The following is a 217,378-nucleotide window of genomic DNA, read 5'->3' on the forward strand; positions in this document are numbered from 1 at the left end:
ACTATTACAATAGCTTGCTGGCTAGTCTGCCTACATCATCTGCCTCCATTCCAGTTCACCTCCACTCAGCTATTAAAGTGATCTTCCTAAAGCATAGCACCATACTCAGTAACTTCCAATGGCTCCTTATCATCCCTAGGAACAAATATAAAATCCTCTCTTTGGCATTCAAAGTCCTTCACAGCCTGGCCCCCTCTTACTTTTCCAGTTTTCTTATAGCTTACTCCTTACATTATACTGTGGGATCCAGCAACACTGGCCTCCTTGATGATCCTTGAATGAAACACCCCATACCTCCTTAACCTGGAATGCTCTTCCTCCTCCTCTCTGCCTTGTAGTTTCCCTGGTTTCTTCAAGTACTAGCTAAAAATCCCACCTCCTGCAAGAAGCCATTCCTAGTCCTTTATCTTATTCTTCCCTTCATTATTCCCAATTTATCCTGTATTTAGTTTGCTGGTACGCTGTTTTCAGGTTGCTCTCCCAATTAAGACTATGAGAGCAGAGACTTTTTTTGCCTTTCATTGCATCCCCAGCAATCAGCAGAGTTCCTGGCACATATTAGGTGCTTAACAAATACTTTGACAGTCCCAGCAAGGTTCCTTCTTCAGGTACCACCTCCATACACCACTTTGCTCATAGATACTACAGAACCAATGCAGATGCAGTGTTACCTTTTAGCTATCATAGAGCAGACTGCCCAGCTGGGAGGTGTTCACTTGTGAAAATGGACTGGGAAGCATAATTGTAGTGCAAGGCAAAAGTCACTTTCAGCTTCTGGGAAGAGTTCATCAAAATCTGACAAGTGTGATTTGTATCTGTGACTTCTGGAGTCCTGTCTGTTAGACTTCATCACCAAGCAGATCTCGATGATTAATTAACAAGTAGAATTAGTAATGAGTCACACAGAAAAACAAATTACCAGCCTTCTGTTCCATTCAGTTTCCATCCAGTTGGGCACATTCCTTTTTAAACCCACATGGTAGGGTCACCCTAAACCAAAATTAGCTGCTACCTGACTTTGTCCACCACGTGCACTGAAGGAGTCACACTGGATCTTGCCTTCCTTTTGCAAGGCTGAGCAGCCCAGCGCCAAGAATAATTAACCTGTTTAACTTGCAGTTGGACAACCTGGGTCCTTACACTCTCCAAAACTATCTTGTATTCATTTTGTATATATTCAGTACATATATACTGATGTGTATGTGGTTATCTCTCCCCCGTTAGAATTGAAGTTCCTTGCAGGCAGGAAATTGTTTCATTTTTTTGTCTTTGTATCTCCAGCACTTAGCACAGTGCCTGCCACATAGTAAGCATCTAATAAATGTTTGTTGACTGGTCGACTCACCTAAAGGAATTACACTCAGGGCAGTAGCATTTCCCATTTAAAAACTGGATCAATATCTCAGCAAAAGGGGTTTATGTATGGATAATACAAGTGCACATGGTAGTTTTAAAAGTAAATGTATAATTAGATGTGTTTCACTTTTATTTGGAGAAAAATAAATTTTTCCCTACCTCATTGTCCAAGATTGTAAACTCTAAAGAATACCATTCCTCATACCTGGTATGTGATCAGAAATTTTCATTAGATATCTTCATTCCCCTCCTCCAAATCACCTGTGTATATATTTAATAATATATACAAGAAGAGGTGAAGAGAGAGAGGAAAGGAAGGAAAGAAGGGGGAAGAGAAAGAGACAGAGAGACAGATTTCATACATACACACGTGCACATGGGCAGATACACACACATTTCCAGGACATCATCATTAATAAACTGGCTGACCAACATCAGATGAGTGTAAAAGTGGAGTGCAATACACAGGGGTGACAATTCATGTAATGCATAGCCCTGGATAAAACTGGGTGTCTCCGAATAATGGCTTGTGCAGCAGAGGCATCCCAACTTTGGAGTTTAGTGATTTGGTGAGAGAACAGCATGGTTACCTAGAAGTGATAGGGACAGAGATAACATGTTCACACAACACCTCTCCTACTTTCTGTTTCCCCACTCCTCCAGTGTCTTCCCTTTCAGACTACCTTCCCTTTGTAAAGTAGATATCTCATATGTAAAAATGTTTGCATGTTTTGTTCACAATTAGAATGTGACCCAGTTTTGCTTTTCTTTGTACCCCTAGTGCTTAACTCAGTGCTTGGCAGCTTAATAAATGTTTGCTGATTGACAGATTAGTGTTGACCCTTTGTGGGAAAGCTCTGGGGCAGGGCTGAGCTGAGTAGGTAGGCCAAGGGATGAGAGGAACAAGGGCAAGTCATAATCCTTTGAAGCCATTTTTATAAAGGGAAGAGATTGGACTCAATGATCTCAGAAGTATTTTTCCCATTCTTAAAAATTATATGACTGTGGAGTCCATTCAAAAAATCTCCCACTAAATTCCATGTGTGCATTTATTTAAAGTCACCAAAATCAACAAATACTGTGAACATTTCAGAATATGTATCATATAGTCAACAGAAAAGTACTGACATAAGTCACTCACACGTTAGCTCTGAGGCAATTACTGCTATAGACAGACATCTCCCTACACTTATTATTTTATTATTATTATGTAAAACTTAGTTACATTCTTAAAGCATCTTACAGGCCAAATGAACAAGGGAGTTCACTCCTTGCACATACTTCAAGCATTATTCCATTACCCCGGCACCTAGCACCCTGCAGCCCCTTTGGAAAGAACACACAACTTGTCCATAGAGCTTTGGTTCAGACTGCAGACAAATTAGCATCTGCAACAGAAAACATTTCCTCTGCCCTGCAAAAGGAAAAAAACAACAACACTGCCATTTTCTTCTTAGCATTACTTGTTAACAAGACATAGGTATTTGGAACACTTGGTCTTCTGTGTTCATCTATTTCATGAGCTTCAAAAAAACTAGTCTTTTGGGGGTTGAACAGATTAGAAAATAGCCCAGAACTAAATTTTGGCTATGACATGCCCACATGACAATAAATCTAGATAAGGACAATCAAGAAGTAATACTTGGCTGTACTCTGCACAGCCAGGCATCAAAAGACAGGGTGACAGTGTGTATACAAACAGGTGGATTCCGCCATGGTAAGAAGGTAAATTAACCTGGGAGTAGAGAAGTCAGGTTAGTCAGGAGAATAGAACTGGAATAAGGAAGAAGCTAGGCAGGCAAAGATGTTCCTGACCCACCATATGCCATCTTTGTAAGGTCACTTTAGGCATAAGAGCATACGGTACCAAATAAAATCAATGGAGTTGGGCCCACAGCACTCCATGCCAGGCCACTGAAAGAATGGCATTCCTGAGTATTAGGTATAATGAGTGTCACTGGCACAGAGTTCATTCCTGACTTTAGACTGTGGTGAGACTGCGCCTTTGTCTAAGGCTTCCCCTCTCCCAGTGGTTTGTGCCATTGGACTTTCCTAAAGAACAGAAGTAAAATGCTATGTGTGCACATGTGTGTTTCTATAATGTCAAGAAGAAGAAAAAAAGAAAGAAAACAGACCTAAAAAATGCAAATACATCCAAAGATGGGATTTAACCATTATGTCTCCAAGGAGAAAAGAGGTATGGATTCCCCTAGCTCTCCCAGGAAATGGGAGCCTTGAGGTCAAGCTTCACCAGAGAGTGAAGTCACACAAGAGCCAAATCCATCTGGAACTGTGTGAATTCTCTCTGTTGAGTGACTAACATTCAAGCAGAAGAGGACTGCAGACACAGTGCCTTGCACACAGTAGGTACTCAATGTTTGTTTGTCACTACTGAAAGTATGCCCCTTTATCTAGTTCAGCAGAGTAAGGCATCAGCCAGCGTGCAAACCCAGTGCAAAACACCAACTCTAATAAAGCAAGACACTGGATGCTGTATCCCCTGAGCTCTTCCTGACCTAAAAAAGGATTATCAAATGCCCAGAGGAGACTCTAGAGGTAAGGAAATCCTCCTGTTTACCCACAGTAGTGTTTAGTCTGGCAGTAAATAAAGTGGGTTTTAGGGAGAAGGCCTGCAAAGAAACAACAATGCAAAAGAGTTTTAGTACATCCTGATACCCAAAGGTTCATTAGTTATGTCTGCCTCTGGGAGCAACTGGTAGAGGCCAAGGGCAACTGGTGATGAAAATTACAAACCAGAACCCCATGGAAATGCTCCATTCCAAACGCAGGCTCTCAGAAATCAACATCAACACTAGCCAAATAAATACATGTGTCTATATAAAATTCAATATGTAGAACTTCTTCTCCATATATATGTGTATATTGTATATACATGTATATAACTATATATATAACTATATATATAAAACTATATATATAAACTATATATATATATATATATACACACACACACACACACATATATATATGGTTTAGGTATATAAAATTATTTGTCCCTCACTAACCTTCTCAATGATCCTTCCAGACTACACCTAATACTGACTCCCTCTGGAAGAGCTGCAGACAAGAGAAGAATTGTCCAGCCATCAATTTGGACAATGTTTCCCTTGTACTTGTACACTACAGGGAATCCATGTTCTCTTCCCTTAGATCACAAATGATCACTGTTTGGCACTGAGTTATTCTGTCACAGTGGATGATGAGCTCACACAGCTAGTTTTTAAGTAAAGGAGATCTTGATTCTTCAACCTAGGCATTATTGGTCACTCTGTCAATATTTCTGACCTTCCTCTTTCCCTGCTGTCTATTACTCACACATTTCCATCAAGGTTCTCCTTCCACTCAGGTGCTGCTGTCATGCAGCAGCAGCTGGGGCTGCCAGTAAGCCATATTCAGCATTGGCATAGCTTACCCAACCCTGGCCTCTCTTTTGCCAATCTTTCCTTGTCACTTCCTGTGGCAGTCAACTTCCTCTGCCCCTACTCAGACCCAAGAGCTCATCATCACCCTTAGCAACCATCATAGCTACTACAAGGTCTCCAGGAAGTCAAAACAATTCCCTATCCTGCCCAGCAGTAAAGGAAATTAGAGGATAGTCCCTTTCCAAGGTGACTGGTGCTTGTGTGCCAGATGGGGATTCAACCTTTTATAGAGAGATACCTGTGCTTAGAGATGGGAACCTGACACTGAATTTTAACTGCTTCCCTTTGATAACTGTGATCATTTTTCTTTTTCTCTCTTTCATCTGGCTTTACTGGCTATAGTGGCTGCTCCCCAGTACATCAAGAGAGCTAGCTTTTCTAGTGAGTACTCTATACTTAAGTTCCAGTGTGCATAATATTTGTAAATATGTTAAGAATTCAGATCCAATACTTTTTTACAGGTGGTAGGTTTCTTAAGGGGAGAGGAGGGGTAATGGATAGAAAACTTTTTTATATCTTTTAAAAAATTAAAACCCAGCCCTTGAGATATAAAATACATTTCCATATAAATGCTCATTTATGAGCATGCATATATAATAATATACTGATGCTATCCTAATAAGAATAAGGCCCATGAGTACGTATGGGGGAAAACCTATCAAAACCAAGACTTTCAACATCCTCCCTGACTAGTGAGACTGAAGCACAATAAATTATTAAAGCTAACCCTCAAGATACTGGACATTCAGCTCTTCTCTAGTCTTTCTCATGCCTTTTCCCCCTAATCCCACACAGCCTCACCAGTGCCCCCAGTATACTTCCCAGTCCTTTTTTGCTTTTGTTTGGAAGGAGGCAGCTGTATTTCCAGGCTCTTGCTGAGGAAAGCAAAGCTGTCAGGTTGGTGTCCCCCTCAATGACGGCAGGTGTCCTTTCTCTCTCTGCCTTCAGAGGGCCTTTGCACTAACTGGGTGTGCCGCATGAGACGCTGGCTTCTGGGGGTAGTAGGTGTACAGGTAGACTTGCAGCAGGATGGCCATGTCCACCAGCACCTGCAGCAAACCACAGATGGAAAACTGGAAAGGGGCCTGATTCAGGATGAAGTATACAGTCTTAAAGGTGTCACCACTGGTCCACATTAATACCATCTTGATGCTGTAAAGAAAAAGACACACAATTGAAAGACAAATAAGAAAGACTACCTGGCTACATACATAGAAAGCCATATTGTGACTCCTTTTTTAATAAAACAAGCTTCACTACTCTTTTTTGTAAAACCTATTAATTCATGGGGAACTTAGGATCAGAGATTCAGACCTGGAAGGGACCTTAGATTCAGTTCAACTCCCTCCATCCCTTCAGAGGTCGCGTGGCCTCCACAGTCAAGCAACGGTGCTTTCAGGGCAGCGCCAGGATTCAAAGTCAGGGCTCTCTGACTCCAAATCTATTACGCTTTCTAAGGCACCAAGACTACCATAATTCAGGCAAGATACTTCTTTTATAGATTTTATAGATTATAGATTATGTTGGACTCATAGGAGGTGAGATGAAGAAAGAACCTCAGAGGTGGTCAAGTCCAAACCGAGCCCCAAAGAAGTCAAAGGATAGTACCATGACTAGCAGCACCCAAGGCCTGACTACTTGGTCCCGGGCCCTCTGCACTGAATCACACTCTTATGCTCTGTATGGGCTAGAGACTACAAAATGGAAGAAGAATTTCTTTTCTCACTGTTCAGACATCATACACAGGACCTCATGGGATAACTGGGCTTTTGCCCAATGAGATAGGGAATAGCTAGAATTTTACACATGTGGAGCCCACATTCCTATAAACTGTTTGGCAGAATTTGAAAACCCCAAGAATTCTCAGAAATCATTTAATCCAACACTCTCATTTTACAGATAAGGAAAGTAAGGCCCAGAGAGGTATTTAGTTTGGAGTTGTTTTTATTAAAATACGATCATCATCGAGGCAGGCTAGGTGGCACAGTGGATAGAGCACCGGCCCTGACGTCAGGAGGACATGAGTTCAAATCCGGCCTCAGACCAAACACGACACTTACTAGCTGTGTGACCCTGGGTGAGTCACTTAACCCGAATTGCCTTTAAAAAAAAAAATATGATCCTCTCCTCGGTAGAGGTAACTCCTAGAAAGGAATTCTCTCTATCAGTGCAGAGAAGCACCTTCTCTACAATTCAGAGCTCAGAGAGTTGCCTGGGGCATGGAGGGATTATCGGATGTGTCCAGGTTTGCCCACTCAGTATGTGTCAGAGGCTGGTCCTGAATGCAGGTATTCCTGACTCCAAGACTGGTTCTCTGTTCACTAAACCACACTGCTTCTTGCCAAGATCACAAAGCTACTTAGTGGCAAATCCAGAATTAGAAACCAGGCCTCCTGACACCTAGCACAGTGATCGTTCCACCAAACTGTACCTGAATTTGCCTGGTGTATCATAAGGATGTTATTCCACTTTCCTTATTAAGGCAAGTCTATAGCCCCTCCTTATCTATCTAGCAAGTCTTCCTGAACCAGCCAGGACAAGAGAGATCAATGTTCAGTGTCAGTAAATATCCCAGGGTAACTATCTTTTGGAAGCCCCCTTTAGTTATATGTCCAATAATACTAACAACAGCTAATATTAATACAGTACTTTAATATTTGCAAATCATTTTACACATATTATCTCATCTATCTTCACAACAACCTTGTGAAGTAGGTGCCATTATTATCTTCATTTTACAGATAAGGAAACAGAAGCGGAAAGGTTGACTTGCCAATGTTCACGCAACTAGTAAGTGTCTGAGGCAGGATTTGAACCTAGATCCTTAGTACTCCAAAGTCAATTCTTTAATCACTAGTTAAATGTTAATAAACACTTATTTAGCCCCTACTATGTGCCAGGGACTGTGCTAAGGACTTGGAGACAAATAAGAAAAGATAGTCCCTGCTCTCAAGGAGCTTACAGTCCACTCATGGGGAAAGACAACACACAGAAGACCTCTGGTGGGGAAGAGGGGGTGCCCAGCATAGGGGGCTGGATCTTCCTGGAGTCAAAAACAAGCAGAGCAACTGATGGAAAATGAAGACTAACCTGCAAGGCTGTGAGTCCTCTATAAAAGGGGGCTATGGAAGAAGCTCCATCCTTCACACCTCCACCAATGCAGAGCAGCACCCAGAACACGGAGAGTTTAAGGGATTTGCCATGGGTCACAAAGCCAGTATGTGACAAGAGGTGATAACTGAAGCCTTCCCTTTCTCATTCAGAAGCCAGTTCTATCTACTATGCAAAATAGTTTCTCCAATTTAACCCAGGGATCATACACTTAAGAAGTAGAAGGTAGAATCAAATCCAACCATCTCATTATCAAGGGTAGGAAAGATAAAGAGACACAGATCAAGATAGATACAACATTTATTAAGTGCTAACAATGTGTGAAGCCTGGGGGCAGCTAGGTGGCCCAGTGGATAGAGCACAGGTCCTTGAGTCAGGAAGATATGAGTTCAAATGAGGCCTCAGACATTTATACTGGCTGTGTGACCCTGGGCAAGTCACTTCATCTATTTGCCTCAGTTTCCTCATTTTTAAAATGAGTCGGAGAAGGAAATGGCAAACCATTCCAATATCTTTGCCACTAAAAGCCCAAATGGGGTGATGAGACTGAAATGACTGAACACAAAAAATCATTCTAAGCAACAGATATACAAATTCAAGCAAGCAAGACAGCCCCTGCCTTCAAGGGATGTACATTCTAAGGAGGAAAAATAACACATAAAGAAAGAGGAGTTGAAAAGAGGTGGAAGACTGGCCAGGGAGTACTGTGGAGGTCTAGAGAAAGCCAGAGTCCAAGGTTTCAGTGGGAGAGAGATGAGGATGGTGGCCTCACAGCAGCATATTGGGGAGATGGTAAGGGAAGTAGTGTAGAGGCTTGGCTATTTGACAGATGAGAAAACCAAGGTAAATGGAGGTTAAGTAATTTGCCATGGTCATGTAGCTGGTCAGTGTCTAAAGTAGGAAGTAAACTCAAGTCTTCCTGACTCCAATTCCATTTCCCTAGGCACTACAAATAAATGCCTTATAAATGGCATGGACTCCTTATTTGCCCAAATGTCATTTACAAAGCATTGGTTCTATATACATCTGTTGTTTAGCAGAAGTGGCTTAGCGAGAAAATGAAAATAAATGGCCTCATTTTTTTCCTACCCAAAATATATTTAAGTTAGATACATTTCCATTAAAAAGTTAAAGAGATTTAGTGAGAGCTGCCTTTTACTTATTGAATTCAAGCTGGGCAAGGAAGGAAGAACAATTCCTCTTTCCCAGGCAGCATCACTTACTCCATTCTGCCACAGAAAAAAGAGATCAGACACTTTTACTGGCACCAAACCCATCATAATGGAAGTATGCAGGGAAAGGAAAAGGCACAATACAATTGACAGGCAATCACAGTGTGGTTCAATTAAAGTTTGAAATTAAAAACCAAAGTGCTTTTTCGTGATTTTTCTTTAGTCCTTTATGCTGATAAACATACACGAGGTTATTACGGTATAGAAGAAAGAGCACTAGATTTGGGGTCTAGAATATACAAGTTTGAATCCAGGCTGTGATACTTCCTTGTGTCCTCTTGGACAAGTTGTCTCCCTTCCCTGAGCCTTAGTTTTGCTCAGTTGGGAAAAAAAAAAGGGGAAGATTGGAGTAAACAATCTCTAAAGCCTCTTCAAGCTCTAAATATTATCCTATTCATAAGAATATAACAACTTGTACATTACTGTGTCCGGTCCATTTCAATAAATATTGATTATCTTCTACATGCCAGGCACGATGTTAAGTCCTTAGTGTTATAAAACAAACAACCCTCTTTCTCCCCCCGCAAAAAAAAGAAAAAACTGGTCTCTGGCACTTCCAGAGAAACCTGGAAAAATTTGTATGAACTGATATAGAGTGAACTGAACAGAGCCTGAACAATTTATACTGTAATAAGAGTTCTTACAGTAGAAACCATAAAATGATAAAGATAACACATTTTAAAGATGAGCTTTGATCAACAAAATGATCAACCATTATTCCATGGGACTGAGGAGAAAGCATGCTATACCTCTCCAGACAGAGGTAAAGGACTAAACATGTAGAATGCTATACAATTTTAGACTTTAAAGATATGAAAATTTGTTTTGTTTGACTATGTATATTACAAGGATTTTTCTTTTCTTTTCTTTTCTTTTTGTAAGTGGGGGGGGCCCTACAGAATATGGGAGAAGAGGACTCCTGGTGGAAGGGACAGAAAAATACATACTAGCTAACTGAAAAATAAAATTTAATCAAAAAAAATACAGTTGTTCTCAAGGAACTACTACCTAATTCATTATTTGGCATCTCTATAAACTGAAACATGAGTTACAAGAATATTCAATAGTAATTCAATATATATTTATTGAGTACCTATTATATGTAAGATACCTTGACAGGCACTATGGAAGAGACAAAGATTTTTCCACCTCCACTTTTCTTGACACTCTCACTACCCTACACCGCACTTCTTCATCGTCTACCTGAACACAACCACCACCACCACAATCTGACAATGAATTCTTCAAGGGAAATGTTATTTTTTTATTTTTCATTTCTGTATCTCCAGCATCTAATACAGTACCTTACACTTAGTAGATGCTTCAAAATATTAGGAACGGTAAGCTTCTTGAGGGCAAGTGCTGCGCCTTCTGTTAATTTCAATAAGGGAAGACCAAATAAGTGCACCAATAGGCAGCATGTGTGATTAGTGTGACATGCATGCCTCCTACAAAATGCTATGGGGAATCCAAAGAAAGCAAAGTCCCATGTGACTGAGGCTAAAGGGAACTAGGAAAGGTTTCACAGAAGCAGCATGTGTGCTACATTAAAAGGTAGGAAGGATTTCAATTGGTAAAGATAGGCTATTTAACAATCATTTAAGTGTGTAGAGTAGACTATGGGGAGAATGGTGTGAGGGAGGGGTATGCAAAGTAAACAACAGCTCAAAAAAGTATTGGAGATTGTGTGTGTGTGTGTGTGTGTGTGTGTGTGTGTGTGTGTGTGTGTGTGTTGGGGGAAGGGGGGGAGTTGGGAGAGAAGAATGAAGTTAACCAGTTAGATTAGAGAATAAGAACTTCAGTGTGTAGTGCTTACCCTATCAGGGTAATGAGATACAAGCATTTTTATCCTCATTTAACAGATGTGGAAAGTGAGAGTCCAAAAGGTTCAATAGCTTGGCTATGATTACATAGCTAATAAGTGCCATTGACAGGATTCAAACCTAGGGTTTTTTAATGACAAGTCTAACACTCTATCCTACTTTATCACATTGCTTCTAATTGGGAAAGAGCTTAGGATACAGTCTCTCCCTAGAAGAGAGAAAGGTAGGCTGGAACCAGATTGCATAGACCCTTGTACAGCACCAGGAAAGAATCGAACCAGATTTCATAGTCCCTAGAATAATATGCTTAGGAGTTTAGAAGCTCCTTGCTTTAATAAATGCTGAGTAAATGGAATATATCCCAGATAGATGAAACTGGGCCCACAGGTACCTCCTTTTAGATCTTAAATTGGAAAAAAGTAACCATCAAATCACAGAGACTAACTCACAAAAGCAAATCCAGAAGTCTTATTCAGAATTTAAGCTCCTACCAAGCAAAAACTCTGACTGTTTTATTACATTCTGCAAAGCATCTAATCAGTCCCATGGTCATGCTTAGTAGATGTTTCATAAGATCAGAGAAAAACTCTAACTGAAATAGAATGTACTTTATTTTTTTCATGCACATGAAGACCTCTTCAAATGATCTGAAAGAGACACTCTTGTTCTAAATAAATTCAACATATATACAGGATTTAAAATATCAAAGAAAGAAAAGGGATGTTTTATAGAATCCAAGACCTTGGACTTCAGATATTTTTTACATTTTGCATTAAAGTAGAGGGTGTTAAGCTGAGGTTCGCAAACTTTTTTTTATTAATCTTTTAATGACTGCAATTCTACATAATTGATTTCCTTTGAAAGCCTATATATTTTATTTTATATATTTTTAAAAAATGTATTCTGAGGCTTCCATAGACTTCACCAGACTTGTAAGTGGGTCCCACCTTACTACCACCAAAAAAAGGGCTAAGAACCCCTGAATTAGAGGAAGATACATACTAGAGATGTAATGATATTGAAACCAATCTTCACCCAGCCAAGAGAGGAAAGACAATATATTTCTAATAACAGTGAGAATTATGTCAAGGAATCCTAAAATTGAACAAAAGAGCTATTGCCCAAGGTGGGTAGCAGAAGTGAGATTCAGGAGTCAGAAAAGGGATGCAAAGAACAAGGGAACTGATACAGGCGTTATAAACTGCCACTCACACGTCATGGAGCAGTTCAGCATCCTAAATACTTACTCATCAAAAGACTGCAATTCAGTCTACTACAGGACTTTTTCCCCCGTGTGGGAAGAGGTATCTGCTTGTGTAATTAAAGGTAATGGAAAAGTATAAGATTTGTTTTATAAAACCTCGCTTCACAGTCAGTTTTATTGGTATGCATTAGAGACACACATTATTCCTGCTTCACAAATGACTTCATGTATCACATAAGTCATGACCTTGTGCACTCTCTGCTTATGATGCCACCACCCCCTGAACCTTGCAACAGAACACAAAAGACCTGTCACTACAAAGCTGACTACCTTTCAGCATTCTAGTCTTCATTCCATGTGACTAACAGAGCAGCTCTTTAAGTCATATGTAACATGGTCATAGACCAAAGAAAATGTCCTAAGTAAGTTCTGGTTGATGGAGTACCCAAAAATATTTTGATTGTCTACTATATTAAAAAAAATCACTGTGAATTCCTGGCTCCAAAATTCCACAGACACAGATGACTGGAGCAGAAAGTAGACTCTTTGTCTTCAATACAATAATAACTGTAATATCTGTGATCAAAAACAACAGTCTCCAAACTTTCTTGGTAATGCACTGTCAATATGGGTATATTTACTCATCAATTAATTAATTAATTATATTAATTATAATTATTAATTTATTTATTATATTAATTACTACTAATTAAATATATTGTAAAATTCACACAAAAATAAAATGTAAAATAAGATAAAAATGAAGTAATAGTTGATGCTAGAGTGAATAGAACACTATTAGGGTTTATTAAGTAGGAGAGCAACCCTGGTCACATCCAGGTTTTAGGAAAATCATTTTGGCAACTGTGTGAAGGATAGAATGGAGTGGAAAAAGAACTGAGGCAGAGGAGTGGTGGCTATGTGGGTACAGAGGTGACAAATGACACAGTAGAGGAGGCAGAAACAACAAGATTTGGAAACTTATTGGCTATAGAGTGTAAGGGAGAGAGTGGAGTTGAAGATGACACTAAAGTCCAACAGACATCTTAAACTCAACAACTCCAAAATGGAATTTATTATTTCTACATACACCCCTCCCCAAACCCTCCCGCCTTTCTAACTTCCCTATTATTGAGGGCACTAACATACTTCGGGTCATCTAGGCCCAAAACCTACATGTCATTCTCAACCCCTCATTCTCTCTCTCAACCCCCTACACTGAAGCTATAATTGAATGTAACTGAAACTGGTTTCAATATAATTTTTGTTGATGTTCAGTCATGTCCGACTCTTCATGACTCCATTTAGAGTTTTATTTGGTAATGATACTAGGAGTAGTTTGCTACTTCCTTCTCTAGCTCATTTTGCAAATGTGGAAATTAAGGCAAACAAGGTTAAGTGACTTGCCCAGGATCACAAAGCTAGTAGGTGTCTGAAGCAAGATTTGAACACAGGAAGATGAGTGAGTCTTCCTGACTCCCTACCTAGCTGCCCCTCAATATAATAGAACCTTTTTGTTGCTGTCAAGGCCTCTCAGTTTTACCTTTGAATATGTCTCCTCCTCTCCTGACACCACTGCCACCCTTGTAGAGGGCTTCATCACCTCACAGCTGGAGAATTGCCACAAGCTGCTTGTTGGTTTCCCTGCCACAAGTCAGTCAGTCAGTCTCCCTTCCCCCTACTCCAGTCCATTCTCCACTCAGCCATCAAAGTGATTTCCCTAAAGTGCAGTTCTGACCATGTCACTCACCCTGCAACTCAATTAACTCCAGTGTCTTCCTGTCACCCTCAGGATGAAATATAAAATCCTTGATTGGGCTTTTAAAACCCTTCATAACCTGGCCCCTTCCTATGCCTCCAGTCTTAATACTTTATTCCCTTCCATTTACTCTGCAATCCACCAACACTATCCTGCTTGTTGTTCCTCATGAAAGACATTCTTTCTGCCAGCTCTGGGAATTTTCATAGCCTGTCCCCTCATGCTTGGAACCCCAACCTTCCTCATCTCCACCTCCAAGTATCAGCTAAAATTTCACCTTCTACAGGAAGCTTTTCCTAATCTCCCTTAATTCTAGTGCTTTCTCCCTGCTGATTATTTCTAATGTATTCTGAAGATAACTTGTTTGTACATAATTGTTTGTATGTTGTCTCCTCAGTGAGACTGAGCTCCCTGCGATCAGGGACTCTCTTTTGCCTTTCTTTGCATGCACAGTGCCTGTCATGTAGGAAATGAACCCTTAATAAATGTTTATTGACTGACTGACTGAGGTTGCAAACTTGGGTGCCTGGAAGCATGGTTGTAACCTTAACAAAAATTGCAAAGTTCAGAAAAGTAGTGGGTTGGGGGGGGGGGGAATAAGGCAATGAGATCTGAGATGCACATCACAAGCCAACCATATCAGCTCATCCTGTGAAACTCACTTAGTCCCACCTAAAATGGAAATCGGTCAGAGACACAGTGTTCTAATTGCCTCAGAGTGTTCTGAAGAATGCTTGTCATTGTCACTGAGTAATCTGGGGAAAGGTAATTGGCATGCTGAAGGTGAGAGACTTTTCCCAATGGCACCTGGGCAGCTGCTTCTATGGATGCCCAGGTAGTAAGTGGTTAGGTTCTAAGTGTCCTGTGAAGATTACACCTAGCTCAGAAGTTGGAAAACCAAAAACTTGCACAATGGGAAGAGGAAGAAGTGAGAAAAAGTTGGGGACAACTGAAAGTATGATTATATCACAGACTAGCTATCATGGGCAGGGTGGTCACATGGAAACCACATCTCTATTCTTCAACTGGTTGATCACACAACCCTTAGAGTCCACTGGCTTAAATGGTTTTAATCCAATCACCACCTGGGAATTGGCTTAACGCTCTTCATGTTGCAACAGACAAGCTCCCTTTCCACCAGTAAATAGAACTTTCAGTGTCCACAAGGCAGTAGAGGGCTATATACCAGGACAATTTTTCACCTATTCTGGAATTTTGCAGTGACAATTTCTCATTTGAATGCTAGTTTCCTTGCTTTTCCTAATGAAGTAGCATTTTGCCATCTGACAGTAACCTGACTCTGCTTCCATCAAGTATCTACATCATTACACTCTGAAATTTTCAGTTAGGTGAAAATGAAATCCATGTATTCAAATAAGGTGAACTGTGTTTACAAGTTGTACCTTTTAAATAATAAAATGGAGGAAAAAAATTTTCTCTCAAGGTGACCTATAAGAGTACAGAACTGAACCTAGCTGTTGTAAAATGAAGTATGTAGATCTGGGACCAAGAGTAGAGTAAGGTGGGGCTGAGATAAAAGGATACTATCTCAGGAAGCCTATATGTCTCAGTGACAATGCCATTTTTTTTAATGGCAGCATGTACCATTCTGGCTGTTTCTTCTGAAGGGAATTTCTTTTAGAACCAGCCACATTAGAAAAGACAAACAGCTTTAGAACCCAGAGTAGAGTTTTGCAGCTGTGTTGGAGAACAAAATTAAGGAAAGATGGCCAACAGAACACTGCAGAAATGGGATAAAACAACCTACTGAGATTTAATCAAACCAACAGCTGTGATTGTAAATTGGATCCTACAAGAAGCATTATGAACAACACAAACATAAGGGTTCAAAGTGGGGTTTAAACCAAAGAACATCCTCAAGAGAGAAGATGTAGGCAATTAGGCAAATAATAAACCAAAGATGATACATTCACACCACCAGCCAACCGCCAAGAAGAGAGGAACTAAAAACATCACCTATGAAACAAGGCAAGTTTGGCAGGAATCCCTGTGTTAGTTGGTGCTTTCTATAGCCTCGGTCTCTCTACTTTTAAAAGGCACAAAGCCAAGTTTGCAAAGCAGTCACAAAGACAATAGTCACAAAGAAGCAACTGGGACTCACAAGTCAAGGTTTGAAAGACCTGGGTACATTTGGTGGAATATCTGCCAATAGACTGGATGCCAGCAGTACCTAAAGATGTATCATTCCAGAATACACAGCAGCACGGACTACCCTTGTGGTCACAAAAACATGTCTCAAGGAAGTTAAATCCTCAGAAGACACAAAACTTTATGCTTCAAAGTACAGATCACAACCAGTATACAATAAAAAACATTTCCCCCACTGAAATAACGAGTTACTACCATCAAGCCAACCCAACTATTGATAAAAATTTCAATAAGTTTAAAATGTTAGCTAATAAGACTTGAGATATTATTTACTTCTCTAAGGTTTTTACTTGCCCCTCAAATCACATCCTAAAATTAAAATAATAGAAGCCCAATATTGGAAGGGATGTCAAAGGTCAACTAGTACAGGATATGCTTAAACAAAAATCCTCACTACAGCAAGACAGGGAGTCTAGCCTGCCTTTCCTTGAAGATCACTAGTGCAGAGTGGGGACACAGTATCTTTTTTTTTGCAGTGGCAGCTAGGTGGCACTGTGGACAGTGATGGATTTGGAGTAAAGAAGAATTGAGTTCAAATCCTGCCTTAGATACCTTCCCAGACTCTGTGAAGCTAATCAAGTTACTTACCTACTCTTGTTCTCCACTTTCTGGTCTGTAAAAATTGGTAGAACAATAGCATCTATCTCCCAAGGTTTTTGTAAGGATAAAATGAGATGGTAAATTTACATTTACTAAGGGTCTATTGTGTGCCAAGCATTGTACAAAGCACTGGGAATACAAAGAAAGGCAAAAGAAAGTTCCTGCTCTCACAGAGCTCAGTCTAACAGAGGAGAAAACATGCAAACCACTATGTACAAACAAGATGGAGGGAGAGAGAGAGAGAGAGAGAGAGAGAGAGAGAGAGAGAGAGAGAGAGAGAGAGAGAGAGAGAGAGAGAAGACATTAGCATTAAGTGGCATCAAGAAAGGCTTCCTGTAGATGGTGCAATTTTAGCTGGACTTAAAGCTAGGGAAGCCAAGAGGCAGAGATGAGGTGGGAGAGCATTCCAGGAACAGCTGACACCCAGCGAAAATGCCAAGAGTAGGGAGATGGAGGGTCTTGTTCAAGGAAGAGCAAGGAGGCCAGCGTCACTGGATCACAGAGTAGGTAGAGATGTAAGGTGTAAGAAGACTGGAAGGGATGGGGGAAATCAGGTTATAAAGGGCTTTGAAGCCTTTGCAAAACCTTAAAGCATTAGACAAAAATACTAGCTACTATTACTACCCTGAGGCAACCCATTTACATTGGGTTAGCTCTGATTCCTTATACCAAGTCTATATCTGCTTCCCTAAAACTTCCATCCTTTGCTAAGCAGAACAAACCTAATCCTTCTTGTCCATAACTATCCTTCAAATACTTGAAAACAGCTATTATATTCTCTTTGCCTCTCTCCTCTCACTGTCTCTAAACATACTCACACCTCTACCTCAGACTAAACATTCCTAGTTCCTTTCACTGATCCTGATAGTGTGATCTCAAGGCCTTCCCTTCACAAACCTGGTCATCCTTCCATGGACGTTACGTAGCTCATCAATGACAGGTCCACATAATCAACTCAATCCTAAGATTTGTACTGCCTTCATGATTAATTTTTTTATTCAGAGTAAATTTTTTTTTTATCTTTTCCTTTCCAAGGATTATCATGGTTAAGTTTTTTAAATCCTAACTTCTGGAGCCAAGATGGCAGAGTAAGCAGTAAATCACTGTAGCTCTCCCATGTTCACCTCCAAACGACTAGAAAATAGCACTCCAGAACAAATCCTGGAACAGGATTTGCAGAAAGATGAGGTGGAACAGTCTTTTAGCCCACAAGACATGGAGGATTGGCAAGAAAGGTTTGTATCACTTGGGTAAAAGGGGAGCACAGAACAGGAAGCATCCCAGCAAGCTAGCAGCAAGCCCCACCTCATCAAACCAGCAGGAGATCCTGAGCCCCAGTGAGGTGGAGCAGGCATAGCCCATGGTACCTTAGATACCCCATGTGCCTTAGCATAGCCAAGGGAACCAGCAGACTCCACTGGCAGACTCTAGCTCTGAGAGCCACCATGTGTTTCAGCACAGCCCCAGGCAGGCAGATATCCTCCAGCCGAGGGACCTCCACATGCTTCAGGGCAGCCCCGAGGAAACGAAGAAAAACCCCACATGGCCTCAGCACACATCAGACACCACCCACTAGGACCCCCAGCTCAACACCAGGTAAACTGGCAGACACCAATAGCCTCCAGCCACCAGCACCTGAGATGCCAGCACACACAACCAATGGCCCCCAGCACAAGAAGCTTGGGACAGTGTTTCCTGTGCTCCAGTAGGGGAGCTCAACTTTAAATGCTGCGAAATAGGCCCCAAAATGAGCAAGAAGCAAAAATAAGCATTGACCACATAAAGTTACTATGGTGACAGGGGAGATCAAAACACAAATTCAGAAGAGGACAACATTGTCAATATACCTTCATCCGAAACCTTAAAGAGGAATATGAATTGGTCTGGAGCCCAAAAAGCCTTCTTGGAAGAGCTCAAGCAGGATTTTAAAAGTCAAATAAGAGAAGAAAAATTGAGAAAAGAAATGAGAGAGGTATACAAGAGAGTCAACAGCTTGGGAAAGGAAAGACAAAAATTGATAGAAGAAAACAATTCCTTAAAAAAGTTTTAAAAATTCCTTTCCTGTCTTTCCTCCTACTTCACACCTCCAACCAAGAAGATTGAGAATCTACCCTTCCTCTCATTCCTTTCTACTAAGCCACCGCCACCCTGGTTACCTCTGGCCTGGGCTATCAGAATAGCTTTCTCAATGGTCTCCCTGACTCAGGCCTCTCTTCAATCCAATCCACTTTCCTTTCAGCTTCCAAAACCATTTCCCTAAAGTACAGGTCTGACCATGTCACACACATGCCCACCATCCCATTCAAATTCCAGCGGTTCCCTCTAGGTAATTCATTAGGATACCATTCAAATTCTCCTTTTTTGGTTTTGTGCTTCATGGACCTTCCCTCCTGGTTAGACAGCCTCCAAATTTGGGCTAATTATAGCTCTCATTAGAAGTTAACATTTGGGTGTTTAAATCAGTTCCTGGTCATTTTTTGTTTCTGCCAGTCAACTCACCTAGGTCAGATGTTCTGGTGGAATTAATGAGATTAAGAACCTACAAAGTTGAAAACCAGATCCCTGGAACCAAGAAGGCCATGATTAGCTATAGAAATCTTCTAAGTCATTTCCAAAATGCTGTACAGCAATGCTCCAAAACACTTAAGAGAAATTTAAATTAAAAACACCTCATACTCAGATTTGCAAAGATGACAAAAAAGGGAAATGACAATTGATGGAGGGTTCTAGGAGGAAAGGCTCACTAATACATTGCTAGTAGAGCTATAAATTGGGCCACTGATTCTGGAAAGTAATTTGGAACTACACACCTCCTTTCCCACCAAGTAAGTAGATTGTGCATCCTCTATGACCCAACAGCGCCTCACTACTAGGCATATACTACAAAGAGATCAGAGAGAGAAAGAAAGGTCCTCGATTACAAAAATATTTATAGCAACATTGTGTGTGTGGGGGGGGGAGGTTATGGTAAAGTACCGGAAACAAAATGCCCATAAATTGGGGAACAGTTGGACAACTATGGTATGAATGTAATATTATGATGCTGTAAGAAATTACAAAAGGGAAACAGTTTCAGAGAAACTTATATGAACTTGTATTAAAGACTTGTATGAATTGATATAGACCCAAAATTACTTATACAATGAAAACAGTGTAAAGGAAAATAACTTGAAAGACCTAAGAATTCTGAACAATACAAGGAGTATCAGGACTTCGGAAAATGATGGGTGAGCATGCTTCCCATCTCCTGGCAGACTGGGTAGACTCTAGGTAGAGAATGAGTTACATTTTCAGTATATTTATATTCAATAGGAACTTTTCCCCACCAAATTAAGCAGTTACTACTATCAGGTCAACTTTATCAATGTAGAAATTGGGTTGGTTTTTTCTATACTTAGTTGTTACAAGCAGCGGAGGTAGGGGATGGGGGAAAGGAAGAGTTGCAAAACAGAAATTGTAGTAATACTAAAAAAAAGGATAAAAAAATTAGATGTGCATGTTTGATGCTCGTCATGTTCATAATTTTAAAAAATTAATTGCCACAAAATTAAAATTCTTCTAGTCCCTTTATATCTAGTCAATTTTCACAAAAACAAAAACAAACAAAACCCTCAAGCATTCCCTTATCCTGGCTGGACTTGAGCTTCCTACATCTAATCTCCACTCTCTCCCTCATTTACTTCTATAATCTTCTTCACCTCACCCTCACAATAATAGCTCTAACTCTTTCATCTCTCAGGGCAAACAAAAGTAAAGGAGTGAAGTGAAGAAATAGGTATACTGCCATTTTATGCCCATTTTAATTTTATAAGGGACATCATAGAGAAAAGCAGTGCAAGAAAACTAGATATGCTTCTTCATTTCTTCTATCTTTACAATTAATATTAATTAATAACAGCTTCCATTTATATAGGTTTTTAAGTTTGAAAAGTACTTTATACATCTGATCTCATTTGATCTCATTTTTAAAGATACTTATATCCTTCCACCCCATAAAAATACTCAAATTCTTAAGTCATTTTTCACATTAAAACTCTCGTAATTAAAGGCCAAGAATTTAATACTTTCCTTCTCCATCTGCAAACATTCATTATAATAAAGTTTCCTCTAAGGCAAATCACTATCATGGTTTATAAATTCTAGTGAATAAGTTTACCAGTCCTCTGTGATGATAAACACTCTGTAGCTTATAGGTAAGTAAGAAATGAGAATATCAGATGTACTCAGTTGCCAAAGGTAAGATTGGAAATGTCAATTCATACAAAAATAAACATTCTGCATTTACTTCTTTTTCAGCTTCCAAAGTATCCTCAGCTCACATAAACTGGATCTCTGCACTGTTCAACTGTGCTAAGTAAAGCTAAGTAATTATTCTGGATGCTCATTTTCTTTTTACATTCAGTGTCCTTTTTTTTTTTAATTGTCAACTATGGCCTGAGCTGTAATTTATGTAATTTAAGTTGTAATTTAACTTTAATGTCCAATCATTTCTAAACCTTGCCGGACAACTAAATTATGAAAGAGCCCATATCCCATATACACAGCACAGAGAACATGTATGAAGAACAAAAGATGAATGCAAACCATTAAAAAGGAAGATATAATTGTAGGGGAAACTCTTGTGGACATTCAGCTACATCTTTGCAGCTCTCTTTAATGTTCAAGTTACAATTACAAACCAATTCAGATTTAGCAGTCATTTAACTCTCACATCATAGGCACTTTGTGATTCAAACAAAACACTACCAAAGCAACTTCTATCACGACAAATTCATATTTGATAGCTAGAAATCTCAGAGTAGATTATCTCACACAATAGTTACTATGTATTCATTTCTTTAGCACCAGATCACACTACAAATCGTTTTCAAAATGTTTTCATCAAAAGGAACTCAAATCAAACTTCTTGAGCCTGGAATCAACAACAGCTTTAATTTTTTAATTACAAAATTGGGTAAAGCCAAGAGGCACTCTGCCCGGCAGGCATCTGGTGAGATTTCAGTGTCTGGAAAACCAAACTAGTGGGCACTAAAGGAATAAGGCATGGGGGGTGCAAGATCTGTATAATAACAACAGCACTGGTAACACTAACTCTAATTTATGTAGTGCTTTATTTAAGATTTTTACAATAAACATATGGCGTCAATAATCCAAGAATTATTATTCTTTGTACTACAGATGAGGAAACAAAGGCTCAGGGAAATTAGGAAATTTGTCAATGGTCATAAAGCTAGAAGTGTGACAATTGTTGAAACAGGTTTTCTAACTCCCAAGTCCAGTACTCATTCCATTATATCTAACTGTCTTTCTAACTACTGAGTATATCTCAACTAGACCAAGAAAGAGAACATGGGCCATGAGCAGGAGGACTGAGGCTAATCTGGAAGTCTCTAGTCTGCCATCTGTTAGTTAAGGAAGAATGACAATTGGAACTGCTACTCTAGAAGAGAGGGTCCACAAACTATGAGTAAGTGCTTAGCTTTTGCTTCAGTTTCTGTTACGTGTCCTTGCACCCATCTTCTCTACATATCTTTTAAGATCTAAGTAACTTGGTGAGTTCTCTATGCATCCTTATCAGTCTCTTCGGATAACTCCCATTTTTCCTGTTCATCAGAACTGTTTCCCTTTGGAAGCCTGAATTTAATATCCATTTTTTATCCCTCCTGGGCTGTCTTCTATAGGAAATGTCTATGGGATGCTATCTTTCTTTCCTATGAACTCTGAAAACTGCTCTTTCCAAATCTAGGTTGCATGTCAAGACCATGCCCCAGCTGTCATCTCTTTCACAAACTCTAGAAGAAAGGGAGTGGTCACTCCCCATATCTCAAGTTTCCCATCATTTTCTCAAAAACAACAGTTCATTCCTATGAGTGAAAATTATATCCAAAAAAAAATCCAGTAAAATCTACTTTGTTGAATTACATAACAAAAGTTTTTTCTTCTCACATTTCTGATTGTAAAGAAATGGTTTAGGGGCAGCTAGGTGGTGCAGTAGATAGAGCACTGGCCCTGAAGTCAGGAGGACCTAAGTTCAAATCTGGCCTCAGACCAAACACTTGACACTTCCTCCTTGTGTGACCCTGGGCAAGTCACTTAACCCCAATTGCCTAAAAAATAAAAACAACAACAACAACAACAACAAAAGAAATGGTTTGTTTAAAAACTTAATTATGCAATAAATCAAGCTTTCAACATTTCCACTAAAAAAGGAATCAATGTTAACAGCCCTATTTCCCTCCTTTTAACCTGTCTCATTTCTTTTGAATAAGTCACAGTCTATTCCTGGGTCTCATCCCTTCAAATCTCAGTAATACCTATAAGGTCAAATTTGCCTCCTTGCATTTAGACTCCTAATTCATCTTGCCTGTCACCCATACTTGGTACATCCATGTTAAGGAAACTGAATATAGAGGTCTTCTTTCTTGGATTATCTACCTTCATAGCTATGCATAGGCCATTTTGAGACTCACCTTTCTTCTTTCCATTTAAAGCCCTTCGATTAGATTTACAAAACTAGAAAAATAGTCTTGCAAGCCCTTTTTACTTATATTCCTCTATCCTTCACCAGAATACCGTCAATCTTATATTTTAAGCTGTGGTCCAGAAATCCAAATCCTTTTCTATACGCCATCTTCTCAATCAGCTATTTACTTTCCAAATCTACCACTCTCTTCAGAATCAGTGAATAAGAATTTACTAAATGCCTACTATGTGTCAGGCTCTGAGGATACAGATAATAAATGTAAATAAATAGAAAGTAATTAAAAGACAAGGCAATTTGATCAAATGAGATAATATTTGTAAAAGTACTTATCACAGTGCCCGGCACATAGTAGATACTATATAAATGTTTATTTGCTTTTTCATTTTGGATGGAGGGTACTGGAAGTCAGGGGGATCAAGAAAGGATCCCTGTAGAAGATGGTGCTTGAGCTGCATCTTGAAGGAAGAAGGAGGAGTAAATGAAATGAAAGTAAGGAAGCAGTAATAAAACCCCATTAGAGGCAGTTAAGTGATGCAGTGGATATAGATCAAGCTTGGCATCAGGAAAACATAAGTTCAAATTCTGCTTCAGATACCTGATAGTTTTGTATTCCATGGGCACATCATAACCTCAAACTCAGCCTCAGTTTCCTTATCTGTAAAATGAGAGTTGGACACAATGCCTCTAAGGACCCTTCTAGCTCTAAATCTATGACACTATGATTCCTAAAGTCTTCAGTTGCTGTTGTTGTTGTTGTTGTTTTTAATTCATAATCTTTAGCAAGACTTTCCTTAAATTAGTTGAGAAAATTTATTAAATAAAATTAAATTATCATTAATAAATAATTAAATGTTTATTTATTATGTGTGCCAGGCACAGGGGAAACAAAAAAAGTCAAAAACAGTGCCTATCCTTAAGTAGCTCATATTATAATGAGTGAGACAAGTAAATAGCTAGATACATACAAGTTATGTACACAGTAGATGGAAAGTAGTCTGAGAAGGAAAGGCACTAAGTCATACATGGGTCAAGAGATGGAGTATCCTATGTCTGAGAATTCTCAAGTTCCACTGCAGCTAGAGTATGTGGAGAGGAGTAAAGAGTAAGTCATACATGGGTCAAGAGATGGAGTATCACATATTTGACAACTCTCAAATTCCACTGTAGCTAGAGTATGTGGAGAGGAATAAAGAGTAAGGAGTAAAGGACTGGAGAGGCAGAAAGAGGCCAGGTTATGAAGAGCTTTAACTGCCAGAGTTAATATTTAAGCCTAGATAATAGAGAGCCACTGGCGTTTGAGTAGGGGTGACATAATCAGAAATGTGCTTTAGAAAAATCACTTTGGCAGCTGAGAGGAAGAGGATTTGGTGCAGGGAGAGACTTTAGGAAGAGTAGTAGCCCAGGCCAGAGGGTGATAAGGACCTGAAAATGGGATTGTAGTAGTAGGAGTGTAGAGCAGGGACATACAGAAGACATGTTGATGACAAGATTTGGCAAGATAATGGATACATAGAGTTGAGAGTGAGGAATCCAGAATAATATCAAAGTTGTGAGCCTGGGTGACTAGGACGATGGTGCTATTTTTGACAGTAATAAGGAAGTTAGGAAGAGGGGAGTAGACAAAGAAAATTAATTCAATTCTGGACATGCGGAGTACAAGATGCTTAAAGAACATCCATTCTGAGGGAAGACTGCAGCAGGCAAACTGAGCACAGGCCAGAGTGGGTGTCCGTGCAATGGGCGTGACACTGACTGAAATCACCAGGTGCCACTTTCTTACATTGGAGGATGTCTCCTTCTGTTGTCTTCCTCCATTCCTTCTTGTTCACTATGCTTAATTTACAGCTCCCTCCAGTTAACCTCCCAGGGCAAACAGAGTGAAGCCAAGACAGCATTAGCTGTGCTTTGTGGAGGAACAAAGGACCTGGAAAAATCTCAAAGCTACAAAGTTGAACAAAAGCTCTCAATAAGGGCTGCTGAATGCAAGAAGAGTATAGTAGGGAAGATACCAATCAATACGTAATAATTAATGAGGGGAATACCTACTGAGGCGAAGGTTTGAGGAAAAGAGAATAAAGATGATAAGGAAGATGTTTTAGTAAAGTGATACAAAACTTAAAAACTCCTGACAACTCGTTCTCAGACAACAGAAGCTCCGTGGGCTTACAATGCCTCTACTCAGGAAATAGCAAAAGAAATAAGGCTTCTTCTATGTTATATATTTTCATTTTTATAAAAATTTTGAAAGCTTTATTGGTGCCTTTGATTTTTATACTAAAATCAACCTCACAAAAAAAATCTTTCCACATAACAAAGAAAAACAGCACAGTAAAATTACTTTTCACACAGTAACCTTGTCTGCTAGTGTATCACCCATTTGTACCAAAAAGAAGGAAATACTTAGTTACTCAATGTGATTGGTTAACTTATATACCACTTGAGTCATTCACCTGTTACTGTCAAATAAGTTCAGTCTCACTGCACACCGTTTTTGGTGTTAATTTTGTTGTTGTTTTCAGTTGTGTTTTGACTCTTGGTGACCCCTTTTGGGGTTTTCCTGGCAAAGATACTGAAGTGGTTTGCCATTTCCTTCTCCAGCTCATTTTCACAGATGAAGAAACTGAGGAAAACTGAAGTGACTTGTCCAGGGTCACATAGCCAGATTTGAACTCAAAAAGATGAATCTTCCTGACTGCAGGCCCAGTACTCTATCCACTGCACCACCAAGCTGTCCTTTGGGGTTAAAAGAACTAATTAAAAGACACTGCAAACCAAACTAAAGATGATCCTTTTTAAATTTTTTTTAAAGATAAAGCAGACAACCAAATCTGCCAACAGCTTAATAAAGATGGTAGTTACAAGTAATGAGAAAAATGAATTTAATGGTAACTACAGGGATTTTGTTCAACCAATCTCGGCTCTAATATAGTCCAACAGATTTATGGTCTAGCCATGCTGACCAGAGTCAGCCCTAATACAGCCCTAAATTGCTGTATAATCCTGGGCAGGTCACTTAACCCCCCTCAGCCTTGGCTTCCTCATTTGTAAAATGTGAATAATCATAGCAACTACTTTCTCAGGGTTGTGTGAGGGAAAAATAAAAATCAGAGAATATACATAAAGGATTTTACAAATGCTTTAACCCAGCACAAGTGTTAGCCATTATCAATCTAACCCCCCATGCCACCCCACCCCAACCTTATCTAGACGACTGCCTTAAAGACAACTAGAAAGATTACATATTTATCAAATTCATGGCCTCACCTATAGAGGCATTTCTTTTATCTTGTAGAACAAAACTCACCCAAGATTATTTCATCCGGTGTGATGCTTATTTATGCCAATGTGCTCTCAAAGATCTAACACAAAGAAGCTACCCAAAAAGTTAGAAACCTTTCTTGAGATTTTTTTCTCATTTTCCAATGCAGTACTAGGGCAATTGATATATTATCCCTCTTTTTTGATGTATGAGCAGTTCCACATCCATTCTCAATATGTTTCCCAAATTTTCTCAGACAATTAGTTCACTATTGGTAATTTTTTATAGCTCATTTATACCTATTTCCATTCACCACTGAGCTTCCATAAATGTTAATTACTTGGGATTCACAACCATATAACCACTCTAGCAGAGTATTTGTGATAACATACTGGATTATGTTAAGGAACACTGTGCAAATGCATTCCAACTTACTCATCTTTCTACAGAATGAATCACTCTGCCATAGCAATAGTTAGCATTTACACAGCCCTTATCGTTTGCAAAGCACTTTACAAATGTTGTTCTATTGTTCAGTCGTGTCCAACTGTTCTTGACCCCATGCCAATACTATGCATGAGGTTTTCTTGGCAAAGATACTGGAGTGGTTTGCCATTTCCTTTTTCAGTGGATTAAGGCAAACAGAAGTTAAGTGATTTGTTCAGGGTCACAAAGCTGGTGTCTGAAGCTGGATTTAAACTCAGGTCTTCCAGACTCCAAGCCCAACCACCTAGCTTCCATTTAGGTATGCATGAGGAAACTGACGCTCAGAGAGGTTAAATGACTTGCCTAAAGTCAAACACAAGTAGGTAGCTTCAGAGGTGGGATTTGAACCCAGATCCTCTGATTTCAGAGATAGTGCTCTTTCCACAGTATCATATAGCCTCCCTATTACAAATATCACCTTTTTTTATCTTCCCAGCTAACCTGGAAGGTATATGCTACTATTATTCTCTTTTTTGAGATGAAAAAACTGAAGATGAATCAGGTTAAATGACTTGCTGAAGATTTGAACTCAGGTCTTCTTCCTAACTCAAAGTCCAACTCTCTACCTAGTTAAAGAGGAAAGAGGAAGGGGAAGAATACATTGGGGAGAATAGGTGATATAAAAACAAGTGATTTCAATAAAAAGTTATTTTTAAATAGTAAAAACAATCAACAACTCACATTTATACAGTACTTTAGGATTTATAAAGTGTTTTCCATATAACTGAGATATATAGAACAAGGATTACAATTACTAAGGGGAAGGGGGGGCGTGGAGAAGAATGGCCAATGTCATTTATGTCATTGTGGGAGAATTGAGGTCAAAGTCTCCTTCAGTGATGCAAATCGACAATTCATCTATATAATGATACTGAGAGGTTGTGACTTATTGGTGGTCTCACAGAATGTGTCAGAAGCAAGATCAGAAAGGTAGCCACTTTTACTCCAGGCCAGTCCTCTATCCAATACAACTCTGCCTTTCTTTAGTCCCACTTTACAAATAAGGAAACTGACTCAGAAAGGTTATATAACTTGCCGATAGACATTTAGCTCATAAGTAGTATAGTTGAAACTTTAACCGAGTAAGAAGACTCCTTGTTCACATCTAACAAAGAAAACAGAGGAAAAATTCCAATTCAATTAGAAAACATGGGTCATTTTCAGTTCTTGCTACTCAGGACACTCAACTCGACTGGTTGGCATGTTCAACTGCCAACCAGAATACTTTCATAGTCTGTGACGCCTACCTTCTCTTCTCATAAGAAAAACACAAAACCTAACAAATGATGAGAAATGAAGCCTAGTGTTTTAACCTTTGGGATACCATAATCTCACTCCTGCCTAGTCTGTGAGTCATCTCCCAAGAGGACAACACTGACAGGAAGCTTTAAGACTTATAAGCCATCCTTGGGAGACAATTCTTAAGTTAAAATGGTTTTGGAAATAATCACCCACTGAGAAGTTTTCTATAGCCATAAGACAGAACAAGGTTATAGAAATAGAACAATAAAGTCAATGCCTGTCCTTTTTGAAAAAAGATTTTCACCTGGAATAAATCTAACTCTAATGGAATCAGGGGGAAATCATTACTGATGGCACCATCATGGCCTAAATACATACTAATTATCTTGTTACTTTAAAGAAAAAGGGGGGGAGGGTAAGGGCTGTCCAATTGGGTAATACTGTATTATAAGAAAAGATGAAGGAGATGGTTTCAGAGAAACCGAGGAAGACTTGATGAACTGATGCAAAGTGAAGTGAGCAGAACCAGAAGACCATTTACATACTAACAACAACGCTGTAAAAATGAAAAAAAAAAAGCATTCTGGTCAATTCAGTGGCCAACAATGATTCCAGAGGACTGAAGAAGCAAGCTACTCAACTTCTGAGAGAAACCTGATGAACTCTAGTGTATTGACTGAGTTTTTTTTGGGGGGGACATGATCAATGAAGGAATTTATTTTGCTTGACTATACATGTTTTTAACAGAGGTTTTGCTTTTCTTACTTTATCACTGTGGGGTGAAGGCAGGTGAGAAGGAGAGATGGCAGATCTTTATTTCAAAAAAAATTAGTTTAAAAGAGGTAGATTTTACAAGGACTCACAGATTAGTGCTACTTCTAATTACACACACCTGCATTTATAATAATGTGTTTAAAGTTTACAAAGTGCTTTCCTTCACAAAAATCTCATGAAGTCAGTAAATCAAGAAATACTATCATCATTTTGCAGATAAGTATACTGAGACTGAGGTTAAATGAGTTGTCTATGACCATACAGCTAAATGGAAACCTACCAAGCAACTTCCAAAAACGATGCCAGAACAAATAAGAATATGGACAAGCATACAGAGAAAAAAAAGGAGCCGTGCTCCTTCTGCTCTGAAATAGCTGCTAGCCAGAGGCTGAAGAGGATTCATGCCCAAAATAGCACAACCCAGCAGTGTAAACAGCTACTGCAGTAACTAGTGACAACCGACCTCCTAAACAAGTTGCTTTCTCCCTTCTGAACACCAGCTGATCTAGTTACAGGGAGGTGCCAATTTAATAACAGCACTTACTGTCCAGGGCACAAACAGAAATTGTCTGCCAACAAGAAAAATGTATTTCCAACATCCACAGCTTCCCTAAAAATATGGTGGTTTTGTAGTTGCTTTTTAAAATACAAACGTCCTGGAGCACCAGAATAACACCGTATTAAAATCAATTCTGAAGGGGCTTGGTTTACTCATAGTGGTCCTCTAGTATCCAATATTCAGGACTTCTTTGAGCGATATGTTAACTAACTTACTTTATAAAAGAAAATGGAAATGGGATAGCCTCAACAAAAATCTAGGAATAAAGCAATGTGGTCTCTAAAATAAAGCAAAATGCACACTGAAGGCACTTTAGATTTGTTGAACTGAATTAAAAATGGAAACAGCTAATCTAAGCAATGGTCAAGTTCAAGATTCCCTCTTCCTTCGAAGTCTCTCACACCCTGACTTCAACAGAAAAGGATGAAGAAATAGATTAGTTATCATTACTATCCTCCTCCTTCTCCTTCCAAAGCTGCTTTGAAAACCCAGAGATTTGCCAGGCCCTCTACAAAGAAGGTACCCCTGGCCTCCTCATTCCCTAAAACTCTCTAATTGAGTGGTCTTATATTTGAAAAACAAAACAAAATAAAAATAGCTCCTCTTCCTTCTCCCCATTACAACTAGTTACATAATGTTAAATTTTCTTCCTAGAAAATGATACTTGAAATATGCCTGTTTCTGAAAGGTGAACAGGACAAAAGAAAGCATGAGACAGTGGTGCGTGCGTGCATGTGTGTAAAAGCAAACAAATCCTCCAGAAACTTATCTTCAGACACAAAATTGTCCATTTTTATCACACTGTATCTTGTCTAAAAATCAATAGCTTTCCCCCACGCACATACCTTTAAGTTCACCTGACACAACCTTCATTTCTTCCTTCCTACAATAGTACTTACCAAGTTACAGCATGACAAAGATTTCCTATGGCTCCAACCATAGAAATATCTAAATCTACGTGCCCTCTATTAGTAACAGTGAATTTAAATCAATGATAGAATATGATGAAGATGAAGGGGGTAAAAACCACAATATAACTATCAAGATAGAGCAGTTAAAGTTTTACTTTAAAATGGCTCAAGAATGGCCCCCAAAGTCTATGCTAGCATATTTAAATACATACTGGACTCTCACATTCATTCCCCAAACTTAGTGTATACTTTTGATAAAGCGAAGGCCCTTCACTTTAGAAGTGAACCACACCATTTAGTAAATTCAGATAGAACCTCATTTAGCTCACTTATTTTGCAGTTAACTTTTTTAAAAAGAGAAACTGGTTTTCCCTATAATTTTTTTTAAATCAGAGTATCCTTCATACATGGCTTCATTTTCTTCCAGATGTTTGGTGCATTCTCATTTCAAAAGGGACATGCCGGGCAGTAATTACCAGGTCTTAGTAATTACATTCTATTTGTCCAAGAATCCCCTTACAAGTGTAAATCCCTAGTTACAAGGACAAGGTCTCTATCATTTTCTAATTGCTCAGAATCCCATTTTACCTTATTCTTTCTAAAATGATTTAAAAGCAATTCATAACTCCAGCCCACTTTAGAAAGGCTGCCAACTTAATCTCTCTTGATCCATTAATGGGCTGAAATTACATCTACACTCTCCTTTTTATAGACAATTGATGTAAGAAATCTGGGTTGTTCTTTTTCTTTTCCCCCTTTTCCTTTGATCTAATCAAAGGTTGGTGCTCTTTTATATTTATAAAATTTCCATGGATACCTTTAATAACAGACCCATTATATAACTGGACTGGATTTTTCTTGATAAAAGAAATTCTTCCTAGAGCCCAATCTAAGCATATTTGGAATTTTATTTACTTTTCCATGTGACTTTCACTAGAAGAATGAGAAGCAATAGAGCATAGGGGATAAAGTGCTAGACTTGGAGTTGGGAAGACATACATCCAAATCCTACCTGATATTTATTATAAGCATTACAAGTCATTTAATCAACAATCAACAAATATTTTTTAAGCATCTACTATATGCCAAGTATTGTGGTAGGTGCTGAAAATACAAGTACAAAGAAACAATCTCAACTAGCAAGGAGCTTACATGCTAATGAGGAAAATTACAAGGACATATATAAATATATGTACCAAATAAATGTAATGTGACTAAGTACAAATATAAATAAAGTAGTTAACTAGAAAGCAGCTTGGGAGGGAGAGCAGGCATTAATAGTTTGGGGGAATGTGGGGAGCGTGGGGGGGGTGGAGAGAGAGGGAAAGAGGAAGAGAGGGGGAGAGAGGAGAGAGAGAGAGAGAGGAGAGAGAGAGAGAGAGAGAGAGAGAGAGAGGAGAGGAGAGAGAGAGAGAGAGAAGGAGAGAGAGAGAGAGGAGAGAGAGGGAGAGAGAGAGAGAGAGAGAGAGAGAGGAGAGAGAGAGAGAGAGAGAGAGAGAATTAGTTTAGCTGGATTGCACAGCGCAGGAAGATAAATAATGCCCAATGAAGCCAGAAAGATAGACTAGAGCCAGGTTGTATAGAGCTTTAAAAACTAAACAAAGGAGTTAATATTTGATCCTCAAAGCAATAGGAAGTCACTGGATTTCCCTGAATAAGGGAGTCACATGGTCAGATATGTATTTAAGGAAAACCACTTTGGTAGCAGTGTGCATAGAATGGACTGGAATGGGGTGACACCAATTAAAAGGTTGTTGCAATAATCTAGGTGAAATTTGATAAAGGCCTGAACTAAGGTGGTACATGTGTGAGTGCAGAAAAGGGTGGACTTGAGAGCTGTTGTAGAAATGGCAAGATCTGGCAACTGACAAGATATGTAAGTAAGAAAGACAAGTCCGGGATAGTGTCAAAGTTACAAATACAGAAGAATTGGGAGAGAGGAGAATTTAGGGGAGAAAAAATGAGTTTAGTTTTGGTGGAGTTTAAGAATTTACAGGACATCTAGTTTGAAATGCCCAATAGGTGATAAGTGGTAATACAGCATTGAATCTCACTGGAGAGACCAGAGCTGGGAAAGAGTCCCTACTCTTAGTAAAGGAAGAAATATTGACAGATGATGTTGAAAGGTTTTGAAATGAAGAAAATGGGAGAAGAAAAAGCTCACATCAAACAGCCTCCATTTTCTCAATAAAAAGGATGGTCCTCAGCTGAGAGTGGGGAAGGAAAGAGGCATAAGAGACTTGAGGAAGACAGATTAAATTTGGAATAGCTTCTGTAGGGAGATAAGAAATCATTTAGGGAGGAATAAAAGAATTGCCTTATGACAGTAAGGGTCCACTTAAAGTTAGATAAAAAAAAATTTTTAAATACTAAATCAATAGTTTTATGAGAATTTCTCTGTGTTCAGAAATTTATAAGTAGGAACAGAGGAATCCATAGTGAGAGTAATTGAGAGCTGAGGCTCAGCAAAAGAAGGATCATGATAGAACAAAGGGGAAAGTGATCAGAGAGCAGAAGTCAGTGTAGAGTTGAAATGGCTAACTTTTGAGTTGAGAATAGTAAAGGAGTAAAGTCAGAGAGGTTATGGTCTGAGAAAATGCTGAGGGTGGAGGGTTTGGAGATCTAAATAAGGCAAAGAATATGCTTCAGAGGAGTGAAGCATGAGGACAGATGACATGATAGAAGTTTATAGTCAGAAAGGGAAATGTCAGTTTCTTACTTGGAAACAGAACATATGTAGGACATGGGTACTGCCATCACTACGTGCATGTTCATCTTTTGTTTTCAAAGAGGACCAATGACATCACAGGGTGATATCCTGACTTGCTCATGAATTGGATTTAAGTGAGGTGTGACTGAGATGGAATGAAGGAGTAGGTCACTGGAATGGGAAGGAATGTGATGGGGAACTGGGAGGTTAGGAAGACTGAAGGAACATCTACATGGATATTAAAGTCCTCTAGTATAAGGGCAGGAGTTGGAAAGGAGTGGAAAATGGTGAGCCAGGTGATGAACTCCTCAAGGGTTCAAGGGACAATGACCTTGAAGTCACTATAGTATAACTAATATAATCTGGATTAGGTGGGAAATTTTAATTGTGTATTCTTAAAAGGAGGAAAAGCTACTGAGTGAAGAAGGTAAAGAGAGTCTGGAAATGAAAGTGAAGAAAAAGGCATATTCCACCTGGCCAAGGTCAGATGTTCGAAATCAGTCTAATATCAGTTAAAGCACACACATCATATGCATTACCATCACAGCTACAAAAAATCCACACTATGGATTATCCAAGTAATTCACACACCACTGCATGAGTCTTCCTTGGGGTTTCTTTATCATTTCTTTATCATTTCAACAAAACTGCTCTTTCTAAAGTTACCAGTGACCTCTTAATTGCCAAATCCAATGGCCTTTTTAAAATCCTCATTCTCCTTGAACTCTAGGCAGCCTTTGATATTATTGATCACCCTCTTCTCCTTGATACTCTCTTCTCTCCCTTGACCAAAGTGACTGTTTTTTGCCTCTTTTTGTAACCTCAGCATTTACTACAGTGCCTAGCACATGGAAGGAGCTTACCAAATGGTCATTGATTAATTGATGTTATATACATTATTACGTTCAGTCACTGCCAATTGCTTTTGCTTCATTGGTTTTATTGTTGTTGTTGTTGTTGTTACAATGGCAGGTTCAATGCGTTTTGGTGAGGCAGTATATCCAGAAGACTCTTATATAAATAAAAGTCATCCACAGAACTTTTTTTTTCCACTAAAGAAATAAGATAATGTGAAACCACTTTAGAAACCAGAATATGTTATACAACTGCAAAGAGATGATATCATTGTTATAGTCACCATCATCTACCTAGAGAGAGTCAGGAACTCAGGACACAGGAAAAAGGCTCCAGGTAATAGAGAACCTAAGAGCTCAAAATAGTCAGGGACAAACAGTTCAATTTGAGGAATAAAAGGAAGTTTGCAACCACTGATCTGAGAAAGGAAGCTCTCAGGTCTCTGTCTTTGGTTTTAAGTTCACCCTTAGCAAAGTCAAACAACAGACTTGTGTATATTCTAGCAATCCTTTGGAAAAGAAATATCACTCCTCAGGTCCTGGTTGTTTGACTAAGTGAAAGCAGAGGGCTAGGTCTTTTGCACAGTTCTAGAAGTTATGTCCAGACCAGACCACACTCAAAAACCCATCTAAAATCAAAATTCTCAAATCCATTCAATGCTTAATCAACAAGACAATGGATTTTAGGTATACTATAACAAAGATACTTCGAAAAAAAGCTCTCACAAACAGTATAAAGTTGTGGTAGCAATTTATTGTAGTCCCTTGCAGCCTAAGCCTGCGTTGAATTATGATGCCTACAGAAGATACCAACACAGGAATGCAAAAAAAGCTAGCAGGTGTTTAAAATGCAAAGAACAGGATTATTAATAACAATGATGTAATTAAATAAATGTCACTAAATAAAAAATTTGACTTAACTCAATATCATCATATCTAAATTATGGGTCCCCTCTTGGCAACCCACAGGACAGCTCTGACTTTAAGAATACCCTGAGCAAAGACTACTTAAAAGCATGCTTTCCTTTTCTTTATTCCTCTTCCTCTCTCATTCTGCAAAAAGCAATATACTCAGACTGCCTATACTCTTACTAATAAGAAAATGCAGTGCTAGATGCCAGCAAGGGGGGAAGGGAGGAAGACAAGCACCAGACAGCAACTTCCGCTGTGAAATACCACAGTGGTTTGCACACACATGCCTGAACATTTCAATAAAAATAGAAGTCAGGCTTTGAGCTGCTGAAATTACACCCCTACTGTAAGTCGGGCATGCAGTTCTGGTCAGTGCAGTTTAAAAAAAAAGATTATCCATAAATGGAAGATGATTAATTTGCTGAGGGGTCTGAGACAGTAGCAACTTTGAAATTTGCTTCCTCAACTTTTGCTGCAACCAGCCAAAAACTCTAAACACTAGGAAATCAATACAATGATAAATAATATCATAAAGAGCCTCTTCACTCATACACACAAAGACACACACACCCCTCCTTTCTATGTGCCCTGATCCCATTTCATCCACTATACATACCATAGCACCTTCCAATGAGGAATCCATGAGGGATACAAGTAGAAACATTAAGTCATCACTTGAAGTTGCACTTTGCCTATTTCAGCAAAACATTTTTAGCACACACTGGACTCTCACTCTCAACCTTGCCTTTTTCAGTCTGCTCATTCAATGATACTGACATTACAGAAGGGACAGCAGGAATTCCTGACATCCCTTGCTGTATGCCATTCCCCAAATCAACCCTTTCACCTTCACATACATGCACAATTTGGGGGATGCAAGTGGTGGAGGAAGTAACTAAACCAAATACTAAATCACATTGTGCTCACACAGACCAAGAGGTTTTAATCTATAAGATTACAGAAATGCTCCATGTTTATGTATTCCAAAGAAGGGCAGTGACTAAAGATAAAAGTGTTTTTAAATAGAAAGGAACAAAAAAAAAGTGAATGACACTCTGGGAACAACATCCTGGAAAAAAAACTCACTATAATAAGATTTTCTCCCTTTGTAGAACACACTACACTTTGCCAGCTCAATAATGTCATGCTCTTGCTAAACTTCATTAATTTAGACACCAGTTGTCCAATATCCAAATGGTACCCACCCTACTTCACCTTAGGTTTTTAGGGGGAAAAAAGCTCAATTCAACAATCATTTTAATTTTTTTATTGTGAACTTAACAAATACTAAGTAAAATGAGCATTTCTCTACACGAAAAGAGCCAATAAAGAGGATTATACATGAAACCACAAATCTCTTCTATACAGCCCTATAAATTCAATGTTACTTTCAAAAGTATCCTAACTCAGGATATTCCCTTCTAATCACTTCTATAGTTTTTGGTTTGTTTTGAGTCTTCCAAATTTTTCAGGCTGGAGGTGCAGCAGCAACTCGGGGACTTAAGCCCACTCTGATCAGCATTTTAACCAATACCCCATTTTCCTACCTGGGCTGGTTTGGTCCCTTTTAAGTAACCTGGTGACCTTCCCCAATTCCCTCCCCATTTCCTGGACACTCACTACATTAATGCCAATTAGTTCACACACCTGGGCCTCAGTCCTCTGCAGCTCAGAACCCTAGAGCCCAAGGGATCCTCAGCCTCATAGTAGCAGAGAATACAGGAATGTAACACTATGGCCAATACTCTTGTAGATTATTTGCAATACTTCAATTCTTTCTCTCCTTTTGATAGTGCCAACTCCTTCTCACAATGGAGAGGGGGAAAAAAAACAAATTGCATAGTCACTCTCCTAACACTTTTGCATCTATTGCCCTACATGGTTTTAACTCTACGGAACAAGAGGCCCCTCTCAGGATAAGCTCACCATCATGCTGCTAACTCAAGCCTTGAATGGTACAACCTCTCTCAGCCTTCTCTCTCCTCTGATTATAGGGCTGAGTATCAAACTCCTTCCAATGCCTTCCTTTACAGAGGGCAGACACTGGACTCAGCTCACTCCATTTCACATCTGCTGCCCTGCCTGATTTCAACTGCAATGAACAAGATTTCCTCCACTATCCTTCCTCATGCTGGGTACCCTTTGGCACCACCCCTTTGCCTCCCTCTTTTTCTGCCTTTCTTGTGTTGTCTCCCCATTCAGATTGTAAGCTCCTTGAGGGCAGAGACTGTCTTTTTATTAATTGTATCCCCAGTACTTAGCCAGTGCCTGGCACATGGTAGGCACTTAATAAATATTTACTGGATTGGATTATAACAAACATGCATAATCAAAACAAGTCCACACATCGACCATTTCTGAATATGTAGGTCTCATTCTTTTTTCTTTTTTTAGTTTAGGTCTCATTCTTTATTCTGAGACCATCACCTCTCTGTCAGAAGGTGGAAAGTACACTTCATCTTTAGCCCTTTGGAGCCATGGTTGATTATTTCATTAATCAAATTTCTTAAGTTTTTCACATTTTTTTTCTGTACAATGTTTTTATTATTGTTTAAATATTTATCCTGTCAACAACCATTTATTAAATTCCAACCATGTGAAAGGTACTATGCTAGGTACTCTGGACATAAAGGCAAAATAAGAGTCTCTGAGTGCAGAGGGCTTTACATTTGACTAGGGCACATACAAGTAAATATAATTTTAGATGTAAAATAGTACTAAAAGCTGGGAAGATCAGAAAAGGCTTCATGTAGGCAGTGGAACCTAAGTTTAGCCTTGAAGGAAACCAAAAATTCTAAGAGAGGAAGAGAGAAAGCACTGCAAGTAAAGATGACCCAACTTGTACAAAGACATGGAGATGTGTCAAGTTTGGGGAAAACAAGTAGGCTAGTTTGGTTGGAATAGAATACATGAAAGGGAATAATAGGAAACTCTGGAAAAGGAAACATGAAGCACACTATACAGGACTCTAAATTCTAGAGTATGGAATTTGTATTTATTTCACCCTAAAAGCAAAAGAGAACCACTGAAGAATTTCAAGCAGGGGAGTGATAGAGTAAAACTTGTACTTTAGGAATGTCAATCTGGTAGCTATATGGAATATAGAGAAGGGGGGGAGCAACTTGAAAGTAGGGAGTCTAGTAAGGAAGCTACCACACTTGACACTTACTAGCTGTGTGACCCTGGGCAAGTCACTTAATCATTATTGACTCACCAAAAAAAAAACAAAAAAAAAAAACCACAGACCATCCCAGTTAGGAAGCTAAGGCTATAATCCAGGTAAGAAGAACTACAGTCTGAATGAAGAAGGGGATGGATGCAAGAAATGTTGTGGAAGTAGATCGAAGATTCGCCAACTGACAAGATATGAGGAGTGAGGGGCTGGGGAGAGTTAAGCAAACTCTAAAGTTGTGAATCTGTGTGACTGGAAAGATGGTGGTGCCCTCAACAGAAGGAAGAACATGAGAAGAGGGAAGGACGTGGGGGGGAGGTGTGGAATCAGTTTCGGTCACGTTGAATTTGAAATGTAAATGCCTAGGAGGTACTTGATGATACTGAATTGGAATTCAGGAGAGAGATATGGTGTGGCTATAAAAATGGGAGTCATCTACGTAGGGATGATAGTTGAACCCAATAGAGCTGATGAAATTGCTAAGTGTGAGTGACACAAGCATAACAGCACATTAAGAAGATGACTTGGGAGGTGGTGTGGAAGATGGACTGATATGGGGAAACACTGGCAGGAATGCCAACCTGAGGGGTATTAAAAGAGTGTAGGAAAAGGAGCCAGATATACAGTATATTTATTAAGGTAGAAATAGCAGAACTTTGCAACTTAAAAGAAGAGAGAATGGGTCAGGAGAGAGCCTTAGGGGAACACAATTTTAGCTACTTAACTAACACAAACTAGGAGGATCAAACTATCTGTCCACCGTTACTTTGGTATAATTGACTAAAATGAGGTGTCAAGCTAGCAGTCTTAGATCAATTAGTAATTGCAGTTGAGGTTAAATGTAATTAATTATAATTAAATTCATGCGGCCTGAATGAATATAGATTTTTGATCACGTGCCCCCCTAAGGAATAACTTAAGAGGCCCATGATTTAGACAGGTGTCTTTTTAAAATTAGATACACTTCTCAGCATTTCAGTTAAGATGACTGTCTCATGACCAACTTGTTCTGAGACAACTCATTTCTGTTCCCTAATCAGAGCTGTGTATAAACATGATTAATAATTCATTTATAAGCTCCAGAGGTTACTTGTTTGGCTCTGATGACTATAAAGCTAAATCCATAATCTAAACAGAATTGTCAAGATATTGGGAGATATTCTGTTTTCCACAGCTAAACTGTGCCCTGAGCTTGGCATAACAATAATTCTTTGCGCTCACCCTCTGGATGATCTCATCCTCTGCCAAAATCACATAATTATTGTATTGCTTTGACTAGCACCAAGTGTTCTCTGAGCTTGGACAAGTTCTGGTTATGAAGTCCTGCTATGAATCAGACTTATCACATTGTTGCTGCTACCCCTCATTCTCAAGCCTACAACTCACTGCGTAACCATTGGTACAAGTACTGAAATTTCCTCACACTGCTTCCAGGGCTCCCCCCAACCCCCACTAGAGGCAGGGCCCTGACACATGTGTCTAGATCTCTCCTTGTTTGCAAGCCATTTCCCTCATTTTGAAATTAAACTTCTGTTTCATTCTTCACTCTCCTGTCTCTACCTTGCTCTGTTCAGCTCTGGCCACCCACAGGTTAGAGGCCAGTTCAATCCTGATGACATTAATTGGTGTCAGAAGTGGGATTGGACACAGAACTGGGCCACTGAACTCTCCAGTACCAGTGGGAACTGAGTAGGCACCATAGGGGATTTATTTCTCCACAATCTGAACTCCCCTTGTCTGGTGAGTCCTCTGCCCTCGTCCCTGCTCCAGTCCTCCAAGCTCTTGCCTTGGTTGAGCTCATCATTTTTTGTGAGGAAAACTCCAGGACCCCTCCAGTGACCCAGTTTGTCTTGGCTCATTCTGATAAGGATATAGTTTTTTAAACTACATACCTCTGTTAACTGCCCTCTCTGCATGCCTCTCCTGTTTTTAAACTACATGCCTCTGTAACTGTGTGCCTCTGTAAAATCAGAATTGTAATTGTGCACTTTGTTAGAATTATTTGTGTCTGTATCTGTCTTGTCGTCTTTATAAAATGTAAAATATCTATGTCATGTTTGCATTGTTTGTAGATTTTGTTACCTTGAAAGATTTAAAAAGCAGCCAGCCAAAAAAAATTCTAAGGGCTGTAGCCAAAGAGTTTATAACACTGGAAAAGATTAATGAACTTTCATACTTCAAGCAGTTTTCCCAGTAAGCAGGACTAATTACCACTTTAGGCTTTCTGTGGGAGATTAGGTAAAAAGAAAAAAATTCAGATAATCAATGTTCGTAAAACTGCTAAAAAAAATCTCAGCATATTTTGGAGGTTTGAAGACCTATTTTTAAGATTGCAGGGGAGAACTCCTGAGATTTTGGGTAATTCCAAGAACTCACTCCCTTCTGAAATATCTTAGTAAATTTTAGTAAATTAGTAGATGCTTAGTAAATTCTGTGGAACTTGTTTTAAGGAAAGATGAAGATTAAATTTTATGAAGGTTTTAAAAGTAAATGGGAAGATTAATAGCTTCATTGTTCTAGGGCAAGGGTGGGGAACCTGTGGCCTCAAGGCCACACATAGTCCTCTAGGTCCTCAAATGTGGCCCTTTGACTGAATCCAGACTTCACAGAACAAATCCCCTTAATAAAAGGATTTGTTTTGTGAAGCCTGGACTTAGTCAAAAGGCCGTGCGTGGCCTTGAAACCAGGTTCCCCAGCCCTGCTCTAGGGCAATGAAGTTAGGCAGCTAGGTTGGAAGCAATCTCAGATCAAAGAAAGAAACAGGTAAAAGGTTTCACCTTATAGCTACCTCATTAACCCTTCCTTGATCATCTCAGATCTGGTTTCCAAATACAGGTGTTGAAAAGAAAATGCTGGAAAAATGCAAGGAAATTTGAATTATGTTTCAGTTGCAGAAATTAACTGTGTAATCTTAGGCAAGTTATCTCATCTGTTTGCCTCAGTTTCCTGATCTGTAAAAAGAAAAATGATGATGGTACCAACCTCCCAGGGTTGTTGTGAGGACCAAAATAATATAATGATTGTAAAGTGCTCATCACAGTGACTGGCATATGCTAAGCACTACATTATTATTATTTCTTTAACTGAATGTAACCGTTCCATACCTGATAACTCTAAAGTGGTTTTAAAATGTCAAAGGTAATAAGATTAATGATTTTTCTATAGGGTGATTTTGAAATGCAATTAACTGAATTGATATCATCTGACGTTTTGTTTCATGTTTTAAATATGTGACATTGTTTATGTTATTATTATTGTATTTCTAAATTCTTTTATATTGTAAAATTTGATAGATTATAACAGAAATGCTATGTTAGACAAAACAACTTTTTAATCTGGATACTGTTACACATGAATTGGGCTTTTGAAAGGATGTGATAAAAAAAGATACTTGAAAATTGTTAAATATTTAATCTGGTATATTTTGCTATAAAGCAGATAATAATATATAATATCAAATTTTCACTTTAAATTCTTGGCTGTTATAAAGGTGTATAGGGTGATTCAATGATGTAGCTTCAAAATATTAATGATGAGTCAACTATCAGCTATTTGCTGTAGCACCAGAATATGGTTAGTTTTAATTTATAAGTAAAAGATAAATTAAATGTTAACTGTTAGGGAAACATCAGGAAAGCTATTCAAGCCCTAAGTTGAGGTTAGTGAAATTTTGCTATTTAAGGTAAAAATTCCTGGGACTGTAATTTACTATTGTTTTAAGCTCTGATTACAGGGATAGTTGTCTGAATTGTCATGAAGCCAATAGTAGAAAACAGCATGTACTGAAGTCTGGAAACTGCTTAAAGGTGGATGTCTACACTTAGGAAAAGTTTTGCGGACAACTTGGCATGGCTTAGGTAGGATCCTCCTGACTATTTCCCCATTGTTATTTCCTTTCTGAAAAGGAAAATTCCCACCTGGTTAATGCTAAGCCTTGTTTTTAATACCCTGTGACTACATGACTGGCTGTCAGATATGACTCACGCCTGAAATAAAACAGAGTTAAGGGAGTTATTCCCCTCTGTTTTCATACATCACATTGTTATAACTATGCCCTTCTTTTTCCTTTTATAGCAAATTTCTATTATCGAGAAGTTAAGTACAATACCAAATTTATTAAATCATAGATTGATACTAGAACATCTCTGAGTTACAATAATAGGATGAAAGTATGACTCTTACAATTTTAACCTGTATTTGTGGTCAAATTATAATATAGATATCCTCATAAAGGGGAAATTATTATACATGGTAGTAAGACAAAGATGTAATGTGAAAGTTTTCTAAATAAATAGAACAGTACATTTTGAGAAAGCAACAGGATTAGACTGTTTTCTCTAATAAGTGTATATGATTGGCTTCCAAATTTATTTATCATGGAAATTCAGGCTTTCAGAATGTTTTAAAGGTAATAAGTTCTCAAAATTGAATTAAGAATTTTACACATAAATTATATTGATAATGTTAAAGAAACTAAAATTATTTTCCCATTATTAACACATCTGTCTGATCATTTTAAAAGGCAGAAGAGTGGAGGCAGAGCCAAGATGGTGGAGTGAAAGCAGTGACTTGTTTGAGCTCTTCCCCAAACCCCTCCAAATACTCATAAAAAATGGCTCTAAACAAATTCTGAAGCAGCAGAACCCACAAAAAGACAGAGTGAAACAAATTTCCAGCCCAAGACAACCTGGATAATTGATCAGAAAGGTGTTATTGTGCTGGGCTGGGAGCGCAGCGCAGCATGGGCGTGCAGGCTGCAGCAAACCTGCAGCAGGCCTCAGAGGACTGAATCTCAGGCACCTGTGGAGGTTTCCAGGCTCCTCAATCCACCAATGCCAAAGACAACTTAGAAGGTCAGTGGGAAAAGTCTATTTCTGCAGTGCTGAGAGAGGAAGGCGGGGTTTCAGCTCCATTCCCCAAAAGTGTGGCCCAGAGGGGGGTGGGGAGGGCAGCTGCTTCCCGAGCTTCCTGCCCACAGACTGAGGGGGAATCCAGTGGCTGATCAGAGAGGGACTGCAGGAATCTCTTTGCCAGTGCTGAGGCAGGAATCTCTTGCTTTGCCCCTGTTTGGATCTGGGTCACAGTTCTGGGCGGCAGTGCTAGGGTGAGAAGGAGCAATATCGAGGTGAGCTTGTAGTGGCTGTGAAGAGGAATCCCTCCTCACAGTTACAGGACAGAAAGAAGTACTTGTGGTCACAGGCCAGGAAAGGAGTAAACACCTTGCCCCTTATCATACCACCTTGGAAGAACTGAAAATTTACAGGTCCCTACAAGTATCTCTGAAATCAGCTGTACAAACCCCCGAAGCTTGGGACAGTACATTCTCCACATTGGAAGCAGACTCTTACCTTCACAAAGAGTTTAAAACTCAAGTAATTGGCCAGGATCATGAGCAAGTAGCACAAAAAGTGTCAGACTATATTATCTTACTCTGGTGAAAAAGAAGATCAAAATATACAACCAGAAGAAGACAACAAAGTCAAAGCTCCTACATCCAAAGCCTCCAAGAAAAATATGAATCCATCCCAGGACTTGGAAGAGCTCAAAAGGGATTTTAAGAACCAAGTAAGGGAAGTAGAGGAAAAACTGGGGTGAGAAATGAAAGTGATGCAAGAAAATCATGAAAAACAAGTCAACTTGATAAAGGAGACCCCCCAAAATACTGAAGAAAATAACACCTTAAAAAATAGCCTAACCCAAATGGCAAAAGAGGTCCAAAAAGCCAATGAGGAGAAAAATGCCCTAAAAAGAAAAATTGGCCAAATGGAAAAGGAAGTCCAAAAGATTACTGAAGAAAATACTTCCTTAAAAATTAGAATACAGCAATTGGAAGACAGTGACTTTATGAGAAATCAAGACACTGTAAAACAAATCCAAAAGAATGAAAAATTAGAAAACAATGTGAAATATCTCACTGGAAAAACAACTGACCTGGAAAATAGATCCAGGAGAGACAATTTAAAAATTATTGGACTGTCTGAAAGCCAGGATCAAAAAAAGAGCCTAGACATCATCTTTCAAGACATTATCAAGGAAAACTGCCCTGATATTTTAGAACCAGAGGGCAAAATAGAAATTGAAAGAATCCACAGATCTCCTCCTGAAAGAGATCCCCAAAGGAAAACTCCTAGGAATATTGTAGCCAAATTCCAGAGTTCCCAGGTCAAGGAGAAACTATTACAAGCTGCCAGAAGGACACAATTCAAATACTGTGGAAACACAATCAGGATAACACAAGATTTAGCAGCTTCTACATTAAAGGACCGCAGGGCATGGAATATAATATTCTGGAGGGCAAAGGAGATAGGATTACAACCAAGAATCACCTACCCAGCAAAACTGAGTATAATCCTTCAGGGGAAAAAACGGTCATTCAGTGAAATAAAGGACTTTCAAGCATTCCTGATGAAAAGACTAGAGCTGAATAGAAAATTTGACTTTCAAATACAGGACTCAAGTGGAACATGAAGAGGTAAGCAGGAAAGAGAAATCATAAGAGACTTATTAAGACTGAACTGTTTACATTACTGCATGGAAAGATGATATTTATAACTCATGAGACCTTTGTCAGTATTAGGGTAGTTGGAGGAAAAAAATCATACATATGTATATATAGATAGATGGAAGGCACAGGGTGGGTTGAAGATTAAGGGGTCTTATCTAGAGAATAAAATTAAGGGATGAGGGAGGATTATACTCAGAAAGAAGAAGAAAGGGAGAGGTAGGGTAAATTATCTCACAAAAAAAAACCCCCAGAAAAGTCTCTTACAGTGGAGGGGGAAACGAGGGAAGGTGAGAGTGAATGAGTGAATCTTATTATTCTCATAGGATTTGGCTTAAGGAGGGAATAACATACACATTCAATTGGGTATGGAAATCTGTTTTACCCTACAGGAAAACAGGGGGAGAAGGGGACAAGACAGCAGGGGGATGATAGGGGAGGATGGCAGATTGGGAAAGGGTATAATCAGAAGTAAATACTTCTAAGGAGGGACAGGGTCAAAAGAAAGAATAGAATAAATGGGAGGGCAGGTTAGGATTAAGGGAAATAGAGCTAGTTTTTCACATGTCTACTATGGAAGTGTTTTGCATAACTGCACATGTACAACCTATATTGAGTTGTTTGCCTTTTCAATGAGGGTGGGTGGGGAGGGAGGGAGGAAGAGAGAAAATTTGAAACCTAAAGTTTTAAAAACATATGTTTAAAAAAATGTTTTCACATGCTACTGGGAAATAAGAAATACAGGAAATGGGGTACAGAAGTCTATCCTGCCCTACAGGAAAATAGAAGGGGAAGAGGATAAAATAAGGGGGGACAGATAGAAGGGAGGACAGACTAGGGGAAAGGGATATTCAGAATGCATGCCATCTTGGGGTGGGGGGAGGGGTGCGATGGGGTGAAAATTTAGAACTCAAAAACTTGTGGAAGTGAATGCTGAAAACTAAAAATAAATTTATATTTTAAAAAAAGGCAGAAGAGTTCATTTTGCAGTTGGACCCTGATAAATTTTTAAAAGATTCTTCTATCAGGTACAGGATTTAGGTAAGGATTGAAACAGCAAATGGTACATAAACTGAAATTCTCTGAAGTTTCAGAATTATCTAGGAACCTCTAGATTTGGAACCAGAGAAACAGATTCCTTTTTAGAGCTGTCCTGAGAATAAAACTGATTGTCCAAGAAAAGATAACTAGGGACCAGAAAACTACAGAGACACCTGGGTATGTGCTGATCAAATGTGCTGATTAGATGGATATTGAGAATGGGTTACTAGAATACAAGGAGACTTCATGTCAGTTTATATTGGTGATAACTATTGGAATGCTTTGATCTTTTGTTTCAAAAGGTTTAAGTTTTCTTGGTTATCTTGGTGACATGTAAATCTCCCTTCTCAGAACTAAGCCCTCTAAGTAGGCTGATCTGTACCCGCCTTAATGTAATTATGCAGTGATAATTAATTTATGAAAAACTTTACTGCATTGTTTGAACCTAGCTGTGTGTGGCTGGGAAACTGGATCATCTCTATGTGTTGTTTAGAGATTCTTAACTAAGGACCTATGCAAAGACTGATGTAAGAAGTTTTCTCTAAAGGTCCCTACCAGGTCCTTCTGACTACCCCCACAGCTGCCAAACTTGTGTACTCCTGGATAATCTGAAGAAAGCCCATGCTCCTGAGTGGACAGCAAAACACTCCAGGGACCTCAAGGTTTGTCTAGTACAGACTCAGAAGCAGCCAACATCCAGATGAGACAGCTATCCCAAGATTCTGAACAAGGGCTGAGTACACTGTCCTAGCTTTTTCCCCCCTTTCCTTTTGTTACATGCCTAACCACCAATGCCCTGATTCATGTGTGTGTTGGCATTTTTTCCCCCTACATTCTTGGCACCCCCCCCTTTTCTGCTTGCAAACAAACAATGGCTAGCAATGATACATGGGACACAGTTCCTCAAGGAACTGACCTCCTGGAATAAAAATGTTCATCCTGGCCCAATTGGCCTCTTGTGACATATTGGCTTATACCTGTCTCTCTTTTATTGGCCAGAAGGGTAGAGGTTCTTTCAGACCCCCTCTCTTTGGCCAAAAGGGAGAAATGTCAAAATATTAGGAGACATTCTGTTTTCCAGAGCTAAGGCCCAGCAAGCAAGCTGTGCCCCGAGCTTCGCATAACAATAATCCTTTGTGCTTGCCCTCACCAAAATCACATAATTATTGTATTGCTTTGACCAGCACCAGGTGTTCTCTGAACTTGGACAAGTTCTGGTCATGAAGCCCTGCTGTGAACCAAACTTGTCGCATTGTTGCTATTACCCCCAATGTTAGGGCTACAGCTCACTTTGCAACCACTGGTATAAGTAATGAGATTTCCCCACGCTGCTTTCTGTCCCCCTACTAGGGGTAGACCCCACCCCACATGTGACTAAACTGCCTCCTTGCTTGCAAGTCATTTCTCTCACTTTGAAATTAAACTTCTAGGGGCAGCTAGGTGGCGCAGTGGATAGAGCACCGGCCTTCAAGTAAGGAGTTCAAATCCGGCCTCAGAACAAACACTTGACACTTACTAGCTGTGTGACCCTGGGCAAGTCACTTAACCCCAATTGCCTTTAAAAAAGAAAGAAAGAAATTAAACTTCTGTTTGCTTCCTGACTCTCTTGTCTCTAGGCTGCTCTGTTCGGCTCCAGGTTAGAGACCAGTTCTGCCCAGCTGACAGAATAAAGCCAATTAATAGTTTTAAATAAAAGTTAAGATCACTGATAATTTAAGATGGTTTACCAGGGAACTCATTTCCCCTACTCTATCTATCCTGCCCTTACCGTATTTCTGTTAATGGCTCCACCACTGATTCTTCCCTCTCCATTACCCCAAATATACAGCTATCCAATCAGTTGTCAAGTGCTTCATTTTTACTTTCACATCCTTTCTCTTTCATCTACACTCTTATATCCAGCACCTTCTTCATGTCCTCATCCTTTCTTGCCTAAACTCTTATAATAACACTCCAGTCTCCTGGTCAGCAGGTTAACCATTACTTAAATAAAAGTGGATGCCTAAAATAGATGCCAAAGTCCCTTCTAAAAGCAGAGACAAAGCTTCTGATAATTCTCTAGCCTTTGCTTTTCCCTTAAGGGTTCATCTCAGATGCCACTTCCTCTATCAAGCACTCCTGATTTCTTTCATATATTTTATATTTATATGTAATTGTGTTTAAAAGGCAGAGGAAGTGGTTCATATAGTCAGTCATAGAGTCATAGATCTTGAACTGCAGGAGAACTCAAAAATCATCTAGTTCATTTCCCTCTTTTTACACATGAGAAAACTGAAGGCCAAAGCAGGCCAATTGTTCCAAGTGGCAGGCCCAGGATCTGAATTCACATACTCTGGCTCCAGAGTACTGGGCCTGGATGGAGTTGGAAGACCTGTGCTCAAATTCCACTACTAATACTTAGAAGCTATGTGACCCAGGGCACATTTAATCTCTTTGGGCCTCAAATAACTCCCTAAGACTTATCTACTAAGTTATAGAAGGATTTTAATTGGTATTGGTGAAAAGAGTTTTCACACTTGGTATCCCCCCCTCCCCTTAAATCACAGACCCTTTGCATATTCAAATATATTTTGTTTTTATTCATTTGAGAGCCAAGACTGCTTTGGGTTTTCTTCTTTGTATCCCAAAAGCCTAGCATAGCAGCACTATGCCTTGTACATAACTAAACACTAAATAAATGTGTGTTAAATTGAAAAAAATAAATTGATAGGGCTTAGAGGAAGAAATCCAAGCTATCAATAGCCATTTGAAAAAATGCTCTAAATCACTAATTAGAGAAATGCAAATCAAAATAACCGAGGTACCACCTCATACTATCAGATTGGCAAATGACAAAGAAGGAAAATAAATGCTGGAAGGGCTGTGGGGAAGTAGATACATTAATGCACTGCTGGTGAAGCCGCAAACTGGTCCAGTCATTCTAGAAATTAATTTGGAACCATGCCCAAAAAACTATAAAACTGCATACCCTTTGAGCCAATGATACTGTCACTGGGTCTATATCCCCAGAGTTCAAAGAAAGAGGAAAAGGACCCAAAGATACAAAAATATTTGTAGCAGTTATTTGTGTGCTAACAAATTGGAAACAGAGGAAGTAACCTTCAATTACGGAAGTGATAAACAAGTTTATGGTCGATGATTGTGATGGAATACTATTGTGCTGCCACAAAAAATAAAAAATGATGAAGGGCTTAAATTCAGGGAAAGACTCGTGAAATGATGCAGATTAAAACAAAGAAAACCAGAAAATCAACTTACATACTAACAACAACAATGTAAAAATGAACTTTGAACAATTTAACTAAGCCCTCTAATCGATACAAATCCAACCAGGATTCCAGATGACTAAAGATGAAGTGTGCTACCCACCTATAGATGAAGAGGTGATGGATTTAAAAGTACAGATTAAGGCATATTTTTTTATATGACTAATATACAGGAATTTGTTTTGCTTGTAACAGGTTTTGCTTTTCTTGCTTTCTCAATGGGAGTGAAAAAAATTCAGAACTGAAAATCAAATAAAATTGAAAACAACCCATATATACAAAACTATTTATAGTAGCTGTAGTGACAACAAATGGAAAACAGAGGAGTTGCCCTTAATTAGCATACCCTTCAATTAAAAAAAAATTAACTGATAAAGGCACTTTCCCTGTATCATCTTCCAATCGTTACCTACCCTTAGACCTCTACCTACCACAACACAGACACAAGGCTTTTTTTTTTAAAGACATGTGCATTAATACCTAAAACTACCATATAATATTTTGTAATCATCCCGGTCAAGACCTTCCCTTGCATTCATCTCCTTATTTCCTAGCAATCACTATAAAAACTTCTTCATTATCATTCTTCTCCAATGTCCATTTCTTCTCTACTGCAGAGAAAATCTTTCTTCACTGGGTCAAACTAACCTTGTCCCCAAAACCAGCTATCCAGGGAATATTAACACATTCCAAAGCAAGAATTAGGGATAGGAGAGTAGTGCTTATAGCTTTCCTTAAGCCACCAGTAGTGTTATCATACTTGGTCCAAAACTGACTTATTTTGCTTGTCCCAGCCTCTTAGGCAATTTGACCACTTGCCCATTCTAACAGCTGTCATTGTGAACAAACTAACTTGCATTTTAATCCTATGAAGTGAGGCCCAAGGGATCCATCCTAAGAGGTACTTTCAGTTACACAAATGGTAATCATCTTGTGGCTCAAACCAACTGCTTCTAACTTCTCTATTTCTAACAAAGCCTTTATTTTCCCAATTAGGCTTAACTGGCAATTAATTTTTTATTCCCCCCCCCATCCAGTTTTGTTTTTTTTCCACCAATGTCTCTTGTTCCCCTCTCAAAGGATCAAAGACAAATTTCAAATCCTTCAGTCTGGTAAATCATAGTGTGGTAGACAGAGCATTGAATTTAAGAAAAGGAAGACCTGGAATCCAATCCCATTGTGAAACTTAGTAGCTCTCTGACCCTAGGCAAGCCACTTAACTTTTCAGAAACCTCCTGTCAAAGAACTGTTGCTAAGAAAGTATGTTGCAAGACTTAAAACGCTACCTCAATGGGGATTATTATTTATTATTGTTAATAATTTAAACCCTTCATCTTGATATTCAAATGTGATGTGGTCTTTCTCTACTACATTTTGACCCTGATGCTTCACTGTGATTTGGAAATGGACCCTGGGTTCTTGAAAGGTATGGCAGTTCCTAACCACATAGAAATACCTTGAATAAAACCTGATGAAAGACTGTACAACTGCTGCCTAAAGACCTAACCTGATAATTAGGGCATGGCTCCTCACTGGATTAATGAACCTTTTGGCCATAGCAACTCTTGAAGACTGTACATTAAGATGAAGTTGGGCTGTAACCTGCTTTGGGGGAGGAGATATCTATACCAACTAAATCACAGACCCTTACAGTATTATTTATATTACTGACTCTAACGTATCCATCCCATAACTCCTAAAACTGAGTCCTCAGTTTCTATCAAACAGGTCTGCTCGCTAACCCCCAAACATAACATGCTTATTCTCAAACCCAATCTTTTTGTTCATGTTGTTCGGCCTTTCTAGAATATACTTCCCCTAGCCTTTCTTTAACTTAACAAAATCCTCAGTCCTTCAAGGCCTAATTCTATTTCTTCATAAAGCTTTCTTCAATTACTCATTGATTTCTCATCCCTTCATTCCCAGAGTACTTATATTTACCCAATTCATACTTGCATTTAATCACAACCTTCATCATAGGTTTATGTCCCTTTCACCTGTAAGTTACTTAAAGACAGGGACTCAAATGTGTTATATCTCTTCTGTAACTTCTTCTGTACAATTAAATTCTGTAATCTCTTCTGTACAATTAAAGTAGCACTACAGCTCAATGGCAGAACTTGCACTATTAAGTTATTTTCCCATCATATTTTAGTTTTCTATCTTCTAGACTAAAGATCAGCAACCTGGACCAACATGTTAGGGAACACATGCAATAATTTATAGTAGCATGGTAATGGGCTGTGGAGAAATGTATATGTGGAAGGTGTGTAGGGCTGACATTTGGCAAGTATCTAATAAAGCTGCTGATGGCTCATCATGTAGGCAGATCACTTCTTAGTGATATCTTGTGTTGTGGTTATATTTGGGTGGAGTTTTTAAAGTTTTCTTTTGGTAAATACGGAAGTAGAAGACAGCCTAACCTACCTATAGCTTCACTGCAATTGCCCTATTAATTAGGTTCAGCCAACTTAGGATATAGCATCTGAAAGACTGTCAGCTAAAAGTCTCAGTTTTCAAGATATATTAGGAATTGATTCAAATTCATAAAAATAAGAACTATTCCCCAAATGAAAAATAATTCTCAAAGGAAGAAACCTAAGCTATCAACAAACACTAGGAAAAAAATGTTCCAAACCACTAATAATTAGAGAAATATTGATCAGAGCAAGTCTGAGATTTAACATCACACCCATCAGGTTAACAAATATGACCACCCCACCCCACCCCCAAAAAGAGGAAAATGACAAATGCTAGTGGGGCAAAAAACCGACCAAACAAAAAAAACCAGGCATATTAATGCACCACTGGTAGAGCTGGGAATCAGTCCAGCCTTTCTAAAATGCAATCTGAAACAATGCTTAAAAAGTTAGTAAACTGTGCATGCCCTTTGACCCAGCTATACAACTTCTACGGTCATATCAGAAAGAGAAAAAGGATCCATATGTACAAAAATATTTATAACAGCTCTTTTTGTGTTGGCAAAGAACTGGAAACTGGGGGCAGGGGATGTAGGGGGAGATGCCCATTAACTGGGGAATGGCTGAACAAATTATGGTATATAAATGTAATGGAATACTAAGACGTCCTAAGAAATGCTGACAGGGATAGTATCAGAGAAACAGGAAAACCTCTATGAACTGATGCAGAGTAAAGTAAGCAGAACAAGAATAAATTATACTATAACTGTACATGCCATACTACAGCTCAGAAAGACTTGGGAACTCTGAAAAACACAATGATTAATCATCAGTTCAGAAGACCAATTATACAAAACACACCTGCCTCTTGATAAGAGATTGTCCGTTTGGTCGTTTTTCAGTTGTGTCCAATTTTTTGTGACTCCATTTGGGGTATTCCTGGCAGAGATACTGAAGTGGTTTGCCATTTCTTTCTCCAGCTCATTTAACAGATGAGGAAACTGAGGCAAACAGGGTTAAGTGACTTGCCCAGGATCATACAGCTAGTGTTTGAGGCCACATTTGATCTCAGGAAAATGAGTCTTACCTGACTTCCTGACTCTCCACTGTGCCACCTAGCTGCCTCACCTGATGAGAAGAAATAGATTAAATATGCAAAACAGAATATATATTTTTGGACATGGCCAGCATGGGAATTTGTTTTGCTTAACTATGCATATCTGTTACAAGATTTTGTTTATCTCCTTTTCTCCTAGCAGGGGAAATAGCTGGAGGAAGAGAAAATAAATGCTTGTTAACTGAAAAATAAAAAATAAAACACTGTCAGCCCTTGACCTAAGTGAAGCTTCTTCTACAAGATCTAATTCTAATGTCTCTACATGGTCTTAAAGAAATCTTAAATGTGTTCCTGTCTCATTGTATTGTATTAGTGAGATATAAATTGGCAGTTATTTATAAATTATACTTATCCTCTCATCTTTCTTCCCTGATCTGTACAAAATAATTATGTTAAAAATATATTCTTTAAACCTAATGCAGAGTAAAGGGGGCTGAGTGCAAATATTCTTGCAGAATTTGCTTTCAGGATTTACTGCATTAATTAGTAAAGATAGTTACAAATCCTCAATTTCATTTCACTGATGCAGATGCCCCAATTACTTAACTTTTTAAAAAGTGAAATGCATAAATAACTTACAGTAGGAAGCTGTAGAAAGCCTCAAGAGTGATGGTTGAAGCACATCATGTGCAAAGCACAGAAAGCACAGTGCCCTGAACAGAGGAGTGACTTAATAATTAATCAACAAGTATTTATTAAGCATTTGTCATGGGCCAGGCACCATGCTAAGCACCGATAATGCCAACACAAAGAATGAAACAATCCTTACTTTGAAGGAGCATACATTTTATTGAGGGAGACTTAAATAGGTGCCTATTTAAGTATATATAAAATAAAAAGAATAAATAAAAATCAATAAAGGTAGTCAGGGAAACAAGGCATTATCAATAGGAAGATCAGCAAAGGCTTCAAGTAGAAGGTAGTCTGTTGAATGGAATGGAAGCTGAACTTCCCAAGTAGTTAATAACACACACTGCTAAAAATTATGTCAGTTTATATACAATAAGGAAAGATCTTTTCAAATTCTTTTAATAACAAGTCTCCAGTAGCATTTCCAACATTTTAATAATTTACTATTTCAACTATACTTGAGGTAAATATTCTTAATAGGTTGAATTTTAATCTCTCTGTCTTCTCAAATTAGTGGTTAGGTTTCTCAGGGGGCAAGAAATGCTTCCTTACTATCACCTTTCATGCACATCATAACATCTAGTCAAAGTCCTGTTTTCAGGACTATATTCATAACACTGACATTTTAAGAAAACAGGAGAGAACTGTACATGTATAATCTATATCAAATTGCTTGCTGTCTCAGAGAGAGAATTTGGAACTCAAAGCCTTAAAAAATGAAATGTTAAAAAATGTTTTTGCACGTAATTATAAAAAAAGGAAACAGTAAGTAAAATATTTTTTAAAAAAGAAAAACATGATTTATGACTACCCACAGAATGAGAACCAGAACTCAAATGACTATTCAAAGATTTCCCACAAAATACCTTAATGAGCTAGCAATTCAGGAGAAAATTGGCCTGGTTAACTCAAGCTTGCCTTGGTGTAAAAATGAGGACGGTATGAGGAATAACAAAAACAAATAAAAGTAGTCTGCACTTTTAAAAACCAAATATGCCAAGAAGATTATGTTCAAGGCAAGAGTCTCCCCTGAAATATTTAGGCTTCCTAGAAGCCACGAACCACTCATCATGAAACTATAATTCAGGCTAATATAGTATTTTATGACTTGCAAAGTGTTTTCTTCACAACAACTCTGTAAAGGAGATAGATAGTGTCCATATTATTCTCCCAATTTTAGAAAAGAACCAAGTCTCTAAGGGGTGAAATGGCTTGATCATGGTGACACAGCTAATAAGACAGGCTTTACTTCCAAATCTTCAGTTCTCATCACAACTGCTTCAGAATAAAGAACAACTTCAAATAAAACACTCAAAAGGGCATATTTAACTCTTTAAAATTCAAAACATACCTTACATAGAAGGCAACATACTTAAGAATCAGGGAAAACAATCGAAGTCATTAGGTTATGGAACCAGCAGCAACAGAAAAGACACATACAGCATTTAAGCATCTTAGCATAACTGAGGCTTCCAAGCGCCAACTGTTAATTTCATTTAGGTTCATTTCCTCACTTAACTTCCTCTCTAGCCCAATCTTCCTAATAATTTACATTGTCCTTCATTCAGACTGGAAACTATATTCATATGCTGACATTTAGAATTCTCATCTGCTCTCTTCCTTTCCAAATCCAGGGATAGCATTTAAACATTTGCATTCATTTGCCAAAGTACCTCTAGGCTCCAGCAGACCTCAAAGGCTACTTAAGAACTTTATGTGACATCATTCCAATTCCCACTACTTGCCCTTCTGCCTCCACTTCAGTTGGAAGGTAGTTCTTTTAAGTGGCAAATGATATAGAGAATAAATGCCTCATGCCATGTGAAAAGCCAACATTCTCATGAGCATTAACAGATACCACAGTACCTTTGAGGCCACAAACTATTAACTACTAATGTCCAGGCCAACTTCAAGGAAAGTGAAGAAAAGCCAAAGCAATAAGGATGATCTCATTTAAACCTCCATAATCTCATGGCCTGTCAGGGCTTAAAATGAATGCTTTCCATTGTTCCATGCAGATAAAATTTGGAACTGTCCATCTGAAAGATCAGATTATAGGTTACTGTTTCATATCCTGCAAGATAATCAGACTCAAAAGGATGGGTTATAAATATACCCAAATCACCTGACTGAAGATCTCTTGCTTTGCTATGTAATCTTTTGAGCCACAGAATATTAGTACTGATGATCCCATGTGAATAAAGTTGCAATCCCTTCAAAATAAATGAAAATACAGTCTATTAAATTAGAAGCAATTACATATTCATAAGGCCTTAATGGAGAGTGTCCAGGAGAAAGAATAACAGGTAACCAAGGTGACTAAGTGGAAAGTTTCTGAGTAGAAAGTTTGAGCAAAAAGATGAGTCTGTTAACATTTCTAATTCATTCATTTAACAGATATTATATGATTGCCTATACTCTACCATGCAAGGCACAGGATTAGGTATATATATCTTCTTTTGAGGACGACATCTGTAGTAAACCAAACCTCTTGAGTGAAAAGAAGGGCACAGCCTATCACACACTCAACAAGACAGACTTTTTATTTAGTCTTTAGCATCCCACAAGAATGTGCCGGATGAACAGAAATTACAAGAGGGAAAAATCACTCCTCCAGAGCCACAAGCCACATTCTGTTGCCTTAAATGAACACCAATTATTATACAACTGCGAAGTAAATCTCTTCTGTCCTAAGTTTGGCTTCTACAACTCTTATCCTTCTCCCTGGAGTTTATTAGAATCTAGTCTGTATCATCACGGTCCCAATTCTTGGGAGCCTCATAGGATGGTGCCCCACCAAATGAAAACAAAAATTCCTACATATCTAGACCTAAGGTTATTAAATTCCCTAATATAATTAAGTCAGTGCAACCATGGGGAAATCACTAAAGTACTGCTTTATTTCATTCAGTCCAGAAAATAATATTGCTTTTGCAACCCAGAAAAATTATTTCTCCCTAGGGTTGCTGTGGCTAAGTCATTAAAAGTAATGGCTCTGAAAACTTATTTATTACTGTTTTTTTTTAAAGTGCTGAAAAGCTGTGAACAATTGTTATTAAACTAATTAGCCTTTCAAGGAGAAGTGATAGGTGGTGACAATACCCTGATGCCTCAAGGGAGACATAAGTGGTATACTTTGCCTACTTCAACCTCCACTCCCTTCTGGCAGACTCATACAGTTTCCTTCTTTCTTTGTTTCCTCTCCCCACAGCAAGTCTATCCTCTTCTTTTTTTTTCTTTCCTCTCTTCCATTTTAACTAACCATAATATAAGTATTGTTTTTGTTGTTAATAATAATAGGTAACATTTACAAGACACTTGAAGGTTTACCAAGTTCATTTGATCTTCACAACAACCAACCCCAAGATGTACGTCCCATGAGTAGTATTTGCCATATTTTACAGATGAAGAAAAGGAGACAAGGAAGCCATCTTCAAGGGACTAGGACTTGAACCATTCGTATCAAGCATTACTTCTTTATCCCTAGACACAAAAAGGAGCTGGTGCAAAAGGTTTATCAGAGCCACTGCCTTTTTGAAAGATCCTCTGACCCACAGAGTTTGCAGTGGCACACAGAGAAACCTAGGGAAGCACAAATTATATCCTCTTGATCTTTTGTCATAAGTAAATGTATATTTATTGAATTTATAGACCAGGAACATTTTACACCAATCCTGAGCCTGAATCACTTGAGTGAGTGATCTCAGCTAGCACAGGCCTAGGAGCAGTAACCCATGGTGATACTACTAGTAAACTTTGAGTCAGAATTCAAATCTCTCTCCCTCTCTCCTCTAAGTCCATCGCCATCTCCCCTATACCATCCATACTCAGTTGCTCAGTGTTTAAAATATTCGTTGTATTTGCTAAATGTGTTTATACTGCTGGGTTTTTTTGGGGGGGGGTTGTTTTGTTTTGTTTGTTTAGGCAATTGGGGTTAAGTGACTTGCCCAGGGTCACACAGCTAGTAAGTGTCAATTGTTTGGTCTGAGGCTGAACTCAGGTCCTCCTGACTTCAGGGCTGGTGCTCTATCCACTGAGCCACCTAGCTGCCCCAAATGCTGGTTTTTACTAATTAAAAACTGGAGAAATTCAACATTTTACAATTCTACATAAAATAGCCTATATCAAGTTAGGCCATTATGAACATCTGATTTTGACTCCTTTGTACCAGAGGAGGAAAAGGAGCTTTATTCCTCACTCCTAAGTTAGAGATATATAGCCAAAACATTTTTAAAAAGAGTAATGGTAAAACATAAAAAGGTGACAGATTTCAAGAATAATTTGTTAGTAAATAGCTGTTTTTATTGCCAAGGGAGTCAGACTACTTACAATTTAGTCTGTTCCCCTACAGGGTTTCTGATACAACAAAACATTCAGCACAGAAAAGATTTTGTGAATTCCAGGCTTGAAGACAAATGGAAGCCATTTCCTAGCAAAATGTTCCTAGCCACGTTCCTAGCAAAATATTACTGAATTTGGGGGGAGGGGGGATGGAGTTGGAAGAGACCTCAGTGGCTAACTAGTTGAACCTATACCCTTCCAGCCTGTGCTGAAAACCTACAAAGGAAAGGGAACCCACTGCCTCTTAAAGGCAGCCCACTGTCAGCAAGGTTTTCCCCACTGAAATTAAGCCCAAATTTGCCACTCTGCAACTTGTTGTGCTGTTCATCTCCTCTGAAGCTTATAAGAATAAGTTCAAAGTGTTTTCTATCTCATAGCCTTTCTTAAAGATGGTTATCATTTTCCCCCATAAATCTTTTCTTTTCCAGTCTTGATATTCTCAGTTCCTTCAACCTTCCTTTTAAGACATGGACTCATAACAGACTCAATACTTCCTGCCTTAGGTATCTTTGCCTTTAAATCAGAGGCTCCCAAATTTATTTGGCCTACCACCCCCTTTTCAAAACAAAATTACTCAGTACCCCCCTGGAAATCTACTTTCTTTAACCCTTTAACAGTTTTTTTTCTGTCATTTCAAAAATATATAATTTTTTTAATGACATGTTTTAAATTTAATAATTTATTGTAAATTTGTGGATTTTTTCCTGCATTGAAATTTTGATGATGCAATACTGCATCATGTAACCATATACTACTGCATTGTAAACAAGTCATTTCATGCATATATTTCTGTCAATGCATGCTGGACTTCCCCACAATGTGCAACAAGCTCACCTGCCAACATTTGCTTGTTAAGACCTGTTGGTGGACTTGACCACTGATCAGTTATAACTTGTATTTTGTGTGTTTATTTGGAAAATAATGTAATCACTACAACTTTAACTCTGTTATACAACAGATGAAACATGCACTAACAGTTTTTCAGAATTTTCTTATCATCTCTTCTTTATGCTTCCACCCCCTCCATTTATATTCAACACCTCTCAATTGCACTGGAGGCTACCACTGGGGGGGGAGGCCTGAATCAGTCCAGCACCCCCAAGGAGCAGTATTGCTCATTTTGGGAATCTCTGAAGAGCAATACAACCATTTTATTTGCATGGAGGATGATAATACAAAACCTTTATTATTTAGAGGGATACATAAGAAATAAACGGCAAATACTGAAAAAGAAAACTTTGAAAACACAAAGGAGAGAACATCCATCAACAGAAAAGGGCAAGGAATATATTCTGCCCACAAAATTAGGTAATATACATTGATTCTACAGCACTCATATTCTGTTCCCTTGCCAACATACTTTGACATGTCTTAACACTGAGTAACAAAGTGAAAAATAGTTGCTCTTGAATTCTATTTGCAAAGATTTTATTCTACTAATGACCCCAATTTTCTCATTAACAGGGATGTTCACTTAAAAGAATTATATAACATATACAAAGATCATATGAAGTAGAGCTGAGACCAGACTGGACCTATTATCCAAAGATCTTTAGCCATCACCTAGCTGCACACCACTCAAGTCTCTGGGAAGACAAATAAATCCAAAGGAGTATTAAACCATTATTTATATTTTTTAAAGCCTGCAACCCTGGAAATGTCATTGCAAAAATGGAAACAAGTGCTTTTCCCATGAAACTCAATATAGTTTAGGAATTAAAAGACTTTACTTTCAATATCAGTTCTCCTATTCATTACCTGTACGTCCTTTTCAAGAGCTGCAGTTTCCTCATTCTATAAAAGATGGAGATAACCTGCCCTATATATCTGAGAGGGTGGTTGTGAGGATCAGATCATTTTGCTACCTCAATATATTGATATTCTTCTTCTACTACCACCAAAAGTCTTCAGTTCCCCAAAACCAGTGTCTTCAATGCAGGAAGAAAGTAGCTGAAACATCTAAGGTGATGACTTACCCATAAAAAACAGCTACTCACACAGAATTATTCATTTTACTTCTATGCACACAATAGCTATGAGGCAGAGAAGAGGAAACAGGAGAAGGGAAAAAGGGGATAGAGGGACACAGGAAAAGAGTGAAGCTATGTATGTTACCAGCATCAGCATGCTACTGTTACCCACATTTTAAAAACAATACTCTAAATGTACAGAATTAAAGGCAAAAAAAAAAGAGCAAAGCCTAGCTGCTTGTCAATGAAGCCAGCCAGATGAAATGCCATTTTTCCCTAGAAATCTTTCCTCAGACCCAATCCCTCTTTCAAAAGCTACCAAGTCATCAAATAGTTCCCATGATGTGTTTGAGCTTTAGTCAGCTCACTTTTCACATAAGGATAATACCTTACTTGCCAAAAGGCAAGAGCCTGGACTACATGATTCTGAGGTTCCATTCAGTTCTAAGATTTAAAAGTGTTTTTGTACTACAAGATTGAAACCACTTTTTTAGAAAAGCAATGTCACTTAAAATACAGAACTAAAATCAGAGGACATCACAGGGCAAAGGAAACTGCATAGTGTTGAATTTAGATCAACTCCACCTTACTAATTAAAACACAAAAAAGTCCAGTTATTAAAAAAAAAAGAAGTTTGAGTCCAATGTCAAATTTTGTATGAGAACCCTTTGCGTGTTCAAGAAACAATCTCCTCATTACACCATAAGGGGCCTCTGACACTCAAAAAAGAAAACCAGCAATGTCTGCAATCTCACCAAAGGCATCTTACAAAGTTTTCTCCAAACTTGAAGTTCCAGAAGGATAAGAGGGGGCTTCTTTAGGAAAGAAGTTCTTCAGGCTGACTTCAAAAAACATGGAAAGACTTGTATGATCTGATGCTGAGTGAAGGGAACAGAACCAGGAGAACGTTGTACACAGTAACAGCCATGTTGTGTGATGACTAATAGACTTAACCTAAGCAATTGAAGGAACTAAGACATCTCCAGAGGCCTCGTGATGGAAAATGCTATCTACATCCAAAGAAAGAACTATGGAAGTTGAATCACTATCATTTTTTTTCCTCTTCTGTTGAGCTTTGTTTCCCCTTTCTGATGGTTCCTCCTATTGTTTTAATTTTTACTTGCAACTTCACTAATGTGGAAATATGTTTAATAGGAATGTAAATGTACAGCCTACATCAGATTGTGCACTGTCTTGGTGAGGGTGGTGGGGAGGAAGGGGGAGAAAAATTTTAAACTCAAAAGCATATGGAAGTAATTGTTGGTACATCAAAATAAATTAATAAAATTTAAAAAAAGGAAAGAAGTTCTTAATTATCAGTACTGGGGAGAGCATGAAGTCAAAAGAATGCTGGATTTGAGGAGAACATTATACACAGTAACAGGAACACTGCACAATAACTGACTTTGATAGACTTAGCTCTTCTCAGCAATGCAATGATCTAAGACAATTCCAAAAGACTCATGATGGAAAATGCTATGCACATTCAGAGAAAAGAACTATGGAGTCTGAACGCAGATTGAAGCATGCTATTCTCTCTCTCTCTCTCTCTCTCTCTCTCTCTCTCTCTCTCTCTCTCGTGGTTTTCCCCTTTTGTTCTGATTCTTTGTTCACAATGTGACTAATGTGGAAATACATTTAATATAATTTGTACGTATATAGCCTATATCAGATTACATGCCATCTTGGGGAGTGGGGAGGGGAGGGACAGGAGAAAATTTAGGACTCAAAATCTTATAAAAGAAAATGTTGAAAACTAAAAATATATCAATTTTTTTTAAAAAGAATACTGTATTTGGAATCAAATCCTGATCCTGCCACTTACTTTATGTGTGACTTTGAACAAATCACCTAACCTTTCTGTGCCTCAGGTTTCTCATCTGTAAAAAAATTGAGTACGAAGGAAGCTGGGGAAGCACTTCGAACCAGACGCCTTTAAGTTCCTTCCAGTTCTGAATTTATTAACCTATGATCCTACTAAGAAAATAGAATAGATTGCCTTAAAAAATAACAAGCTAACAATTAAAGTATTTAAACAAAGGCTAAACGACCATTTTTCAGAGATGTTAGAGAGATGTTATCATACAAGGCACTGAAATATATGATTTTTGAAATCCCTTACAACTGAAAAGATTTTATAATTCTGTCTAAACAGTTCATATTGCTAGGACTATTAGGTATCATATATAACCTTCATCTCCTGTTCTTATCTCAAAACTCCTACTTGTGAGTAAAATGTTGTCTACTCACCTCTCTACAACAAAGAAGTGGTGATGGTAGTGAAACTTAAAAAGCTACCAAACCTCTTCCTTCTGTTTTGAAGTTCTCTCAATACAGCTCGCCCACACTACGAATCAGGATCTCATTTTAAGCTACTTCTCTATGTGGCTGTACCAGCCTATATTGAAAACAGCAGGGTTGATATGGAAAGCATGCTACTTGAAACTGAACATCGAGCATTATATTTTTTCCAAAATCATTTCATTAAGTCCAAAGTCCCAAAACCAGAATGAGCCTTTCTTTTCATGTCTTATGATATAGGCCTATTGCTGCCTCATACATTTCCTTCCAGGGTCACAACTCTACTTCTTTTCTTGCTTGCAGAATGAATTACTTCAACTCCACTTTAACACCACTCTGGTAGTAACTTTTAAAGCTGATGTTAGCCATCCATTCAGTACTTTTAAAAACCATGACCCTTTTTTTTTTGACAAAAACTACCAGGAAAACTGATCATATGTTTGGCAGAAAATATTTAGATCAGTTTTTATTTCCACAATAAGTTTCAAATGGATTCTCAGCCTACTGTTTGAAAAAAAAATAAATAACACCCACACAATGGGTTGAGATCAGGAGAATGAAAGGAGATTTCACAGTTATGAGGAGGAGAATTGTAAAACCAAAGGATAGAGGTATAAAATTAAAATGCATGTGTACAAACAAAACCAAGAGGAACTAAATTGGGAAAAATAATTTAATCAAATAACAGAACAAAATATGCTATAGGAAACTGATACAAAAATATGAGACTAAGAACCATTTCCTAGCTCAAAAGATAGGAACAAATGACCTTCACAATTAAGAAATGCAATTAACAAACAAAATATTACAGGAAATCAATCACTAAGAGAAATGAACATTTAACAATACTGGTTTCACCTCACATTAAACTGGCAAACATAAAAAAAAAAAACCCAAGCCAGCAATACCCGTTTAAGACAGGAGCTATTAATATACACTGTTGGTAGAGTTTTGCACTGGTCCAAACATTGCAACAATTTGGAACTTTTCAAGAAAAGTCACTAAACTATTTGAACTCTTTGAACCATCTGTCTACTATAAGGCATATAACAAAATGAGGTCAAAGAGGGATTGAAGTGAGGGATAGCCCCCTGTGGGCACTTTTTGTGGAAGAAACAAGAAATTTGTGGTAGAAACACAGAAACTAGGGAAGATTTGTATGAACTTATGCAACGTGAAGAAAGCAGGATCAAGAGATGTTTCATGGAAAGAAAAATACTAAAATAAAATTCAGATTAAGTTAAATAACTAATATTAATCAGAAGACATGAAATATGTTTTTTCACAGGTTGATGGCGTTTTTGGGTGTGAAATAGTGTGTCAACAATGTGTCAGTTTCACTTGCTTAACTGTTTTTGTTACAAAAGGGAATGGGGGGCAGAGATAAACATATAAATGCTGTTTTTTAAAAAAGCAATACATTTAAAAAACAAAACAAAAAAATAAATTCTCTCAACATAAATAGCCCCAATAACTTATGGCAACTCATAAAAACCAAAATTACCAGTGTCCAAGTTCACACTTCTCTACTCCTAATCACCTTCACTGGATACAAATTTTTTTTGTTCTCCAACTCAGAACTACTGGGAAGTATATAACCTAGAGAGATGCTGTATCCTAAGCAGATGAATAGATATACAAAATTAACATGTGGTGAGAAATAAATAAAGGAGATTTGTTCCATATGCACATTTTAAGTTCTAAATCAAATAAGAAGGCAATGTTCAGAACACAGACCATTCATAACTTGGTGATTATCTGCTGTGTAAATTAAGAAACTTCAAGGAAAGGACTGGTGAATACAAATCAAGTGTCAGCAACCGCTCCTAGCCTGCAAAAATGTATCAATCAGGTACAAGAGTTACGTTTACATATCCATCAAATAACCTGAATATGCAACAGAAGCACAAATTACCACCCATCACCACCATGATTCACAAATGTGTATTTTAGTATTCCATAGGTAATGAAAGCAACATGGCATGGTAGAAAGAACATTGAACTAGACATCTAGTTCAGGTTCTGTCACCAGAGTATAACTAAAGGAAGAGCAACCAAGGTTTTATCCCAGGATGCTGGAATTTAGAGGTCCCAGAAAGAATTTATACCTCTTCAACAGTACAGAAACAAATTAGCTTGTCAACTCTTAAACAAAAATAATCAGAAAGAGGTTTCCAGTTAGCAAGTGCTTCTTCCCCACCTGCACACCCTATCCAAACCTCCTTCCTATACCATGAGGGTGTCTTTCTCTCCTACTTCAAAATGAAAATATCTTATGTTGATTTAAGGGTGTTATTCCTGCTGTTTGCCAAAGGTGCATTTTGGGAAGGTATGAATAGATATTAGATATTAGAACACCTCAAAGGAGACGCAGGATGCAAAAATTTAGAGAATCCACCCCAGATGTTCACATGGACTATTTGTGCCTGACCTGTAGTAGAGCATTTTGAGGTCATATTGGTCTGATCAGCCACAGTCAGACACACTGAAACTTTACTCCAGCATAATGATGTTATTTTGGTCCTCTTCAAGAATGACGGACAACAACCAACCAACCAGAACTAAATGTGTGACTATGTATGTGTATGTAGCAATGACTCTGAGTCCTAGTTCTCTCCTCTATCAAATGAAGAGACTGGACCCAGTTCTAACATTCTATGATTCACTCTACCTATAACCAAAATACAAACACATACTGGCCTAGGAAGTGCTACATCATCTAAAGTGAAATAAAGATGAAAAAGGCAAATGATTGCTCTTTCTTCTCTTGGAACTACAATACTTCTCCTGGAGCCTGATGTCTCCTCTGCCATTTAAATGGAAAGGGCACAAGGAGGGATGCTGCAGGCATCAATGACTGCACTTCCACCAAGGGATGCTGGTGGTTTTTATTTTCAAAACAAGTAAGATGTCTTTGGAGAGTTCAGCAGAGGGGAATGGAGAACCATCTCTCTCAATTTATACATCTCACATAACTCAGTATCATCTACATTTCTTTTCTTTTTTTTTTCTTTTGCTTTTTGGTGGGGCGACCGGGGGTTAAGTGACTTGCTCAGGGTCACACAACTAGTAAGTATTAAGTATCTGAGGCTGGATTTGAACGCAGGTCCTCCTGACTCCAGGATCTGTGCTCTATTCATTGCGCCACCTAGCTGCCCCTCATCTACATTTCTTAACTGATGCCTAAGCACCTCCTAGGCAAAGTCTTACCAGTATAGACACCAGGAAATATGAAAGGACTTTAGCACACCTTATCAGCTGAGTTACAAGCAAGAATCTGGCTTAAATAAGCTTCTCAATCTGCTTAAGTAATGGTATACAACTGGCCTGCATAACCTGTGGGCTTGCAGGCCACTTGCAGCACACCAAAGATTTTCAGGTGGCCCACAAACAATGTTGAGGAAAACATCCTCTACATTTTTCATGGGCTGCCCAAAGTCCTTTGGTATGCCCACAGGCCATAAGCAGCCTCCAGGCTGCAGGTTGTACAAGCCTAGTGTTCATGATTAATTTTGTTTCTTAATACATTTGCATCCTCTCAGTATCTTCACCTTTGTTTTATAACCTTTTCGACATGAAAGAAGATGAACAGGATAATTTACAGCCACATTATACAAAAACCTAGAAGACTCATGAGGCCCTCCCTTTAAACTATGACATTCTCACTCTCAAATGCAGAGCATGCATCTCTTCAAAAAGGATTAAATTAAAACTTGACAGAACTAAATCCCCCAGATACTAAAGTGGGTTGCCATTTCCTTCTCCAGCTTATTTTACAGATGAGGAAACTGAGGCAAATAGGGTTAAGTGATTTGCCCAGGGTCACACACATCTCAGGTTAGATCTGAACTCAGGAAGATGAGCCTTCCTGCCACCAGGTCCAGCACGCTACTCACTTTGCCACCTACCTGCCCTAGAAATAGAGGGTGATATGCACCTTAAAACTCTAATGCAAAATACAGCATGTCAAGTGCATAAGAGGTATACAAAAAGTTACTCAAATATTTCCAACTTAGGGGTCAGGGAGAATGAAGAAATCTTGGAGGATGTGTCATTTAAACTTTTGTTTTGTTTCATTTTTTGTTTTTAGGCAATTGGGGTTAAGTGACTGGCCCCTGGTCACACTGCTAGTAAGTGTCTGAGGCTAGAATTGAACGAAGGCCCCTCCTGACTCCTGGGCTGGTGCTCTATCCATTCAACTGGTTTTTAAAGGACAGGTATGATTTCAAAAGGTAGGAGTTATACAGGGAATGGAAGACAAGGCATTCTAGGCTTAAGGAGTAGTGTGAACAAATGCAGGGAGGCAGAAAAACTTGAAATGTGTATAGAAGACTGAATATAGTCTACAGCATCAACAACATATCTAATAGCATAAATTATAAGAATGATAGTTAACACTTTTATAGCATCTATTATGTGCTAAGCACTGTGCCAAATACTTTACAATTATTATTTCATTTGATCTTCACAACAACCCTAAGAGGTAGGTGCCCATTTTATAGATGAGGAAACTGAAGCAACCAGAAGTTAAGTCACTTGCCCAGGATCACACAGCTAGTAAGTGTCTCTCCATACTCTATCCATTGCATCACCTAGCTTTCCCTAAGAAGAGAGTAGCGTGCAAAGCCTGAAGGGAAGGCATGGAAAGAGACTATGGATTACCTTAAATGCCAAAATAGAAAGTTTACATTTTATTTGGTAAGAAAATATGGAGCCACTGGAAGGTTTTGAACAAAAGAATGGCATAGTCATGTCTTTATATCTCTCGGTAGTTAGTATTCACTCTTGTCTCAAGTTATCTAATATTTATGTATCTCTATATATGCTAAATCCCCCAGTAGACTATAAGCTTCTTGAGGGCAGAGAGTGCTTGGTTTTTAGGTTTGTTTCCCCGGGACTTAACCTGCCTTGAACATAGAAGGTGCTTACTAAATACTTGCTAATAACTAATTGTTAGCAATTTTTTTTTAAATTGAAGATTATTCTTACAGTGGTGTGAAGGATGAAAATGAGAAGGATGAAAAGAAAACAAGTTAAGCTGCAGCAATAGTCCAAGAGATAGATAACAAGAGTCTGTACCACTGTTAGCAGAAGAGGGAACAGAAAGAGGAGAATATATATAAGAAACTGCAGAGGTGGAAATGATGAAGCTTGGCAACTGACTGGATGTGAGGAATGAATGACAAGGAAAGAGACAAATATTAATCAAAGTTTTGAGTACAAGTGAATTAAAAGAAATAGAAAAGCCAAGAGGAGGAAAAGGTTAAATATTTTCCATTTTGGATTGTTGAGTTTGAGGCACTAGTGGGAAATCCCAGTGGAGCTATGCCGGTAGGAAGTTATACGTGTATAAATGAAGCTCAAGGACAAAATCAGAATTGCAGCTATAAATTGAGAAGTCATCTCATTGAAGTGGTCATTGAAGCCTTGGGAATGGATGAAATAGCTTGAAGAAGGAGTTTAGCAAGAGAAGGTTGAGGACAGAACCTTTGGAAACCCTCACTGTAACGGATCAGGGAGGATGAGGGGCCAAAAAAAGTGACACAGAAGGAGAGGGACCTGTCCACTAAGTTTTATTTCAGAAGTTTAAAACTTCTGATGTCATTAAAGAGAAAAGAAGAGAGAATAGCCAGACAAGAGTAACTAAGTGGCCAAAAGATGATTTCAATCCTTTGGGATAGCTGGAATTTCTTCACTATGGGCACTCCCTCCACAAATAACTAATCACAGTAACTTTTTAAGTTACTAAATGTTTTTCAAGAGTTGATAAGGCCTAAAATTCATTACTCCTGTGACCAAGCTGAGGATAAGCCTCTCCAACTCAGTCATGCTAGTCACTTGGCTGACCAACACACTATATTCTACATTGCCAGGCATATATTCAAGACATTTCAACTTAGTAGAAACAGCAAAAGTATGTAAATCATTGGCATAGTCTTCAAACACCCTTTATCTCATGGAGATAAAGGTGCCCCATGCATGGAGGTGCCCCAGAATAGAGTTCTTCCAAAAACATAAAAACATAAATAGGCTCTCTTTTTACATATCCCTTTTCCCTCCCATTACCAAATTCCTCCTCCCCCAAAGATTCACAAATCAAAAAGAACCAATCACTGCTTATAAAGGACAATGTTCATGCTACCAAAAAATAAGCTTTGTCAATTTCTACATAAATCCCCTCTGTAACCTAGCCCACCAAGTTATACTGTGGATCAATTCATGTCTTTCCCAATAACTACATTCACTAAAGGTAGATATAACACAGGCCACAAACCAGTGTGACAATCTGATGAAAAAGTTCCATTGCTTTTGTTTGTTTTTTATAATCAGCATTGGAGATGGGACTGCCATTCCTAAGTCATTCTGGGACCCAGTAGCCCTACCAATATTCCTGTCATCTAAATAGAATGCACATAAAACAAGAGTAATTTACTCTTGGGGTACCAAGAGTAAATTATTATTATTGCTTGTTAGAAATTACAATATATTGACTAATTAGCACCCTCTGGTGTTTAATTAATATATAGTTCAAGATTTTTATCAACAGATTAATAACTCTACTGTTCTCAGTGCTAGTCTTCTAAGGAGAGACGACATTTGATAGGGACTTGTCGGTGTATGAGTATGTCATTGTAAATCTGTACAAAAGTCTTTGACCAATGAGTCCTACAGTTTATTTCAACATGAGTATTTTTAAGGAAAATTTTAAATGAATTACATCATTATCAAAGCTTAATTCTCTGTGATAGCAGTGAATTATTATTAACTTATTCTTTTGTAACAAGGATAAACAGTATCTTAATAGGATCCTGGACTTAATGCTTATTAAATTAAGCAATCGTTTCCTTGACAAAGGAGCTTTGACCTCTCCTGACTGCTGTAGTTTTCTTCAAATAAGCACCACCACTGAACAAATCTGGACAGATTTCCTGCCTGGGATTCTGAACTGTGTAGGACCATCTTAATGCTACTTGTTTTGGGTCTCCAGATGCTGAAGAGAACTGGTAATTTAAGATAACTATCCTAGCAATAAAATTCCCTTCTAATCATATTTAATATCATGCTTATTAAATGAAAAGAAAAAAACACCTAAATGATTAAAATCAAACAATCATGCCCATAATTGGAGTTTATGAGTGGGGGAAAGATGCCTGGTATTTTTCATAAACCCAACTCCCCTTTTTTATCGCTGAAAAATGGCAACTGTAAATCACAGTGGTTGTGACAATCCCTGGTGACATCCAAAATGAAGTGTTAAATATAGTAAATGGTCTGTGTTCCTACCTTAAGTGGATGAGTACCAATGTTCTCAGTATTACTCATGACTGAACAGTCATGCTCCGGAGAATGTAAGCTCCTTGAGGGGGAGGAATCCTTCTCATTTTTGTCTCTCTATCTACAGCACCTAGCATAATACCTGGTACTTGGTAGGTACCAAAAAAAAACCACCTTGCTAAATTGAATTAAATAGAGAATAGGACAGGAGTAGTAAGATGGCCAACCCTAGTTAACAAATAAAAAATGAACCTTTAGGATAATGACATTTCAACCAGGTCTCATGAAGAACTTCACTTTCAGAACAAAAGATAAGAGGACATTTGCACTGGCAGAGGAACCACCCACCCTGAAAATATATAAACTATCACAAAGTATTAAAGTAATCTTTTGGCACTGATCACTGTTCCCTTCCTTCCAGATAATCTTTTTTATCTTTAGGGACACCACAATTTTCTTACCCCTCAAAAACAATTATTATTACCTCTCAGGTAAACGTTAAATAAGAAAGGTGCAACATCACTATCTCAGGATGTGCCCTGTTTTCATCCCACTACTAAAAGCATTTATTAAACTTCTCTTACACATGGTCCTGTGCTAAGGTACAGTTCAAGAAAGTTAGAGAAAGGGACTTCTATCCTCTGACACTTTACAGTCTCAGATTGACAGCTGTTAGGTGCCTGTGAGCCCCCCACCACACACACACACACACACACACACACACACACACACACACAACCACCAGAAGATATCTACAGTGTTGTTCCTGACGAATTGCTAAGTGGTTATAGCATTCTGTTCTGGGACCCAGAAAGAAAAACTAAAGCTCTCATTCTTGTTAATCACCATGCCCACACCCTTCTGCTCTGTTCCTAGAATCTCATTTTAGTAGACTGATGGAGTATATTCGGAGTATTTCTTTGATTGGTGAGTGCGACTGCCAGTGCTACTTCTCCATACTGAAAAGTTTGGAAAAGGGTGGGGGGCATCTTGACCACCTATAAATTCCCCAAAAAGGATCTGTCACCTAATTAACATTCTTTCTCATGGGTGAGGTGATCATAAATAGCCAGGCTTTCAGTGATATGCCAACAGTAATGCTCCCTTCAAGTTAACAAAATGAGGCTTTGGAACAAAAAATGGAATAGGCTGCATGCTGAAGCTGTTTACAGGTCAACTGATGTGTATTTACATATGTGCCACACATGATCAAATTCTATCATTACAAATTTGAAAAACATGTTTTTTAAAAAGCATGCTTAAGGGTGATGCTGGGGAAAGCTAGTCACAAATTTCCTATAATGAGTACTTAGTATCAAAGTTCATGGAAACTGTTCCACTTTGAGATGCAAATACATCTAGCTGACGTCAACTACATCAAGAGTGAGGTTTATGGAGGAATAGGGAAAGGACAAAAGCAGGTATGGATCTGTGTCTTTTCACAGGAAAGCTGCCTTTCTAAAGCATATGCAATTATGCTACAAATTCATTTGGAGAACCTCGATCTCCAAACAGCTAACTACCAATTATTTATTACATCAGAGATAGAATGAAAAACTGAAATCCAGACACTGGCCCACCCATTCCAAATCCACTGCTCCACCCCTGGCAGAATGATAAAGAACAAAGAAATGGCAAAAACTGATTGTGAGACGAGCGGTTGGGATAATCACCCCATGACAAATGGATATGACTTTATTATAATCATCAAATCAGGTATTAAGAAAATCATCAAATCAGGTATTAAGAATATAAAACCATCCCAAAATATGATGTTCCCTAAATCCACCATGCAATTATTCTAACACTACATTTACAAAATCCAAATATTTCCAGGGCAAGTAATTAGGCACAGAATACTCTTCTCACTGAGAACAAAGAAGCACAATCTGACAAATTTTGAGCAGAAATGCACAGCACCAACAAAAGAGAAGTTGTAGCTACGTAAAGTAGCACAGACTTCAACTGGTTTGTCAGGACATTTCAGATGAATGTAATATTCTCAATACTCCCTCCATTAGGCTAATTACAAAACTCTGCCACTCACCTACTGAAAAACAAGATTTTCTCTTGATCGATTTCCAAACTATCTAAGTCTTTATTTCCCATGTTTCTAAGGTGAGTTTCTTTTAGGTAAGGTTTTTTTTAATCATTTTGTTTTGTGAGGAGGAAAGGAGCAAGAATTTCTAGATTTAACGAATCCATTATGTAGTATTCTCCTGATTTATATTTGATAAATACAAAGACAATTGGGAAGGAAACCCAAGTAGGATTTCCTTCATTTCATAGGTTTTTATTGAGCAGGTATCTACTAGACACATTGGGGTGAGAAATGATCACACACACACACACAAATAACAGCAATCCATGCTCTACTAAAAGCTTATAATCTACTCAGGGAGATAAAACATACAGAAATAACTCCAAAAAAGATGACTTACAGATGCCATATAAATGATTCAGTCGGTGAAGAGGCAGACTTTTAGAAAATTTGAGGGAAATTTGATGAAGTCTCCACCAGAGTCCCCTAGGAACTTTAACACTGTCTTGCACAAGTAGATACTTAATGTTTGTTGAATTAAATTTGTATGCTATTTATTTTCAATGGTTTCTTGGCTCATACATGGTGTATCTCCTTAGTTTGAAAACAAAGTGGGGCAGCTAGGTGGAGTAGTGAATAGAGCACTGGCCCTGGATTCAGGAGGACCCGAGTTCAAATCCTGCCTCAGACACATAACAATTACTAGCTCTGTGACCCTGGGCAAGTCACTTAACCCCATTGCCTAGCCAAAAAATTTTAAAAAAAAGGGGGGGGAAACAAAAAAGAAAACAAAGGCTAGTTTTAGGAAAGCCACCTGGACACCAGAATAGATCTTGGGAAACCAATTACTAGACCTGTATGGACCATAATTCAACTCACATTGCAAATACCAATTAACCACTAGCACACCTTCCATCCTTCTACCTCCAAGGTCTCAATTCAGTTCCATAAGCAGGAGGATGTGACTGGGATGACCATTATCAAATGAAGGTTGATCAAGATAAGCACGTGCTGCTGATTCTAATTTTGAAAGTCTGATATGACTAAATTAGCAATTAACAAGTATTTATTAAGCACCTACTCTGTGCCGGGTACTGTGCTAGGCACTAGGGTTATAATTACAAAGAATGAAATAATCTATCCTTAGCAAATACCTTGTGTCCTAATGGAGAAGATAACATATAAACAAATGTGTGCATGTGAAAACAAGCACACGTGTGTATCCATGTATTATATACACATATACATATAGCATAAAGTTTACAAATATACATAACTATATATCACAAATATAAAGCTAATAAATACAAATATACTAAATGTACAATAGTTTTAGAAGAGAGGGCACTGGCAGTAGAAAGGTATCAAAAATGGTTTCATGCACAAGATAAAGAAAGAGAGGGCCTCTATGCTGATAAAGTGGGGAGGAAGGGTACTTCCCAGGTACAATGCCAATGCAAAGACACAGAGTAAGGAAAAGAGAGAAGGCCAGCTTGGCTGAATCACAGATTATGGGAAAGGGGAAACCAATGAGGCTTGATATACTGGAGACAACTTGTGGAAGGCTTTAAAATCTTTAAAATCTAAACAGGTGATACCAAGATATGGGCAACCGATGAAAGTTCTGGTCAAAACAATGGGAAATAATCTAAGCAAAGAAGCCTAAAAGATGACTCAAAACTTAAATGCTGAATAGTTCCCACCAAATAGTTTGTCTTTTGCTTGCTCACTATGAACAATTTTGTTATAAATAATAACAAAATGACTTATTGGAAACTCCCCCACAAGATGGTATTATTCACCTTTGGCAACAAAGGTACTCAATGAACCCATCCAGGCCTATTCACAAATTATATTGTCTCCTGTGTGTGTGTGTGTGTGTGTGTAATATCCAATATAATGTATTAATAATAGCTAGACACAAACTTCCATCAGCAAAAATGTTGCACATTTTTCTGGTAACAAAAGTAATACCCTATTTGTAAAATATTTTAGAGTTTACAACATGCTTTGACATATATCATCCATCTAACATGCTTGCAACAACCTTATGGGATTAAGCAGGACAAAATCTCTATTTGGGATTTGGGCTTAGTCAGGCTGTCACTCAAGGTCACACAGTTATTAACTAGAATCTAGGTCTTTTGATTTGCCATTAATACATCACAACAGTTAAATGCTGCAAGGGTATTTCCCAGAATCATTTTTTCATTTGACTTCCATACTTTAAACTATATTATTAACAATATATTTATAATGCAGCAATAGTATTACAGATATGTCCTAGTTTGTTTTTTTCATTCTAAGAATCATAATTCATAGAATAAATCGGAGCAAGTTTAAGCTAGAAAAGAGTTTATCTAAGGAAAGACAGATAACTATATTCAAATACTTGAGAGTAAACTTATTCTATATATACAACAGAAAAAGACTGACGCTGGAGGAGAGAGTGAGGCCAACAACTTTTGCACCATCCTGCCTCACTTAAATCCAATCCACTCGAAAGTCAAGACATCACCCTTGTGATGTCATTGGTCCTCTTTGAGAACAAAGGATAAACAACAACAATATGACTAATGGGTGAAAGTTATGGGGACACAAGATTTTGGTTCAACTTAAGACTAAACTTTCTTAACTTGATTTGACCAAAAATGAAATGGGTCATTTCTGCCTTAGTTTCATAAGATCCTAGACCTACAGTTCAGAAGCCACCTGGCCCTCATTTACAAATGTGAAAACTGAGGCCTATGAAGTTACTGTGGCTTGTAGTTAGTCTCAGAGATGGGAGGTGAACCCAGGCACTGACTCCAAACCCAGTGCTCTATTCTATGGTACCACATTGCCTTATTAGAAAACAGACAGACAGTTCTTGGCCTCAAAAAGCTTATAGTTTAATGGTGAAGACAACACATAAAGGGAAACCACAAAGTGAGGCGGTAGAAAGGCACAGGAGGGAGAACTTTTCTGAGGATGGCAATGTGGCAATGAGAAGGAGGAGGAAAAGGATTCCAGAAAGACTATCTGCATGAAGTGAACCACTTCGAGGATGGTTCTGAGAAGGGATTCACCAATAGAAAAGACACACCACAAGGCCAAGGTTTCTCAAGTGGACAATATGGTTGGGGATGAGGAAGAGGAGAATTCTGGAAAGGGTCCAGGAGTGAGTAAAGTAAAAAATTGATATGGTCCTTCCTGAAGATAGTGTTAGGTTGTTGGTAGTGAATTCTCCATCACTGAAAGCATTTAGGCAAAGGCTAAATAGCTAGAAATAGTGATATGCCACTAAAAGAATCCATACAGTGAGGGGACATTAGATTAGATGATAATGATCTAAACTAAGGCTCCTTTCAACTGTGACACTGTATACCGATTTGAACTTCAAAAGGATTCTTATTTTGCAAAAAGATTTCCTACAAATTATTGGCCGGGGGTGGGTGGGTGGAGAGAGAGCTGTTTTTTAGAGAAGAGATTCTTCAGTGAAAGTACACCTTAAAGTTTGTTTATAGATCAAAAGGCCAAATAGGGATATAAAGTGAAAAGTTTTTGAATCTTCAAAGGGTCGCTTATCTAATGTGTAGAGCTTGTACAAGGCATATGTGTATCTGAAGAAAGGTTTGAAAATTATACCTGTCTGTCTCTACTGGAAGCTTCAAGATTTTTTAAAAAAATACTGATATCTGCTATCCACATCCAGAGAAAGAACTATGGAGTCTGAATGCTAATCAAAGCATACTATTTGCTTTCTCTGTTTTTTGTTTTGTTTCGTTTCTTCTTTCTCGAGGCTCCTCACACTCCTTCTAATTCTTCATTACAACATGACTAATGTGAAAATATGCTTAATAAGAATGTATATATAGAGCCTATATCAAATTGCACACTATCTTGGGGACGAGGGAGGGAAGGGAGGAGGAGAAAATTTAAAACTCAAAAGCTTATGGAAGTGAATGTTGAAAACTAAAAATACATTAATTAATTTAAAAAATATTGATGTCTTTTGTTTTTACATCACTTTCATTTCTAAAATATTCCTGCCTCCTCAATCCCATGATACATATGTTGTAATAAAGGATAAAAAAGGGGGTGGGGAAACAATTCAGCAAAACTAATCAAAACATCAACCATGTCTGACAATATATGCAATGTCCTATTACTGTAGGCTGCAGTGAAGGGAAAGGAGTCACATTTTCTAATCTCTTCTCCAAAGCCAAGTTTGGTCATAATACAATTACAGACCATTCCGTTTCTTTTTCTGTCTCATTCCATTTGGGTAGTAATCACAGAAGGCAGTATTTGAGCCCAAATCCCTTAACGTCACAGTCAGTGCCTTTCCAATATACCATTTTTATTCGTTCATATAAATCTTTCCATTCATCTCTACTTTCTAAATATTTATCACCACTTAAAAGAATGTAATGACTATTACATTCATATATTACAATTCATTTAGTCACTCCTCAGTCAATGGGCATCTACTTTAGTTTGAGGGGCAAGTAGGTGGCACAGTGGATAGAGTGCTGGACCAGGGGTCAGGAAGACCTCAGTTCAAATCCAGCCTCAGACACTTACTAGCTGTGTGACCCTGGGCAAGTAACTTAACCCTACCTATTTGCCCCAGTTTCCTCATCTGTAAAATGAGCTAGAGAAGGAAAAGGGAAACCACACCAGTATCTTTGCCAAGAAAACCCCAAATGGGATCACAAAGAGTTGGACACAATTGAAACTACCTAAACAACGACGACTTTGGTTTCAATTCTTTGCTCCCACAAAAAGTGCTGCTGTGAATATCTTGGTGTATTCAGGACCTTTCCATCTCTGACCTCCTTAGAGTACTATGCCTAGCAACAGGATCTTTGGGTCAGTGTATGAATATTTTAGCCACTTTTTTTTTCTCAGCACAATCCCAAATCGAATTCCAAAATGGACCAATTCACAGCTCCACTAGCAATGTCTTTATCTACTTATCTTTCTACAGCCCCTTAAATATTGAGCCTTTTTTTCATCTTTGCCAATTTGCTTAGGGTGAGGTAAAACCTTATTTGATTTGTTATTTGGTCTAGTATTTCTCTTATCATTAGTGATTGAAACAATCATTCAAATAGTTGTTAATATTTTGCAATTCTACTTTTGAGAACTGTTTGTTCAAATCCTTTGACCATTTACCTGCTGGAGATTGGTTCTTGGTCTTATTTTTATGTTAATTCCCTATAGAGACTTTACATTCATCATGTGATCTGATCTATCAAAAAATAATAAGCCATGGACTGAGATTATTTGGCAGGAAAAATCTGTGCATTTTTAGAGGTAATACGAGACTATAATCCTTTGTTGTGACTACACATTCCCTGAATTTTGCAATGCTGCCTACTTTTCCCACCCCCAGGACTTGGTTCTGCCAATGAAAATAGAAGATAAACATCTTTGAAATTAAAAGTACCAGGGAATGTAAACTACAATTTGGTTTATAAGATGTATCCTGTATACAACTTCCCAAGAGTCGTCAGGAGATATAAAACAAAGGGTGCCTCTTAATAAGAATATAAACAACAATGGTTAGCAACAATCCACAATCACCTTTTCTCCTACCTCATTCCTTCAGTGGATCTATTCTGGTAGTTCCGATACAGCTGTGGAACACCCAGCATGGCCTCTGTGAATACAGCAAGAAATCCCAGCGTTTCCACAAATAAAGCAGAATCAAGAGAGAGGTAAGTGATGTATCCAGTCACTCCCGTGAAAGTTAATACACACTGCACGTAGTCGGTGAACTTGCTCCAGTGCCAGAAGTAGTGCAAATCAAAATCTAACAACAGAAGGAGAGAATGAAGGAAACGTAAAACTTTTAAAGAAAATCTTTATCTGCTAGGTAATTGAGTTTGTTGGCAACATAAAATTCCAACGAGCAATTTCATTATATATTATACACACACATATTTTATTTTCTATTCAGTTGACAGGACAAATGGATTTTCATGGGGAAACCATGGTGGAAACATTACTCTTTCATATGCTATTAGCTGTCAAGTTCAATTCCTTTGGTCAGCTGTGTCAATTTCTTTAAGAAGTGGTGAAACCTTAAATATAAGGGATGTCAACATAAATCTTGTTCACAAGCATTTTCCAGGACTATGTTCTCTGTTCATTCTACTATGCTGTCTCTTTGAATGAGAACATCTGATCAAAGCTGACAATTAAGTGCCACCATAAGTTTTTTTTCTAAATTTAAATTACATTGAAACTTCTTAGCCTTTACATCGTTATCACTTCCTGATGACTATTAAACCCTCCCTCAAAACAAACAGGTACATTTCTTTTAAAAATCAAACCAACAAAACTGGTCATGTCTGATAACATATGCCTTATGCTGCAGTTATAGTCCATCCCCTACTCACCAAGAAAAAGGAAGCGTGTTTCACTGTCAGAACTCTAAAGTCAAGAATGGTCACTCTAGGGATCAGAATTCTAATGCACATCAATGCTACTTTCCTTTACACTATTATTGCTGTGCATTGTTTTCTTAGCTCCATCTACTTCACTCCACATGAATTCACAAATGACTCAATTAACAAACATTTGTTAAGTTCCTCTGATAAGTCAAGGTACTTCACTTAGTGCTGGAGATCCAAAAAACAAAGTGAAACAATGTGAAACAATCTTGCCCTTCAGGGGCACATTCTAAAGGGGAACACAACTTACACATATATTTATACACAAAACATTTACAAAGTAGCCTTGGGCAGGAAAAAGACTTTAAGCAGTAGGGAAGTCCCAGAAAAGACCTCCCAGAAGGTGGAACTTGAGGTGAATCTGGAATTAAATTAAGGATTCTAAGAAATGGAAGGGAGGAGAGAGTCCTTTTAGGTGATGAAGAGCAGGCAGCATGAAGGCACCAGAGGGAGAGATAAAGGTCTCACGTTAGGAACTTCAGGAAGGCCATGTGATCCTAGACATAACAGGAAGCTGCTGGAATTTTATCAAAGTGAAGAAGTATATGTGTGATATGGTGAGACCTGAACTTTAGGAAAAACAAAAATCCACCCAAGTTTCTCTGTATTCTTCCTATTTGTCTTAACTGATGTCAGAACAATATTCCATTAATTTATATACTATAATTTGTTCAGCCACTCTCCAATTGAAGGGCACCCACTTTGTTTCCAATTTTTTAATTTCCACAAAAAGAAATCTTTACACATAAGAAGTCTTTCCTTCTTTAATCTTCTTAGGGTACATGGGTCAAATGATATATACAGCACTACTGTAAATTAAATAAGAAATTAGAATAATAAATTGTGTTTGAGAATCTTGACTGTTATGCATTAGTACAGGTAGCAAAGAGAGACCAACTAAGAGATATTTGATGTGATCTCCCACAAGATAATGAGAGCTAGTAAGGATGGTAATGGTTATAGAAGTGAAGCATCACTGAAGATGAATGGGCAGGGCTTGGAGGATGACTAGAAAAAAAAGGATGAAGCAGGGGTGGGGGGGAAGTGTATTAAAATTTTTTAAAAATTAAGTCCAGGAGACTAGAAGGATCAATGTCATCACTGATGGCACCAGTCCTCAAATCCTGGCACTAGAATTCACTTTCAATGCTCATTACACATTACTCCCCTTCACATGTTCAGCATTCCTGCAAACCCATATGTCTTGCTATTCCTCACATATGACACCCCATCTCCCATCACCACCATGCCTTTTCAAGTGGGGACTATGCCTAAGGCCTCAACCACCTAATGAAACAAATATCTATTAAGTATTTATTATGACAGGCACAGTGCCAAATACTGCTTACATACTAACAGGGAAGATGCCTATGCCAAACTTGCACTCCACCAGTCAATGACAGAACTAGGAAAAGAACCACACCCACCAGTTAGCAAGGACTTGTTCAGTCTTTCATCTCTTAGCTCCTATTCTCCCACCGTAGGAGGCTAAAGGATATAGCAGTGATGTGTGTCTATGAGATAGATACAGAGCAGGTACAAGCTAACTTTAAAAAACAAAGTACTGGAAAAGGCCTCCCACAGAAGTGGTCATTTAAGCTGAATCTTAAAGGAAGCCTCTTATTCTGAGAGGTTAAGGTAAGGGGAAAGAATTCCAAGCATGGGGTGAAGACTCAGTACAAAGGCCCAGACACAGGAGATACAGCATTATGTATGAGGAATTACAAGCAGACCATTATGAACAGGCTGTAGAGTTCATGGAAACAAATAATGTGTAATAAGACTGGAAAAAGAAAGTAAGGGGGCATAATTCTCTTCAAAGCTCAGGTCTAGTGCTACCAACATGAGACCTTTCCTGATGCCTCTCAGATGCCAGCACCTCTCCTTCCCCAGAAATTACTTCAGCTATAATTAGACAGAGTACCCCAGAAGTCTTGGGGCAGGCTTAAGCTTGTTAAAGACTATGAACAATTTTTTTTTGTTTCTCACAACAGAATGCTAGCTGCTGCTGCTTTTTTTTTTTGCAAGGCAATGGGGTGAAGTGACTTGTTCAGGATCGCACAGTTAGTAAGTGTCAGGTGTCTGAGGCCACATTTGAACTCAGGTCTTCCTGAATCCAGGGCTGGTGCTCTATCCACTGAGCCATCTAGCTGCCCCCAGAATGCTAGCTTCTTGATGACAGAGACTACTTCACTTCTTCCTTAGTTTCTCTAGAGCTTGGCAGTAGTAGAAGCTTTATAAATGCTTGTTGATTGATGGATTTCTGTAGTAAAGACAGTACATTATTAAGTAATGAATCTTCAAAAGGCATTTCCCTTAGAGAAGTGAAAGAAAAACTTTTTAAAGTTTTTTTTAAAGTTTTGTGCTTGTTTGTTTTTGTTTTTGTTTTTTTACCTAAGATACACAGAAACTCAACAGAGGACTTGCCCAGAGTTACATTAAATCAATCAATGATGGGCCTAAGAACAGAATCATATTTGCCATCTACTTGTTTTGTCCTTCATTTCTGAGCTTCAGTACTCATAATGAAGGAAGGAAGGAAGGCTACAGGTTTCAGAAGTGATATATGTCAATCAGCCAATACACATTTATTAAATACTGGCATGAGAAATGGCATCCTCAGTATTGTTCCAAATGTAAACTAAACTCCTTCATAAGCACCATCAGTGCCTAATTTCCTCTTCAGAATGAATGGAAATTGAATAGGTACACATAAGAGTCTGCTACTAAGTAGATAATGTCATATTTACCACTAGTGTTTTCTTCCTGGACCATAATTTTGCCGGTGTCTATTCTAATGATTAAACTAGTAGTGTGTGTCATAGAAGCAGATTTTGCCAAGCAGTTTCAAACAAACCAATCATCCACTTTTACAAATGTTTCCAAAGGCACATACTGAAGGTTATAAACAACGCTAAAAGGACAATAAACAGGAATCACATACCTCCCTCCTGTCAAGATATCAGGAGACATTTGCAAGAGCTAAAGCCCAGCAAGCAAGCTGTGCCCTGAGCTTGGCATTACAACAATCCTTTGCACTCACTCTCTGGATGACTTAACCGTCTGGCAAAATCCCAGAATTGTTTCATATAATTATTGTATTGCTCTGACCAGCACCAGATGTTCTCTGAGCTCGGACAAGCATGGACATATACCCACGTTCCAGTCATGAAGTCCTGCTATGAATCAAACTTGTCTCACTGTTGCTATCACCCCTCACTGTCAGGGCTACAGCTCACTGCATAGCCATAGGTATAAATATTGAGATGTGCCCACACTAAACCAAGTCCCCCCCCCCTTAAGGGGGAAGCCCTGACACAAGTGTCCTTGCTTACAAGCCATTTCCCTCACTTTGAAATTAAACTTCTGTTTGATTCCTGACTCTCCCATCTCTAGCCTGCTCTGTTTGGCTCTGGCAACCCACAGGTTAGAGGCTAGTTCCATTCAGTTGACACTCCCATCAAGGTCTTTTGAACAAAATCAGCTATGCTGACACAAAAGTCACATCCTTCACCACAGCTGCTGAATGTGTTCTCTGTACAAGCTGTCTTTGTGACTGCAGAAGAACAGGGGTAAGGGATAAAAGGAAGTGATGAGAGAAGAGTAAACCTATTACAGGGTATAAGGCATGTCCTATCAGAAAAGTATACCAGACCATTCCTCCAGCCCACTCCTTCCCCACAATAAAATCAAATCTGGTAACTAGAAAGTTACGAGCTAAAATTTTTGTTTGTTTGTTTTTATTCAGGCTAGACTGGCAATACCATAACAGAAAGGTGAAAGACTGTCAGAACAATTCCATTAGTGTATACACTAAGATGGCAAGACAGATTTCCTGGCATACTTTTTCCATGCTCAGTCTGCCACAGAACCTGGCTGCATCAAGCCTTCAGAAAGGTTATCAACACTGAGAAACTAAAGCAAATTTCACCAAAATTGAAACAGCAAAACCACCCACAAAATCTGCCCCCATGTGATTAAGCTGATGTATAATACCTAATAAGTACAAAAGAAATTACTCAGACCACATTTTCTCTTTTTAAAAAAAAAGCTACCATTCTTTCCCAGGAAAGTCTGGAGTACAACAAAGAAAAATTAGCATTCTTTCCTACTTGCTTGGAAATAACTCATCCCAAGCAAAAAGGTTAATGGATAAGTGAGCTTATATGGATGCGAATGCTAAGGAGTAAGAGTTTGACAAAAGTTCATACTGTAAACAAATTTTACTTACTAGCTTTTAAATTTTTGTAACTTAAGAATTATGCTAATGATTTTCTTAAAAATAACAAATTCAAATAAGTAACTATATAGCTGCAGTTTCACTGTGGATGTAAGGATCTACAGAACAAGATCACTTAAGAGATTAAAGATATTAAATTCCAAATACTTTAAATTTCCAAAGTCCTCAAAGGCAAGTTCACTCTTATCAATTTTCCCACAGTGCTCTAAAACTAAGTGATAAGTATTATCCCAATTTTGTACATGAGGAAACCTTCCAGAGCCAAAGGCAGTGGCTATAAACACATATATGAGGTATAAACGGATCTCAAGAGTTATCATTTCCACCCCACAGTTGATAGGGTACTGCATGGCCCTTTCCTTTTCTCTCCTATAAAAAGACAAATCAAAAGGTAAAACCTGAATGTTAGAAAGTTTTTTTTAAAGTTCACACAGAAAAAGAATGTCATTTACAAGTTGGTAAAAATAAAATTGTCTATTTAAAATACCAGAAAGTCAGGGCTAGGAGACTGAGGAAATAAAAACATGGTGAACAACTCACAAATGAGTACAACTGTTTGTGACATTTAATTAACAAGAATCCTGGACAAATCAGTGTCCAGGCAGAACAATGAACAAGTTGAAAGGTTAATTGGTGCCAAATGCCATGACAGCCTGAGCTCTGTTCGTTTATCACTCATAGAGATAAGAGCTTTGGGCCTTTCCCTTCCCTCCAAGTAATGGAGAGAGGCATGCAATATTAAAAGGAAGCATAAGAAGATTCAAGGTTATTTTTATATTTATATGCATAGATACGTACTAAAAGGCTTGACAGGACCTGTGTTTTTTGGTATCTAGGATGATACTGGAAAAGATGACTGTTCTGCTCTCTACATGACTTGCTCATGACACAGGAGATAAAAGAACCTCCTGGACCTAACACAAGACACTTCAGAACACTGGCTTCTCTGTTAACAAAATGAAGGAAGAACAAAAATTATAAGAAGGCTGCAGCTTACAGAGAGGCAAAACATACATTTTGAAACTTTAAATAAGATACTCTGTGATATAAAGGACCTAAACGTTAAAATTCCTTGCCACATTATGTTAAAAATTCGACACATTATTTGGCTATAGCCTATAAACCTAATTTTCACAGCAGATGTTAATAATGGAACTTGACATACGTTTACCGCTCCCCCCCCTTTTTTTAAAGGAGGTTCCCATCTCTATCCCATTAAAGAAAAACATACGAAACAATTCTTTTCAATAATACTGATTCACAGATTCAATAATTCTGATTCACAGACAGCAAATGTCCTTGCTTCTTTTCAGCAGCAACTTATGGTTGTGCTTTTGAAATATCACAGGTGACAAACCTGCCTGGACGAGGTGAAAAAAAGAATTCCAAGTACATGGCATGGTCCTCGATTGGTTAGTACTTCCTTAAATTCATGTAGAATTCTTATGAAGTTATCAAAGGTTTCTCTTAACTCTCAAATAAACTTTACTGATCTCTCATTTTAATGAAATGTACATTATATATAAATGTACATATATGCGTGTGTAATAAATTCATATGATACAGCTATACTAGTTAATTGAGACACAGTGTTGCACAGTGGATAGAGTTCTGGCCTCAGAGCCAAGAAAACCTGGGTTTTAAGTCCCAGCTCTAATATTACTGGCTGTGTGACACTGAGTACTCTAGGTCAGTAGTGTAAGACTGGGAAATATTTAACAAAAATAAAAATACAATAGAACATAGATAATGTATATAATAATATGGTTTTCTAAAGTCAATATGCAAACCCCAGGGATCCTTACATGCTCTTCTGTTTCTTTTGAATTTGCCACCATACTCTAGGCAACTCTGTAAGACTGTAAATCCTGATCCTGCACCAACAAAATCATAGGTCCAGTCCCTAAGCCCACCCCTATCCATATTATACAATGATATATTAGAGACTGTCATATTATATTCTGGTGATAAGTGAACATTATATTTTACAGTAGATAGATATAATACTTATGTAATATATACATCTCTAAAATGAGAAAGTATAATTTATTTTGGAATTTTCTTACTTTGATAACTTTAAAGACATTTGTATTCAGAAGGGACAGAGATGTGAATGATAGAGAAGTCAACAAGCCAGTCAACAAGTCATTTGAGAAGCCAATACTATGTGCTAGACTCTGTGCACTACGAATCAAAGAAAGGCAATCAACAGTCCCTGCTTTTTAGAAGTTCACAATTTAATGGAAGAGACAACACGCAAACTACTATATACAAATAAGACAGAAAGACACACACATACACAAATGATAAAAGAGATAATCTCTCAGCAGGAAAGTACTAGAATTAAGGACTGAGAAAAGCTTATTGCAGATGGGATTCTAGCTGAGATCTGATGGAAGCCAGGAGGTAGAGGTGAGGAAGGAGTACATTCCCAGTGTGAGAGATAATCAGTGAAAAGGCACATGGTTGAGAGATGTTCAAGGAACAACCAGGAGAACAGTGTCACTGGACCATAGAGTAAGTGGAAGGGAGTGAAGTATTAAAAAAAAAATGCAAAGATAAGAAGGAGCTGGGTTTAGAAGGACTTAAAAAGACGGAAGATTTTATATCTTATCCTGCAGCTAACTGGGAGTCATTGGAATTTAATGATGGGGTAAGGAGAGAGGGATGGCATGGACACACCTGGACTTTCAGAAAATCATTTAGCAAAATCATAAGTCAGCTGAATAGAAAACGAATTAGAATGGAAAGTAACTTAAGACAGACAGACTAATAAGGAAGTTATTACAATGGTCCAAGTGAAACATGTTAAAAAGGTTATACTAGATTGGTGGCTATGTGAAAAGAAAAAAGGGAAGATACATAAAAAGATTCTATAAAGGTAGAAACAATAAGTTTTGACAACAGATTGGATATATGAGGTGAGTGTGAGTGAGAAGACAAGGATGACCCAAATGCCAAAGAAAACCTAATATTAATTTATTGCATAAGATTTTTGTTGAGACTATAAACACAGTTTAAAAGGCCCTGAGGATAATGGACTTTACCATTCACCTTTCCTCTAGATGGTCTTTTATTTATTTTTTAATATTTTAATTTTTCCCCAATTACACATAAAAGCAATTTTTAACATTTGGGTTTTTTTTAAAAAGTTTTGAGTTCCAAATTCTATTCCTCTCTCCCTCACTTCCTTCCTCCCTGAAACAGTAAACATTTGATATAGGTTATACATATGCAATCATGGAAAACATTACTTATTAGTCATTTTGTGCAAGAAGATGCAAACAAAAAGAAAGGAAAGTAAAAAATAACATGCTTCAATCTATATTTAGACAACATCAATTCTTTCTCTGGAGGTGGACTGTATTTTCATCATGAGTCCTTTGGGATTCCCTTGGGTCTCTGCATTGATCAGAACAGCTAAGTCATTCACAATTCATCATACAACACTGTTGTTACTGTGTATAATGTTCTCCTAGTTCTGCTCACTTCACTTTGTATCAGTTCAGGTTAAATCTTTCCAGGCTTTTCTGAAATCTATCTTGTTCATCATTTCTTCTAGCACAATAATATTCCATTACAATCATACACCACAAGTTGTTCAGCCATTCCTATATGGATGGGCATCCCCTCAATTTCCAATTCTTAGCCACAACAAAAAAGAGCTGCTATAAATATTTTTGTACAAATAGTCTCTTTTCCTTCTTTTTTTAAAATCTCTTTGTGATACAGACCTAGTAGCGGTAATGCTGGATCAAAGGGTATGCACATTGTGATAGCCCTTTGGGCATAGTTCCAAATTGCTCTCCAGAATAGTTGGATCAGTGAACAACTCCACCAACAGTGATTAGCATCCCAGTTTTCCCATATCCCCTCCAATATTTGCCTTTTCTTTCATATTAGCCAACCTGATAGGTGATTGCTCTCCAGAATAGTTGGATCAGTGAACAACTCCACCAACAGTGATTAGCATCCCAATTTTCCCATATCCCCTCCAATATTTGCCTTTTCTTTCATATTAGCCAACCTGATAGGTGATTGCTCTCCAGAATAGTTGGATCAGTGAACAACTCCACCAACAGTGATTAGCATCCCAGTTTTCCCATATCCCCTCCAATATTTGCCTTTTCTTTCATATTAGCCAACCTGATAGGTGTGAGGTGGTACTTCTGAGTTGTTTTCTAATCAACGGTAATTTAGAGCTTTTTTTATATGACTATTGATAGCTTTGATTTCTTTGTCTGAAAATTGCCTGTTCATATCCTTTGACCATTTATCATTTGGGGTATGACTTGTATTATTTTATATCTGACTCCATTTTCTGCATATTTGAGAAATGAGGTCTTTCTCAGAGATGCTTGCTATAAATTTTTTTTTCTGAGTTTTCTGCTTTCCTTCTAATTTTGGGTGTATTGGTTTTATTTATGCAAAAACTTTTTAATTTTATATAACTAAAATCATCTAATTTACATTTCATAATGCTCTCTATATATCTTGTTTGGTCCTAAATTTTTCCCTGATCCATAGATCTGACAGGTAAACTATTCCAGGTTCTCCTAATTTACTTATAGTATTATCCATTATATGTAAATCATGTACCTATTTTGTCTTTATCTTGGCATACAGTGTGAGTTGTTGATCTATACCTAGTTTCTACCACATGGTATGGTATGGTAGGAACTATTTTCCAGTTTTCTCAGCAGATTTTGTCACATAACGACTTTTGTCCCAAAAGCTTGGACCTCTGGGTTTATCAAACACTAGATTACTATAGTCATGTACTGCAATGTATTGTGTACCTAATCTATTCCACTGATCCACTACTCTATTTCTTAGCCAGTATCAGATTGTTTTGATAATTACCACTTTATAATACAGTTTGAGGTCTGGTGTGGCTAGGCCACCTCACTTCACATTTTTTTTCATTGATTCCCTTGACACTCGACCTTTTGTTCTTCCAGATGAATTGTTATTATTTTTTCTACTTCTATAAAATCATTTTTCAGTACTTTGATTGGTATGACACTGAGTAAATAGATTACTTTAGGTAGAATTGTCATTTTTATTATATTGGCTCAGCCTACCCATGAGTAATTAATATTTTTCCAATTATTTAGATATGACTTTCTTTATGTGAAAAATGTTTTGTAATTGCGTTCATATAGTTCCTGGGTTTGTCTTGGAAGGAAGACTCCCAATATTTCATATTGTCATATATTTTAAGTGGAATTTCTCTATTTCTTGCTGCTGGACTTTGTTGGTAATATGTAGATGATTTAAGTGGGCTTATTTTATATCTTGCAATTTTGCTAAAGTTAATTATTTCAACTAGTTTTTATAATTGAGTCTCTAAGATTCTCTAAGCACATTATCATATAATCTGGAATTATAGCTTTATAAGATCTCTCTTACAATTCTGTTACCACTAATAATTTGTTTAAAAGTCTTTTTACCTTCAGCATAGCTATTTGTACCTAGGCATAAGAACAACATGTGAAATTTCATAAGCATATTAGAATTTGTCACACTTTCCCAAAAAATGATTAAAGATTTAAATAATGCTTTAATATACTGACACTTAAAAATAAGACAAAAGCTCTTGGTAAAGTTTATAAACTTATAATCCTTCACAAAAAGACCACAAATCCAGTTCCAATTCATTAATTCATCATAGAACATTGGCATCTGCAGTAATTGGCTGTGTTCTAGACTGCAGCAGAGAAAATGTGCCTGGAAACCTCCCTATACCAGACTAGAGGGAGGGTTTCCAGATTAAGGTTGATCTGAGGTATGAGAAAAGCCTCCCATCTCCCATTAATCAAATTCTTAAATGAATGGTAACCCTTATCTAAAATAAAAAGGATTAAAGAAAAGATTATTATAGCTTGTACTGCTTCTGAAACACAAGGCTAAAACCTTTATTAAATAAAAACAAACCAAGGTCTTCTGACTCTGTCAAGTGTCTAGGCATTAGAGAGAAGTGAAAACTTAAAACAGAAATGAACTTCCATCCAGGCAGTTAGCAAGATAGGTATATTAGAATGTTCTTAAATGACATAAAGGGCAGATGAATTAAAACTGACATGACAGATGACTTGCAGAAAGGAGTCATGATCTGCTGCCTTTCACAAATTTGGTTTTAATCAGATGAAAACGGACAAAAAGTTATTAACATCAACTGAACCACAAAAAAAGCAAAAGAACTAGTTATTAAATCCTTCAATCAATCCAATTCATCAGAGAAAGCTGGGTTCTTTTAAAGCAGAATTCTCTACTAAAAGCTTTCAGTGCTCTCAGGGACACTTTTAAAGACAGTGGAAATACCGTGGATGCTTCATTTGGAAGATGAATGAAGCTCATTTCACATGAAGTTTGCTCCCAACTAAGTCTGAGGTTACTTTTATTTACTAATTTTATTCCAGCGATAACTTCTTTCACAACCATGTTTCCCTTACCTTTTAAGTTCTACAGAGATACATACACATATACATACATATGTGTATACATATATGTACACATACATGTACACATACATGTACACACACTCTCTCTCTCCCTTCCATTAGTCCCACACTTACTACTCTACTGATCTCCTATATACTCTCTCCAGAATAACATATATTTCTTGTAAGAAAATGCTTCAGATGAAGCTGGATCCTATGGCTCTCTTGTGACCGCTTGAGAAAGAATGATCTCCTGGCTCTGCATGTCACTACATGTAACTACCAAATATTACAGTACAAAAGCTAAAATGTTAAAAGGTTACTGTCTTACTACTACCCCATGAATGTATAAGGATACTTCTCTTTTTTTCTAAATAGAATCATTCACTTAACCAGTATGTATCAAATGCCTACTCAGTGTAAATCACCTGAGAAGATATAAAGATACATAATTCTGATCTGTTGTACAAGCAAACTCCAACAGGAAATGAAATGACAACATGCATTTATCCCTTCATCTCTTATAAGAAGTTTCCAACTTGGGGGCAGGAGGGCAGTGAGGAAAAGCTACATTTTATTTTCCTGAACCATTAAGAGCCACAGAGTCTGTCTGTCTGTCTGTCTCTCTCTCTCTCTCTCTCTCTCTCTCTCACACACACACACACACACACACACACACACACACACACACACACACACCCCTTCAGTAGGAATCCTGATAACTTCAGAGGAGTACAAGTTAGCAACAACCAGCTTGGAGAAATGGCTTCAAGATCAAACGGCAGACCCTGGATTGGAACTCCACAACTCCTCTGGGAGTCCTAAGATAGTGCTGCTGACAAGAAAGAAACAGGAATCCCAATACTGTTCTCAATTCCATTGCTTGAATGCAAAATTCTCATGGCAACCTAGGGAAAAAAAGTCCTTATCTGATAAAACTGTTAGGAAAAACTGGAAAACAGTCTGGCACAAATTAGGGTTAGCCCAAAACTTTACACCATATTCCATACTACATTCTAAATGGATATGTGATCTTAATATTAAGATCATATGATAAAAAAAATTATGAGAAACTGATTATATACCTGACAGCTATAAGTAGGAGATGTATTTATAAATAAATGATAGGAGGAAATTACAAAAGATAAAACAACTTTTTATTATACAAAATTGAAAAGCTCCTGCACAGACAAAATTAATACACCTAGGATAAGATGGAAAGTGGCCAAAGGGGGGGGGGGAGAAACCTTTGTATGAAATTTCTCTAACAAGGGTTTGGTATCCAAGATATATAAATAATTTAAATACATGTGTATGAGTACATGTGTGTACATGCATGCATGTATGTGTGCATGTGTCATTTCCCAATGATAAGTGGTCAAAGGATATGAGCAAAAAGTTTTCAAAAAAAATGCAAAGTGTTCACAACTACATGAAAAATTGCTCCAAAGCACTAATAGTACGAAAAATGTTAATAAAAAGCAACACAGAAGTTTTACCTCAGACTCTACAAATTGGCAAAAAAAAAGACTAAAAAAGGCAAAAGTCAATAACAGAAAGGTTGTACAATGATAGACATTCTAATGCACTGTTGATGGAGCTGTGAAATGGCACAATCATTTTGGAAGGCAATTTGGAAATACATGAATAAAGTAACTAAAAAGTCCATACCCTTTGAACCAGAGAAGCCATAACCAGGATTGTACTCCAAGAAAATGACTAGTAAGAAATTCCCCATATACACTTAAATATTTACAGCAACACTTTTTGTGACAGAAAAGAATTGGAAACAGTAGATGCCCATCAATTGGGGAGTGACTAAACAAACTGTGGTATATGAATGCCAAGGAATATTACTGAGCTATAAAAATGATATGTGCGATGAATTCAGAGAAGCATGGAAAGATCTATATGAACTGATGTAGAATGGATCTGCAGAGCAAAAAAAAATACATACACATATATATATATAATATATATAATATATATATATATATATATATATATATACACACACACACACACACACAATAACTACAACAATGTAAATGAAAGAACACCACACCAAAAAAAAAGTGAATGTAATTAAATTAATAAAGATCAAGAAGGACTCAAATGAAGAGAAATGACAGGACACCTCCAATCCTTTTTTTCTCTCTACGTGGTTTTCTTGGGAGGAGGAAGGGGAGGGATGCATGATGACATAAAGAATATAAAATACTAAAATTTTATTTCAAAAAATTAAAAATGGCAACACTCAAGATTTTTTAAAAAATTCAAGTTGAACTCCCTATTAAAAGATACCATAGAGCACTGTTAAATTTCTTTTTTAATTCAGAACTGTCAATATTCTTTTAGTCAGAAAGTACTACATTCAGTAAAAATGTTTCCCATTTTTAAATTTTCCTCTAACCTGTCTTGCTTCAAAATGTCTGTATCAAACATCTTCTCTGTCAGAAGATGAGAAAAGAAATAACCAATTTGCTAAAAATCAATTTTAAAAAAATCATTCCTAGCACACTAATTCATTATTTGCACTGCAGCTACGAACTGTTCCAGCCATTCTGCAAAGTATTTCAGAACTAAACCCAAAAGTCACTAAATTGTGTACACTCTTTGACTCACCATAGTATATAACTATGAAGCCTATACCCCAAAGAGATAAAGGAAAAGAACTGATATTTACAAAAAAAAAAACAGTAATTCTTTTATAAAAGATTTACAAATCATTATTTTTGATTAATTTTTTAATTAATAAAAATTTATTCTGTCACTCCCCTAACACTACCCATTGAGGGGAAAAAAGAGAAAAATTAAACCTTTGTAACAAACTTACATAATCAAGCAAAATAATATCTTGTGTGTGTGTCTGTGTGTCTCATTCTGCACCAAGTCCATCATCTCTCTGTCAGGAGTAAGAGAGCATTATGAGTCCTTTGGAATCATGGTTGTTTGCTGCTTTTATAAGAGTTCTTAAGTCTTTCAAAGTTGTTTGTCTTTACAATGTTTTTATTGTGCAAATTGTTCTCCTGGTTCCTGCTGACTTAATTCTCCATCAGTTCATAAAAGTCTTACCAGGTTTCTCTCTGAAACAATGACTTTCTTCACTTCTTAGGACACATTAGCATTCCATTACATTCACTGACCATAATTTATTCAGCTGTTCTCCAATTAATGGACACCCCATTACTTTTCATTTCTCTGCAACCACAAAATGGGAATTCTTTTTGTTATAGAAAAGGAATGACAACTATCAATGTACCAGGAAGAGTACACTGTGACCAGACCAACTGGTCCCTCTCTCAGGCCTTCTGCTGCACTTTTAACACCTTTAATGCTCACCACTCAACACTAGAGATGCTCTAGGATATTAGCCATACCTTCTGAGGCTTCTAACAGGCTCTGTGGTGGTTCCTTTTTGCCTCATCAGTTGGCACTACTCTTCATAAATGGAATCCTAGGTTACTCCCCGGTATAGAAATGCTAATATAGGTGGAAGAACTTTGCAAAGCTGTTTTATGAACACATTTCTGTATTTTTTATGAAATTATTGTATGTAGAAATTATTTGTATCAGATGACTTTAATACCTTGTTTCTGTTAAGTGTATGAGTAATCCCCTTATTCTAAGGATCCTTGGAGTCAAAAATGATCATTTAGTCTCTGACTCCTGAGCTTCAACTTGATTTAGCTTTTAAAAGAGAAAAAAACTATCAGATAAGACACTACAGCCTATATTAGAGATGAGTCTATATATACTTGTTATTGTTGTTGAGTCGTTTCAGTTGTGTCTGACTGTCCGTGACCCCATTTGGGGTTTTCTTGGCAAAAATACCAGAGTGGTTTGCCATTTCCTTCTCCAGATCATTTTCAGAGTGAAGTGACTTGCCCAGGATCACACAGCTAATAAGTATGTGAGGCCAGATTTTAAATCAGGTCCTCCTAACTCCAGGGCCAATGCCCTATCCACTGCACCACCTAGCACTTACTTGTACTTCCTCCCCTTCAATAAATTAGATGCAGTGTGTGTATACACACACACACAGACACACACACACACACACACATGTGTGTGTTTATGTGTCTATATATAGATACCTGTATGTATAATACATATATGTATATATGTGTGCATAAATGTGTACACACACGTGTGTGTGTGTGTGTGTGTGTGTGTGTGTGTGTATGGAGTCATGTTATTGCAGTTATCCTTAAAAGTGAAAGAAAAACTCAGTGAGGCATTAAATATTACAGGTTTGAAAGCACTGTTCTGTAACTTGTAAAGAAAATGGTTACAGAATTTGTATGTATCCACAGACACACACACACACACACACACACACACATACACAAACACACGTTTTCTACCAAATAAGACAGATCAAGCTCAGCTTTCTTCCAAACAAGGGTTTTCTCCCTTTTCTACTAAGCAGGTGTCTTTAAGTAAACCAGTTTCTCAGAAGGCAGAGAGAGTTGGTAAGAAACAGGAGATTAACAAATTGAGTCCTGAAACACTTGCTCCTTCACCTATGCTTCTAATCATCATATTTCAATTTTCAATAATAACTGACAAGAGGGGATATTTTGAGTGGGGACTCTCTTGCCTGTGCATGCAAAGTTACAGGGGAAAAAAGGCTCCTTTCAAAGCAGAAGAGGGCACTGCAAAGTCAGTGAGCATGAGAATTTACATTATTGCTAATCATATAATTTTTATGCTGAAAAGGATATTGCATTACTTGATTAGAAGGGGGACCATTAAAAACAGATACACACATGCACACACACTCACACACACACACACACACACACACACAACTGCCTACCTGATATATTCACATTTTGAGATCCTGTTGCCTAATGATCAAAGAGGTCCACTACCTACTTTCAGGATTAGTAGTACCATAAGCCACTGGCTCTCTTAAAATTAATCTTAGAGTTTTGAGGCATATTTAAAAAAATGGGCTTTGCTCAAAACTAGGAAGTATGAGTTCTTATAGTTAAAGCACTCTGCACTCAGATATATCCAGCTTACATGCCCATGGTCAAAACAACCCCTGCACATGTCAGAGCCAGGATCCAAATCCTGGTGTCACTACCTCCAGTGGGGCATTCTTTCCAGTACACCGCATGGTCTTTCATTCAAAATGTATGAAGCTCCTAAAAATCTTTCCTATTTGTACCCCACACTCTAGACAGTGGCCTACCTTGCCTACTGGAGCTAGACTTAGCTCTGATCTCTGCTATATGTTAAGAGATATAAGGGCTTTATAGTACTCATCCCGAAATCACTTAGTGCCCAGCTCTTCAAAAGGAAGTTCAAGACTTCGAACAACCCTGGGACAGAACCAAAACGTGGAACAAGAAGAGGAAGTACAATATAGTGGGGGAGGGGGGAGAGAATTGCTTATGATATCAACAGACTTGGGTTTAAATCCCAATTTCAGCACTTTTCTTTCTTTTTTTTTTTTGGTGAGGCAATCAGGGTTAAGTGACTTCCTCAGGGTCACATAGCTAGTAAGTTTCAAGTGTCTGAGGCCGGATTTGAACACAGGTCCTCCTGACTCCAAGGCCAGAGCTCTATCTACTCAGCTTCAGTATTTTCCAAGAGTGACAATACCTAAACCTGAGTCTCCATTTCCCCATCTGCAAAAAACTCCTAACAAATTCAACAATGTACGTTCCTTCCACATGAGACGGTGTACAACATTATGCCTGGGGTGGGCGCTGGGGGTAATACTTAATACTACCACCCTCAAAGGATTACTGAAAGTAACAGAGAGTTGATGAACTCAGGGATCAGAAAGAAACAAATATTGTTGTACGAAGACCCCAACTTGATTTCTGGACTTCAAAACTATGCCCGCTAAGCCAGGTGTCTTCTACTCCTCTGCTTCCCATTCCCCTCCCCTTTTCAATCTCCTGTTTGTGTGTTATCTTCCCTGTTAAAATGTAAGCTTCTTGAGGACAGGGACTATTTTTCCTTTTTGCTTATATCGGCATCCCCAGTACTTGGCAAGATGATTGTTTTCTTCCTGCCTGCCTGCCTTCATATACAGCCATTGAGGTAATTTGTTTTACTTGACCATGCAAACTTGTTACAAGAAATGTTCTTCTTTTCTCTTTTTTTCCCCAATAAAGTATTGGGGTGGAGGGACAGAAAATAGATTCGTTATTTTTTTGAATAGCGATGTGGGGCAGGCTACAGATGTGAAACACTGCATGCACTTTCAGATGATATCCCTTTATGACTAGTTTTACTTGACTGTTTTACTTAGTTACAAGAGCTCTCTCAAAAGTGGGAATAATATGCAAATGTTATGTAAAAACAAAACATTAATAAAAAAAAGTCTGAAAATCTTAAAGTCTAGGCAAGCGTCAGCTGCTATTATCATCATTGTTAATATAGCAGGCTGGGGAATGGAGAACCCAAGCATCACTTTTCACTTTCCACCTTCCACTTCAGGTAAGAGGGCAAGACTCAAGAGGCATCAGAACAACTGGTGTTTGGGCTATGGGGTAAGCAATTTTATTTCAAAAGTCTACTCTATTTCAACTCCCTAAGGAGTTACACTTCACATAGCCTTCCAAAAAAAGATAATAATAATATTTTTAAATGGAAATTTTTAAAAGGAAACCAAAATAGATTTTTGCTTTCTTCTGCTTTCTACCTTTCTGCCTAGCTGACTCATCAGGCTTCAGAAAAAGCTATCAGGAAATAAAATGCTGGCCAACCTAGTCTTTCCCACAAATTCCTAGGAAATACAATAATTCATGTTCCTTCTACCTAAGACGGGACACAACACTAAACCTAGAACAGTACTCAAAAGAGAATTACTTTCTTTTTTTCATCTAATTTGTGATTTTTATCAGTATAGGGATCTCCTGGTGTGAAAAATACCTTTACCAGTGAAGATAAGCAACTGTCACGCAATTTACAATCTTAAGAGAGTTGACTAGGAGGTACTGGGAGTTTAAGTGATCTGCAGAGTCACAAAGCCAGACTTGAATCCAAGCATTCCTGACTTTAGGATCAAGCTTCTGAGAAATGGGAATAATATTTACACCAAACACCTCACAGGTATGGTGAAAAGAAAGTTTAAAAAAAATTCAAAATAAGGGGCAGCTAAGTGGTACAGTATGATAGAGCACCAGCCCTGGAGTCAGGAGACCCAAATTCAAATCCAGCCACAGACACTTACTAGCGATATGACCCTGGCCAAGTCACTTAACCCTAATTATCTCTCCCTTCAAAAAAAAAATTCAAAATACTATCTAAATATGAGCTAAAACATATACATACTTTTCTTCAATCTTCTTTCCCTTTTCTGCCAACATTCTCCCCTTTGGTGAACTAAACCAGTCAACATTCTTTCATTTCTATTCAGACAACTCACAAATGAATATTGTTAGCTCTCACTTCTGAGTTCCAGACTAGCACTTCTAAGCACTTATCAATGATCATCTTTATGTCCCAACATATCTAAAATTAGAGTCTTATTTTTATCCCAAATTTGTATTCTGTAACTGACTTGGTTTATCTGTGTCAATGGCTCTGCAATGTTCTCCACAACCCAAGCTCATAATCAGTGTCAGATTCAAATTCTTCCCGTTCAACATCCTATACTCTTGTCATCTACTTGCTTACCATGCCTTGTCTCTTCAGTTTCTGCAGGATCTCTCACATCTGTCCCCATTTTAAATACTCACATAAAATAACATCCCTTCATGTCATCTGCTCCAAGTCTAACAGGAAGTGGTTTTTATTCCTTCATCTGAGCTAAAAGAATTTTATAGCCTTCTTATCTACTTGTATTATAATTTATACTATGTTTATCTTTGTATACATCCTCACAAAATGCCTAATTTTGTGCCTCACTGGGATGTGGGATGATGCTCAAATCTCTGAGACTATGCCAGTGAAAAGAAAGCTCTGGCAGGGCCAACCAAACTGGAAAATCTTAGTTTACAGTTTCAGTGTCTGACCATTATCTATTTATCCAATGACCAGCCTAGCTAATTATGAACAGACAAGTTTCCAAAAGCCTACTTAATAAAAGCAATGAATTTGTTGGCCATGATGACCGACGACATTTCAATGTATCTGTGATCTCACCAATATGTGTATTCACTCCTTCCCCAATTTAGAATGCTACTTATCTATGCCTTTTCATCCTATTTAATTCTTGTCTGTGCTCTTGTCTAAATGTCTTACAAATATTAATTTAACTCTTAAAACTCAATAGAAGAGATCCTTATCCGATGACAAATTTCATGCACTAGTACTAAAATAATTAAATTACATGCATACTGACTTTCCTGCTATAAATGAAATATGAAAAACATGTAAAAAGTTGAAGGAATAGGGACAAGGACTGGAGTTATGATTTCACTACTACTGGGAACTCCCTCTACCAACACCAGGCAGCAAGCTCTCTGCAAATTTGTCTCATAGAGGTGCCCAGAGCACCAAGTTAAATAATGTGCTCAGATTCACACAGCATGCACATCAGAGGCACTGTAGAGAAATTCAATACAATTCAATGAATTCTTGAAGGATGGCTTACAGGTTAACCTCAGAGAAGCCTTAAAAAAAAAGTTCATGGAACCACACCCAAAAAATAACCAAAAAACATTATTTTACAAACCATTTGGTCATGTTGCTTTGCAGTGAACTTAAAGAATTACATCTCTAGACTAACTACATTTCATGTAGTTTTATTTTACATTTCTGCTGCCTTCCCTAATCTCTTTTGTTAATGTTCACTTGCTTCTCAAATTACTTTATAGTTGTTGTTTTTTCTCAGTACCCACAGCACCTAGCATAAGTGACTTGTATATCTACATATGGCAGTAACTAAACATCTGTTGAATTGAATTCTGATCTGTATTAGTAGACATTAGTGCCATTGCCTGATCTCCCTCTATTAGACTGTATCACAGTACATGGCACACAGGAGGAGAGTCATAAATGTTATCTGAATGTTAAATATATAAATCTTTTTTATAACATGAGAACATAAGGGACAAAATATTCATTTCTGTTTTGCTTTCAGCCTTCCTGAGTAGCATACTTCAAATATAAGGAAGGAAAGAAGGAAGGAAGGGAAGGAGGGAGGAAGGGGGGAGGACAGGAAGAATAGAGGAGGAAGGGAGAGAGCATTTATTAAATGTCTACTGTGTGCCAGGCACTGTGCTAAGCATTTGATCGTCACAACTACCCTGGGTGGTAGGTACTATTATTATCCCCATTTTTCAATTGAAGAAACTGAGGCAGATACGGTTAAGTGACTTGCCCAGGGTCACAGGGCTAGGCAGTGTCTAAAGCTACACTGAAATTCTGGTCTTCCTGATTCCAGGCTCAGCACTTTTTCCACTGAATCACCCAGTCACACATCACTACCACATCATGAACAATAAATTCTCAAAGAGAGGGCTCATCAAATTCAGTATCCTATGGATTGCTTTTTTTTGGAGGGGGGAATTTAAAGGGGAAATTGAAAACTTATTTTCTAATTATCCTTTCTGGCCTTGGAAATTTTGCTAGAAAAACAATATTATCATCATGAGCAGTTTTGTAAGTTGGTGTAACACAGACATTATCTGTGTTCAAAATACCACAGAAGACATCTTCAGCCATTTGGTTTGTTGTGTGGGCCCTAAGTTTCTCAGCTTGCGCTCGCTCTCTCTCTCCCTCTCCAACCTACCAATTATTCATTTATAAGTTAAAAATCTTATTTTGCTATAGTCACAAAATGTACCCAAATTACCTTAAGTTGAAACCTACCCAAAAAGTTAGGGTTTTTTGGAATTCAAACTAATAGAAAATAAAATGGAGCCTTTATTTTCTAGCACATCTTCCTTAGTAAAATGTGAGTTCCCAGAGCACCATGACTTTGCTTTTTTCTACCTTCTATCCACAGCACAGTGCCTTAGATACAGAAAGTGCTTAATAAATATTTGTGAAATTCAATTCCCAAAAAACAACCCCCAAAAAAGCAAGTGGAAAACTTCTAAGTGCTGACATGAAAAAAAAAACAGCAAGCCCTTTTCTTCAAGGTTTCTGAATTTACTTACATAGAAAAAATATGAATAACTCACATTTGTAATGATTTAAAGTTTAAAATAGAAATAAAGGTATCTTAAAGGGATAAATTATTTAGCTTTAACATAAAGAAAATTGACAGAATCTAAACTTAACTGGCAATTTTTCCTAAAGTTAGGTGACACAGTTCTTTCAAAACACTCTACTTTTAGATTTTTTTTCTTTTTAAAGGGCTGCAAGCAGGGGAGAAGGGGAGAAAATTAGAACAAGTTTACAAGAGTCATTGAAAAATTAAATATGTTGCAAAAAGTATAGACCTGGGCACACAGCAGGAACTCAATAAAAGAACTCAATTTTTTTTAACGTGTATTCCTAGTCATGATCACCACCAATTTAACATTATTGTTAGTTGGCAAATCTCAAGTGTTTAGAATCACATGAAAGGGTATGGCAAAGATCCACCAGATGGAAGTGAGCAATATTCAATCTGATACCTGTATTTAACTAAATGAAGTACATACTACTCAAGTCGCATCTTATTAAACCTATTTTTAAAAAAAGGATATTTTGTGCAACTGTTCGGGATTTCAATTACTTCACAGCACAGGTAAATTACTCTCCCCTACATGTGGCTGACTGACGATAGAAGTTCTGATTTTGTTACATGAATAAGAACCAACCACCACAGTGTTTTTGTTTTTGTTTATAATTAATGTTTTTTCAATGAGGTTTCCTAAGGATTTGTTTTTCCATTTGATCAGATTTCTCCTAAAACCATCCATTCCTGGTAGGCAGTTGTCCTTGAGGCTAATGGATTAAACATGAAAGAGAGCTACTACAGAAGCAGAGACACAGATTTATCACCTCCCAAGGTTTGTCTCCTACAGACATTAGTTCCAAGAGAAAACTCTGAAGGGACACCAAATTTAATCATCCACCAAATAATTACCACTTCAAAAGGCAACAGCCACATTATGGTTCAATCAACAGCCATTATTAATATGTGAAGAGAGCTGAAGGTCCTTTCAAGAGGTTTGAAGAGGAAAGAATATTTAGAAAAAAATACTTAGCTACTGCTATGTCAGTTTTTGTATAATATTTTCCAATCCTGGGGTTATTTTTTTCAATTATAAGTTAGAAATTGAAATATTTGATCTAGAATCTCACACAATTTAAAATGAGGCTAAAATCAGACTACATATCTGCTGTAATTCATAGGCAGTGTCGCCAGTAGATATCACGTAGTAGAAGTACAAAATCTTTGAATCTTATGAAGGTTTAAAACAAATAACTGGAGCTCTAGAGAGGAAGAGGCATTTAAAAAAAGAAGGTAAAAACAATTTGCAAAAGTTTGGGCAGAAAAAGTAAGGAAAGCATTGAAATAGACAAAAGATGCAGGCCCCTGCTCAGTATTAGGTGCAGGGTTATTTCCTTCCTTTACCTCTTACTGAGGGAGACGAAAATGATTATTACTAAGAATTTTTCAACTTTACAAAAAGCTTCAATAAAGGCAGAGGTTAAGATATTCCCACAAAAGGTGCCATCTTTCCAGGGGAGGCTAAAACAATAGTCTCTCCCTTTCTCAGATTGTCAAGAAGATAAAAGGAGCAGAAGCAACAATAGCCTGCCTCTCTCTGGAAACTTGGCTTAGTGGCCCAGACTTCACAGGGATTCTTATGGTGTGTAAGTACAGGCCATGCAACTTGGGAGAAATATTCAAACAAGGTAGATGATCCACGCAAAAGAACCAAGAAAAAGAGAGGGCTAAGAAGTGCAGGAAAGGGAATGTTAATTGACTAATGCAAGCAATTTTTTTCCAGTAACATTTTCTTAAATAAAAGCCAATATAGATATAAAAACTGTCCAGTTTTTTTCTCTACATAGATGACAGCATAAGTGAGTTATCTCCTAGTCCCGAAATATGTGCCATTGCAAAAGTTCGTTCAGAGGCAGACTTAGTTCTTGCTTACCTGTTTGTAACAGAACAGGTATGCTATATTAAAAAATGCCATCCCCCACAGTCGTCCTACTTAATTATTTAAACACTGAATCAAGACATTGCACATTACAAGATCTTGTCTACTGCTGGCTTTCTTCTACCTGCCACCTCATTCACAAGGCATTTCTCTTACTGTCACCTGTTAAATGATAAATTAGAGAGTGCTCTGTGGAGAGGAAAGTGGGTGTGTCAATCTTACATTAGGTTCCTATGGAAAAGAAATGATTTTATAATAATAAGGATACAGCCTACAGCTATACTGAAGGATATTTCTATAGTTTTCTCCTAATGGCCAAGAAAAAAAAATACAAATTTCATTCCATAATGGCATACATTCTTTGAACAAATATTAATATAAACAAGGTGGATTTAAATAAATCAGGAGTACTTATTAAGCACTTCCTACATGCTAAGGATTAGGAATACAAAGACAAAAATTAAAGAGTTTCCTGCCCTCAAGTAGTTCACATTCTGTCAGGGGTAACAATATGAAAATATACTTACAAATGCAAAACATAAACCAAAAAAATATAATTTCAAGGGTGGCACTAACAATTGAGGTAACCAGGAAAAGTCTCATGTAGGAGTTGCACTTCAGATGGGCTTTGAAGCTAGGGAGGGACAGCTAGGTGGTGCATCAGCCCTGGAGTCAGGAGAATGTGAGTTCAAATCTAGCTTCAGACATTTACAAGCTGAGTGACCCTGAGCAAGTCATTTAACCCAAAAAATATAAATAGAAAATGAAGTGAGCTAGAAGATTGATTCTAAGTAGTTCAAGTAAGGAGGGGGTGCATTCCTGGTATAGAAAGTAGATATGGAGTATCATGGAAGAGGAACAGAAAGTAGGTGAGTGTGGCTGTAATATTATTATGAAGTTAAGCTATATGTAATAAACCTAGAAAGGCAGAATGGGACCAGGCTGTAAAAGGCTTCAATTGCCAAACTAAGGAGAAAATTTGTATTTGGTCATAAAAGCAACAGTAACTGGAGGTTAAGGAACAGGGGAGTAACAAGGTCAGACCTTGGCTTTAGGAATATCACTTTGACAGCTACAAAGAAGGTACATGGGGGAAGGGAGACACTTAAGAGAGATCAATTCGGAGACTCTTTCAATAGTCCAGTCAAGTGACAGCAAGGACCTGAGCTCAGGTTGCCAGATCTGAGTACAGAGAAGGTGACATATGCAAGAAATGTGGTAGTGGTAAAGTCAACAAGACTTTTCAGTTGAAAGGATGTGTGCAGTAAGGGAGAGTCAGGAGCCAAGGATGACTCCAAGGCTGCAAAACTAAGTAGTTGGAAACATAGTAATAGACTTGACAGAAATAGGGAAGTTAAGAAGTAGAACAAGTTAGAGAGAAAAGAGCAAGATAATGAGTTCTGTTTTGGACAAGTTAGGTTTGAGATGCCCACAGGACATGCAATTGAAAATGTTTGCTAGGCAACTGGTAAAGCAGAAATGAAGTTGAAAAGGAAGGAGAGTTGGCTCTGGGAATAATCTGTGTAAACAAGATAACTGAACCCAGAGGAGTGGATGAACACATCAAAAGAGAGTAGAAAGACAAGAAGCCCAAGGGCAGAGCCTTGGAGTACACCCACAGTTAGAAGGCAAGAGACCAACACTGATAAGGAACAGGCAGGAATGAGGGCAGGGGTAGGGACAGTGGTGATAGTAGTAATAGCAACACTAAAAAAAAATAGCATTTATATAGCACTTTACAAGGTTTGAAAAATCTTTTAAGTGTTATCTCATTTGGACTTCACAACAAGCCTTTGAGGTAGATGCTATCATCATCTCCATTTCCATGAGGAAACTGCTGCTCAAAATAACTTGCTTGTCATCACACAGTTAGTAAGGATCTGAGGCAGGATTTAAACTCAGGTTTTCTTAACTCTAAGTCCAGTGTTCTGTTCATTGTGCCACTTAACTTAAATAAGAAGAAACAAGAGAAAATAGGGTAACAAAAACCCAGAGAGAAGAAAAGACCCAGAAGGAGGGAATCATCAGGGTCAAACACTAGAAAAATCAAGAAGGATTAGGACTGGGCAAAAGCCAGTGGATTTGATTATTGTGACCAAGACATCATTAGCGACTTTGGAGAGAGTAATTTCAGTTGAATGATGATATCTGATGATAGACTGCAAAGGGCTGAAAGGTGAAGAAAGGTAACTGAGAGATGAGGAAGCAAAGTCCAAAGACTGTATATAGCTGTGAAAGGGTTGGAAAGATAGAGGACAAAAGCTTGAGGGAGATTATAGATCAAGTGAAGAATTTTAAAAGATGGGTGAGACCTGGACATATTTGTAGGCAACAGGGATGAACCCAGTAGATACAGATTGAGTTTATCACATGAGGAAATAACTTGGTCAATTTCTACCTTACATTTATCTTTGTTCATACTTAGAACAGCCTTCCTCCTTATCTTCACATACTGATATCCTGCTCTTATGATCCTTAACCATAATATATCCTAATAAATAATTGAGGCAACCTGCTTCTCATTCTTTCTAGCTGTGTAACCCTGGTCAAGTCATAACCTCTATATGCCTCAAGCTACTCCCTAAAATTTATCAAGTCTTAGGTTGTAATTTGCTGGTGGAGGTTTTCAACAGTTAAGTTGCCTATACCCAAGAAATCACAGCTCTTTCGTATATCTGAATACATGATATGTTTGTGTCTTATCCTCATAAGAACATTACTCTAAATAAGGTCAAGGAAAGTGCCTTATTCTAATACTCTATTTCTCTGGCACCTTGGACAGTGATCTCTGTATACCTCACGAGCACTTAATAAGCAGTCATTAAATGAATGAATCATTTGTAAATTTGAACAGGCATTTTGTGTGATGAAGTTTAAAAAAGGTCTACTCTTTCCTTAAAATGAGTTTTCTTTACCCTCTATCACTGGTCCTTCCTGTTCCAGTCACTCATAATTTTGATAATGTCTTTTATGCCACTTCTCACAGGCATCAAAGTTGAGAACACGGTATAGTCTATTTATACTCACCACATATCTTTTCCTTTTCTGGTAGGTTGCCATTTTAACTCTTCTGTGACTGCGAAATTTCATGGTTAACAGCCATATATACATTCTCATAAGGTTACTGGTGTTATAGACATGGGCTTTTGCCACAGCAGAAGCAAGGCTTGTGAATTCCCTGAAATTACCGTCCAATTATACAGGGGCAATCAAGTTTGATCACCTATGTATTTAACCCCATGCCTAACCTAACCTCATCCTCTAGCCAAAGCACTTGCCCAGTGTTGACACACAGACTATAGATCTAACAATAGATCATAAACTAAGCAATAGAAGGTTTTCATCCACTTTATTTTTACACTCTGAAGAAGTAGACCCAATCTGTTTCACATTTCAACTGTGCTGCTTCTTGATTATAGGTGTATAATGACACCAATGTCACCAATTCCTTTAGTCATTTCTTTGAGCAGAGTCTGCCAGGCAGCCTTCCATTTAGCTGTGACTTCTTGTTTTCTGTTTTCAGTTAAAGCAAGAATGTAAACATGGCTATGATTCAGGTCTTCGAATAGTGTGTTAACTAGATTTTTGGACTGATATCACTCACTGAAAATACCATTAATTTACTATTTGTAAACAAGCTTTTAAAAAAAGTGTTTCTTTTCCATCTCTGCCTCCCCCCCTTTTTTAACCACTTTGCCACCATTATTGTGGAAGCACAGGTCTAAGAGTTATTTCATAGGTTGACTTAAGGAAAAAAAAATCTCTAGCCTCTGGTGAACCTCTCTGTACCTCAAAGCGCTGGTCCTCAGCAGACAGATTGTACCTTAAACCTTTCCAGTTTTGTAGGCCCTGCTAGAGGCCTTGGTAACCCCTAAAAAATACAGGGCAGCCAACATATCTAGATATGGCAATGGGAGCTTTACATATAATCAGTTCTAATAAGTAGTTATTGTACTATGAAAAACTTAATCTTTAATGGATGAAATGAACAATCATAATTCCAGAGGACTGATAATCTATAGTGCCCACTTCCTGACAGATTGGTGATTTGAATTCAGGAAGAACATAGGCTGAGAAATACATTTTTGGCCATAGACAATGTACGAATTTGTTTTGCTTGACTATACATATTTGCTGCAGGGTTTTGTTTTTTTCTTTTTATTTTCTTTTAAATTGGGGGTGAGGTAGAAAAGAGAAAATAAATGTTTGTTTAATAAACATTTTTAAAGAAAAAATTGAAAATCATGAATTAATAAAATGTGTCTGAAAAAGAAGAGAAAGGAGAGAGCACAGGTGAAGGAGGTAGAGAGGAAGGGAAGGAGAGAAAGGAGACTGTTAGTTCTCATGTTCATCAGCCCAGTTCCTGGCACAAAGCAGGTGATTAATGTTTACTGTGTGTATATAATTTGGTAACATTTTGGTCATTTCCCCCTCATCCAATTAATAGGAATACAGAGTCCCAGAATAGAAAGAGCCCTTAGAGGCCTTCTAATCCAACTTTTACTTGAATTAGAGTCCCCTTTACAATATATCTGACAAATTGTTATCTCTTGAAGCAGTACCTTCTCTATATTCCCAAAATTACAAAGTTGGAAAGGAGGTCAGAAGTCACCTTGTCCAACTGGTGCAAACAACCTCCACATCCAGCTATCAGAGCAATTGGTACAATCTCATTTATCCTATGGGTCTTCAATATACTCTCTGGTTTAGAGTTAAAAGAATACTCAATAGTCTATTTCTTTCTACTCTTCTTCCTGCTCTGGACAAATCCTCCTTAAAAGGCCATCACAGAATCAGCATGAAGGCACCCTAAGCAGAGCCTAGCTGCACAAAGTCACAGGCCCAGCAGTGACATTCCTGTAGCAAGGCAGCACTAGCACCTGGCTAATGAGAAGTATTTAGCTCTCTGCAGGCTTGTCAAGCAAGTGACTGTCAATTCCCTTTTGCCTTAGGGGGGAGTGAGGGAAGCTATGGTGAGCTGTAAATAGCACTGCTTCTAAAGTGCTGATACTGAAAAGGAGGCATCTGTAATTCTCAAATCCCTACATTTAGGAGTGATGTCGTCTTGCAAAGAGCCTCTTGTCCATTCACCTCAAGGGGGGGGGGGGGGAGGGGAGGGAACACTGACTTCCACTCTATTAGAGTAAGTCCAGAAATAAGGCATCATGGAAAGAGTTCAGATGAAAGAGTCATGTTCTAGCACTGGTTCTAAAATTTATTGTATAGCCTCAGGCCTCAGTTTGCCCATCCATAAATGGAGGGGTAAGGGGGGATTAATCTAACACAGTGACTCTAGGGCTTTTAGCTTTGGAGCTTGCCTCACAGGGCTATACTGCTACAAAAAGACTGCCATGCAGATCAGTGGAGGACTTCCCAGAGAGGTAATGGATTCGAGATATAGAATAAAACATACATTTATGGGTATGGACGATGCGGGAATTTTGTTTTGCTTAGTAGGCATTTTTCTTAAAAAGGTTTTGTCATGACCTCATGCCTGGACTACTTCAATAGTTAGCAAGTTGATCTCCTGGCTACAAGACCCTCCTCATTACTTCCACTCAGTTGCAAAAGAGATCTTTCTAAAGCACAGATCTGACCAAGTCACAGACACACCCTTACTCAATAAACTCTGGTGGGTTCCTATCACACTCCAGGTTCTAATATAAAATCCTCTATTTGGTGTTCAAAGTCCTGCATAATCAGTCCCCTGCTTACTTTTCCAGGTTTGGGTTTGTTGTTTTTTTTTTGTTTGTTCTGTTTCGTTTTGCTTTTCTAACATCTTTACTCACTCCCCATCCAGTGGCACTGGTCTCCTTGATCCCTGCACAAGACACTCTATCTCCCAACCCTGGGGATTTTCACTGGCTGTCTCCCATGTTTAGAATGCTCTCTTCATCTCTGCCACATGGCTTCCCTAGCTTCCTTCAAGTCCTAAGGAAAGTCCTACCTTCTACAGAAAGCCTTTTCCCAATCTCCCTTAATTCTAATGCTTTCTCTCAGATGCTTATCTCCAATTTACCCTGTATAACATCTTATTTGTACATAGTTATTTGCATATTATCTTCCCCATTAAACTGTCAGCTCCTTGAGAGCAAGTATTCTTTTGCCTTTATTTGTATCCCCAGTGTTTAGCAGAATGCTAAATGTTCACTATTTTTCCTTTCAATGGAAGTGAGAGGAAGACAAAATAAATGCTTTTTAATTGAAAAACAGAATTTATCATTCAAAAGGAAAAAGGAGGATTTTATGAGTGTTATGAGGCACTCCCAAGAGAATCAAGAATTAAATTGGTAAAAAAAAAAAACAAATTTTAATGAGACTAACTAATTATTGAAAGGAAATTAGAAATTAAAGGTTTGAAGCCCTTTTTCAAGAAGAAGGGGAGGAGCAGAGAAAGAAAAATTTAATGCCAAAAAAGATTAGTGAAAGAGGGAATTGAAAGGAACAAGTTAAACACTTTCAGTTTAAAAAGTTGACATGTCTAAAGCTTGCTTATTTATGGCCCGTTTTACTCTGGGTTGTTTAAAAAATGTGGAAAATCTGACTGAAACTTATACCTGACCTACTTATCCCAAGAAGGTTTGTGAGAACTTATTAATTCACCAACCACTGCTTACAGCTCATACACTGTAATACGACACTTTAACTGATTTCCATCAAGGATTTGTTTTCCCTTGAGGTGTCTTTATAAAGAGTATACTATACTCAAATTAGTTACAATAAGAGGTTGGAGGGGGAGGGGAGAATCTACTCTGGTGAACTTTTTTCCTAATTACTCCAAGTTACTTAATTCTTTTTTTTTCTATTAGATTAAAAGATGAACAAGGGGAAAGGCAAATAAAGCATTAAGTAAAACAGAACAGGGGATCTGACTGAGAGTTAAAAACTAATGACTCCTATTACCTATCAGCTACTCATAGCTTCTCATCTTTAAGGACTCAACACTCAAATCCGCTACCTAAAATAGTTACTCAGAAGTCAAACCAATACTCGAACTAACTCATCAATTACTATCTCAAGAACAAGTTCTAAAGGGCAGTAGAGGGCCCAATGCCAACTCTGTAGCCAAACAGTATCCAGTGAATGAACTCTCCAAGCAAAGTTAAAGAAAGGGGAATTTCACCCGTTCAATAAGACAAGTATACCAATGTACTCTGAAGAAGCAGAATCTGGCCATGCGTGTCATTTAGAAATGTCTTAACAATTCTTATTAGACTATAAGATAACAACCATCTGCTGGTCAGGCAGCAGCTTTCCCTCCCTACTACCTCCAGCACAGAACTACAATCATATCCATGACTGAGAATACAGTGGTTGGGGAATATATAATCTCAGCACCATCTATATGTTACTTTTCCTTAATTCCCTACAGGGTTATTAGGTGAGAGTAAGCATAGAAATGGCAGAGAAAAGGCAGAACCTCTAAAAATTTCTCCGGCTGAATTTTCTTCAGGGCTCAAGCCTATAAAGAAGGTAGATGAGTGTCTAAAAATAATGTCTCTTTTTGGCAAAGGACTCAACAGAGGTAGTAGAGATGTTATGAAGATTCAGAAGAGGAAAGTGGGGGCATAGAGGTATATCACCCATTCATAAATTTATATGCTGGTCATTCATAAATTGGGTAAGTCAGGGACTACTTGGACTTTAAATTTTCTCCTCTTCCCACTCTACTCTATGAAGACAGGATGGCACAGCAACAGATGGAGACACAACCTAAGCAGCTCCAGTTCTAAGTCAAGAAAAGGGTCCCTTTCTTCTTATTAACTTATTCAGCCATTAACAAAAGGACAAAAGGATTGGATGGAACTCTAGGAAATATGGGAAACTAAGTGCTCAGATGTGGCTGATTTACTGGAGGGAATAAGAATTTAAAGATAAGAACTATGAGGGAATAAGAGAACTAAGAAAGAGCAAGCCTAGTTATAGTTTAAATATTATGTGGGAAAAGGGTTTACTAGCTGACTGATAATGCAGAAACACATAATTTAAACTTAAGCCACTGCAAAAAAGGCTCCCCAAATTCTTGACTTATATGTGTTAGGGTCAATCTTAAGGGTACAGTAGCCCCTTCCTTAAAAAAAAAATCTCTCTTTACTGTTGCCCAATAGGCTTAATAAGTTGGTTGAAAAGAATCCATTCAAGGAACTGGAAATGCTTAACCTAGAGAAAATTAGAGAATGTGACTGTGGTTTCCAAATACCTGAAGGACTAAATTAGATTCATTCTGCTTTACCCCAGAGGGTAGAAATAAAAAGACAAATGTGTTGAAGTTTCAGGGAAGCAGATGTCAGTTCAATAGAAGGGAAAATGTCCTAATAATGAGAGTAGTCAAAAAATGAACTAGGTTCCCCCAGGAGTTTAAAAGGAAAAGACTAGCCTTAAAAAAAAATGATGAAATTATAAAGGGAACAAGGGTTTGGGGAAGGCGAAGAGAAGGAAGAGAAAAAGTAAGAGTTATTCAGATGAATAGGTTAGTTCTGCAGTGGAGTAAAACTGTTATTCTCCAACCTCAGTGAAAACACTTGATAAAAATATTTTTTTAAAAAAAAGGAAAAATTGATAGAGAGTAAATTCCCTTATGATGTGGTGAACTAGGAAAGACAACAAATTCTGAAAACTCTGGAATTCAGTGAAAACACTTGGTTTAAGTAATGTTTTCTTGTTAGAACCCAAGGGCTTCATATGCTCTTTGCAAAGATAAACAGAATAAATTTGAATCACAAGCTCTGGGAACGTTTTAGAGAATGACTGATCATTATGACTAACATAGCTAAAATATGCACAACTGATACATGTGCTTTTAGTTAAAACAAGCCTACAATTTTGGGGGCAAGATGTAGAATTCTGATAAAGTTGCATCAGAAAGAAATTCATAAAAAATGAAATTGTTTCAGAAAATGAAATTCTGTTTTAGAAAGCATCAAGTGGATTTAAAATTTTAGTCTTATTAGTCATGTTTACTCTAAAATAAGGAGATGTCAGGGCAGGGGGAGGGGGGGAATCAGACAAATCAAAAAGGCTTTCATTAAAACTTACTAAGTGCCAGGCACTATGCCAAGGGTAAAGGATACAAAGAAAGACACAAAGTCCTTGCCCTTGAGAAAGCTCACATCCTAACAGAGTAGACAATATGTAAATACTAGGCACATACAAGATAAATACAGAGCAATGATGGTAATGGTGATGATGATGATGATAACTAGCATTTATATAATACTTTAAGGTTTGCATATATTACATACATATATTACATACATATATTATCTCATTTGATCTCATTTATCTCGATCTCATTTGAGTAGATGGAAGGTAATCTCAGAAAGGAAGGCACTCACAGCTAGGGGAAACTGGAGAGGCCTCCTGCTATTCCCAAGGCTCTTAGGTTCAGGGTCCTGGGCTATCTCCATCCATGTACGAAGGGAGGTTGGTGGTGGTTTGCCATGCTTGGCACAAGATGCTTCCTCTATCTTCCTCAGAGTGCCTCATTGTTTCAGCTGATTTATACAGAACTTTAAGGTCTGCAAAACACTATATATTTCTATTACATACATACATATTTATATTATATATACTATATATTTATATTACATACATATATTTATATATACATGAGGGCTAAGGAAATCCTCAGGATATAAATACTTTTGAAAGAGGTAACAAAACTGTAAACAAGCATATACAAATAGTTGACAAACAGCTTGTCCCCATATATTTTCAGAGTGTGTTTTGTATTCTTTGCAACAGTCAGGGGCTGGATCAAAAAATGATGAGAACATTACCTGTTTGTATTTCCTTGTCTTGTCATTGGTTTGGAAAATTAAATAACAGATGACCATTTAGAAATGTGGGCAGATAACACAAAAATCTGCTAGGCAATGAGAAGTCTTCCTGATGATGGTTTTAGTATGAGTTTGGAATTAATGAGTGATAACGTAAGCTCAATCTATCAAATCCAGGCAGAAGTATCTCATGTGTAGGGGAGAGGTGGGGAAAGGGAGACGTTAAGGGATGGAAAGGAACTATTCTATTATAGCATCCCCAAGGAGTGGCTCCCTCCCAGTCTAGAGAGGACCATGCATCTTGAGATGGGGCTGAGAAAATTTAAACAATCAGATTAGAAAGCCCAAGTACCAGGACTGGGTAGTTCCACTCTGGAAGTGGATAGTTTTCCTATATATATATAGGATGTATTATTATAAAGGAAAAGGCTTACAAATAAATCCTAGAAAATCTCTACTTGAGATCTGGAATGTGTGGTAGATAGGGTAATAATGGGGAAAAACAGGGATAATGAGGGATGCCAGACTACAGCATGCAATTACAGTGGTGACAGCAGAAGTAAGAAATAGTAATGAGAGATCCAATACAGCAGACCTCTGTAACTGGTGAGCTAAGCAGACTAAGAGACCAAAGAAGTTCAGGAGGGTAGTGACTACAGTTCTGGCTTAATGATCAGACAAGGTTTAAAAAGTTTTGAAAGATCAAAATTCTAGGGACAAAGGCAAGGAAGGTGCCCCTGAACTGGCTCCAGGGAAAAGCTAGAACACTGACAAAAGTAATCAAAATCTTTATAAAAGACTGAGGGGTTTTTTCCCGTTATTGTTGTACATATACACAATTCACAAATATATGGACATTTAATTAAACAGGGTCGGGAGAGAGGTGGTCAGAAGAGGAAGACTAAATAGGCACAAATCACATTAAGAGATCTGAAGAACCACAGAAAGAAAAAGACTCAAAAATGTTTCACTGATTTTATAGTTTTGCTCAAGGAGGCCCTTTTTAAACCACATGCAAACAGGAGCTAGATAGATAGATAGATAGATAGATAGATAGATAGATAGATAGACAGATAGATAGAAGATAGTAGATAGACAGATAGATACATAGATAGATATAGATGTACATGTATATAATATATTTTTTTTAAGTTTTAAATGCAGTGGTATGGCATCCAAAAATTTAGATTATCTTCTCAAATGCCATCCTTAATTAACCTCATAGGAAAAGTTAAAAGCTCAACTCTACGTCACCAGCATTTTTCCCCAAAAAGGTCACTTGGTAGAGAATTTTTTAAAACAGCCAACCACATTTTCCAAAGAGCATCAATAGCTACACAAAGCAACAAGACATCCTAGACTCTTTTTGGTGCATTCTTCCTGTACATCACACACACACACACACACACACACACACACACACACACACAGAGAGTTTTGTGATGTTACCAAGTCTAGTCTCCTAACGAATCAACCACAAAACAGAGTTGAGCAGGTTTCTTTCCCTCTTACCAACTGTTCACAAGTATTATCACAATAACATTGAACTACACTAAGGAAACAGGCAACTAAAGCTATCATTTGGGAACTGATTCGACTTAAAAAGTAGCTTTTCCTCTATTACCATGAGCACCTATGCTTAAGTCTGTGAGACCCTATTTAACTTAGGATTCTTTCTCTCTTCATCTCCCACAAAACACTATTTCTTTCTTGGTTTGAGTTGCATGAAGGGTCAACATTAGTTGCTAGTCAGGAGTGGGGAACCTGTGGCCTTGAGGCCACATGTGACCTTCTAGGTCCTTGGGTGCGGCCCTTTGAATCCGAGTTTTACAGAACAAATCCTTTTATTAAGGGGATTTGTTCTGTGAAGTTTGGGTTCAGTCAAAGGGCCACACCTGAGAATCTGAAGGGCCACATGTGGCCTGGAGGCTGCAGGTTCCCCACCCCTGTTATATTATCTTTTTTTTATCTCTTTCAGGATATCAAAGCCATCCTTACTGTCTCTTAGAAAGTCAAGAAATAATTTAAAACAAGCACACATCTATCCAATATTTACTAAGTCCAAGGTATTGTGCTACATACTAAAGTGAAATACAAAGATATATAAAACACTGTCCTATAAACCCAAAGACTTTGCAAATCTAGTAGAAGGGATAAGACATGGACACAAATACAAAAATTAATCTGTGTGTGATCTCATTAATAATATATGGATTGTAGGGCCATATATCTAGAGTTGGAAGAAACTTCAGAAGCCACCTGGACTAACTATTCTCTCCAAGAACCCCAACCATGCCTGCCTATCCTGGAGAATTCTTATCCATGTCATTCCTTCCATAAGTTTGTCACAGAAGATCCATTCAATGTGCTGGGTACCTTCCTTCCTTTCTCTTGCCACTGTTAAGGAAAGCAGGGGAGCATAAGGGCTGTCTATCAGTTATCACTTCCCCGTCTACCCCCATCCCCTTATTCGTGTGACTAGTCTATCCTCTAAAATACAAAATTACTATCACTAATGTTTATAATTACAAAGTGCTATGAGAGTTAAAACAGAAAAAATTACACTTGGTTTGTGAAGAAGGAGATAGAGACCAGAACATTTCAAATTTCCTGCCATGCTTGCACCAGGAAGAACATGCTATTCTTTCCCCTTATCTTTCCAATTTTAGTATATTTGCTAAAACTAAATAGTGGCAGAACAATATATGGTAGCAGCATTTCTCATACTGGGGGCACTGAAGTTGGAATTATTATAAGGTATCTCTGAATCCATATTCACATTAAGATTTATCACTATATTCTTTATTTAGCTCCAATAAAATATGCAATGACTCAGTAAAATAAATAAGCAAGAAAGCTTTCCATAGACTGAATAATGTCTTGCATGTATATGCATTACTTATATCTCAAATGTAGAAGCTGTTTTGATCAACAAATGTAAATGCATTGATGAATTTATGAATAGATTTTCATCCCAAATCAATGATATTAAATAGTACATCTATCACATGCAGGTCCACAAAATTGGAATTTCTTTCTTTTTTTTCTTTTTTTTTTTAGGTAATTGGGGTTAAGTGACTTGCCCAGGGTCACACAGCTAGTAAGTGCCAAGTATTTGGTCTGAGGCCAGATTTGAACTCAGGTCCTCCTGACTTCAGGGCCGGTGCTCTCTCCACTGTGCCACCTAGCTGCCCCCTGTCATTTACTTTAAGTGGAGTACAGTGATTGATTGATTATAGAAAAATAGGTTTAGAAGTAGAAAGGCAATTGAATTGGAATTCCAAAATTGGAATTTCAAAAGGGATTCTCATGCTTGAAATATTTGTACATTACTGATTTAACATCTCTCTCTGTGTTTTGTCTCCTTGCCTGTTTTGTCTCCAACAAGAAGGGGGAAGGGGCAGCTAGGTGGTGCAATGGATAGAGCACAGGCCCTGAAGTCAGGAGGACCTGAATTCAAATCTGGCCTCAGACCAAACACTTGACACTTACTAGCTGTGTGACCCTGGGCAAGTCACTTAACCCCAACTGCCCAAAAGCAAAAACAAAAAACAAAAAAACCAAGAAGGGAGAGGATAACAAGAGTCAGGGCTAAGAAAATGCTAGAAAAGGAATGGTGGATTTGTAGTCAAAGGACCTGGGCTTGAATCTGACCCCTCCACTAACTAGCAGTAAGATTTTGACAAAGGCACTTGTTCTCCCTACTTCAATTTTCACATGGTAAAACAAGAAGGTTAAAAGAGATGAACTGAAAATCTGTTATAGTGGACAATGCACTAGACTCGGAAACAGGAAGGTCTGAGCTCAAATCCCACTTCCAATACTCACTAGCTAAGTGACTTTGGGTAAGTCATTTGACTTTTCTAGGCCTCAGTTTCCTCATCTGTAAAGTGAGAAGGTTGAACTTAAATTACTTCTGAGGTCCCTTTCAGTCATAAATCTACGATGACATGAGTTCAAAGGGAAGGAAACCAGCATTTATTAAGCAACTACTATGTGCAAAGCATTTTTATAAATAATATCTCACTCAATCTTCACAACCGCCCTGGGAGGCAGATGCTACTATGGTCGCCATTTTACATTTAAGGAAACTGCAAGAGGCAGAGGTTAAGTGACTTACCCAGGGTCATATACCTATTGAGTATCTGAGGTCAAATTTGAATTCAGTTCTTCCTGCCTCCAGGTCAAGGGCTCTATCTCCTGTAACACCAAGGTCCCTTCCTAGCTCTAAGCCTATGATCCTATCTTAGTATGAGAAGAAAGAATATGCAGAAAGATAACTGGGCTCTTTCTCTACTTTTCACTACCAAAAAAAGGCACAGCAGTAATCCACTCATCACAGAGCTATGCTTAGTCAAACTATAGGCATTGTCCCACCTGACTCTGTTAAGTAGTCCAAACCTTTTACTAATAGCTCATTAAAATCAAAATGATCATTTTAATAGTTCAGTATTTATTTGGAGGGGGAAAAATTTTTCTGGTATTAATCACCCTTCTGATCCCCTTGAAAACTCAAGAGTACCCTCATGTGGCTAACCAAAACCATTACAGGCAAAATCTTTTCTAAAGATCAAAGTGAAGACAAGTAAATTAAAATGAATAACCTAAGAAATGGTTCTTCTCTTGTTCCCCCAAACCCTCACCCTCCTGGCCAAGTCCTTTAGTTCAATGAACAATTTCATGGTGTCCAAGTGTCAAACTGAGTCATTCATTCTGTTTTACCTAAAGTAGAAACACCTGGGGCTCACTTGTTTCTTTCCTAAAAGAGCAAAACTTCACCTGTAACTCTCACTTGGCTGGGTATATCACCTCCCAGTAATGTCTGCATTGCAGCTGTGAAGATCAGCAAGACCCACTTGAAATAACACTCCATGTGGCTTTTCAATGCTTGAGCATGTTTACCCAAAAAGGCAATCTTTATGAGGGAAAAAGAATATAAGTTACATAGCAGCTAGGAGGGGAAAAGCACAAGCATAATATTAAAATCAGCATTTTTGTGGTATCAAAAAATTAGAAACAAAATGAGTACCCATCTATTAGGGAATGTCTAAACAAATTGTAGTATATGAATGTAATAGAACATTACTGCACTCTCATGTTCAGACCCACACAAACTAATGCAGAGTGAAGAAAGTGAAACCAGGAGAACAATGACTACAATAACATAAATTAAAGTACTAAAAGGATAACTCTAGATGAAATCCAACAACCAATCCTTGTCCCAAAAGATAAGAACATAACTTCCTTCTCTTGGTAAAGAGACAAGAGATGACAGTTACTTAACAAACTTAAGTGCTTACAATGTGCCAGGCTCTGTGCTAAGTGCTAGGGTTCAAAACAGTGAATATGATGTCTCCAAGGTCCCAAAATCATTCAGTTCTGACTGAATTTTTCTTGGTTTTAAGGTGTGGTAAGAGGGTAATATTTTTTAAATGGTTGCTCAAAAAAAAAGGGTACCATTAAACAAACAAAAAAGCAAAGCCATTTTATGACTACAACATTAAGTGAGAATGGAGCAATATGTCAAAATCTGAGACAATTAAATGGCACAATGGATGAAATGCTAGACCTGCAGTCAGGAAAACCTGAGTTCAACTCCAGCCTTAGATATTTAATAGCTGGCGGAGCCAAGATGGAGGCGTGAAAGCAGTGACTTGCTTGAGCTCTCCCACAAACTCCTCCAAATACCCATAAAAAAATGGCTCTAAACAAATTCTAAAGCAGCAGAGCCCACAAAAAGACAGAGTAAAACAAATTTCCAGCCCAAAACAGCCTGGATGGTTGATCAGAAAGGCATATTGCACCGGGCAGGGAGAGGACCATAGTTTGGCATGGGCATGCAGGCCGCAGCGAGCCTAGAGCAGGCCTCAGAGGACTGAATCACAGGCAGCTGTGGCAGCTTGCAGACTCCTTAATCCATGAACGGCAAAGACAACTTAGAAGGTCAGTAGGGAAAGTCTGTTTTTGCGGTGAGAGAGGAGCTACATCAGAGCCAGTTCCACAGCGCAGAGCGCAGGTGCCAGGGCCGTGGCTGTGTACTGAGCTTCCAGCCCACAGACTGAGGGGGAATCAAGTAGCTGATCAGAGGGGGACTGCAGGGATCTCTCTGCTGGTGCAGAAATCTCTTGCTTTGCCCGTGCTTGGATCTGGGTCACAGTTCTGGGTGGCAATGCCGGGGTGAGGAGGAGTGCTGGTGCGGTGGAGCTTGTAGTGGCTGTGGAGAGCAAACCCTCCTCACAGTTCCAAGAGAGAAAAAGACTGCTTGTGGCCAGTCATTCAAAGACCAGAGCTCAGGCCAGGAAAAGAGTAAACACCTTGCCCCTTATCATACCACCTTGGAAAAACTGAAAATTTACAGGTCCCTACAAGTATCTCTGAAAACAACTATACAAACCCCTGAAGCTTGGGACAGTACATTCTCCACACTGGAAGCAGACTTTTACCTTAACAAAGAGTTTAAAACTCAAGTAGTTGGCTGGGATCATGAGCAAACCTCACAAAAAGAGTCAGACTATATTATCTTACTTTGGTGACAAAGAAGATCAAAACATACAACCAGAAGAAGACAACAAAGTCAAAGCTCCCACATCCAAAGCCTCCAAGAAAAATATGAATCAGTCCCAGGCCTTGGAAGAGCTCAAAAGGGATTTTGAGAAGCAAGTAAGGGAAGTAGAGGAAAAACTGGGAAGAGAAATGACAGTGATGCAAGAAAATCATGAAAAACAAGTCAACAGCTTGCTAAAGGAGACCCAAAAAAATACTGAAGAAAATAACACCTTAAAAAATAGCCTAACCCAAATGGCAAAAGAGGTCCAAAAAGCCAATGAGGAGAAGAATGCCCTAAAAAGAAAAATTGGCCAAATGGAAAAGGAAGTCCAAAAGATTACTGAAGAAAATACTTCCTTAAAAATTAGAATAGAGCAATTGGAAGCTAGTGACTTTATGAGAAATCAAGACACTGTAAAACAAATCCAAAAGAATGAAAAATTAGAAAACAATGTGAAATATCTCATTGGAAAAACAACTGACCTGGAAAATAGATCCAGGAGAGAGAATTTAAAAATTACCAGACTTTCTGAAAGCCATCAACAAAAAAGAGCCTAGACATCATCTTTCAAGAAATTATCAAGGAAAACTGCCCTGATATTTTAGAACCAGAGGGCAAAATAGAAATTGAAAGAATCCACAGATCTCCCTCCTGAAAGAGATCCCCAAAGGAAAACTCCTAGGAATATTGTAGCCAAATTCCAGAGTTCCCAGGTCAAGGAGAAAATATTACAAGCAGCCAGAAAGAAACAATTCAAGTACTGTGGAAACACAATCAGGATAACACAAGATTTAGCAGCTTCTACATTAAGGGACCAGAGGGCATGGAATATAATATTCTGGAGGGCAAAGGAGATAGGATTACAACCAAGAATCACCTACCCAGCAAAACTGAGTATAATCCTTCAGGGGAAAAAATGGTCATTCAGTGAAATAGAGGACTTTCAAGCATTCTTGATGAAAAGACCAGAGCTGAATAGAAAATTTGACTTTCAAATACAGGACTGAAGTGGAACATGAAGAGGTAAACAGGAAAGAGAAATCATAAGAGACTTATTAAGGCTGAACTGTTTACATTCCTGCATGGAAAGATGATATTTATAACTCATGAGACCTTTGTCAGTATTAGGGTAGTGGGAGGGGAAAAATTATATGTATGTATGGATAGATGGATAGATGGATAGATAGACAGATAGACAGATAGATAGATAGATAGATAGATAGATAGATAGATAGATAGATAGATAGATAGATAGATAGATAGATAGATAGATGGCCCAGGATGAGTTGAAGATGAAGGGGTGATATCTGGAGAATAAAATTAAGGGGTGAGAGAGGATTATACTAGGAGAAGGAGAAAGGGAGAGGTAGAATGCAGTACATTATCTCGCACAAAACAGACAAGAAAAGGTTCTTACAGTGGAGGGGAAACAGAGGAAGGTGAGAGGAAATGAGGGAATCTTCTCATAGGATTTGGCTTAAGGAGAGAATAACATACACACTCAATTGGGTATGGAAATCTGTCTTACCCTACAGGAAAATAGGGGAGAAAAGGGACATGAGAGCAGGGGGATGATAGAGAGAAGGGCAGATTGGGAAAGGGGTAATCAGAGGGAAGTACTTCTGAGGAGGGACAGGGTCAAAAGAAAGAATAGAATAAATGGGGGGCGGGGCAGAATAGGATTAAGGGAAATAGAGTTAGTTTTTCACAAGAGGTCTACTATGGAAGTGTTTTGCATAACTGCACCTGTATGGCCTGTATTGACTTGCTTGCCTTTTCAATGAGGGTGGGTGGGGTGGGAGGAAGGGAGAAAATTTGGAACCCAAAGTTTTAAAAATGCATGTTTTAAAAAAATGTTTGCACATGCAACTGGGAAATAAGAAATACAAGAAATGAGGTACAGAAATCTATCCTGCCCTACAGGAAAACAGAAGGGGAAGGGGATAAGGCGGGCGGGTGGAGATAAAAGGGAGGGCAGACTAGGGGAAGGGGTATTCAGAATGCATGCCATCTTGGGGTGGGGGGAGGGGCAAGATGGGGTGAAAATATGGAATTCAAAATCTTGTGGAAGTAAATGTTGAAAACTAAAAATAAATAAATTTTTATTAATATATATATATATATATGTATATTTAATAGCTGTGTAACCCTGAGCAAGTCACTTAACTTCTGTTTGCCTAGGTTTCCTCAACTGTAAAAATGGAGATAATTATAGCACTCACCATCTAGGATTACTGTGAAAATCAAATGCAACAATATTCGTAAAGTGCTTAGCATAGCACCTGACACATATAGCAGGCACTATATAAATGCTAGCTATTATGATTTGCTTTTTTTTCCAGTGGCAACCCAGAGAAGTAAGATTCTATGCTGCTTTTAAGGCCAGAATGACCTTGTTTCACGATCAAGGTGAATAAAACAAAGTAAATGCCTGCCATAGTTCTACTTCTCTTTGTAATCTGAAGTCAGGCACAGAGTATGAGGGACACTGGAAAGGATAAATTCTTATCAAAGTTATAACATCAAATGGAAGGCAGGAAAGAAGGTGAATGGGACTCTTGATTCCATCAAACAGATTTACTAAATTTTCTCTAAAAAGAATCCTACAGTAATTGTCAATGATCAGTTATATCATGAAATGACAAAAATACACAATAGTAATAAATTATAATATTTACTAGGAGTAGGATAGTTAAGGCTAAAAGTAAAACTGGATATAACCAATGTGACAACAATCTCAATAGAAATCTTAAAAAAAACAATAAAACATAGTACTCTTGACTACTAACTTGAACCTATTAGTGAAATCTAGAAAAAAATTAATATTGTGAAGATAATGCATAGAAAAGTTAAAAAACGAATGGTTAAAAAAAATTCAATTTAACATACTTAGGGTGGCAGAGATGGGGCGGGGGGAGTAATAGCCAAGGCATATTTGAAGAGAATTAGGTACTAAAAAAGCCTGGGGCAAAAGGATACAGCAAGATAGAAAGACATTTAGAAAGAGAGACATTGGTAATTAAAAAGAAGTTTCCATTTTCAGCTACCCAGAAAAAAATCGAACCATTCATCCTCCAGGGAGAGCAATCTGACCTTCCTATGAAGTGCTGAGGGCATCATAGTTAAAATGACAACTATTTTATCCCAAGAGCTCCATTCCAGGCATACAATAACCAGGAATTTGCTTTAAGACATAAACAGGAAGGAATTAACAGGTAATTAAGGAGCCAGGCAATGGAATTATGCTTAACTTTAAAAAAAAATCAAAGATTTATTATCTGGAAGTGAAAGGAGACATAAGAACAAATAACTAAGATTAAACTAAGAAGGGAAGAGGAAAAGGAAAAGAGAAAAAGTAGAAGTAAATTAAAGAAAAGGTCAGGTGGAATAAAGGGATCATGTTTCCTGCCACTGTGACCTATTAAACCACAAAATGGTTTTCTATAGAAAGTAAAGTTTCACTATTTTAAAAATGTTTCAAACTAAATCCAAACCTCAAAACACAAGACATCTGGCAAGAGAACAACTAAATCTTTAAGCCTCTTCTACTGTTCCTAGATTCCAAAAAAAAAAACCACCTGAAATGGATCTTATCACACCTTGAAGGGCTTACAGAATTAAACTACTAGACTAGAATATCAAACATATTCTGCCTGCCTGGAGGAAGATAATTTCTCTTCCCCTCCACCCCACACACATGCAAGTGATCCACTCCCAACTCTCCAAGATAGTTTTCTTAAGGATAAGCAAGATGAAATACAGCCACAAGGGGAAAATAGAGACAGAAAAGCCCTTCCAAATTTAAGCCTCAATTTTGTCCAATACTATTCCTTCTCATATATTTATGTTTTTCACCCTATAACTAATTCTCACGACTCAGAGGGAACTGCTGGCTCATTGTTCCCTTTTTCCTCACCATTATGTACATAGCTAACTAATGTGTTGCAATTTAAGAGACACCAAGCAGAACTGCAGGCTCAAAAACATCTCTCCAACCTCATACAATGGTGCCTGAAATGTCATCATTACAGACATTATTATAGTGGGTTCTGAAGGTTTTCCTAACATTTCTACACTAAGGATTCAAGGTATTGCTAATGGTCATCAATCTTTCTCCTAGATTTTATGAGAGTTCTAAAGAAGTTAGGACTTTATTGGTTTGCAAAGCATTTTATCACAACTATCCTGAATCAACAGTCACTTGAGAGATAAGGAAACTGAGGTTCAAAGATCTGCCCAAGGTCACAGTAAGTGGCAGTCATGACTTGATCCTAGGTCTTCTGACTTCCAAATCTAGTACTCTTTCCACTATAACTCCATTGCTCTTTCTGTGACAGAATCACTACGATCTCCATGATCCACTGAAAATACCTATTTAGAAATGGTCACACTAATTGAAAATAGAGTTCACTGCAATATCCATCTTCTCCAGGGTAAACAAGGCCAGAGTTACTTCAACTTTGAAGAAAGTATTTAAGGCCTGTTACCATCCAGACCACCATTCTGTGGACATTTTCCAGCTATTTCCTTCCTAAAATGTGGCAAGCAGAACTGAACAAAATTCTCCACGTATGGTTTGACCAAAGCATATTATTATAGGACTATCACCTCCTTAGCCGATGAATGGAGGAAGAAACATTTGTTAAGCATACTACATGCAAAATACAATCAACAAGTATTTATTAAGGGTTAGGGGATGGATTCAGCAGGATCCTGGCTCTTCCTCGATCCTGAGAAATGAGCTAAATATTCAGGCCTCTGCTCTAGCCTTGGCCCCTCTGACCTACAGACTACTAAAAGAAACAAAGCCTAGCAGCTGGGTGACCAAGGCAAAAATGAAACAGTCTCCACCCTGATGTAACTGATATTCTATCAGAAAATAAAATGTGTAAACAAGTTGAGTATATACAAAATACAAGGTAACAGGAAGTAGAATTAGCTGCTGGGGGGAAGGAAAGGGGATATCAGGCTTCATTTCATTCCATCACAAAGGCTTCATTTGGAGGGTGTTTGAGCTGAACATTCAAAATAACTTGGGGTTCACGTTAATACAAAATAAATTGGTCTAGTCTTTTTGGAAAGTAATATGGAACCATGTCTCTCAAGTCATACTCTTTGACTCAACAATATTACCAGGACTATAAGAGATGAAAAAAAGAAGAAAAGGACCCATTTGTATGAAAATATTTGTAAGCACATTCTCTATGGTGGCAAAGAAGTGGAAACTAAGAAAGTGCCCATCAAGTGAAGAATGGCTAAACAAGTTACGGTATAAGAATATAATGGAATGCTACTGTGTTCTAAGACATGATGATGGAGACAATTTTAATGAAATTTGAGAAGGCTTGTACAACCAGATGCAGAGTGAAGTGAGCAGCAAAGGTGTGTAACTTATTCAGTAAACTCATTATAAGAATAAACAACTTTGAAACTCATAATCTGATCAACCATGATTCCAGAGAATCACTGATGAAGCATCCTACCCATCTCCAGAGGTAAAAGAAACAAAATTTAATCTAAACAAAATTAACTTGGGACTTTAAGAAGTAGAGCAAGGGCACAAATTCCAAACCTAGAGAACAGTCTATACAAAGGCGTGGAGGTAGGAAATGCCATGGGTGAGGAACAGCATAAAAACCAATTTGGCTGGACTACAGAGCACATAAAACAATTTAATGTATAAGAAGGCTGGAAAAGTAGAGTGGAACTAGGTTTCAAAGGACTTTTCAAGCCAAACAGAAGAATTTGTATTTGATCCTGGAGATACAGGGAGACACTGGAGTATACTAAGTAAAGGAGTGATGGTCAAACCTATGCTTAAGTACTTTGGAAACTGGGAGGATTGATTTAACTGGGGAAGGACTTGAAGGTGGGATGTATCTGGAGACTGTTGTAATAGTCTGGGTCTGAGGTGATGAGAGCCTTGTGCAGGGACAGTGTCCTGGTCCCAGGCTAAGACCATATCAATTGTTATTATTGTTGTTGTTTTGGGGTTTGTTTGTTTTTTTGCTGTCCTATCACACTATACTCTCATTCTGAGCTTGTAGTCCACAAAAACATCTGAAACTTTTTCAGATTTACTTCCTGACTATTCAAAACATTAAACAGATGATTGAGGCATTCCAGTAAAGGCCCCTCCCTTCCCAAATGACATTGAACCATTAATTGACCACTCTTACAGCCCAACCATTTAACCAATTCTTAAGTCTACCTAACTATACTACTGTGTGTTTCAAAAGAAAAGCTCAAGAGATCTTGTCAGTTGTTTTGCTAAGGTGTATGCACTTTATTTACAATAACCCCCTGATTTTGCCAGTCTCAGTAACTTTTTCAAAAAAAGGAAATGAAGTTAAATTGGTTTGACAAAATCATGCTGGCCCTTTGTAATCGTGGCTTTCTTTTCCAGATGTTCATTAATCATCCCTTTAAAGCACTTCCTAGAATTTTGCCAAAAATGGAAATCAAGTTCACTGGCCTCTGATGTGGAGACTCCATGCTCACTCTCCTTTTTTTAGAAGCTGGGACGTGTGCCCTACTCTAGTCTCGCAGTACTTTTCCTAGTCTCTCCACGACTTTGCAAAGATCACTAAGAGCTGCTCAATAATAACATTCACCAGTTCTTTTAGTGTCCTCAGATGTGATACACTTGGACCTGATGATGAGCTCATCAAGGTCAAGTTAAGTGCTCTTATTACCCTCCTTACATACTGTGGGTATCAACTTCCTATGAGCCATTTTTGTTCTGTGCTTTACAAAGAATGTACTCCCTGGCAAAGAAAATAGAAGCAAATTAAAACTTGGAACCAAAAACCTAGAGCTGGAAGGGATTTGAGCAGCTCTGCTTTCATTCCACCATCCACAGCATTGACACATCCATGGTAAGCAGCAGTCACATCCCTCCTTTGATAGAACAAAAAATCTTCATTTTGCTCTCCTTAGTTTTCCTCATCACCCTTGGCTACTTATAAGCTTTAGAATTCCTGCCTTTCTACGGCTGTGCCAAACTTTTATATTCAACATCCATTCTCTGCCCTTGCATCCATTTTCTGTACATGTCTTCTTAACACCTAAGCAGTAGCATGAATTCCCTTTATATTCTTCTTGGTGCCTTTAGAAGACTCTCCCTATTTTCTATTCATAGGAATTGTTTCTTTGTTTTCAGAATTGTCTTCTTGAAAGATTTCCATTCTTCCAGGCCATCTTTCCCTGCAAAATTTACAGGATCCTACCTATCCTTTTAAAATCTGCTCTCCCAAAGCTAAGAATGTATATCAGACTATGCCCAGCTTTCTTCTCCTTTATCACAAGGAGAAAGCAATCACTGTTCCCCACCGCTTGGTTCCCATCATTTCCACCGCAGCAACCTCCTTCTTGGTAATAAACAGATCATTGGTTTCTCCCCATTGACAGATAAAATCATCAGTAAAGTAAGCCAAGGAATTATTAGCCACTTCGCTTTCAGCAGAAAGCTCCAGAAGATTTCAAAATAATGGTAAGTTCTCTCATTACTATTGAATCATGCCTCCAAGCCAGGCTTGTGATCAAAATCCATCTATTTTTTCTCTTTGCCTAAGAGGTATATGGAATACATACATACATACATATATATATGTATGTATATGTGTGTGTGTGTGTGTATATATATATATATGTATATATATATGTATGTATATATATATATATATATATATGTATATATCTCCTTATGATGATGATCACTTCTTTCATACTTCTATCACTCTTTAGCTTAATAAGACCTGCAATACTTACCCCTCTGGTTTCTGAATTTCCTCAAAGGAGCATATGATCCTATAATGCAATACTTTTACTCGTTTCTTTCGAATAAGGTACATTCTTCCAGATTCACATTTCTGTCAGGAGTTCTATCCCACCAAGCCTTAAGGATATCAAATTTGCTTCCTTGGGTTATGAGCTATAAGCTCACCCTGCATGTTAGTCATACTGTGTGCAGCCTGTTTGTGTGGTCCATGGGTTTTACAGGTGGCTACCTTCCTGGATTTTGCCTCTGGTGTATTTCTGGGTGGCTGCATTAGCATTCTTCTAGGTACACTATAGCTGCTTCTCTAAGTTATCACTATGGCAAGAATGAGGAACCTGTGGCCTCAAGGCCACAAGTAGGCCACAGGTTCCCGACCCATGCACAATGGTATCTAATTTGGAACCAATTCAGAGGCAGTTTTCCCCCTCCTCTTTCCTTTTTGAAAAGCCATTTGGATTAGATTTATAAACCTCTAGGTAAACACAATCCGTCCAGGTCTTTTTAGGTGCATTCCATCACTGGCCAAGAGCCCAGCATTCTTCTAATTTAAGCTATGCTCCAGATTATCCAGGTATCCAAATTCTCAGACTGCATCTTCTTAATCCCAAATCTGCCTTTCTTTTCTGAAGCCCTTGCTTTTAAACAATAGCAACAATGAAAACACTCATTTGTCCTAAGATTTTCCTTTATCTTTTGCCCAAGACTTTATTATCTTTAGCAATATTTAGGCTCCTTTGCACAGTATTGTCTGTGTACCCATTAACTGCCACAAGCAGGTGGCAGACATGAGGTTTGACATTTAAGACATAACCCAGAAAGAAAGCAGGTCCCTCTGTTATCAGGCTGATGTCTAGCTGCCTCTGTACCACACTTCCAGCAGGAAGTCCAACCACCATCACTTGTCTCTTCTTCCTCTGACTCATGAAAGGAACTCTTACCTGCGCTAACCTGTCCATCTTCCTTACCATTCTCAGAAGGACAAGCAGCTCCTCTCTTCTCTTTGCAAAGAACCTTCTCATTCCAAATGTTGGCATTGTTCTTTCTTCCCTTTCTCAAACTCTGGATCACATTCTTCCACCTTCCAAACTCTTGACACAAAACAGAATTGCCCTCTTTTTTCTTTTTTCTTAGTTTTCACAATAATGCCCTTTTTCCACTTTCTTTTTGAAAGGGACATTTCATTCTCCCTGATAACCTGATAAGCTCTCCGACTTTTCTTTCAGGAGGGAGGCCAGCATTCCCTCTGAGCAAAGATAACAATCACCTGGCCATGGCAGAAAGAAAAAATATCACAAACCCTTTGCATGTGTCCTAGAAGGCTGTTAATAGCAGTCCTAACCTCAGGTATCAAGAGCAATGTGAATTACTGACCCAATACAGGCAAGGAGTACAAAAGAAGGTTTCTTCTTAGCTTTTAAGAATATAGTTGTCAAACACAGAGCTTAGAATATGTATTAAGAATTCTGGTTCAGGTGAGTACCAAAGACTTCCCTTGTCTCTCTTTTTCTCCATGGAGACAAGGCATAGGCAGTGACATAAGTGTCCAACATAGAGTGGAGAATCAGCCAGGTCTGAGAAGTCAGGAAGCTGCCTCAGTGGATACTCTGCATTCGGACCACATCAGTAATGCAAAACCTTCCAAAATGCAAGAAACAAAGAAACCTTTCTGCTCTAGCTGCCTACCTGACAAAGGCATTAGGTAAGCCATATCCAATAGTTCCTATGTGGCTTTAATCCTATCTACTTCACAGCCTAGAGATTTCCCACTTGAAATCCCATCTGCTCCCCAGGACCTGCTACTTCCCTTGTGAAGCACAAGTCCTGGCCACAGTGTACTACAATAGATCATTGCAAAATTCTTCCTGCTCTCCATCCTTTCTAAAGGCAAAATTCCTGGTTTTTTGCTGTTCTAGCAGAGCTGAGGCATTGTTCAGAATGTAGCTAGCAATAGATTAATGGGGTCATAATCCTCTGTGGTGAGAGTTGGGGGAGAAGGGAAAAGGGCAGCAATATTACCAAGAAGACCTGTATTTTTTTTTCTTTATCATAGAATGGGCAATGGATGAGGGGAAAATTGATACTTAGTATGTGACCTTAGACAAATAAAATTGTTTCTCCATATCTAAGTTTCCTCATCCATAAGTTTATTTGTAATAGTGTATTTTTTCCAATTACATGTAAAAACAATTTTTAACATTCATTTTTTAAAATTTTCTCCCTCCCCTCCCCCCCAGCCCCTTCCTAAGAAAGTAAGCAATCTAATATTCACCTGCAAATTTAAAAAAAAGTTAAATTAATGATAAAATCTGCTTTAGACAGTTGGATGGTACAGCAAATAACATGGGACCCAGAGTCAGGAAGACCTGAATTAAAATACTGCCTTAGACACTTACTAATTGTGTGACCCTGGGCAAGACATTTAACCTCTCAGCCTCAGTTTCCTCATTTGCAAAATGGGGATAATAATAGCACCTACCTCATAGAATTGTGATGATCAAATGAGAATATATGTAAATAACTGGAAAAACACCAGTTGCTCATGGGTAGGCCGAGCTAATATAATAAAAATGACAATTCTACCTAAGCTAATTTACTTATTCAGTGCCATACAAATCAAACTATTTATAGAGCTAAAAAAAATAACAAAATTCATTTGGCATAACAAAAGGCAGAATATCAAGGGAACTAACAAAAGAAATGCAGGGGAAGGTGGCCTAGCCATACCAGATCTTAAATTGTATTATAAAGCAGCAATCATCAAAACTACTTGGTACTGGCTAAGAAATGGAGTGGTAGATCAGTGGAATAAGTTAGGTATGCAAGACACAGTAGTCAGTGACTATAGTAATCTACCAATTGATAAACCCAAAGACCCCAGCTTCTAGGATAAGAACTCACTCTTTGACAAAAACTGCTGGGAAAACTGGAAAAGAGCATGGTAGAAACTAGGCATAGACCAAAATCTCACACCATATACCAAAATAAAGTCAAAATGGGTTCATGATTTAGATATACAGGCTGATAAGCAAACTGGGAGAGCAAGGAATAGTTTACCTGTCAGATTTATGGAGAATAGAAGATTTCATGACCAAACAGGAGATTGGGAACATTACAAAATGCAAAACAGATAATTCTGATTATGTTAAATTGCAAAGTTTTTGCACAAACAAAGTAAGTGCAACCAATATTAGAAGGAAAGTAGAAAACTGGGAAAGAAATTTTACAACCAGTCTCTCTGATTAGGGCCTCATTTCTAAAATATATAGAGAATTAAGTCAAATTTATAAGAATACAAGTCATTCCCCAATTGATAAATGGTCAAAGGATATGAACAGGCAGTTCTCAGATGAAGAAATTAAAGCCATCTATAATCATATGAAATAATGCTCTAAATCACTATTGATTAGAAAAAGCAAATCAAAACAACTTAGAGGTACCACATCACACCTATCAGATTGGCCAACATGACAAAACAGGAAACTGATAAGTGTTGGAGAAGATATGAGAAAATTGGAACACTAATGCATTGTTGGTGGAGTTGCAAAACAATCCAACCATTTTGGAGAGCAATTTGGAAGTATACCCAAAGGGCTATAAAAATGGGCATACCCTTTGACCCAGCAACAGCACTTTTAGGGCTATATCCCACAGAGATTCATACAAATGGGAAAAGGACCTACATGTACAAAAATATTTTTAGCAGCTCTTTTTGTGGTGGCCAAGAATTGGAAATTGAGGGGATGCCCATCAATTGGGGAATGGCTGAACAAACTGTGGTATATGAATGTAAAGGAATACTACTGTGCTATAAGAAATGATGAACAAGCTGACTTCAGAAAAACCAGGAAAGATTTGTATGGTCTGATGCTGAGTGAAATGAACAGAACCAGGAGAACACTCTATACAGTAACAGTGATGTTGTGAGATGACTGATATTGATGGACCTTCTCAGAAATACAAAGATCTAAGACATCTCCAAAGATGATGGAAAATGCTATCCACATCCAAAGAAAGAACTATGGAGTTTGAATGCAGATCAAACCATACTATTTGCTATTTTTTTCTTCTTTTTTGTTTTGTTTTGTTTCCTTTTTCTTGTGGTTCCTCCTATTGGTTCTAATTCCTCCTTACAATATCACTAATGTGAAAATATGTTTAATAGAAATGTATATGTATAGCCTATATCAGACTGCATCTTGGGGAGGGAGGCGGAGAGGGAAAGGGAGAAAAATTTTAAACTCAAAAGCTTATGGAAGTGATTGTTGATAAGTCAAAATAAATTAATAAAAAAAAAGAAAACAAAAACCCTAAACCCACTGAAAAAGGTTGTAAGATATTCTTCTTTCATGGTTAAAAAGTTTCATGCCTGTAAGGAGTATGAAAAAACTCTGGCTTAACAAAATTGCTAAGATAATGTGTATTAAAAAATGAGAATTTATGTGCAAAGTAATTTAAGTGATAAGATTCTATGCACAAATATTTAAATACTTCAATAAAGAGCTGTGATTTCATGAATTTGGGTATTTCCTTCAGAGACAAGAATGGCAACCACTGCTATACTTAAGGGAGATAACCTTTCATTAATTTCTTTGACCAACAAGACATAACCTAATTGCCAGTCATCTGGTGATGGGCCTCTCCAAGGTTAACTAGAATGGGTCTAGGACAGGGAAAGTCTATCCCTGGGCCCATAGACATTCGGGTGAGACCTGCCAGAGTTTTCTCTCCACTGGCACAAACAAGGGTCACATCCTGGCCTGGAGAACCCAGAGTTCCTTCATACCAAAATAAAGGCATACGAATAGCAGTTTAATGGAGGGTCTAAAATAAAAGATGTTATTACAACAACTAGAAATGTGTATGTGTTATGTTCAAGTATGTTAATGGATTGTATTGATTTTAAATTAAGTCCTCCAAAAAATCTCCTGAGTTTCTTTACTTGAGGGACAGACACCTGTGGTTACAGGATATAAAAACACAGGATCCAAAAATATAGTTTTTCCTATTTTAGCCAAATTCCTTTATTTATTATCATCACTAAATTCTCTTAACTCTTTGATACACATAATATAATTTTTACTTAAATGTTTACAATGACAGTTCCCCTTGCTTGTATGTCCATGTCCCATTTATTCATCTGAGATCAAAAGCTTGTAGAGGACAGGACAACATCAGCCACCTGCCTAGTACAACAACTAACCCTGAGTTAGCACTCAGTCCCTATTGGGTTTACAGACCAAGAGGACACAAATGACCCAAATTCTGAGGCAGAATTTGAACTAGGTTCTTCCTGACTCCAAGCCTTGGCTCCACCCACTGTGCCACCAACCTGCCTTAACTTTCTCAGATCAACCACAGGTTTCTAAATCTCCAGACACTTCTCCTTTTCCTGTTCCTTCAGCACAGAAGGGACTCACCCTGCCAGGAAATGAATGCCTGACAAAGAATGGGGAAAGCCCAAAGTTCTGCTTGGCTTAGAGCATTCTGAATTATAAAACACATAGTGTAAGGCTCATTCCATTTCAAAAATTTATCACAATTTTTTTAAGAGATACAAGAAACCTAGTGTTAGTTAACTCTGTTGTTACTTAACTGATTACATATCCACATAGTGCTAACTATTAAACACAAATAACACAAACCGTTCTTTGCCCGCATGTCATTGTGGTAAGCGGTTTTTCAACATAAGAGAATTTTTCCCAAAAAAGTAGATTTTTTTAAACTGCCTTTTTTTTAAGAACTCATAGATGCTTGTATTCCATCTCCTATTCATAATTTGTCAGATCTCATATATTCCTTTCATGACCATTTAAATAAAAAAACCAAGTACTCTAGCCCCAACATTAGCAATGTGAATATAGGCAAATTAACTTAACCTAGGCTTCAAATTCCTAATCTGTAAAATGCAGTTAATATCTGCACCACCCACTTCACAGGGTTGTTAGGAAAATGCTACATAAAAACTTTAGAGAACTGCATATGACGTGTATAAGCTACTCAACATATATGTGTATAAGCTACTCAAATACATATAAGCTATCTATTTAAATATACAAAAGGCTGTAAGTTAGGGGACTTAATTTTATTAGCCTGAAATTTTCTTCAAAATACTTGCCCTACAAGGCCACAAGCTATTCAAAATTAGAAGGTATCTGTTGGTTGAAAAAAAGACAAACTAAATATTCTCCACTCCTAGTGTAAGCTTCACAAGGCTCCAAGTGCAATTAATGGCTGTGCAGACAAACAGTAACACTAGGGGGCTGGCTAGGCTAATGAGATGGCTCTCTAGCAGATGTTCCCACTAACTGTCAGAATTCACTGGCAGGGTGCCTGCAGGCAGAATCCCAAACCAGCACTAGGCAGGACAGTGGATGCTTAGGCATAGAAATATAAGCCTCTCACTTTACAGATATGGAAACCGAGCTCTCTGGGGATAAAGTTAACAAGTTCTTTGTAATTCTAAATTACAAAGCTAACCAGCAGAGATAGGACTAAAACTCTGGCCACTGAACTTGCATGCCATGCTACTTCTATCACACCACATATGCCTCCCTTAAATAATTTCTCAAATCCTTTCTAGCTCTAAATTTCTATGTAATACCCTAAACGAAATGAGTGACCATTCTACTAACTAGGAAAGGCTATTTCTTAAATCCATTTGGTGACTTTGGTAATCTGCAAAATTAAGCATATACCCTAAAAAAAATACTATCCCTTTTTTTAATTTAATTCAATTCTCCTACTTTGAGAAGGAAAAAAAAAGTATGTATATGTGTGTGTGTATATATATATATATATATACACACATATATACACACACACACATACACATATATACATATACATATATAAAACCCCTAAAGCAGCCTAGCAGTTAAGTTTTTTTAAATGTGCCTATTTTAACATATTCTGTTTATTTTTAACAATGCATTCTTCCCTATCAATATGCTTCCCTACTTGTCAACTATGAGCAAGTAACTATTTACAAGGTCACCCCATAAAGGACACCCTATCTTTAAAGATAAAAGGTATATGAATTATACACATCCACCAGACTTCTTCCCTGCCCCCAAAGAATTTACTCCTTTCCACATTTCAGATTTTGTGGAGAGTCCAACAATTTATTTCAAAGGCTATAATCTTTGTTATATATAAGCATTTATATACTTATATACTTCAAACCCTATAACAAGGACACAGAACAAATTGAGATCGTAACTACTGGTTCAAAAGGATAAGATAGGGAGCCTTTTATGATTTCTGAGGAGTGGAATAACCTGATCAGATCTCTGTATGTTAGAAGAGTCAGGTTGGAAAACGTGTTCATTTTCTCTCTATTTACAAGATGCTTGAATTGAATGAGGCCATTCAATTCAACAAACATCAATTTTTGCAGAAAATAAATCTGCCTAAAGAAGAATATTATCATTTCTGCCCTCAAATTAGATCCTTAAGCTTTCAGATACTTTCCCAGTAAGAAAAGCCAACAGATTGTGGTTCTACACATATCCTCAACGATGAAGCATTAAAGGATAACCAAAAAAAAGTCAATATGTTAGAATCAGATTTGTTACTTTTACATATAAATTCTCAAATTCATAAGGATTATAAACATTATAAAGAAAAAAACAATTTATTTGGGTTAAAATACCAAGGAAAAAAGTTGGAAAGAAATAACAAAAACAAAAAAGAGCATGGTAAATCACATTATTAGTCAATATATACTATTTGTAGGGCCTGAAAAGTACAAATCATTCTTCATTCACATTTTTGTTAGAAATAGCATCATATTTTTTTCCTTTAAACAAGTCCATCCAGCTAAGGTATTCTGCTATATGCAGATAATCCTCTTTTTTATATTCTCAAATGTCTCTTTCTCCTTAGGAATTACAACTACTGAAAGTCACACATTCCAAAAGTTCCCCTTTGGGCTTAGTAGGTAGTATCATATACAGGTACCAAGTATGAATTTCAGCCTATTTGTACTAGGCCAAGCAAACTTCAATTCATTAAGAACCTGAAGAATGAATGAGGCAAGGATGGTAGTCTCTAGGGGAATGAAGTTGGGGGAGAGGAAGGAAGAGTGTGTACTAAATAACTGGCAAATTCTTAAGTACCTTAACACTATTTTTTCAAAATACCCAGGAACAGAAAAAGAAAGTGCTGAGGAAAGAAAAAGAAAATTAGGGGTAAGGAATAAATTGGAACCAAAAAACCATTGCCTTTGCTGAGTGCTTGCAAGGGAATTTCACAGAAAGAAAAAAAAACCCAAGCAGACTGCATTCATCCTAAAAAATTATGTAAAGCTGTCATCTTGTCTTATGAAAGAATATAAAGGAGAATAAAAGTAAACCTTGTACTTTGGCATACACCAATCTGAAAAACCAGATATGGAAAAGGAATGAAGGTAAGCAAGGCCAAGGACAAAGCCACAAAGAGAAACACTATCAATAATCCTACCCTCATCCCAATCCCACACAACCCTCCATCCCCACCAAAAGAAAATTAGCCACACACAAAAAGAAAAATAGGTCTTTCTACAGAACTCCATGCTTGAAAAGAGTCAAATTGCAAGTTAGTTAATTTGCAAAATGGCTTATCTGGATTCTTGGTAGAAATGGCTGGCATGCAACCACAATCTAAAATAACAGAAAAACCAAACAGAAATGAAATAACAATGATAGGAATAGGGAAATGCCTGGGGAAGGAGAAGCTAGAGGTAAGGAACTGGGAAGCAGGAAAAGCAGTCTAATAGAAATGAAAAACAAAATGTGTTCAGATGGCAATTTCATGCAGCACGGGTTTGCATCATACATACCCAGAAAGGATCGCCTGGGTGGAACTTTGATTTCTTCATCCTTACTATCTGCAGCTATATTTTAAAAATAAAAAAACAAACAAACAAACAGAAAGGGAAGAAAAGAAGACAAAAAAACAGACGAGTTTGAGAGGCAAGTAAGTGGTTTTATCTCCCCACCCTTCTCTTCTTTCGAACACTCTAACAGAAAAAGGCCACAATTCTTGAGGTTTCTGTACTTTGTAGAATTATCCTTCCTGCTCACTGACCCATAGCTCCAAACACCTTACTCTACACCCACACACAACACCCATCCATGCCCTCCCCACCTGTTCCCCTATACTTTTCATCCCTTCACCTTCCAACATTTAAAGGGAAAGACAGAGCAAAAAGTCCCCATACAGATTTGATGAGGTCTAAAATGAAAATAAAGCCACCTAGCTTAACTAGCTTAGTCATGTTAAGAAAAAAGGAAATTAAAATGCAAAAACTAAATTAAAAAGGAAACAAACAAAAAACCTTCACATCAAGTTTCTTTGATAAAGATCTCCTATTCAAGATACATAAAGAACTGATTCAAATTTGTAAGAAAAAGCCATTCCTCAACTGATAAATGTAGTAAGGATACAAACAGGCTATTCTCAAGGGAAGAAATGCAAGCTATCTATGGCCATATGAAGAAATGCTCCAAATCACTATTAATTAAAGAAATGCAAATTAAAACAAGTCTGAGTCCATCCCACCTCAATTCAGACTGGCAAAAAATTAACAAAAAAGGAAAAATGACAAATGGTGGAGAATCTGTGGGAAAACAGGCAAATTTATGCACCATTAAAATGTGAATGAGTACAACTAACCTGGAGAGAGATTTGGAATAATACACAAAATGTTACTAAACCATATGTGCCTTCTGAACTACCTATATCACTGGTAGGCTTATACCTCTCCCCTCATCCCCCCCAAAAAATCAAAGAAAAAGTAAAGGGTTTTTATACCCAAAAATATTCATAGCAGCTCTTTTTGTGGTGGCAAAAAAAAACTGGAAACTAAGAGGATATCCAACGATTGAGGAATGGCTGAATAACTTGTGAATTATATGTATGTAATGAAATGCTATTGTGCTGCAAGAAATGAGGAAACAGATGATTTCAAAAAGATGTGGAAAGATGTGTATGAGCTGATGCAGAGTGAAGTGAGCAGAACAAGAACAATTTATGCTATAAAATCAGTATTATAAAAAGGAACAATTCTGAGAACCTTTATAAACTGATGAAGAACGAAATTAGTAGAACCAGAACAATTTATGCAATAGCAACAACACTGTAAAAAACAAAAACCAAACCAAAAAACAAATAATTGGAAACTGTAAAAACTATGATCAATACAACTGACCATTTGAGATTCTAGAGGACAAATAGTGAAGCATGTCATATCCATCACTGGAATATGACTGATTTAAGCTGCAGAATGAGACCTATAAACTTTTTAATACAGCTGTTAAAGGAATTTGTTGTGTTTAACTATACATATTTAGGAAGCGGAAGCAAAAGAAAAAAAGGATTCTGATAATCAAAAAAACTGAAAGGTGGTAGGGTTGTAACAGATGTGAAATGTTATATATGCACTTTCCGAACAGAACACTATGTTGTTAGTTTTACTTAGCTGGTTTACTTCGTTACAAGAGAACTCCCACAAAATGGAAGTAATCTATAAATTTCTATAAAATAAAATGAAACTTATCAATAAAACTTTTTTCTAAAAAGGAAGGAAATGTTGTTGGTGGAGTTGTGAAATGATCCAACCATTTTGGAGGGCAATTTGGAACTACGCCCAAAGGGCTATAAAAATGTGCAAACCCTTTGACTCAGCAACAGCACTTCTAGAGTTGTATCCCAAAAAGATCATAAAAATGGGAAAAAAAAAATTACAATTTTAAAAAAATTTTTAAAGGGGGAAGCTAGGTGGCACAGTGGATAGAGCACTGGCCCTGAAGTCAGGAGGACCTGAGTTCAAATCCAGCCTCAGACATACTCACTAGCTGTGTGACTCTGGGCAAGTCACTTAACCCCAACTGCCTCACCAAAAAAAAAAAAAAGGGAAAAGTACACACACGTACAAAAATATTTATAGCAGTTCTTTTTGTGGTGGCCAAGAATTGGAAATTGAGGGGATGCCCATCAATTGGGGAATGGCTGAACAAGTTGTGGTATATGAATGTAAAGGAATACTATTGTGCTATAAGAAATGATAAGCAGGCAGACTTCAGAAAAACCTGGAAAGATTTGTATGGTCTGATGCTGAGTGAAATGAGCAGAACCAGGAGAACATTGTACACGGTAACCACCACATTGTGTGATAACTAACTTTGATAGACTTAGCTCTTCTCAGCAATGCAAGGATCTATAACAGAAAATGCTATCCACATCCAAAGAAAGAACCATGGAGTCTTAATGCAAATCAAAGCATGATATTTGTTATTTTGTTTCTTCTGTTTTGTTTTGTTTTGTTTCCTCTTTCTTGTGGTTCCTCCTATTGGTTCTAATTCTTCCTTTACAACATCACCAATATGAAAATATGTTTAACAGGAATGTATATGTATAGCCTATATCAGATTGTGGGACGTCTTGGGGAGGCAGGGGGGAAGGGAGAGGGAGGAAAATTTTAAACTCAAAAGCTTATGGAAGTGATCAAAAAAGGAAGGAAATTCAGAGATATGATGGAATACACCACCTTAGGAAGAAAACCTTGTCATTCTCCTGACTAAAAATGTCTACTATTTTCTCCTTTCCTTCTCCCCGACAAAGATTTCTATTATAATTACACAAATGACCCAAGTTGGTCCAGAGATAAAACTGCCAATTCACTCAAACACAACTTTTCATTTTCTTCTTTCCTACTTACTACAGTGAACATCCAATACATTCTCTAAGTGAAGTCAAGAAGCCCATTATTGATGATCCTTCCTCCATCTATTTCATAAGACACTAATGTGTTATCAACTTCATGAAAATCAAGGAAAAGACTCAGGTAACATAAAACAGCTATAACTAAATCAACCAAGAGTTGTTTAGTTGGTTATTGTCCTTTGTTCTCGAAAAGGACCAAAATGATATCACTATGTTGGACTTTAGTTACAGTGTGTCTGACTGGCTGATGAGACCCATGAGCTTGGAATTCTCTACCACAGTGGGGCACAAAAAGTCCATGTGAACATTTGGTGTGGATTCTCTAAATTTGTGCATCTCTAATTTTTTTTTTGAGCTACTTCAATTCTGCTTTGGTCATAGAGCACAGCACCTTCTCTGACGAGCGCACACCATGCTGGGTGGTCCTGTGCCAGTGTCTCCCATGTCACACAATTCCAAAGTTCTTTTTTTTTTTTTGGTTAGGCAATGGGGTTAAATCATTTGCCCAGGGTCACACAGCTAGTAAATGTTATGTGCCTGAGACCATATTTGAACTCAGGTCCTCCTGAATCCAGGGCCAGTGCACTAACAAACTGTGCCACCTAGCTTCCCAATTCCAAAGTTCTTAACAGAGATATTGAGTGTCCTTGTATTACTTTTTTTGACTACCACATGAGTACCTGCCCTGTATGAGTTCTCCATAAAAGTCTTTTTGGCAAACATATGCTTGGCACTCAAACAATGTGGCCAGCCCATCGGAGTTGCGCTCTCTGCAGTAGAGTTTGAATGCTTGACAGTTTAGTTCAAGAAAAGACCTCAATGTCTGATATCTTATCCTGCCAAGTGATCTTCAGAATCTTCCTAAGATAATTCAAACAGAAGTGATTCAGTTTCTTGGTATGGTGCTGGTATAATAGTCCAGTTTTCAGAGGCATACGACATTGAGATCAGCATATGGTTCTGTAAATGTTCAGTCTGGTAGTCAGTCTAATAATAGCTCTTCTCACCTACACTTTCCTTTGGAGTCTCCCAAATACTGAGCTAGCTATGGCAATGAGTGTGTCAACCTCATTATCAATGTGTACATCCCTGGAAAATATACTGCCTACGTCAGTTAACTTATCCACAGTATTCAAAACTTCTCCATTTGCTGTAACCAATGGTTCCACATATGGGTGTTGTTTCTGGCCGACGGAGTACCTATGTTTTCTTGGTGTTAATTGTTAGGCCAAAATTACCACAAACAACAGAATCAATCCATACTTTGTTGTGTCTCAGCTTCAGAGGCTGCATTGAGAGCACAATTATCTGTAAACAAAAATCATGCACCAATACTCCTTCTACTTTAGTCTTAGCTGGTAGTCTTTTCAAATTCGAGAATTCACCATAGTGCGGTAGCTGACCTTGATGCCAGTTCGTCCTCTTTGACAACAGAACTGAAAACACCATGGGATAATGTTTTGGGAGCAAGCACACATCCCTGTTTCACTCTACTGGTTCCTGAGAGAGCACAAGAGCATTGTCCATTATCCAGAACCGGGGCAAGCAAACCATAACAAAACTGACATACAATACCGATGAACTTCTCTAGGCAACCAAATTTTGACATAATTTTCCATAAACCATCATGACTGAGAGCATCAAAGGCCTTGGTCAAATCAACAAACACTGTGTACAGACCTCTGTTCTTCTCCTAGCATTTCCCCTGGAGTCGTCGGGCAGCAAACATATTATCAACCATTCCTTGACTCTTTCTGAAGCCACGCTGATTCTCAGATAGATGACCATCTTCCAGGTGAAGAATCAGCCAATTAAGGAGGACTGTGGCAAGAATCTTGCCAGCAATAACTAAGAGACCCCCTACCCCCATCTCTGGTGATTGTCACAGGACAATCTAATTCCTTTACCTTTATAGATATGAACAATGGAGGTGTCCTTGAATTCCTGGAAGATAACCTCCTCTTGCCTTATAACTTAGAAAATTTCAATCAGCTTTTGTATGAGCAATGGACCTTCCCCCCACCTCCCCACCTCAGGTTGAAGTCAATCCTCCCCAGCTGAAGTTCCACCTGAAAAAGAAGTTTTGAATGACATTAGGCTCCTTTCATATGGCAAAGCACCTGGTGCTGATTCTGTTCCGGCTGAGACAAGGTGAACAACGCTCAATGGCTTCAGCATTGATCGATGACAGACTATTGAGAACACTATGGAAGTGTTCAGTTCATCTCTTTAGGATCACGTCCTTATCACTAATTAATGTGACTCCATCAGCACTGAGTAGTTGAGATGCACCACAGGTCACTGGCCCATAAATAGGCTTCAGGGCATCATAAAAGTGCTTGGGATTGTTACTATCAGCATAAAACTCAATTTCATCTGCCTTCTTACTGAGCCAAGAATCCTGCACGTCTCTAAGCTTTGCTTGTACTTTACTTTTGATGGAATTTAAATGTTGCCTTCTTGAAGATGGATGAACTATCCTGCTGGTAAACCTGTGGAGTTCTCATTTTTCATTTAGTAGGTTCTGAATTTCCCCATAATTTTATTTTTCTTTTTTTTTCCTTTTTGGCAAGGCAATAAGGTTAACTGACTTGCCCAGGGTCACACAACTAGTGTTAAGTGTCTGAGGCTGGATTTGAACTCAGGTCGATCCTCCCGACTCCAAGGCCAGAAATTCTACTCACTGTGCCACCTAGCTGTCCCCCATAATTTTCATCAAACCAATCTTGATGTTTGCAAATGTTCTGACCCAGATGAGCAAATGCAGCCTATACACCAAATCTCTGAAAGCTGCCCACTCCTTTTCTGCTCCACTCTTACCAACTGTGTGTTGATTCAACTTTCCCTCCAAATTAGCAACAAACTGTTCCCACTCAGAGAAATGCTCTAATCTGGTGACATTAACTCTTCCAATAGCTATTTTGCCTTGAGGCCACAGCTTTTATTGAATGTGAATATTTAGCTTCAAGAGGATAAATCTATGATCAGTCCAGCATATATTGCCTTCATTGCTCACATCCTGACTCTTCTCCTTACAATGACATCATCTATTAAATGCCAATGTTTGCTGCATCCATGAAATTTTATTGTGTTTAGGTAAATGGAAGACAATGTTGGTGATGAGAAAATCACGAGATACACAAGTCTTCAGTAGTAAGTGACCGCTGCTGTTGCTGTTTCAAACTCCATTCCTCCCAAGGACTTCCTGCCATGTCTGGTAGACTGAGCCTATTCCAGCATTAAAGTCACCCAGAATTATAACCTTGTCCTCTTTTGGCACATTGATGATAAGAGTCTCTTCATAAAAGTTTTTCTTTGACCTCATCAGAGTTTGTTAAGGTGGGAGCACAGGCACTGATGATGGTAACATGGCATTTTCCTGCAAGTAGCAATCACATTGTCATGAACCTTTCATTTAGTCCTTTTGGTAGGCATATAAGCTTGTTGACCAGATTAGTTTTGATTGTAAAACCTATACCAACTTCATGGCACTCCCCTTCACTGTGGTCACTCCAGAAAAATGGGTATCCAGCTCCAACTTCAGTAAGCTGACCTTCATTTGCAAGCCTTGTTTTGCTCAGGGCTGTTATTTAGATGTGATACCTGCCAAGTTGTCTCACAACAAGAGCTGTTTGTCTTTCAGATCTACTGGATTTTGTGTTGTCTGTAAGTGTGCACACATGCCATATACCAATGGTAAGAGGAATTATTTTGGCAGAAGTTTTTGTACAATTTTTTGTGTTTCAACTGCAGAGCAGGATCCCTGCCTGCCTCGGTAATCAGGCCAGGGTTGGGTAAGCAGACAATTTTAAGGGCACCTCTTCTAGCCCCTTCCTTACACCAGGAGGTGAGTTGTGTGATCCTTAAAAGGCTGCTCAGACACCTGGGGGCTGTCAAATCTCACTCATGCTTTCAGTGAAAAGACAACCTTATGGCCTGGGCCACCTATGTGTAGGGTTGTGACTACAGCTCCCAGTGTATCACCCATTCCACCAACGGAAGTCCTCACATACTTAGGGTAGTCAGCCCGATAACTACCCAATGGGTTTGAGACCCCTCAGTTACCCTCAACCTGGTTTAGCCCATCTCCCAAAATGGTTTACTGGGGTGTGGCCAGTGTGCATGCTACAGCTTCTTGGAGCCATAGGTGAGAGTTAAGTGGATCAGGTGGACACCAAAGGTGGAAAGTAGTCCAGAAAAGGTCTTGGCAGCCCTCACATCAGAGGTACTAGTCTTCCCTAAACATACCCTATACGCACTTGTAAAGAATAAAGATCTGAGAGACAGCAGCAGCAGAGCAGAGTGGAAAAGGGATAGATATACTTTGGAGATGTCATCTTCATCATAGCAGTGGTGGTGGTGGTGAGTAGTTAACATTAGTAGCAAATATTTATATAACACCTACTATACTATACTAATCACTTTACAAATATTATTTCATTTACAACAATCTGGGGAGGTAGATGCTATTATCTCCATTTTATAGATAAGGAACATGAAATAAATAGAGGTTAAGTGATTTGCCAAGATTCTATAGCTATTAAGTGTCGAGGCCACATTTGAACTCAAGTCTTTCTGACTCCAGGCTCAGCACCCTATCCACCAAGCTGTCTCTATTAGTTAGATGGCTTTTATCCCCATGCTCTGTGTTTTCTCAGTTTTATAATTACAAGATTGATGGCCTAAGTGGAGTAGTTACAAGGCTACAACGGCAGCAGTTTTCTTCCTCTAAACTACTGGAGGCATATTAATAAATACAGAATCAATGAGAGCTAGTGGGCCAGGTCATTGCAGTTCCCTCCCTGACCTCCAGCACCCATTTAGTAGTTTGACTTCTCTTCCTCCACAAGTCTAAGTATCCATTTATTTTTCAAAATAGAACCTACATTCACCACTTGCTAATGACCCTACCAGGGATGGGGAACCTGCAGCCTGCCTCAAGGCCACATGTGGCCTTCTAGATCCTTGGGTGCAGCCTTTGGACTGAGTCCAAGTTTTACAGAACAAATCTTTTTGTTAAGGGGATTTGCTCTGTGAAGTTTGGATTCAGTCAAAGGGCCCCACTTGAGGACCTAGAGGGCCACATGTGGCCTCGAGGTCCCACCCCCTTCACCTAGACCGTCACACAACCTTCATCTTTGAAGTAAGGATAAAAATACTGTACTAACTACCTCTCACAGGGCTGTTGTGAAGAAACTGCTTTGTAAAATACAGAGTAGGATATAAATTAACAAAATTGGCCCCATAAAACTATTTTCAAGGACACATTAAACTAACTGCCAGTTAGAAATGGGTAAATACTACCTATTTATTTTAATGAGTCTATGGACCAGAGTCTAATGTCCATCTTTGAAGGATAAGTACATAAAAGGGAACTAGTAATAGCTGCAGGGGAGAGATCCAGTCTTAGCACTGAATCGACTACACCCTAGAACAGGGGCTCTTAACCTGGGGATCCATAGACTTTCTTTTTCCTAAAATTTTGAAAACTGAATTTCAATGTAATTGTTTTCCTCTGTATTTTATTTTATGCATTTAAAAACACCATTTTGAGGAGTCCATATGCTTCTTCATGGGACTGCCCAAAAGGTACAGGACACAAAATGTTAAGAACTTCTGCCCTAGAACTCCCTTAGTATTATTTTCTAGAAGAGCTCAAACACTTCTCTCCACTCCCTCACACCTATTGCTCTAAAACCTCATTTGAAGTATTCTGCTAACTTACAAATAGGTACTACCCACAGTCCTAAAATCAGAGAGCCAAAAGCACCAAGCTGGTCGGCTTCCTTTTTTTTTTTTTTTGGCAATTGAGAAAAAGCACCAAGCTGGAAACAACACAGGTGTTTTGGTTTTATTTCATTTTGTTTGTGAGGAAGGAGAACAGAAAGAAAAAACTTAAAAGCAAGAACTCAGACTTATTGGGCCCATAAAGAAAATGTCTGACCAAAGCTATGCATCATTTGTTTAAGATACCATCAGATTTGGCTGCCTTTGAAATGAAATTTCATTAGCAAATAACTGTAAGCAAACACAAATGCAAATTTAACAACTAGTAGTATCTATAGTTGCACTAAACACACAAAGCAGGCACTCTCTAAATGACTTCTGATGAGTTCTCCCTCCAGCAAATAACCAAAACCAAAAAAAAAAGTAGAACACACATCCACTACACAAATATCCTCCTTCCCTAGCCCAGTTTCCTTTTCTCTCAATGATTAATGTGCTATATCTGAACATTACAAAAGCTCCTATATTATTGAGTCCTAATTAACAGAGGAAGGGGAGGGAATAAGAATTTATTTTGCACCTACTCTGTGCCAGGCACCAAGTACTATTTTACAAATATTATCTCATTTGATCTTCGTTAACCCTGTGAAGTACATATTATTATTATCATCTTCATTTTACAAATAAGGAAAACTAAGACAAACAGAGGTTAAATGACTTGCCCAGGGTTATGCAGCTAGTTAAATATCTGAGGCCAGATCTGAACTCAGGTCTTCTTGACTCCCAGTCTAGCACTCTTTCTACTGGCTAGCTGTCTCTCTCCCTCTGGGAGCCAACAGATGAAGCATGAAAATACAAAATCACAGAGGTAGACAGGAACTCAGAGATGACTTCATATAAGAGAATTACTGATATATAACCAGAAGAAGCCAGGTATCCTGATTACCAGTCCAGAACAGACAGCAGTGACTAGAGTTCTGGGCCCAGAGTCAGGAAGATCTGAGTTCAAATCTGACCTTGGACACTTACTAAGCTGTGTCACCCTGGGCAAGTCATGTAATCTCAGCCTGCCTTAGTTTCCTCATCCATAAAATTAGGATAACAACACCTAACTCTTAGGGTTCTTGTGATGATAAAATGATAAAGTCTTTGTAAATAAAGCACCTTGCAACCTTAAAAATTATCCTGTAAATGCTAGTCATTATTATAAAAATATAATTACCTGGGCCTTTAGCTTTTATTTCTTCTATCTCCAGTTTCCTATCTTCTCACCAACTTTCTATTCAATTGCTTCTCCCTTAACAGATTAGTCAAAGGAACCTGGTTTACTTGACAGTGGCTCTGGAACAGAAGTTCTTAACCATTTTTGTGCCAGGGATCCCTTTGCCAGTCTGGTAAAACCCAGAGACCCCTTCTCAGATTAATGGGGGGTTTTTAAGGCAAAAAAATAAAATACCTAGGACTACAATGGAATCCAATTATACTGAAATACAGCAGAAAAGGAGGAAAAAGAAGAGGAAGACCCTAGCAAAGTCACAGATCCCATATTAAGAATCCCTGCTCTAAGAGAGGTGAACATTTATTGAGGTTTGAAGATGCACTAGGGAATATAACTCCCAGTGTTGGGAATAATTTGGGTGAAATTTCTCCTAATCCATCAGAAATGCAGGAATCAGAGCCAAAGACCTTAAAATGCCTAATGTTCAGAAAACAGTGAGTGTTCCAAACAAATCATGCAAGTAAAAAGAACAAGATAGCCCTCGTACACAGTCATACACAATGAATATGATGACTGCCTATCTCATTTAAAAAAAGAGATAGGAATCAACTTGTAAATGGTTAAACAACTAGTCATAAATATTCTTATGCCACAAAGAAAAAGATGAATATAAAGGCTTCAGGGAAGCAAGGGAATATTATATGAACTGATACAGTAAATAGAACCAGAGAAAAATATACACAAAGGCTACAACAATATACATGTTAAGAATAATAAAATAAAGTTAAACATAATGATCAAGCTTGGTCCTAGATAAGAACTGAGAAAATGCAGCTCTCTCCCTTTCCTGGAGATGTGGGAAACTATGTGTTTTAAACATTGCATATGCTCTCAGATGCAGGAAGTATTGGTTATTAAATGTGTTGATTTTTTTTCTCATTATTAAGTCTTTGTTACAGGGAAGATTCACTGGAAAAGGGAGGAAGAGAATGAAAAATAAAATTGGTAAAAAAAATTTTAAAGTTAATGGAAGGAGGGCAAAGAAGAATGATTGGCATTTAATAATCTGCTGATCTACTGCCTCTCTGGTAGCCAGAAAAAGAACAGTATCACCTCCAAGAGGATCTGTGAGGAAAAAAAAAAACCAGAAATGGCTTCTTTTTTCCTATCAGGAAGCTGAAATTTATCAACTATGGTTCATTCAGGAAAGAACAAAAGCTATTTTAGGGGGATCAACCAAACTATGATGGGAGCCATCATTACAGAGCAGATTAGCTATGACTTAGATCCAGTAAGGTCCTTTGGGTCCAATGTTCTTCCCATTCTATCTGTGGTTCTATAAAGCAGGTAGCTTCACATCTGCTCAACATCCCTCAATTAGTTCATGCAAAGAAAGTATATAGTAAGAGTAAGAGGGAAAGAACATATTCACACATAAAAATCTGGTAGAGTTGTGGGAAGTATTCTGTCCTTGTGTCTCAGAAAATAAAAAAAGGAATATATGCTCTGGTCACAGGGAAATCCAAACAAGAAATGCTTCCTGTTGTTTATTACATTCAGTCCTGTTTACAGTTAGCCATACCAGTCCACAGACTGGATGATTTTCCCAGCCTGGAATCACAAAAACTAATCCCACAGGACAAAAGGTAATTTTTTCAATTTTCTTAAAGTTTTTTTTTCCATTCTATGCCAAAATCCTAGATCACCCTCCTTACTTCATAAATGGGGGGGAAATGGTTCTAAAAAAAATTGGTTGGACTGTGAAATTAGTCCAGAATTAAGCATGGAAGTAAATAGAACAAAATATTAAGCACTAAGGTTGATTTCTTATATTGATCAGACAATTCCTTCCTTCTCCTATTTTCCTCTATGATGGTTTGTTTGAAGATGTTGATTGAAACTCTTAGATCACATACTTAATCTAAGCTAAATGTTCTCATCCAAGTATGACCTGGGGTTCTTCCTAAAATTTCTCAGTCCATCAGGAAAAGATGAATTGACTTTATCTCCAGACAAACTACAGAAGTGATACAAGCCCAAGGCCTAGAAGAAATCATATGGAAAATGTGGATAAACAGGAAATATGAAAAATGCAACCCACAACATTTTTCTAAGTTACTACTGGTCAACAGAAGCAGCATTTCCAAGAAACTAGAAGTGAACTTTAAAGAGGCCTCTGTTAGCCACTGAGAGTTAGTGGAGTGGAGTGTCCTTCAGATTTTCTTTTAACACCTATCATTGTTCTGTAAAACCCAACAAAGCAAATAGAATATTGATTCTATTTCCTTGCTCCAAGTTACAATAAGACCAGAGAAAGACTGATTCAAATTTCTTCTAACGTATTTTTCTAAACACATTTCATCTTGGAGAAGAGATGTTCTTCACATGGATACAAAAAACATTATTGGGTCAGAATTCAGTTTCTAGCAGCAAAGACAGAGCCCTCAAAACGATTAAGCCTCAGGTCAGTCAGATGCTGTTCCAAGAAGATCACTTTCTTTTTTTTCTTTCTTTCTTTTTTTTTTTAGGCAACTGAGGTTAAGTGATTTGCCTAGGTACCTAGCTAGTAAGGGTCAAGTGTTTGGTCTGAGGCTGGATTTGAACTCAGGTCCTCCTGACTTCAGGGCTGGTGCTCTATCCACTGCGCCACCCTAGCTGCCCCAAAGGTCGCTTTCAAAAACACCATTTTGAACCACACATATAAGGGAAATTTAGGATATATGTACATTATTAAAACTATTAAAACACTATTAAATTTCTCTCCCTTCTAGAATATGCATGAGTTTTTCTTGTAATGGAAAATTATAACTTCACATTAAATCTGGACTGATTCATACCTTGAGTGGGAGAGGAAGGAAGATCCATGTAATAAAATGTTAATTCTGATCAATTGATAGATTCTCTATCCCTCTTGCTTCCTTCTACCTATCTCCCAGCAAACTTTTCCTCTCCAAAACAATCCATCTCCAATTTCTCATACTCAGTAACTCATCATGATTCAGGCAAGAGGGACCAATTCCACGCTGGAACCAACTCTGTGTATAATGAATGACTGAAGAAAATTTCAAGGGGATTCCCATCAATCAGGGAATGGCTGAACAAGTTGTAGCATATTAATGTAACGGAATACTTTTGTGCCAGAAGAAATGATGAGCAGGCAGACTTCAAAAAAACTTGGAAAGATTTACATGAAATGAGTAGAACCAGGAGAACATTATACACAATTAACAGCCACATTATGGGACAACTGACTTTGATAGACTTAGCTCTTCACAGCAACACAAGAATCTAAGACAACTCCAATAGATTCATGATAGAAATTGTTATCCACACCCAGAGAAAAAAATATGGAGTCTAAATGTAGATGGAAGCATACTATTCACTCTCTGTTTCCTTTCTGGTTTTGTTTTATTGCTTCATTCTCGTGGTTCCTCCCATCAGTTCTAATTGCTCTTTACATCATGACTAATGGGGAAATATGCTTAACATGAATGTGTATGGAGTGCCTATATCAGATTGTACACCATCTCAGGGTAGGGGGGAGAAGTGGGAGAGGAAGAAAATTTAAAACTCAAAATCTTCGGGAAGTGAATGCTGAAAACTAAAATTCATTAAATAAAATTTTTTTTAAAGTTTCAGAGATAAACTATATTATTTCTTTCCTTTCATCTACAGTTGCTCTCAGTCTAATAAGCACCTGGAAAGAAATGAAGACGTCAAGCACCATCACCAGGACTACAATCACATTGAGATTTAGTCCCCAACTGATAGCTGTACAAGTTTGTATAGTGGAGAACTCACCAACACACAGGATGTTCCTTGACCAAATTCCCCCTAGTACTAAAATAAAAGCCAAGAGAATCCATGAAATGATGTTTTAAAGCCAACATCCCTCTAAATTATTATACTTTTTTTTCATTTGAATCTTCTGAAGTCTCAGCCTAGCATTCAAAACCTGACAGGGGACATTCAACAGCTAATTCTGCTAATGGCAAGGCAAATGTTGTAGGTAGGCACGGGAAGACAAGCATCTCAGTGATGTAGGACTAACCAGCCATGTCTTCTCACATACTATTAGAAACATCTAGAGCAGGAGTTCTTGACCTGGAATCCATGAGCTTGTGTTTCTTTTTTAATATATTTTGATCATTGTACTTCAATAACTTATTTCCTCTGTGAGCCCATGTATTTTCTTTTACGCATTTAACAACTTTACTCTAATAGAGATCCAGAGACTTCATCAGACTTCTAAAGGGGTCCATGACATAAAGCAGGTTAAGAAGTCTTGCTCTGTTTAACTTTGAGCTCTCTATCCTTTCACAATTCAATCTGCAAAGAATAGAAACAAACTTGTCACCTATAAAAATGAAAGTTACTACTGTCCTCAGATGTTTAGGCCTTCCCCTTCCCACTCTTTTATTTAGAAAGAATAACTTTGGGGGGGGGTGGAGCCAAGATGGAGGCATGAAAGCAGTGACTTGCTTGAACTCTCCCCAAACCCCTCTAAATACTCATAAAAAATGGCTCTAGGGGGCAGAGCCAAGATGGAGGCATGAAAGCAGTGACTTGCTTGAGCTCTCCCCCAAACCCCTCCAAATACTCATAAAAAATGGCTCTAAACAAATTCTGAAGCAGCAGAACCCACAAAAAGACAGAGTGAAACAAATTTCTAGCCTAAGACAACCTGGACGATTGATCAGAAAGGTGTATCGCACCGGGCTGGGGAGCGCAGCGCACTGCAGCACAGCATGGGCGCGCAGGCCGCAGCAAACCTGGAGCAGGCCTCAGAGGACTGAATCGCTGGCAGCTGTGGAGATTTCCAGACTCCTCAATCCACCAATGCCAAAGACAACTTAGAAGGTCAGTGGGAAAAGTCTGTTTCTGTCGGTGGTCAGAGAGGAAGGCAGGGTCTCAACTCCATTCCCCAAGAGCCTGGCCCTGGGCGGGGCAGCTGCTTCCCGAGCTTCCTGCCCACAGACTGAGGGGGAATTCAGTGGCTGATCAGAAAGGGACTGCAGGGATCTCTTTGCCAGTGCTGAGGCAGGAATCTCTTGCTTTGCCCCTGTTTGGATTTGGGTCACAATTCTGGGCAGCAGTGCTGGGGTGAGGAGGAGCGCTGGTGTGATGGAGCTGGTAGTGGCTGTGGAGAGGAACCTCTCCTCACAGTTATGGGACAGAAAGGAATACTTGTGGTCACAGGCCAGGAAAGGAGTAAATACCTTGCCCCTTATCATACCACCTTGGAAAAACTGAAAATTTACAGGTCCCTACAAGTATCTCTGAAAACAGCTACACAAACCTCTGAAGCTTGGGACAGTACACTCTCCACATTGGAAGCAGACTCTTACCTTAACAAGGAGTTTAAAACTCAAGTAATTGGCTGGGATCATGAGTAAACCTAGCAAAAAGTGTCAGACTGTATTATCTTACTTTGGTGACAAAGAAGATCAAAATATACAACCAGAAGAAGACAACATAGTCAAAGCTCCCACATCCAAAGCCTCCAAGAAAAATATGAATCAGTCCCAGGCCTTGGAAGAGCTCAAAAGGGATTTTGAGAAGCAAGTAAGGGAAGTAGAGGAAAAACTGGAAAGAGAAATGAGAGTGATGCACGAAAATCATGAAAAACAAGTCAACAACTTGATAAAGGAGACCCCCCAAAATACTGAAGAAAATAACACCTTAAAAAACAGCCTAACCCAAATGGCAAAAGAGGTCCAAAAAGCCAATGAGGAGAAAAATGCCCTAAAAAGAAAAATTGGCCAAATGGAAAAGGAAGTCCAAAAGATTACTGAAGAAAATACTTCCTTAAAAATTAGAATAGAGCAATTGGAAGTAGTGACTTTACGAGAAATCAAGACACTGTAAAACAAATCCAAAAGAATGAAAAATTAGAAAACCATGTGAAATATCTCATTGGAAAAACAACTGACCTGGAAAATAGATCCAGGAGAGAGGGATTTAAAAATTATCTGAAAGCCATGATCAAAAAAAGAGCCTAGACATCATCTTTCAAGACATTATCAAGGAAAACTGCCCTGATATTTTAGAACCAGAGGGCAAAATAGAAACTGAAAGAATCTCCTGAAAGAGATCCCCAAAGGAAAACTCCTAGGAATATTATAGCCAAATTCCAGAGTTCCCAGGTAAGGAGAAAATATTACAAGCAGCCAGAAAGAAACAATTCAAGTACTGTGGAAACACAATCAGGATAACACAAGATTTAGCAGCTTCTACATTAAAGGACCGCAGGGCATGGAATATAATATTCCGGAGGGCAAAGGAGATAGGATTACAACCAAGAATCACCTACCCAGCAAAACTGAGTATAATCCTTCAGGGGAAAAAATCGTCATTCAGTGAAATAGAGGACTTTCAAGCATTCTTGATGAAAAGACCAGAGCTGAATAGAAAATTTGACTTTCAAATACAGGACTGAAGTGGAACATGAAGAGGTAAGCAGGAAAGAGAAATCATAAAAGACTTATTAAGATTGAACTGTTTACATTCCTGCATGGAAAGATGATATTTGTAACTCATGAGTCCTGTGTCAGTATTAGGGTAGTGGGAGGAAAAAAATTATATGTATGTATATATAGATAGGTAGAGGGCACAGGGTGGGTTGAAGATTAAGGGGTCTTATCTGGAGAATAAAATTAAGGGATGAGGGAGGATTATACTTGGAGAAGAAGAAAGGGAGAGGTAGAATGGGGTAAATTATTTTCACAAAAAAAACAGAAAAGTCTCTTACAGTGGAGGGGAAACAGGGGAAGGTAAGAGGGAATGAGTGAATCTTATTCTCACAGGATTTGGTTTCAGGAAGGAATAACATACACATTCAAATGGGTATGGAAATCTGTCTTACCCTACAGGAAAACAGGGGGAGAAGCAGCTTTGTTTAAAAAAAAAAGGAAAAAGAAAAAGAAAAAAAAGAACAGCCAATAGGAGTAGCAGCAGCAAGAGGAAAAAAAGGAGGACTTTACACTTTGGACTTTGTATCAGGCACTTAAATTGCTGGAGAGACATGCCATTCTGAACCAAAGGTGTGAAAACTGGGTTAAAAACATTATGAAATTAAGACTAATAAATGGAATTATAGCAGCAAAGTGGAGGCATAGATTCAGGGGAGAAGGGGACAAGAGAGCAGGGGGATGATAGAGAGGAAGGCAGATTGGGAAAGGGTGTAATCAGAAGTAAATACTTCTGAGGAGGGACAGGGTCAAATGAAAGAATAGAATAAATGGGAGGGCAGGATAGGATTAAGGGAAATAGAGTTAGTTTTTTACAACATGTCTACTATGGACGTGTTTTGCATAACTGCACATGTACAACCTATATGGAGTTGCTTGCCTTTTCAGTGAAGGTAGGTGGGGAGAGAGGAAGAGAGGAAATCTGAAACCTAAAGTTTTAAAAACATATGTTTAAAAAAATGTTTTCACATGTTACTAGGAAATAAGAAATACAGGAAATGGGGTACAGAAGTCTATCCTGCCCTACAGGAAAATAGAAGGGGAAGGGGATAAGAGAAGGGGGGGGAAGAGACAGAATAGAGGACAGACTAGGGGAAGGGATATTCATCTTGGGGTGGGGGAGGGGTGAGATGGGGTGAAAACTGGGAACTCAAAAACTTGTGGAAGTATACAAAAAACATAATCAATTTTAAAAAAGGTTTAAAAAAAAAGAATAACTTTCCTATGGAAATCCCAGCAGCTTCCTCACAAATTGTTCCCATGCTTGCATTCAGTTTAAAAGAGCTTCTTCACCTTTCAGGCTTTGGACAAGCCATTCTTCTGTGGTTCATCCAGGTAGAAGGTGGATGATGGGCTGAGGAGATGGCAAGCTTTTCAGAAGAGAAGCAGAAATACATGAGGGGCAAACTGATGCTGATGAGTCCACCTGACTCAGTACTTAAGAGGACGCATCAGGTTACAAAAGGCTAGCCTAAAATCAAGCTGCATTGTGGTCACTTTAAAATAAAGTGTTTCCCTCTGAATTGTTGCCCATTTTTCCATATTGACACATGGAGCTAAAAACAAGACACATTTCTATTTCTCTCTGGAATCTACTATGAGCTATGTGTCTTTCTTTTACAAAGTAGACACTCAAGAGATAGTTGATTTAATTTGGACTCAAAATTGGAGAGCTCAACATGTTTTCCCTATGATCTTTAATACATCAAAATTTCTGAACAGAAATAAGTTTAGGAGTTAATACCAAATTTCGTATTAATTCATCCAAGTAACAAAAAGTTCATGGGTCAAAATATTCCATGACTGTTATAGCTGCTTATGATTGAGTGACTTATATCTGTCACAGCAGTCCTGAATATATCTAGATCAGTATTTGACAGTACACCTGTCAACAAAGATAAATCAACAATGTTAGTTTTTGTTTTGAATCAAAACACCACACCTCTTCTTTATAGAAGTATTTCTGAAGCAGCAAGTGAGTGATAAAAATTAAGTTTGGTATAGACAATCACCTTATTTCTTGTTACATATTTTTTTCAACAATCTCTTCTGCTAAGAGAAAACGAGAAAGAAGACACACCACTTTACAAACATCAAGTCATCTCCTCTCCCTTCTTTCATGTCTAGCTTTGTTGCCTAGAAGCAGCTAGCTGAAAAACATGCCAAGTTTCAAACAAGTGTACAAGGGGCAATCAACACTTGGGGCTAAGGCTCTCCTGCAGCATTCAAGCAGTTCAGTAAAGATATTTTGCTACATTTGCTACATTTTGTGGTTGTATTCTATAGCTATTTTGTAGTCAATTTTGCTACATTCTATTTAGTTTCAGAAACCTGCTTCTTTGGTTACCTCACTTTTTTTTTTAAACAATTAAACCATGGACGCTGTTTCAGATAAAGGTAATGAGAGCCTGTTTCTAATCATTTCAGACAGTGTGCAACATGAACAGCAAACAATTTAAATCGTATCATTGGGTAAAAACAGAACTAAGGCTTTTGTGTTATTTTCCATGGTGATGACTAATACAAGGGGAGAAGCTCCCCTGTGCCCTGCTAATGGACAACCTGATCATATTTCAGGCAGTTACATGACTTCTGGCTGAGAACCTAGTGGATCCTGGGCAAAGTCCACAAAGGTCATGGAACAGGTTGAAATGGAAAAAAAAAAGATGGGGGGAGAATGGAAGCCCATGAGGAAAATCAAAATTATCAAGGCAAAGATTTAAAAGCATAAGTCACTTGAAAGATTATAAGCTTCATCCACCCTTTATTAATATCCTTGCTTGCTTCATAGAAATGTGACATGATAAGGCTGACCTTATTTTCATCTTGTATAACTTTAAACAAAAATCACTATTTAAAAAAAAAAGAGGCTGCTTACTGGAAGCCAGAAGAAAACATTACAGGGAAATAATGACAATCATTACCATCATTAATAGTTCTAAGGACACTGAATTCAGAAAGTATCTAACCCATCTTCCACTAAAACTGTGTCAGCTTAGGCTGACCAAAGATTTCTCTTAATTGAAAAACAGAAGCATGGAAAGAAAGAAAAAAAGTAAAGAGTGAGGTCTACTGAAGAGACCAGGAATGTCAGGAATAGAAATTAAGAGACAGCCAGGCAGAAGGTCACCCCAGACAATTCCAAACTGATAAATGCTTCATATAGCTCAAATCTGTAGGAGAAGGAATACACTAGATGAAGAGTTGGCTTACTACCGAAGACATCTAAAACCTAAGATCCATATCGTATGAGAAAAAAATCTCAGATCATGGCAAAAACATAGAAGGGATCAATAAAGACAGTAGTCTACAAGTGTCAGAAAAGCCAGCCTAGACTTTTTAGTAACTCCACAGGAGAAGCCAAGATTTCTCATACAGAAAAATAGAAGTGCCTTCCACTTACAAGATTACAACAGTAGCAATAATTTGCTAAAGTTAAAATTTTAAAACCTGTAACTAGCCCTGAAGCCTTGTAGTTAGGAAGACCCAAGTTAAAATCCAGCTTCTGACACACATGCTGCCTATAGGACCCTAGGCAAGTCAATTAACCTCTCATACCCCAAGCTCTCTTTAAAACAGAGGTTCTTAAATTTTTTGTGTATCATGTACCCTTCTGGCAGTCTGATGAAGCCTAATGTTTTAAAAAATGCATATAATATGTAGATTATGGAAACCAGTCACACTAAAGTATAGATATCAAAATATTTTTTAAAACAAGTTCACAGACACAAGATTAAGAACCCCTGCTCCTATAATAAGTTTGCAGAACAGGTGCCAATACACTTTGGTAAAGGAAGATTCTTACCAGGTGCTCCTGCTATGTGTAAAACCATAGTCCAAAAAAATAAATAAATGGCTAGCCCTAGCTCCAATTTAACCATGAATTTGCCTGTATACACAGAATACATTAACCTACAAGCAGAAAATCAGACTGTATTTACAGAAGCTAAACAGTCATCACGAGAACAATGGTAAGATTTCAATGAAGTACTTTATTTAAAAGTTCCACTTGAGGTTAGTGAGATATTAAGTCATCATTCCTTAGTCTGCCTGGTCAACAACCTTTGCTGACCTAGAAGCCTGCCCAGAAAACAGTAGAAAAGTAATACATTCCCTCTTCTAGTCCTGAATTTGCAATGAAACAAAGGTTACAGTTAGTGCTACATGTCATGCTGAACTTCCCAGAATTTGGACATAATTGTGCTTTGAAGAGATGTTAGCTTTAGCCAATATTCAACCTACTTTTTAAGTTAGTGATTGGAAATTAGCCTTCTAGCATCAATTGCAGGTGATCATAAGGAGTATGAAGACATATAACAGCTCTTATGTAATCCGGATGACAATGAGGCATGTTTTATATGCTAATTTAGGATGATTCTTGTATATAAATACAATAACTAGTTATTAATCACCAACCTGCAAAGGAACGACGTTTTAAATTCAGCTCATTTGTCACTCGAACTTCAGTACAGAGTTTCAACATCAGTAACATAGTAAAGATCATAACAATGCTTTGCCACAGAAGAGGAGATTCAAAATGCCTTCCAAACCTAGGGAGATAAAGAAAATACATCAGAAGGCATCAAGTCCAAGGCAATGCTTTTCTCCCCTTTTACCCTCCACTATTTCCAAACTTCTTCATTAACAACAGTACTCATGACAGCCACCACCAGTGATGCACAGGCTTTTTTAATAGTAAGAAAAAATGTAAGAACACTTATTTATCTTAGAGCAGGGGCTTTTTTTTTTAACCCTTTTTGTGTCATGGAGCCTTCTGAGGGTCTGGGGAAAAACCTATATCCTCCTCAGACTACTATTTCTAATTTGCTTACATTATAATTGAAGAAATGCTAAATTTCAGTTAGAAGTTAGTGAAAATAAAGATGCATTTTTCCTCCATCTAAGTTCACAAACACCCCCCCTCCCTCCCCATCTCCCAGAATCCTATCTACCAACCTCCTTTGGGTGTCTGTGAACCTTGGGTTAAGAAGCTCTACCTAAGAACAAAATATTACATTTGCCTTAGAAGTGGATTTACTTGGAACCTGGGTTTAAAGATGAGAAAAATCCTCATATCATTCGACTCAATTTCACCCTTTTACATAAGAGGGAACAGTGGCAGGGGATTACAAGGTTAAATGACTTGTCCCAGGTCACACAGGTAGTAGCAAAACCATGATTTCAACTTACTCTAACTCTAGTTCTCTTTACGTTACATCATGCCAGAGTGGGTAAGAGTTCTGGGCCTGGTGTCTATAAGACCTAAGTTACAATCATTTCTTTTACTCTTACTAGCTGTGTGACCATAGGCAAATCACCTAAACTATCTAGGCCTCAATTTGATCATGTGTAAAATGGAAATAATGATACCTCTAGGATCTACCTAACAGGGTTTTTGTAAAGTTCAAAAAAATAAAGCACTTTGCAAACTTTAAAATGGAATATAAATGCCAGCTATTGTTATTATTAAATGCCTTATGTTCCTTCATATCTGTTTCCATTTAAATAAGCGAGGAAGGGGAAAAAAAATACTACTTTCTTTACTGATCCATGACAACTCACCTATGAACTGTAGGTCTGAGTATATAAAGCTCTTCACAACCTGGCCACTTTCTCTCTTTCCAGTATTCTTCCATATGACTCTCCTGGCTTCCTTGCTAACTTTCTGAACACAATGTTTTCTATTCTCCTTGCTCCTTGCCATTGCCCTGGCTACCCCTCCCTCCCCCCATTCCTGGAATCCTTTCCCTCTGAGGATCCGAAGTTTCCTTCAAGACTCAGCTTAAATGCCACCTTCTGGAAAAGGTCTTTCTCAGCTCCCCCAGATGTTAGTGCCTTCCCTGCTACTTCCACCTTGTCTGCATGTATTTTATATGTACCTTTATGTATACATGTTGTCTCCCCTATAAAAATACAAGCTCCCAAAGAGTAGGGACTGTTTTTGCTTTTTGTCTTTCTGCCTCCAGTGCCAGAACATAGTAAACACTTTGTAAATGCTTGTTGAATGACTGATACACACACAGAGTTTATATATCTAAATAGCTAGTTTTGTACTGTCCACAATCCAGTGTCAGGCATGACTTATGACACACACTAAACTCTTTGATATAGTGTTGTTGTTGGTTGTTGTTACTGTGGTGTTTTCATTCAGTTGTGTCCGACTCTTCATGACCCCATGGACACTACTGTCCATGGAGTTTTCTTGGTAAAGATACTGGAGTGGTTTGCCATTTCCTTCTCCAGTAGAATTAAGACAAACAGGTTGTGACTTGCCCCAGGGTCATTTAGTTAGCAAGTGTCTGAAACCGGATTTGAACTCGGGTCTTATGGGCTCCAGACCCAGCACCCTGTACTGTACCTACTTTTGCTTAGAAAAGTCATGGAATCTCTGAACCGGAAGGGATTTTAGAAATCATCCAGTCCAATTCTTCCATAAGAAAACAGAGCTTCAGAAATGTAAGATGATTTGTCCAAGGTCATACAGTAAATGGCAGTTAGGACTTGGACCCTAATTCTCCTGCCTGAGTCATCTGCCCTTCCACAATTTCTATCCTCTGTCAAGATCCCCTTCTATCTAACAGAAAGGGATGCAACTGGATACTCAAAATAGAGAAGTCTCTTCTGACTGACAAGGCCAGGAGTCCCAAACTCCTGTAGTCTTGTTTCCTATGAATTACACACACAGGAAAATCACTTTATGAACAGCTGCCTCCAGCTTGAACAATACAGACAATTGGTAAGGCTGCCAAGCAATGGCACCTGTTCAGAACTCCATAAAACACGAACGGAAAGAGCAAGAGAAAGTGACTATCAGACAAACATACATTCATTCAAAATTTATCAAGTTCCTACTCTCTTTCAGAGAACTGCATTTGGCACTAGAGGAGATGCAAAGCGTGGATGAAGACAGTCCCTTCAAGGAGCTTCTCATCTAGTAAAAGAATGACCCAAACACAGATAGCCATAATATACGGTAGGAAAGAAATACAATTAGAGAGGTACAAATTGTCACGTGAATCAAAAGGTCATCACTGCTCACTTTGGGCATTCTACTATCAAAATGACACCAACCTGTCAACTCCAGGAGGCCAGTGCCCATATCTTACCTTAACATGTATCCCCTCCCCCCCACTTTGGCACTAACACAGTGCTCTGAACATGAAAAGTCACCAATAAATGTTTGTTAATGAATTAAACCACACTTATTAGATTTAGAACTCCCTCTATCAGAGCAGTCAGCTGTCTTTCCTGCAACATACAGTCTTAGAGAATTGCACCAGGGAACCAACAGGTTAAGACAGATTGTCTAGAGTCACAAAGCCAGTCACAGGGTAGACTTAAACTCTGACTCTGAGGCCAGCTACTATCCACTAACCAGGCCGCCTCTCTTGTAATTGAATTAAGAAATCTAGATGGCCCACCTGATTCGAGGACAGGTAAAACAGATATGTCCTCTACGGTTTTACCATCTTTACAGTACAGTTCAAGTGTAGCTCTCTAAATTAATTCAGCCTACTCCAATATTTCTCTCCTCTGAACTTCATAGAACTATTGAGTTGGAAGACAACTCAGAGGTCATTTACAATCCATCCCTTCTCTCTATAAATAACTAACAAGTAATTGTTCAGTTTTTATTTGAAGGTCTCCTAAGAAGGAGAGCTCACTACCTTCTGAGCACATTTCACTTTAAGATAATTTGAATTGTGAGAACTTTTTTCTTTACATCAAATCAAGTTTCTTCTTCACAACTTCCAACCAGGACCTCTAGATTTATTTTCTGATGCTAAACAGAACAAATCTAACCCCTAAGACAACTATCATGTATGTCCTCAGTAAATCTTCTCTCCTCCAAGCCAGATATCCCCAATTTCTTCAATCAGTACCCACATGGCATGATATCAAGGCCTTTCATTATCCAGGTGCTTTTCAACACTTTTCAGCTTTTTCATATCCTTCCCTACATTATAGTGCCCAGAACTAAACACAAAACTCTAGATTTACCTGTCCTGAGCAGAGTACAGGAAGACTATCACCTCTTGATTCCTAGAAAGTATGCTTCTCTTAATGCAATTCAAGTGGGCATTTTTGGTTCTCATCACACATACAATAACGCTGACACACACTAAGTTTGTACACTAAGATTTCCACATCCTTTTCAGACAAACGGCTGCCGAACCATGCCTTCTCCATTTTATACTTGTGAAGTCCATTCCTTGAACCTTACTTTAAGTCTTAAATTCATCCCAAATAAATTCCATCTCCTTAGATTCCCTTGTATTCATAATCATTCATACATTCAGTGCTTATTTGTTTCCTACTCTAACAGAATCTAAATTTTGTCTTTGTATCCCTGGCAACTAATACAGAATAAATGCTTCAACTGAAATAATGGTGTCGTGTGGTGGTACTGTCTTCCCCTAACCAGATTAAAAGCTCCTTGTAGGGTTCACGTCTTATGATTCTTTGGTAATCTTCAAAGTGCCTAATACAGTATTGAGGACCAAGTACAAAGCCTTAATATAAATTCTCCTGTTTGGCTTTTAAAGGCCTCTATAACCTGGACTTTTCCTAATTTTCCAATCCTCTCATATGTACTCTTTGATCCAATGGCTCTGGCCTCCTTGCCACTCCCCAAATTGGACAATACAGATGTGGTTTCCTTCAAGTCTCAACCAGTCCTGTCTTGAACAAAAAGCCTTCCCCAGCCCTCCTTAATCTAAGTACATTCCCTCTGAGATTATTTCCAATTTACCCTGTATATATCCTGTTTCTACACAGCTGTTTGCATATTGTTTCCCTGAACTGTAAGCTCCTTGAGAGCAGGAACTGGTTTTTTGGTCTTTCTTTACATCCCCAGTACTTAGCATAGTGTCTGATGTAGAGTAAGTAGTTAATGCTTGTTAAGTATTGACTGACTTAATAAAAATCTGATCAATTGATGCTATTCCTCAATGTCTAGTGATTTATCTGCCACCTTAGAAAATGAGAATAAATATTAGGTCAAAAATGATATCACTGGGCTATGGAATTCCAATTAGTCAGAATTTGAGAGAAATAGAATTTCAAGGCTGGAAAGAGAACTAAGAGATCAGTTAGTCTAACTCATTCATTTTACAGATGGGGAAATTCAGTAAAGTAAAATGCCTGCTAGTCAATTGTGAAAACAAAATTAAAACTTTAAATACCTGATTCTCAGAATAGTTTCTATTACATCATGCTGTCCACCTAGAAAAAATATCTTCTGCTTTTCACTGAAGTGGAACTATGACCATATCAAAAAGGTTTCCACTATAAATTTGTTAAAGTGAAAATAAAAGTAACAAAAGTAACAGCTTTTCAAAAAATAGAGAAAAAGACAAAGTTTAGAAAGTCACTCTAAAATGTACTTAGATGTTTACAAGCAACATAATCACACATCAAGGAGACCTGTGATTTCATTGATTTGAGCAACTTGGGGTGGAGAGGAAATTTCCCATACCAATGCAAGTCAACACTTCCTCTGCAGCTTAGCCTTAGAGTTGCCTAGAGCCCTGACAGGTTAAGTAACTTGCCCCGAGTCACACAGCCAATATGTGTGAAAGAGCTGAATCAGGTAGGTATTCCTGGTTTCTAAGTTTCTACCCACTACAACACCCACATGACAAAAAAGTAATAAATCAATCTTTGGGCAAGTCACAAAACTCTATGGGCTTCAAGTTTCCTCATCTGTAAGAGGGAATTAGAAATGAATCCTAAAGTCCCTTCCAACACTTAAAAAAGAAATAACATGAAAGAAAAGCTTAGATTAATATAGCCGCTACAAAGTATTTGACTACACTAATTCTATCTGACCTTCACAGAACATTTTAAGGCAGGTAGTTCAAATATTACAACTGTTTTAAGAGATTCAGTTAAGTTGCATGTCCAAAATTTTTCTGCTAGAAAAGAGCAAAGACAGGACTCAACAGCATGTCTTCTAACTTAAAAGTTCAGTGATCTTTCCATGATATTACACTGCTTTCATAACATACTTAGAAATCATGTAATATGCATAATATATACATGTAATATACATAATATACATAAAGTTCTTAAAATTTTCAAACACATGTCAAGTCTCCAACTGTTCAAATGAAGACTTCACGCTTACAGAAACTTTTTACTTTGTCTTTTCTCTACAATACCTCATCAAAAAGAATCACATTTATCTATAAAACTCAAGATTAGTAGAATCACTCCAGTTCTCATTAGAAAGATACAGTCAGAATTAGTAAGTCCAGAGTATCTAATTAGGAGGCAAGCATTCTCCAATAATAACTAATCAAAGCATGAATAGGCAATTTTCAAAGAAAGAAATCCAAGCTATCAAAAACCATATGAAAAGTGTTTCAAATGACAATTACAGCAATTCTGAGGTCCAACCTCAGATCGATCAGATAAGCAAAGATGACAAAAAAAGGAAAATGACAAATGGTGGAGCTGGGGTGCGGGGGAACCCAACTAATGCACTGTTTGGTGGATTTGTGAATTGGTCCAGTCATTCTATTTGGAACTATGCCAAAAAAGTTACTAAAATGTGTTTACTTTTTGTACCAACGGTACCACAATTCAAAAGAGACTCCAAAAAGATCAAAGAGGGAAAAGACCAAAAATATTGATAGTAGCTCTTTTGTGTTATGGCAAAAAACTGAAAACTAAAGGGTTAATAGGGAATGGCTAAGAAAATTATGACATGTGAACATAATGAAATATTATTGCATCATACAGATTATCTCAGAGATACCTAGGAAGACATATGTGAATTGATGAGTGAAGTGAGCAGAACCAAAAGAATACCTAAGGACTCCAATTGATTAAATGACCAGCTATGATTCCAGAGAATTGATGATGAAGCATATACCCTACTTCCTGTCAGAGTGGTAATGGATTCAAAATGCAAAATGAATAGATTTTTAGACATGACCAATGTGGAAATTTGTTTTGACTATGCATACTTAGGATACTGTTTTTACTTTTCTTCCCTCGTCCTCAATTGGAAGAAGGAATAGAAAGGATAGGGGCTCCCTCAAAAAATGAGAGGAGAAAAAGAGAGGCTAGAAAGAATAAGAAACAAGCATGACAGCTGTGAAATCACATGCTGAATTAAATATATACCTAAAAAGAAAAGCAAGCTCTACAAAATAGAATCATAATTTCGTATGTGATCCTCCTCTGTTCACAACATTTATGGAAATGTTCATCTTATTTGTTAAGTTCAGAATTTTTTTTAATTTAAAAAAAGATGGTAAGATTCAGCTTCTACACAACAAACCTTCAAATTGCATCATAATAGACTTATCTGTGATTATTTTGGCATCCACTCACCACCAAAAGAAAGTAAGCTCCTGGAGGGTAGGGACTATTTTGTTTTTTTATTGTATCCCCAAAGCCCATATATAGGTAAGGTGCTTAATAAACATTTGTTGAACTGAATTATCCTACCTATTCAATAGGTAGGATAAAGTCTGCCAAAAAAACTCCCTTCCCTAAAACACATTACACAAAAAGTATTACTACAGCAGACAGCTAAGACAAGATTTAAAATAAGCCAAAAATCACACAAGCCGAAATTCTGTAAGATTTAGATATATATTTACTTAAAAGCTTACAGGATGTTTTAAAAACTGAATTCTGCAAACCTTTTTATTAAAAAGCAATTTTAAGGGGCAGCTAGGTGGGCAGTGAATAGAGCTCTGGCCTTGGAGTCAGGAGGACCCGAGTTCAAATCCAGCCTCAGACACTTAACACTTACTAGCTTTATGACCCTGGGCAAGTCACTTCACCCCGACTGCCTCACCAAAAAGAAAAAAAAAAGCAATTTTAAAAGCACTCATAATCAAGTCAGACAATTTTGGTTTATGATTTTTGAGAAGAGGAAGGACTGATTGGTCAAAAGAGACTACTTCCTCAAAGTTCCCATCATAATAGAGCAATGGCAACACTAAAAACAAAACAAAACCAGAAACTCTCAAAGCATAGGCAAAGGATCTCAAAAGAAACGGAGCTTAGAACAAGAATCAAAAAAAATAAAAAAGCAAAAGTTCCCAGTGTGATGAAGGTTTCTTTAATTAAAAAAAAAAATCTAGGGGCAGCTAGGTGGTGCAGTGAATAGAGCTCTGGCCTTGGAGTCAGGAGTTCAAATCCAGCCTCAGACACATAACATTTACTAGCTGTGTGACCTTGGGCAAGTCACCTAACCCTGATCACCTCACCAAAAAGCAAAAAAAAAAAATAATCTAAAGCCAAAATGTCAGAAGGAAAATAAAATTAGCAACCAAAAGGGGGTGGGGGGAAGGGCATCTTAACCTAATGTTTCCAGATAATCAAACATTTATCAAGCACCTCCTGTGTCTGTTACTAACAAGAAAATCCCTATCCTCAAGCAGCTCACATTCCATATGAGAAGAAAGCATTTAACACATAAATAAATACAAAGTATATACAAAGCAAACACAAGGTAATTTGGTCAAGGTGAGGAAGGCATGAAAATCAGAAAAGGTCTCCAGCAGAAGTGTCTGAAGCTAGGGATGCTAAGAGGCAAAGGGAGGAGGGAATGAATTCCAGGCATGAGGGGCAGTTTGTGAGAAAAAAAAAACACACTGACAGGTAATACAATTTTACGCTTAGGAAGAACACCAAGTAAAGAAGCCTGGAATGACAGGCTATAGCCAGATTGTGAAGGGCTTTAAAAGCCAAACAGAAGAATATGTATTTTAACCTAGAAGCAAAAGGGAACCAGTAGAACTCTTTAAGCATAGTAGGGTAGGAAGGCTGGCATGATCAAACATGTGCTTTAGCAATACCACTTAACTGAATTTGCCAGCATCCTCAATCTGACCAACCTAAGAATGTTTGCCAACATCCTCAATCTGACTAACCTGAATCCTACCCACACAGAACTCTGAAAATCTGGGAGTTTGATGTTGTCACATAACTTCTACAACTGCCAAGGGAGAATTAGCATTATAAATCAGACTCCTGCTTGCCCCCTTCTCCCTCCCAGCAAGCCCTGGCAGAAACCATTTCATTTTGGTGAGAGGAACTATGTAGGGTATCCATACCAGCAGCATAAATAAACAAAACTTAAGGAAAATAAATGGTCACTGAAAGTCTTCTGAAAAACGACAAAGAGGAAGACCCACTGCCAAAGTAAATAAGTCAAATCAGTAGATTTTCAGGAGAACACAGTCTGGAGCTCCTGAGTCATAGCATTTGAGGCAAAAGACATTAGGGAATGTTTCACTAGCAAACTGTGAGAAAAGGTATAGCTATTTAATGGAGACAGAACTTCAAGTCCTGAAGCAATTCTCTAAGATTACACATGGCCCTAGCCAGAAGAACCAAAACAGTCTCCAGTTCCCTTTCAATTCATTTCACTTGATATCTACCTAAACCCTACTCTCTACTGTACATCCCAGTGGCTAGCCAATTTTCTACAGTTGAGAGGCAAACCTCCAGAAAAAGGAAAATGTTAAGAAGCTAAAGGAAAAACAAACAGAGGAATATCCAAAAAATGTTTAGGAAAAGAAAGGTAAAAACTTTGGGGTTAACAAAACAGTGGAAATACAAATTGTGGTATGTGAAGTAGTGGAATACTATTATGAGAAGAGAAGACAAGTAGTCAGAAAAACCTGGCATGATTTGTTAGACCTCACGCAGAGCAAAGTAATCACAAACAAGAAATAATATGCAAAATGACTGATAACATAAAGGGGGGGGGAAATCACTAAAAACATTAGAATTTAGAGCAATGCTTTCTCTAGTGTTAACACCAGAGAACTGAACCACACCCCCTCCCCATTCCCTTTCTGAAGAGAAATGGGGGACCATGGGTTCAGAGTATAGCATACATTGTCAGACATAGCCAATGAGTCTACCTATTTTGCTTAGTTTTACCTTTTTTAAAAAAAAATAAGGGAAAGGTTAGTAGAGACGGTTGTCATTAAATGACAATGTTTTTAAAAAGGGGCAGCTATGTGGCCCAGTGGATGAGCACTGGCCCTGGAGCCAGGAGGACCTGAGCTCAAATCGGGCCTCAGACATTTGACACTTACTAGCTGTGTGATCCTGGGCAAGTCATTTAATCCTGATTGCCTCACCAAAAAGCAAAAAATAAATAAATAATGTTTAAAAAAATTAAACTAATATTTTTAAAGAAAAAGCTTATAAACATTGTTAGATGAGACTAAGAACAGTGAACAGGTAAAAGTTCAACATCAAGAAAACAGTTAACATAATTAATCATTAAAAACAAAAAACATCCAAAACCACTTGATCCACAAATACAAGCAGAGAATGGCTTTGACAAAGTACAGCCTTCATTTATGCTAAGAAAAAAAAATCTCTAGAAAGCATAGGCACAAAATCTTTTTTTTTTACTATGATAAAATGTATCTAAAACTAAAAATGAAGGTGACTGTTCTGACTTTATTTAAATCACCTTACCACTAATTACCATGGTCACTGCAGGATCCTGGTTTACAATCCAGTTAGAGAAATGGTCTAACTAAGGCAGCTATGATTTGGGGGAAGGGGGGGTAGGAAGCTGGGCAACTCAAGTAAATAACTGGTATGTAGGAAAAGAAAGTGGTGCAAGTTATAGAACAGACTTTTCTTTCTTTTCTTTTCTTTTTTTTTGGCAAGGCAGTTGGGGTTAAGGGACTTGCCCAGGGTCACACAGCTAGTAAGTATCAGCTGTCTGGTCTGAGACTGGATTTGAACTCAGGTCCTCCTGACTCCAGGGCCGGTGCTCTATCCACTAAGCCACCTAGCTGCCCCTAGAACAGATTCTTACTAACATTCACATGGTACCAATTGACTGTTGCCAGCAAATTACCTCAATGGTCATTCATCAACATTACAAGCACTGTAGGAAGCTAAAAGCTCATTTGAGGCAGGTATATAGACATATCTCTTCACACCTGTATTTCCTCCCTTCCTCTTAGTTATGCCAAAGAAAGCAAAACACTCAAAACTACAAAAGAAAAAGTAAAAAGTAGTATACCAAATGAAAAATGACATCCTACTAATTAAGAAGGTTTGAGACAGACTAAATGAAGGTACAAGAGTGGGCTGAATGACAGAAGAGATCCTGGGGGAAAAAAAAGTTGAGTCAAAGAAATTGAACAACTCACAGAAGAAAGTGTATTACAGGTAAAGGAAAAGTTATACTGCAGGAGTTCTTAATCTGGGGTCTATGACCTTTTAAAAAAATTCATGTGAAAATTCTTTAAATAGTGCTATATTTAAAAAATGCTATATAAATGCAAGGTGGTATGGTATTTAGTGTTAAGATGCATTACATTTTTTTAACAAATCTACCTTCCTTACCACCATGTTTATTTGCATAGTTTCTCTTATTCCTTTCCTAGCAGAAATGTTTGTTAGTATATAGAGAGGGCTAACACTTAAACTTTGCTTGGGTCTCAGTTTCCCTACCTGTCAAATTAAAATTAAATTAAAATTAAAATTTTAAAAATTAAGTATATTTCGATGTAACCCTATATAGTCCTATGTATTTTACTTAATGCATTTAGAAACACTACTCTAAGAAGGGAGTCCACAGATTTCAGCAGACTTCCAAGATCCAAAATACAAAAAAAAAAAATTTTAAGAACTCTGTTATAAATGAAAAGTGAGGAAAAGTGAGAAAACCTGTTTCCAGGGTTTCTGGTCCCAACCCTGCCACAAACTGGCTTACATAGCTTTGGGTAAATCATTTGACTTCTTTGCAAAAACAAGCAAAAACACTTAACAAAATACTATTAAATAAAATACTTCTGTCTCTATGATTCTCTAATTTCAGAAAATAGTAATCATGTAAGGAGACGGTCTGCTGGACCCTAAGACTAGATTGTTAATTAACAGAAGTAGAAGATGAATGTGTTACTCGAGGGGACTGGAAACACTGGAATGGTAGGACTCAGAGTTTAGTGCCCGTTCTACTGCTCACTAGTTGTGAAACCTTGAAGAAATCACATGATCTCTCGCATCGTCAGTTTCTTCAAACGTAAAATGAGGGGGCTGAGGCAGAATGACAAAAATTTAATTAAGACTGAGGATGCTTAAGCTAGAAAAGACTTTAGTCAAGGTTGAACAATATGAAGTTCTTGATCAGGGAAAGAACATGATCAATATAAATGATATTTAGACTATTCTATAAAAGAGATTGACAGACAGCATCCAGCAACTACTCCCTCTTCTCAACTAGAAAAGCTCATTTCTAGCTAACTTGAATATATATGATTGTAAGCCATTCTGAACAAAAGAGCACTCCTGTTTTTAGCTTGTGAAGAGGCTCAAAGAGGAGTTCTCAACATGAGGTTTTTGTTTTTTTACTTATTCCCATTCCAGACAGACATATACACAATTTATAGTGGCACTCTTCATAACAGCAAAGAACTGGAAGGAAGATGGAGGTATATCTTTGGGAATGGTGAACACTCAATGGTATACAAATGGAATGAAGTATTATTAAAACATCATATGAAACATCATAAATTATGAAGATGAAGAATTCAGAGAATGTTGAGAATACCTGTATGAACCAGTAGAGAGTGAAGCAAGCAAAACCAGTAGAATAATATACGTAATGACCACAATAATGTAAAGGAAAATGCCCCAAACCTTCAGTATCACAGTGAAGCATGCTGAAAAGCAGATCATGATTCATTACAATTTTCTATTTACTATCCAAGAACAGCTTCTTAGTTTAGAACTCCAATACAATCTTACTCATGACACCAATTCCAGCAGACTTCAGGTCCATCTTGACACTGATTGTACACCAACAAAATAAAACAAAAAAGTAAAAAACGAGGAATGTATAGGGTGAGCCTACAAAGCAGGGATTGGCTTTTTTCCCAAAATTAGGAAGATTATAGAGATTCTACTGTTAACCTCAGCTGACATTTACTAGCTATGTAACCTCTGACAAATCAATTCCATCTGCTTCAGTTTCCTCTTCTCTAAAACACAGATAATAGCACCTGCCTCCCAGGGCTGTGAGTAACAAAGGATACAGAACTTGTAAAGAGTTTGAAGCACCGTGCCTGGCACATAGTAGGCCTTTAATAAATGGTTGTTTCCTTTCCTTCCCCCTGACTGGGAGACTAAAAACCTGATGGCATGAGCTTCTGAAAGAGATATGGAAGTACTCGGCACAAAGTTCTGATATTCAGTGGATCTATAATTTAAACCTGCATGGCAAGAATGGATCCAAATAAAATGAATATTTCTCTACTGATATGTAATGAATTGTAGCATAACAACACACTCAGTAGGCCCAAAAGCCTTCTAAGAGATGCACCTACTGAGTTGACAAAATGATGCTACAAATCTAGTCTCAGAGGACTTATGGACCCACTCCCCTCTTTAATATTAGAACCCAGTCCTAAGCAGCAGGATGTTACTATCCCAGGATAATGCTCCTTAATCCTTGCATTTAAGAAGGCTTTAACGGTTTATGTTAAATTTAGACTGTGGCAGACAGCCTTTGCTATCTGCTAGTGGCTCTATCTCTTCCTATCTCCACTTCCAGCCTTTACACACCCTACTCCATCTCTACCCTTTTTCACTTTTTCTTAGCCACCTCAAGCACATAAGGCTTTACTTAGTTGTCCTTCTGGTTTTAGTATTACACCTTTTAGAACTTTGCAATGGGCTATATGTAGGTAAAACAGAATACCTGGATTTTGTGCTATGAGCAGTTCTTGAAATTCATGGGACAAATAAAAATGAATGTCACCAAAGGATTTTTTAAAAGGCACAGGTTTATACACATCAGTTACCAGAATTAGTTACAAAAACATTTGGAGATCCCACTTTCATGGTTACTTTATAGCTTTCAGAAGAGTTCCACCAATATATTACAATTGAAACTCTGAGAGTGATTGTGTTTTTCTTCTAATTTTTGTTGGCTCAACCTCTAGCATGGCAGGCGTAAAATAAATATATTTAGATTAAAAATAAATTTTAAAGTGAACTCCCACTTTAGAAGCTTTCAGGTGTCCTTTTAATAACAGAAACCTTTATTGAGTGCCTACTAGATACAAAACAGTCAAAGCTAAATTATTTCCAGAAACAAGCCTGGGCAAGATTCCATGATGCCAAACCACTACGCAGTCTCCCCTAAAGCAGTCAGTCAATTGTGTCTACTCCCTAACTCTGATCTCCCAAAATCCCAAAGTCATTCCAAAAACAACTGGGAAAATGCCCAGTTGCCTACTGGAATATTCTAATCCTGCTCAAAGTTGCATACAGGGAATTCACCTACCAATAACTGAGAATCCCCAGTGTATTCCCCTTTATTCCTCTCAAAATGATGACAGATAAGTCCATCTCTCCAGCTACTTTGTGACTTAGAAAAAATTAAGGCTAAGGGAGCCAATGAAGGTAATCTTGTAAATTTAGAAAAATGCCACACAATAAGAATCGGAACTGAAGATATTAAAAAAACAGAAATGTTGATCATTTTGAAGATTCCTGCATATAACCAATATTTTTAGACAAAGCTGACTATCTGGATCTTAAGGACTTTACTACCATAGTGAACATGAAATGAGTCATTCTTGGAATGGCTCTTGAAAATATTACATTAAAGGCAGATTATCCAGATGAATTTACTTTACAGACCAGTGCTGAAAGGATCCTTAAAGATCACTTAGCCCTACTCTCAATGAGGAACTACTACATAGCCAGGGAGAAAACTCACTTTACCCAAGGTCTCACAGGTATTAAGTAGCAAAACAGAAATTTGAACCCAGGTCCTATGATTCCATATCCTCTTTCCACTATAAAATGCTGCATCTTACCTAAATATACATTTTTAAAATGGAAAAGGGTTTTGAGTTATTTTTGGCTATTTCAAAAGTTGGTGTTTTTTTTTTAAAACACCCACAATCTAGTTAAAACTGACATGTTGGTCAGTTTTCATGAAGTAATTCTGTTTTAGACAACAGTTATAATGTTAGAACTCAGTTTAGGGTTTGCAAAAGTGCTTTCCTTGTTAAAATTTAAAATGTACTTACTAGTCACAAAGATTTATCGTTCAAGTGAATAAAGCTTACAACTTAAATTTGGGGATATTCACTGTTGGTTGGTCTTTCACTCGCTCCCTTCTGTTTCTCCCTACCCCCATCAACATACTCAGAGTAAATAGCATTATCAGAAACAATTACATTTTGGATCCCTGCTTCCTTTTCAATATTAACCTTAACTGGAAACCACTTCAGAAGGGGGAAGTCAATACTAGACTGTTCTCTGGTCACAGCCAAAATAGAGCAGAAAAGAAATGAAGAGAAGAAATCTTTAAAATGTAGTTTTTACTTATGTTGTACAAAAACAAACACTTAATACTGAGTTATCATCATCAGGGCAGCCATGCCCCCCAAAAAAATCACATGACTTCCATAAAAATATACTCAAGGAAGCAACAATTAGGCAAACCCAGAAGCTCAACTTCTCCATCAAATTAATGAATCAAGCAAAGTGACTCTTCAGGGGCTGCTGGCATTCTTTTAAAACCCCTCCTGAAACAGACTTACTCAGAAGATGAGAACAGCAAGCTATCTCTTCCTTTAAGGAAAAGCACACAGAACAAAGGCTCCATAATTTAACCTCAGAATATTCCCACCACTTATTATCTTTTTTTCTTGTAGATTTTGCTGTTGTTGTTGTTGTTTAGTCATGTCCAATTCTACATGACCCCATGGATGATATCATGCCAATAATGTACAGGGGGGGTTCTTGGCAAACATTCTGGAGTGGTTTGCCATTTCCTCTTCCAGTAGAGCAAGGCAAACAGAGCTTAAGTGACTTGCCCTGTGTCAGATAGCTACTAAGTGTACAAGGCCAGTTTGACCTCAGGAAGATGAGGCTTCAGGTCCAGCACTCTATCTACTGAACCACATAGCTGTTTTTCATTTAATTTTTGTTTCATGAAAGAGATGACCTTTGGCTTACTGATTTATATCCCTCTAATCTATCTATTTCTCATCTACAAAATAAGACAATTAGACCAGATGATCTCCAAAGCTCCCTTCAGTTCTCACAGTCTATGATTCTTATGAGAAGCATTTCAAACTCTTTCAAATTACTTTCATTAATTGAAGCTTCCATAGTTTGGAATAATCCAGAACAGATAATCCAAAAGGCATCATTATTTGGACTTGAGATGCATTCTTTTCCTTTTTTGTAGCAGCAGCAAATTTACTCACCCCATTATCTATACCTTTGTCTAGTAATACTGAAGTTTACACCCTTGAACAGAAACTAACTGAAATAAAAGGACCCAAAGCATATGAGTGGCTAGTTTGAGCTCAGATAATTTTAGACACAGGAAGGGCTTGACTACAGATCAAAATAGCTTTAAAGCACAACTCCCTAGTCATAGACATTGCGGAGGGAGCCAAAAGAGAGCTTAAATAAAATAAAAGGGAAGTTGATCCAGTTTCTACACCCTTTTGTAATATTCCCATTCAAACAGTACAATGAAATGGAAGAATCCAGTTTTACACAAACTATGAAAAAGACCTGGACTTACCAGAACAGTATCCGTAAAATATTGGCTACTAATAACACTAGACACACATAAGTGGAAAACCCCTCAGCATTCTGAGTTCTTTTGATGTCTCTGTACTGGGGTATATATGGCACAACACCTCCAAACACCATGGCCCCTGAGGCACCCCATGACACTATTTGATGTAAAAGGATGAAGAGCCACTCCAGACCATCTGCCTCCATCCTGAAGATCATGGGTGGCCTTGAAGCAGCCAAGTTACTGTCCAGAAGACCTCAAGACCCCCTTCCCTTATTGCTGAGGCCAGGGCACTCCAGACGTTGCTCAGTTATTTCCCAACAGCTGGAGTCATCCTGGTGTAATAATCCTCCACCAACGCAACCCTACCAGAGAAAACAGGAGGGAAAAGTAAATAAATAACTTGAGAGGAGTTCCACATGGACCCAGCTCCAGCCCCTCCTCCCAACACACACAGACACATATCCACACACACATATCCTCATTCCATAATAGAAGTTAAAGGTCCCTAGCATCTCTCCACAACATACACACACAGGTATGTACCTTCTGCCCTCACTTCTTCCCATACTTTCAACAGGCCCGAATCAAAGTGCTCCACCCTAGGTTCCCCGACTCAGCTGAGGGGAGGTTGGGTGATACACCTGCCTGTCCCCAGCAAAGCCACAAGCAGCAGCCACACCTTGTCCTGGAGAATGAATGAATGGAGGAAGGGGGCAGCCGGCGGCCTCTCGGGGCGAGAGAGGGTTTAAATACCCAACAAGAGCGCCTCTGACTTCATTAGTGGTGAGAAGAGAGCCACCCGATCACCCCGGGAGGGTACCTGATCCCGGCCTGGCAGAGGAGGGGAGGAACCGAGAGAAGGTGGGCCAACCGCCCCCACACACGCCCTCCGACCAAAGCGGAGGCTCCGAGGAGGCTTCCTGCGGTGTCCCAGGGAACACGGGAGGGGGACTATCGCTACAAAAGCCCACCCCCCAACTATTCCCGGGCCCCGCCAGCAGTTGCTAGTAGCTCTCCCCGAGAACCTCCTGCCGGGGGGAGTGAGAGACAAAGCAAGGGAAAGGAGGGTAGGGAAAAAACTTTGTTGAGGGAGGGGGCTGCACACACACACACACACACACACACACACACACACACACACACACACACGCGCGCGCGCACGGAAGCCCCGTCGTGGGCCAGCTGAGGGGGACACTGCAGACACCCATCCGGAGGGAGGCACCCGGCAACAGCGGCTGCAATCCTTCCTTCCTTCCTCCCTCCCCACTCTCCTCCTCCCCCTCCAGCCCGCCACCTTCCACGGCTCGGGGTCCCAGGGCCGCCGCCGCCTCTCAGCCCGGAGCCCGCACAGCACGTTCCGCCTTCCTCACCTCACAGCCCCCTCCCCGCGGCCGCCGCCGCCGCCGCTCCGGAGCCAGGACGCCCCAGCCCCTGCCCCGGCCCGCGGCTCAGTCCCTCTCTCTCTGCCTCTCACCCAGCGGCTCTCACCGCAGCCGCGGCACCCCCCATTCCTGCGCCCCTGCCCAGACCAGCCCCGCGGCCCCGCCCAGCCCGCACCGCCCCCACTCCCGTCACCTCCCCACCTACCTCGGCCGCTGCCCCGCTATTGGTGCCATGAGCCAGCAACATCGCGCAGGGAAGACTCGAGCCCTGCTCCCGCGGCGTCACAAGAACCCGAAACTCCGCCCACGTTCGAGCGAGGAAGGAAAAGCCCCCGGGTGTCTACGCGCTGGGTCCTAGAGAGCGCTGCGTGGCAGGGGCGGGGGCGGGAGCGGGGGCGGGGGCGAGGAGCCGGAAAGCGTGCGTGGCCGGCGGGTGGGGGGAGACTGCACTCCGCCGCTGCTGCGCGGGTTGGGGTGGAGCCACTTTCCCCACTCCGGTGAGTGTTTTGTGCCTTTGGGCTAGGTGGTTAATTCCGGGCTAGAGACCTAACCTGAACCTGCCCCGAGTGGGAAATGAGGTTGGCCAGAAACCACCGCGTGTAATAGAGCTGACTGTGAAGTAGAGGCAGAGCATCCAGAAGCTGGAAGGTAGCCGAGAGGTAACAGCCACGACGCCGAAAGGAGCCTGATTCGGAGAGCTCCCACTGGAAGAGCATTTTCCACTTGACTAAGTACTTTTTCTTCCCAACACCTTCTTCGTCCCACCGCCACCATGAAGAAGGTACTGTATTATCCAGTGTTTAGCACAGTGCCAGCCACGTAGTGGGCGCGTAATAAATGTTTATGGAATTGAATTTTACAGATAAGGACGTTAATGAGTGACTTGCTGAAGATCACACATTCGGTCCATTCAACAAACTCGTATTAAGCGCCTACTTAATGAAAACAGAGAGTATTATGTTAAGATCTGGGGGAGATACAAAAGTTTAGGTAAAACGATACTCAAGTGGTCATGGAATATAATAGCTAGAATCTAGTGTTGTAGGGTTAGCAATGCCCTTTACATGTACTACCCCTCTGGGCTCCTCTACAAAAGAAGAGAATTAGACCAGATGATCTCCAAAACCTCCTCTAGTTCTCACAGTCTGATTCTTAGGAGAAACATTTCAAACTCTTTCAAGTTTCCTCACAACAACCCTGGAAAGCAGGTTTTATTATCTCCATTTTACAGGTGAGGAAACCGAGGCAGAGGGGGTGTAAAGTGCCTTGCGTAGGGTCACCGAGCTAGTATCAGAGGAGGATAATCTTGGTACTCAATCAGTACTCTCTGCCCCTCTGATTAGACCATCTGACTGGAGGGCAGAACCATGAACTCCAAAACCTCTGTTTAAGGCCCCCCCATAATCTTCTCCCCATTTCTGCACTACTTAGGGACTTTTTGGACTTCATCGTACTTCTTTGCTGTGTTGTTGTCTTTCCCTATTAGATTGTAAGCTCCTTGAAGTCAGGAACTGACTTTTTATTTGTATCCCCAGCACAGTGCCTAGCACAAATAGGTGCTTAATAAATGTTTATTTACTATTGACTATGCACTGCTCCAATTTTTAGGAAATTCTTCCTTAATTTGAGCCAAAATCTACCTCTGTATACTTTGAATCCTATATATGTATGTATGTATGTATGTATATATATATATATATATATGTGTGTGTGTGTGTGTATGTACATATATTCACGTTTATATAAGAGAGAGCTCACTTTCATAAGTGAGAAAACCCAAATCACTCTGGCACTTATTGATTGGCCAACAATAGGTCCCAGCCCAAGCCCTACCTGGTTTGTTTGAGCTCTGTTGGCTCAGAGTTAATGTAAATAGCAATTGTTTTTCTTTTGGCCAGAAACCCTGAAGGTCTTCCCCTCTCAGATTGTTGGTTTTTTGGTTTTTGGTTTTTGTTTTAGTAAGTAAAAGAGGCCCTTCTTTGCTTCATTTCTTACCTAGCCTTAATCACTGAGTGGGTATTGCCTCAAAGTGAGAACTCCGAGAGACTTTAGCTTATAAAGGCCAAGGTCTTACACAGCTCTGTCAGGGCCATCTCCAGTCATCCTGATCTTTATCTTGCCACTGAACCCACATGGCTCTGGAGGAGAAAGTGAGGTTAGTGACTTTGCAGAGTCTCCTTCACTTAAGTCCAATTCACTTGCAAGTCATAGCATCACCTTCCTGACATCTTGGTCCTCTTCAAGAACAAAGGACAAGGGGCAGCTAGGTGGCGCAGTGGATAGAGCACCGGCCCTGGATTCAGGAGGAGTTCAAATCCGGCCTCAGACACATAACACTTACTAGCTGTGTGACCCTGGGCAAGTCACTTAACCCTATTGCCTAGCCAAAAAAAAAAACAAACAAAGGACAAACAACAACAACAACAGTAATAAGAGAGAGCTGCTTCAGTCTTATGCAGCAACTTTTACCTTCGTATCTCGTGGCAGGAAAATCAGCTGATATCAGAGTTTTGAAAGTCACAAGTCACAGAGGAAGTAAATAGCAGAATTAACCATACATTTAGGTGTTGGTAGGAAACCACTTCCATAATGGTTTCACAAAAAGTATCCCAGTATAACAGCTAGAAGGATCCTTGGAGATCACTTAATAATAATTGAGATTTACATACTACCTTAAGGTTTAAGAGTGTGTTCCCACTTAAGCTTCCTGTAGCCCTATGAGATAAGCCCTAAACACATTTATCCTGTTTTACAGGTGAAGAAACTAAGGCTTAGTGAGGCTGAACGGCTTGCTTATGGTCACATTGCTACTAAGTATCAAAGAAGAGATCGGAATCCAAGTCTTTCTGAACCTAATGCAGTAGTCTATACCTTTTTGCCATATCTGGTCCAACTCCCTCATTTTACAGATGAGGAAACTGAGGCCCAAAGAGGCAAAATGGCTTGCCATAAGTAATACAGCAAGTGTAATTTTCAGTGACACCTGCCCAAAAATATTTCCCATAACTACCTTCTACAATATCTGAAATCCCATAATTAGATTCATTTCGGTTGAGGTACTGAGTCTCTTGTTAAAAATCCCTAAATAGGACAAAATCTATAATCATCATCTTAATAATCAGTTTGTTACTTTGATTAACAGGGAGCTTAACTTAAAAATAAGAGACACAGGACCAGCAAATTTTGATGAGCAATGGTTATAGTCTAGAGTAGAGGTGCCCACAACACTTCTCAGTAAGACACAAACCAGATTAAAATGCTATTGGGAAAAAGAAAAGATCTAAAATATCTAGGAAAATAGCATTTCCAGACCATAAACTTATTATAAAGCAGCAGTCATCAAAACCATCTGGTGTTGATTAAAGAACAGAGAGATAGATCATTGGAACTGACTAGACAAGGAAGATTCAGAAAGAACCCAATAATCCAGTGTTTGATAGTGTGGAAATACAAATTATCTAAGAAAAAGCTCCCTATTTGATAAAAACTGGAAAGCAGTCTGGCAGAAATTAAGCTTAGACCAATATCTTATACCACACTCCACAATACATTCTAAATGGTACTTGACCTTAAAATTGAAATACCTCTCATAGCTTTGGGTAGAAGATATATTCTCAACCAAATGAGGTAGAGACAATTACAAAAAGATAAAATAAATAGCTTTCATTTGACAGTGAAAAGCTTCTACACAGACAACATTGATGCATCAAAGATAAGAAGAAAAATGGCCAAATAGGGGGGGAAATCTTGTATCAAATTTCTGTAATAAGGTTTAGTATCTAAGCTATATAAACAATGAATAACTGTCTTATATAGATACAGATATGATAGTTATTCCCTGATAAATGGTCAAAGGATATTATTTTCAAAGTAGTTACAAAGTAATTCATAACAACATGAAAAAAAGTTCCAATCCACTAATAATAATAGAAATGCAAATCAAAACAACCCTGAGATTTCACCTTACACTCTGAAAATTGACAAAAGTGTCCAAAGATGGCAACAGTCTGTGTTGGATGATAGATAGGAAAAGAAAGATAGGGACACCAATACATTTTGGGAAGCAGTTTGGAATTATGCGAATAAAGTAACTAAAATGGCCATACCCTTTGAACCAGAGACTCCTTTACTGGCCTCAAGGAGCCACTAATAAGAAAAAAGTCCCCATATACTCTGGAATATTTATAGCAGCAATTTTTTGATTTTGGGAGGGTTTTTTGCTTTTTGGTGAGGCAATCAGGTTTAAGTGACTTGCCCATGGTCACACAGAGCAGCATTTTTTTGTAATAAGCAGATGCCTATCAGTTGTTTATTCAATCTTGTCCAGTTCTTCATAACCCCATTTGGGGTTTTCCTGACAGAGATACTGGAGTGGTTTGACATTTCCTTCTCCAGCTCATTTTATAGATGAGGAAACTGAGGTAAACAGTTAAGTGATATTGTGCACAACTAGTTCACTTGGCTACAGAGCCTAACTAGGACCTAGGATTTCCCAATCACCTGAAGAATCAAGACCAGCTTGATCTTTCACTCCAAGCACGCATTGATGAGGCGGGAGAAAAGATGGTGGCAACTCCGTTTATTTTTAGCAAAGCACTTACTTATATAGTAAAATAACAGGAACTCTTTCTCAAGTTACAATGACATATAGCCCATGCTGTGCTCAAGGACAGTGCATGCACAGTCCGTGCACTTACCTACCACCAATCACAAATACATTGTTAATGACTAATGAGTAACTAGGGAAGTTAGAGATACATAGAATGGAGCACCAAACCAGGTGACCTTTGCTCATAGATCAGTCACATGAGAGGGGCCTCCGCCCATCAGTGAGACCTCATGAACAGCCTGTGTCCCTCTACATCCTTACAGATCACCAACAAAGTAACTTGCCCAGGGTCATACACCTAGCAAGTGGCTGAGGCCAGATTTGAACTAAGGTCTTCCTGACTCCAGTCACCTAGCTGCCCTTCCATCAATTAGGGAATGACTGTAGAGCAGCTAGGTGGTACTAGTGAAGGTGACTCTGAGTTCAAACTTGGCCTCAGACACTTACTAGGGGAGTGACCCCAGGCAAGTCACTTAAACCCATTTGCCTCAGTTTCCTCATCTATAAAATGAGCTGGAGAAGGAAATGGCAAAGCTTTCCAATATCTTTGCCAAGAAAACACCAAAGAGGGGTATGAAGAGTCAGACACGACTGAAAAATGACTAAACAACAGCAAAAAAATTGTAGTACATGAATGTAATGGAATTTTACTGTGCTATAAGAAATTATGGGTGTGACAAATACAAAGAAGCATGGAAGGATCTACGTGAACTGATGCATAGTAAGTTATCAGAGCCAAGGAAGATATTTACAGTAACTAAAATAATGTAAACGGAAAGAACAATGACACCAAAAAAAAAGGAAATGTCAAAAAAAATTATAAAGAACAAGTGGGATTCAAATGAAGATGTACGAGAAGATACTCCCAACCTACCCCTTTGTGGAGGTGGGAGGTCCACAGGTGTTACATATTGCACATGTTTTCAGACTTTTTCAATGTATTGATCAGTTGTTCTGTGTTTTTTTTCTTCTCTAAAACTGGAAGGATACATGAAATTACTACGCCAATGTAAGAAATAGAAAATATCAATAAAAACTAGGCTGCATACAGATCTCAAACTGCATTAGAACCATCCCGATATAACTAACTTTCTTTTACAGAAATATCTAGCTAAGACTTAAAAAGGAGAAACTTGCCTAGGCTAGCTTTTTAGGGAGTTAATTTATCCTTCCAAATCTTTTTCTGAATCTATGGTTGCTTACTCATTGTTGATTTTCCAAAGAGGGCATGAAACAATGTAAGAAAAAGCTGCTATAGAGTAAGCTATTTTGCAACACCTTCTTTAGTTTCACAAGTACCATGTGGGAAGGCACAAATAGTTTCTGGGGAAAAGTATCTGGGGTAGTAGTGGACTATAGGCTCAGTATGAGCCATCAGTATGATGAAACCCCAAAAGGTAATATGCTCTTAGAGTACCTAAAAAGGGGCACAGACAAGAGCAGGACATCTAAAGTATTGTGTTCAGCTCTGGGCCCTACGTTTTAGAAAGGACATTGATAAACTGGTGGATGTCCAGAGGAGGACAAAAATATGAAAAGGCCTGGAGATTATATCATATGAAGATTAGTTGAAGGAATTAAATAGAGAAAACTTAAGAGGAACATAACAGCTTTCTTCAAGCGGAAGAAAGTTGAGATTTGTTCTCCTTGACTCCAACTGGCAAAATTGGAAACAGTGGATAGAAGTTGAAAAAAGGACCATTTAAACCTGGTGTAAGGAAAGTATTCCTAACAAGTACAGTTTTTCTAAACCTAGAAAGGGTTGCCTGGGAGTTAGTGAGTTCCCTCATTGAAGGTTTTCAAGCAGAAAGAAGCTGGACAACTCTTAATTGTGTTGTCCTGTTTGGGTACAGATTGGACTAGATGGTCTCTGAGGTCCCTTCCAACTCAGACAATCTGGAATTCTAACGTTCTGTGATTCTCAGATTCTGAAGAGCCCTTTAAGGCAGCACAGGGCCTGACCACCCCACTTCTTTAACCTAAGCTACGATTCTGCCATTACACATTTCTGACTCGGCACTACTTAAAATTTTCAAAGGGAATAACTTGAAATGCAGTGCTGTTTGTGCAGGAAATGAAATACAGTGGAAAAAACACTGCAGGATGACTGGGAGAGAAGCAGCAGCTGTTCTCAGATGGTTTCCTCTTAACCACATGTACTTATAGCTCTGAATTCATATTATTTTTTTAAGAGATTGCTCTGGAATCTGATCCTCCATCTCCATTATCAGGAACATAAGCTCTGATTTTCCTCTGGGAGCTTCAGTGAAGCTACAGAGATTCAGATGCTGAGTCTCACTTGAATCTGAATGAATCCCCTTCCTTCTGTTGATTATCTCCAATTTATCCTCTGTATATCTCATTTGTACATAATTGTTTGGATGTAATGTCCTCCATTAGACAGTGAGCTCCTGAGGAACAGGGACTGTCTTTTGTTTTTCTTTGTATTCTTAATGCTGTCTGGCATGTAGTAGGGGTTTAATAAATGTTTAATGACTGACTCTACAGAATGAATTAAGTTATTGTTGCTGCTGCTTGTTTGCTTCCTGACTAGGTGGTATCCTGAGGCTGAGTGAACTCTTGTGCGAGACACTACAGAATGGATTCTCAGTCCAACACAGGCTGGATTAAATGACTTCTGAGATTCCTTTCAACTCCATTCTATAATTGATTCTACTACAGTGTTGCCCCTTTTGAAAGTTCAGCAAAACCGAAGGTCTGTAAGAATTGAGAGACATTAAAAGGTAAAGGAGAAAGCCAACAGATGCAAAATAGATTGTCATCACCCTAGCAAGGATGGAAAGCTTGAATACCTAGATGGTAAATGTGGTGGCCAGCAAGACAATGAATTTGCCTCAAGGGCGTGGATTGCGAAGAGCCAGTACAACCAGTCAGTGAGGGACACATATTGTCATCCCACTAGCAAGTTGCTCAGTCTCCTCCTTGATACTCTCTTCTCTAGATTTTTAGGACACTGTTCTCTCCTGGTTCTCATCTTACCTGACTGCTCCTTCTTTGTCTTCTGAATCTTCTTCCAGATCATGTCCTCTAACTGTAGATGTCCCTTAGGGTTCTGTCCTTGACTGTCTTCTCCCTCTGTGCTACTTCATTTGGTGGTCTCATCAGCTCCCATGGACTTAATTACCATCTCTATGCTGATGATTTTCATATCTGCCTATCCTGTCTCATTCCTCTTCTGACTTCTAATTTCCCATCTCCACCTGCCTTTCAGGCATCTCAGATGGGATATCCCGTAGACATCTTAAACTAAATATGTCCAAGATAGGACTCATTATCTTTCTGCCTAAACCCTTACCTCTTATACTTTCCCCATTACTGTGAAGGACAACACTATCCCAGTCCCTGAAGCTCAAAACCTAGGTCTGTCTCCTCACCATCTCTCACACATACACACCCCCCCCCGCATCCAATCTGTTGTCAAGGCCTGTCAATTTCATTTTTGCAACATATCTCAAATATGATCCCTGCCCTCTGACACTGCCACCAGTCTAACATCATCACCTCATACTTGGACTATTATAATAGCCTACTGGTGTTTCTTCCTTCCTCCCTCAAGTTTCTCACAACTCCAATCTATCCTCCATTCAGTCACTAAAGGGATTACCCTAAAGCACAGGTCTAGTCATCACACACACACACACACACACACACACACACACAGTCATAATTTTGCTTCTAGGATAAAATGCAAAATGTTCTGTTTGCCATTCAAAACCCTTCATAACCTACTCTCACTCCCTAACATGCACTCTTTGATCCAGTGGTGCTGGCTTCTTGGCTGTTCCACAAAGAAGCCACTATATCTCTCAGTACTTAAAGTTTATGCTCACTTTCCTCCCACCCCTGTGTTTGACTCTGAATGTATTTGAGGGTGAGTGTGCTCCCTGGCATTGGGAAGAAATGCTTTGTAACAACTGTTAGTAATGCTTTTTAAGTACTGTTCTTGCTATGCTATTTGAAAAGTAAATAAATGCCTTTACTATAGAACTGAATCTTCTGGCTCATTGTGAAGGAAAACACACACTTAGGGGCTCATGAACTCACACTCAAGAAGATAGCTACCCCCCAGGGTTACTCTTAGAACATTGAAAATAGTAATTACCAGGCCTCTGGAGAGAGATGGTGGTGGTGCAAGTTGGGGAGTGAGCCCAAAGTGGTATTATATCATTAATAATTAATGATAAATCATTATTTAAGTAAAGATGTTTTCAGGAGTGTCAACAATCAGTCTGAAGAGTTCTCTAATCAACTTGCTGAGATTATAGGCTAGGGACCATTGTATAGAGGCAGTGAAATATGAGCATGCCTACAGGTTACAGTGACTAGGACTGCCTCCTGAGGAGTGGCTGACTGGGAATCAGTGCCCATCCCAGTGGTCTATAAATGCTAACTGAAAAACCCCACTCAGCTTTATTTTTCACTTTCTCTCACTATTTAGGACTCCTCCTTTATCCTTTCCTTTATACCTTCTTCCAGAATACATCAAAGACAGCAGGGCAAGGAGGGGATCTCTTCTTTTCTCCAACCCAAGAGTAGTGGTGGCACCTTACAAAGAAAACACATGGCTGTAGCTGATATATTTGCACACAGGCTGAGAGAATAGATTATGGACAATGTTTATGAACCTCAATTAAGAGGGATATTGCCTAAGTCAGCCTGTACCTTAAAGAAAGAAGTATTTGGTGTGCATGGTTTTGGCACAGGGTCCTACTTGGAGACCTAATCAAAGGTATTACATGTCTGCAGGGTTGATGAGCAGGAGATACAGCAATCTCTATATTCACCTCCCGGGGCAATCTAAACCACAGGGTGCTACTGCAAAGTCTTGGAGAGACTATGGGAGAGAGAGAATCTCAAAAATGACAAAGTGTTGTCCTGAGAGCAACCTCCAAGTGTAGTTCATTGATGCCCTCTTTGAGTGCTTTATGTTTCTATACCTGTCCTTGGGCTCTTTTGTGAATCTCTTGAGTCCTCTATGTCTCATGAATATTCTGTAAAGTAAAATCCAAAGGCTGTCCCACATACAACTCTGCCTCATTTAAATCCAATTCACACAGAGACAAGACATCACTATATAATGTCATTGGTCCTTTTCCATGAAGGATGAACAACTACAACAAATTATGCATTCAAATTATGCATTGAGTGCCTGTGCAGAAATGTGGACCCTGTTGCCCACAAGTGGGGGAAAACCTAGGTAAGAATTGCACCTTTATTTCAGTGAGAGAAATGTGCCAAAGAGAAAATTGACCTTTTGGGGGTCATCTCCCAAAATCAAAACTGGATTATGAGCTCTGAGTCTTTGAAGAGGACTGACACTAAACCAAGAGTTGTATAAATAAATTTCTACTCTGAAGCCTCATCATAGTATAGAAGTGGGAACCCAAGTTCTCAGAGATTATCCCATGAAATGCAAGCTCTGCCAGGTTCTACCCTGCAGGAAAGATTGTGAGTGTGGTCCTAGCAACATCCTGTGTCTGTTTTCTCAGGCCCCAATTAAATACAAAGAGGCTCATTACCGCTATGCCGGCCACTTGCAGATGAGCTCCTTTGCCATGGCAACAGATGAAACAAAGAAAAACACAAAGTGGATCTCAGTCCTATGCAGCCACCTTCCAGTTCTGCAATGATAGGGGCAGAGGGTCAGAAAAATGGCAGAGGGTCAGAGAAAGGACAGAGGGTGCAAGAATCACACAGTTTTTAAACCATCTGTTAAGATTCACTTGGTTGTTGGTATTCTAAACCTGAGCTCCTCATGCAATGACCCATAATAGTGAAAGAAGTGGATCATAACAATTTTGACATTCTTACTAAAAATGAAACCAGAAAACAAGCCTCAGCTGAATGAAAGAATGTCTCAGAGGAACTTTCTGGAGAGAAGAATACAGGAACTGGCAGAGTTGATTTTGTCATGGCTCCAAGGGCAACAATAAACATTATTTCATAGAAAATTTGATCATCTCTTATTATAGTGCTCATGATGAGGATTTGTAAAAAGACTACCAGGCAGATAATTGCAATTTATGTTCTAGCATCTGTTGCAAAAGATAAGGAGATACAGAAATTCTGCAAAGAACTTTTTGTATTCACTGAGCTAAGCACTTCATTGCAGTGGGCTTCTCTTTGTCCCTGTGGGAGGACTCTCCATACGCCACCAGGGAAGCCCTCATTATAGCATACCAAGCTGCCATGATTGGCAATCTAATCACCTCATCCTCCATATCTGCATTACCCTTCCCCTGTTTCAGTAGTAATATGAACCATGATGTCATTTCAAGCCAAATGTGTTGACCATGCCAAAATATTGAAGGCTAGGCTTGCCTAAGGTGAGTTTTTTACTTCAGGTTCAATAATGGAACAAAATGAGACACTCATAGACCATCTGGACAGTTAACGAAAGGAGGACTATACATTTCCATAACGTAGAAAATATATTCAGCAAGGACACAGCATTGGTTCAGGTAGGCAGTCTCTATCACCTCCATACAGAGGCTAGCAGGGTGTGATGACTCATGTGGCAATGTGACATCTGCCAAGTCTGATGGGCACCATCTCATGGTCTGGCTTCTTTTATGCCCTTAGTCATCCAAAAAGTCATGTAAATAGTTCAAGCCTTAGCACTCATAGCTTCCTTAACTTTAAGGAAAAAAGAAAAGGAAAAAAAAAACTAGCCTAGGCTAGCAGGGACCCTGGTAGATATCCTTCCTATCATACAGACACCACTACATCACCTTCTCAAAGGTATATATAGAAACATTGGCTGCTAGCCATTGCTGGCCTTGAATCTAGTTCATCACAGGTCTATATCTGTCAGTGAGCCAGACATCTGAGGTTATGATGCTTCTCAGCACCAGACTATGGTATTAAAAGCCACAAATGTAAGAATATGGAATGAGGCAAAAAAGGAAACAACAGTATCATTAAGATTGTGGCGCAGTTATGGCCAAGGGGAGTGACATATTCAAGTACCACCAACACTAAACACACCTGGACAACCAAGTCCAGGGTATCCTGCTATTGATCTAGTCACAGTATCCTATATAGTATCCCAGATATTGGGAGGAAGAATGAAGATGAATGTTTGTGCGAATGATGACAGGTTTCCAAGGACACCCAAAACAGAATTGAGTGCAGAGCTCTACCTCCACTATACACTTTATATTTCACATGACAAGAGTGAAGAGTGCAGGATTTGGTGCCAAGAAATTCTGGGTTCAAATACCTCCCATGAAACTAGGAAGTTTCATTACTGTGTGATTATGGGCAAGTCACCTAACCTCTCTGGGCCTCACTTTTCCTCACTGGTAAAATAGGGATAATAACATCTATAGTATTTACCTCACTGGGTTGTTACAATTAATAAATGAGATGTAAAGTGCTTTGCAAATTTTGAAGTTATGTAAAATCTTGTCCTGGTTTAAGACCAAGTTTTGGTACCAGGCAACTCAAACCACCACCCTTCCTCAGAACCTAGTGGAGGGAGGCAGGGGTACAGTGGCTCATTGGATAGAAGGGTTGGATTTGGAGACAGGAAAACCTGAGTTCAAATTCAGCCTCAAATACTTCCTAATTATATGACCCTGAACAAGTCACTTAATCTCTGTGTGCCTCAGTTTCCTCATCTATAAAATGAGGATAAATATAGCACCTGCCTTCCAGAGTTGTTGTCAGGGTCAAATGAGATAATATTTGTAAAGTGCTTATCATAGTGCCTGGTATATAGTAGGCACTATATAAATGCTAGCTATCATTATTATCATTAACCCAAAAGCCTTGGGAATGGTGGCATTCCTCAAACCACTAGCACACCCCAACTCATCAGCTAGGGAAGCAATTCCTATGGAGAAAGTTCTAGGTATCCCTAACTGCTTATCACCTACAGGTAAGCAACCTACAGGTCAGGCAGGTCAGCTTAGTTGAAAGTACTCTAGGGAAATCACAGGAGTTAGTCCATCAAAAAGTATTTATTAACCACCTGGGATACAAAAAAAGGCAAAAGCAAAAGCCAATCCTTGTCCTCAAGGAACTAACTATCTAATGGGGGAAGACAACATACAAAAAGGAAGCTGAAAAGGGGAAGGTCCTGAGGAGTGCCTCCTTAAATGGAAGATCTCAAAGGAGTTCTCCACTGGAGTGGCCCCAGAGGTAGCTACAAATTTGTGATCTTGCAAGATAATGAGTTTCTGGAGACTCTTATGAAATACAGGGGTGGATTTATAGATTTCTAATAGGTATTTGGAGATGTAAGTCTGGAAATTAGGAGAGAGGTAAGGGTTGGATAAATAGTATGAGAATTATCAGCATGGAGTTAATCATTGAAAACATGGGAGCTGAGGCACAATCAAGATAATGGACTGAGAGAAAGCATTTTGTCCAGCATACCTTCTCCACAACAACCTAGAATTCTGAGCAAGAAAGCCAAGAAAAGTCATAGTGAGTAATTTTTTCAGCCTAGGATTGCTCAGGAAGATAGAGTTCTGTAGATACTGTGGTGGGAGCTGGGCAGGAGCACAAGCTACTGCCCCTGCCAGGGATATTCCAACACCCAGAGACGTGAAGGAGGCTGAGGCTGAACACCAGGGCAGGAAGCAATGAGATAGGAGGTCCCAGAGGACTCTTGAACTGGTACTAGGAGCATTATTAGTTACCATGTGGCAGCTCTGTTGCTCATTATCCAGTACTAGGCGATCACCCCTAACATATAGGTGTGTATGTAAACGCATGTGTATATATGTTTCTATAATAGACAATACATATACATACACATATACATGTGTGTATATTCTACATGTAATATAGCAATACATAAAATATATCCATATATAAATATATATATCAATTTATATAATTTTAAAGATATAGAAACGTATCAATAGATATTGCATATGTGTATTTGTATACATATCTGTGTATATGTCTGCATATGTATATACATATATTCATGAATAAAGATTAGATACATTACCCAGGTTCTCAGCAAGAGATACAATCACATTCCCCATTCCAAGGTACAGAGTCACTGCCTCTGCTTAAAACCCTTCTCCAACCCAACCCCACCCCCAAAAAATGGAATGTTAAAGTACTATATTAAAGTTAGGTATAATAATTATTAGTAGTAGTATTTTAGGGGGTGAAATGATCTACTCTCTTATTTTATACCTGTAACCCCACATCAAAAGACTCACACGACAAGAAGGCCCTAGGTATACATTGGGAGATTTCCTTCCTCACCTAGACTGTAGCAAACATTCTTGAAATATAGAGAAACGTTTACATTGTAACCTTTAGTATCTACAGATAACTCCCTCTCTGCAAACATGCAGTTCACCATACTTCAATAGATTTATGATTTCACTAATTTGAGTACTCCCTCTAATCTTGCAGATTACAACCCAGATGTGCCTTTTTTATTCAGTACAAGACTTGTATATTTCCTCTAATTTCTCCATGCAAAAGAGAGCAGAGACCAGGGCAGGGATGTTCGGTCTGGCGAGCCGGAGAATTGGGGGCAAGTCACAGGACAATAAGCTACCATGCCTCCCCCTGCTTTTTATTTATTTTTTTAGTTCAGCTTTTTATTCATCATAGTACAAAAAATATTCCTCATCTGACTCCTCTGAATCTTTTCTTTTTGCCTCCTATTTCTTCTGCTCTTTAGCAGGTGTGGCTGTGTTAGGAGGAGTGCCACCTGCCACAAGGTCAACATCAACTGCTGGGGGTGTGTCCACCACCTCCTATATTGTGAATGAGACTTCCCTTGTTTACACTGGATGTGATCTTTGCAAATAAACCAGGGCAAAAGGTACAACATTTATATCTGCTGCTTTAATGAGTGTATTACTTTTATGCTGTGTGACCATACCCTAATCACTGTGAAAGGTAGAGTAGATGAGGGTGAGTTTGGAGGTAGCCATTTCATGAACTAGGCAGGAGGAGATTGTTGCTTGTGTAGCATTCTCTTGGTAATGTCCACTTTAGAGCAGGCAGGTGGATGTCATTCCTTTGGGCCATAAGCTCTTTAAATTGGCTGCTAAGCAGGGACCCCATGAATATACTAATGGGGTGACCTCTGCCTCTAAAGTACTCTTCTTCCTGCTCTCCTTGAAGAATAATAAGGATATTTTCTGAGCTTCTGGAGGGGCTGGGGGAGAGAGATCAAGTACCTTTCCTTCACCCATCTCCCCAGACTGCTCAGTCATCCTCATACTTGTACATGCACACACATACATATGTGTATATCTATGTATATGTGTGTGTGTAACAACCAGGTTGAAGGAACTGTTTGAGTTTTTTTTTTAATTGACATTTGAGAGGCCAAATGAAATTATCCCATGTGGATTTTACTGTGGCTCTTCAGTGCAAACCATTAGGGAAGCCACTTGAAAGGACAATGTTTTATTCTTCCCAAGAGTCAGAGTCATTTCTAGAAATGGGGATATGGACAAATGTGCCCAGGGCAGGCATGGCTGCTGACTCAGTTTTTTAAAATTCTTCCCTCTGTGTCTCTGTCTCTTTCTAGGGCTCTATAGAGCTCATACTTTAGTCATGCTCTCCCATTGTAGATAAGTGGGCATTCCTGAGCTAAGCATTCCTAGTCTTAATAGCAGCCTTATGAATTTGAGACATTAGGAGCTCTGGGTCCCTCAATAAGGGCTGACTGACAGCGGGAAGAATTTCCTGCATTGGAGACACTGATGACAGGAAGAGGAGCTCAAGCCTTGGCATGATTGGCAAAGATCCTTTGGAGTTTCCTGAGCCATCCTGAGAGGTAGTTCCTGACATCAACTATGGTGGACCAGCCAGGGGCAGTGACATGCTGGCCTACAGAATAAGAGGACAGAGTCAGGCCCCAGCAGTAGCAGGACTAACAGTGCTCCTGCCTAGCCTGAAGGCAATAGTATCCCAAGCCTGTGCCAGTCCTCTGCATAGTGGAATGCAGAGTCAGGCCAGGCATATGGGGACAGTCAGGCACTAGTAATAGCAGCGCAATAGAGCTCAGGCCTATGGCAATACTCTGAGCTAGCATGGCAGGGGAGCGGGGAACAAGCAATGAAAGTGGTGGGGTAGGGAGTGCAGTGGTTGATCCAGCACAAAGCAGAGAGATCTGGCCCCAGCACATTGTTTGCTCTGTTTAATTTTTCCTGTGTTTCTCTTTCAGTTTTTCATTTCCTTCTTTAGTGCTGCCTATATTAGGCTGAACAATTACAATCCTAGAATCTGTGCTGAAAGGTCCTTTAGAACAGAGGTGTCAAACTCATAGCCCCCTCCAGCTCTTAACTCCCTAGTTCGTGAACCAGATTAAAATATAGTTAGGGGGCAACTAGATGGCGCAGTGGATAGAGCTCTGGCCTTGGAGTCAGGAGGACCTGAGTTCAAATCTAGCCTCAGTCAATTGACACTTACTAGCTGTGTGACCTTGCGCAAGTCACTTAACCCCAATTGCCTAAGCAAAAAACAAAACAAAATAAAATATAGTTAGGAAATGTTTAGCAAAACAAATAAAATATAATGCAACACAGCATTAATTTGTGGTTTTCTAAGTCAATATGCTGCTTTCAGTGATCCTTTAGACTTTATCATAAAGGGGTGGAGTGAGGTAGGAACAATATCCTAGTCCCTTGCCCCATACAAATTAAGTTAGTTTTTCCTTAAAATGCATTGAAACCATCTTCCAGAATTGATTAGCTCAAGGTACCAAAGGGTCAGACTGTTGACATTACCACCAAAGATAAAACAGGCAGGAAGACCTTCAGGTCATCTTGGAGGTTTGCCTGGTGGAAAATAATGGGTAATTCAAGCAAAAGAGCCTCAACTTGATGTGGCCTAAATGCCTTGTTGAATATCCTTCTGCTATGTCTAAGTTAATCTCTTTTTGCTAAGTGGTGAATGACCTATGAATGTTGTATTTTGTTCCAGTATTAAACATAAACCACTAAGGGACTGCCTTAAGCCAGGACTATGCCAAATAATATCTTTGACTTTGTCTAGTACTATGTTTGATTGTTTCTGGATCTGGTTACCTGACTTTATTCCATTAATCAATAGTTTTAATAATTACTGCTTTATAGTACAGTTTGAGATCCAATACTGTTAGACACACATCATTCCTACTTTTTTCATTATTTCCCTGAGATTTTTGACCTATTGTTTTTCTTGATGAATTTTATTATTATTTTCTCTGATTCTATAAAAATAATGCCTTGGTGTGACAATAAATCTGAAAATTAGCTTAGGTACTATTCACATTTAATTATATTGACATGACAAAATTAATTAGTATAATTCTGATTATTTGTCATATGCTTCTTTAAAAAGTGGCTTATATAAATGCGTTTATATGAATTGTGCTTATATGATTGTATAATTATGCTTATATAAATTCTAAACTCCCTCTTTTTTCAAGTGGAAGTTCTTGAGAGCTCCTGATACTTAAAACTTCCAGAGTTGGGTCATCACAGCTCCCAAGATAATGATTTTGCCTTATGGAGAACGGCATAGGGCTCAGGCTCCATAATCTCTCTGTCCAACTATGTAGGCAGGGGTACCTGCATCTCTCTGCGCTTATCACTCATGTACCCAACATCCACTCTAAGGGCCCCGTACTTAGACACTCTTCCTTACAATCACTCCCTCCTACTTACCATCTACTCTACAAACATTCAAAAGCCCTTTCAAGCCTTCTTTCTCTCTTGATCAGAGTCTATTCTAGCTTCACTCATTCAATAAACATTCTATACTCTCCCACAAATCTCATCATGCTTCCAGGCCAAACCAAGATGCCTTATCAGCATAACAGGAATATATTGACACTCTTTAAGAAGCCTGAGGAATATTTTTTTTTGTTTTCTTGTTTATTATTAGGAACTTGACAAATATTAAGAAACAAACATTTCCCCATACAAAGAACAGAAAAAAGAGTACTGAATGAATATAAAATCAAATCTTTACTAGATACACTGTAGATTATTCTTGTAAGTATATTTCAGATTTAACATGCTAGTTCCAACATTGCCCTACTTATCTGTGGCCCCTTCCGAACTTCCTTCTGACCAGTTCTGTGTTTTTATTTTATTTTTTACATTTTAAGTTCTGAACTGTCTCTCTCTCTCTCCCTCTCTCCCTCTCTCTCTCTCTCTCTCTCTCTCTCTCTCTCTCTCTCTCTCTCTCTCTCTTCTCCTTACCCTACACTAGAGAAGACCACCTTTTGACATATACATCTCTGTGTGTGTATGTATATGTGTGTGTGTGTGTGTGTGTGTATACACATGCACACATATATATACATGATGTGTGGGTAAAACCATACTCTGCATACTCTGTATTTTTTCAATGATTCACTGATACTTTTAGTTCTTATCTTCTTTAGGGGGAGGCATCACTATCACTGTTCCCTTCCTTCCTCCTTCCCCCCAAAAAAGTCTTCCTTTGTAACAAAAAAAAATACAATCAAGAGAAAAATCAACACATTGGGCAAGTATGAAATGTATGTTTTGCCTGAAGAAAATGATTGATTGTGGGCAGCTGTGGTAATGCTTGTCTTCACTTCACAGATTTTTCCTCAGGAGTCTCAACATTAATAGTAGAGGTCAAGAACCCAGTATGAGCAGGACCAAATCAAGAGCCTGGCAGGCAAGTTGTGGATGGAGCCAGCTACCACTTGTTCAGAGAACCTGTTTTTAAATTTTCACTGTGAACATTTACACTTTGGAAACCTGAAAACTGCAAATTAGGAGTTGATATATTGTTTTCTTAATTGTCTAGACTTAAGAAAGTGATGTAGAAAAAGTTAATGCCGATTAAACTTAAGAACATCCTGCCTACTCCCTACTCCCCATAAAGCCTGTTGTTAAACATTTACCTATACACCCCTGAGTGAGAGGGTCAGGAGTGAAAGGAGGCAAGAGAAATGGAAGCATAGACAAATAGGGAGCATAGTAAAGTCTGAAAAACATTTCATCAAAGGCAAGATCCATAGTACAAGTGTGCAGTATTGGAAAAGTGAAGGGTTCTCAAGTGAGACAGAGAGTGATTTTCTTACGTCATACTCATCAGTCTTACTTGCACTAAAATGTTTTAAGTCAATCCTCCAGCCTTGCCTAAAGCCTTTTTAACTGGAAAGTTTCTGCCATTGTTACTATCTTTATTACCATATATATATATATATATATATATATATATATATATATATAAATTCACATAAATAAGACTTCTCTTCCCATAAAAAGAAATTTAAAAGAAATTTTATAATTCATTTGTTTTTGAAATCTCAATTACAGTTTAGTTTATTTTTAAATGTTTGAATGCATGTATAAACTTTTAACAGAATCATCCTGAATAAAATGCCCCTTTTTAATTTTTTTCAGCTGGGTATTTTTTTGTTACTTTTATTATTATTATGACTTACATAATTGTAGTCAGTATGTACATTGTTTTGGTTTTGGTTTCTTAACTGTATCACTTCATATAAATCTTCCTTTATTTCTTTATAATCTTCATATCTGCATTTCTTACCATAATAATATCTCATTATAGTAATTTACTGCAATTTATTCAGCCATTCTCTTGGACACATAGGTTTTTTCTGGATTTTTGCTATTACAAATGGTACTGCTATTTTTATATAGATCTATTCTCTTCCATTAAATCATGAGGGTATAATCCTTTGAAAGCTGTGTCTTTTTAATTTACTGTATTTTTATTCAAAATGGTGCTTGCCACTATCATCAAGGCTATCTGACACAGAGCCAAGTTAAGGAAAGATTCCCTAAGGACAATGAGGTCCTCCAAATACTTCTTTTTATGAATGGCATTATGTTGATTGCATCAAGCCTTGGAATATTGCAGAGATTAATGAATGAGATATCTCTAACTACTCAAAAGTGTTTAGCCTGATCATCCACATAGGAAAAATCAAATGGTTGAAGAATGTCTTTTGTCTGGAATGTTCTATTTTCTCACTTTCATCTCCTAGCTTTCATGGCTTCCTTCAAGAATCAACTCAAATCCCATCTTTTGCAGGAGGCCTTTCTTGGCCTATTGCTACTGCCTTTTCTCTAAGTTTACCTTCCATTTTCAAGTATATATCTTGCACATAAAATTTTTGCTGTCTTACCAATTAGAATGTGAGCTCCTTAAGGGCAGGGATCATGTTTTTGCCTCTCTTGGTATCTACAGAACTTAGCACAGTGCCTGGCACTTGATAAATACTTGTTGCCTAACAACTCCTGACAGAGAAATGATGGACCCAAGATACAAAATAAGACATACATTTTTGGTCATACACAGTATGAAAATTTGTTTTGCTTGATTGTGCATGTTGAAACAGCTAGGTGGAACAATGGGCATGCTGGCCTTGCAGTTGGGAAAACTAGCTTTGTGGCTGTGGGCAAGTCACTTAACCTCTATTAGATTCAATTTCCTCATCTGTAAAACAGACATAATAACATCTACCTCACAAGGTTGTCGTGAGGATCAAAAGAAATTATTTATATGTGTGTGTGTGCACACACACACACACACATACATACACACACATATATATATATACATATATATATATATATAAAATGCCTTGTGAATATTAAAGTGCCATATAATTGATAGCTATTATTTTTTACAAGGAATTATTCTCTCTGCCACATCCCCTACCTCCCTCAATCCCTTCACCCGGCCCTGCCACATTGTGTGGGTGTGGGAAAGAAAGAAATAAGCATTTATTAAGCATCTACTATGTGCCAGGTACTGTACTAAATGCTTTACAGATATCTCATGTAATTCTCATAACATGAAGAAAGGAAAGAGAGAAAGACAGAGAGAGAGGGAGGAAAGAAAAGAAAAAAGGAAAGAGAAAAAGAGAAAGGAAAGTAAGGAAAAGGGAAGAAGGAAGAGTCATTGAAGTATTTTGGGGAGAAAATACATAGAAGACAACAAAAGGAAGGTCATAAAGGCTTACCAGATAAGCAGAATAAATTTGAACATTACATGTTGAATTTACTATTTGAAAAGAAAAACAAACTGTACATAATAAAAGTTCAGTTTTATGTACAATCCTTTTTTTGTGTTCTGCTATGCATATAGAAATGCCAGTCTTATTTGTCATTTGTTAAATTCAGAATTTTTTTTAAATAGCAAACAAAATTATGAAAAAATTGGAGTGAAGAGTTTAATCAAAACAATTATAATTAGAAAAGAATATATGTTGGTCATGTGGTAAGAAAAAGGAATAGATAATTCTTATGTTTCACTGGTACCATTGTGATATGAAGAAAAGTGAAGAATACTCTCAGTTCTTTGGGACTCCTAAGTATAAAATTTTTGGTGTCCATTAAAGAAGACTATGGACTAAAGAATTTGCACTTAATTCCAGAGGCCAAAATAGACTAATGGATGAAAGCTATACTTACAAGTAAATATCATAGTTATGTCCAGGCAAGACATAATAAGCTTATCAAAGATAAATCAGGCACTGTATATATTAAGAGACTGACATCCTCAAGTATAATGGAAAGAACACATTTAGAGCAATTAACACCTATGCGATACCAGTTTTAATATATAGTTATGGGAACATAAGATGGATAATAATTGATCAAAGAGGTGTACAAATAAAAATGTGCACAATATTAATGAAACACAGGGCTCATTGTCCCAAGACAGCTATAGAAAGATTAATACTTCCTCATCTAAGAGGAAGATCTTCTCAGAGTACATGATAGACTGGTTAAAAATTTACAGACATATTTTTGGAACAAACAGACCTCGCTTCCCAAAGCACTGGAGAAAAGATTTTGTTGAATGCAACAGAAAGTGGTTTATCTCCATATATAACCTACAAAATGGTTAAAATCCAAGAGTAGAATCAAAAGGTACTTCATCAACAACATCCACATGAATTCAATCAACAACATGTCAACAAGGTGTCAAACAAATGGTTGAGTCGTGTGTATTTGTTTTGAGAAACAGAAGGGCTTACAATACCAGATATTACTAAAAGGTTATCCTTAAGGAGCATAGATTTAATGATTGATACAGTGATTCTATGAAATAGAAGAAACTGTGCAACATATATCACTGCAAGCTGTAAACATTTGGCATCTACCAGATACCTAGAAAGATACAATAAGGTCACTAGAATTAGGGGCAATCTTTTATAAACAGAAGACAAATCCCTGTGCTACAAAAGCAAACCCCCAAATATCCTGGAGAATATAGCATGTAAACTTTACTGGATTGGAACATCATTACTAACATAACATCAATCCAAAAAAGATTTAAGAACAATGCTTTTAATAAATGCTCAATTTGTTGAGCATACCAAATACTCATTGAAGAAAAGCATTCAAAATACAGATATCCAGCAGACTAAATTAAAAACCTGGAAAGAGGATGGGATACGTATCTTCTCTATAATTCTGTCTATTACTGGAATTATCTTGAAGATGCTTTTAATGAGTCTACAAACAATGAGTTGGAATCACAGTACTCTGGTTACAAAAAACAGACATTTTACTCGCCTACACAATAGTTCAGAGAACATTTAACTATACAAAGCAAACCACCGGATAGTAACTTATACTAAGATTATTTCTATCTGAAACCTATGAAAAGAATAACAAGAATAAAAGAGCACCAGCCCTGAAGTCAGGAGGACCTGAGCTCAAATCCAGCCTCAGACCAAACACTTGACAATTACTAGCTGTGTGATCCTGGGCAAGTCACTTAACCCCAGTTGCCTTAAAAAAAAAAAAGAATAACAAGAATAACAATAATTATATTGGATCCACAGCACCATAAAAGTCTAAACTGTTACAACCACCATGTATAACATATGAAAACTCAAGTACAATATTTTTAATAACTGTCACCTCACTGAATATTTATAATTTCTAAGCTATGGAGAATGAAAACCTTTCAAAATATTGAGACCTAGCAGGGAAAATAAAAATCATGTAATAAAAGATAAAGTACATATCTTCCTCAGTATATTGTCTGCTCCTGGAGCTGTATTAAAGATGCTTTCATCCATTTCATGAATGGATCATTCAGAAAATGAACTTACACCTTAATATTTTTATTAAACTACAAAAATCACTGGTTGCTTAGCCCATGTCTCTCGGAGTAGATCACGGACTCAGCCTACCTAGACAATAGATCTCTTGAGATCTTTGAAGAAGTTTCATTTCCCAAAGAAATGTATTAGAATTCTATGCAAGGCAGACCAGGATAATATAAGGCCACTAGAGGTCTCTAGCAGGTGCCACAGATGGAATGCCAGGCTTGGAGTCAGGAAGTCCTAAGTTCAAATCTATCTTCAGACACCTACTAGCTGTGTGACCCTAAGCAAGTCACTTAACCACAGTCTGCCTCAGTTTCCTCAACTGTAAAACGGGGGTCATAATAGCACCTACCTCCCAGGGTTGTTGTGAGGATTAAATGAGATAATATTTGTAAAGCACTTAGCCCAATGCCTGGAACATCAGAACTGAGCAGAGACTAACTCCAAAACAAAATCCAAATCCAAGAAGGAAACCTGAAAGAATGAGTAACCAAAAATATAAAGAGTTATTATGATGCCAGAGATGCCTGAGACAGAAACCAAAATAGGGAAATAACTCCAAATTAACTAAAAGCAAAGCCTCAAAGAAAAAGACAGCTTGTCTGCAAGATTAATTAGAATTTCTAGAAGAAAAGAAACAAGAGTTAAACAGTTAAAATGATATAAATGAAATAAGAGCAATAGAGGAAAGGATTGGAAAAGAAACAAGAGCTTTGGAGCAGAGACTTGGAAAGAGAATTAATAGTTTAGTACAAGAGGCAGAAAACCTTACACAAGTTATCAGATTCCTTGAAAATTAGAATGGACCAAACAGAAGTTAGTGAATCCATGAGATGACAAGAAATATTAAAACAAAGTCAGGAGACTGAAAAAATAGAAGAATGTAAGGTATTTCATATGAAAAACAACTGACCTGTAAAAAAGATCAAGGAGAGAAAATTGAAAAATCTTTGGATTCCCTGAAAGCCATGACTACAGAAAAGGACCATGATATTCTATTTCAAGAAATCATAAAAGACAACTACCCAAAAATATTAGAACAAGAGGACAAAATGAAAATATAAAGAATTCACCTCCTGAAAGAAATCTTAAAATGAAAACTCTCAAGAACGTCATAGCCAAAACCAGAGTTTTCAGATCAAAAACTAATAATAATAACAATAATAATATAGTCTCTCAGAATACAGTAAACAGGTTAAAACTTACAGAAATTTTTTTTAGAATAAGCAGACATCATTTTACCAATCTATAGTAAAGACTGACAATAAATAAACACCATTAAATTTATCAAATGTAACCAAAAGTAGTTTATCTGTGGATGAAGCCCATGAAATGTAGAAAATCTAAGAAGAGAATCAAAATACCTACATTAATTCACTCAACAGCATGTTGACTGAAAAAAAGCACTGGGCCTTGAAGATTTGCCTGTAGAAATAAAGGCATTTTTAATGGCTATCCAGCAAGAGATAACTGTCAGTGCAGATTATTTAAGGAAAGGGTAGAAACTGTGTAATACATCACTGCATGCTGCAAATTGTTGTCACCTTATTAAATAACAACATGATCTGGTGACTAGAATGATACATCAGAAATTTGCCAACTTTCGTAACAGATGATAAATCCCTACATTACAAATACGCAGCTAGGGGGTGCAGTGGATAGAATGCAAAGCCTGGAGTCAGGAAGATCTGAGTTTAAATGTAATGTTAGATACTTACTAGCTATGTGACCCTGGGCAAGTCATTTAACCCTGTTTGCCTCAGTTGTCTCATCTGTAAAATGAGCTGAAGAAGGAAATGGCAAACCACTCCAGTATCTTTGCAAGAAAACTCCAAGTGGGGTCACAGAGAGTCAGACATAAATGAACAACACAAATACAGACCTCAAAAGGTCTGAAAATTCAACAAATAAATGGTACCAGAAGCACACCATTATTAGAGGCAGAACTCTTGCTAACAACTGCCTGGACATAGATGCCATAAAAATTGAAAAACAACATTTTTAAGTAGCTGTCACCATACCAAATACTCATACTCTCCAAGTTATGTGGAACAACAACAATTTTTTTAAAAATGTAGACAAAGAAGAAAAAAATCAAAGTCAAAAATCAAATCAGGCTGAGGTGCATATTATCTCCATTGTTGTATCAGCCACTAGAATTGTCTTAATGATACTTCCAGTAAGTTTACATCTCAACCTTTTCCAATGACAAAAATTCTCAATCCCGAAAAAATTATAACTTGGTAATTATAAAAAAAAACTTGTCATTTCAAAATTTCCAGTTACAAAAAAAGCAGTTATTTTATCCAACGCAGGATATATGAACATAAAAGAATAATAACAGGATAGTAATTTGTCCCAGGACCATTTGTATCTGAATTTCATCAGAAAAGATGAGAGGAATGAAATGAATAACAGTAAAAACTAACATGTATATAGTACTTCAAAGTTGCCTACGTGCTTTTAATACATTATCTCATTTGAGTCTCATAAGAACCCAGTGAAATAGGTCCCACAGGTAAAATTATCCCTGTTTTATAAAGACATAAAAGCTAAGAGAGGGAAAATAACTTCCCAAGAGCACATGGCTGCTTAATGGCAGAGCTGGGACCTGAACTGAGGTCTTTTGATTCCCAGTCTAATGCTCTTTCCACTGTATCATCTTGTCTGAAATTTGTTCAGTCATTTCAATCACACCTGACTCTTCTGTGACCTCTGAGAGAAATGATTATTAATAACTAATATCTTGGGGAGATTCAGAGCTCTCCCCTTCTTCCAAATTCTTGATTTTAAAAAGTTCAGCCTCTTGAAGGACATTACTGATAATGAGATTGAATTAATTTTCCTTGATCTTAGTCAGACCCTTGCCAAATTCACAAGGAATTTAATCTAAGATGAGGAAGCCCATTGTGTTCTTGGATAGAGAGATCCTTTTGTCCAGATAGCCCAAGGCTGCAGGTGGTCTGAGTATAGAGATACTTTCAACATGATGTCACTCTTAGTCCATCATTGAACACCTAACATTTCGAAAGAGTACATAAACTTTAAGCATGATTGTCAGCCAAATGACCTTTGATTAATAACCTGCTGGCTTTATTCATAAAATGATTAAATTACCCAGGAACTATGTCTCTTTTTTTAAACATCATATCTCATTTGCAGTTTTCTTGGTAAAGATACTAGAGTGGTTTGCCATTTCCTTCTTCAGTTCATTTTACAGATGAGGAACTGAGGCAAACAGGGTTAAGTGACTTGCCCAGGGTCACACAGCTAGTTACTGTCAGAGGTCAAATTTGAACTCAGGAGAAGAGTCTTCCTGACCCAGGTCTAGCACTCTATCCACTTAGCTGCCCATGTCTGCACTGTTTCATAGTTGATCCTGTTGAAATCTTGAAGATGCTGTTGTGCTGTGAGAACAGAGATGGGGGCAGGGTGGAGAATATCCTTTGGACTGCTGCTCAAAGGGGACATAAGGGCTTGGAAACTAAGAAGTAAGAAGTAATGACAGTTAGAAACGTGAGTAGTGAATCAAGTGAGCTGAGGATTGGGCCTTTCTAGTAAGAGAAAACAGTAGAGTTATAAGGTATAGTTAGCCTGTTACACTACACCTTGGTAGCAAGCAAGTTATATATTACAGACTTTTATAGCCGCTATTTTCCATGTCTCTATGTGTTTTGAACAGAGTATTGTGTTGGACTTCAAACTTTAAATGTTTAAACAGCATTTAATGAGTAGCAACAAAACTTATTCTAATGGAACCCAGTTGCTTCATTTTGCTGTTTTGTATAAGATAAAATCAGCAAGCAGGGGGAAATCATATTGATATAAATCATCAGAAAGAGAGTAGGAAATGCCACATCAAGGGAAACCAGCAAGACAGATTTGGAAGATATAGCTTGCAGGGACAACTTCATGCCAACATTCCAGTTGGAACCTTTAATCTACTTAGTTCTATGAATACCTCCAGTAACATTATTCTTTGTACTCAACATCTATCCATGCCAAATGACTCCAGTCTCTCTCTACCAGCAACATCCTTCATTCTTATTATTCGTATCTTGTCCAGCTTTCTCTTCTCATGCTCTTATTCCTATCCAGCTCAGTCTTATACTTCCCAAAACTCATTCTGTCCCTCTCTATCGGTAAAAGATAGAGAACTCTGTGAAATAATTTAAGGAAAAACAGGTTGAACAAAGGGTCCCTCTAAACAGATGTGTACTAACCTCTGCCTGAACTCAAGGCAACAGAACTCCTTAATTTGGTTTTAACTATGGTTCAACATCCAAGTGCTAAACCACTGGTTAACACCTGTGCAAGATCCAACTGCTGACCTTGTTCTCAAAGAACTCAATTTCATAAAAAAGGCACTGCTCTGGCCTCACTCAGAGAGACTTTACCCAGACCAGGGTGGGGAACCTGCGGCCTCAAGGCCACATATGGCCTTCTAGGTCCTTGGGTGCAGCCTTTTGACTGAGTCCAAGTTTTACAGAATGTCAACCTCTTACAGAGTTTGCTCTAAGAAAGAGAAAGATGATTAGGTTGTGTGTCCATTTTTAATTTCTCTCAAGTGGGCTTGACATGCACTGCATGGGAGTTACAGTCCAGAACTGGATCAATTTTGGGGATAGGGGGTACAAAGTTATATGCCCTTCAAAAAGTAGGTGTTCCCAAGGGGTGCCAATCAACTCTAATTGCTCAACACACTGGGAGATGGGCTATATTAAAATGAGGGTCTTGAGTATGTGACTTAGGTTGCTTAATCCTGGTACAATACTTTTTCAACAGAGGCTGATATCACCCTGCCATCATTCTACCTCTGGACAGAGGAAATACCTGTTCTATCAGACCACCCTCCAACCAGACCACTCTCAGCCTTGGGCTATCTAGGCAGAAGAATCCGTCCCCACCCAACCCTGAGCAGGATAAAATCAGTTCTGGCTTGGGTCAGGTTTGACCAGGATAAGACTCAATCAATCTCATTATCAGTAATGTCCTTGTGAAGAACTTTGGAGCAGGTGGCTGGGGGGTGGGTGTGCAGCTCTGAGTCTCCAGAATAGAAAATATCATTTTTCACATTCCCCCATCTGATTCTAATGAGAAGTATAGCCTTCTTACTGAATCACTAACTGATATGGTCAACACTTCATCAAGGACTTTGGTACTTACAATGGATATCAGTATGGGAAAGGGGAAAAGGGGAGAAATTGATCAATGCATTGACAAAACCAAGGGAACAGTAGCAAAGGGAAAGGGTAAACAATAAATACATTGTCCATTTAAGGCTCAGAAGTCTCATCTCATACAACTGTCTGGTGTTCAGGACATCATCGGATGAAGTTTTCTGGCTGGAGTGTTGTTTAAGCAGTCTCTAGCAGACTGTCTTCTTTAAGACTCCTTGTAGAGATCCTCTTTTCTTATGTCCACTCTCCTACAAAGCTGATCTTAACACAGTTTTAAATTACCTTGCCAATAACCAGGTCAGATAATGAAAGTTAGCTCAATCCTCATGTCTCCATTATTATAAAATCAAAAATTGGGGAACCTTGGACAATTGTCATGTTAATATAGCTAAGAAACTCAAATTAAAAAAAAAGAAACTGAAAAATTAGACCAGTTTTTATACTTTACATTAATTCTAGTTTTTATAATTTGCATTAATTCATTATTCATTCCCCCACCAGGAAGATGAGATTCCACTAAAGAATTAATGACAGACTCCAATACATAAAATTCCAACTTCAGGTCATGTTCAAATAAATAACCCGTAATTAAAGTGGATGCTTCTTTAAGGCATTTACAAGAAGACCACAAGCTATTCTTCTTCAGAACTGAGGCAGGTATGATATTAACTAAGTAACAGAATAATTTCCTGGTTTCATAAGTCCTTGACCTAATTATCCCCATACCATTATGAGGAATTAAAGGACCCTGACTTATACAGGAATACATACTAGTACTTATTTAGTTAGAGGCTTGGATTAAAATTCTAGGCTAAATAGTTCAATCTCATACTTCCATCTTACTACAATAACTCCAATGTCTCAGTATCAGTAATATTCAATAAATTTGATATTGTGCTTACAAAACTTTTTGATTATAGAAATTTGCCATAAAAGAATACAGACATAACTATAGTAAGGGAACAATGTTTACCTAACTTCATGTCAATTCCAGGCAAAGTGAAACAGATGGCCAGCTGCATTGAGCCAGGCTTAAAGTCTGCCATGTGAGATGTTCGTATTGGGGAAATTGAAGTAAGAGAATCTTACCTCAGCTCATGCAGAATAGTCATTCTCCCAACTTTTCCCATGAGAACACCTTCTGCAGTTCATAGACCCCCCACAGGGTTTCTGGCATCATGAATAAGTGGCTCAATAGCATTCCTTGATAACCATAGCTGGAGTCAGACTCAGAATAACATCAGACCCATAAGGTTCCAATAATAGCAAGTTCCAATAATCAGAGTTTCAGGTATGTGACTATAATCTCTTAATAGATTTGCATCTCTGTTTCTCAAGCTTATTTACCCTTCTCTAACCATATTCAATCTGAAAGAAGAAGATACTTCAGGAATTGAATCTTATACATATGGTAAGTTCAAACATTAATTTTAACTCTTGCTAGGGCATGGAATGAATTCAGATCAAACAGCCAGATCTTTCCCACTTATAGCTCATTACAGTAATTTAGACGCTTTAGTATTAATATCTCTAACGCTGCTTCCATGGAGCTTCTGACTCTGACTCTGTTTCTCTGAAAGCACCCATTTAAGTCCAGTCCACAGACACAACAAGCCTGGGAATGAAACTCAAAATTTACAGTAAGCTTGGACATAATTGTCAAATATCAAATTATTATTGCAACAGTGAAATTTAGTAGGCCTTCTAAAAATCACACAAAAGATTTTGCAAAACATTTCATCATAAAAGTATTTCCCTTTCTTAAAAATAGCTTACAATTTATTCTGATGTTGTTAATTCCTAACTACCACAAAATTCCTAGTTACCTAAATTCTCTAATTAAAAAGGTGTTTATAAATGAGGACCCATTTACTCAGCAAGAATTCCACAACACAAAACCTCTTGCATGGGTAGATAAAAAAATTACAAAGGAGATTTTACAAGGTCTTTTCTCTATATAATTACCAAGTTCCCTTTCACAAAAATACTTTTGTAAATACTTTATTTAAACAATAACTCCAAATACCTTAGTTAACAATCTTAATTTTCATAAGTGAGAACCAAATAATTTTAGCTGAAACTCTCTTTTAAATATAGACAAAACTTGGAAGGTTATGGTTTCTTAAATTACAGTACTTCAGAATATTACAACATATGGTCAGATAGAATGACCTAACAGCTTCCTCACCCATCTATCATTTTTTTCTCTTGACAGTATGATTCTTAATCTAACATCTAGACTATAAGAGAAATTACTTTTCTAACAATGTAGGTGATACAATTGTTTACAATTACACATTACAAGGAAATTTTAGAAATATAACAATACCATAAACAATTATCATGTATTTAAACAGAAATAAAACCAATTAATTACCAATCATGTGACCTTAAACAATTTACATTTAAACATTTAACATTCAGGTAGCATTTGTCCTCCGCCAAGCAGTGTGTCAAGCACTTTATGATCATGTGATCCTCACAACATCCTTGGGAAGTGGATTCCATTATGATCCCCTTATGGAACAGTAAACTGAGGTAAATAGAACTTTCTCAGGACCATACAGTTAATACAATTCTTAACACCAAACAATAATATCTTTTTGTGCTTAATCCTGATAGGAAGAACACTATCAGATGCCGTTCTTATTCCTTCAAGACAGATCTTGACTCAAATCAAATCAAATCTGGATTTATAATCACCAATGATAAACATTTAAAAAAATTTAAGTCTAGTACTCTTGGTCCTTTAAAAGGAAATATTTTCCATAAATTCCTATATTCCCTTAAAAAGATTCATGGTAACAATTCCTGGCTCCAAACACTTTTTTCCTCTACTTCCTTAAAAAGCTTTAGTCCTATCTCCTTTGAGACTTATTAGATAAAGAGCTGCCTAGCACAAGGGCACTCAGCCCAGAATGGGGGAGGTGGGGCCCGTAGAGCACATGGGCTTGCTGTTGTCCAGCCTACCCCTTCTGTCCTCAAAAGTTTTTTTTCCTCTACCTTTCATATTTTTGCTTAAGCCTTTATTTCGCTTTCCTAATGTTTAAAACCCATTACTCAGACTACCTCCATTTTCCTTTAGATTCCAAATTAAAAATCATACTCACCCAAATTTGTCTTGCTTGTCTTCACCTTTAGAATATGGAGGGAGCTAACACAATAATTTATAAATCAAGAGAGCTGTATTTTTCTCATATCCTTCACAAACGGCTTCTATAATGTTAATATACATTCTAAACAAACCACTAAAATCCTAAAGTGATTGCTTAAAAAAAAATCAAAATACAGAAAACCCCTCATCTTTGCAGTTTTAAACATATTGCCCTGATCTCAGATACATTGGCAGGAGGGGTACACAGATAGTTCTCTAGATTTAATTTAAACATAATCTACAAACTTTAGCTTTAGTATCTAATTAAACCTGGATTCAAACTCTCAGCTTTCTCTCTCTCAGCCCTTGCTATCTCGGGCTGCCTGGTTTAGATTCTTATCAGTCTAAAAGCTTTTGCTAACTGATTCTACCTCCCAACTAACTTCTAGGAGTCTTAATCTCCCACTGATAGCCTAGGGTGGGAGTTGTTTCCCAGTGTTCTCTCTAATCACAGATCTTAGAATTTCCTTAGAAGTTTTTCTGGCTACATTTTAAAATCATTCAGCATGAACATGAAACATGTCAGAGACACAGACAGAATGACAAGACAGAGTGTGCAAAAATCCAATTTTCTTGTTGGCTTTTTAGACTTTGTTTTTAAAATAAATCAATTTAGAATTAGAATTAGACTGGTCAAAATGCAGAGTTATCTTTTAGTTCCACATCCTTCTAAAAGCAACCAATTCAGGGGCAGCTAGGTGGCACAGTGGATAGAGCACCGGCCCTGAAGTCAGGAGGACCTGAGTTCAAATCCAGCCTCAGACCAAACACTTGACACTTACTAGCTGTGTGACCCTGGGCTAGTCACTTAACCCCAATTGCCTAAAAGCAAAAAAAAAAAAAGCAACCAATTCAGATTACAATACAATTTATCACGTGCCAGTTTGCTCTGACTGACTCATAACCAAATTATAGCCAAATTATAAAGGATATTCTTCCCTTCCAGGAAATCTGTCTTGAGGTCTCTGCCCCCAAACCCTCTTGGAGAGAAAACCTAATACAGGAGTCTAATAGATAAGGACCAGGGATTTTGGGGATAAAACCCACCCACCCTTCAGGGAGAAAGTCCTGTGGGTGCCCAGTCCCAGTGCTGTTAGGGGGAAGAGTCCCCAAATCCCAGTCTAAATCTGAGTCACATGGCACCATTTAAATGTCAACCTCTCAGAGTTTGTTTAGGTTGTGTGTCCGTGTTTAATTTCTCTCCAGTGGGCTTGACATGCATTGCATGAGAGTTACAGTCTAGAACTGGGCCTCCCTAAGGGGGCTAGTCCAGAACTGGCTTAATTTGGGGGTTGGGGGCACAGACTTATATGCTCTTTGAAAAGTAGGTGTTCCCAAGGGGTGCCAATCAACTCTGATTGCTCAACACACTGGGAGATGGGCTATATTAAAATGAGGGTCTTGAGTATGTGACTTAGATTGCTTAATCCTGGTACAATACTTTTTCAACAGAGGTTGATATCACCCTGCCATCATTCTACCTCTGGACAGAGGAAATACCTGTTCTATCAGACCACCCTCCAACCAGACCACTCTCAGCCTTGGTCTATCTAGGCAGAGGAATCTGTCCCCACCCAACCATGAGCAGGATAAAATCAGTTCTGGCGTGGGTCAGGTTTGACCAGGATAAGACTCAATGCAATCTCATTATCAGTAATGTCCTTGTGTAGAACTTTGGAGCAGGAGGTTGGGGTGGAGGGGAGGGTGGAGGTCTGAGTCTCCAAAATAGAAAAAATCATTTTTCACAAGAACAAATCCTTTTATTAAGGGGATTTGTTCTGTGAAGTTTGGATTCAGTACACCCTAGGCTGTACTCAAGAACCTAGAGGGCCACATGTGGCCTTGAGGACACAGGTTCCTCATCCCTGACCTGGACCAAACTCAAGATACAGGGTGCTTTCTATCCATTCAGCCCACCCTGATCAGTTTTGATTGTTGTTCCATTTACATTATGGTAGTCATTGTATATATTGATTTCCTTTGTTTATTTCACTTTTATATATTGTTTTTCTGTCTTGTTTCAATTGTGTCTGACTTAATGACCTGTAAACCTCTGTCCACAGGATTTTCTTGGCAAAGATACTGGAGTGGTTTGCCATTTCCTTCTCCAGTGACAGAGGTCACACAGCTAGGAAGTTTATAAAGCTGGATTTGAACTCCAGTCTTCCTATTTGCAAACCTAGCACTCTCTATCCACTGCATCAGTTAGCTGCCCCATTTCATACATTAACTTTTCTTTATTTTGGTCTAGAGAAGTGTCTTTCTTCCTGATTCCCCCCAATACACACCTGTGCTCTTAATCTCATCTCCTCCCTACATTCTTTAGTATTTTACTCTATTATTCTCCCTTTATTTTTCTTTAATATATTCAATCTTTAACATATCTGTGTCTAATGGTGACCTTCTCTAGTATGTGGTGATGAGGGAGGAAAAAAAATTAAAAGTGCACAGCAGAGAGTAACTCAGAAGGAAGCACAGAAAAGCAGAGTAGCTTTGAAAATAATTTTTAAAAGTAAACAATATGAAATAGAGATTCATGGTTTCATATTGAATCCTCTTTTTGTATTGTGCTGTGTACATAGAAGTGCTTTTTTGTTCTTTTTGTATTTAAGTTCAAAATGAATAAAAATTTTTAAAAATATTCAATCTTTTCCTCTCCCACTGGTTGCTTCTCTTCTGCCTGCAAATATACTCAGGTCTTCTCTATCCCCAAACTTTCCATCTTCCCTCTAGCTGACATCCTAGATATTATTCCCTTTTGACCATCAAACTTCTTGAAAGAATAATTTACAGCTCTATTTCACTATTCATTTATGTCTTAATCCTTTACAATCTTGTACCTGCTGTTACCACTATATGGAAACTGCTCTTTTGAAGGTTACCAATGAAGTCAATTACCAAATTCAAAAACCTTTCTTTATCCTCTGATTTCTCTGAGGCATTTTACACCATTGACCAACTCTGTCTTGTCAGCAGCCAACTGTAGCAGCAGTGGTAATGGGCAAGGCTACTGGCCAAGGTGCTGACTAGGTTGAGCCACCAAATATTGTAATGCCTACAAGCCAAAGACAATTTGCCTTGAAAGAAAGCTATTGCAAATAAGTGTAGCAGTGGACGAATGGATGAAAGAAAGCATTTGCTATGTGCCAAGCAATGTGCTAAGCCCTGGGGGTACGACTACAAAAGCAAAAATAGTCCTTGCCCTTTAGAAGTTTACATTCTAATGACAGAGACATCATTCATAGATACCTGGTGTCCAATATGGCAGTTGATTGATACACTTCATTCAAGAATGGAAAGGAGGGAGTGAAGCAGGAGTGTGGGGCTAGTTTCTCAAAACAAAAAAGCAAGCCTGACACACTTGTGAACATGGGCTCTATAATGCTTGTGCTAATCTATTAAATAGGTTAGAGCTTCTCTTGTTCACTGGGGAACCAGACAATGGAATAGCACAACTATTCAATCAAGAGGACTTCTGATGCCTGGGGCTGTTTGACATACCAGTGATCCTTTGCTAAGCAAACTTTAGCTGAACTCAGAGAGGCCTGCAACTGCTGAAACCAGCCCTGACCAGCTCAGAAAGAAAAGCAAACATCTTAGTTTTTGACCTATCTAAGGGGAAGCAGCCATCTTGGTTACTAACTTATCTAAAGAGCAGCAAACATCCTGCTTTCTGATTTATTGTATTCAAGGTATTTTCTCCCTAGACCCTCACTTCCCACCTGACTTCCCAATTTATTGTGTTTCTCTCTTAATCCTGACTTGGCCATAAATCCTAAATACCTCAAAAAATGTATAAATACCTTACCCTTTCCAACTCCCCTCCTGGCTGATGTGAACCTTGTCACACTCATCCAGCTTGCAAACTCCTTCTCAGGCAATCAATGCATTTATAATCTTTGTAAACTGTGGTCAGACTCTGGTTCATTCCAGGTCCCCCTTTTTTACCTGGGGTTTCTTCCATTTTAACAGTTTACAGGGGTTTTTATTTTAACACATTTTGAAGTTTAATCTTCATTATTCACATTTTATCCATTACTTTCTTAAGTCTACACAATCAACAAAACAATAAATCAGGCCCTGAATTTGCAATATTTGCTGACTTCTGAGGCATAAAGTCTCGCACTAAAATTTTAGTAAAATTGTACAAGCCTGCTGTAGCACCTACCCTAGCCTAGGTAAAGTTCATGTTTCTGACCACCTGCTCGACACATCTATATGGAGATCTAATTAACACCTCACATTTAATGTATTCCTAACTAAACTCATCACCTTCTTGCAGAAACCAGTTTCTCATCCTAATTTACCACATGCACCACTCCAGGTCATTTTGTCTCTTTCCTCTTTCTTATTTCCTGTTAGTGGGTTGCCAAATAGATAAAGAAGTCAATATGCATTTATTAAGCACCTATAATATGCCAATGAATGTGCTAAGTGTTGGGGATACAAAGAAAGATGAAAGACAGCCCCTCCTCTCCAACTCAATCTGATGGGGGAGAAAACATTCAGACAACTATGTACAAACAAGATACTATATATTCAGTTTAAGGTGGAGATAATTGTTGGGCACAACTAGTTCACTCGGCTACAGAGCCTACCTAGGACCTAGGATTTCCCAATCACCTGAAGAATCAAGACCAGCTTGATCTTTCACTCCAAGCACGCATTGATGAGGTGGGAGAAAAGATGGCAGCAGCTCCGTTTATTTTTAGCAAAGCACTTACTTATATAGTAAAATAACAGGAACTCTTTCTCAAGTTACAATGACGTATAGCCCATGCTGTGCTCAAGGACAGTGCATGCACAGTCCGTGCACTTACCTACCTCCAATCACAAATACACTGTTAATGACTAATGAGTAACTAGGGAAGTTAGAGATGCATAGAATGGAGCACCAACCAGGACCTTTGCTCATAGATCAATCACCCAGAGGGGCCTCGCCCATCAGTGAGACCTCATGAACAGCCTGTGGTCCTCTACATCCTTACAGATCCCCAACAACTCCTCCTTTTTGTTTTTGTCGGAGATGGAGCATATGAAGCTCAGTCCCAAGTCCTTTATCCTGATTAGCAATGCACCTGAGCAAACACGGTCCAAAACACAGCATGGCCAGCAACAGCAACCATAATGGCAATAAAGAAGATAATAAAGACATAAGCCAATGTCCAAGGTTATCAAAAGGGTTATGGAGTTCATCTAGCCAATCAAGTATATGTTGGGCAGTCTTATCTGGCATCAAATCTTCATCAGCCACCCTCACAATATCATCAGCAATTTTATATAAATCATCAATATCCAATGCAACAGTAGAATTCCCAAATAGCCCATTCAGATGTCTACATATTCTCTGCCACTCCCATTGGGAGTCATTGTATTTAACATTGGTAAGGCAAATGAATTCATACCTATAATCACATTTCAAATGTGTTCTATATTCTAAAATATCCAATTCATCACCTATTTCAATAATGGTTTCCTTCATTCCCTCAAGTATGTGGTAAAATCCCTCATCTATCCTTTTTGTGCTTGAAAACCCTTTGATACATTGCGAGCTAATTGATTCATAAAATCAGCTTGAACCATTTCATTTCTTGCGATAGATATAGATTGAGATAAAGATACAGAAGCAGTTATAATAGCTATAAGTGATACAATTCCTAATACTACACATGAAATACATCTCTTCTTCCTAACAATTGCTAATTGATTTCTTTGGTCTATTATTCCAAAAATATGATCAGAACATGACTCATACCAATCTTTGAAAATTAAACTTTACTGTAATTGACCCATTCTTTTGAGGTGTAAAATTAAATTCCTTCCCCAATCCTGCAGATGCATTCTCTTGTAAAATAACCTCAGGTATTGTCTCTCCCCATGTAGCCAGTCTTGGCCATGGTGATTTTGTCACAAAAGTCCATCTTGTTGTATTTCCTGTCTCTGCTGCTGTGTTCTGTACCACTGCCAACAATAACAACAAGAGTCACAGCTTGGTTACAAGTTCGTGTAGTGCCTTCTTCTTATTCTTTTGACTCCTTCGATTCTGGGCCAGTCTGTGTTTTCTTTTCTGCTTGCCTTGTCCCTTCTGAATGGATAATGGACATCCTTCGTTCTGACCCAAAGTTCTCCATCACCTGTGAAAATAAGAACAAACCCTTGCCCCCAGGTTAGCACTTGCCCTGGGCCCTGCCAGACACCATCAACTCTCTCCACATGACTTTCATATTGTGTTTAGGAAAAAGGAATTTGTTTGATTTAGTGGTGTCTAATACACTAGTACTGTTGTCATTTCCTGCCAGATATTTCATTGCAGGAGAGAGGTTACAAATGTCGAATTTTAAATAATTTATAGTATGGAGTGCAGTGTTTAATTGATGCCACGGGGATCCCTTAGCTCCCCCTTTTTGTTTTTGGAGCACCATCTTTAATGTATGATTGGAGCGTTCAACTATGGCCTGACCACAAGGATTATAAGGAAGGCCAGTCGTATGACTAATAGAGAACTCAGTACAAAACTTTTTAAAACCCTGTGAAATATATGCAGGACCATTATCAGTCTTTAAGCATTGAGGTGGGCCAGTGAAAGAAAAACAATGAAGCAAATGATTAATAACATAGCGACAGCCTCACCCGCTTGAGCAGTAGCAAAAATAAAGCCTGAATAAATATCACTAGAAACATGAACATACTTTTGTCTTCCAAAGGGAGAATAATGAGTAACTTCCATTTGCCATAAGGCATTAGGTGTAAGTCCCTTGGGGTTGTGTACATCAACATGAAAAGGGGGCTGAAAAGGTACACAAGTAGCACAGCGTTTAACAATTTTACATGCTTGTGATTTTATTATGCCATATAAAGTTCTTAAAGACCTAGCAGATAAATGTAATTGATTATGACTATTCCTTGCTATTTCCACATTCATTGTTAAAGATTTATCAACAAAATCATTACCTTCAAAAATTGGTCCTGGAGCAAGAGTATGAGACCGAACATGCAAAACATAAAATTTTTCTGTCCTATTCTGTATATAATGTTGTATATCATGAAGCAACTGATGGATATTATTACCAGTATTTTTTATTATTGCAGTCTCTAGGTGTTTTAGGATTCCTTTTACATATTTACTATCTGTGATGATATTCATTGGCTCCTTATATTTGTGAAAGGCACAATAGACAGCATATAATTCATTCTGTTGTGTAGAGGTAAAAGGTGTATTAATCACCTGTAATTCCTTTCTTTTAGGGCACCAGATATAAGCCTTATTCATCTTTGTGGCATCAGTAAAGACATTAATTCCGTATGCGGGTTCACCTGATGTATGTGTGGGTTGTATCCAAGGCCAATTCTCAAAGATTACATGATATTTAAGGGGTTTTCCATACACAAGCTTCAAATTGATATTCACTTGCCAGTTGGGCATTGTTTGTATTGCCATTTCAATTATTTGTTGAGAAAATGGAAGGTATATGACTTCGGATGCGTGCCACATAATTTTAAACATCTGTTATCAACTTTATGTATTAAGTCCCCTATCAGGACCATATAATTACTTAAAGTGTTTTTTGACTGAGATGGTAAATATACCCATTCTAAAAGCCTTTGTTTCTGATGTATTACTGCTGTTGGAGAATTTGGGGTGTTAAATATAGAAGCTTCCACGCTTTCATGCCTATCAATCCTGTTTGTGTGTGCTCCAACTACTTGTTCCTGAATATACAACAATGTTTGCTTTGCCTCAGGGGTCAGTATCCGGGGTGAATCTAATTGAGGATCACCTTTAAGACAATCATACAAGGGTATCAATTTATAATTTGGAATGCCAACCTGTGACGAAGCCACTGTATATCTCCTATAATTTTCTGAAAATCATTAAGTGTTTTCAATTTTTGTAGGTCTGTTGTTGGTGGATGTAAAACTATTTTCTCTTGAAGTATTTGATGGCCTAAATATTGAAATGGTGGATGTTTTTGAATCTTTTCTGGGGCTATTTGAAGCCCATGACTTTGCAACAATTCTTGTGTTTTTTGTAAAATTTCTTCTAACACTTCAGGATTAGGATGAGCACATAAAATGTCATCCATGTAATGTATCATTTTTAGCTTTTTGTAATGGAATAGTAAAAAAGCAATCTTTTAAATCAATAACTATCAAAGGCTGGGAAGTCATAAAGCATCGTTAATTTTCCTGACTACTTTGCAATAATAAAAACAGATGAATTTTAAGGAACCCAAACAAGTTCATTAGATTTCATTTTGTATTTTGTCAGTTTTATGGATAGAAAAAGCACAAACAGTGGGCGGGAGAAAATAACAGCTCTCAGTAAATGTAAAATATCGTGCCCACAAATTAAGGGGAAATGAATTGAGTTTTAGCTATCTGTTATCCTAGTAGTTTAAATTCATCTTAAAATAATTGATTAGTGGTGATTTATTAGACAAGCTAAAAGTAATTAATATCTGTAAAAATTGTATGAAATTTATTAAAAATTATCAAGGAATCTCGATTAATTTGTAACATTTTGGTGGTATGCTTGTAGACTGTAGAACAATATGCCTAAAGTAAGCAAAGGGTGATACCTTTTGTACCTTGTCAGGGGTAATTATAAATCTATGAGACTGAAAGGCTTGTTAAAACTTGGGCATTAATAAGGAGAGTTTGGTAGTAGTAGGACAACTGCAAAGTTTATCATCCATATAATAAATTATTTTTGTCTGGGAATATTTCTGACTAACAAGTTTAATAGTGTTATGAACAAAATTTTGGCACATGGTAAGAAACATTCCTCCTTAAAGGATCACAATAGGAAAAATGGGAAATACTGATTTAATGAGACAACTATGCCCAAATTCAAACTCAAAACAAAATTAATTATAGTTCTAAGAGTCTTTTACCTCAAGCAGTAAGTTTCACTGATTATGGCTTAAAGCCAGATACAGTTAATTATTTTCGTAGAAGTGCAATAAGCAACAAAGATTTACTAGGTCTCACATATATAAGAAATTTTACTTAACATCCTTTCTTTCCCACATTTAAACTTGTCTTGGTGAGAAAGCCAATTATTAGAAATTATTTATATAAAGTTGCAATTTCTCAGTAAGCTAAATGAATTGTTTAGGAACTAAATAACATAAACAAATTCTTTTCTCAGAGCAGATGACCTTGGTACACAGCTGGTAGGAGCTTTTAGCAAGCTTACAAAGTTAAGGGAATTGCCTTGTGCCCCTCCTTTTCTCTCAGAAGTAATTAAAATTCTAGGACTTAACTTCAAATAACTTAGTTAACAATTTGGTAATTTTCCTGAGTGATAGTTAAGTTGTTTTAGCTCTAAGCTGTTCTTTAATCATAGGTAAAGACAGAAATACCTGATTTTCTAAATGACAGTTATAAAAAATCATAGAACAAGATTAACCGAACTTGATAAAATAATTTAACTGAATTTACACAGTTATCTCACTACCTTTCAGTTTCTTTTAGTTCACATTTTAATAACATCTAAATTATTAAAAATTGCTTGACATAACACATAAAAGTGTACCAATTTGTAATGAGACTAGATTTTTTAAAACTTGAAACATGCATATTGCTAATGTGAATGAATTAAATTATCTTTAGATTGTGTTCCAATACTTAAAAACTTTTCTTTTTGATCTAAAGAAAACTCGTCCTCCTTATCTTTCCCTCTTTCTCCCCCACCCCAACCTGGCCAGGGTTGGAATTCGAGAGAAAGGAAGAGAATATTTTTCAACATAATCTTTCAATCTCACACCCAAAGCTTTGGCCAGAGCCTTAGAATGCAAAAAAGAAAAATTTTTTTCTCCAAAAGTTTCCAAATCTTTTACTCTCAAATCATCTATTCCTGCAAACAGATTATATTATTCTTTCTATCCATACTTTTTTTATTCCTGTATGCTTAAACTTTCTTGCCTTTTGTCAAATTATATAACCTAAATAATGAAGTACTTTTTCTCCCATTCTCTCCCCCATCCACCCGCTCCGGAATGGCTGGTATTAGGGAGGGGGAAGGGGAGAAAGTCACTATCAGCATTTCAGAATCCAGTTGCAGCCCTTGGCTGCCTGGCAGTGAAAGATCAAATAAATTATAAACATTAATCACAGACCATCATTCACACAGACACAGACAAACACAGAACAAAATGACAGGGAGAATCCAAAAGCGAGAAACTTGTCAGAAATTTCCTACACAAATGAAATAATACTATTTTTATTTTATTTTATCTCCTTTCATGGTATTCTAAAACCAGGCAAAATTTTTCTTAAGTTTTTGGTTTTTATAAAAGGCAAAACAATCTGTAGTTGTATAGGGACCTCTCCTCATGCCCCTTGAGTCTGTCTAACAGCTCAGGGTATGGAGAGTGTGGAGGGGTTTTGAAGCTTCAGCTAAGTCAAGATATAACGTATAAATCTTAGGTCTGTTCTCTCTCTCAGGATAGCCTGCTCTACTATCGTTAGGTGAGCACAACAAAGAAGTTGTTTGAGTATAGGCAGGGAATTTTCTCTTCTCACCCTGTATGTCAGCTTGCAAGCCCGTTTTTGTAAGATTATATATAGTGAAAGTGCCCGGGGAACTGATTTCGGTCCTTTGGTGTTATAAAATTCTGTCAATTGTTCCCCCACTATCTTCCATGGTTCTAAATCTAAACTCCCTTCCCTTGGAAGCCATGGAGATGTTATATCAATAATGTCTAGAAACTCTCTTATTTTCTTGGGAGTTACTGAGCACCCCTGTTCCTTGATCACTTGATATATTACTCTAACATTTTGTCCCTTATCTGAGAGTTTACCTAGATTTTGCCTCATGGTAAGAAATTCTCTTACCACTCTGTAGTGTTGCAACAGGATACAAGTTCGGAGACCTCTTTCTAAGAGGCTGCTTGGCTCCAACAGACCTCAGTGTCTTGATGTGAGTGTCGCATCTTCTTTGTCCAGATGTGTCCCAGCTGTTTCATGCAGCTGTCTTACTCTCCATATCTTCAGTGCAGCTTCAGTACAGCTTTATGGCAGCAGTGCAGCCCCACATTGGGTGCCAGTTTGTTGTGCACAACTAGTTCACTCGGCTACAGAGCCTACCTAGGACCTAGGATTTCCCAATCACCTGAAGAATCAAGACCAGCTTGATCTTTCACTCCAAGCACGCATTGATGAGGTGGGAGAAAAGATGGCAGCAACTCCGTTTATTTTTAGCAAAGCACTTACTTATATAGTAAAATAACAGGAACTCTTTCTCAAGTTACAATGACATATAGCCCATGCTGTGCTCAAGGACAGTGCATGCACAGTCTGTGCACTTACCTACCACCAATCACAAATACACTGTTAATGACTAATGAGTAACTAGGGAAGTTAGAGATGCATAGAATGGAGCACCAAACCAGGCGACCTTTGCTCATAGATCAATCACCCAAGAGGGGCCTTTGCCCATCAGTGAGACCTCATGAACAGCCTGTGGTCCTCTACATCCTTACAGATCCCCAACAGACAATCAATAGAAGGAAGTCATCAGCATTAAGGGGAATCAGAATAGACTTCTTGTAGAAGGTGGGGTTTTAGCTGGGAAATTAAGAAAAAGCAAGGAAGCCAGGAGGCAGAAAAGAGGGGAAAGAGAATTCTAGGCATGGGAGACAGCCAGGGAGAATGCATGGAATCAGGAGATGAACTGTCTTGTGCAGTGAATAGCAAGGTCAGTGTCATTGTGATGGGATACTAATGGTCCAGGCCCTAAAAGGCCCTAGACTTTCCCACATGGCCCAGGTCCTTCAACTGGGGAATGGGGCCCTTCCCAGTTAATCCTTTCAGTTCTTTTCATTGTGGCCTTCATTGTCTGCACCTGGCCCCACCTTAGACTCCTTAATTCCATCCAGACCTCTTCAGTTACCTTCCAGTCACTCCAAGCTATTGGCCACACTATAAAAGAGTCAGTCTTGTCTGCCAAATTGCTCAGATTTCTTAAGAGTCTGGCCCAGTTGTATTCTCATTACAAAGGCTCAGATTCTTAAAATCTGGCCAATAGCTCAGATTCTTAAAATCTTGCCCACCTCAATCAGTGTTTTAATAAACCTTATCTCTAACTGAAAGAAGACTTGAGTCAAATTCATTTGAGGCAGGACCCACATTTTCTGTCCTTGAATTTTGGGATTCCCAGCACTCCTAGACTCAACAACTGGATTGCAGAGTAGTTGGGTTGTTGATTATGCCTCTAAAATGTCTTTGACATCCACCCCATTAATTCAGGTTTTCATTATATTTCACCTGAACTATTTAGTCAAGGAAGGAGCCTTATGGAAAAACCTCATGAAATAAAAATTTCCTTCAAATTCAAAACCAAAATAACTGTGCATATGTACACATGTGGTATATATATTTTTGTATATATGTATGTATGTACACACACATACATACACATATCCTACCTCTGATATATACTGGCTGTGTGGCCTTGGGCAAGTAACTGCCTAACCCCTCAGTGCTCTAAGCTAGAAAATTCTTTAAGATTTTAAATTTCTTAGAAAGTGCCAAACTGTATTGATAAAGGGAGGCTTCTTTATCCAGGATTTCTCTATATTAATGAAATCATAGATCCAGTCCCTATCCCTGACTATCCATATTTACAAGTAGATGCATACTTCTATATACACATACATGTTTGTGTTATTTTTAACAGACTGGAGTAATTTACAAAGATGTGGGTTCAAAGTTGTGCCTGTGATACACACTAGCTAGTATAGCATAAGCAAGCCACCTAATTATTAATTATTAATACCCCAGGTAATGCTCTAAGACTTTCAGTTCCAGATCTTTTAGTGGAGGTTGGGCCCCATACCAATAAAATCATAGGTCTAGAACAGAAGAAAAAAAAAGCAAAATGCATTTATTTCTAATTATTTTCAGGTTTAAAGTCCATGAAATAAAAAGATAATGAATGTTTAAAATAATCTTCAATAAACCAGTTCAAATTGCCCACCACATCATAGATATTTTGATTCTTTCACATAGCTTCTGAAATTGAATATTTTATCAATTAAATTGATTTTAAAAGATACTGGGTCTGTCTCCATTTTACCTTAGTCTTGTCCCTTATTTTTTACAGATTTATACTGAGGTTAGTGCTACTAGGATATCAGGGAGGTGATAGGGCAGTTAATGCTTGTCTCATAACCCTAAAATTTAAGTGAAATAAAATAAGCAAAGATGAGAAGGTAGACTAGAAATTATTAACTATGTGACCTCGGGCAAGTCATTTCTCTTCCTCTGAACCAGTTTCCTCATTTGTAGAATCAGGAAGTTGGGTAGATGATCCTAAGACCTCTTCCAATGTGAACATTCTATGGTCTATGACCTGACTTATGGATGGAGTGCCAGTTTCATTTTTCAGCACCTTTCTTTGAGCATTCTCTTTCTCCAGCAGGGGGCAGGGGGTGGGAAGGCTAGAGATGTTTTCACTCATGAGTCAGCCCAGAAAGGTTGCATAGAAGTAAGAATGAAAATTCTAAAGGAGAGAGTGTTGACTTGGTGTTTTCTACAATGCTGTTTTAAAAAATCAATTCAATTTTTAAATTTTCAGTTCTGAATTCTTTCCCTCTCATCTCTCCCTTTGAAAAGGCAAGACATAGAGTTGTGAATATGGTCACATAAAACAAATACCCACATTGGTCATGCCCCCCAAACCAAACCAAAACAAAAGAAAGCAACTTCACTCTGCACTGAGTCCATCAGTTCTCTACCTGAAAATGGATAGCACTTTTCATCATGAGTCCTTTGCAATTGTGGTTGGTAATTGTGTTAATTAGTTACCAAGTCTTTCAAATCTGTTCATCTTTACAGCATTGTTGTTATCATATAAATGATTCTCCTGGTTCTACTCACTTAACTTTACATTGGTTCATACAAGTGTTCAAAGGCTTTTCTGAAACCAATTCATTCCTTGTTTCTTGCAGCACAAATAGTATTCCATCACCTTCAAATACCATAAATTATTTTTATCTTTTTACTTTTATTTTCAGTTTCAAATTCTCTTCTTCTCTCGCGCCCCCCAACATTGAGAAGGCAAGAAAAGACAAAACCCATTACAACATGTGTAGTCATGCAAAACAAATTGCTACCTTAGCTGAGTGGAAGAAGGGAAGGAATGAGAGAAAGAGAGGGAAAGAGAGGGTGGAGGAGAGAGAGAGAGAGAAGGGAGGGAGGAAGGAAGGAAGGAAGGAAGGAAGGAAGGACTGTCTGGAGATGGGTAGCATGTTTCATCATGAGCCCTTTGAATTGTACATATATACCATTATTATTCAGCCATTACTCAATTGATGGGCACCCCTCAGTTTCCAATTCTTTGCTACCACAAAAAGAGCTGCTATAAATATTTCATACATATGGGTCCTTCTCTTTCTTTGATCACGTTGGAGTATAATACAGTGATATTCATAGAAACATCCAAACTTTTTAAAAAAAATAATGTTTTTTTTCCTCAACTATGTGTAAAAACATTTTTAACACTTTAAAAAAAGTTTTGATTTCCAAGTTCAGTTTCTCTCTTCCTCCCATTACCCCTCCCTGAGATGGTAAACAATCTGATATAGGTTATATATGTGCAATCATGTTAAACATATTTCCATATTAGTCATTTTGTGAAAGAAAACTCAAAACAAAAAAAAAAGAAGAAAGAAAGGATGAATGAAAGTGAAAATGGTATGCTTTGGTCCATGTTCAGATGCCATCAGCTCCTTCTCTGGAAGCAGATTGTATTTTTCATCATAAGTCCTTTGGAATTGCCTTGGGTCACTGTATTGCTGAGAATAGCTGTTATTCACAGTTGTTCATCATACAATATTGCCGTTACTATATACAATGTTCTCCTGGTTCTGTCAACTTCACTCTGCATCAGTTCATGTAAGTCTTCCCAGTTTTTCTGAAATCATCCTGCTTGTCATTTCTTATAGCACAACAGTATTCCATCACAATAATATACCAAAACTTGTTTGGCCATTCCCCAATTCATGGGCATCCCCTCAATTTCCAATTCTTTGCCACCACAAAAAGAGCTACTACAAATATTTTTGCACAAATAGTTCCT

The 217,378-nt window shown here is 38.1% G+C and overlaps 1 protein-coding gene and 1 long non-coding RNA gene across 4 annotated transcripts; one reads left to right on the forward strand and one right to left on the reverse strand.

Moving 5' to 3' along the window:
- Window positions 1-2,387: 2,387 nt before the first annotated feature.
- SLC66A2 (solute carrier family 66 member 2) lies at window positions 2,388-171,566 on the reverse strand. Of its 3 annotated transcripts, none has more exons than XM_020986901.2 (6): window positions 171,480-171,566; window positions 169,893-170,254; window positions 153,749-153,882; window positions 133,032-133,085; window positions 76,548-76,764; window positions 2,388-5,951 (listed from the first exon to the last, which is right to left on the reverse strand). In XM_020986901.2, exons 2-6 carry the CDS (start codon window positions 170,105-170,107, stop codon window positions 5,744-5,746), a joined length of 828 nt encoding a protein of 275 aa, XP_020842560.1. In that variant the 5' UTR covers window positions 170,108-170,254; window positions 171,480-171,566; the 3' UTR covers window positions 2,388-5,743. The 3 variants fall into 3 exon arrangements, with proteins under 3 accessions (XP_020842560.1, XP_020842561.1, XP_020842562.1); XM_020986902.2 differs by lacking the exon at window positions 171,480-171,566 and adding an exon at window positions 171,263-171,386; XM_020986903.2 differs by lacking the exon at window positions 133,032-133,085.
- Window positions 171,567-171,680: 114 nt separating this feature from the next.
- Window positions 171,681-179,891, forward strand: LOC144456997 (uncharacterized). Its single transcript, XR_013486250.1, has 2 exons — window positions 171,681-172,055; window positions 178,438-179,891. It is a non-coding gene; the product is annotated as an uncharacterized LOC144456997 (long non-coding RNA).
- The last annotated feature ends 37,487 nt before the right edge of the window (window positions 179,892-217,378 follow it).

The sequence above is a fragment of the Phascolarctos cinereus genome, unplaced genomic scaffold (genome assembly GCF_003287225.1).
Source record: "Phascolarctos cinereus isolate Bilbo 61053 unplaced genomic scaffold, phaCin_HiC Scaffold_4;HRSCAF=312, whole genome shotgun sequence".
Classification (NCBI taxonomy): domain Eukaryota; kingdom Metazoa; phylum Chordata; class Mammalia; order Diprotodontia; family Phascolarctidae; genus Phascolarctos; species Phascolarctos cinereus.

Coding starts and splice junctions, on each gene's coding strand:
- SLC66A2 (XM_020986901.2), bottom strand. CDS start 170,107: ATGATCTTCAGGATGGAGGCAGATGGTCTGGAGTGGCTCTTCATCCTT. Junction 133,086..153,748: donor AAAACGTCGTTCCTTTGCAG/GTTGGTGATTAA, acceptor TTTAAAATATAG/CTGCAGATAGTAAGGATGAA. Junction 5,952..76,547: donor AGATCCACTGAAGGAATGAG/GTAGGAGAAAAG, acceptor TTTTCTTTACAG/CATCAAGATGGTATTAATGT.